Source organism: Schistocerca serialis, chromosome 6, assembly GCF_023864345.2.
Source record: "Schistocerca serialis cubense isolate TAMUIC-IGC-003099 chromosome 6, iqSchSeri2.2, whole genome shotgun sequence".
Lineage (NCBI taxonomy): Eukaryota > Metazoa > Arthropoda > Insecta > Orthoptera > Acrididae > Schistocerca > Schistocerca serialis.
In genome coordinates, this window is record NC_064643.1 from 148,545,858 (window position 1) to 148,834,215 (window position 288,358).

Consider the following 288,358-nt stretch of genomic DNA (forward strand, 5'->3'; position numbering starts at 1 on the left):
AGTTCAGTAAAACTGTTCATTGATCTGCTAATTTTAACATCTCATTATCCACCTGTTACGAATACTTGAAGATGGTTACATCGTTTCAAATGACACATCTCATGTATTTACTGCATTATAATTACAGTTTGTAGTTAGCTAGGACACTGCTCTCACAGATAGCGCGGAAAACAACCAGTACGCGCGGACGATACGGGCAGCTGAATAACCCTCCGTGTCTCTTAAACATCTATGCCATACGACATTTTGCGACATGTCGTGGCGGCAATGACCCGCCTCCTCCCCCAAAGAAATATTTTAGTAGAATCGCTTATATTATTACATACACTCCTGGAAATTGAAATAAGAACACCGTGAATTCATTGTCCCAGGAAGGGGAAACTTTATTGACACATTCCTGGGGTCAGATACATCACATGATCACACTGACGGAACCACAGGCACATAGACACAGGCAACAGAGCATGAACAATGTCGGCACTAGTACAGTGTATATCCACCTTTCGCAGCAATGCAGGCTGCTATTCTCCCATGGAGACGATCGTAGAGATGCTGGATGTAGTCCTGTGGAACGGCTTGCCATGCCATTTCCACCTGGCGCCTCAGTTGGACCAGCGTTCGTGCTGGACGTGCAGACCGCGTGAGACGACGCTTCATCCAGTCCCAAACATGCTCAATGGGGGACAGATCCGGAGATCTTGCTGACCAGGGTAGTTGACTTACACCTTCTAGAGCACGTTGGGTGGCACGGGATACATGCGGACGTGCATTGTCCTGTTGGAACAGCAAGTTCCCTTGCCGGTCTAGGAATGGTAAAACGATGGGTTCGATGACGGTTTGGATGTACCGTGCACTATTCAGTGTCCCCTCGACGATCACCAGTGGTGTACGGCCAGTGTAGGAGATCGCTCCCCACACCATGATGGCGGGTGTTGGCCCTGTGTGCCTCGGTCGTATGCAGTCCTGATTGTGGGGCTCACCCGCACGGCGCCAAACACGCATACGACCATCATTGGCACCAAGGCAGAAGCGACTCTCATCGCTGAAGACGACACGTCTCCATTCGTCCCTCCATTCACGCCTGTCGCGACACCACTGGAGGCGGGCTGCACGATGTTGGGGCGTGAGCGGAAGACGGCCTAACGGTGTGCGGGACCGTAGCCCAGCTTCATGGAGACGGTTGCGAATGGTCCTCGCCGATACCCCAGGAGCAACAGTGTCCCTAATTTGCTGGGAAGTGGTGGTGCGGTCCCCTACGGCACTGCGTAGGATCCTACGGTCTTGGCGTGCATCCGTGCGTCGCTGCGGTCCGGTCCCAGGTCAACGGGCACGTGCACCTTCCGCCGACCACTGGCGACAACATCGATGTACTGTGGAGACCTCACGCCCCACGTGTTGAGCAATTCGGCGGTACGTCCACCCGGCCTCCCGCATGCCCACTATACGCCCTCGCTCAAAGTCCGTCAACTGCACATACGGTTCACGTCCACGCTATCGCGGCATGCTACCAGTGTTAAAGACTGCGATGGAGCTCCGTATGCCACGGCAAACTGGCTGACACTGACGGCGGCGGTGCACAAATGCTGCGCAGCTAGCGCCATTCGACGGCCAACACCGCGGTTCCTGGTGTGTCCGCTGTGCCGTGCGTGTGATCATTGCTTGTACAGCCCTCTCGCAGTGTCCGGAGCAAGTATGGTGGGTCTGACACACCGGTGTCAATGTGTTCTTTTTTCCATTTCCAGGAGTGTATATCAATTTACAGATTTCACAGATAACTTTCGGAGCAAAAAGCAACATGTACACTGAGAGAGCAGATGTTTTTCAGGTGATTGGAGATATTAGAAATTATATTAAAAGCACGATACGTGTTTGTGCATTGAGTCAGTGTTTGCCACGCATATTGGCTTGGGGCCAGACATGTATATATATACATAAAAAGCACTATAACATAACATTTCAGCCAAGTAAAGGAGCACAACCACAGGCCGTCAACAGCAAATTACGACACGGTTCGTGAGTGAACAGGCAGAACTGACAAAAAACATGAAGCTGCATAAAGGGAGACGGAAAGGAAAACCCCACCCCCTTCCTCCACTAAGGAAGAACACAAAAATAATGGGAGAGACTGTCTTCCCGAAGGCTCGCGAAAACGACTGAATGAAACGGCATTGCCCACATTTACAGACTCGTATAGACATAGTTCGCAGATATCTGTGTTCATAATCGTTGTGCTTAGCGGAATACCTTTATAGGTGAGTGCTCGGTTAGATTTTATACTGTGTAAATTATGAAGTTGTCAAAGCTGCACAGATTACTTAGATTTACCTAGGTTTCAGTCGGGATAACCCAACTTTCTTCAGAGTAAAAGTAACTACCGTTTGCCCATAGTGGATATCGGCAAGCTAAGACTACAAATCCATAAATTATCGTCAGACTGTAAAAACTTATTTGGAACTGCCTCGGCCCCACTTCGCGACCGCGATGCGACAGCCACGAGTGCTGTACTGTTCCAGTACACCACTCGTGGCTGCCGCATCACGCTCAAATTCGTGTGGATGCTTTGTAGCCCAGATTCATGCCTGTTCACTTTCCGATTAGTGTGAAAAGTGGCTTCGTCGCTAAAAATTAAGCGATCAACAACTCCACCCCCATCCTCACTCAAATGTTGCAATTGCGAACAAAACTCAGAACGCTTGTCTTTGTTGTCGTCATTGAGCTTCTCCACTGCTCAAATTTGAACGGTTTCGTAGACAGCTTCTACCGCAGGTCTTCGCACACTGTCGTTGAAGGTATTTTGAGTTCACAGGATGCATGACGCAACGATTTCTTTTGACTCCTTATGAATGACTCTTGTACGCGCTCCACATTCACTTCACTCACACTGGGACGTCCACTTCTCTTTTCCGGGCACAAGCAACCCGTTGTAACGAATTTGTTGTGCCAGTGGTAAACGGCCTTCATTGTTAGTGGCTTCTTACCGTACTTGGTTCTAAACATCAGCTGAACAGCTGTAGCACACTTGTTTTTCTCGAACTCCAACACACAGAAAGCTCGCACCGCACCTGAACTCGCCATGTTTGCGACTAGCGCTGACTTTCGCAAATTACTAAACTACGCTGTGGCAGTATAAATGAAAAAAAAAAAACAACTTTCAGGGTTCCTCCTCAAAATGACATATGTATGATATCGGTACAATGTTTGGTTCTTGTGCAATAAATAATTAAAGTGTCCCTGGACTTTATGTACACCCTGTATTTTCGCCATCAAGTCACCATGAGTCAGATACATGTTTAAGATTAAACTCAAGTTTTTTTTCAGCAATTGTATCATCTGATTTAGGAGGTCGGTACAAGGATGCAATTATTATTTTATTCCGGATGCCAAGAATGACCTCTCCCCATACTATCTCACAGGAACTATCTACTTCAATTTCGGGAAAAGAGAAACTATTTCTAACAGCAACAAACACGCCACCGCCAGCTGTGTTTAGCTTGCCCTTTCGGAACACCGTTACGTTTCTCGAAAACATTTCGGCTGAACTTATCTCCGGCTTTAGCCAGCTTTCAGTGCCTACAACGATTTGAGCATCAGTACTTACATTACCACTTGGAGCACTGGTACATTCCCAACACTGCTATGCCCATTTACAACCATTATACCGATGGTTTCTGTATTTACGTTCTTCCTGTGTTCGGTCTGTATCCTTTGGACTGAAGCCCTTGTTGTGTTTTCCTCAGACCCAATAACCTAAAAAACAGCCCAGTCCACGCCACACAGCCCCTTATAGCCATGTAGCCGCCTCTTGCATGTAGTGGACTCCTGACCTATTCAGCGGAACCAGAAACCCAACCACACTATGGCTCAAGTAAAGGAATCTGCAGCCTACATTGTCGCAGAATCGTCTGACCTCTGATTCAGACCCTCTACTCGGCTTTGTACCAGAGGTCTATAAACAGTCTTGTCGACTATGCCACAAACGGTGAACTCTGTTTTCATCTCGCAAGCAAGATTGGCAGCCAATACCACTTCCGTTAGCCGCTCGAAACCAGGGAGGATCTCTTCAGATGCAAAGCGACACACATAATTGGTAACGATGTGAGCCACCACCTGCAGTTGGCTGCACACTGTGCTCTTCATGGAATACAGAAGGACTTGTTCTACATCTGGAATGACTCCACCCAGTATGCACATGAAGTGAACATTGACTTTCTTCCCTTTCTTGGCAGCAATGTCCCTAATGGGCCCCATAACGTGCGTAACATTGGAGTTCCCAACTACCAATAATCACACTCTGTGTGATTTCCCGGATCTTGCAGGCTGAGAGCTTTTCGCTGAAACAGGACAGGCAACTGAGTCTATCTGAGTGACAGTGTCAGCCACATACAGCACCTGGAACCAGTTTGTCAGGCTAACCAGAGAGGCTTTATGTGCAGCCCCCTGGGAAGTCTTTCACCACCTGCCATGCCCAACGCGACCACCCACTCGACTACAGGTGAGGGGTCAACCTCAATGTGAGTAGTAACTGGGCTGGCCACCGCTGAGGACTGATAAGAGGACTGGGATGTGCTGGACGTCCATTGGGTCAAGGCCAGCCCATAATAATGCAGCTCCAAGCAGTGTAACCGAAGCCATCACAACCTGGAGGTGAGAGCGAAGTGTCACCAAGTCGGCTCGTATCTGCACACAACAGTCACAGCCCCTATCAATTCTAAAGACCGTGGAAAACCACACTTCTAAGACAGACGGACTATCGACACGTGCTGTGGTACTCTACTGTAGACCCTGACGAAAATGCAAGAAAAGTGTATAATAAATTACATTAATACGCAGAGATTCGAAAACCGAACTACCGAAGTACTCAGGTGAGACTAAGTAACTCGCTGCTGATCAGGAACTTGTAATATGTCACAAAATCGGTTTACTTTCAGACGCTAACGAAAACGCGACAACTGTGTCTATTAGATATTAAATTAGCACGCAGAAGCTCAAGAAAATAATCTGTCAAAGTACACATATGATATTAAACAATTCGCCCCTGTTTATAAACTCGTAATAGTCACAAAATCGGTTACTTCCCTGTTGCGATTTCTGTCTCGGCCGGCTGCTGCTGACTGATTGGCTGTTGTAATAACAGGACTCTGGTTTTTGTTTCCTTATTTGTAATGAGTCTAATGAGTCCTCGTACATTTGGAGACACACAAGCTAAGTAAACTTTCTGTTTGATGTGTTATCTTGTTCGCTAATCATTTCTACTCCTTTCCAGCTTTCCTACGACGACAGTTGCCGCACCACTCTTTAGGCTACCTCTTCTTACCGTTATCTACAACGCCGTACCCAACAAAATTGGTAATGGGGATCTTTGCCGGAGTTAAAACACAGCTGGGGCGATGGGCTCGGCACCCTCCCCTCCTAGTGCCGTGGCAAAGACACCTGCAGTCAGGCTATTAGGCCAGATGCGGCATGTGCTCTACGGACTGTACTCTTTTTATGTAATTTGTTATTGTTTTAATTACAATAGTAGCTACCTGTGACGTGTTAGAAGTGAGGACAACAGCTTCTGGGAAGAGTGACGAGAGATAGCAACACACTGCGGTCACCCTTCCCGCCCTCCTAACTTGAGCCGCACCTGCTTGTAATTTTCTTGCTCTCTGGGAAAGTTCCTCACTCTAGTACGTTTTAACATTAAGGAGGAAAGAAAACGACGTGACTCACTGTATCCTTTTCAAAAACAACCACTCCGTTGCTTGCAAATTAGGGTAACTACGGAAATTGTAAGTCTGGGTAGTTGGACGAGAATCAGAGCCGTAATCGTCCCAGGTTTTACTGTTGAGCCACTTACCTCGATGCAGGTGTTAGGGATCGCGCAACAGTTTCTCGGTGACAGCAGCTGTTGACAACAGACACTAACAATGTTCGCTAAGTGCAGCCAGCGCTATCTGTACCACTGCGGTCCCGATAATTTTCTGCCGAAACAATGAAATTCTGGGAGTCGTCTTTTTCTGTTCGGCGTGTCGATTCGCCCCTCCCCCCTTTTCCCCTCTATTCTCAACGTGATTCCGAGCGGAGACTGCAAGCTGAGCGCCGATTACGAGGAATATTTAATTAAGCGGAAAGCGCTTTGCTCCGATAGTTCATTTGGCTGCTGTCGCCAAGACAAAGCCTTAATAAAGCTTTGGCCGAATATTCCGGCCTTTCATCCGGCAGTAATTACTCGCAGAAGGTCCCTGATTATGCGGCATGATGAAAGTAAGCGGCATGACTTGTGTCTTACAGCAAAAGGTAATTTGAAAAATCCTCGTCCGTGAAGGGGAGGAAAAAAAACTGGCTGGGAGTATTACTGATCCAAGCAACGCCGTGAAACTGCATTTTTCTCCTCCTATTCTTCTCATTCGGTTCTCGCGCAATATCCATTAAATTGCCTTTACACAGAAGAGAATATTTTGGCAATGCTGATATGCTGGACAATATCTGAGCCCTCCAATAATTATTCACGTTCGTAGCTCTTCAACTACAGGTCCTGACTAGACTTTTGCGTATAGATATACTGTTGCCGATTTCTGGAGGCGAAACGCTACAAATGCATGGCCGCTAATGCTCATTTTTTGGTAAAACCTACCAGAAATATGTATCAGTTAAATTACAAACATGGGAGCTTACATCCGTAAGAAGATAAAAGAAGTAGTTGAGTGGTCATCTTTGACCTCTGTTAAAGTACAGTTAGTACAGTCAACAGACAAAATGGAATGTCTTTCAAAAAATTTTACATGACTGTGAATCCCAGTTATGAAAAGATAAAATGGAATGTCATTACCTCTCTGTATGAGCCCGTACTTTAGCTTCATGTTAATCAAGCGACAAAGCAATATGTTTAAAGATTTATTTGGAGCGTGGACCCCAGAATTTTTTTTTCAGTCAGACCATCGGCGGTGCATCGAAGCTTTTCGTATCGCCTCCCACAGAAGCACACTGAACACTTGTGTGACACACTCTACGTTAAGCGTTTCATAGCTGACGGTATGTATAATGTCCCAATAAAGTAATATGCAGTTTCGAGCGCCGGAACGTTCATGTCGCTCATCTGTCTGATGCTGTCATATAACGAGAATCTTTCTGAACCTGGAGGAAAATATTACAGACCTTGGGCTGATAGTACAGCACGCAGTGAGCAATCAAGTGGGGCGGCGCTCTGTTACAGCTAGGAGTAATACGTCTGTTTCATGAAAATCAGATCACCATGTTCTCCGTTCCAAGAATACCTTGAGCGAGTAATTGTTTTTTCCTATACTTCATAGGCATTGTTTTGAAACATTTCCACATTCCTCAGTAATTCTTCTCGTTACTACATCAAGTGTAGAACGTGTCCCAGTAAACTTCATAGAATGTGAGACATACTGGTATGTGATACGTAAAAGCCATCTTCAACTTTTTTGTTGCACTGTCCCAAGAACAAATGTTTTTTTAGTACTGATTTGTTCTACTTTCGCCGTACTTAGCGTTCTCATAAAGTTCCTGTACAAACAAAAATTCAACTTTGAAAATCGTAGGTTCAAGTGAAAATATTGACTTAGTCTGGCCTGTAGGATGGTATGTAAACCAACACACTGATTTTCAAAATAGATCAACTTAAAATTTTTTTGATAGTGTAAATGTAATGTTGGTTACGATGGGATACTGTTTATGACCCTTTATTTTTGCAGTATCTGTCAAATGAGTGCGACAAAGTGAGCACCTCCTCTTTAAATCCCCTCTACCTTTACCGTCCAACTTGGTAGAAGTCCCAGGTTGCCGAACAGTACTCTCCATTGTACGTGCATTACATTACGATTCTTCAGACGAATTTCTGTCCGACATGTGCTTTGCCACGACCTGGATTTATGCAGTCGTTCATTCTTAAGTATCCACAGGCAGGCAGGCACTTCTAGTTACTTGGCTGTTGTGGCTGACTGATCGTGTTCCTCCACATTAATATAGACAGCAACAGTCAACAGAACTTTGTTCATGCGGTATGGATTCTGGACAAGACGCTTCCCATTACAACATAAAGCTTATGACAACTCCAGTTTGCATGATGTATCCTCTAATGAGAATAGTACCTTGCTCATCAATCAAGGTACCGCTGCCAAAGATGAAAAGAAGAAACGGAAAAATAACTATAAAAGTCCCTTATTGAGTGGGACGGAAAGTGCAGTGAGTGAAGAATACTGATTAAAAGTAATTGATGTGTAAGTAACGAGAAGTAGGAGAAATGTGATGGGCGATAAACTTAACATCGGAAATGGAAACTACGTAGTAGGCTACCTATAAAGTCATTCAAGGGCGAAGTAGTGAGGACACAAGAAGGGGATTAGTACAGCAAAGAGAACTTTTCTAGTCAAAAGCAATCGATTAGCATTAAGCATTGGCCTTAATTTAGGAAGACATTTTCGAGAATGTTCATGTGGAACGCAGTAATTTTTGAAAGTGAATCATGGAATGTGCAGTAGAAGAAAGCAGAAACGTTTGAGATATTTAGTTATAGAAGGATGCTGAAATTAAGTGTAATGATGAGATATGAAATAAGGAGGCTCACCGTATAATAGGTAAGGAAAGCCAAATGTAGAAAACTTCGGCTAGAGGAAGAGATAGGAAGATACGGCATGTGTTAAGACATTAAGGACTAACTTGTATGGTACGGTAGAGGGTGAAAACGGGAGGACAGAGATTGGAATACGTTAAAACAATAATCGTAGGGTGCAAGTGACACTTTGAGATGAAAGGGTTGGCACAGAAGAGGATGTCGTCGCAAGAGGCATAACACCATTCAGGGGCTATTGACTTATTTTATCTCTATAGGTCTAGGGGTAGCGTCTTTGATTCATAGTCAAAACGTCTTCGGTCTCGGGTTCGATCCCCGCCACTGCCTAAATTTTGATAAATAATCAGCATTGGCGGCCGAAGACTTCCGGCATAAGAAGTCAGTCTCATTCTGCCAACGGCCTTGTCAAAGAGGGCGGAGGAGCGGATAGAGGTTCAGGGCATTCTCTTGTCCTATGGGTGGGAAATTGCCCCTAAAGGCGGAAGAATCAGCAATGATCAACGACATGAGGATGCAGAAAGCAATGGAAACCACTGCATTAAAGACACGTAACGTGTATCCACAGGACATGTGGCCTGTAATTGAAGAAGTGTCATGATGATCTCTCCATTGGGAAAATATTCCAGAATAGTCCCCCATTCGGATCTCCGGGAGGAGACTGCCAAGGGGGAGGTTACCATGAGAAAAAGATTGAATAATCAACGAAACTATAACGTTCTACGAGTCGGGGCGTGGAATGTCAGAAGCTTGAACGTGGTAGGGAAACTAGAAAATCTGAAAAGGGAAATGCAAAGGCTCAATCTAGATATAGTAGGGGTCAGTGAAGTGAAGTGGAAGGAAGACAAGGATTTCTGGTCAGATGAGTATCGGGTAATATCAACAGCAGCAGAAAATGGTATAACAGGTGTAGGATTCGTTATGAATAGGAAGGTAGGGCAGAGGGTGTGTTACTGTGAACAGTTCAGTGACCGGGTTGTTCTAATCAGAATCGACAGCAGACCAACACCGACAACGATAGTTCAGGTATACATGCCGACGTCGCAAGCTGAAGCTGAACAGATAGAGAAAGTGTATGAGGATATTGAAAGGGTAATGCAGTATGTAAAGGGGGACGAAAATCTAACAGTCATGGGTGACTGGAATGCTGCTGTAGGGGAAAGAGTAGAAGAAAAGGTTACAGGAGAACATGGGCTTGGGACGAGGAATGAAAGAAGAGAAAGACTAATTGAGTTCTGTAACAAGTTTCAGCTAGTAATAGCGAATACCCTGTTCAAGAATCACAAGAGGAGGAGGTATACTTGGAAAAGGCTGGGAGATACGGGAAGATTTCAATTAGATTACATCATGGTCATACAGAGATTCCGAAATCAGATACTGGATTGTAAGGCGTACCCAGGAGCAGATATAGACTCAGATCACAATATAGTAGTGATGAAGTGTAGGCTGAAGTTCAAGACATTAGTCAGGAAGAATCAATACGCAAAGAAGTGGGATACGGAAGAACTAAGGAATGACGAGATACGTTTGAAGTTCTCTAACGCTATAGATATAGCAATAACGAATAGCGCAGTAGGCAGTACAGTTGAAGAGGAATGGACATCTCTAAAAAGGCCCATCAAAGAAGTTGGGAAGGAAAACATAGGTACAACGAAGGTAGCTGCGAAGAAACCATGGGTAACAGAAGAAATACTTCAGTTGGTTGATGAACGGAGGAAGCACAAACATGTTCCGGGAAAATCAGGAATACAGAAATACAAGTCGCTGAGGAATGAAATAAATAGGAAGTGCAGGGAAGCTAAGACGAAATGGCTGCAGGAAAAATGTGAAGACATCGAAAAAGATATGATTGTCGGAAGGACAGACTCTGCATACAGGTAATTCAAAACAACCTTTGGTGACATTAAAAGCAACGGTGGTAACATTAAGAGTGCAACGGGAATTCCACTGTTAAATGCAGAGGAGAGTGCAGATAGATGGAAAGAATACATTGAAAGCCTCTATGAGGGTGAAGATTTGTCTGATGTGATAGAAGAAGAAACAGGAGTCGATTTAGAAGAGATAGGGGATCCAGTATTAGAATCGGAATTTAAAAGAGCTTTGGAGGACTTACGGTCACATAAGGCAGAAGGGATAGATAACATTCCATCAGAATTTCTAAAACCATTGGGGGAAGTGGCAACAAAACGACTATTCACGCTTGTGTGTAGAATATATGAGTCTGGCGACATACCATCTGACTTTCGGAAAAGCATCATCCACACAATTCCGAAAACGGCAAGAGCTGACAAGTGCGAGAATTATCGCACAATCAGCTTAACAGCTCATGCATCGAAGCTGCTTACAAGAATAATATACAGAAGGATGGAAAAGAAAATTGAGAATGCGCTAGGTGACGGTCAGTTTGGCTTTAGGAAAAGTAAAGGGACGAGAGAGGCAATTCTGATGTTACGGCTAACAATGGAAGCAAGGCTAAAGAAAAATCAAGACACTTTCATAGGATTTGTCGACCTGGAAAAAGCGTTCGACAATATAAAATGGTGGAAGCTGTTCGAGATTCTGAAAAAAGTAGGGGTGAGCTATAGGGAGAGACGGGTCATATACAATATGTACAACAACCAAGAGGGAATAATAAGAGTGGACGATCAAGAACGAAGTGCTCGTATTAAGAAGGGTGTAAGACAAGGCTGTAGCCTTTCGCCCCTACTCTTCAATCTGTACATCGAGGAAGCAATGATGGAAATAAAAGAAAGGTTCAGGAGTGGAATTAAAATACAAGGTAAAAGGATATCAATGATACGATTCGCTGATGACATTGCTATCCTGAGTGAAAGTGAAGAAGAATTAAATGATCTGCTGAACGGAATGAACAGTCTAATGAGTACACAGTATGGTTTGAGAGTAAATCGGAGAAAGACGAAGGTAATGAGAAGTAGTAGAAACGAGAACAGCGAGAAACTTAACAGCAGGATTGATGGTCACGAAGTCAATGAAGTTAAGGAATTCTGCTACCTAGGCAGTAAAATAACCAATGACGGACGGAGCAAGGAGGACATCAAAAGCAGACTCGCTACGGAAAAAAAGGCATTTATGGCCAAGAGAAGTCTACTAATATCAAATACGGGCCTTAATTTGAGGAAGAAATTTCTGACGATGTACGTCTGGAGTACAGCATTGTATGGTAGTGAAACATGGACTATGGGAAAACCGAAACAGAAGAGAATCGAAGCATTTGAGATGTGGTGCTATAGACGAATGTTGAAAATTAGGTGGACTGATAAGGTAAGGAATGAGGAGGTTCTACGCAGAATCGGAGAGGAAAGGAATATGTGGAAAACACTGATAAGGAGAAGGGCAGGATGATAGGACATCTGCTAAGACATGAGGGAATGACTTCCATGGTACTAGAGGGAGCTGTAGAGGGCAAAAACTGTAGAGGAAGACAGAGATTGGAATACGTCAAGCAAATAATTGAGGACGTAGGTTGCAAGTGCTACTCTGAGATGAAGAGGTTAGCGTTAGCACAGGAAATGAATTCGTGGCGGGCCGCTTCAAACCAGTCAGTAGACTCATGACAAAAAAAAAAAAAAAAAAAAAAAAGGTTTAGACTGCGAGAGGTCTTAGGGCTGAAATCGAAGCCTGATGCACCTTCTGGTACGCCCCTGGGAATTCACCTCCGGATATTTCCGTGTACAACATGGAAGACAGTGGACAAGATAACGCCTATAGTGAAGCGACATAAGGAGAACTTGAAATGCTGCGGATGTATCAACATCGAGGCACGCGGTGTGAAAGGGAATTGCGCAACGTCTTCTAGTATGCGAACGGTGTATTGCGGATGGCGTACACAAAAAGTGATGAATGCGCTATTCAAAGTGTAGATGTTTTGGTTCTACGGGTTGTTTCATCTGCCTTGGCTGTACAGATGAACGTTTTTCCTCGTACAAAGCTGTTACGTACAGTTTTATAATGTGGTGTTCTGAGTAGGAAAATATAATAATAATAATAATAATAATAGTAATAATAATAATGCTCATTATAATGCGTTATTCGAAAAGATGGACCCAATTCATTTAATTATTATTACATGAAACAAAAATTTCATATCAATAATCTGCACCCGTTGGAAAGAAAAGGGTCTGAAATTTCGATCAACACCGCTAGAGGGCTCTCAGGAGCATAAACGACCACATTTTTTAATCAATACTTTCCTCACTCATGCATAGGAAGACCTGTCTCTTTCGCTGTGGCCACTGAGATATGATCTCGCGCCATGTGAAATTTTTTTTTGGGTGGGGGGGGGGGGGGGGGGGCTGTTCCCCTCCACCTGTAGCAACAACTCCGGGGACCCGTCTGACAGCTGCCATAGATTCAGTAACCACAAGAGGTGGTTCTTCATGTGTGGGACGAGTTCTGTTGTCGTTTCCGTGCAGTGGGAACATTATTTATTTATTTATTTTTTTTAAATCTTGGTTTCGTTTTCATGCGTTACAACTGGGAGTCTTTGCAAGACTCGACGATGTGTTCCATTCATTAAGTTAGATTTCACTATCTTGTATAACTTCATAGGCCTCTCTATGTGCTGAAGGTCAGTTTCGTCTTCATGTAATATACCGCATCCCAAGTATTTGAAATTTGTTATTCCCTCTGCTATTTTCCCGTTTATTCCAATTTTGAACGTACCTTCGGTTACCCCCTAAAATATATCAGATATATGCAAATTGTATGAAGCATGGATTCATTAAATTGAGTTCATCTCATTGAATAACCGTTTAGAGTACTGTTTAACAGTGTGTGTGTGTGTGTGTGTGTGTGTGTGTGTGTGTGTGTGTGTGTGTGTGAGTGGGAGTGGGATAGGAGGGGGAAGAGGTAGGAAGTTAACAGAAATGTTTCGACTGATTCTACACCTTCAACAGAGCATTTTCTGTCTCTACTTATAGCAGTTCATTGCTTAGTGGGAGAATGTTCGTATCCTTTTCCGGACGACTATCAAATGGCATATCTGTTCTGGGCAATTTGAAATAAACATACCACTGAACCACATTGTAGATGTCAAGAGTTTTGGAATTTAGAAATACCTTATACTGGTTGGAGGGATCTGATGATCGAAATACACACAGAAAAAAAAAAGTTTTGTATCACCCCGGTTCCCACAAATCCTGAAGATAGGCGTTGACTGTGAATATTGTATCAGACACAATCCCTTTGACTGTTCAGAGATGTCACTAAACCCACCCAGACATGTAAACAACCATGCATGAGCAGCGCCTATTGGACGCAGGGGGTCCGACAACCGATCAGTTCCAGTCATTCCACCGGGAAGGAGGTACACGGCTCCTCGTGTTGTCTGTAGTTCAACCATGGCTACACGGTCAATACCGCGGTTCGATCGAATTCACATTATTTTTTATACCAGGAAGGGCTCTCAACAAGGGAAGTGTACAGGTGTCTTGGAGTGAACCAAAGAGATGTTTTTCGGACATGGAGAAGTTACAGAGAGACAGGAGCTGTCGGTGAATACCTCGCTCAGGCAGCCCAAGGGTTACTATTGCAGTGGATGACCGCTACCTAAGGTTTATGGCTGGGAGGAACGCTGACAGCAACGCCATCACGCTGAATAATGAATTTCGTGCAGACAAAGAACGTCGTGTTACGACTCAAACTGTGGGCAATAGGCTGCACGACTTGTAACTTACTCCCGAAGTCCATTGCAAAGTCTATCTTTCTAACCACGACACCATGCAGTGCGGTACAGATGGGCCCAACAACATGTCGAATGGACCGCTCAGATTGGCATCACGTTCTCTTCACCGATGAATGTCGCATATGCCTTCAACCAGACAATCGTCAGAGACGTGTTCGGAGGTAACCCGGTCAGGCTGAACGCCTTGGACACACTGTCCAGCGAGTGCAGCAAGGTGGAGGTTCCCTGCTGTTTTAAGGTGGCATTATGTGGGGCCAATGTACGACGCTGGTGGTCAAGGAAGGCGCCGCAACGGCTGTACGATACGTGAATGCCATCCTCCGACCGATAGTGCAACCATATCGGCAGCATATTGGCGAGGCATTCGTCTTCATGATCGACAATTCGCGCCGCCACCGTGCGCAGCTTGTGAATGACTTCCTTCCAGGATAAGGACGTCGCTTGACTAGAGTGGCCAGTACGTTCTTCAGACATGAACCTCATCGAAGATGCCTGGGATAGATTGAAAAGGGTTGTTTATGGACGACGTGACCCACCACCCACTCTGAGGGATCGACACCGAATCGCCGTTGAGGAGTCGGATAATCTGGACCAAAAGTGCCTTGATGAACTTGTGGATAGTATGCCACGACGAATACAGGCATGCATCAATACAAGAGGACGTGCTACTGGGTATTAGAGGTACCGGTGTGTACAGCAATCTGGACCAACACCTCTGAAGGTCGCGCTGTGTGTGTGGTTGTCATGAGCAATAAAAACGGCGGAAATGATGTTTAAGTTGATCTCCATTCCATTGTTCTATACAGGTTCCGGAACTCTCGGAACCGAGGTGACGCAAAACATTTTTTTGATGTGTATACGTTACGGGCCAATTTCACTTCAGTTCAGAAAGCGCGATGCTGATTGTCACACCGAAGGTCACTGCAACCTGGAGCTGCTATAACCAACTACAGAAAGGCGCCCACGGCGACTTTTACAGCAGTGGATGAGCTTCTTGACGTCATCTTGGAAGAATGGAGTGTCCATAACACTCTCATCACGAAGGTGTAGAAGACAGGGCAACACTTAATCACCCAGAATGATGCAATAAACATCCCAGTCCATTAGCTGATGGTAACCTTATAATGGACCTGAGGACTGCAAGCTGGTCATCGAAGCTTCAGTACTCTGCGGCATGCAGGCAAGTAGCCGACGAACCGAAGACAGATCTCCTCCTCCGGGACATCCACGCTATCGTACGCCGGAATGTTTTACTGTGCTGTTGAGTGGGAGGGACACGTTATCAGATCAAGGCTGGATGATGCCACAGGACGTGAGCCGTTAATGTGAAATGGACGATATCCCGTTTTCTAAGGCAAATAACGCCTGTTATAAAAGCCCTTTAGCGTTTGCGTGTGTTCTCTTGCCGAGAGGAAGTGCGGGGAAGATAGCTCTGAAGCTGAATAAGATTTTAGAGGAGGAGATGGAGATCACAAATGGACAGGACACAGGATATCTGCTCTTAACTAGTGACATGAAGTTTGCACAGTGAAGTAGCCCAGGAATTGAATCTCACATTATGAATATACATTTAATTCGTAGGATTAACGTTTTTTCTATTAATAATTTCTGAATCAGTCACAATAAGAGGCACTGGACTCTTATTGAATGAAAAAAACTTTCAAGCAACGTAGAAATCACTTTGCAACCGCTTTACTTATAGTTTTCTTTCAGCATCAGCGGCAATATACATACTGCATACGTGTATTGTCTATAACCGTTAATACAGATTTGATTTATTGACGTAATGAATTAGAATCTGATGGCATTCATCGATTACACGAACAACATCCGACATTAATGAAAAACACTTCATTTAGTAACGACGCTTCACAATTCTCAAAAGAACCTCTCGTGACTGTAGCATACTTACTTGCGAAGAATTGCAAATGGCGCGGATTTGCGCAGAAGGAACCTACATGAGTTGTAATACGTACAAAAAAACAAATAAAAGTAGGAGGAAAGCAGTGCGTTCTGCGCCTATACAGGGTGTTTTTTTTCCACCATGTACAAACGCTAGGGATTGATCGATCAGAGGCTACGGAACAAAAAACGAACTTATGTCCGGAAATCTATGGTTTCCATGCTAGAGACCATTTATTAAGTCATACTTTGTTACAAAGAGTGCCATCTAATACGCACTGTACCATGCAGCCACAGTTACAGTATGCATTGAAAATGGTTTCCACGTGCCCCGCCGGCCGGAGTGGTCGTGCGGTTCTAGGCGCTACCCTCTGGAACCGCGAGACAGCTACGGTCGCAGGTTCGAATCCTGCCTCGGGCATGGATGTGTGTGATGTCCTTAGGTTAGTTAGGTTTAAGTAGTTCTAAGTGCTAGGGGACTGATGACCTCAGAAGTTGAGTCCCATAGTGCTCAGAGCCATTTGAACCATTTGAACCATGTTCCTCAGTGCATCTATGTACGCGCAGTAGCATGTCCTGTCTCACGCGTTCACATCGGCCATGCTGAATTCGAACAAAGACATCATGAATAAGCTGCTCCATTGTCTCCACATCTGGAATGTGCTCTGAATAAACAATACTTTTGAGATGGCCCCACAACCAAACATCATACGGGTTGAGAGCTGATGAACGAGCAGGCCATGCAACTGGACCCCGTCGTCCGATCCATCGTCCAGGGAAGAGACGATTGAGGTGCCTCCGGACGTTAACGGCGAAGCGGGATGGAGCACCATCATGTAGCAGCCACATACCCCTTCGAATCATCAATGGCACTTCTTTCAGAAAAGAGGCAAAGTCACCCGCAACAAACGCCGATAGTTCCGGCGTGTTAGGCGACGTGGAAGGAAGACTGGTCCGAAAATACGGCCGCCAGCTATCCCGGCCCACATTCTAGCTGCAGCTATGATGATGATTCGCTGTCACCATACCATGGGAGTTCTGCACACTATTCCACACAGGACTGTTATAAATGTTGAAGGCACGACTCTGCGTAAAGTTGGCCTCATCTGTGGATGGACGAGACGACACAAATCCGCGAATTGTGGTTGCCTGGTGAAGAAACCAATGACAAAACTGCTCGCGATGTGAAATATCTGTCGCTAGTAAGCCTTGCACACGCTGTAAGTGATAAGGGCAGTAACAATTGTCATGGAGAATGTTCCACATGGTCGTCTGGCTTACCCTATACTGGAGGGCCAACTGCCTGGTACCGACACTGCGGTCACCGCCCACAGTGTTAATCACACTTTCCTCCAAGTCTGGCGTCCGAACATTTCGGGTACGTCCTTCATGACTTCCTGCTCCCTGAAACGACCCTGCCTCAGAAAAACGGCGAAACACTGTTGCAAACATTGAATGCTGTGGTTGTTGTCGGCGGGGACAGGTCTCCTGATTCAACCTTGCTGCCTGCCGCCCACTGCAGTTTCCCTTTCCGTAAGTAAACACCACGTCGGCAAGTTCTCGAATCGAATACGGAACTATTGTGTACAACACTGTATGAAATCCACTGCAAGGTGAATCAGCAAGAGAAGTGAATCGGACACAACGTTACCAATTAATATGGCAGGAGAGGGCGCTAGGGCATGAGGAACAGTACCAGCCTCGAGTGGGAAACCATGCATACTGTAATCGTGGCTTCATGGCGCAGCGCGTATTAGACCACAGTCTCTGTAAAAATGTATAACTGAATAAACTGTCTCTAGCATGGAAACCATGCACTTCCGGACTTTAGTTCATTAGACCTTTTTTGTTCCGTGTCCTCTCATCGATCAATCCCTAGCGACTGTACACAGTGGAAAAATGACCCTCTATAATAAAAAGCATAGATACAAAGATCATGGATGTAAAAATGTCACTGACGAATGTCTGAGAAATAGCGGTAAAATGAAATTTTTTTTCCTACAGATGTTACATGGTTTTTTTGTTTTTATATATGAGATGACCATGAGAATTAGGGACTTATGGGCGGTACAAAAGTGTTTAACAGTGATGGTAAACTATAACATGATTATAAAATTTTTGAAAACATTGTCAGTGATCTTTAAAATTAAAATTTAAAGATTAAAAAATAGTCTTGATCGCAACTTTTTATTTTTATTGGAGTCACAGGTTTCGATTCTTTTTAAGAACTATCTTCAGACCCCAGAACGGTGGGTGCACTCCGTGGTGCAAGTTGCGCCAACCCTCGACGCTGGAATAACTGCTCACAGCTGAGCAGTTATTCCAGGTGAGCGATCAAAACTGTTTTTAATCTGTAAATAACATAATTGGCGAGATGCAGAATCGCGTGGCATATATACTGTGTCAAACTGAAACAGGTGGAAGTGGGTCTTCAACGAATTATATTGAAATATGGGACCAAGGATCGGAAATGCACATTTTTGTTGTGTTATGAACGTCCACAGCGTACACCGCCTAACAGCAATACAGTACACGGTAAACGTTCAACGCAGTGACCGGCAGTCTCGATGTATGTATTACAGCGGTGCATGCAGGTCTGCATGACTCTGACAAAGATCCCGGGTGGCTGTTGTATACTGGAACTGGCAGCGGACAATAAAGAGCGTACACAGCTGACCACCAAACAAACATACTGTACACAACTTAGCTCATTTCACATGTGTCATACGACGACCGCATGAATCGTGCCGTGGCATTAACGTGTGCCGCACGCACACCGCTATCCCTGGCGCCAGCTGTCCGTTGCATCAGACAACTTGTGATGTATCCACGATGAGGAGGAAGTCAAAGGTGGAACGTTACTAGTCAAGAGAATTGGCAGACATGCATTTAATCTATGGCGACGCAGGATTTAGTACCCGTAAAGCAGCACTAATGTACACAGAACACTTTGCATCATGAATCTTCCTAGCTGGAAGCTTATCTCGGACACTAACTTATGAGAGACAGCGTCTTTCACGCAACAGAGAACCGTCCAAGGTTTCTACCACAGACATGTCTCAAGACCAGACTTCGAAGAGACAGTGTCAGATGATGTAGCCAACCACCCAGCAATAAGCACCCGTAAACTTACCCTCGAAACGAACGCTTCGTAGTATACAGTGTGGAGAATACTGTTGGAACAAGTATGAGACTCCTATCATAAAGAACGTGTGTATGCGCTGGGAAGAACCGATTTTGATTCCCGCATTCACTTCTGTCAATGGATTATACAGCGCAGTGCTGTAGTACCGAACTTCACACGGTTTGTATTGTTCGTGGATGGTGTTTTCAACAACCGCAGCAGCCATGTTTGGAGTGAGGACACTCCCCACGCCACCCACATCAGTGGCCACCAACAAAGATTCTCTAGCAACGTTGTTGTTGTTGTGATCTTCAGTCCCAACGTATGGGCGTACATTGACCGAGTTTGACTGGTCCACGTTACCTGGTGTTCCTGTAAAGTGTGCTGCCATAGTTCTTGGAGACTGTGTCCCTTGTTGACCATGCAAAGATGTAGTTTCAACACGATAGTGCACCACCCCACTTCGATGTTAATGTCCGCGAGCACTTCAACAACGCGTACCATAATCTGGAAATGGAAGTCTTGTCCCATGGCCAGCGCGATCGCCGAATCTCACATCTTTGAACTTTTTCCTCTGGGGTTATGTCAAGACGTTGTTGTACGAAACCCCCGGAGAAACGGATGAAGAACTGCTTGCTGGGGTTCAAGTTATCTGTCTCCTGGTGCAGGAGGCATCATGGATCTTTGAGAGAGAGTGCGGCAGAACTTCATGCTCCGTTGCCAAGCATGCATTGAGACAGCTCGTCGTCACTTTAAACAATTACAGTGAGCTACGCTGTTTTTATGCGGCGTATGCCCATAACACAATAAATATGTATTTCCGACCATTGGTTCCCTATCTTAATATAGCCTGTTATGGACCCACTATCACCTGTTGGGCCTTAAAATTTCGACCACTACAACCTTAATAACTGAGCCCAAATTATTGTATGAAAAATACCCCAAAAATTACAGACTCACTTCTCACCTGAACTATACTTTCCACACATTACGAGTTAAACGCCTCTTTGGGTAGTCTTCGCTGCACTCGACACTTTTTTTAATCTCATTTTCTTCGTTATCGGTCGTTCTATTTGCTCGTGGCGGACGTACCACGAAGTTTGTTCAGGGTCATCGTTGATCCATTCACTCAGTTTTTTATTACAGCTAACAGGGCAGCTAACCCTCTGATCAAACACGCTGAGCTACCGTGCCGGCAACACTTTGCGCCATTTGAAGAAAAGGTGATATCGCGACTCGTTGGAGCACAGTAAACGTCTCCAGCTAGCCAATGCCAAGTTTAGCCTTACGTGCTGCTGTGAGAAATGATGCTGATGAAGATTACGATTTTAGTGATGATTTTAGTTTAGATCTCCCGATAGTTTTGTCACTGTTGTCGTGCTGTTTCATTATGAAATTAGTAAGGCAAAAAGAATTAAGAAAACATTTTGTTTAAAATGTAAAACACATTTCTAGCCTTTATTAAGAAGACTAGTTTGATGCAGCTCTCCACGTTAGTCAACCCTGTACAAGTCTCCTCACCTCTAAATAACTGCTGCATCCTACATACAGTGCACCTTCAGCATCTCTTCAGTCGTTATCCAACCTTTCCACCTAATCTTCAATATTCTTCTGTAACATCACATTTCAAACGATTCAGTTATTTTCTTCTCCTATACGTAAACCTGGAAAGATTTTGCTCATAGTAATTAACGTCATCACAGTTCCGACAGGCCGGTGTAGTCAAGGAGTTTGATAGTTTCTCGTTTCGGATGATCTAATAGCTCCGTTTATAAAGCAAAAACGAAAGGTATTATGAACATGTAAAACTGAAGCACACATGGCAAAAATTCAATCGAATCAATAAGGCGTTAGTTTTCGTTCGTTATTTATGTTCATCTACGTTGTCGCTTCGTGGCCGCAGAAATAAGTGTTAGATTATAACGTCAGGTAATTCCTCAGAGATTGGATTGATGACAGTTTTCTGTTTTATTCGTGCATGTGTGAGGAACAAAAAATTCTTATCCTATTAGTTCAGGTGTCTGTCTAGCAACGCCAGACCGTATGACGTCTTACTTCTAATGATTCGCTGATTTTTATTGTTTTTTTTTTTAAGTTCAATAACAAGTGTTCATTTATCGAATGGCTCTGAGCACTATGGGACTCAACTGCTGAGGTCATTAGTCCCCTAGAACTTAGAACTAGTTAAACCTAACTAACCTAAGGACATCACAAACATCCATGCCCGGGGCAGGATTCGAACCTGCGACCGTAGCGGTCTTGCGGTTCCAGACTGCAGCGCCTTTAACGGCACGGCCACTTCGGCCGGCGTTCATTTATCCATTATACTGGAAACTTAAGAACGTGTTAGAAATCACCAAGGCAAAAAAAGGCATTTTTTATTTTTCTGTTTCTTCATGAACCCATTTTCGGCTTCTTAAACCATTCTAAGGTGCCATCAAAGTCTAACAATCGCAGATAAAATAATCTTAAGACTGACGAAGGTGTCAGGTAACGGAATAGTTACGAGATTTACACATATAAAGCTTATCATAAATATAGATTTCATACACAGGTAAATTGAAAGTGCATGGCTGATTAAAACTGCGTGATTCAAACCCAGAACTTTGTCTGTCCTAGCATGTTGTTTTCTTTTAGCGTCAGTCCTCTGTACTGCTGTTATTTTATATGCTATAATGACGATCAGTATTCAAGTGGGTACAATTAAAGAAGCCGAAGGGACGTTCGTGAATAAATAAAAGTTGTTGCCAGACATCAAGATAAGGGCTGCTGCAATTGACACGTTATTAACTCGTTATATTTACATCACGACTTGCTCGTTTTGGCAAGTTTTGCATTTGCAATTGATACCACAATGATGATACAATGTTTCTGTCGTTCTCCGACTAAATACGCGCTGCGGGCGCACCAAAAAAATTCTCTTTTAAATATTTTTAAAGTGTAAAACTGTATGTAAGTCTCCAAGATGTCAGTTGACTACACCTGAATATGGTGAAGTATCATGCGCAGCGTTTCTGCTTGTGGAACGCTCTTCCTTCTTCTTCTGCATCTTCTTTTTGCATATTTTTGCGGTTTAGCATCTGGCATGAAATTGCGGTAGTGCCATAGAAAATATTTCCTTGAGTCATGAGGTCTTTGTCACTTTCTACGGCAAATATTTCATTTTCCACAGAAATATAATTGCCGATCGTGAAACCTTAGTTACATACGGTAACTTTCACGTTCACGTTTTTCAGGCTGCGGGTGTATTGTTTTTACGTGACAAGTTTCTGCAGCTTAGAGTAAGAGTTCGTGTTGCACCCAGTCGTTGAAGTCTCCAGTGGCGAGATAATCTTTTATTCCTGTCTAGATAGTCACTGATTTGTTTTTATTTTAGTGAATTCGACTATCGACAAACAGCTTTGTCTGATGTCGGAACTGCTCCTTATCTTGAAGCTGGGAAGATTCAAGTAGTTCCAACGTTTTTGCAGAAGTATTGATAGTACTTGTCCTAAAAGTCTATTATGAAATGCCTAACGATAACCTGACACATGAAAGTGACTGTCATCCAACTCGTATGTAGTCAACAGCCGTTACTGTCTACCACATACTGTCATCCCACTGGCTACCTCCAATTTGACGCGCAAACGCATTGAGAACGTCTGCTGTGTACATTTTCTTTCCTGGGAAATCTGATCGAAACTTTTTGAACCGCTTTTTATACCACTCGTTCAGTTGGTCACTGTAGGTAAGGCATTTTTGAAAATAGTAAACGTGGAGTGGGGCCTGATGGGTGGACGTGGTCTGCGACGTTAAGTGAGGCACTGTAGGAAATGTAATTAGTAGGTTTTGGGGGTACTGAGAGTATCTGGACAAGGCGAATCATGTCGCAGATGGCTTTTCGGATCTGCGATTAAGGAATCATGTTTTCATCCTCATCAACAGTGATCTTAGGGTCGACCCTCTTGAATACATTGCTGACAGCGTATGGATTGATTTTGTTTTGAATGTGAAGGACCATCTGGAAGTAAGGATACAAATGGAATGAAGCTTATGGATGAGCGTTTCCGTAAGAGAACAGAGTGGAAATTAGAAACCATAGACCTCATGACTACAAAGCCTTTGCGTAGAGGAATTTTGTGATGCTCAAATTAGTGAGATACTCTTTTATTTGATAGGATATAGCTTTGTCTGAATATTCCATATTGTATCCTGGTTTTACACACCAGGTACAGTTCGCCATACAAGTACGATCAATCATTGGAGCTTAAATTTTACTTTGCGCGTTGTATCTTTTGGTGGTACACAGCAGACGCTCTCAATGCGTTTCCGCGTCAAGATAACAGTATGTGGTATCCAGTAACAGCTGTTGACTACATACCAATGGGATGACAGTATGTGATAGCCAAAAACAGCTGTTGACTACATAAGTCTCCCTTCCGCCAACATACGAATTAATTGTATTTTTTACACGGCTTTTCCTTCACGTATTGCTTTTGCCACATACTGACGTTTCTGTATGTCGCCAATTTTGTCGAAATTTTATTATTAATGATTTCGTTTGAAATACGAATCTTGGTTGTGTTGAGGAAATGACACGACTTACTCTCGTTGCGTGTACGGCTTTTTGTTTATTTTCTACTTCTGCCACTGAGGGACATTTCTGTTATTGATATACGCAACACTTTTGTACTATCTTTGTTACAACATTATTAATGTTTTCATCTCAAAGGCGGAATCTACGCTGCGGTCACAGACTGAACGTTAGTATAGCCTAAAATATACGTTAGGGTGGAAGATGTCAATCTAGTTTTGAGTTGGCGGAATGAAAGAATGTAAAAGTGAAATCAGGTTGCGGTGACAGATTAACCTGCCTAAGCCAGAGGCTAGGAAGCTGGTATTTTTATTTACCACTATTTTTTATTTACTTTTGACCAATCGCTGTATATAAAGGGTGAAAAAAATACGTATGCAAAATTTCAGAATGTTCAGATGAGGTAAAAAGAAACATAAAAAAATATATGAGAAAAATGTCACAGGGGTACCGTTTCCATGTCTTAGGGGTCCATTAGGATTTTGACGCTAATGACGTCCAGAGACGGTGGTTAAACTATCGTCTGATGAACACGGTTTTAGAGACGTCGTTGAAAATATCGTCCACCTACATTAATGATGAACTGCCATCTGCATGATAATAATTGCCTAACATGCACAAAACAGCCAGGTGTTTAAAGAAAAATCTCTGGAGCTTCAGACAAATGGGCAACCAGGTCTTCCGTCGTATCGGTAATACTGGAGAAGATCGAAGGTACTAGAAGAAGAGGATGTCAAAGGATGAGACGGATCGACGGCATCACATCAGCGATGTGTTCCAAGCTGGAAAGCCTACGGAAGAAAGTGCAGGACAGTAGGAATTTGACGTGCTTTGGTTCATAGGGTCAGGGATAGTCGGAACTTACTAAACAACTAAAGAGAGAGAGAGAGAGAGAGAGAGAGAGAGAGAGAGAGAGAGAGAGAGACCATAATGAACCTCAAATTTCAGCTCTTGCACCACACTCAGACAACAGACGCACTAATTTCACATCTTTTTGTGCACGATGGCACCATGACACAGCGTACGAGACACACAAACCTGCTGCGATAGCTTCCATACCGAATTGCGGGGGACTTCTCTTCATGGCCATGAGAAGTCTATCCATAGTTTCAGCGCTCCTCACTGTTGGCCACCTATTGCTCTGCATATTCTGAACATATCCTGCAGCCCTCCATTTCTTATACAGTTCTTGAATAGTGCTGGTCGTGGGGACTTTCCTACCAGGATACTTCACTTGAAACGTTTCTTTACATTGCTTGATGGAGCGTGTCTTTATGTAACACTCTACAATATCAATTCGTTGTTCTACTGCAAACTGCCGCATTTCTGTAACAGCCCTACAATACGAGCTTCTCACAACAAATGACACATGAACGCAGATCTGTGCCCAGCTTTCTGATAAAATGCAGTGTAGCCAACTTTCGTAACAGTGTTGCCATTTCACAAGTAATTGGATTAGAGATGACTAACAAGTACGTGAGGCATGCCGGTTTAATGTGGGACACCCTGCAAAAAAAATGGCTCTGAGCACTGTGGGACTTAACATCAATGGTCATCAGTTCCCTAGAACTTAGAACAACTTAAACCTAACTAACCTAAGGACATCACACAACATCCAGTCATCACGAGGCAGAGAAAATCCCTGACCCCGCCGGGAATCGAACCCGTGAACCCGGGCGCGGGAAGCGAGAACGCTACCGCACGACCACGAGCTGTGGACGACACCCTGCACTTTGTGAGATTAATAGGAGGTGTATTCAGAAAGTAAGGTCCGATTAGCTACGAAATGGAAACCACTGTTAAAATCCGATGGAACTTTGCACAGATGTGTTGGAGAGTGTCTTTAGTGTGCCCGTCGAATGCTGCACGACGCTCTTTTCAGTTCAGAGTGCAAAGTGGTCACGTAGAAATGCCTCAAGCAACAGTGTCTCTTGCCAAGTAAGTGGATCTCGTGAGCAATTTCGCCTGAAGCTATGCGGCCGACATAACATAAACGTCATGCGTTTCATTCTTCAAGACAATTTTCAGCCGCATTCTGCAGGGGCAATGAAGACACTCCTGCAGCGTCATCCACAATATAGCCATTAATTGGCTACCTCCGTTGTTCATCTCTGCTCACACGAACCGCTGGCGACGAAGACAACATTTTGGCACAAACAACAAAAGGCAGACCAGCGTAGAGAATTGGCGGCAACTATATAGAGAGGTAGCTGGAAGGTGTGGTTAACTGTAGCGAATAGCCGACCGCTGTGGCCAAGTTGTTCTAGGCGCTTCAGTGCGGAACCGCGCTGCTGCTACGGTCGCAGCTTCGAATCCTGCCTCGGTCATGGATGTCGTTAGGTTGGTTAGGTTTAAGTAGTTCTAAGTCTAGGGGACTGATGACCTCTGATGTTAAGTCCCACAGTGCTCAGAGTCATTTGAACCATTTTCTTTTCTTTCTTTTTTTTTGCGAATAAAAAGTTTTTGATTTTCACTGTGGTTTTCATTTCGCATCCCATCGGACCTTACTTCCCGAACAGCCCTCGTATATATAATAGTGATCATCGACGAATTACGATAGATGCCGTCGGCCAATAAGGTAGCCGGATTAAAAGAAAATTGCTATAATGCGGATGATCCCCGGATATGCGGTTGATGACTCTAGTCGCCGGCCACAGCGTTCTACAGAACTGCTAATGCGAGGACTACACAGGTACGTGCGTGTGCGTTAGCGACTGCGTGCGTGAAGTGGCTCGCGCTATTCCCACGGGACCTGTGGGCAGCGGCGCGAGATTTAAAAGCCAGCGGGCGCAGAGGCGCTGATGCTGGATGACATAATGTGCGGCCGCGGGGCCAGGCTGGCAACACTGCACCAGCGCCAGCCCACAAAAGCGAGGCGCGGGTTGCGCGCCGGGCAGTTCATGGTCAGACACTCAGACTGGCGACGACAGCGACAGCGGCTTGTGCTGTGCTCCGGGCTCCGTGCTGCGCTCCTTGACTCCGAGCACTGAGGTAGGTCAAGTCAGGCCGCCAGCTGTGGCGTCGTATACGGCGCCAGCAGAGCTTCCACAAGTTGCCTGAAATCCGTTCGCCGTTGCGTATGCGCTCCACATTTCGGACAGCGCAAATACTCACGTCTGATTTGTTCGAAATAGAGGGCGGGCGTCATACCGCTTTGCTTCCCGGATTTGGTCGGAGTCTGTTTAGCGGACGACATTTACGGGTTTTTCGTTGTGCAGTGAAGTGTGATTATGCTTTAAGGCGATTTATGTGCAGTGATGTCTGTATTTCCAAACAAAGCACAGGAAAATTTATAGATGACTACATACAAACAGAGGTCATGTACAATACTGCTTCGAAAGAATATCTGAAGAGGCTGGCAACAAAACACGACCTCCGTTGTGGTTGATCCTGGGCTGAGTGAAGTCGTGTGGACATCTTTTTTTTTACATAAAATAAAATACTAATGACTTAATGGGTGCTAACTAACCTGAGCATACCGGTAACCACCAAGAACATACCTTAAGCTTTTCCCAGTTTCGGAAATTATCACTGAAATGCTTTCTTTCGAGAAGTGAAATAAATATAATGGCATATGAGTCGCCAGTTCTCAGATAACAGATAATATAATGTTACTGCCAACCTTACGGCTGCATAAATAGCATTACGCAAACGGTATATTGCTAGAGATAAGGTTCTGTTTCGGTAGAAGAAAATTAAAATCTTACTGTGACATCCTCCAGAAATTTTCAGAAAAGACGTCGTTGCCGCTCCGTATTTCACGCAGATTAGTACCTGTACTATTTAGATACAATTTTACCTTTAGCCACCTTATTGTTTTCTGTCGCCATTCACCTACTAAACGCAGCACAAAGGTCGAGGGATTAAGTAGACTCTAGCGGAGTGCTTGCATATTGAGGCAAGGTATGGATGGACTCGATACTGCACATGCGTAGTATACGTCTTTTTGCTTAGTCTACTTTTTGCGCACGTGATTTTGTCTCCATGCGTCTGTGCTTGGGCACGAGGGAAGAAGCATCGCGGGATATTATTTTTAAATGCGTGTGTGTGTGCGTTTTGCCATCCATCGGAGTCATTATCCGTGACGCTCTGCATTAAGGTACAGTCGATGTTGGAAGGTTAACGAATCTGGACTACATAAGAAAGAGGCAACAAGGAAATAATATAGTGTAACATACAATAATTGTTACCAGCAGATTCACAAGAGTCCTGAATGAGATATAATACAGTAAAAAGATAAACATTAGCTTGAAATTATATAGAGGAATTAGCAAGTGCAAGTGCACCTATTTCTATTGTTGACAGAGGACGGTATACTGAACACCATTACATCAATATTTTCGTCATTTGCAGACACGTAATTATAGCTATTACAAGTTGTATGGTTTTAGGTTGGCCAGTAATTCCAAGTAAATATGGCAAGAGCAAGCCATTAATGCGTATTATCCCCTGAGAATCATGTCAGGTGTTGAAGTGTGGACACAAAATGGTTAGTCTATATTGATAGGCGTAGTCCAGTAAGTGGCACAGTTGCAACTGCAATGTTTGTAACCTTTTTGTCAAAAAAACAACCAACACACTGACATATGCAGATATTATGGTATCACATATAAAAATATCTGCACTTGTATACGTTAAACCCTGTATGTTAACACATGCAGTTCCGTCATATTTCTCAAAATACAAATTGCTGTGTTGTAAATCATTAAAGTATCTTGATTGTTGACAAACAACAAATGTTAAGTTTCAGTGAAGTGATTAGAACACAACGGAATGGAACACTTTTCACGCTTAACAAGTGAAGCATGTGCACATAAAATATCATTTTGTGTGTCGGCACAGCAGTAGCTGAATATCAAAAGCCTCAATGGTCACATCATCTACATCGACATCCTAACAAGTACTTTGCCACGCATGTGTAAACATATCTCTTGTATCTCAGTGCAAAAATCTGGTTGTAGATAACAGAGAGAAGACGTATCACGAATTATCTGTCATCTAGCGTGAAATGCAGTTTGCCAATTTGCAAGAGTGGAAAATGAGCAAGACTTGTGGTATTGTTTGTACTGTTAAAAATTCTGAAATTCACAGGCAGCCTCAGTGGGTGGTAGAAGAGACATATCTTTGTATTTGAAAATCTTTTTTATTGCATTTTACGCGTTCGAGTTGGAGTACCACTCTTGTGAATGACATGTGTCAATGAATTCACATTTACCACTGCTGTCAGTAAGTCTGAAATTCCACGTCTAATTCCCCTTTCCTACCCCATTCCGCCTTTGTATTCTATCGCAAATCCAATAACGAGATATCCCGAGTGGGGAGACGAGAACATCGCCACAACGCAAGGACGTGGTGAAGATATTTGAACATGCACTCCAGCAAGGAGGTTAGTGTCTGTAAACAGTTCCCCTCATTGTTTCCTGAAATGACACTTTAGATTTGCAGTAAGATCACTGTCTCCCAGAGAAGCAACAGGCTCGACGCCTTTTGCGTACACAGCTTGACTTAGTGCACTGCTTGGAGTCGATTTTAAGAATGTACATAAACTACGCTAGTGATCTACACAAGTAGTTGGACATTATTTACCCAAAAGAAGACGCCAGTTCTTGGTATAATGTCATGCAAAGCAGCAGAAAGTGCTTGGAAAAAGTGAGTGTTAAGAACGGTAAAATTTTAAGGTCGTTAGTTGGAGCAAACAGGATGTAAAGAAACAGGAACGTACGTGGCCGGAGTGGGTTGGTGTTCTTAGGAAACACTGTGACGTCAAAAGGTTCTCGCAACGCAAGGAAAGCGCGTGGCGTGGCGTGCCGGCGTATTTTTTTTCAAAACTATCGATTTTCCGAGAGCCTATACAGTCAGTACGCAACAAGTGTTCCCGCTTCTCTATTTGCTTTCGAGCATTTACGCTCCTACAGAATTTGCGCAGTATATTCAAACTGAACGCAAGTTAACGTAAATAGTTATAATACATACGTACTATATGGTATAGTCAAGAAACTTGCAGCAAGCTTCTGCAGTAATGTGGGGTGTGGAGTGATCTTTTCAGACCAATAACAGTATTTTTTTCTGGAATTCAAGGAACAGTATGCCGTCGTTCGGAAAGTCTATACATACTTTATTACGATTGTTTCCTTGTGAAGCCGTGAAATTTAAGACACAAGCGGAACTGTATTTTTCAGTCACACATTATTCAGGGTTATGACAATATGTGAAAGAAGGCAAAGAGGTAGTGGGACGTTATGGGACCAACCACCAAGTTCGCTATATAGTAGGCAGAAGGCATTGAGAGGAGAAAGTTGTAATAAACAGAAGTTCTTTAAAAGGCTGAATTCAGATGTTGTAAGTATCAATTTTAATGGTTAAGACGTTATCCTTCATCCTCTAAACTGCTTCCCAACTATTAACCTACTTTTCGATCATATTGTTCCAGTCTTAAATATACAGGGTGTTTCGGAAGTGATGGTCAATATTCAAGGATATGGCACGAATAATCATTCGAAACAAAAAAAAAAGTCAAGTAAACATGGGGTCTAAAGCGCATACCTTAAGAGCTAGGAGCAATTCTTGATCTTCGATACTGTGAAACAAATCTCTTTCACTGCAAGCTCTTTGCTTTCCATATTTTAGGAAGTGATAGTATGGACTAAAACAAAAAAAAAGTCCAGTAAACATGCGCCCTAAAACGCATAACTTAAGAGCTATGAGCACTTGTTCATCTTCGCTATTTTGAAACACAACTCTTCTAATGAACAAGTGCTCATAACTTTTAAGGTATGCATTTTCGAGCACATGTTTAATGGACATTTTTTTCTTGATTTGGTCCATACTACCACTTCCCAAAATATGGAAAGCAAAGAGCTTGCAGTAGAAGAGACGTATTTCACAGTATCGAAGATCAAGAATTGCTCATAGCTCTTAAGGTATGCGTTTTAGATCCCATGTTAACTTGACTTTTTGTTTCGAATGATCATTCCTGCTATATCCCTGAATATTGACCACCATTTCTGAAACACCCTGTATAAACTGTGATAGATACTGGGATCTGTTGAAGCAAACAGAGGGGCTCTTCTTGAAACTGGAAGTCCTGTCAGCTATAAGAAAAGCTTATACTTCATTTGTTGGAGTAATGTTTATGTTTAAGTTTCCTTGGGAATCAGTACCTAAAGAAAAAAAGGATGAGGGTTACACCTGTAAGAACGTCGTGGCTAAGATAATTTAGCGACCCATATTCATAATGATTGTGTTAAGATATGTGACAGAAAAACAACACATATTTAAGAAATAAAGTTTTGTATGCATAGGCTTCCGAGTTGACTGTTAATACTTACTTCATCTGAAGAATACCCCTAAAGTACTGAGGAGTTCCCTAGTGGGTGCTACTTGAATCTACATAACAAAATATTTGCTATCTTGTGGAATTTTTATTTGGTAGATTGATCATCTGAATTTTTTATCTTCGTATTCTCTATTCTGCACTACCCCCTTTTTACGCTCAAATCGATCTCTCATGTAGCCACTAATGCAGCTTCAGAGAAGAATCAGTCTGTGAGAAAGTGCGGCCGTTGGGTGACCCAAGGAATATAATAGGACCAATAATGTTATCAACATATGCGACAGAATAATAACATAGACTAAAGCATACTCATGTTGTTCGTTGCTAGTGCTAACTTCCTTTGGGTAAATACTAAGAAGTGAAATGTTACGGTACAAACACGGAACATTTTTAAATTTTTACGATAGAAGCGAGTATAAGATTTCTTCAGAATATTGTGGGAGACTGGGATGCATTTAATTAGGAAAACCTATACAAGAATCTCTAAGATCTATTCCCCTAATTGTGCTCCAGTATCTGGTGTTATTATCAAATAGACAGAAGACTTCTAGTAAATTTATAAGCACGCTAGGTAATCGTGATTGTGCGGTTTAACGCACGCAAACGTGTAACCCATTTTCAGCAAACCAGAATGGAAATCGGAGGAAAGAGGAGTTCGTTGTTCTCTAAGTAATGTTTAATAAACTCAGAAAATCGGTTATCGCCGTGGGCTGTGCAGGACTTCTACCATTTCCGTTGTACAACTCGAGTACATTTAATGAGAATAAGATAAGAGATTACAGTGCGCTCCGTATACCCGTGGAACATGACAGCAAGTGGCTAATGATGCTATGAAGTATTTTCAATCATGCACTGTACAGTGACTTGATGAACGAGTAGGTAGAGTAGGTACCTCTTAGGTTTCCTGTCTCTGCGTTTCCCCGTTAGACAGTGGAAACGTAAGCTTTGATAGCTCCGACGTCCTTCATTTTTTCTCCTTGTTCGTTACTACCCGTCCTATCATTATTTCTTTTTTGGTGACCTTCAATGATTATGCAGTTTTGACTCGTGCCGTCCTTCGTTCCAATTGATTTAATGAGAACACATTCACGGCTACATGTTTTGGTATTCCGTTTCAGAATTTTAGCGTTGTGCCTCTGTTAATAATTGGCATTACGAGGGCAGACAACAAATTGATTTTGCTATTAGTACGCGATATCTTACTGCTCGGGCCATCAAGTACCCTCTCTCCCTCTCTCTGCCAGTACGTTTCATACAAACAAAAAATTACTAAAACGGTAATCATTATAAAGAAAACGCTAGTTCATGAAACATTTGTCTGTCGACTTCCTACAGATTCTTAGCCTTTAGCTGAACCATACTTATTGTTCGTTGTCTTTATTTCCCATATTAAATTACTTTTTCAATTTTTTTCTATTTAATTTTTTTTTCTGCTATGACCTGTCTGAAGCTACATGTTTTAGGTCTGGCAAATATTCTTTCGCAGTCCGCTTAATGTCGCCTCTTGTGGTTGAAAAATTTAGGCTTATCCTTATTATAGCTTCGCCGATGATTATATACGTTTAATGTTTTGTTAATACTCCGATAAACTATTCCAGTTGTCTGTAACGCGACTTATCTGTCTTGTTTGCTTACTCTCCACTGCATACGACTGAAGCTGGTGCGCAGAACTGCTTATCTTTCGGCGGCGATAGCGTAGCATCAGAGCTACTGATACAGATCTGAACGCATTATCAGTTAACTGCCCGGCACATCAGCAAAGCTGTTTGTCTTGGGCTCTGTAATAATGTTGTCGGATAGACTGACTCAGTAAGAGGAAGTGAAAATGGCACGATTCGTGTTTTAGAGTGCAGTCAATAGCGAGGCAATTACAGATGGATCTCAAGCTCCAAAGTGGAATGGGTGTCTCAATAAATTGGAAATGTCATTTCAAAGAAATTGCGTGAATAGATTGAGGGCCCGACGAGAGTTTGAACCTCATTCGTGTCGAATGCGAGAAAAGTCTTAATCATTTGCCCATTAATTTCTACCAATATCAGCCTTATTCCATGTGCCAACGGATCGAGCGCCGTTTACATGGCTCTGTGCGCGCCCTTTACTACTGTTCTGTTCTCATATTTCCTACTCGCAAGTTCGCATTCACGTGCAGGCTATCTAGCCTTAGCTTAGGAATCTCAATACAAAAGTGACCGGACCACAAAACTTCAAAATGAAAAAAGGTTTTTTTTTAAAAAGGGTGATGCCGGCATTCTTAAAATCTTAAAAAGGGTACTCGTAATTATTTTGTATAGGGTATTCGGCTTAATTTTTTAGTGGATTCTCTTATTTCTGGCCCCGTTTGCCTTTTTTTTTTTTTTTTTTTTTTTTTTTTTTTTTTTTTTTTTTTTTTTTTTACGCTACGGGTTTCAATAGTGAGCAACAAAACAGGGCACTACTGCAACACAAAGGCAAGCAGCCAGCGAGTATGGTCGCGCCGTATCTCGCTTTAGGTGATCTGCTTCTGTGAGGAGCCGACTGATGCTAGAGAGCGTATCCAGTACAGCAATTGCAGACGCCGACAACCCGACATTCAGCGTGAAGCAGCTACTTTTTGTGTCGCAAATATTGTTTACCAGAATCCACTTTTAACGCAAAGAAAACTAGAGGCCGGCCGCGGTGGCCGAGCGGTTCTAGGCGCTTCAGTCTGGAACCACGCGACCGCTACGGTCGCAGGTTCGAATGGGCATGGATGTGTGTGATGTCCTTAGGTTTGTTAGGTTTAGGTAGCTCTAAGTTCAAGGGGACTGATGACCTCAGATGTTAAGTTCCATAGTGCTCAGAGCCATTTGAACCATTTTTGAATACTACAGGCAGTCTAACAGTAAACTCCTTTACCATTACCACACTAAGCAGTAACCCAATAGGAATAAGAATAAAATGGTGGTGTAGACGCTACCGACCAAATGTGAATCCTTCCAGTGCACGAAATTTGCTAGTGGTTCTTGATGGGTACGAATTTAAGGCAATCGGTGTTAAGATGTACTCTTGGTATTGGCTGAGGAAGGAACATTCTTACGTGTGAAGATGTTGACGGAACTTGACAGGTATGTATAAGGGTCAAAGTAATGCAATAAATATTTTTTCGTTTTTGCCCGATTTCACTTTTAACGGGTAAAACAAGCTATGAAAGGTAATTTGACTTAATAGATTTTGAGGGGTATTTTAAAAACAATGGTGTATAAAAAATGTTTCATATAGAAGTTCAAATGTAACAGACGTTCAATAAAACTGTATAAATCTATTTGCTAATAATCTGAAATTTTGCAAAATACTACACGACCATTAATTCTGCAAAATGAAAATATTTCTTATCACGTAAGTTAAAGAAGCTTTCACGCCACATACATCCATGTGTAATATAGCTGGTTTCCTAAATACCATTTCTGGAAAATAAGCTGTACGCAATGTGCTGTTGGAGTGTTCTCAACATGTCTCGTTATAATACCTAGAAGTTTATTATTATTCTAATGATTTGTGTTATGTTTTTTATTGGTATTTTACGTTTTAAATTAAATTTTTAGTTCGCAATTTCACACAGACCACTCTCCGTCTCTCTCTCTCTCTCTCTCTCTCTCTCTCTATCACACACACACACACACACACATACACACACACACACACACACACACACACACACACACACACTTTTAATTGAAAATAACTCATTATTACGACACAAAATGAGAGTTTCGAAGGAAGTGCTTAAAGCAACGTTTCTTTTACAACATGCGCATAAAATGAAATTTCTTCCCGTAATACACACAGTGGTCAGTAGGGCTCGCAAATTGTGACGGCAGATTCAAATGGTTCAAATGGCTCTGAGCACTATGGGACTCAACTACTGAGGTCATAAGTCCCCTAGAACTTAGAACTACTTAAACCTAACTAACCTAAGAACAACACACACATCCATGCCCGAGGCAGGATTCGAACCTGCGACCGTTGCGGTCGCGCGGTTCCAGACTGTAGCGCCAGAACCGCTCGGCCACCAGCGGCCGGCGTGACGGCAGATGCTCTAAATATATAGATTTGTATCAAACATATTTCAGTATATTGGGAAGCCTTCACAAAGAGAACTGATTATGTACTAGTGACAGCAGCTTGATGATATTATTTCTGAAGTGGAGAGTGATGTCATCAGAACTGGATCTGAAAATCATTTCACATTTTCACATATTTTTTCCGACGTCGAATGACATATACCAACATATACGTCCAAAGATTTCTGCCGATCTTTTCGGGGTCACCACGTGAAAAAGTTCCTTTTCCTCGGGTACGACTGTCAAAACGTTTCTTTCATACTGATCACCCCAAGAATCTAACAGCAATGAAAGTTTTCCTCCCGCACTGGGAAAGAAAACTTCTGTTAAATATCTTTTAACACAGTCATACGTTCGGTTAACGTATTTCGATGCTGCCATAACAACATTTGGGCTCCAAATAGAGCTTCTCTAATTCTCGGTCAAACTCTCCATCAATTTCTTTTAAAACCATGGAAAGAGGGTGGCCAACGTGAAAACCGTTTTGAGCGTCATACCTGAGGGCAGGTACAGCTATTGGACGTATACAGCTTTCGATTCTGGAAGAACATTTTGAGAATATTTTCAGATTTAACTCTGCTAAATGTTTATGATGTCAGTCTCCATATTGGAAACAATATAATCAGTCTTGCAGTCACTTGTACGTAATCGATTCTCTTTGCCAAAGTTGTCCTATGTACTGAAATATGCCTGGTGCAAATCAGGATTTGAGATGATCACCAATCACAATTTGATGTCCTGCTGAATTTTGTTTTATATTTTGATGTCCATCGTGTGTATTATGTGAAAAAAATTATTTCATTTTATGCGTATGGTGAAAAAAAGTTGTTTTAGTCATTTATTTAGAGAGTATCGTTACTGTAATGATTTTGTCAATTTTCAACTAACAAAATACATGAATGTGAAACTGTAAAGTAAAAGAACATAAATTTAAAACGTAAAGTAACAATTTTAAAAAATAGCAAAATACGTAAAACAAATAATTAGAATAATAATGGACATTTAGACATTATACTCTGGTAGTACAGTTTATTTACCAAACATGGTACTCCAGAAACAAGCTTTATTACGCGTGGATAGAGATGGCGTGAAAACTTCTTTATTTATGTTCTAATAAAAGTTTTTATTTTCAAAAATTAATTAAATGTGCTGAAGTATTTTGCAAAGTTTCAAATTAGTACCAAAGTTGATTATACAGTTGTCAAGAACGTAAACTACATTCTAATTTCTGTATGAAACACTTTTTTTATGTATCTTGTCTTCGAAGGTATTCCCTCTAAGCCTTATATGCCAAAAGACCTTCTGGGGTCTGATTTACCCCTTAAAAGTGAAATTTGGCAGAAACGAAAAAATATTTATTGCATTATTTTGTTCTCTCTATATACCGGCAAAGTTCAATCAATATCGTTTATTTATACCTGGAAATGTTCCCTTATCACTGTCAATCATGCTCTAGGTGTTCAGCAGTATGTAGATCGTGTTTTAGACAGAGCAATTTTGAATTTTACGACGGAGTTTGTCATTATCGCGTCGTAATGGCTGCCCATAAGAATTATTTAACTAAGTTTGCTACCCATGCATTCCACAAGTAGGGCATTTCCAGACCAGAAGTTTCCCAGAGGAGCAACTTCACCTGCTGCTTGGGACGACGTTGAGAGCACTACACAGAAAAAGGTAGGAGGATGTTTACGCGTCGATTCTCAAAGTTATCTAAGTTGTTCTGCACATCCTCCAGCGACTATGTTTTTCTTATAACGATAGCATCGTCGGGGAACAATCTGATAAGGCTTATCAATCCGTCTTCTTATTCGTACGCGTATTGAGAACGCTTCTCTGGGACACACACACGGTTATTTTAATTTCCTTTGAACGTTTGCAGTGCAGCAAAACGTACTGATTTCTACTTGTCGAAAATTCGGGCCAGTCTCGTATGTGGAGACATTGTTTTTGATTTTATCTTGGTTAGTAATTGACAGTGTGATAGAACGCACTCGGTCTCAAAGACTTTTGTCACCTTCTGCGTCAACATACATATTATATTCTACATCTACATGCACAATAGGCCTGAATCCCGCTTCCCAAGGACAGGAAAGAAGGAGACGGTGGTATAGAGAAGTAACAAATGAAGGACAAGGGAATGAGGCTGGTGTATGTAGAGCGAGGTCTGACAGAACGGGGAAACAGAAAATTGAGGACACAGTGCATTTCTTTTCGTGTTGTATCAGATATTCATGAAAATTCAGGAGGACGAGGAATCTAGTAACGTAAAAATAGTTGAGAGTCACTGGTTTCAGGACATTCTTATTGCGAAATATTTGGTGAATTTATAGTGACAATGCAGGTTACGCTGTAAGTGTCTACAGCAACAAAACGTTTCAGCATCTAGAGGATGCTGATCTAGGTCATAAGTTAGCTCCCAGATTTGAAGAATTCAAGTTCTTAATTGTCAAAGACCATTTCATATTCGTATAATCTTGTCCAAATATTGCGTGCTGCCCCTGTGGCAGGTTTGTCTGTGCTACGCCTTGTATCAGAGAGTGCGGTTTTCCTTATAAGAGGCACTGCCACCCAAATTTTAAATGCCTTGGCGTTGCGGCGTTTGAGGCTTTATTTTGTGATTTTGTTCAAAGCTGTAATTTTCAGCAACTGTAATACATATTTCAGAATAAAATTCGGTCGTTAGTTGCAAATACATTCTTATTTCGCTTTACTGGTTTCGACAAATATTAAACTTCTGAAGATGACAAATTAATTTGTCGATACTGGTAAGGCGAAATGAAAATATATTTTGCCCTACGACTGAATTTTATTCTGAAATTTTATGTTTTGAAGCATGCTGTGCCACTATCAACTTTTATGCTCAAACTGTCATCACACACACACACACACACACACACACACACACACACACACACTAGCTTGAACAGTTATTTATAAAGAAATGTTAATGCCGAAACTCACTATCCATGTTTATGGACCATAACAAAGTTATCTGTAGGAGTTATTGAGGCACAAGGCACTTGCGGCCCAGATAAACCCGTGACATTCAAACCCGTCCAGCCGCTTCAGCTTGAAGGAGTAACAAAGATACACACAAACTTTCGCATTTATGGTATATATATTGGATATATATTCCTAAAAAACATCATACTCTTAGGTCGTACGCCGGCCAGAGTGGCCGAGCGGTTCTAGGCGCTTCAGTCTGGAACAGCGCGACCACTACGGTCGCAGGTTCGAATCCTGCCTCGGGCATGGATGTGTGTGTTGTCCTTAGGTTAGTTAGGTTTAAGTAGTTCTAAGTTCTAGGGGACTGATGACCTCAGATGTTAAGTCCCATCGTGTTCAGAACCATTTGAACCATTTGTTTCTTAGGTCGTACAATTAATCTTGCGTAAACAAAGTTCCTAGGTATATTAGACTTTTTCACCAAATATTTTAACAGATTCATATCCATCGTCTATCTCCCTATAGTAATCTCTAAACTACGTGATAATGTGCACCTCATAGCTTTACAAATGTTAGTATGTTTACTGGTCCTCAACTCCTCTATAATCAAATACGTGCAAAGATAACAATGTAAAATTAGTATTAAATGCAGTATTTAGTTTTCCGAGAAGCCCGTGCTCTTCAGAATGTCTTACTAAGACCTTTATTAGCAGTTATTAAATCAATTACTACTGCATGTCCAGTGTAATGCCGTGCAGTAAATGGCCAATGGTTTCTCCTAAATCGTGCTAAATCCATTAGCGGTCGCGTGGTTCCAGACTGAAGCGCCTAGAACCGCTCGGCCACTCTAGCCGGCAAAGAGAAGGAATATTAGTGATTAGAGACGGAGTACATGTTCATATTGGGAAGGAAATACACAGTGTCCTTTCCAAAGCAACAGTTCCGACATTGGTTTAAGGGAACCACTGAAAATCTTAATCTGGATAATGGAACGGGTGGTTTGTTCTGCCTCAAAAGAGAGGGCGCTGCACGGTGCTTCTTTGAAGATATAATCACATATTGCTTGTCCACTGCTGTAGACGTCCTCCAAATTTCGTTTCACACGGTGCATTATTTGTGGGCGCCGTATTTCTGGAAAGCAGCGTGTTTGCAGCAGTGCTGTGAACAGAACAGAACGCGCACGTGGCGCGCTCTTCGGCTGTGTTTACGCAGACGCGCCGTGAGGTCGGAGCCGTCGGCTGGAACGGTGCCTGGAGGAACGAGCGGTGCCGGTGTCACGGTCCGGGGCTGCAGCGCTCCAGGAAGCCCGCACCAGAGCTGGTCGCCGACCCGCAGGCGTCTTCTCCAGTGGCAGCCTAGCGAACGGCACTTCTAACAGTCCGCTCAACAATGAGCGGAAACGTATTGTGCTCTGACAAGGCGGAAGTAGCTTGATCGTGAGCTGATGCAGCACTTGACTTGGGCACGACCGGATCAGTGTCGAACCTCAATGCTTTTTGCAGCATCTGGAGGCTGAAAATGGGCTTCAATTTGTACCCAGTAAGTCAAGCTGTCATCAATTCGAAAATTTTTTTGGGCAACGCAAAGCTTTCCTATGCATGGTCCTATAGCGGTAGAGTGCCGTTGCCTTCCTCCGACCTTAGAATAGACTCACCCAGTTGAAGGGGGACGAAGGAGGACCTAGAGCTTAAGGTGAATTCAGAAACATGGTGCAACTAGGCTTTTTTCACATGGACATATGGAGGCGTGCTGAAAAGTAATGCCTCCGAATTTTTTATTTTGTTCTCAATATCGGTTCAGGTATTATAAGTCATCCATATTACTCGGTCGACATTCTTGTTTCGCTGGCGATAGTTGTAGCTCACTGCCGCTAGAGATCTCCAAATTGCAGCGTGTAACATGGCGCTGCGTAACGTAACCATGTTGGTGATTGAGAAACAGCGTGCTATATTGGAGTTCCTAACCGCAGAAGAGTTCGTCCACACATGGAGCGTCCTCCAACGTGACAATGCCAGATACACAAGAGCGCTGCGGCACCTGCAACAACCCGACGCCTTGGCTTCACTGTCACCGATCGTCCTCCATATAATTCCACTTGGCCCCATCCGACATTCATCTGTTTCCAAAACTTAAACACATCTTCGAGGACTTCACTTTGATAGTGATGGAGCGTGCAAGCAGAGGTGAGGTTGTGGTTCCGTCGGGAAACATGTATTCATCGCCAGTGTGACTGTTGAGAAATAAATATGTAGAAATGAAGGTTAAAAATGTAGTATGTTAATAACCTTTGTTTTATTTAAAAAGCTTTTAATAGTTTTCTCATTAATTCGGAGGCATTACTTTCCAGGATGGAGTCGTACATTGAGAGAGGTGAAAAAAGTGATAAATGTTAGTTAGAAATCTAGAATTGACCGGGGATCGAACGCGGGACCTTTGGATTTGAAGTCTGGCATTTTCCGATGAACGACCGAGCCACCTATCTATTCAATGCCTTCTTGTCGGAACTGAGATTATAGATACTCTGCTCTTGCTGTGGTTTCCAGTCCGAAGACTGGTTTCTTGCAGCTCTGAGCTCTAGTCTATTCTGAATAAGCTTCTTCATCTCTGAATAACTGCGGCAACCTACTCATACATAAACGTGGACCAACTTACAGTAGTAGATTTTTGGTCCCTATAATTTTTGCTGTCCCCACTTCCTTGGATTACTAAATTGATTAGTATGTATTTAAATCAAGTTGCTCCGTAATTTTATTTCTTTCCGATTTGGTTTCCATTTAATCATTAGCATTCTTGTGTAGCACCACATTTAAAAAGTTTGTATTTCGTCCCTGTCTTTAATGGTCACTGTCAATGTTTTACTTCCGTACAAGGCTACACGTTCAGAAAAGTACTTTCAGTAGAGAGTTCTTAACACTTAAATTTATAATAAATTGTTGATGGTGTTCATCGAAGGCGCCGTAACGGCTGTACGATACGTGAATTCCATCCTCCGACCGATAGTGCAACCATATAGGCAGCGTATTGGCGATGCATTCATCTTCATGGACGACAATTCGCTCCCCCATCGCGCACATCTTGTGAATGACTTCCTTCAGGATAACGACATCGCTCGGCTAGAGTGGCCAGCATGAACCCTCTGAGGGACCCACGGCGAATCGCCATTGATGAGTGGGACAATATGGACCAACAGTGCCTTGATGAACATGCGGCTAGTATGCCACGACGAATACGGGCAAGCATCGATGCAAGAGGACGTGCTACTGGATATTAGAGGTACCAGTCTGTACAGCAGTCTGGAGCACCACCGCTGAAGGTCTCGCTGTATAGTGGTGGAAATGATGTTTACGTTGACCTCTATTCTATTTTTCTGTACAGGTTCCGGAACTCTCGGAACCAACGTTCAAAAATGGTTCAAATGGCTCTGAGCACTATGGGACTCAACTGCTGAGGTCATTAGTACCCTAGAACTTAGAACTAGTTAAACATAACTAACCTAAGGACATCACAAACATCCATGCCCGAGGCAGAATTCGAACCTGCGACCGTAGCGGTCTTGCGGTTCCAGACTGCAGCGCCTTTAACCGCACGGCCACTTCGGCCGGCTGGAACCAACGTGATGCAAGACTTTTTTTGATGTGTGTATATTACTAAACGGCTTATGCCGTCAACCGGTCGCAGTGGAAGTTTTTCCTACATAACGGTTCCTAGAGGGAACAGAAATCTGATTTTCAGTATTTTGTACAAATATTGACGCAATTTAACGTTGGAAGCTGTTCTATCTATGCAGTTGAATTCCTTAAGGAATATCTTTTTTGGTGGGAAGGGGTTAGCGGGGGATGTTACTGGTGCCGTTAGCGGCTAGGCCGTGCACCCAGATACGCAGAGCTCTGCTAAAAGTGGGGCGCGTCAAGACCCGACACGCCGACTTCACGCCCGGCTGCGCGCGGCGTGTCGCCTGCTTCCAGAGCCGGGGTCAGGAAGCGGGTAAACGTTACACCGCGGTCACGGCTCGTAACGGAACCCGAGATGCGTTTTCTTTCTCGCTTATTCGTGTGGTTTTGCACTGTTGCGGCACCACCTCGTCTGTTCACTCACTGAAGAGATGTAAACGACAAGCTTATGGGCGAAAAGAGGCGTCCAGAACGAACGCGAGCCAGGTGACGTTTCCATGACGCCAGTCATTGCCCTACACCTGTCTGAAAGTCTTGACAGGAAGTCGCTTTCTCCAGAGAAATGCTGTTACTGAGTGCGGAAGAGTTGCGGCGTTGTGTTCGTGGGGTGATGGGCTGAAATGCAAGAATGTGAAAATAATCACTGCATGGAGCTGCTTCGAGCTTGCAAAATAGTCCACCAGCAGCCCTACTGAGTGTAGGAGTTACGGCGCGTACCCTGTAGGGGCTGAGGTGGCATTCCAGTAGTAATGTGTTTGGGACAACGCTTTCCGGCCTTGTTATCCTGTTACGATTTGATGAAGTTCCACAACGTAACGTTGTTAAAGTCCCCACAAACACACTCGCTCTCTCTCCCTCCCTCTCTTTCTCTCTGCTCATTGGGCAACTACAATGACGAGCCAAAAAAATTGGTACACCTGACCAATATCGTGTAAAGCTCCCCGTTAGCACGCAGAAGTGCCGCAACAGGACGTGGCATGAACTCGATTAATGTCTGAAGTAGTGCTGGAGGGAACTGACACCATAAATCCTGTCGGGCTGTCCATAAATCCGCAAGACTACGAGGGGTTGGAGACTCTTCTGAGCAGCTCTTTCCGAGGCATACCAGATACGCTCAATAATGTTCATGCCTTGGGAGTTTCGTGACCAGCGGAAGTGTTTAAACTCAGAAGAGTGTTGCTGGAACCACTCTCTAGCAATTTTGAACGTGTGGGATGTCGCATTGTTCTGCTGGAATTGCCCAAGTCCGTCGGAATGCACAATCGACATTGGATGCAGGTGATCAGAAAGGATGCTTACCTACGTGTCGCCTGTCAGTGTCGTATCTAGACGTAAAAGGGTTTCCATACCACTCCAGCTGCACACGCCCCACATCATTACACAGCCTCCACCAGCTAGAGCAGTCCCCTGCTGGCATGCAGGTTGGACTCATGAGGTTGTATTCATATCCGTACACGTCCATCCGCTCGAAACAATGTGAAACGAGACTCGTCCGACAAGGTAACATCTTTCCAGTTATGAACAGTCCAATGTCGATGTTGACGGGCCGGGACGAGGTGCAAAGCTTTGTGTCGTGCAGTCACCAAGAATACACGAGTGGCCCTTCGGCTCCGAAAGCCCAATCGATGATGTTTCGTTGAATGGTTCGCACGCTGACACTTGTTGATGTCCTAGCATTGAAATCTGCAGCAATTTGCAGAAGGGTTGTACTTCTGTCACGTTGAACGACTCTCTTCAGTCGTCACTTGATCCTGTTCTTGCAGGATCTTCTTCCGCCCGCAGAGATTTTCACTGTACACTCGTGAAAACGTCGTACGGGAAAATCCCCACTTCATCGCTACCTCGAAGATGCTAGGTCCCATAGCTTGTGCGCCGATTATAACACCACGTTCAAACTCACTTAAATCTTGATAACCTGTCATTGAGCAGCAGTAACCAATGTAACAACTGCGCCAGACACTTGTTGTCTTCTTTAGGCGTTGCCGACCGCAGCGCCGTATTCTGCCCATTTACATATCTCTGTATTTGAATACTCATGCCTATACCAGTTTCCTTGGCGCTTCAGAGTAAAAACTTTAAAAAGTGCTTTCATACGTCACGTATTCGTCATAGTATACGCTATAAGTTACCGAAGAGAACGCCTCGATGTGTATCCTGGTCCTGGATATACCCTACCTGATATCCTGGTCCTGGATATACACTACCTGATTAAAACTATCTAGACAGCCGTAGGTGGCGTGGATTTGACCACTAGATGCTAGAGAAGCTGACACACCAGCATCAAAGGAGGTGGCGAACACTGAACTATAGGGAGACAAGCAGTAACAGCAGACTGGGTTGGTAACAAGAGCTGAGAGACTTGGAACGTGGAATGTTAACTGAATAACAAACCCACCACGGACATTTCAACTCTGATGTGATTGTGAAGTGTTAAAGTGAAGGAACAACTACAGCCGAACCACAACCAGACAGGCCTCATGTACTGACGGATAAGTACTGTCGAGCATTACGGAGGATGACTGGGAGAAATGGCTTGAAATCAGCGGAAGAAACTAGTAGTGACTTCCAAGATGCAAGCAGCAGTGATGGTAGCACAGTGAATGCGCCTAGAGAGTTCACGTATTTCTGTAGTCAGTGCCCGTAGCTGCCTAGATGAGTACATTTGCCATTTCCGGTACTTTTTCAGTGACTCGGCTTCCTTTTAATCCACAGTTTCAAGATTTTTCTTTTTAATGCGACTGATGTTCGCTTCAAGTGCTGAGTGCATCATGTAGTTGTCGTCAGTCGTTTTGTGACAGATCGTAAGGGAGAACAGCGAAATGGAATAAGCCAAGGGTGGTTGTGAAAAACCTTGGAAATATAGCGAAGTGAGACTGACTCTTCGTTTGTGTTTTTGGTAAATTTCGTGATATATTGGGGAATTTTGTAATTCCAATCCCAAAGAAAGCAGGTGTTGACAGGTGTCAAAATTATCAGTTTAATAAGTCACGGCTGCAAAATACTAACACGTATTCCTTACAGAAGAATGGAAAACGTGGTAGAAGCCGACCTTGGGTAAGATCAGTTCGGATTCCGTAGAAATGTTGGAACACGTGAGGCAATACTGACCCTACGACTTACCTTAGAAGATAGATTAAGGAAAGGCAAACCTACGCTTCTAGCATTTGTAGACTTAGAGAAAGCTTTCGACAATTTGGCTGGAATACTCTCTTTCAAATTATGAAAGTGGCAGGGATCAAATACAGGGAGCGAAAGGGTATTTACAATTTGTACAAGACTCAGATGGCAGTTATAAGAATCGGGGGGCATGAAAGGGAAGCAGCGGTTCGGAAGGGAGTGAGACAGGGTTGTAGCCTATCCCCGATGTTACTCAATCTGTATATTGAGCAAGCAGTAAAAGAAACAAAAGAAAAATTTTGAGTAGGAATCAAAATCCATGGAGAAGAAATTAAAACTTTGAGGTTTGCCGCCGGCCGCGGTGGTCTCGCGGTTCTAGGCGCGCAGTCCGGAACCGTGCGGCTGCTACGGTCGCAGGTTCGAATCCTGCCTCGGGCATGGATGTGTGTGATGTCCTTAGGTTAGTTAGGTTTAAGTAGTTCTAAGTTCTAGGGGACTAATGACCACAGCAGTTGAGTCCCATAGTACTCAGAGCCATTTGAACCATTTTTGAGGTTTGCCGATGACATTGTAATTCTGTCAGAGACATCGAAGGACCTGGAAGAGCAGTTGAATGGAATGGACAGTGACTTGAAAGGCGGATATAAGATGAACATCAACAAAAGCAAAACGAGGACAGTCTATTAAATCAGGTGATGCTGCGGGAATTAGATTAGGAAATGAGACACATAAAGTAGTAGATGAGTTCTGCTATTTGGGGAGCAAAATAACTGATGATTATCGAAGTAGAGAAGATGTAAAATGTAGACTAGCAATGGCAAGAAAAATGTTTCTGAAGAAGAGAAATTTGTTAACATCGAATATAGATGTATGTGAAACATAGACGATAAATAGTTTAGACAAGAAGAGAATAGAAGGTTTCGAAATGTGGTGCTACAGACGAATGCTGAAAATAAGATGGGTAGATCACGTAACTAATGAGTAGGTACTGAATAGAATCGGGGAGAAGTAGAATTTGTGTCACAACTCGACTAGAAGAAGGGATCGGTTAGTAGGACATGTTCTGCGGCATCAAGGCTTCACCAATATAGGGGTGGAGTGAAGCGTGGAGGGTAAAAATCGTAGAGGCAGACCAAGAGATGAATACACTAAGCAGATTCAGAAGGATGTAGGTTGTAGTAGTAACTCGGAGATGAAAAAGCTTGCATAGGATAGAGTAGCATGGAGAGCTGCATCAAACCAGTCTCTGGACTGAAGACCACAACAACAACAGCAGCATTGGGGCATTGTCAACACAACATCATAATGTAGTGCAAACTCAGCGCCGATCACCGCTGAATGCATTCTGTGACACTTCAGGTGCTGCATACGTGTGTGTGTCACCCTAGACAACATCAAGCTTGGTTCACACACACACCTAATGTGGCGCCACAGCATTAGGCTTATTGTAGTAGTGTCGTGAGCTGCCACTCACACAGGACGGCACGAATCTACGTAGTTGCACAGCTTTCAATATGGTGTCACTTGAAATCATATGGGCAGGTATGAATGTTATAGTGCAGGTTACGACTTTAGAGCTGTGACAAGAGTTAAATATTAGGGAGAGGAAACCCAAATGCTGAACCCGAAAACAGATTTCGAACAGGGATAAATCAAGGGAGACACATTTATAAAAGAAATAACACTCAGAGACGAAAATGCTGCGTGCAACGGCAAACTAGTCAACAGCTGGCATGTAAATATCATCTTGAGACACGCCATTCTTCCAAGACTTCAGAATATTATTGTATTCGGTGATATACGCATTTCGAATAACTAATTTTTAGTTTAATGGCTGCCACATAACTCTCTGGAGCTATTTCCTGCATTTAATCCACAATTTATACAATGCTTGATTGCTCTCACAAATTACGAAGTTTATATGACTCGCTTTTTTGGTTACATATATTACGTTTATTTATTTATTTCTTCGTGGGTCACGTCATTGGTTTGCAAATATTGTGAATGCACGCACGCACACATACATACACACACACACACACACACACACACACACACACACACAGACCACTCACACTGCTGCAGAAAATCAAACATAGGCTGCTGTTCTTGTAGTTCCGGAAGCTGCGGAAGTTTACCTGCCGACCACTGTTTTCGTTTTTTTTTCAGAAATAAAATAAAAACACACCGAAATCGAATGGAGTACAGCAGCAATTACTGCAGGACAACTGCGACAGAATGCTCATGTTTCGCAGTATTACCGCCAGGGAGCAGTGGTGGTAGTGTACCGGGACATCCTCGTCTAGCATTACTTTTCCTCAACAGTAGTTGTCGATACCAGTATTATTTTCCTTATTCTGGACAGGATAATATTACCCCAATTGCTTTTCTGAAAACGTTCATATAATTTTATACAAAGTATGGTATATTTCAAGCTAAGATTTATGAAATGGAATCAGTTTAGAAAATATTTTAGTTTCGACGTTATAATCGATAACTATTAGGTCTGAATGTACAGTTAAGATTATTTTTGTGGTGTCACCGCCAGACACCACACTTGCTAGGTGGTAGCCTTTAAATCGGCCGCGGTCCGTTAGTATACGTCGGACCCGCGTGTCGCCACTATCAGTGATTGCAGACCGAGCGCCGCCACACGGCAGGTCTAGAGAGACTTCCTAGCACTCGCCCCAGTTGTACAGGCGACTTTGCTAGCGATGGTTCACTGACAAAATACGCTCTCATTTGCCCAGACGATAGCCTTCAGCTACGTCATTTGCTACGACCTAGCAAGGCACCATTATTGGTTGCTATTGATCTTGTGATGCATGTACCGTCAGACCGACGTTCACCATTAATGGATTAAAGTTAAGTATTCCACCAGCTACGTCCGTTTTTCTAAATTCTAATTTCGTTGTCCTGTTCCAGACCTCACGCCAACCTGCGTGAGCTAAAACGCGTGCCTTTCGGCTTCCTCTTGTATCCCGGTGTTGGCTCTCCTGCCAACCCACAACAATTTTCTCTAAAAACATTTGAAATTACGAATTGTGTGCACACTTACAATTTCTATTATTAATTACCCAATCCTGTTCTGTTTAATATGTTTATTTATGGGTTCATTTAGGAAATAATATTCGAAATTAATAATGTAACGAAAACTATTAGAAATTCATTTGTTAAGAAAAATTGTAAACTCTGTGGAATATTATTATTTTCGCAGAGTATAGGAGTCGTAAGCTTGCCTCTGATGTGATCGGACGCATTTTTGTACAATGGGTGCGAACAATGTAATTTCGGCTTTGTTAATGTGGAAAATCAAAATACTGCATGATACACTAAAATGTGAGAATATCAGTGGAAAATATATTTGCGAAAAATAAATTCTGCAACAAAAAAAAAAATGGTTCAAATGGCTCTGAGCACTATGGGACTTAACAGCTGTGGTCATCAGTCCCCTAGAACTTAGAACTACTTAAACCTAACTAACCTAAGGACATCACACACATCCATGCCCGAGGCAGGATTCGAACCTGCGACCGTAGCAGTCGCGCGGATCCGGACTGCGCGCCTAGAACCGCGAGACAACCGCGGCCGGCAATTCTGCACCAAAAGTCTTCCAATTTATTTAGTCCAAACCAACCGTGAGGATCTGATGTTAGCTTTTCAGCTTCAAGAATCAGACCCGTGGACAAGAAGAACTGGAGCCATCTCAACATGACAAACTAAGTAAACTTGAAAGTTTATTGTAATCTTTGCTCCTGTCAAATTTTCGTAAAAGACTTCGCTTATTAATTACGAGGGTCACTCCAAAAGAAATGCACACTATTTTTTTAAAAATCCATCTTTTATTCTACACATTTGAAAGTTTTACAGTGTGTAGATACATCTTTTAGGAACAATATTTTCATTTCTCCACATAATTTCCATCCCTCTCAACTGCCTTACGCCATCTTGGAACCAGTCCCTGTATACTCGCACGGTAAAATTCTGGACCAACGTGTTGGAGCCACTGTTTGGCAGCGTGCACAAGGGAGTCATCATCTTCAAACCTTGTTCCACGAAGAGAGTCTTTCAGTTTTGCAAAAAGATGATAGTCACGTGGAGCCAGGTCAGGACTGTAAGGCGGGTGTTTCAGTGTTGTCCATCCGAGTTTTGTGATCGCTTCCATGGTTTCTTGATATGTGGCCGTGCATTGTCGTGCAACAGCAAAACATCCTGTTTTTGCCGATGTGGTCGAACACGACTCAATCGAGCTTGAAGTTTCTTCAGTGTCGTCACATATGCATCAGAATTTATGGTGGTTCCACTTGGCATGATGTCCAGAAGCAAAAGTCCTTCGGAATCGAAAAACACCGTAGCCATAACTTTTTCCAGCATAACGTGTGGTTTTGAATTTTTTTTCTTGGGAGAATTTGCATGATGCCACTCCTTCGATTGTCTCTTCGTCTCTGGTGAAAAATGATGGCGCAATGTTTCATCACCTGTCCCAATTCTTCCAAGAAATTCATCTCGCCATTCTCCTACTGTTCCAAAAGTTCGCTACATACGGTTTTTCTTGTTTCTTTGTTAGCCACTGTCAACATCCTGGGAACCCACCTGGCACAAACATTTTTTGACGCCAACACTTTCATTATTCTGCAAACACATCCTTCCCGAATCCCAAGGTAGCGTGACAATTCGTTCACTGTGATGCGTCCGTCAGCAGTCACCAGTTCGTTAACTCTCTGCACATTGTCTGGAGTGTGCGTAGTACGAGGCCTGCCGCTGAGAGGACAATCCTCAATATTGCCGTGCCCGCATTCATCACGTAACTTGCTTGCCCACCGGCTAACTGTACTGCAATTACAATGAAATGAACACCCTTAGCTGCTTATAGGCGTCGACATACGTCAACGGGGCAGATGAAAATGTGTGCCCCGACCGGGACTCGAACCCGGAATCTCCTGCTTACATGCCCGAAAGAACAGATACCATCTTAGTATATAACTGTACTGCTATCGACAGGAGCATCTGCATACATTTTTTTGAACCTCTTCCGGATGTTTCCCAATGTCTCGTTTTCACAGTACAGGAATTCTTGCTTCTGACGAACGTCAAGTGTAGCAGCATCTTGAAGACATGCTGTGACGGCGCCACTCACAGGTCGAACAAGCGGGTAAAACTTCCACACATGCAGAATGAAAACTGTATTTTCACAAAAATAGTGTGCATTTCTTTTGGAGTGACCCCCGTATTTGGACTGAGCATTGTTTAATGTGGACGATAGATGGAAGCAGGAAGCAGGTGGGAAATTACCGTAGGAAAGTGGCGCAACAAAGTACAACCAAGCTGAACATTTTGTGGCGTCGTGACAAAAGCTGCGTCCCATAAGTTGCTCCACTAAAACGTGGGAGGTCACACATGCAACTGCAATATGCCACTAGCTGTGGCGACACTTTTGTTGCGTGTGTGAACCCGACTTTGAGCGCTTGCTTGGCACAGTGGGTGAGTATGTAAATGGAACCGAAAGGAGTTCACACAATTAGTACAGTCTGAAGTACCGTGTGTCACACACTTCAGTGACCTGAAAGATGTGGATGTAGTAGGCGTCGATTTAGAACATGCTTCCTATTCATAACGGCAATTCCACATTAGACCGGCGAAGCGGTCGACGATACAAATCAGGCTGAATCTAGCCGCTAGTATTTCCAGATGCGAATAGTGGGGCGCGTGGCCGGCTCTGCCGTGACAAACAGCAATCGTAGAAAGCGAGCGGGCGGGCGAGTGGTAGGTAGAAACCGGCGCCTAGGCAGGCGGGCGGGCTGTTCCACTGGGCGGCTGGGTTTCTGCGTGGTGTGGTCCGGCTTCACTTTCCCTGCGGCTCCGCGTGGGCGCCTACCTCCCCGGCCCCTACCTGCCGCCCCCAGCTGTACACAGCGGTGCTCCTCGCCTCGCCCTGACGCCTCGCTTTCGCTCACCTCCCGCGTGAAACCCACGCACCCGGCGCCTCCCCGCTGACGATGGCAGACGCCGGCACACGCAGCCAGTTTCTAATGGCGTGGCGTGATACCACTCGAGTTGAAACAGTACAAGGCAGTACCTAATTTTGTAAACTGTCGACAAACTTCATAAACTCCCCCTAATACACTCCTGGAAATGGAAAAAAGAACACATTGACACCGGTGTGTCAGACCCACCATACTTGCTCCGGACACTGCGAGAGGGCTGTACAAGCAATGATCACACGCACGGCACAGCGGACACACCAGGAACCGCGGTGTTGGCCGTCGAATGGCGCTAGCTGCGCAGCATTTGTGCACCGCCGCCGTCAGTGTCAGCCAGTTTGCCGTGGCATACGGAGCTCCATCGCAGTCTTTAACACTGGTAGCATGCCGCGACAGCGTGGACGTGAACCGTATGTGCAGTTGACGGACTTTGAGCGAGGGCGTATAGTGGGCATGAGGGAGGCCGGGTGGACGAACCGCCGAATTGCTCAACACGTGGGGCGTGAGGTCTCCACAGTACATCGATGTTGTCGCCAGTGGTCGGCGGAAGGTGCACGTGCCCGTCGACCTGGGACCGGACCGCAGCGACGCACGGATGCACGCCAAGACCGTAGGATCCTACGCAGTGCCGTAGGGGACCGCACCGCCACTTCCCAGCAAATTAGGGACACTGTTGTTCCTGGGGTATCGGCGAGGACCATTCGCAACCGTCTCCATGAAGCTGGGCTACGGTCCCGCACACCGTTAGGCCGTCTTCCGCTCACGCCCCAACATCGTGCAGCCCGCCTCCAGTGGTGTCGCGACAGGCGTGAATGGAGGGACGAATGGAGACGTGTCGTCTTCAGCGATGAGAGTCGCTTCTGCCTTGGTGCCAATGATGGTCGTATGCGTGTTTGGCGCCGTGCAGGTGAGCGCCACAATCAGGACTGCATACGACCGAGGCACACAGGGCCAACACCCGGCATCATGGTGTGGGGAGCGATCTCCTACACTGGCCGTACACCACTGGTGATCGTCGAGGGGACACTGAATAGTGCACGGTACATCCAAACCGTCATCGAACCCATCGTTCTACCATTCCTAGACCGGCAAGGGAACTTGCTGTTCCAACAGGACAATGCACGTCCGCATGTATCCCGTGCCACCCAACGTGCTCTAGAAGGTGTAAGTCAACTACCCTGGCCAGCAAGATCTCCGGATCTGTCCCCCATTGAGCATGTTTGGGACTGGATGAAGCGTCGTCTCACGCGGTCTGCACGTCCAGCACGAACGCTGGTCCAACTGAGGCGCCAGGTGGAAATGGCATGGCAAGCCGTTCCACAGGACTACATCCAGCATCTCTACGATCGTCTCCATGGGAGAATAGCAGCCTGCATTGCTGCGAAAGGTGGATATACACTGTACTAGTGCCGACATTGTGCATGCTCTGTTGCCTGTGTCTATGTGCCTGTAGTTCTGTCAGTGTGATCATGTGATGTATCTGACCCCAGGAATGTGTCAATAAAGTTTCCCCTTCCTGGGACAATGAATTCACGGTGTTCTTATTTCAATTTCCAGGAGTGTACATACCCAGTTACATTAAGCGATGATCTAACGATTTGAATGACCGAGCTAACGAGATGCGTAGGGGTATCCCTAGACGAACATTGTAGTTTCGCATTCTTACCCACGCACTATTCCGGAGTGGAACAGGGTTGGAGGGATCAGATAGTGGTACAGTAAATACCCTCCTCCACACACCATTAGGTGACTTGCAGAGCATGATGTAGAAGTACACGAGAAGGTATAAACGTGGTGAACAAATGTATAACAATCACAAATAGACAATTTCGACTTCCCTTGAAAACAAATAGAGTACACTAACTGCATTAGCATCGGTTGTAAGATAAGGTGCGAGTGTTTTGGGTCACAGATTAAAGCTTTTGAAGCCAGCACATGGAGTACATGCACCATACATCAGAAAGAAACACCTCGCCCGTTATTTAGAAATCTACAGCTATTAACCCTCTCAAACTTATGCATTCATGAAAGTATTAGCATTTTGTGCACCAGAAGGGAATTATTTAAGGAAACAAGGGCACAAGAAACAAAAACCACTTTGTGCTTGCCACTCAGTTGTTTGGCAGGCTCCTTAATGCATAGGAATAACATTTATAGGAACTTAGAAGGGAACAAGTTAATGTAGATGAAGTTACAGCCACTAATGTAGATGAATTTAGATCCACTGAAAAGAAAGCTATACGAGGCACTTACACAGAAATGCTCTCACTCAGTAGATGAATTAATGAAGGACGTACTGGTCATCTGAGTTGGATATAACTTGTTACTTATCGCACTACGATTATACAGCTTTTTATTAATAAAAACATCATTTTAGTATTGGCATCATTTTTTATGGTACTGTAAAAATATCGTAAATATGACGTGGATTTCTGACGTAAAACGCTGTCAGGTGAAACTTATTTTCACCTAACGTCTTATGGAACTTGCTCTTTGAAGTCTTAACGATGTTTAGAAAAATTTAATGTTTGCTAATACGCAGTGCGACGTTAATGAAACGAAAAGACTTCATAAAACGCCAGCTTCATAAAAGTTTACAACTTCAATTGCATAGAATTTTAATTGCCAATAATTTCTGCTGGCAAAATGCTGTCTATCAGTACTAAAAAGATTTGTGCTGTGCCATCAGCATTCGTTAAAGGCACTCTATTCTCATACGAAATTGTTGTCAAGAGACCGTTAACTGGCAGTGATGAGGTGCTGTTAATCGTATTTTTCCGACCGGATGGATTCATCTCTTATACTGCTTTCCAATTAAGAATTTAGTATCCATTTCATTTCATTGTTCTTTATCACTGTGGTCGCTGGCTGTCACTACGGTATATTCGAACGAATGTGAAAGCATTAGCAGAATTCGTACTTCATCTCCAACCTACGTCGTTGTAAACGAACTTTAGTGCTATGCGCATTCGTGACCAAAATGGTGTACTGAATACTTCTAGCCGGCCGGTGTGGCCGAGCGGTTCTAGGCGCTTCAGCTGGAACCGCGCGACCGCTACGGTCGCAGGTTCGAATCCTGCCTCGGGCATGGATGTGTGTGATGTCCTTAGGTTTAAATAGTTCTAAGTTCTAGGGGACTGATGACCTCCGATGTTCAGTCCCATAGTGCTCAGAGCCATTTGAACCATTTTTTGAATACTTATAGCAGTTTTGCAGTGAAAACTGGTGTTGCCAAGTCAGCAATCTGTTCTTTATTATTACCAGCTTCCTCAAATCAACAATATCAGTGAATCGCAGTACACTGTTTATTTCCTTATTTTTCAGTTCCCTGACAGGGGGAAGGACTAGCAGCAGCAATATGGCTGGTCTCCAGCCGCATAGACCCGGCTACACAAAAGCTACGAAAACTAATTCAGATACCTTTAAAAAAAGTGGTCATAATTTTCGAAGAGTGTGGTCTAAGGTCGAAACATATTGCGCTGATAAAATGTCGCTGGTGCTCTTGTAAATCGACTGGAGATTATATTCGTCATACGCTCGGGTAAACCGCTGGATGGATTAGGTTCATAAAAAGAAGACAATAAACACGGAAAACCAGATCTATGAGAAAAGTGGAAAGCCAGAGGCAGAAAGGCGAGGAATTAATATTGGAAGAGGGAGAGGCAAATCTTGCGATACTTATTGGTACAGTTTGTTCTGTTTTAGGGCGCAGACGCGCCCAGGTCTGAACCGTAGAACACGAAGGCGAAAAAGGAGTTAATAGCGACTACACTTAAGCCCAATCGACGGAAGGAAAGACAGCTAAAAGCAGAGACTTGGAGAAAGGTCCTTAAAATACTCCATAGAGACAATGGAGGTCCTGAACTAAAGATTAAATGTCCTTCGTCATATTGCTACGACGGGAAAAAAATAAAACATGGTCGTTACTCCGTGCGTCGTTCGCTAAAACGGCCTATAACTCAGAGGGCAAACATAAATGAGAACGTAAGTGGTTAAAAAAGGGCATTCCGTCGGAAAACGGCGAACCGTTAACGGTTGAGAGCAATGACCACAAAGTGGTGGGGCATCACCACTTTAAAAAGAGAGTACCCAATACGCAACCTAGCTAAAATAATCTCCTCGTGGCGAGAGAGCGGAGAGGAGGTCGGCCAAGCCTCTGGGAGAGGTTAAATTCCCCGGAGCTTCTTTTCCATGCCAAAGTGACACCACCTGCTGACAAACGGCAACACGGAGATTACCGGAGGGAACGGAAAAAGTAGGGGACCGAGGTAGGAAGACCGGAGTCTTGGCAGCAGCGTCAGCGGCCTCGTTTCCCGTCAGACCGACGTGGCCAGGGACCCACATAAACCAACAGTGAGCGAGTGAAAGATTTCCTGGACCCATTGCTCCAAGGGATGGACGGTATACAGCACAAAGAGGCTGTGAAGGGTACTGAGAAAGAGCAAATTACGCAACTGAAAAGCCCGTGTAGCCGGATGTACTGCGTGGCCTGATACATGGCGAAGAGCTCCGCTGAAAAATACCGAACAGTTTTCCGAATGCCGATACCGAAAATAATCGATGCCAGGATTGGTACAGTAATTTTAGACATGCTACGAATGGTATGGTGCGAGTGAAATGAAACAGTGGTGTTCGAGCGGAAGCACTTTGGAGCCATTGCCGGCCGGGAGGCCGAGCGGTTCTAGGCGCTACAGTCTGGAACCGCGCGACCGCTACGGTCGCAGGTTCGAATCCCGCGTCGGGCATGGATGTGTGGGATGTCCTTAGGTTAGTTAGGTTTAAGTAGTTCTAAGTCCTAGGGGAGTGATGACCACAGAAGTTAAGTCCCATAGTGCTCAGAGACATTTGAACTATTCTGGAGCCATTGTTGAGGTAATTAGTTAAAATACTGAGCTGGTCGCCAGTGTAATATTTAGGAGCCATTGTTGAGGCAATTAGCTAAATTACTGAGCTGGTTGCCAGTGTAATATTTAGGAGGATATAGGGGCGCTGTAACGAGTGGATATTTTGGAAGTTTCTGATAACACGACCGATAATCTCTTCAGGGATGGAAGCTGGTCACAGGCAGCTGTTAGTGGTATACCAAGGTTGAGGGAAAGGTGTGGGAGTCAAATCAGATTGTGTGTGGTAGAGAGGATTCGAGTGTGGACTGAAGATTTTAAAAATTATTTCAGACTTAAAACGGAAAGGGTCTTTCCACTGATGAGTTGACTTGGGGAGTCACTCTTTGTAAGGCACTTAGTGTAGCAATGTCGTTGAATATGTACATAAATGTGATTAATTTATTCTAAATTATCAGGCTGTGTGTGTACTTAAGATGTACAACATGCACATTTTTGGACCTATGGTGGCACTACGTTTCTGTGAAGAAGATATTGACATTTGGCGAAACGATTATTACAGTTCTGAAGATGACAGACTGTTGGAAGCAGTAAGGCAAAATAAATTTCCTAATTCTGCAACCCTAATATGTACCACAGTTGCTGAGAAAAGAATAGATATGAATGCGAGGTCTGTTCGGAAAGTAAGGTCCGATGGGGTGCGAAATGGAAACCACTGTGAAAATCCGATGAAGCTTTGCACAGATGCGTTGGGCAGTGCCTGTTCTGCACATCGATCGCGTTACATCACTCTTTTCAGCTCTGAGCGCACAGTGAGCACGTAAAAATGCTTAGAACTATAGTATCTCCGGCCAAGTTTGAGGGCGTGGTGTGAGATTTCGCCTGATGTCGTGCAGCCCACATAACACAACTGTCTTTCGCTTCCTTCTGCATGACAATTCTCGGCCGCATTCTGCAGGGCCAATGAAGATGCTCGTGCAGCGTTTTCGATGGCATGTGTTTGATCACGCACAGTAGAGCCCGTAATTAACTCTCCCTGAGTTTCATCTCTGCTCACATGAACCTCTGGCTATGAAGACAATGTTCTAGCACAGACAACAAGCTGTAGACCATCGTAGAGAACTGGCAGGAAGCACAGCGGGCTGCCTTCTATGACGATGGTATTGGAAAGTTGGTACAACGTTACGGAAGTGCATAAATCGGAATGGTGACACTCTAGAAAAGTAGTTGGAAGGTGTAGCTAACTGTTTAAAATATTACATTTTTTATTTTCACAGTGATTTCCATTTTGAGAACGATCAGACCTTAGTTTCCGAATAAGCCTCGTAAAATCATAAAGCATTTTATTGACTGGCTTCAAAATGGCGCAATATGGGCGATATTATGCTATAACGGAACGCCTGAAAGTCTAGACAAGTGGCAGCCGAACTAAGGCATCGCGTGAAAGCCTTATCCACGAAGGTGGTAGCCTCCAAATGGTTCAAATGGTTCAAATGGCTCAGAGCACTATGGGACTTAACATCTGTGGTCATGTCCCCTAGAACTTAGAACTACTTAAACCTAACTAACCTAAGGACATCACACACATCCATGCCCGAGGCAGGATTCGAACCTGCGACCGTAGCAGTCACGCGGTTCCGGACGTGGCAGCCTCCAAAAACTGCATTACCCAGAGAGATGCTGTGAAGGGACGGTAGCTTTTAGGGTTTTTATCTGATCTCTCGCTCTGAGGCGATTGTTGTCCGACCTGAATTTGCCCGTGAAGAGAAGTGGAGCCGAGCGAAAGTAGCGCTGACGAAGGTTCGGTGGCGCCTGGTCTCCTAGAGAGTCAGTGTCAAGGCTGGGTAGGCGCTACCGCAACAAAGGCGCGCCTCTCTCCGGTACAAACTGTTATGCTCCGGTCACGACCGCAGCTGATTCACCGGCCGCTTCTCACGGATTCGTGGAAGGCGGAGGACTATATCTCTTCGGATGACGCTCAGGTTGTTAAGAGGCGACAAGAGCTGGTGACGTGATGGGAAGGAGAGGCAGACGGATGTGAAAGCCGGTACTGCCATGTTCTCAGTCACTTGCTCACCCTTTTCCTACTGTACGGTCAGTGTTTACATCTACACTCCTGGAAATTGAAATAAGAACACCGTGAATTGATTGTCCCAGGAAGGGGAAACTTTATTGACACATTCCTGGGGTCAGATACATCACATGATCACACTGACAGAACCACAGGCACATAGACACAGGCAACAGAGCATGCACAATGTCGGCACTAGTACAGTGTATATCCACCTTTCGCAGCAATGCAGGCTGCTATTCTCCCATGGAGACGATCGTAGAGATGCTGGATGTAGTCCTGTGGAACGGCTTGCCATGCCATTTCCACCTGGCGCCTCAGTTGGACCAGCGTTCGTGCTGGACGTGCAGACCGCGTGAGACGACGCTTCATCCAGTCCCAAACATGCTCAATGGGGGACAGATCCGGAGATCTTGCTGGCCAGGGTAGTTGACTTACACCTTCTAGAGCACGTTGGGTGGCACGGGATACATGCGGACGTGCATTGTCCTGTTGGAACAGCAAGTTCCCTTGCCGGTCTAGGAAAGGTAGAACGATGGGTTCGATGACGGTTTGGATGTACCGTGCACTATTCAGTGTCCCCTCGACGATCACCGGTGGTGTACGGCCAGTGTAGGAGATCGTTCCCCACACCATGATGCCGGGTGTTGGCCCTGTGTGCCTCGGTCGTATGCAGTCCTGATTGTGGCGCTCACCTGCACGGCGCCAAACACGCATACGACCATCATTGGCACCAAGGCAGAAGCGACTCTCATCGCTGAAGACGACACGTCTCCATTCGTCCCTCCATTCACGCCTGTCGCGACACCACTGGAGGCGGGCTGCACGATGTTGGGGCGTGAGCGGAAGACGGCCTAACGGTGTGCGGGACCGTAGCCCAGCTTCATGGAGACGGTTGCGAATGGTCCTCGCCGATACCCCAGGAGCAACAGTGTCCCTAATTTGCTGGGAAGTGGCGGTGCGGTCCCCTACGGCACTGCGTAGGATCCTACGGTCTTGGCGTGCATTCGTGCGTCGCTGCGGTCCGGTCCCAGGTCGACGGGCACGTGCACCTTCCGCCGACCACTGGCGACAACATCGATGTACTGTGGAGACCTCACGCCCCACGTGTTGAGCAATTCGGCGGTACGTCCACCCGGCCTCCCGCATGCCCACTATACGCCCTCGCTCAAAGTCCGTCAACTGCACATACGGTTCACGTCCACGCTGTCGCGGCATGCTACCAGTGTTAAAGACTGCGATGGAGCTCCGTATGCCACGGCAAACTGGCTTACACTGACGGCGGCGGTGCACAAATGCTGCGCAGCTAGCGCCATTCGACGGCCAACACCGCGGTTCCTGGTGTGTCCGCTGTGCCGTGCGTGTGATCATTGCTTGTACAGCCCTCTCGCAGTGTCCGGAGCAAGTATGGTGGGTCTGACACACCGGTGTCAATGTGTTCTTTTTTCCATTTCCAGGAGTGTATATCCATACTCCGCTAACCATCTTAACTGTGTGTGGCAGGGAATACCATTATCATTTCTCCCTCCCTTGTTTCATTCGCTTATTGTACATGGGAAGAACGACTTCTGGCTATCCTCCGGATGAGCTTTAATTTCACTGACCTTTTTTTCCGTCGTGGTCTTTCCGTCGTGGTCATACTGCAAAAAGAGGATACAGGTTACGCCTCTTATGCAGAACACTGTTCTTTTTTTACCCAAATACGTTTCGGAACGAAACTTCCTGGCAGATTAAAACTCTGTGCCGGACCGAGATTCGAACTGGGGACCTTTGCCTTCCGCGGGCAATGCTCTACCATCTGAGCTACCCAAGCACGAAGTTGCATATCAGCACACACTCCACTATAGAATGAAAATTTCATTCTGGAGACATACCCCAGGCTGTGGCTCAGCCATGTTCCCGCAATATACTTTCTTTCAAGAGTGCTAGTTCTGCAAGGTCTGTAGGAGAGCTTCAGTGACGTCTGGAACGTAGGAGACGAGGTACTGGCGGAATTAAAGCTGTGAGGAGGAATCGTGTGTCGTGCTTGGGTAGCTCAGATGGTAGAGCACTTGCCCGCGAAGGCAAAGGTCCCGAGTTAGAGTCTCGGTCCGGCACAGTTTTAAACTGCCAGGAACTTTCATATCAGTGCACACGCCCCTACAGAGTGCATACCGGAAACGTTTCGGCACATCTGTGCTATTATCAGTAGGTTTTGTTTATTGAACCACTTGATTTTACATTATATGGTTTTTCAGGACCATCTGTATGGTATCCCGCACAGATAGTTTGTCATGTTTTTATTGTGACTGATCCTTCTTCTTTCGTATTCTGAGGGCACTGCGCACACATAAATAAGTCTACTTTATGTAATTTCGGTTTAACAATGCCTTTTCCTTTCAGAAAGCGCGGTGTACACTGTATGTTGCTGGGCTGTTCTAGAAATGTACGTTCCTTGAGTTTGAAAAGTAAACCTCTGTGATGCACGAACTCCTCTCTTGCGGAGTTTCTTGAGTGTCTCTTTCTTGAGTGTCTCCTTAATGCTTTGGCGATTACTAAACAATCCCTTGACGAAGCATGGCCGGCCGGGGTGGTCGAGCGGTTCTAGGCGCTACAGTCTGGAACCGCGCGACCGCTACGGTCGCAGGTTCGAATCCTGCCTCGGGAATGGATGTGTGAGATGTCCTTAGGTTAGTTACATTCAAGTAGTTCTAAGTTCTAGGGGACTGATGACCTCCACAAAAGAACAATATATCGTGTTGCAGTTTTTCTGTTGAAATGTAATAAAATAAAAATAAAAGCCTTCAAATTAATGTGTGAGAATTTTTGCGCGATGACATCGTTGAGGTACTCGACCGAAGAGTATTCTCACGGCCCGAGAGTAGTGCGAATACTGTATGGAAACAAAAGGTATTTGAAACAGTGGAAGTTATTGTTCTTGGCGCTTCCTGTGGCTCTATTCAGTTCCATAAATGTAGAAGTGAACGGAAGAGATACTGTGTGTAGAGCGGAATGTCGCTTTAGAAACGCCTGTGATGAAATCCTGTCCGTTTCTGACAATGACCCCACAATATTCAAGTTGGTAGAACACCTTTATTTCAGCGTTTGATAATATGGTGGGTCATTTATGACTATACGTCACGGAAATAACCTGCAGCAGTGCCATGCAGATAGGGTATGAACGCTGAGGGGAGTCTACGAGACGATGTAATAGTTAGAAGAAATTATGTCAACGTACGTCGCACAAGCAATTTCTTTGTATTCTTTTTCGCTTTTAGAAAAATATACGTTAAATGAGGTTACGGAACATTTATATACTTAATCTTCGTACATACATATTTAAATTGGATGAAGGTGGGACACAGCGGGTATAATTTTTGTTAAAAATGAAACTCCTCCAGCTGTACTTAAGATTTTATATTTACTTGGCTACTAATTTTGACGTTGCGTCAACGCCATCTTCAGGCCGTATATAACAACACAATACATAAAACAAACAATGTGAGACATGAGTAGTCTGTGAGCTAGTGTACAAAATAAATATATTATAAACATATTATATATAGGATGAACTCATTGAAAGTAGTTACATTTCGTTCATTTTCACTAAGATGCATATTTTACTTCCCGTTAATTAAAATGTCCACACAAAGAAGAGTTTTAGGGTATTGTTATCCGTTTTTAACACAGTTTTACTATTTTATACCTATACTATTATCTCCAAGAGTAATGGCATGTCACCTAGACTTATATAGACTCCCATGTGTATTCTAATGTCTGGTATTGATCTATAACGGAAATAACCGTGTATATTTAACATCATTTGTACTCGTTCGTACCATAAAAATTGTTAATGTCAAGGTAAATTGCATATTAGTGAAAATGAACGAAATGTAACTACTTTTAATGAATTCATCCTATATATAATATGTTTATAATATATTTATTTTTACTCTAGCTCACAGGCTACTGACGTCTCACATTGTTTTATGTATGGTGTCATGTAGGGCGTGAAGATGGCGTTGACGCAACGTCGAAACTAGTAGCCAAATAAATATAAATTCTTAAGTACAGCTGCAGGAGTTTCATTTTAACAAAACTTTATATACTTAGGAATAGCTAGATATTATATGGTGAATGCTTTTGGATGACGAAGAAAATGATGGTAGAAAGTTGTAGGGAAATGCAGGGGCACACAAAGTCTCGATTCACGGGCTTGCAGTTGATACTAAACGTAAGTGTATGTCACCTTAGAGTACTTTGCACAAATACGTGGAAAGATGTGTTCTTGTACGGCCACTAAAGCAGTCACAGCTTTTGGATGTATGGGTGTATGCGTGCAGAGTGATTTAAAGGAGAAACAGTCAAGCATCGCTAACCATAGGAAATGTAGATTCCAGTCTGAGATTGGAAGAATACTTAAGAAGCGTTGCCAACTAACGAAGGAGGTGGCTCACATAACTCTTTTTCGAAAAGTACCTATGTACTGGTACTCGGTCTGGAATTCATAGAGGAAACAGAGAAAATTAAAAGAGGAACGGCGCGTTTCTTTACAGGTTTACTGAGCACGAAATCGTCAGAGAAATGTTCATCCAGTTGCAGTGGCGGACTCTAGAAGGGAAGTGTGTTTTACTCTTAAAATTCCGAGAGCTTGCGATACTGGAGAAGTCCACTAATTGTAACCTCCCCACCATCTTTGTTTCTGTATGAAATTTAGCCTAACTTTACCTCCCACTCTACAAAAATCTACATATTACCAAAACTACATACCCACAAAGTGTTATCCAACTTGAACCCGTATGCTAACCTTTGACGAAACATAATCTAATTTGACCTGAACTGTAACTGATCTGAATGCAACTTATCTTTATATTAAATGCGCAACTGAAGTAAAACAATTATCTGTCCCTGATCAAAATTTCCGCTTTACTCGCGACTTGACAGCATTGTTGTAGATTTCTCGAAAACACAATAGCAGACAGCAGCAAGCAGGTAGCGGCTTAGCTAGATTTCTGTTTCTAAGTAAAATTTCCAAACTTGCATGTGGTAATGCGTAATGACGAAACAGTGGGACGGGGAAAGTAACTATTCCTAAGAAATGATATTCTAAGGCAACGATTTTAGAATGAAGTGTGCATTCAAAAAGACAACTTCGCGTGATCTTCACAGATAACATATGTCTGAACAATACTATGCTTAACAAAATGAATAGTGATTTAAGGAGGGTACAATATTAACAGAGAAGTTCTATAAGGACCAAACAGCTTAATCAGTTAATATGAAATGCATGTCTCAGGGAAGTGACGCGGTCTTTCTCTCAGCTCTGAGCAAGTGAACAAAGTTAATTAGCTGACAATCACTTCGACAGAGTAGCTGCGCAGTGCAGCAGTCTTACCTCAAACTTCTTCTCTTAAAAAAACCAAGAACACTATTCAAAACTTATATTCTGTTATTATAGGTTATCTGTCTTGAGCTGACTGCAATGTAATTAAAAGGAATTACACCAGACGTAATTCGCTTTTATTTACAAAACATCTTCTGTGGCATTCTGTAAATTGGAAACATACGTTTGTACATTTATTTTTTGATTCTTTTAAGTTAAAAACAGCGTTTTCTTTATGAAGTTAGTCTGTAAGCTACTTACGGGTTTCTTTACATAGTCTGCACCTTCCCCACTTCCTAGCAGTGGTTGATGTCGACAGGTTTCATTTCACATCTGCAGTTTTGGTTATTTTGCGTTATTTCCTGAGCGCACTATTTATAATTGACTTTCATTCATCACTGCTACAGTGTTTATGCCTATTCGTTTGTTTTCGCTCACATTGTGAGTGGCAGAGAGAGAGTTAGTGAAACTGTTTTGTATGTAGATAGAGACGTGAGAGGCGTGCTCTTTTTATTTCTTTTTTCTTAAGGGGTGGGGGGAAGAACGACAGGGATTGCCTGGACAGTGATTATGGGATAGATCTGGGAAAAAATGGTAGTGGTAAATGGAGTCTGTGGTTGTATTTGTACTTTTAATGTTATATTTAGTGGTCAATCAGTTTAAAGAGTGTGGTTTGCCAAGTTGATCTGATCATTTATGAGTTGTTTCTTTTCTGTAATGGATTTTTGAATGTGGTAGTTTTCTTGTAACGAGAGATGTTTCTTTGTTGTTGTTTATCCTTATGATATCCACGTCTGTGTCTCTGATTGTAATTTTATGTTGGTGTTGGTGTAAGTGTTCTGCAAAAGTTGAATGATTTGTCGTATACTTCCATGGTCTTACATGATCTTTGTATCTGGTGTCAAATGTGCTCTTGGTTTAACCTATGTATCTTCCATCACATGTATTGCATTTCTGTTGGTATATTGCTGATTTCTGATACAGATCAGTTTTTCCTATTCTTTTTGGGAAGTAGTTCTGAATTGAGTTGTTGGTTTGGTGTGCTATTTTTATGCCTTGTTTTTTGAAAATATTGGATATTCTGTGTGTGCATTTGTGGTTGTATGTCATTGTGTAACATCTTTTACTTTCTGTTTCTTTCACAGTTTGTGCTGTTTCTATTCTTGTATTTTGTGTATTTCTTAGTGTGTGATTTTGTCCTTCTATTGGTGACAGCCGGGTGTTCGTTCTTTTCTGTTTCTTGATTTTATTGTTCAGCTTTGTTACTAAGTTATCTTTGTATCCATTGTTTGTGGCTATTTGTATTATAGTATTCATTTCTTTTTTGTAATTGTCTGTATCCAATGGTCCTGTGTTTAGTCTGTGGAGCACGTATCTGTGCTGCCTGCTTTTAAGAATTGGGGTGTTGTTATGACTCATGTATGATTGTGTCTGTTGTTGTCGGTTTTCGGTATGTGGCAAATGTGTGTTGGTTGTTTTAAATCTTTATGGTGATGTCCGAGAAATTTAACTGTCTATTTTGCTCTTGTAAATAAAAGCGAAACGCGTCTGGTGTAATTCTTTTTAATTACATTGCAGTCAGCTCAAGATAGATAACCTCTAATAACAGATGTTAACAGCTGCTCCAGAAGATGGCCATACAAACAAACGTAAAATTTATATTCTTTTTGTCTTTCATTACATCGTATTAATCCTTCCTGTCTTTATAATAAACCTTTCTTCGTCTAACCGATACCATCACAAGTCAATATAGCGCTGTTGAATACGTCCATCACCCACCACACTTAAACTAAGAATGTATCAGACTGCCTAGAGGCAAAGACTGTGCCACGACAAGACCAAAAGATTGATTAATAGTAACGTAACTTGCTCTCTCTCTGACATGCACGTCGACGACATACAAAAATCAAAATGCCATGACCACCTTACGTAATATGTTGCTTTATCTTGCAGAGTATTACAAAAACCATTAAGGTTAAATTAGAAAGATTCAAGCTCACACGGTAGGTTGCCAACAGCCGTCGCGCGTCATTCGCTTCTGTGGAAGAGATAAGGGGTTAGGTGACAGTGATGCACGCAGTACCCTCCGCTACAATCCATAAGGTAGGTTGTGGAGTGCAGATGAAAATTTAGATTTTAGATCAACTGGGTGATTGTTAACAGCATGGTGAGCATGTCGACGGGGGCTAGATCGAGGTTTCCCGTGCCTAGGTTTCTGCAGGACTGGTTAAGGAAGCTGATGAGGAATGATGTGCGGACATTTGCCACGATTTTACCTGCTCCGAAGGGTTGCGTCCCTTGTCTCCCCCTCCTCCTCCTGATCGCTGTCGCGCAGTGAAGGTACTTACTGAGCCTTTCCGCTGGTTTACTTAACATAGGACCAGAATGTCTTTGGATTTTCCGCCACATTTCTAGAGAGACTTCCGTTGTGGAAACTATTAAATGCATCTCGCATTGAAATCCGCACCAAATTTCGAGCCTCAGTAAAACTTTGTTCGTCTAAATTATACGTGCCTTTTTCGGTGCTCCTGCATCAGCTTTCTATCGTGTTTTGTGTACCATGGGGTATCAGTTCCGTTATTAATTTATTTTGTATGAATCTCTCGAGTACTGTTGATACTATTCCTTTGAACTGTAGCCACATGTGGTCTTCACTTACATAGTTTGGAAGGATTGGAGACTGTCTCTTTGAAACACGTATGGCGAATTTTTAGCTGCTTTTATAAATAGATGTATTTCGCGTATAGTTTTGGTGAATTTCTGTGTTACGGAATTGAGCCTCGCTCGACTGTGTGTTCAATTAATCCCTGTGTCCGTCGTGATACTCATGATTATTTGTGGCTAAGAGGTCAAGTGTGTTTTCGTAACCATTTACAATTTGAATAGCCTAGTGAACTAACTGTTCAAAATAATTTTAAAAAAGCACTTATAACAATTACGGAAGTTGTTTTCTATCTACAATAGGGTCTGAAAATGTATTTTTGTCAACATACGAACGGTAGATTGAAGTGACTGACAACTATAATTGTATAAGTAGCGTACCTATTTGTGTTGAGAATCAAGTTTTCTTTGAACTGTTCAGCAACTGTTTCATCTGAGACCGGGGTCGGTAAAAGGAGCCAGTTATTAATTTATTCCGGTTGCCGAATATAACCTCTGCCCATACTAAGTCACAGGAACTATCTGCTTCAATGTCGCTTGTGAGATGAAACACACATTACATTATTTTTGCGAAAGTTGTACTTCTTGTTTCCGTTGTAGTGCAGATCATTACAATTACGGTTCAAATGGCTCTGAGCGCTGTGGGACTTAACTTCTGAGGTCATCAGTCCCCTAGAACTTAGAACTACTTAAACCTAACTAACCTAAGGACATTACACACATCCATGCCCGAGGCACGATTCGAACCTGCGACCGTAGCGGTAGCGCGGTTCCAGACTGAAGCACCTTGAACTGCTCGGCCACACTGGCCGGCTACGATTACGGCTTTTCCCTCCAAAACCTAGGATGATTTCTCTGAGACCCTGTAAATACCAGAGCTAAACAATGTAGAACAACAACGTACGTTACAAGCATAGCAATCGGTATTACTTCATTACCTTATTTCTAACATTTTAAAATTGTACGTCGACTTTAGATGACATGTCAATCATATATGTTCTTATCTCTATTTAGTGAACGTATTTTCTGTCATATTTTGAACATTGTTCCGCTACACTTTATTAACTAATGTTTCGCCGAAATGGATATCGGATTTTAGAGACTAAATTAGTATGGAGTATGTCGTTCTTCATTTCAAACATTCACATTCCCACTTCTTCCTTCCTTATTGTCTTTTGGGCATGCAGTTGTAGTAATTAAAGTAGGCGCAAGTGCAGTGATCAAAACGATGATTAGCGTACATTCGCATTCTCTTTATAACGTTCCTTTCTTGTTGCTCCCATGCAAACAATGCAACAAATAGGCGTTCGATACAGTTCCGCACTGTCGCCTGATAAACAAAGTAAGAGCCTACGGATATCAGATCAGCTGTGTGGCTGGATTGAAGAGTTTTTAGCAAACAGAACACAGAATGTTGTTCTCAGTGGAGAGACGTCTACAGACGTTAAAGTAACCTCTGGCGTGCCACAGGGGAGTGTTATGGGACCGTTGCTTTTCACAATATATATAAATGACCTAGTAGATAGTGTCGGAAGTTCCATGCGGCTTTTCGCGGATGATGCTGTAGTATACAGAGAAGCTGCAGCATTAGAAAACTGCAGCGAAATGCAGAAAGATCTGCAGCGGATAGGCACTTGGTGAAGGAAGTGACAACTGACACTTAACATAGACATATGTAATGTATTGCGATTACAGAGAAAGAAGGACCCTTTATTGTATGATTATATGATAGCGGAACAAACACTGGTAGCAGTTACTTCTGTAAAATATCTGGGAGTATGCGCGCGGAACGATTCGAAGTGGAATGATCACATAAAATTAATTGTTGGTAAGGCGGGTTGAGATTCATTGGGAGAGTCCTTAGAAAATGTAGTGCATCAACAAAGGAGGTGGCTTACAAAACACTCGTTCGACCTATACTTGAGTATTGCTCATAAGTGTGGGATCCGTACCAGGTCGAGTTGACAGAGGAGATAGAGAAGATCCAAAGAAGAGCGGCGCGTTTCGTCACAGGGTTATTTGGTAAGCGTGACAGCGTTACGGAGATGTTTAGCAAACTCAAGTGGCAGACTCTGCAAGAGAGGCGCTCTGAATCGCGGTGTAGCTTGCTGTCCAGGATTCGAGAGGGTGCGTTTCTGGATGAGGTATCGAATATATTGCTTCCCCCTACCTATACCTCCCGAGGAGATCACGAATGTAAAATTAGAGAGATTCGAGCGCGCACGGAGGCTTTCCGGCAGTCGTTCTTCCCGCGAGCCATACGCTACTGGAATAGGAAAGGGAGGTAATGACAGTGGCACGTAAAGTGCCCTCCGCCACACACCGTTGGGTGGCTTGCGGAGTATAAATGTAGATGCCGATGGACTGTTTCTCTCGCGTTCAGTAAGCGTGATAGGAAGCTACCGTACAGACAGAGGTATCTATACTTGGCAGAACTAATTACATACCGACATAATCGTCGATATTGCTGTCGTTTCCCAAAACTTATAAATATTTCGATTTCGGAATAGACGATGTGTATGTCGTCAAGATGTCGAAGAAGAAGGTCCCTTACTGGCTGTATCGAGTAAAATGTGGAGACGGCGGTTTGAAAGCGGAAAGAAGAAGTACGAGGAAGGGCGTCCCTTACCTGAGGGATCGCTACTCAAGCTACCTGGCGAAGGGGCAAGTGTGGCAAATGTCCGGCGTGGCAAATGTCCGGCATTCATGAGGAATGGCCAGGGGCATCATTGGCGACACGGGTTCGCTACGCTTCAGTCGGGCGTGGCGCGGCTGGCTGCGAGGCGGCTGGCTGGCAGGCAGTCAGGCAGTCAGGCTGAGAACAGAGTGCGTGTGTGGGGGCCGCAGCGGCGGCGCGCTTCCACTTCCACTTGCACTTTCACTTTACGGTCAGTGCGCCCGGCCGGCGCCCGCTCGCCGGCGGCTGTGGCCACCGCAGAACTGTGTAACACTGCTCGCCGCAGCCTCGAAGACTATGGCGCAACTGCCGAGCCGTCTGTCCGGCGGCAACTTGTGCGTACATTACACACCGCACAACGGTGCGCCCCAAAGTTGGGCTCGTCCGTCCCGGTGACGGAATGTCCCGCTGCACCGTTCCAGAGAGTTCGGTAGCATTAGAAATTCCACTCTCCTCCTAGAGCCAGGGGCATTCCGAGTTATATAAACGGTAACTGCTTGGCCTTGTTACCGCCCACAGTTTGCGAGATAACGAACGATGCGGGCAGTCCCAGATTGTATACCCGCGGCGGATGATCAACCTCAAAAAATACCACACATGAACAGTTAAAATACGCTAACAAAGAGAACAAAGTTTGTGAATCGTCGGGATTGGGAGTTTATCAGGCCAGAAAGCATAAAAAAATTAAGTAAAAACAATTCAGCCACGAAAACAGTGGACCTCATACCACGGGATGCATGAGACACACACACACACACACACACACACACACACACACACACGGGGAGAGAGAGAGAGAGAGGGGGGGGGGGAGTCCAAGCATACCATAATCGTCTTAACCACCTTTACTGAAATAAACGCCGATGATGACAAGTGCAATAACATGAAACATTCTTTTGCTTTATCTACATATGCTATGAAGTGATAGCGGTAAGCTATACAGGAAAGCTAAACAAACATTAAAAAATAAAAAAATTAAAAAAAAAAGTCAAATGGCTCTAAGCACTATGGAACTTAACATATGACGTCATCAGTCCCCTAGACTTTGCACTACTGATACTTAACTAACCTAAAGACATCACACATATCCATGCCCCAGGCAAGATTCGAACCTGCGACCGTAGCAGCAGCGCGGTTCCGGACTGAAGCGCCTAGAACCGCTGGGCCTCAGCGGCCAGCTACAACTATTTCAATTCATTATAATAGTGACTTAGTGAATAGTATTAATTAGACTTAAAGCGGGAAATGTGGCTAATTCTTGGGGAAATAGCCAGATGTGGACATGTGTCACATGTCAAGCTAACAGTTTAATCCAACTTTTTTTTTTTTGGCTCGTATCTGTCATAATAACAGAACTATGTGGATTGTTTTGTTGCGTTAGAACTCACTGAGATAGAGGTCTAAGTATAATTCAGATTCAAAGAGATTCTTACGTAGTCGTTATTGATTGGAACCGACAATCCATCATCATTTTTCAGATATCAGTCTAACGAAGACATCTGCATTCAGTTCTGAGAGACGAAGTAACTTGTTGCAGAGATACTCGAAATTTTCTTCAACTCTGGTTAAGGTATTCACAAAATGCCTCGTCAGGTCCAACGTAGCAGAGGTGGTAATAGAATTTTTCGGACACATGTTACTGCCTCGGAAATTTAAATTTGATAATATTAATAGAAGCAGTATATGAAATATATATTTTAAATCGCTAAAAAGCACTTTTAATATTACGTGTTCGTTGTAAAAACGGTTGGTCAAAGGGGTTTTTATCACTTATCATATTAGCATGAAAGACATAAACATTTCCAAGAATACGCTTGTCATTTTTTTCATTGCTGGCTTACATTAGGAAACTCGTACATAAACTAATGAACACATACACTATCTACTCAAAAGTGCACCCGGCTGAAAGTGACTTTCAAGTTCCTGGCGCCCTCTATCGGTAGTGCTGCAATTCAGTATGGTGTTGGCACACTCTTAGCCTGCATGACAGCTTCCACACTCGCAGGCGTACGTTCAGTCAGGTGCTGGAAGGCTTCTTGGGGAATGGCAACCCATTCTTCACGGAGTGCTGCACTGAGGAGAGGTATCGATATCGGTCGGTGGGGCATGGCACAAAGTCTGCGTTCCAAAACATCCCGAAGATATGCTACAGGATTGAGGTCAGGACTCTGTGCAGGCCAGTCCATGACAGGGATGTTATTATTGTGTAACCACTCCGCCACAGGCCGTGCACTATGAACAGGTGCTCAATCGTGTTGAAAGATGCAATCGCCATCCCCGAATTGCTCTTCAACAGTTGGAAGCAAGAAAATGCTTAAAACATAAATGTAGGCCTGTGCTGTTATAGTGCCACGCAAAGCAAAAAGGGATGCAAGCCCCTCCATGAAAACACGACCACACCATTAAACTACCACCTCCGGATTTTACTGTTCGCACTACACACGCTGGCAGATGACGTTCACCGGGCATTCGCCATACCCACACTCTGCCATCGGATCGCCACATTATGTACCGTGATTCATCACACCACACAAAGTTTTTCCACTGTTCAATCGTCCAATTTTTACGCTCCTTACATGGAGCGAGGCGTCGTTTGGCATTTACTGGCGTGACGTGTGGCTTATGAGCAGCCGCTCGACCATGAAATCCAAGTTTTCTCACCTCCCACCTAACTGTCATAGTACTTGCAGTGGATCCTGATGTAATTTGGAATTTCCGTGTGATGGTCTGTATAGATGTCTGCGTATTACACATTACGAACCTCTTGAACTGTCGCCGATCTCTGTCAGTCAACAGAGGAGGTCAGCCTGTACGCTTTTGTGTTGTACGTGTCCCTTCACGTTTGCACGTCACTATCACATCGGAAATAGTGGACCTCAGAATGTTGAGGAGTGTGAAAATCTCGCGTACAGATGTATGACACAAGTGACATACAATCACGTGACCACGCTCGAAGTCCGTGAGTTCCGCGGAGCACCCCATTCTGCTCTCTTACGATGTCTAATAACCACTGAGCTCACTGATATGGATTACTGGCAGTAGGTGTCAGCAAAATGCACCTAATATAAAAAACGTGTGTTTTTTGAGGGTGTCCGGATACTCTTGATCACATAGTGTATGTACAGTGGCGCAGTCAGCGAAACGTTAAGATGTTGTACCCTTTGACTACACGAGTAACGGAGTTACAATTTGAACCGCTGAAAGCCTGCAAGCACAGGGTGACAATTATTGAATTGTATACAAAAAAACCTAAATTAATTAAACTACGGCGTGAAACACACTTAATTCAACATGTAAACATCACTACAGATATTCGAATTTAGGTTATGACATGTTCGATATGCCTGCCATTATTGGCGATGATGTGGCGCAGACGAAAAGCGAAATTTTGCATGACTCCCTGAAATGTCGCAACATCGATGCAGTCGATGGCCTCCTGAACGGTTGTCTTCAGCACAGCGAAGGTTTTGGGGTTTTTAGTGTACACCTGATTATTTTTGTGTAGCCCCACAAAAAGGAATAGCGTGTGTTCAGATCCGGAGAACATGGTGGCCGATAGAGGTCCTTACCAATGGCGTCTGGGTACCCCAGAGCCAGAATGCGGTCCGCAGTGTGCTCCCTCTGGACATCAAACACTCTCCTGCTTCGATGGGGTCGAGCTCCGTCTCGCATGAACCACGTCGAAATCAGCATCACTTTGGATAATGGGGATGAAATCCCAAAATCTTCACGTACCGTTAGGGAGTCACTGTGCCATAGAGGAAAAATGCACCGATTATTCGGTGCCTGGACATCACACAGTCGCCCGCTGAGGGTGAAGAGACTTCTCGATCGCGAAATGCGCCAATTTTGCTTATTGACGATTCCATCCAAATGACAGTGGACTTCGTCGCTAAATCAAACCATACCATGCGCGTAATAATTCCTATCATATCCCGCAGCCAAACGTGCACTTTGAACTGCTTAAGGGGCTCCGGAAAGGCTCAAAATCATGAAAAGTTCAATTTTTACTTTTTTGCGTTTTCTGAATCTGCAGACTATTACCTTTTAATAGATATATAATTTATTCAATTCCGAAGACTACAACTATTTTTAAATTTTTTTTGAAATGTGTTCTACATGGGCGTGACCCACTGTGGCGCTGTTAAACTGCTGTCAAATGGTGTTATTATTAACGTCCGTGTTCATCAGGTACATTTTAGTGATGTGAGATAAAGTATGTGTTGTGGCTAACCTGTGATGGTTCAATATATATCGCTGGTGTGATTGTCGATTGTTTCATGTTTATTTACTCTGTCGTTATCCCGAAAATATTCGTAATTAATTCTGTTTCTTGAGTCTCTGTTTTGTTGAAGTATAATAATGAGTAAAAGTAAAGTTATTAAAAATCCTCCGAAGGCTTTTAAGAAAAGGAGAAATGTTGGAAAGCCAAAGGTATGTGTTATTACTGTAAACAATAAAGACGATAACCAAGTGAGTGAACCTGACCTCTCAAGTACACCTGCCCATTGCAGTCAAAGTGGGAAAGAAAATACTTCACAGAAGAAGCTTGGTTCAATGAGTGAAAACTATGAATGTTTTATGGGCGAATCGGATGTGAATAAAATATTTGATATGTCGGTTCTCAAAGGAATTTTTTCAAACTGTGTAAGATGTATTCATGTAGTGAAGTTGGTCTGGAACTCTCCATAATAAAGCACGTAGGACTTGATAGTGAAATACAACTGAAATGTGATAAGTGTTCATGCATGACCACCTTTTGGAACAGTGTTGCAGTAACTGCAATTGAAGAAAATGGTAGCAAAATCTACGAACACAACAACGAGCGATTCTTGCTTTAGACAAGGAACGCCTTCGGGCTGCAGACAGGGCTGTAAAGAGTCTAGAAATACAAGCAAGAGTAAACAGGAGGAGGAACAAGAGGAAGCTGGAGGAGGAGTTTGCAGAGGATGAAGATAATCCATCCTATGGACCTGGAATGCACTAAAAAGTTAATCCAATGTTTGTCGCTCGATTCCCAAAACTTTTATTTTCTCATACTAATTACATGTTTTCTAAGGATCTTCCAAACATATTTGTTTCAAACTTTCAGTAAATGTTACACAGTACCTTCTGTATAATTTAACATGGCCTTTTTCCAAAAAACTATATATTTTTGAATATATAAATAAAAAATTGCAAAAAAATGTTGTGAATTTTCATTACAATTGAAAAAAAAATCATCTTTAATAACTGAACTAAAATTTTGTAAAATCCCTGTGTTAAGTTGTAGCCCATATTCCAATAAATAATCTGTAAAATGTTCAACTTCCTACCTCAAATACTTTGTGAGGAAAGATGTAATTTATAACCGTTATTTTAACATTGCAAGTATAGGGCGTTCCGGAGCCCATTAACGCAAACCGTTCAGAAGTTATGACGATTTTATTTCATACAGTTCAATAATTATCACCCTGTACTTACGAGCAACACTGTCTGGGGTCTTGAAGCAGAGCAGCGATTGTGTACCCAGCACGTTCAACAAATGACAAACCTCGATTTAATAGTACCATGCTGGGAACCGCCAGTTTACTTACAAATTATCGGTTACAAAACACTTACGCTACCTGTGGGGCAGTGCTGCTAAAATGTGTGGAATGTAATTAAGGCAGGCCTAAGGGGAGACACTGAGGATGTACGAAGAACGTGCCGCGCCAATGGCCGCAGGCTCTCAGCCTAACGAGAGACTTGGCAAATTTAAAAAAATATCACATGGAAACGTAATCTAAATATCCAGAAACCAGTTATCTTCCTGAATTCAGCGGGTATTCGGTTCTAGGCGCTTCAGTCTGGAACCGCGTGACCGCTACGATCGCAGGTTCGAATCCTGCCTCGGGCATGGCTGTGTGTGATGTCCTTAGATTAGTTAGGTTTAAGTAGTTCTAAGTTCTAGGGGACTGATGACCACAGATGTTAAGTCCCATAGTGCTCAGAGCTATTTCAGCGGGTATTCTTGAATTTCCCACGTATTGTTCCTGATACGGTAACGGTAAGACTGGTTCAAATGATTCTGAGCACTATGGGACTTAACATTTGAGGTCATCAGTCCCCTAGAACTTAGAACTACTTAAACCTAACTAACCTAATGACATTACACACATCCATGCCCGAGGCAGGATTCGAACATCCGACCGTAGCGGTCGCACGGTTCCAGACTGAAGCGCCTAGAGCCGCTCTGTCACAGCGGACGGCTATACGATAAGATTAAGTGGGGCTGATACCATGTCGCAGTATAAGTAGTATTCTTCTCACAATTTATTCGCGAAGAAACGTGGTCACATGTGGTGCAATACAAATAAATTTGTGCCAGGCTAATTAAAGAGATTCACAGAGTACAAGCGCGAATCTGTCAACTCTTGTGGGCCCGTACACTGCGAACCGCTCCTCGATATCATAAGATCAGAAACACACTAAGGAGCTCAATACTAGTACATCTATACTGGAGTTTGATTGTACACTGAACAAAGTTAGACTTGTGATTATTGCATTTATAGATTTGGCTTTGGCGGCAGTGTCGTCTGAAATACATTTCTTGAAATGTTGAAGGTAGCGGGGACAAAATATAGGGAGCGTAAGGCGACCTCCAACTTGTATAGTGACCAGACTGCCGTTATGAAGAGTGGAACGGCATGGAAGGGGACCAATAGTTGAGAAGGCAGTTAGACAGGGTTTTAAACTCTGTCCTCGATGTTATACGACAATGTACATTGAACGAGCAGTAAAGGTGACCAAGAGAAATTGGGAAGCGATGTAAGTAGAAGGAGATGAAAATTTTGATGTTGCCGACAACACTGTAATTCTATCAGAGGGGGCAAAGGACTTGGAACGTCAGTCGAACAGAATGGTTGGTTATTAAATGATCAACAATAGCAAAACCAAGGGTAATAGAATGTAGTCAAATTAATTAGGCGATGGTGAGAGAGTTCGATTACGAGATGACACATTAAAATAGCAGACGACTTTTGCTATTTGGGCATCAAATGATTATAATAAAATAAGAGAAATCAGAGCTCGAACGGAAAGATTTAGGTGTTCCTTTTTCCCACGCGCCATTCGCGAGTTGAATGCTAGAGAAGTTGTACGAAAATGGCTCGATATACCGTATGCCAGGCACTTAAATGTGAATTGCAGAATAACCATGTAGATGTAGATGTAGACGGCTGAAGGAGAGGACTGGAGACTGGCAAGAGGAAGAAAACCATTTCCGAAAAAGGGAAATTCACTTTCATCAAATATAAATTTAGGCGTTTGTGAGTCTTTTCTCAATGTTTATGTATGGAGAATATACTTGTAACGAAGTGAAACTTGGTCGCTAAACAGTTCCGACAATAAAGGGAACAGATGTTGAAACGTGATGGTATAGAAGAAGCCGGTAGATTGAGTAGATCTAATAACGAATGAGAAGGTACTGAATCGACGTGGGGAGAAAGGAAATTTATGGCATAACTTGACTGTGAAAGACGGGATCGGTTGAAGAACACACCCTAAAGCTTTGCGGAATCGTCAAATTTAAATTTTTTTTGAGGGACGGGGGGGGGGGGGGGGAGTTCAAGATGATGATGATGTTTGGTTTGTGGGGCGCTCAACTGCGCGGTTATCAGCGCCCGTACAAATTCCTCAGCCCAATCTCGCCAGGAATGATGACGAAATGATGAGGACAACACAAACACCCTGTCATCTCGAGGTAGGTGAAAATCCCCGACCCCGCCGGGAATCGAACCCGGGACCCCGTGCTCGGGAGGGGAAGGTCGAGGGCAGACATTATAGAGGGAGACAAAGGGATGAGTACAGTAAGCAGGTTCAAATCAATGTAGGTTGTAATATTTGTAGTTATGGAGAACTATAAGAGCCTTGCTGAAGATAGCTTAGAGTGGAGTCCTGCATCAAACCAGTCTTTGGACGGAAGACCACAAAAGCAACGTTGTGCTCGTTTCAGTGTGCGGCTCCTGTTACCGATGGAGCAAGTGTTCCGTTTTGAACCCTTGTCGAGCTTGTTGTAATGGCGGGCGCATGGACCTAGTGTCTCCACCGCAGGCCTCGAGAACTGGTGTCGAAACGCAGTCTGCCGCGGCCTCAACTTGTCCCGTCCTGCCTGACCTCGCAGGCCGCTGACTCAGTGCATATACACAGCCCGTGACTCACTCGCACGAAGCTGCGTTTCGCTGTATCACCATCAATTCGAAAGGTTCCGGCAGGGGTCAACACGGTAGCTACAAGTACCGATCTTGTGAAATGCAGCTTGCTCCGTTCGTTCTTGAGAACCGGAAGGCATTTAGATAGCTTAGATGTGATTTGTCGCGTGTTTACTGGCTTCCAGAAAGCGTTGCACGCAAGGCTATGCGGTTGCCTTCAGGTTGGGTTCACTGTGGCACCGACAACGGTCGTCAGACACCGTCACCAGAGGTCGCCCGATAACATCGCCCGATAGCGTCGTCATAGTGCGTCCGATCTCCTCCGTCGGTTTTTGGCAGGATCAAGGAGGTTAGGTTGGAATCTATTCTATGTATGAAGTAGGTTAGGTTTTACCCTCTTAAGGTGGGTTGTATTCCACGACGCCTCTGCGCTTGGATGCGAGTGTTGCATAGCGGCTTCTGCTATAAAAGAGACGCCGAATGCATGTGTTCCTGTCTCGCAAAGAACGTGTCGAGTACTATATATCCTGTCCTCAGCTATCGGAATAACCAGGCCAGTTTTACGAATATATGACATGACAGGAGAAACGTTCTGTTACTTACTCGAGATAGTGGTGACGCCAGCCGCTGTGGGCGAGCGGTTCTAGGCGCCTCAGTCCGGAACCGTGCTGCTGCTACGGTCGCAGGTTCGAATCCTGCCTCGGGCTTGGATGTGTATGATGTCCTCACGTTAGTTAGGTTTAAGTAGTTCTAAGTCTAGGGGACTAATGACCTCAGATGTTAAGTGGCTGGCTCGGGGCACTATGAGACTTAACATCTATGGTCATCAGTCCCCTAGAACTTAGAACTACTGAAACCTAACTAACCTGAGGACGTCACACAACACCCAGTCAGATGTTAAGTCCCATAGTGCTTAGAACCATCTGAACAATTTTAATTTGAATTAATAGTGACCCTCAAAGGCAAGTTATAAATACTCTGTTTCTATGTACTTGTTTAAAGTTGTGCGGAAGTACGTCAATTAACCTTCAATGGCTGCTGTTTAACACACAACTGAAAAACGATCATAAACTGTAGCATAAGATACTCTGAAAACCTAAACCACTTAAAAGTGGAAATACATACCGTACACCACATTTGCTAACCACTTAGTATTAACAGAATCACTATACAACTGGCATAAAACGCCAGTAAGCAGAAGTAATAATAATTTGCAGACAACGAAGGACAACGTACCAGAAAAAGACATCCAGTACAGTAGCTGTAATCATATAACATACGCCACACTCTTCACTTGAACTAATTATGCCGGCCGGGGTGGCCGAGCGGTTCTAGGCGCTATGGTCGCAGGTTCGAATCCTGCCTCGGGCACGAGTGTGTGTTTGCTAACCTTAGGTTAGTTAGGTTTAAGTAGTTCTAAGTTCTAGGGGACTGATGACCTCAGAAGTCAAGTCCCATAGTGCTTAGAGCCATTTGAATTAATTATTTTTTAAGGTTATAATCAAAGACTAAAATTTCCAGTGAAGATTTTGTCTATTTACGGTTTCAGTCTATAGATTCCGAACTGTAATGCGATTATGTTATTTTCATCCTCAGGATGCCACAATCTCATTCTTTCTTAGACTAAATTTATCAGTTTCTCACGCTCTTTATTTCGTGTCCGAGTGCGTTGGTCGATTTTACCGAAGTAAACAAACTGATTTCAGTTTCACTGGTTGTCGTCCGAAGTCTGTACGTTCGGGAGATAAGATCGGCTATAGTGCGACAGCGCACCTAGTGGCACACTGATTTGGAAAGATCGGTCGGCCGCCTGCAGCCGATGCCGTTCGTCGGAGGGATCCAGCGATATCGGAGCCACAATAACCGCAGCCTGAAAGCAGCTTGTGGGGCGATGTGCAGCAAGAGGAAGTATACCACGTGACGCGAGACACTGTAGCGCTAGTTTCAGGATGCGCGTAAACCGTTTAGCGTTGATTATCACGTTAGTTTAGGTATGGTGAAAACAGAGTAATTTTCATTGAGAGTGGCATAAAACAATCAGAAGTGTTACGTTAAGAAGCGACAGCAATAATTTCGAAGCATACAAATTGTAGGGAGTCGGAAACAGTAACATAGTCGAGCTGAGCCTGAATGACACATTCAACTCGATTGACGCATTTCATTACTTTCAGTCATTGGCGACTGGTGGCGTCCCAGTCTCTCAGCAACCTATGAGGAGCTGTATCAAGTGGGTGAGAGATGCGAAGAAACGTGTTGGCCAACGCAACAGGCGAACAAACCGTGTATAGAGGCAGATCAGGACGGCACGAGAAACATGCAGTCTTGCGTTATCTTGTTGAAAGATAACGTCACGGTGATCTCGGAGGTAGGGCACATTCACCGGCCTTAAGGCGTCAGAAGTGTAATGCCTGCTGTTTGAATTAATGACTGTGCAGACCAGAGGTGATCGTGTCGTTTACCCAGTGGCACCCAACATCCATTATGACAGATGCACGGTTCGAATGAAACGACGAATGTTACCTGGCAACATTCGTTCTCCTCAGAGCCACCACATGCGGATTCTTCCATCGTGATGCTCTACGCAGAAACTGATGTAAAGAGGACGTGGTGCGTCTCCTGTGCGTGGTGTTGACCTTGTAAGCGTAACTCCTCATGTGTCTACTGCCACGTCAAGGGAAGCCGCAACTTTGTCGGACGTGACGACAGTCTGTAGGGCTCTAGACATTGCCACTAGGACTGTTGATATTTTTAAAAAATATCGGGAATCGGCTTATATCGATACTTAAAAAATACCGTTAGCGGCTCACAATCTATCGAGAAAAAGTATAGATATCTCGACGGAAAATGTTTCCGTGTAGCGGCTTATAAATGTATCGGCTGCACACGGTAATTACACTGCCAGTTTTAGAACTGTAAGTGTTGATTTATTATTAGACATTTTGTACATCAACGAGGTAGCGGCCTGGCTAAGATATGAACGAAAAACGATGGATGTTCGCGTTTGGCGATAACAACTTCCCTAGTACTGTTAACTGCCTGTAAGTGGCACAATATGTGTCCGATGGGTCCATCATTCGGTTTCTTCATATGTCGGAATTGTCCAGAACACTTCATGTCGACTTCCGTGCTTTTTCATTTCTGCAAACACCAGTGACCTAGCGGATGTAGTTCAAAATCACGTGGTGGAGCTCAAGTGTTGTAGTTTCTGTTGGTAGCGCCGAGCGCCGATTACGTCAGCGTTTCCCCTCACACGTCTCCGCCCACCGCAAAGATCAATCTTGTCATTCAGATTTACGGTCACCATCTCCAGCAATTGTTTTCGAAGAAGGCCGATGTAAAGACAATAGAGTACTCTAGTTGTATTAAAAATTGCCGGCCAGTGTGGCCGAGCGGTTCTAGGCGCTACAGTCTGGAACCGCGCGACCGCTACGGTCGCAGGTTCGAATCCTGCCTCGGGCATGGATGTGTGTGATGTCCTTAGGTTAGTTGAGGTTTAAGTAGTTCTAAGTTCTAGGGGACTGATGACCTCAGATGTTAAGTCCCATAGTGCTCAGACCCCTTTTGAACCATTTTTGCATTAAAAATTGTTTGTTAACGCAACTTGTGTGTTATTTCTTAACATCGGAAATCTTGTTGTTCTATCCGCACCGCCATCCCACAGTGCAATTGGACTTCTTTTGTGCCGCATCTACTTGCTTCAGACAGTCAAAGAGAAAGATTGGAGTGATGAAAGCTCAAAAAGTTGTAAGACTCCTTCCCACAGTGAAAGTAAAAATATGTTGTACTACAATTTCAAAAGAACAACGTCAAATATTTATCGAAAATTGTGAAAGAAATATAATGTAATATACATATATCGGCATTCGATTCGGCCCTTTTGATATCGATGTATCGGGGAGTGAGCATCGTTAATATACATTGATATATTATGGAAAAATATCGATATTTTATCAACAGTCTTAATTGTCACACTGTCGGTTTGGGTACCTTTCTGCTTCCTGATTTAAGGAAATTCACATGGCAGTACGATCGTGCACAGCTCAGCGAATGTGTGTCCTCTCGGGCGCTAGTCATGTAGGACCATTGACATCCTATAACCCTACATGGTGTTGAGTGTGGTCCTCTTGAGCCCAACAACAGTGTATTCGCATAACATTCCCGTGATGCGTCGAACTTAAGCAGCAATATCGCGGAACAATAAATTGCAGTCCCAATAGGTCACGACCCTGCCGCTGTTGAATTTCGACGTACACTGGTAAATGTTTGTCCTTCTTAGACGAGGCACAACATAATGTTCTCACTAATAACGAACCCACTGCATAATATTTCTTTATATGCAGAATGTAGATTGTGGTACTTTTGCCCATTCCGTGCAGTTTCGCAAAGGTGCTAATCATTTACCTGTCCAAGCATGTAATGACTAATGAGCTTGATGTCAATTTGACGTTTGCTGCATGCCATCCTTGTGATTTTTGGTAGCCTCGCCTACTGCCAACCTGACGGCACGTGGTCCGCTGTGGCCAGAACCGCGAGAGTGGCTGTTGCCAGCCAGCCAGCCAGCGGCCGCGGTCGGCTGTTGGGCGCGGCTGTGCGCTCGCTGACCAACTTGCCCGGTCCACTGACCTAGAACGGCCGCCTCTGCCGCCGCCACCGCAACCTGATCGCCACGGCTGGCGGAGCGCCCCGCCACAAAAAGACGCGGCCTGCCAGGAAGCGATTCTTCACGCCTGCAGCCTCGTTTCTGCTGCGCAGCTGCTTTTTGATCGACTGAAAGGGTGCCTGCGGCTCGCCGCTCCAAAAGCCGTAACAAGTTCTCCTCCTCTTGATTGTAGAACGCTATTTTCTTCCGTGTATCCGTTTCGGCAAACGTGAAACCGGCGACCTCAAAACAATAATGTACAGTGAAGAGCCAAGGAAACTGGTACATCTGCCTAATATCGTGTAGGGCCTCCGCAGAAGTGCCGCAATACGACGTGGCATGGACTCGACTAATGTATGGAGTAGTGCTGGAGGGAACGGACACCATGAATCCTGCAGGGCATAAACCGTAAGAGTACGAGGGGGTGGAGATCTCCTCTGAACAGCACGTTGCGAGGCATTCCAGATATAATCAATAACGTTCATATCTGGGCACTTTGGTGGCCAGCGGAAGTGTTCAAACTCAGAAGAGTGTTCCTGGAGCCACTCTGTAGCAATTCTGAAGGTGTAGGGTGTGGCATTGGCCTGCTGGAATTGACCAAGTCCGTCTGAATGCCCAAGGCACATGAATGGATGCAGGTGATCAGACACAATGCTTATGTAACTGTCACCTGTTAGAGCCGTATCTAGAGGTATCAGAGGTCCCATTTCACTCCAACTGCACCAGCTTGAACAGTCCCCTGCTGACATGCAGGGTCCATGGATTCATACCTGTACACGTCCATCCGCTCGATACAATTTGAAACGAGACTCATCCGACCAGGTAACATGTTTTCATTCATCAACAGTCAAATGTCAGTGTTGACAGGCTGTGCGTAAAGCTTCGTGTCGTTCAGTTATCAAGGGTGCACGAGTGGGCCTTCGGTTGCGAAAGCCCATATCGATGATGTTTCGTTGAATGGTTCGCACGCTGACACTTGTTGATGGCCCAGCACTGAAATATGCAGCAATTTGTGGAAGAGTCGCGCTTCTGTTACGATGAACGATTCTCTTCAGTTGTCGTTGGTCCCGTTCTTGCACAATCTTTTTCCACCCGCAGCGATGTCGAAGATCTGATATTTTACCGGATTTCTGATATTCACGGTCCCGTACACTCGTGAGATGGTCGTAAGCAAAAATCCCTACTTCAACTCTGCATCGGAGATGCTGTGTCCCGTCGCTCACGCACCGACTATAGCACCACATTCAAACTCACTTAAATCTTGATAACCTGCCGTTGTAGCAGCAACAATCGATCTAACAACTGCGCCAGTCACTTGTTATCTTATAGGAAGATAGTAACTGTTCTCGAAAGAACAGATACCATTGATGACGTGCAGCTTCTCTAGAATGAATGATAATTAATTGAAACCCTCAGCTGCCGACGGGTGACGTTGATTATACCTCGATGGGGACAGTTGAAAATGTGTGCCCCGACCGGGACTCGATCCCGGGATCTGCTTGTTATCTTGTATAGGCTGTGCCGACCGGAGCGCCGTATTCTGCCTGTTTCCATATCTGTGTATTTGAATACGCATGCCTATACCAGTTTCTTTTACATTTCAGTGTATATATGCCTTCTTTCTGCGTCGTTCGATATTCATTCTACAGTCGGTGATTGCGAAATGGTAATCAAGAGTTGTTATTCATCTTTGTCGAGTCATGAGCACATATACCAAGGCCAGTACGGACCATACATACAGCACATGCAACCGTAATTTTATACAAATAGGAAACCGATGAAGAGGATATTTCAAAAATATTTGGCTACAATACGAGCTCTCGCTGTAACTAGAGGTCTAAGCGGATAATAAAAATGCTGTCCGAACCCGCAAGTCTTTTATCGGCTTCCACGGACATTAAAATTTTGTAAACCATTTTAACCCGTTGGTACGTTTCGAGTTATGACGCTTGTTTCGGACCTGGACTGCTGAAATCGCTCCTCGTAGTTAACTTTGCATGAACCATGGACGTGTAACGAAGAAGCCGATAATGATCACATTTTAATTCACCAGTCTCTCATTTTCATGGTGTGTTCCTTGAGTGACATCTACCGTTATTATTTAAACAGATCTTGTGAAATTGCCAGGAAAACATTCCTGAACATTACGAAATGAAATGAATTCGTGTTATAATTGAAGAGTGGAAGTGGGGAAACGTTCTAACACCTAAACCTCCATATGTCAGACACTCAGCTCGGTACAAAAGGTTGTATGTCGACAGAGTATCAACCGAAACTCCTGTCGTCTAGTAGAACGGGTGTAAACGATAATTAAAATTAACACCACAACTACGAAGCACAGGAAAAGCTTATTGATAAGTATTTGTAGATTTCGCCTGGGTAAGGTGGTAGAGCGCGAGGTTGTCGTACCAAAGATTCCGCGTTCAAACTCCACTGATGAAAACTTTTTAAAACTGTTTACGCGTGAAACTGTTATATGTAATTTGCTACACACACTTCTTCGTATGCAACCATTACTGTGAAGCCTTTGTTCCTGAATCAATGACACTTTGTGTGTGTGTGTGTGTGTGTGTGTGTGTGTGTGTGTGTTTCTGCATGTTTGCATTAATTTTTGAACGTAATGTACTATGTAATTGATCTAATTATTTTTTATTATTACTACTATTAGTTTTGTTATGTTTATTATCAGCCTATTATTACTATTACTTCTACTACTACTACTACTACTACTACTACTACCAGCACAACCACCACCACCACCACCACCACCACCACCACCATTACTTCCTTACATGTGATACAACTGTTTCTTTATTTTTCTGTATGCTTTAATATTCTGTGAAACTACAAATGTACTCTCTATGTTTACTGCTTTCAAAGAAACTAAGCGAAAGCAGACTGCCTTGAGAACACTGGTGTAAACGCCAAACAGCCCTTTTACACATCATAAACATGTTGTCCCATATAACACTTTCACGCATAATGCAGTACAAAAAAGTCGTCATCGAGGTTTGTACCCATGACCCTTGCTACGACGATCTAGCGCTCTACCGAAGTCTCCACGGAAGCTACAACTAATTACTCACAGTTAGCTTTTTCTGTGGTCCCTAATGCTGGTGTTATTTTTAATTGACGTTTATGCCCGTTCTGCTGGACGGCAGCACATACTACGAAGTAAATAGGAGTTTTGGTTGATACTCTATCGACATACAACGTTGGTACCGATCTGAGTTTCACCTGGAGGTTTGGGTGTAAGTGCCAAATATGGCATTTTTCAGGAGAATGATGAAACAAGGTATCTCAGTTTGCAAAAATCTGATTTGTATCCAGGGAATCCAGATGATACTATGAAACCACGGAATTATGTTGCACGCTGCATCACCTCAAAAAATAGTGAGACAAATTAGAAAATAAAGACTTTATTAAGATCGTTCTATGCGCCATATCAGGAAACTGACTGATCCTAAGCGCCAAAAAGAAACGTTTTTAGAAGTTGATTCTTGCAGAAAAGGAAACAGCAACCAGCCACTCGTAATAATGCTAGTTGCTTACATGAACAGCTTCGTCTTCAGATGGCTGTTCAAATTTTGTTTATATTAGATGCTGGAGAAAAGCTAATAACTATTTTTTTTCCAAGAACTAATGTAAACAAGAACAAATGTAATATAAACAAGGACAGCTGTCTGAAGATGCTCTTGTCGGTTCAAAATCTAACGCCGCACGTTTGCAAAAATCAACTTGCGTTTTATCCACAGCCACGATCTCAAAAATGTCAGTTTTCGACAAAATAGGAGGAAGAAAGTTTTTATTTCAACTGCAGTTAACACTGAGGCACTACTTTTTTGCTCGTGATACTAGAAGTATAGAAATGAATCATTAGGTTTTTCAGTAGTAGTGTTCTGGTCAACAGGAGAATTTTTGATCTACAGAGGAAAGAACAGCTTGGCACAAAGACCAAGTGCCATCTGCTGACGCATATTTGAAAGGTGTCCTCCATGATTTGGCGCCTGGATCACGTCTGGGTACATGAAATAAAGAACCGAGACCAGAATGGCATTGAAAACGCGTTTTCTGAAGAAATGTCACTACGAACGTCTTCCATTTCCACTCTTCCATTGTCGTCATATCTTGCATATCGTTGAATATTAGTCATGTAGTTAGCTTATCAAATGCACTGTAATCCACATGGTGTTATATCATGTTCACGTATTACACTTTGTACTACTGTTGCATTATGTATTTGTAAATATTTTCAGAGAAACACTGACAGCATTACTGATTTTATACCGAGCATGTTTTATGTCGCATGTGATGAGCAAATAGCAGTTGCACTTTCATGGGAAAATTCCAGTAGATGAAATGTTGTAGAACAGTCTTCATGTCGCCATATGGCAGATTTAGGTAATTCCGCTAAGTTACCTCTGATTATTCCAGTTGAGCTTACATAAATCGACTGAAACAGCTGTTAGTACGGCGGAAGTAGAATGGGAATGTGCAATTGTACGGAAAATAAGGAAGACTGGCATGTCGCCGTCTTTAGCTCTTGCATCTACATCTACATGGACACACTGCAAATCACATTTATGTGCCTGGCAAAGGGTTAATAATAATGCCTTAAACAATAATTATTGTAATGCGCAAATAGATGGAAACCGTATTATTAACACTGATCTTTAACTTTTAATTACAGAGTAATTGTTACTGCGGCCGCCCACAGATGTCCAGATGCATGCAAAGTTTTAACCGCAAAGTAAATGTTACTGCGGATATCCTCGGACTCTAGCTGTAACTCTGTCCCGGTCCACGGCAGTGCGTTTAACTGGGAACATACTGCTTTCTGTCAGCTGTTCTGTGCTCTCTTGAGCACGCAGGCAATCATTCGAGATCGCCTCCAGCACGTTGCCCCATCTGTGCCGTTTCCGTCTGCACTTGGACACTGCAACACAGACACTCAACTTGCTTCCAGTTGGCCCAGGTCTCTGGATGGCTTGGTGTCAGCCTTTCATTGGACAATAGCCAATCTTCGCATTGAAACTTCCTAGCAGATTAAAACTGTGTGCCCGACCGAGACTCGAACTCGGGACCTTTGCCTTTCGCTGGCAAGTGCTCTACCAACTGAGCTACCGAAGCACGACTCACGCCCGGTACTCACAGCTTTACTTCTGCCAATACCTCGTCTCCCACCTTCCAAACTTTACAGAAGCTCTCCTGCGAACCTTGCAGAACTAGCACTCCTGAAAGAAAGGATATTGCGGAGACATGGCTTAGCCACAGCCTGGGGGATGTTCTCCAATCTTCGCATTGATGGCTCCTGCCATGCCACCATCACCTTGCTTGCTCACCTTCTTGACTGTGCGGATAGAGGATGATTTTGCAGATGTTACGGCTTCCTCCCCCCCCCCCCCCCTTTCTCTCTCTCCCTCTCTCTCGCCCCTCTCCTGCCCTCCCTCTTGGCTGCTTCTTGACCTCATACGACTGGACGAGCAATTCTGGAAACACAGTGAAGCTTCTCCAGAGGTGTGAGTAGGAGACAGTTTGTGATGAGACAACTTTTTTCAGTAGGTGCTACATTGTTAGTTTTAGAATACCAAGACTGGCATCACGGGGATGGGTTAATTGACCAGTTCTCTCTGTCTGCGGTCGTGCTCTCCTAGTTGGTACGTTAATTAAGCAAGGTACGTATGAGCTGTGAAATGTGTGGTGTCACCGCCAGACACCACACTTGCTAGGTGGTAGCCTTTAAATCGGCCGCGGTCCGGTAGTATACGTCGGACCCGCGTGTCGCCACTGTCAGTGATTGCAGACCGAGCGCCGCCACACGGCAGGTCTAGAGAGACGTCCTAGCACTCGCCCCAGTTGTACAGCCGACTTTGCTAGCGATGGTTCACTGACAAATTACGCTCTCATTTGCCGAGACGATAGTTAGCATAGCCTTCAGCTACGTCATTTGCTACGACCTAGCAAGGCGCCATTATCAATTGCTATTTATCTTGTGATGCATGTACCGTCAGACCGATGTTCACCAATTATGGATTAAAGTTAAGTATTCCAACAGCTACGTACTTTATTTGCTAGACTCAAATCCTTTAACTGTTCTAGACCTCACGCCAGCCTGCGTGAGCTTAAACGCGTGCCTTTCGGCTTCACCTCCTAGTGGTTTGGCTGTCTTGCCAAGTCACAACAAAATGTCCCAACAAGATTACTTCCCTTGTGATCTAAAAGCGCCATTGACCTCCGTGCTCTTCAAATGGAGTGTATAAGTCAGTGCCTTGACGAGTTTTATTGCAGCTGGTTCTTCTTATTGTCGGTGGACAATACTTCGCTGAGTTGCACTCCATAGTCTGCATAAATGGAATTTAGAGTATCTAGTAGCCACATGGGATCAAGTCCACGAGAACCTCAATGGCATAAATTTGGCCAGGAAGCAAAAGGAGCGGAGGCGCAAATTTCCTGATCACTGTGTTGTGTCATGGTGTTCTTCGTTAAAACACAACTAAGCGTGAGTGTTGTAAACAGAGATCCGAAGTTTCCGAAGTTTTGGCATTATAAATCGTTCAAATGCGCACGCAAAAAGGTTTGCAAGTAGCTAAAATAGGCAATAAAAGGCAACGTAGTGGAACCTTACGATATGCCTGTTTATTTAGTAGGTTGCACAATTCAGAATGTAACAAAATTTGCTATTTGCATTAACATCGTCTTGTATTGTATTTTAAAGTAAATTTAAAGTTTTAAACAAAATGCTGATTGTGCTTGACAGAAAAATGAATCTTTCTTGAATGCCTATTCATTACATTTCTTATCGGCATATTTATTGCACATGACAAACAAATGTTGTTTTATATTTGTTGTGGACTGGCAAGACAGCCAGTCCACAGTGACGGGTAACCGAAAGGCACGCGCTTAAACTCACGCAGGCTGGCGTGAGGTCTGAAACAGGATACGTAATGAATGCTATAAAGAAAAGTACGTAGCTGCTGGAATACTTAACTTTAATCCTCGATTGGTGAACATTGGTCTTGTTAATGTACATGCTTCATTAGATACATAGCAAAGGATAAATGGCGCCTTGCTAGGTCGTAGCAATTGACTTAGCTGAAGGCTATGCTAACTATCGTCTCGGCAAATGAGAGCGTAATTCTTAGTGAACCTTTCCTAGCAAAGTCGGCTGTACAACTGGGGCGAGTGCTAGTAAGTCTCTCTAGACCTGCCGTGTGGCGGCGCTCGGTCTGCTATCACTGATAGTGGCGACACGCGGGTCCGACGTATACTAGCGGACCGCGGCCGATTTAAAAGCTACCACCTAGCAAGTGTGGTGTCTGGCGGTGACACCACAATATTTTCTGGAGTCAGCTTGAATCAGATAATACATAATTCATATTAGAAAATTATTTCTCATCATTTATAAAAAATGGTACAAATGGCTCTGAGCTCTATGGGACTTAACATCTGAGGTCATCAGTCCCCTAGAACTTAGAACTACTTAAACCTAACTAACCTAAGGACATCACACACATCCATGCCCGAGGCAGGATTCGAACCTGCGACTGTAGCGGTCACGAGGTTCCAGACTGTAGCACCTAAAACCGCTCTGCCACACCGGCCGGCTCATCATTTACACGGTCAAGTGGAGGAAAGCTAAGAAATTGAAATATTGTAAGGTTCGTATCTACTGCAACACAATTGTCACCGTCTGTAGAATTTTTTATATCTTTCTAAGTTTGTCAAGATTAGGTTTTTTCCAATACACAAACCATAATTAATGAACACAATTTCCATTGCACACTCTCCAATTTTTGCACGGCACCATTCATATTTCGGCAAAGGCTGCCATGTTTCTTGAAGCTGACATGTCATTTGTAGCGGGAACCGGAACTCTGCCGCAATGAAAGGTAACTCATTTCTCAGTTTCGAAAATTCGAGGTGTTTCTGCGCTGCTCAGCTGAAGATGTTTCATCCTCCAACGCGATGACCACCTTATATTCGTGAAGTCTGGATCGTAGTAAACTGCTGCTGAAACTCATGTCCTACATCTCGTTATGATAGACTCAGGTAGCCGAGGTGTATCTGGTGCAACATCTTCTGCATCCTTGACGGATCTTCTACAAAGACCCTATTTATAAATGGAAATCTGTTTGTCGACATCCGCAAACGAGTTTCAGATCTCTTCTGAGCCACTACCAAAACAATGTGCTACAGACATTTTATTCATATTATTGAGTGGATAACCTTCAATTCTGTAAGATGTAAGTTTTCTGTCACCTATAAAATTGTTGTCATAAGCTAAAATAGCTCAAAACTGTCCAACTAATTAATATAAAAAAAATCTAATTTTATTCTTTGTATAACTATCGCAAAATCATCTCTGCGAGAATGTATACTTAGAACGTGTTATTCACTTTCTGTTAAGATAGAACGCAAAGCCTCAGAGGGACATATAGCATTTCAGTTTGGCAGGATACTCACAAGCGATCACCAGTCCAACAATAACTTAACGTTGTTTCATCTTTTTCTTTCACAGACTACCATTGGCACCGCGAGTAGTCGTGTTGCTTCACGTTCGACATCCAACAACAAAAGATTGTAAGTATATAACAATTTTTCTGTAATAATAAGCTGACTGTTAAATTTGTTCTTTTTCTTCAAAAACCCCGGTCAATTTTTACGGGCGTCTGGAAGTTGTAAGTACAGAAATGAAATGAGCGTAGGGCATCGTTGGCCGGGAAGCACCGTCCGCGGAAATACGGCCGCCAAGTGGAAGTCTTGAAACTTACTGGCAGATTAAAACTGTGTGCCCGACCGAGACTCGAACTCGGGACCTTTGTCTTTCGCGGGCAAGTGCTCTACCATTTGAGCTACCGAAGCACGACCTACGCCCGGTCCTCACAGCTTTACTTCTGCCAGTATCTCGTCTCCTACCTTCCACACTTCAAGTGGAAGTGTTATTTCAGTCGATGCCACACTGGGCGGCTTGATGAGGATGAAATGATGATGAAGACAACACAACACCCAGCCCCCGAGCGGAGAAAATCTCCAACCCGGCCAGGAATCGAACCCGGGCCCGCTTGCATGAGAAGCGATCACGTTACCACCCAGCTAAGCAGGCGGACGGAAGTACGGAAATCTAGCAGGGCGACCTGATGGGAACAAAAGAGCGGTGTCAGCTGTTAGAAGTTGCATTAGAAATTCTAGGAAGACATTCATTATACACGTGGCTTTTCTTTGGACAGGTGCTGTCTGCAGAAAATCAGTATGGGATATATAGGTCAGCCTTGATGCAAAAGTCTTGGGTATTTCCAAAGGTGTCACATAATAAACTGACGCCAGGATACTCTCTTAAAATTTACTGAGTCTCCGGATTGCAACAGTAATTTGTTTCGGAACATGAGACATCATGTAAATTCATAATTTACATTTTAATAATAACATGATCTCGTGTTGAAGATAACATGCTGTATGAAAAACACAACAAACCAGGGAAGTAGTGCCGCTCAGGAAGGATATCGTGCTGAATGATTCCAAAACTAATTTTTAATTCCAATATTTGACAATTCTTGAATGGAACATGAAAAAGTGTGTGCTTGTGTACGTCTGTATGTATGTGTGTGTGTGTGTGTGTGTGTGTGTGTGTGTGTGTGTGTTTGTAAGTACCTTCCATCACACATAGCGAAGTGGCTTGGTGAGTGTACATGTAGATGCAGATATCTTGGCACCGTCCCCAAATCCTTTAGAGGAATTTTTTTGTTACACGTCCGATACTTACATCTTGTTTGACCTTGTTAGAGATGTTCGAAACTTACATAATACAAAACGGCATATAAATGTTGCTTTGCATCATTACGTTCTAAATTTCAAAAATGGCTCTGAGCACTATGGGACTCAACTGCTGAGGTCATTAGTCCCCTAGAACTTAGAACTAGTTAAACCTAACTAACCTAACGACATCACAAACATCCATGCCCGAGGCGGGATTCGAACCTGCGATCGTAGCGGCCTTGCGGTTCCAGACTGCAGCGCCTTTAACCGCACGGCCACTTCGGCCGGCTTTCTAAATTTCGCCAAGTAACTTCCTGCGACGGTTCAGTCACTAGTTAGGGTCACGTCTACGATCTGTTGAGAGAGAGAGAGAGAGAGAGAGAGAGAGAGAGAGAGAGAGAGAGAGAGAGAGGATGGGGGGTGGGAGAGAGGGAGGGGGGGGGCTTGCTTCCTTCAAATATCATTAAGAGAGCCGCTGAGATCAACGTTTCTCTCCGCCAGAATGATCACCATCAACTGTGTGTCATATCCCCGAACTATGAGACGTTACGGAGAAATCTAGAACTTAACCGAGACATTTGCGCGAAGTCTGGTAATTGGGAACGGTACGCCACAACTTCTCCTTCCTTTTCTGCTCATATTCTGTCAGGGAATTTGCCTTCCGCCGCCACAGTTTGTATCGGCTGCCTCGAAGTCGAACGCCGTCGCAGAAGCGTGATGTCGTCAGTCTCAGCTGCGATTGCTGACTACTTCTCGCTCCTTCTTTTGTGGCGTTTATTCTTCCCGTCTGGACATTGTTTAAATCCGGTAGTTGCCTCTTTTTCTCGTCTTCTAGTGTATCCTTCGTCTGCTTTGGGCATCTCCGTGAGGCCTGCGCCTCATCTGGCGCTGACTATCGTTAGGCACCAGCTGGGCTCTCGAGCGCAGATGGAGCAACTGGTGGGGTCGTGAAACCGATGCCCTCATTTGCCAACGCGGTGTTCAGCTCAACCTGCAAGAGCCGTCGCAAGTCTAATGGCGCCACTAGGCAGTGTCTACGCTTGTTTTCAATAGTATTAGTTAATCTTTTCCTTGTTGGAAAAGACGATGGTGCTTTAGCATCTTGTTGTCCATGAGAGAATTACAGGAAAGGTTATCGGGATTTACGTCCCGCAGACGGCATTGGAAAATGGAATCAAATTCCGGTTGGGGGTGACGGGAAACTTACCAAAAAAAATCATCCATGTATTCGGTGATTCAGAGAAATCACAGAAAAGCTCAATTTCGATGACCGGACCGGGATTTGATCAGCGGCCTTCAATGAATGAATACTGTATCACTCAGTTCGGTACTGGAGAGCGTCTCTACATCTATTCTTTGTAAATGACAGTCAGTGGGTGGCAGAGGGAACTTCACAACGTACCACTGGATTTGTCCGTTCCACTGGTGAGTGGAGCACGGGAAGGATGATTGCTTAGATACCTCTCCGTGAGGTGTAATACATAATCTTGCCATCACTAGACCTACGGGAACGATTCGTGTAGTTCTAAAATATTTCTAGATTTGTCACTTAATGCAGGTTCTCAAAATATTGTTTCGTACCCTTTTGTGGTATAGCCACCGTCTGTCTTCAAGTGTGCCAATTCAGGTTTTTCAGTATATACAGGACGCTCTCCTGTGGGTGCAACAAACTTGCGAGCTTTCCTTCATCCTTTCTCTGCGTAAGCTTAATAACCCTCTCACAAGGAAACATAACAAACTCGACCTCATATTTTAAGGAGAAAAAAGATAACTTGCGGATATCAACCCCGAGCAGTGGATCCTGAGTGAAATTTGGGTCATAATTCTGATATTGTGCAGTTACGACCTTGCGGCAGTACAGCTTTTAAACTTTCGCGTGCGTCGGTTGTTTGTCACTCCCTCGGCCCCACAGGAGCCGCCTAATGCCCGAGCGCGAAGTACTGTACAGTGGAGTTAAGAAGAGGTTTGCGAAACACTGTTTTCACGTGGCTAACATGCCTTGTTCACTGTGAGAAAGGGCGCGGTTTCCAACCTGTAGCTGCTGCCAGACATTTATTTACTTTGAACGTTATGTTTTGATTCACAAATGTAGTGTGAATGAATGAACGAATTAGTATATAATTAAAGAAGTAGCGTCGCTGTTGTGCATTATTTTACTTCGATCTTCAAATGGTTCAAATGGCTCTAAGCACTGTGCAATGATATTTGCTCCTCTCTGGTTACTGTACTATCTACAGTACTTTGATCTTATTCAGGTGCTGCCTTTGCTGTACGTAGTCATGTCATTTGACAAATTCACGAAGTCCATATTTTTCACCATTTAGTTTAGCTTCCCTGTTCGTGTACTACAAAATTTCGCGATCGAATGCGTTTTCTGGTGCCTAGCGTTGCTGGATTCTGACGCTCAGGTTCCTGCCAGCGATTATTTCTGGCACTGGAAGGTCTGGAACGAAACTCTCACTCTTGTGACGCCAAAAAACGAACTGAGATACTGAGATAGTGACGTATAAGTCGTGGAGCTGGCTTGCAGCAGCCTGTGAGCCTTATAACATTTGCATGCTGACTTTGCCTTAGCTATTTTAGGCCCCGAGCATTAAATGTTAGGTACCATCCCTCACATGTTAACTTTCTTCTTGCTGTGAGAACTGCTGGCGCTTTAAACTATCATCACCTGATGGACTTTCTTTAGTTCAAGGCGTCACAATCTACCAATGACCTACCCAAGCTAGGAGCAAACTGTTACCAATATCGAGCACAAGTATCCTGCTTTCAGTAACGTCCGGATTGCCACAATGTGAAGGAAACAGCGTTTTGCAAGAATTTCAGAACTTGACAAGAAAACTATTAACTAGCTGATACGTAGCTGCAATTAATGCTTCCTTTAAGACGTCTTCTGCAACTGCAATGAGTCGCTGAACGTGTACACGCGTGTATTTTGAAGCACCATCCGGAGTCAGTTGTTGTCTTCTTACATTGATGAAATATTTTAGTCGTGCACTGCTATTGCTATAAAGATCGTGGCACAGAGTACTTTCTTTGGCACTATGTTTTACTTTCATGTTATTCGATTAACATATGAAGCATATTTTGTGCCATTGTGCTTGATGTTAGTGCTCTAAATGTATCTGCAAGATCTCTAAGCTAGCGATATGTAGAATACCGAAAACATATTTTTGTATTTCATCTTGAAAAATGAGTTCTTGGTGTTTTCTGTTTAGGTTTGTACTCTGAGACACTTGTCCCATCTTAGCGACACGGAACAATGAAGTCTACAGCACTCTGGCGTTAAATCAGTGCAATGTGTGATTAAGACCTTACGCCGGTGTCTGAAATGTAATGCAACACATCTGCGTGCTCGTAACGTGGCTGTTGTGTACTCTGGAACTGGTTTCCTGTGTCAGGGAGGTGTTCGTTTCCTCCAACCTGAAGACAATGTGCTGGTGTTCTACTAGCCTTCTAAACAGGCTGTGGGTGAGGCGATACGACGCCTGCCCCAGGGAGAGTGATCTTCGCAATATGACAGGCTCCGCCACCTGATGGAAACAAACCTTTTAAAAGCCCTGGTAGGAAATGATGTTTTCCGATGGAAAATTGTCGGTGAAATTGCCTCCATGCAGCTATTGAGTCTTATTGGTTGAAAGATGGGTTGTTGAAACAATTTTCGCGAAGCACTTTGGAACCCGTGAAATCGGGCGAGCTAATCGACAGCGTGCCTGTGGCTGATTTGGGGGTGGGGGGAGTACTGACCTTTGTGGACAGATAATGGGTCGAGAATATAATTGATTTCTGGTTGGGAGATTTAGTGATCTGCTGTAACCAGGGAAACACTGCGAAAAACTTGGGGAGAACTGGGAAGTGCCTACTACCCCCCCCCCCCCCCCCCCGTCCTCCCCCCCGTGCGCCGATATAGTGTTCTGCGAGGTAGTGTTAGATAAATGTGACTAGTGAAGTTTGATTGATGCCGATATATTTCTTTCGGTTTGGTGGAAACTTGAAGCGTATTTTTTTTATTTTTTGACATGTTGCGTTTTAATGGCATTGATGATACATTTTTGTGGACATTATCGTTGAAAATTGTTAGAAGTAAGTTGGACGCGGGTTACGAACTGTTAGCGGTGTACATTTTTGAGTCCGGCGAGCGGATCTCAAAATCTTTGGTAACCAGTAAACTGCAACTCCGATTCCACAAAGAACCCAACTCTTATGTATAAAATATCCGTTTCTTGCAGCTCCATATTTATAACGTCATATTCTCTGAAATATAAGTCGCAGAGTGATACAATTTTGCAGGTGCATACAATGCCATATAGGGTACTGTCCGCAGTATGTCTTGAAGAAGTAATAAATTGAAACGTCGTTTCTGATACTGAAGTCTGACTGCACGTACAGTGTAAACGTAGTAAGCCATAAGCTTTTCCTCGTTTCATTATTTTGTGGAAGGTGTCAACAAAAACGAGTTGCAGAATGTTTTGAAATGATGTATAAAATTTGTAGGGAGTCGCTAAATGTTCTCACTCTCAAATACTGGGTGAACATCGTCTACATCTACATACATACTCCGCAAGCCACCGTATGCTGCGGGGATAGTACCACTACTAGTAATTTCCTTCCCTGTTCCACTCGCAAATAGGGCGAAGGAAAAACGACTGTCTGTATGCCTCCGTATGCGCCCTAATCTCTCTAATCTCATCTTCGTGGTCCTTACGCGCAATGTGCGTTAGTGGCAGCACAATCGTTCTTCACTCAGACTCAAATGCCGATTCTCTTAAACTTTCTCAGTAGTGCTCCTCGAAAAGAACGTCGCCGTCTCTTTAGTGATTACCATTTGAGTTCCCGAAGCATATCCGCAATATTTGGGCGTTGTTTGGATCTACCTGGAACAAGTCCGACAGGGCGTCGCTCAATTACTTCTATGTTTTCCTTTAATCGGACCTGGTGCGTATCCTAAACACTATATCACTGCTCGACAACGGGTCGCACTAGTGGCCTATATGTGGTCTCCTTCACAGGTGCGCCACGTTTTCCTACAATTCCCCAATGAAGCGAAGTGGACCTTTCGCCTTCCTTACTAAAATCCTGTCATGCTCATTCCATTTCATGTTGCTTTGCGACGTTACGCCTAGATATTTAATCGTCCTGACTATGTCAAGCAGCACGCTGCCAATACAGTTCTCGAGCAATATGGGTTTGTTTTTCCAACTCACCTGCATTAACTTACATTTTTCTACGCTTACAGTTAGCTACCATTCATCACACCAACTAGAAATTTTGTCTACGTCATCTCGTATCCTCCTACAGGCACTCGGTGACGACACCTTCCTGTACACCAAAGCATTATCAGTAAACAGCCGCAGACTTTTGCTTACTCTGTTTGCCGAATCATTACGAGTAATGCATGTAGAAACCAATAGGGATCCTATCACGCTTCCTGGGGCACTTCTCGAGATACCCTTGTTTCTGATGAACACTCGCCGTCGAGGACAACATACTGAGATCTGTGACTTACGAAATCCTCGAGCTAATCACATATCTGAGAACCTTTCCGTGTGCTTATACACTAGTTAACACTCGGCAGTGCGGCATCATTTAAGATGTGTTATAGTCGCAGGATATCATGTGAGAAAAGGGCAAGCTCAGTTTCGCACGAGTGATGCTTTCTAAAACCATGCTGATTTGTGGATAGTAGATTTTTCCCTCCCAAGGAAATTTATTATATTAGAACTGAGATTATGGAAATTTGGAAATTTGTGGTAAGATCTTATGGGACCAAACTGCTACCGAGCGAGGTGGCGCAGTGGTTAGCACACTGGACTCGCATTCGGGAGGACGACCGTTCAATCCCGCGTCCGGCCATCCTGATTTAGGTTTTCCGTGATTTCCCTAAATCGCTCCAGGGAAATGCCGGGATGGTTCCTTTGAAAGGGTACGGCCGACTTCCTTCCCCGTCCTTCCCTAACCCGATGAGACCGATGACCTCTCAGTTTGGTCTCTTCCCCCAGACAACCCAACCCAACCCCCCCGCCCCCCCCCCCCAAACTGCTGAGGTCATCGGTCCCTAAGCTTACATACTGCTTAATGCAATTTAAACAAACTTATGCTAAGGTCAACAACACACCCATGCCCGAGGGAGGACTCGAACCTCTGACGGGGTAAGCCGCGCGGACCGTGACAACGTGCCCTGGACCGCGCGGCTACCCCGCGCAGCTGAGATTATGTTCAACGATTCTACAGCAAACCGATGTTAGGGATAGTAGTCTGTAATCTTGCGGGTCCGTTCTTTAACCCTTCTTCTTTACCCTACAATAGGAGTAACCTGCGACATTTTTAAAGTAGCTTGGGACTTTTCGCGAGAGTTTCGCGATAAATGCAAGCTAAATAAAGGACCTATGCTGCATGGTACATTTCGTAAAAACGAATTGGGATTCCATCAGGACTTGGCGACATATTTGCTTCCAACTCATTCAGTTGTTTCCCTACACCAGGGACCTTATTATTATGTCCTCCATACAGCAGTCTGTGCGATGGTCAAACGACGGTATGTTTGTACGATTCTCCTGCGTGAACGATTCCTTAAATGAGAAATTTAAAACTTCAGCTTTCATTTTGCAATCTTCTACTGCTACGCCAGATTGGTCAACGTGTGACTGGACAGAAGCCTTAGACCCACTTAACGATTCTACGTATGACCAGAATTTTCGCTGCTTCTCGACAAGATCTTTTGCTAAGGTATGACGGTGGCAGTTTTTACAAACACCAGAATTTCTATTAACTTTTGGCCGTCATAATTTGAGCTTTCTCTTTTGAATCGAGAGTGCAATAGCCTTTGCTTCTTGAGCGTTTTTCGAATTTAATTGTTAAACCAGGGTGGTTCTCTTACGTCCTTAATCCACTTGCTCGGCACATACTTCTCCAGAATATGTTTACATTCCATTTAAACTTAGCTCGTAATTCCTGTATGTCCATCGTACTTGAACTAAATGTCAGTTCATTTTCTAAGAGGGATCCTAATAACTGTCTATATGCTCTTTCTAGCAGAAAAACTATCCTAGCTTTCTTGATTGATTTATTAACTAAAGTAAACACTATGATGACATCATGATCACTAATCCCTGTCGCCGGCCGCGGTGGTCTCGCGGTTCTAGGCGCGCAGTCCGGAACCGTGCGACTGCTACGGTCGCAGGTTCGAATCCTGCCTCGGGCATGGATGTGTGTGATGTCCTTAGGTTAGTTAGGTTTAAGTAGTTCTAAGTTCTAGGGGACTGATGACCACAGCAGTTGAGTCCCATAGTGCTCAGAGCCATTTGAACCATTTTTGAATCCCTGTCTTCACTCTGACGCAGTCGATTAGATCAGGCATGTCTGAAGCTACAAGGTCTAAAATATTTCCATTGCGTGTGGGGTGCCCAACTAGTTGCTCAAGACATTTTGCGGAAAACTGTCGATCGCCCACTGCAACGAGTCCATAGACGTCCAAGTCTATACTCGATAGGTTAAAGTCGCCTCCAATTAATATTGCATGATCTGCGTATTTCCGCGCTACTTACTGACCTTAGAATTTCTTTCAAAGACTCTATAAACGTCGCAATTGAATCGGGTGTCCGGTTAAAACATCCAGCAGTTAACTGTATTTCACCTAGACCTGTTAAACACGATGAGACTGTGTAATTAGCGCCTGAGTTACTCTGGCTCAAGAGATATACAAAGTTTCTTAATGTAATACTTGTGTTACTGTATTAAAGCTTCAACATAAAATGATACTTCTTCCTGAGTAGATTACTACAGCTTTTAAAATGTTTAAATTCGGTCAATGCTGGACATCAAATTTTTGTTGTCTTTGGAAGACTATAGATAGGCAACCTTGAACTGGGATCGTGTTCTGAAGAGTCGCTTACTAATATAGATTACGTAATAGGCCTTAATTATTTACTGTAGAACAGCGAGAAGTTTAACCCTGTCTTGCGGGCAAAAGCGACGCTAGTAACGCTTGCTTAACCGGATTTTCTAGTGTTAGGGCGAAACGCGTTGCATGCAGTTGATAAGTGACGTAGGCACACTGCACATGAGCAAGTCATCGACTGCAGTTTCACATTTACTAGGCTTGCAGTCTTTTTGTTTGCGACGTGTTGTCTCCGAATTAAATTAAACATAGTGCCCATCCTCTGACTCTGAGAAAGGTTTCCCGGACATGTACCGCAGCTGGAAATACCCCTGAAATATTTCCAACTGGATCTCCCTCTACCCCACAACCAGATCGCCTAGTACATGGATGAAAAGTCACTGGCTGTACATCGATCACTACTCTATTAGCCTGCTCCACCTGAGAGCAGCAGTCCACACAATTAATCCAGATCCGTGAATAAACTCTTCTAGTAGTCTGTAAGGCAGGACGTCGCGCAGTTTGTCGTGCGCTCCACCCATCCCTAAGTCGTCGTCCCACGTGAGTGAACTATTGCGCGGACGCGGCGCGCAACGGGACAGCTGGAATATTCCAGAGATCCAGCGCGAAGCGGTGCAATGCAGTTGCTCCGTCCTGCGTGTGCAGCATAGCTGCGCTACGCGAATTGTCGGCGCAGCGCTTGAGCGGACGTGTCGGCCGCTATGAAATACGAGGTGTGTACCGTTTTGAAATTAAAAAAAGACGTGCTAATGTTGTATCTCAATAATTTTATTTTCACATGAAAGACTGTACCTTAATCTACTTTTCTACATAATTTCTGTCAATATTGAGGCACTTGTCATAACGTTGTACCAGTTTTTGAATATCCTCCTCATAGATGTCTGCCGCCTGACTCGTTAACCACTGCATCACCACTGTTTTGACTTCATTCATCGTCTTGAAGATGCTGACCGCCCAGGTGTTTCTTCAAGTGCACGAATAGATGGAAGTCACTGGGCGCAAGATCGGGGCTGTACGGAGGATGATCTAGAGTTTTCCATCGAAAAGGTGTGATGAGATCTTTGGTCTGATTCGCCGCATGCGGACGGGCATTGTCTTGCAGCAAAACGATGCCCTTGCACAACTGCCATGGACTGTTGCTTTGATTCTGGTGTGACGTAGGCCACCCATGTTTCATCGCCCGTAACAGTTTGGCTTAAGAAATCATCACCGTCGTTGTGGTACCGCTCAAGGAAAGTCAATGCACTGTCTAAACGATTGGTTTTGTGCACATCCGTCAACATTTTCGGTACCCAACGTGCGCACAATTTTCGGTGATTCAAGTGCTCGGTCACAATTCCATTGTGGTGTCACTGCCAGACACCACACTTGCTAGGTAGTAGCCTTTAAATCGGCCGCGGTCCATTAGTATACGCCGGACCCGCGTGTCGCCACTGTCAGAAATTGCAGACCGAGCGCCACCACACGGCAGGTCTAGAGAGACGTACTGGCACTCGCCCCAGTTGTACAGCCGATGTTCATAGCAATGGTTCACTGACAACTACGCTCTCATTTGCCGAGACGATAGTTAGCATAGCCTTCAGCTACATTTGCTACCACCTAGCAAGGCGCCGTATCAATTGATATTGAGATTCTATTAATGTATCATCAAGAGCGATGTTCTACAAATGTGGATTAAAGTTAAGTATTCCAGAAGCTACGTACTTTTCTTTATAGCATTCATTACGTATCCTGTTTCAGACCTCACGCCAGCCTGCGTGAGTTTAAGCGCGTGCCTTTCGGCTTCCTCTCATTGTGTCTAGGCTGTCTTGTCTAGACACAACAGCCATACAAAACACTACGAGAAACAGGAAAGTCATCCCGCAAGGAGGAAATCGTAAAGCGTCTGTTCTCTTTCACCTTATTGTCCCCTTCCTGCACCAAACTTTCATTAACGACCGAAGGACGCCCACTCCGTTGTTCATCATGCACATTTGTGCGGCCATCTTTAAATGCTCTTTCTTACCATTCCATCACTCATAATGTTTTCTCCGTAAACTGCGCAGATCTCACGATGAATATCGATCGCTTTTAGGCCTTTAGCACTAAGAACTCTTATAACAGCCCGTACAGTCGGCGGGACTGACGATTATCGGAGGCACCTTAAACACTCAGTACACAACGTAAACAAGGAAGAATCAGACAGTAATGGCGTCAGTGCGTAGATTAAGGTACAGGCTTTCATGTAAAAATAAAATTATTGATATATCTTAGCACGTCCTTTTTAAATTTCAAAGCGGTACTTACTTAAAAAACACGCCTCGTACTTTATCATCCGATTTAAAACTCTTCAGTGAAACAATTTGATTCTTTTGCAGATTCTTTGCTCGATAACGGCCTGAATTTCTCTTCGTTATTTTGTCATACGCTGTCCAGTCACACTAATATGACCACCTATCAAAAGCCTGAACACCCAACTTTTCAGCGGCGACGACTGCAAGAGATACAGGACGAGAGTCAGTGAGGTTCTGGTAGGTACCTAGAGAGATGTGGAACCATGCTGACTCCAGTGCCGTAGTGGTACACTAAGTTTCGATGTTGAAGATTTATGGCGCTAACAGCCCAGACGAGGTGGACTCCTGGATTCTCGATTGGGTTTAAATCTGCGGAGTTTGGTGGCCACGAGAGTATGATAAACTCGTGCTGGTGCTTTTCGAACTACGCACGTACAATGAAAGCTCTGTGTCACGTTGCATTGTCTTGCTGGTAAACGCCATTGCTCGCGACGAAAAACAAACTCCATGTAGGGGTAGATATGGTCCCCAGAATACATGCACTCTTGTGTTGATCCATTGCGCCTTCCAGAATGACGAGACCACCCAGTGAATGTCCTCCATCCTGGACGATTGTTGTAGGGTATTTGCTTTCAGAAGTTTCGCGATGTACACCTGCCTGGTGGAGCATAAAACGAGAAGCACCTGAAGAGGCCACCTGTCGTCACTCTGTGGACGTCCAGTTGTGGCACTGGCGTGAAATGTGAGCCTCGGTCGGCAGTAAACTGTAGTCGCTATGATCGCAAGAACCAGGAGTCTGCTGCAGAGGCCTATACGCAGCACCGTTCCCTGTACTGTCGTTGATGAGACAGTGACTTTAGCCCCTTGGAACAGCTAGATGAACAGTTGCGCGTCTGTTCGCCCGTACACATCTCCACAGCCGTTGTTCACCGTGTCATCTATGTCCTTTGGTACATCACAGATGCCTCGGCGCCAATTTTGGTTAGCGGCACTTTGCCATGCACGGTGTAGTTTAACCATGGTGACACGAAAACAGTTTACAAACTTTGCCGGTTTGGAAATTCTTCCACCCTTGGCCCGAAAGCTACCCGATCATGCAATTTTTTACGTCAACTAAATCACTAAGATGCTGCATTACGATAGGGACTGTACTGTTGTCCGCGCCCCCCCCCCCCTCCGGCACACGCTTTATATACCCTCCATTTCTAGTGATGCCCTCAGTGAGCTGTCATTGCACATTAACGCCAAACATAGTCGTTGGTCACGTTAATGTGACTGGATGTGTAGTTGCAGTGGTACATCAACTTAAGTAATTCACTACACGAAATTTTAAGAGTTTGCAGAGGTAAAAACGCCTTATGTAGACTTTGAGTAGGGTTCACTTCTGGTGGTACATTCCTGGGTAGGAAATGTAGCTAATATATCGGAATAATATTTCAACTATCTATCTCCGTTTATGAGATATTGGCGTGTATGTCTACCGGAGGGACGTGTGCAGTTCTGTCATTGTGCAACGTGAATCGGTGTTAGTAATAACCGTGGTATTTCATAAACGATTCAGTATATCGAAACGAGATTATTTGTAAATGGCAGCTCACAAAGAGATGTGATTAATACTCATCTTCATAGAACAATAGGGTTTTCGATGGAATGGTGTACTTCAACAGCATTTAATATCTTGTGAAAGAAGACTACTTTGGCACTGCTCACATTAATACTTCAAATAGTCTGTTTGGGCTATTTGGCCGTAATGGAAATCTCTTTGTTGTTACATCACAACATTTTATCGCTAATTACCTAAATATTTTAGTTATTTGCGGTTTCCATCGAGACCGTTTGTTAATTTACAAGCTTTAGAGTGCTTTGCAGCTGAGTGTAATGATATTGATTGCCAAATTACCGAATATCCTCTTGATTAACTGGGATGCATGAGAGAGATCATAATTAAAAATACTTTAATATGAAATTAGTGCCTCCTTTGATCGGTCTACGTATCGTTGTATGATACTTGGAATCAGCCAGAAAAGCTCCCCTGAGCAAAATACATCAGATGCGAACGGCAAAAACCCCTAATAACTGGTAAAATGGGAAGTGCCTTTTGCCATGCACTTCACTTGTTTGAACAGACCAAATGTAAATGTACGCAACGTTGTTGAACGGCACTATCCGAATTTCATACATTGTTACTTGAAACACAAACCGCAAACCACGTCCACTTCGCGCGAAAATATCAAACCGCTAATGGCGTCTGCTTCGCCGCATCGTGCGTCCAGCGTGCGCTTAGGCTCCGATATCGGTGGATTCCACCGACGATCAACGTCGGCCGATCTTTTCAAATCAGTATGCCACTACGTGCGATGTCACATATAGCCGATCTCATCTCCCGAACGTATAGGTTTCGTACGACAATAGGTGAAATGCAAATCAATTTGTTTCCTTCGGTCAAATAGACGTTCTCGTACACGATATATGGAGCGTGAGACACTGATAAGTTTAGTACAAGAAAGTGAATTTGTGGCATCCTGACGATGAAAATATCATAGCCGGGTTATAGGTCGCAATCTGGGGACTGAAATGGCAGGTTTATTCGAAACCGCAAACAGACAAAATCTTTATTGGAAATTTTAGGCACAGATTACAACCTGAAAAAATGATTAGTTTAAGCGAAAAGGATGGCGTATCTTACATGCTTATAGCTACTGTACTGGATGTTTTTTGTGTTAGGTTGTCATTAGTTGTCTACAAATTATTATTACTGCTTACTGGCGTTTTAAGCCAGTTGGTTTAGTGATTCTGTTAATATGAGTGGTTTGCAAATGTGGTGTTCGATTTGTTGATGATGATGATTGTTTTTTGGGGCGCTCAACTGCGCGGTCATCAGCGCCCGTACAAAGTCCCAAGTTTTTCACACTCCAATTTTTTTACGCAGTCCAATCTAGCCATTATCACGATTGATGATGATGATGAAATAAGGGCCGGCCGGAGTGGCCGAGTGGTTCTAGGCGGTACAGTCTGGAACCGCGCGACCGCTACGATCGCAGGTTCGAATCCTGCCTCGGGCGTGGATGTGTATGATGTCCTTAGGTTAGTTAGGTTTAGGTAGTTCTAAGTTCTAGGGGACTGATGACATCAGAAGTTAAGTCCCATAGTGCTCAGAGCCATTTGAAATGATAAAGACAACACAAACACGCAGTCCTCGGGCAGAGAAAATCCAAAACTAGCTGGGAATCGAACCCGGAACCCATGTTCGGTATGTATTTCCACATTTAAATTCCCCAGGTTTTCTAAGTATCTTATGCTACACTTTGTACTTGTCTTTCACTCGTGTGCTAAATGACAGTCACTGAAGGTTAACTGACGTACGTTTGCACAACTTTAAATAAATATAGCGAAACTAGTGTTTACAACTTGCTTTCCAAGGTCACCACTAATTATCTCGAGTATGTAACAGAACGTTTCTCCCGTCATCTCATATATTGGTAAAGCTTTTTTAGTTATCCCTATAACTGAGGACAGAGTGTGCAGTACTATCCATGTTCTTTACGAGACAGGAAAGCTCATTCACATGGATTCGGCGTCTATTTAAGAGTATAAGCCGCTGTGCAGCACTTGTATCCAATCACAGAGGCACAGTGGTATCCACCCCACCCTAAGAGAGTAAAACCTAACCTAATTGCCGGCCGAAGTGGCCGTGCGGTTAAAGGCGCTGCAGTCTGGAACCGCAAGACCGCTACGGTCGCAGGTTCGAATCCTGCCTCGGGCATGGATGTTTGTGATGTCCTTAGGTTAGTTAGGTTTAACTAGTTCTAAGTTCTAGGGGACTAATGACCTCAGCAGTTGAGTCCCATAGTGCTCAGAGCCATTTTTGAACCTAACCTAATTATTTTTGAATACATTGTGGGTGTGAACAGTGATCAATGTGTTACAAATATTTAGTATCAAAAACAGTCTTGATCACAATTTATTTATTACGGTGACCGGTTTCGACCACTACTGTGGTCATCTTCAGACCAATGAGTAAGAACCTCCTTCTGGTGGTAAACCTAACCTACTTCACACATACAATAGATTCTAACCTAATGTAACCTAATCTCCTTGATCCTGCCAAAGACCGACGGAGGATATCGGACGCACTATGACCACTATGTCGGCCGATTTTACCGAGAGATATCTGGCGACGGTGTCTGACGACCATTTTCGGTGTCCCTGTGAACGCAGCCAGAAGGCAACCGCATAGCCTTGCGTTGAATGATTTATGGAAATCAGTAATCACATCTAAGCTACCTACAAGCTTTCCGACTCTCAGGAACGAACGAAGCAAGCTGCGGGAGCCATCCCAATTGATGGTGATACAGCGAAACGCAGCTTCGTCCGAGTGAGTCATACCCGTAGAGGTTAAAATCTAACCTACTTCATACATAAAGTAGATTATAACCTAACCTAATCCCCTTGATCCTGCCAAAAACAGACGGAGGACACTGGACGAACTATGACCACGCTATCGGCGGATATTACCGGGCGAACTCTGGTGACGGTGTGTGACGACCGTTGTCGGTGCCACTGTGATGATGATGATGATCGGTTTGTGGGCCGCTCAAATGCGCTGTTATCAGCGCCCGTACAAATTCCCAACCTTTGCCCAGACCAATCTCGCCACTTTGATGAATGATGATGAGATGATGAGGACAACACAAACACCAAGTCATCTCGAGGCACGTGAAAATCGGTGACCCCGCCGGGAATCGAACGCGAGACTCCGTGCTCGGGAAGCGAGAACGCGACCGCGAGACCACGAGCTGCTGACGGCGCATCTCTACCCGCCACCGCTACTAGTGCTTTGCACGACGTCGCAGAATCTCCGACGAGCGCCGGAACCACGTTTCAGTAATGCTGAACATGCTTCGAAATAATGAGTCGTACAGTTGGTTGAAATATTTATTTATTTCGCTTGTAAAAGACGTCATAGCCGAAATGTTATTCCTGGAACTGCGAGTGCGCACGTAGGACCACAAAAACAAACGCGACGCTTAGTTGCGGGCAGCATGGCGGCCGCCGAGCGAGCACACGGGGTGTTGTGTAATTCGCGCCAGTCACGGCGGCAGGTGGGGTAATTACTACTCATCCGCGCCAGCGCCAGCGCCAGCGCCGGCCGAGGCGCTGCCTTTCATCAGCGCGGACGCGCGAGGACCGCTTTGCCAACAGTGAGTCATCAGTTTCTGCTTCTCCTTTACGGACGGCGGGTTCCGGGTCTGCTTGTCGCCGCTGACAAACTATCGGCCGGCCGATCGCCGGATCTCACGGGAAAGCGAGTCGGCCGGCCGTTGGCTCTGCCTCTGCCTCTGGCTTTGTCCAGTCGGACGCCGGGCCGGCGCCTCGCTAGCTGAGCGACCCAAGGCCGACCCGCCGGCCGCCGGCCACTGTCCATTTACGGGCGCGACGTCAACGCCGCAAACTGGTTCCCCCGCAGTCTCCGACGACGATGCGCCTTGTTTGGATCAATTTTTTCCGCCGCTTGCCGCACGAGAAGTTGCTGCAGCCCGTGCGGTCGTCCCTCGGGAATATTCCCACGATCTGGGTGCGAACCGACAACCAGCTGTTCGTGGCACATGGGCGTCGCGTCAAGCTGCAGGCGAATCATTTCTTGACAGCCAAAGAAACAACGGAGACGTAAGCAGTCTAACTAGATCTTCAAAGCGCTGACTCACAGGCACACTTTACAAGCCATATCCTGAAAAATGGAAATACGGTTGACAAGGTAGTACAGAATCCAGTAAACTACGGACCATCGAGTACACCAACCTCCAAAGTGTGGCAGACTTGCGGCTACGAAGCTCACGAAGGGAAGGTATTACCTTATAACTTATCAGGATAACTGACGAACTTCTACTAAAAGAACCTTCCCCGTAGTACGTCTGTGGAGGGACGTTAGCGTTTCGCCGCATCCTCGAAGATTCTACAGCCAGCCACGACCTGCGACGTCCAGTGGCTTAAGGACACGACCTGTCAGAGATTCATATGGTTCAAATGGCTCTAAGCACTGTGGGACTTAACATCTGAGGTCATCAGTCCGGTAGACTTAGAACTACTTAAACCTAACTAACCTAAGGTCATCACACACAGCCATGCCCGAGGCAGGATTCGAACCTGCGACCGTAGCAGCGACGCGGCTCCCGACTGAAGCGCCTAGAACCGCTCGGCCACAGCGGCCGGCTGTCAGAGATTCTGGCGGACGATGACACAGCCACAAGTTGTCCGTTATACTTCGTACGAACGAAGATTTTAAGACAACGCCGTTATGTGACCGCTTAGGGGACGGGGGTGAGAGGGTTGGCAACTCCCTCCGATCTACCCCCGAGGCGCCACGTAATCCGTTCTTCACACTGGACGACAAAATATCGGTGTTCCTATTACTGATGATACTACACTAGCTGCAAGTAATAGTCCGTCATTTTAAAGTTTACGCAGTGATCTTCGTTTCATTTTGAGCGTTTAATCATAGTAAACTAGTACTCAAGTCAGGATCCATGGCCTACTAATAATGCAATTGACTATCTACATATTTAAAATCCGTCGATATCATCATAATCAGTGATAGGAACGCTGTTCTTCTCTATATTAATACATAATTTGGCAGACACTGTGTTGAGCAATCTGCAGTTGTTTACTGGTGATGCCGTGGTGTACGATAAGGTGTCGAAGTCGAGTGCAGTAGGAAGATACAAGACGACTTAGACAACATTTCCGGTTGATGTGATGAATGGCAGCTAGCCCTAAGTGTGGAAAAATGTAAGTTAATTCGGTTAAGTAGGAAGATCAAACAGGTAATGTTCGGATACAGTACTACTAGTGTCCTGCTTGACATAGTCAAGTCGTTCAAATATCTTTCTCGAAAAAACGACATTTTGTCTATGGAGTGCGTGATTGATAGTTTTGTAAAAAAATTTTTTTGTTTATGTATTGACGCAATCACATGTTTACGACACAGTCGTAACCGGTTTCGGCCATACAATGACCATCTTCAGATTCTAAAGGCGGCATAGACTGAACACAGGTTCACGCGTTGTCAAACGCACGGTGTTCAATGTATGCCGCCTTTAGAATCTGAAGATGTTCATTGTATGGCCTAAACCGGGTATGACTGTGTCATAAACATGTGATTGCGTCTATAAATAAACAAAAAAAAAATGTTGAAATATCTGGCAGTAACGTAGCAAAGTGATATGAGATGAGAACTGTGGTAGGGCGAATGGTGACTTCGATTTATTGGGAGAATTTTAGGAAAGTGATTCACCTGTGAAGAAGAGCACATATAGAACGCTCGTGCGACCTATTCTTGAGTACTGCTCGAGTGTTTGGGATCCGTACCAGGTCGGTTTGAAGGAAGACATCGAAGCAATGCAGAGGCCGGCTGCTAGATTTGTTACCGGTAGGTTCGAACAACACGTAAGTGTTACGGAGATGGAGATGCTTCGGGAACTCACATGGGAATCCCTGGGGGAAGGCGACGGTTCAAATGGCTCTGAGCACTATGGGACTTAACAGCTATGGTCATCAGTCCCCCAGAACTTAGAACTAACCTAAGGACATCACACCACCCAGTCATCACGAGGCAGAGAAAATCCCTAACCCCGCCGGGAATGGAAGGCGACGTTCTTTGCGAGAATCACTATTGAGAAAAATGCATTTTAAGCTGAATACGGAAAGACTCTACTGCTCCCAACATACATCATGCGTAAGGACCACGAAGAAAAAGCACTCCGTCTTCAGGCCACAAGCTGAGGATGCGGACAGGAGGGGCGTGGGGTCAGCATATTGCTCTCCCGGTCGTTATGATGGTTTTCTTTGACCGGAGCCGCTACTATTCGGTCGAGTAGCTCCTCAGTTGGCATCACGAGGCTGAGTGCACCCCGAAAAATGGCAACAGCGTATGGCGGCTCCGATGGTCACCCATCCAAGTGCCGGCCACGCCCGACAGCGCTAAACTTCGGTGATCTGACAGGAACCGGTGTATCCACTGCGGCAAGGCTGTTGCCACCACGAAGATAAGATACGGGAAGTTACGGCTCATACGGAGGGGTATAGCCAGCCGTTTTTCCCTCGCTCTATTTGCGCGTGGAACAGGAGGGGAAATGACAAGTAGCGGTACAGGCACCCTTCGCCACGCACCGCACGGTGGCTTGCGAAGTATGTTCGTAGATGGAGATGCAGATGTAGACGAACATCAGCAGAATATGTAGATCCCCTCACACACACAGAAGGAAAAGGAGAAGGGAAGTGCAAGCTTAACGCTTACTGTCGAGCCAAAACATTATGATAACCCACTGTCACAGTCATTTTGAGATTTCCGGAGGTATGTGGTACCAGATGTCTACGCACAGATCACGCAGTGCCCGTCAGTTATTCACCGGTTGTTTCTCGGCGCATAGGTGGCATCCGGTAGCGTCCGAAATGTGTTACACCGGGTTCAGGTTAGGCAAATTTCGTGACAGAGATCAAGAGAGGTCGTCGTCATATTTCTAAAAACTCTGTAGCACGATATGGACTTGCGAAACGAACAGTTAGCCTGCTGGCGACTCCATCGCTGCCAGGCAAGATAACAAGTATGAAGGGTTGCAGGTGGTCCGCAGTAATGTGAACGTAGACCACCGCTGTTGAGGCGCCGTAGATTACTACCACAGGTCCCAAGGAATGTCACGCGAATGTTGCCTATAGCACAGTACTGCTCCCACAGCCTGCCACCGTGCCGGGGTTGGTTTCGGGCAGCAGTTTCTCTGAACGACACGACCAACGATCTGGTGGAATACGAAACATCATCGACCCGACCAGGCAACAAGTTTTCATTGAACCACCGTCCACTCTCAATGATCCCGTGATCATTGCAGTGATAACTGAATGTCGTTGGATTAGCATGGGAAAACGTTCGTCTGCTGCAAAACCCCTGTTCAACAATTTGTGCTACACGGTGCGCTCAATACACTTGTACCGGCACAAACACTGTACCGTGTCGTCATATCTGCCACAGATAGCAGCTTATCTTGCAGTGAGGAGTGGTCGTAATGTTTGAGCTTATCAGTATGGGGCCGTTAGACACAGGAGGAAAAAGTCGAAGGAACAGTATCCACCTGATACGATCCACTGGAGCAGCGTACGTTGATAAATATGGCTTTACAAGGCGACGGGTTTCATCACTCCTATTCTACTGCATCCTAGAAGATCGTGTCTATTCGGTACTAGCGACACGTTACCTTCGTCCGTGCTCGGAACTTGTAGCGTAAGTAACCTGATGATGTTTATCTCGTAGGCCTCTCCGTAGAGGCATTCAGTCCGTAGATGAAACTAAGCTGCAAAATTCTTAGTGACTGTCGGAAAGCTTCCACCCAATAACGTACTAAACTTAAAAATTTTACTTTCACTTTTATTCGTCTTTAGCAGGCTTAAATAAGCCCGACAGCTAAGCAAGTACAAACGGAAATAATCAGCGCACGCATCAGACTAATCTCTACAGTACCTTACATCCGAAGTTCAGTGCTGAAGTTAATTGTTCTATTCTGGCACCGAAAACACAATTCACGTTTGCATAAATTCGATGTGGTTTCTACTAAGCACTTTACTGTAGTTACCTATTAGAGTATCACACACTGTAGCAATTCAGTTGAGCCAGTCTGCTGTAATGAGTATAACCGTGTTCAACCATACGTCACTGCGATGACAATTAATTTCCACACTTTTGTTAATCATAACACAGCCCGATCCAAATTTTCATTAATTGAACGCACTGTAATCAGTCAGAAGTTTTTAAACATAAAAGTTCTTGAGTTTCGCGGATGTCGGTGTGCGTATTTTCGCGTACATAACATGCTCAGTGGCGGCGTGAGTCAACAATGATAATGCACGCGAACGTAGCTCCTAGTTGTGAACTTACAAACCGCGACTGACGATTTTATTTGGCGTCAGACTACTTACAGACGGACACAAGAACAAACTGTTATTTCGCAAACTACAGTATGCTTTAAAAATTGACTAGACTGGGGTATACTGTTTTATATGTACCCATATGACATCTGTTAAAACAGCGGAGAGTACTTTCCATGGTACTAGAGGGAGGTGTAGAGGGTAAAAACTGTAGAGGAAGACAGAGATAGGAATACATCTAGCAAATAATTGAGAACGTAGGTGGCAATTGCTATTCTGAGATGAAAAGGTTGCCACAGGAGAGGAATTCGTGTGGCGGGCCCCCTCAAACCAGTCAGAAGACTAATGACTAAAAAAAAAGGCACTACAAGAATTATTGTGATTTTGATTTATAGAAAATGTTATTGTTCAGAAATTTAAAAAATACAAGGACAGTATTCTAACTCAGTGTGTACCCCCTTGTTCCTATTTATGAGTGCCATGTTGAAAACTGTGTAAATTACATGCGGTAATTAGTGAGTTAATTAATCAGTTCTGTAAGTCATTTCGTACAGAATAATACGTGAAACAAAAGCATGTAGTCGGTGAACTGAATCTAATAGTGTTTATGACGAAATGTGCGATGGAAATCGGCAGTATCTCTGAACTTCAAGTTAGATAATTTCGAAAGATAATTAGTTTCAGATAATTTAAAGTACTTTCCCGTAAAGTCAGAATGGTTGGTTTTTTGTCTGTGTGGGTTACTATGTAGACTTATGCTTTCACGTATCGAACTATAGCGCTAACTTAAAGTAGTTGTAATTTTTAATTTACTAATAGTATGAATGCAATCAGTACAATCAAAATAAAAATCTGAATACTTAATTCAAGAGAAATTTAGTCTAAATAAGAACTTGAGATTTTAAAGTAAGTTCAAAAATGGCTCTGAGCACTATGCGACTTAACTGCTAAGGTCACCAGTCGCCTAGAACTTAGAACTAACTAACCTAAGGACATCACACACATCCATGCCCGAAGCAGGATTCGAACCTGCGACGGTAGCGGTCGCTCGGTTCCAGACTGCAGCGCCCAGAACCGCACGGCCACTCCGGCCGGCTTTAAAGTAAGTGTTACATACCATCAGATAAACGTATGGAAAGTAAAAAAAAAAAAAAAAAAAAAAAAAAAAAAAAAAAAAAAAATATCTGTTAATTCTTTGAGTGGAAAAACGTAGCTGTTGCGCAGAATCCACCGGCTATGTCACAAGCTACCGCCGAATGCGCGAGTCAGAATGGCTACGTGCGTCTCGCGAGACAGGAACTGCTTCATAAGTTTACTCGGAAACGTTTATAGGCAGATCTCAGTCAATACTAAGCACTAATCACCAGCTTCGCCTTCGTCGGCGACCTAGGTTGGAGGTACTAGCTACCCTGTGTTCTTCTAATCTTTCGTAAACTAGGCAGAAATAGAACAACTGCACTCAAAGCAAAAAGGAAGTTCCACTATTTGATGGCACATGCGTGGTTCCTTCTTTTGTTGATTGTACCCTTGTATTATGTCGGTTTTGGGGAAACCAACAGCACTGTCATGTGGCCAATTCGGATGACAAGTCAATATGTGTCATCGTATGAACTTCTGCGTTAGCGATAGGGTTAATCTGATAACTGCCTTTCTCTGGCACTGAAATTTATTTGAGAACGATAAACAAACTTAAGTCCCACCTGCGGCAAAGGAAAAGACATGGCAAAATCCGAACTGCGCGGATAAGGGTTCACTATCGCAAAGTGATCCATCTGAATCTCTGTATCGCACATGGTAGTTTGCTTGACACCATAGAAATATCCAGTAGTTTTTGCCTGAAACAACCATTTTACTAATTTTTTTAAGTACTTCGCCGGCCTCAGTGGCCGAGCGATTCTAGGCGCTTCAGTCTGGAACCGCGCGACCGCTACGGTCACAGGTTCGAATCCTGCCTCGGGCCTGGATGTGTGTGTGATGTCCTTAGGTTTAAGAAGTTTTAAGTTCTAGGGGACTGATGACCTCAGATGTTAAGTCCCATAGTGCTCAGAGCCATTTGAACCATTTACTAGTACCTTTCGCATGAAACCACAATTGTTATTGTAACACACATTTAGGGGTATACTGCAGTACTTTTACGAATGTAATGTATTGTCGTTGTCACTTATAAAGCGTTCAAAGAAACAGTCGGCACGGTGATTGTGCTGCGTAACTGTACGAGATTGTGGAATGTTTTTTTTAATTTTTTTTTTGTGGTGACCATATTGAGAAGGTCAGCGGCAGTGAGAGTAAGTGTATCTTACGTTATTGTAACGTGAATTTGTGTTCGTACTACTGCTTTTATGAGCGGTTTTGAAATGAAACCGTTTGAGCAGAATGTACTTGTGGTATAAATTTATCAAATTTTAGGTCCACTTTTGCTTATTATTTAGGAGTATGATTTGTTTTAACGCGAAATTGCTTTCAAATGTACTTCAAGAAATGGAGGTGGTTGAAAACCGTGTGTCCCTATGATTACAAAGTGAAAACACGATCTAAAAATGATTTATTGTTTTATTTTTGCCAATTTTTTCTTGTATTCTTTGCTGATTACGACGATTAAGGTTAATTTTGTGAAAAATTTTAAAATAATTTTTTTGTTATGTTATTGGGACCCGAGGGATTCAGCAGTTATTCGTTTCGCGCTTCATATGCGAATGGAACGGTAGGCAATACTAACACATGATGCAGTGTAAAATCCTCTTAGTGACGCATCTCACTTGTTTCAAGAGTGTGGATGAAGATGTAGAAACTGCGTGTTTCATTAACACGGATGTCACAATCCGCGGCCAAACGCAGCCACCTCAGCTACGTGCAGCCTGTAATTCCTGTGTGGTCTGCATCGTAGCCACTGTGCCGCTCCAGTAAAACATGCACTGGCCACTGTGGAAGGCGACAATTTCAAGGTTGGTGTGGCCGCCAATCGCTACTGGTCTTGTCGGCGGGACGTAAAACGCCTAGGCGTCCTGGTTTCTAGCCGAATCAAAATTTGGCGCACCAGCGCACAGTTCTAACTATGCCGTCAACTTTTCAAACAGCGCGCACTACGCTGCGGAGTAAAAGATTCATCCTGCGCCCTCTAATTTTTAAAAAAACTTCCCAGATGCATGCTCTTGTTTCACGTAACTTTCCCGCATTTCTCCCAGGTAAGTACTCTGCTAAACGATTTTCTAGCGACAAGTATATCCAGAATATCTGAAACGTGTAAAAAATCCAACCGGGAAACAATAGGATAGCCGATTACCAAGAATGAAGGCATGTAAGGATTATAGTCAAATACCTGTAGAAAATGAAATTCATGCGTCTGCAATCCAACAGCTTACCTGAAGGCTATGTATAACATAAAAACCTAAATATCAAAAGGAATTTGTGTAATATTCGTAGAAAAATAGCCAAAGATAAACTACTAAATACCGGGTGATCAAAAAGTCAGTATAAATTTTTAAAAGTGAATAAATCACGGAATAATGTAGACAGAGAGGTACAAATTGACACACATGCTTGGAATGACATGGGGTTTCATTAGAACCAAAAAAATACAAACGTTCAAAAAATGTCCGACAGATGGCGCTACATCTGATCAGAATAGCAATAATTAGCATAGCAAAGTAAGACAAAGCAAAGATGATGTTCTTTACAGGAAATGCTCAATATGTCCACCACCATTCCTCAACAATAGCTGTAGTCGAAGAATAATGTTGTGAACAGCACTGTAAAGTACGTCCGGAGTTATGGTGAGGCATTGGCGTCGGATGTTGTCTTTCAGCATCCCTAGAGATGTCGCTCGATCAAGATACACTTGCGATTTCAGGTAACCCCAAAGCCAGTAATCGCACGGACTGACGTCTGGGGACCTGGGAGGCCAAGCATGACGAAAGTAGCGGCTGAGCACACGATCATCACCAAACGACGCGCCCAAGAGATCTTTCACGCGTCTAGCAATACTTTTTTGGTTCTAATAAAACCTCATGTCATTCCAAGCATGTGTGTCAATTTTTACCTTTCTATCTACATTATTCCGTGGTTTATTAAGTTTTCAAATTTATACTGACTTTTTGATCACCCGGTATACGGGTCTAAAGTATAAAAACCACACACGGTGTGCGAGAGAATACGTGTTTGCAGTTAGTTTGTGCGCAGTAGCACTATGACCATTCCATATTTCCCTTGTCCCGCGATGATTGCACTGACTCTCTACCGTCCCTCAGTGGGTAAATGTCCTGACGAACTGCACGTTGCTGCGTCCTTAGTGGAGGTAACTGAGACTGGTGTCGGCTACTTCTGTTAAACGTCTCCTCTCACGACCTTGCTCTCCTTCCTGCTGTACTGCTCTTTTACTTTTCGGTGCCGAGGCCGCTGGAAAAATGAGCCGACCTTCTCGTTAACAAGGTCCTTCAGCTAAAACAGTCAGCAACCCGGAGATTGGGTTGTACGCTCCACAGCTTTGCACGCCGCAGGGCTGACGGAGGTGATATTCCCTCTCCGTCTATAGGACGGTTTTATTTTTCGTATTTGAGAACGTCTCTGCTATTACAAAAGTTACTCTTTGAAGATTTCGTCCCTTGAGCATATGGACGTCAGTGGCAAAATGGCAACACAGTAATTACATGCCCAAACGATTCTTTATTCCGTAAATACAGCCACGCTGCACAGTTTTGCAGTGGGTAGTTCTGAATCATAATAACAGCGAGTTAAAAATTTCGATTCCGCGTTTAGGTATATACTTTTTATTTTATAATTTTGATCTAGGCAATAGTACTGTAGCCGGCCGAAGTGGCCGAGCAATTCTAGGCTCTACAGTCTGGAGCCGCGCAACCGCTACGGTCGTAGGTTCGAATCCTGCCTCGGGCATGGATGTGTGTGATGTCCTAAGGTTAGTTAGGTCTAAGTAGTTCTAAGTTCTAGGGGACTGATGACCTCAGAAGTTAAGACCCATAGTGAAAAAAAAATTGTGCTGTAGCTTACACTCTTTATTAAACGATATATGTCCTACAGATATTATTTTAATGTTGAACACAACAATTATTCCTGAATAGTAATAACCATGTTAACTGATTCTCCCGTCACTTCTTGATCGAACAACACTAGCGACATCTTTGATGTAGAAGGTATCCGAGAAAACGGCGGTCAACAATTTTCGGCAGAACTATTAACCAGGCTCGCTTTTTTCACGCTGATTAAAGCTGACATCTGTGGGCAAACTCAAGACTGGAAATTTTCTTTCAGCACTAAAACCGAACTATAATTTATCACTTTCATTGATTACGTGAAACTACCCCCGCACTGGCTGGAGCAGCGGACAAGATACCAACTGATGAGCATTGTTGGTTACCTCTCCGTTACCTGTACAACACAGAGAGATTCCAAACGAAAAGGGAATAAGAGGAAGGAAAAATATAAGAGTAAATAAAGTCAGTAGAATTAAGGAAAATGACGCAAAAAAGAATAAAAAACAAAAAACTCAGATTTAAACGAATCAGCTGAATAAACAAATAGTGATATTGCTAAAGATTTAGAAATAAAAAAAAAGCCAGCTGTCGAGATTGGAAACCACTACCCTTCTGCCTGTTTGGATTGTATCTTACTAGCTACGTTGTAGCACCACTTAGAGTTACAACTTTATCCTGTTTCTATTTCTCTACGTATTCAGTCGTTGATGTGATTTGCTGCTTTCAAAAAGTTCGACATCATGCAGTGCCGTATGCGGCGTATCTACTGTAGGTCGATCACTACGATAGTCATAGAATGTGTGGTGCGGAATAAATTGTAGTGTAAGCGTGTTCGCCGGCCGGAGTGGCCGAGCGGTTCTAGGTGCAACGGTCTGGAACCGCGCGACCGCTACGGTCGCAGGTTCGAATCCTACCTTGGGCATGGATGTGTGTAATGTCCTTAGGTTAGTAAGGTTTAAGTAGTTCTAAGTTCTAGGGGACTGATGACCACAGCCGTTTGAACCATTTTTTGTAAGCGTGTTCTGTTTTTGGTATCATGTTTGATGAAATGCGAGAAAAAGGGCCAGACCCAAGGTTCACGATGGAAACATATCAGAAACACGGACAAGGAACTGGAGGTGAAATGCTCATTTGTTGCGGCAGTTGGGGAACGGGGGGGGGGGGGGGGGGGGAGATCGGGCGTGACGCTGAGCGCTGTGATTGCAGGAAACCATCGCCAACACATGGAGTGCCAACTGACAATAAGTTTTCACTGAAACACTAAAGAAACTGGTAAAGGCATGTGTATTCAAATACACGGATATGTAAACAGGCAGAACAAGGCGCTGCGGTCGGTAAGGCCTGTATGACACAAGAAGTGTCTGGCGTAGTTCTTAGATCGGTTACTACTGCTACAATGCAGGTTATCAAGATTTAAATGAGTTTGAACGAGGTGTTACAGTCGGCGCACGAGCGATGGGACACAGCATCTCCGAGGTTGCTATGAAGTGGGGACTTAACCGTGCGACCATTTCACGAGTGTCCGTGAATATCAGCAATCCAGTAAAATATCAGCCTCCGACATCGCTGTGGCCGCAAAAATATCTTGCAAAAACGGGACGACAGAAGAGAATTATTCAGTGCGACAGAAGTGCAACCCTTCCGTAAATTGCTGCAGATTTCAGTGCTGCGCCATCAACAAGTGTCAGCGTGCGAATCATTCAACGAAAGATCATCGCTATGGGCTTTCGGAGCCGAAGTCCCACTTGTGTACCCTTGACGACTGCAAGACACAAAGATTTCCGCCTCGCCTGGGCCCGTCTGCACCTTTCAAATTGTATCGAGTGAATGGACGTGTACGGTATGGAGACAACCTCATGAATCCATGGTCCCTGCACGTCAGCAGGGGACTGTTCGAGCTGGTGGAGGCTCTGTAATGGTGTGGGGCGTGTGCAGTTGGCGTGATATGGGACCCCTGATACGTCTAGGTACGCCTGTGACAGGTGACACATACATAAGCATCCCGTCTGATCATGTGCATCCATTCATGTCCATTGTGCATTCCGACGGATTTGGACAGTTTCAGCGACACCCCACACTTCCAGAACTGTTACAGAGTGGCTCCAGGAACACTCTTCTGAGTTTAAACAGTTCCGCTGGATACCAAACGTCCCAGAAATGAAGATTATTGAGCATATATGGGATTTCTTGCATTACGCTGTTCAGAGATCTCCACCCCTTCGTACTCTTGCGGATTTACGGACAGCCCTGCAGGATTCATGGTGTGAATTCCCTCCAGCACTACTTGAGACATTAGGCGAGTCCATGCCACGTCGTGTTGTGGCACTTCTGCGTGCTCGCAAGGGCCCTACACGATATTAAGGCGTACCAGTTTCTTGGGCTTTCTCTACATATCCAGTCGCAATGGTGATTTGCTGCCTTCAAAAAGTTCGATTTCATGGGATGTCGAATGAAGCTTATCTGCTTGTAGGTCGATATCTGTGACAGTAGTTGAATGTGTGGCACCGAATACATTGTTTTGTGGTTGTCATGTCTGACGAAATGCGAAAAATGGGCCCGACCCAGGATCCGCTATCGAAACTGTCAAAAAAGAAAACCGGACAAGGAACTGGAGGTGAACTAATAATTTGTTGTCGCAGTTCGGGGACGGCAAAAAGTTCGGGCGTGACGTAGATCGTCCTGATTGGAGGGAACCGGATCCAGTGCATGACCTGTCAACTGACAAGTAATTTTTAGGTAACTACTCTTCTCCTGCCGTGTACCTACAGGTGTCTCGGGTGTACACGGAACCGATTCACTCTTGCGCCGCTCTTTAAGTGTCGCTGCCGTCGTTGTAGGCCAGCGAGCCCGTTAGCTGGGCAGCGACTGGAAGTGAGCGGCTGTGGCCCTTGACTTTGCGCGTCGTGACTCCGAGGTTCCGTGCTGTCGTTAATACTGTAAGTGCTGCAGCTGCTGCTACTGGTGATTGTGTTCGTGATCGCGAGTCTGCTACAGGCGTGAGTGCGTGCGGCAACTGGCACACCGGGTCACGTGGCGCCGCGCTGGTGGTGGTCGGCGGGTGAACAGCCGCGGAGGAGAAGTAGTGCAAGGCACTAGGCGCCGCCGACCCGCTTCCCCAGGTCTGGCGCCAGTCGCAGTAGGGGCGTCACAGTACCAGACCATCCTAAGCTGCTACCAGTCTGAAGATTCTACGTCTAGTTCTGTTTGGAGAGCGAAGCGATACTAACAGAAATTGATAGTTTTTACAACCGCTGAGGTCCTATAGCCTACATCACTCAAGTTATACAAGGTGAAAATCCTAAGAAATTTTGATCTTATGTCAAAGCGGTAGGTGGATCAAAACAAAATGTCCAGACACTCTGTGACCAAAATGGTGCTGAAACAGAGGATGACAGACTAAATGTCGAAATACTAAATGTCTATTTCCAAAGCTGTTTCACAGAGGAAGACTGCACTGTAGTTCCTTCTCTATATTGTCGCACAGATGACAAAATGGTAGATATCGAAATAGACGACAGAGGGATAGAGAAACAATTAAAATCGCTCCAAAGAGAAAAGGCCGCTGGACCTGATGGGATACCAGTTCGATTTTACACAGAGTACGCTAAGGAACTTGCTCCTCTTCTTGCAGTGGTGTACAGTAGGTCTCTAGAAGAGCGTAGCGTTCCAAAGGATTGGAAAAGGGCACAGGTCATACCCGTTTTTAAGAAGGGACGTCGAACAGATGTGCAGAACTATAGACCTATATCTCTAACGTCGATCAGTTGCAGAATTTTGGAACACGTATTATGTTCGAGAATAATGACTTTTCCGGAGACTAGAAATCTACTCTGTAGGAATCAGCATAGGTTCCAAAAAAGACGATCGTGTGAAACCCAGCACGCGCTATTCATCCACGAGACTCAGAGGGCCATAGACACGGGTTCCCAGGTTGATGCCGTGTTTCTTGACTTCCGCAAGGCGTTCGATACAGTTCCCCACAGTCGTTTAAGGAACAAAGTAAGAACATATGGACTATCAGACCAATTGTGTGATTGGATTGAAAAGTTCCTAGATAACAGAACGCAGCATGTCATTCTCAATCGAGAGAAGTCTTACGAAGTAAGAGTGATTTCAGGTGTGCCGCAGGGGAGTGTCATAGGACCGTTGCTATTCACAATATACTTAAATGACCTTGTGGATGACATCGGAAGTTCACTGAGGCTTTTTGCAGATGATGCTGTGGTGTATCGAGAGGTTGTAACAATGGAAAATTGTACTGAAATGCAGGACGACCTGCAACGAATTGACGCATCGTGCAGGGAATGGCAATTGAACCTCAATGTAGACAAGTGTAATGTGCTGCGAATACATAGAAAGAAAGATCCTTTATCATTTAGCTACAGTGTAGCAGGTCAGCAACTGGAAGCAGTTAATTCCATAAATTATCTGGGAGTAGGCATTATGAGTGATTTAAAATGGAATGATCATATAAAGTTGATCGTTGGTAAAGCAGATGCCAGACTGAGATTCATTGGAAGAATCCTAAGGAAATGCTATCCGAAAAGAAAGGAAGTAGGTTATAGCACACTTGTTCGCCCACTGCTTGAATATTGCTCACCAGTGTGGGATCCGTACCACATAGAGTTTATAGAAGAGATAGAGAAGATCCAACGAAGAGCAGCGCGCTTCGTTACAGGATCATTTAGTAATGGCGAAAGCGTTACGGAGATAATAAATAAACTCCAGTGGAAGACTTTGCAGGAGAGACGCTCAGTAGCTCGGTACGGGCTTTTGTTGAAGTTTCGAGAACGTACCTTCACCGAGGAGTCAAGCAGTATATTGCTCCCTCCTACGTATATCTCGCGAAGAGTCCATGAGCATAAAATCAGAGAGATTAGAGCCCACACAGAGGCATACCGACAATCCTTTTTTCCACGAACAATACGAGACTGGAAGGGAGAACCGGTAGAGGTACTCAAAGTACCCTCCGCCACACAGCATCATGTGGCTTGCGGAGTATGGATGTAGATGTAGGTGTAGATGAACTCAGCGTCCAGAGATTTCTGAGTATTTCGGTATAATGACGGCTCATTTTACAATACTAATGTAATTATGATTTATTCGAGTTGTTTCTCCAATTGTCTTTTGTTTCTGTGAAGTAACACAGTCACCAACATGTGCCACATGTGAGGGCGTACTGAAAAGAATGCCTCTGAATTCATATGAAAACTCTTAGAGCTTTGTTTTGAGATATTAACATTTAGTATCTTTATTATGCATCTTCATGTCTGCGTCGTTACAGCCCTCTACGCTGGATGGCTCCGAATTACAGCGTGTAAACTGTGACATGTGCAACAAACTGACCCCTTCAGTTCACTGTCATCGATCACCCTCCATACAGCCCCAATTTGGCCTCATCCGATTTTCATCTGTTTCCAGAACTCAAAGAACGCCTTCGAGGGCTTTGGTAGTGATAAAGCGGTGCAGGCAGAGTGAGGTTCTAGCTCCGTCAACAAAGCCAAACTCTGTACAGTGATGGTGTCAACAATCTGGTCTCTCGGCGGGAGAAATGTGTTCGTCACCGGGGTGACGATGTTTAGGAACAAATATGTAGACATGAAGAACAAAGATTTAGTGTTGATAAAGTTTGTTTGGTTTAAAAAGCTGTAAGAGTTTTCTGCTTTTCAGCACGCCCTCGTAGAACACATAGAGATGTAAAAGAAATACAGTGTTGCTGCCGTCTGTGCGGGAACAGCTTAGGGCATGGTCGTTGTACCTCTCTCCCATTGCATTCAGTAAACCCATACGGGAGATGGATATCGGCGAACTCTTTATCACTAAACTCACCCATAGTAATGCTTCGTGTCACCGCTAACTCATAACTAACACTGCCGGAAAAAAATAAAGACAAAATGAACAGTACTGAATGCAAGCTCGAAGGGCGAAGATAAATAGGCACCACATCATTGTTGCCAACTGCAAGTCCCCTTAATGAATGGAGCAAATTTGTTTCCAAGAGACAAAGTGCATACATTAGACATCTGCACTGCTGTCCAGATTATTTTCAGTTCAATGGCGACACAGAGATTAAAAGCGTTAAGAAACCAAACGAAATGTAATAAATTTGCAACAGTCCACCAAAGGCCACAAATCATTTATACGAAAATAATTAAAAAAATACCCCAGTACAGCCTTCGTTTTTTTTTTACGGTGTTCGGTTCACCATTGTTCCCATCGGTCTTGCCGCAGTGGTGACACCAGTTCTCGTCAGATCACGGAAGTTATGCGCTATCGGACTGTTCCAGCACTTGGATGGATGACCGTCCGGTCTGCCGAGCACTGTTGGGCAAGCGGGGTGTAATCAGCCCATGTGAGGCAAACTGAGAGGCTACTTGACTGGGAAGCTACGGTCACGAAAACTGAGAACGGCCGGGAGCGCTGTGTGCGGACCACATATCCCTCCACATCCGCATCCAGTGACGCCTGTGGGTTGAGGATGACACGGTGGCCTGTCGTTACCGTTGGGCCTTCAAGGTCTGTTTGGACGGAGCTTAGATATAGTAGTTCTGTTCACCCTGCCATCTTAATGACAAATCAAAACCACTGGTTTACGCAATTAGACACTGTACAGCGAATTTTGGCTATAATCTTAATGAAATAATGAGATTAGAAATTGCGCCTTGTGATTGTTTGCTGCAATTGTAACTTGTTGTATAATAAACCGATTAATTATGGCTTCTGTTCGTTATTCAATAATTTTCAGCAGGACGTACAAGGGTCGTTTAAAAAGAGTGAAGAAATAGCACTGATCTCACTACAAAAAAGTCCCATAATCACATATCTGAAACGAAATATTTATTGAAAAATGGTCCATTTTACTTGTCTCCCTGTTTTCTGTTACCGGTTGTGTGTTGTTAACCGGGATCTAGAAACGACGGAGAGGCTCCATCCCCGCTGCAGCCGCAATGGTCCACAACCCCACGACGACTACCGCGGTCCACTTCACCCCTCCGCCGCCCCACACCGAACCCAGGATTATTTTGCGGTTCGGCCCCTATCGACCTCTCAGGGAACGTCTCACACCAGACGAGTGTAACCCCAATGTTTGCGTGGTAGAGTAATGGTGGTGTAAGCGTACGTGGAGAACTTGTTTGCGCAGCAATCGGCGACCTTAGCTCAGGCGGAATAAGGGGAACCAGCCCGCATTCGCCGAGGCAGATGGAAAACCACCTAAAAACCATCCACAGACTGGCCGGTTCACCGGACCTCGACACGAATCCGCCGGGCGGATTTGTATCGGGGACCAGGCGCTCCTTCCCGCCCGGCCCACCGGGCGGGCGAGCGAGCCAGTACTTAGTCCTGGCTGTGATGCTGTTGTCAGACATAGCCTTTACAACTGTCTATATCGGCCGCTCTGGGTGGCTGACTCGTAAGACCATTCGTGTTACCGATCAGATGAACAAGTGCCCCGTATCAGTAATTTCCGCGCGACACGCTACCCGGAGCTACCGGACAGCGTTCGTCTTGAGAAAGACAACCGTTTAGTCTCTGCGCCATGAAGTACCATGTCACCTTCTACGCAACGTACAACAGTACATAAAACAAAAGTTAAATGAATGATCGGTTGGTGGAGGAGAATTTTCTTCCCGTTCCCCTGGGCTTAATTCCTTAGCTTCCTGGATAGGGAACATTTTCAGGTATTGGTGTGTTTCTCACCCGTCGACAACCTGGAGGTGTTACCACAGCGTGTGCTATGCATGTTACCAATTCTTATGTATTCGCTAGAGTTCGTGCTTCTCTAAATGGAGGGCTAAGTACGTGTAAGAATGAATGGTGATCGCACTGAGCAAATGGTTCAAATGGCTTTGAGCACTATGCGACGTAACTTCTGAGACCTCAGTCGCCTAGAACTTAGAACTAATTAAACCTAACTAACCTAAGGACACATCCATGCCCGAGGCAGGATTCGAACCTGCGACCGTAGCGGTCGCTCGGTTCCAGACTGTAGCGCCTAGAACCGCACGGCCACTCCGGCCGGCCGCACTGAGCACTCCTGTACTATTACCGGACGGCATTAATAGGACAGTGTGGCTCAAATCTGAACAATTAATTGTTTGTGGACTATACAAGAGTGAGCAAGCATCAGCTGTGACTTTGTCGAAGGAAACTGTCTGTCACGAAAGGGTATTAGGCAAACCACGAAACTGGAAAAATGTGTAGTGAAACGGTTATCTGAACTCCACTCTTTCCAAATGAGAGTTCAATGGTTAACTACCACGGCGGATCTCATGGTGAATTTATTTCCAGCCTCCTTGATAGAAAATGGTGTTCAGTAGTAGCCACGCTACATTCAGTATGCGGCCGGTACTCTGGTCCATCCTACATCACGAAGATGCGCGATGGATAAGCACTACACTGCCTCACGCATGTACCAGGGTCACTCCAAAAGAAATGCAGACTATTTTTGTAGAAATACAGTTTTCATTCTGCATGTGTGAAAGTTTTACAGCGTGTAGATACATCCTCCCCGCTTGTTTTCAAACGTAGTTCAACTTGTTCCCGTAAGTGGTGTCGTCACAGCATGTCTTCAAGATGGCTGCTACACTTGACGTTCATCAGAAGCAACGTGCGATCTTAGAATTCCTTTGCTGTGAAAACGATATAGTGGGAAACATGCACAAGGGGTTGAAATATGTGTATGGAGATGCTGCTGTCGATCACAGTACAGTTAGTCGGTGGACAAGCAGGTTACGTGATGAAAGCGGGCACGGCAATATTGAGGATTGTCCTCGCAGCGGCAACCTCGTACTGCACACACTCCAGACAGTGTGCAGAGAGTTACCGAATTGGTGATTGCTGACAGACGTATCACAGTGAACGAATTGTCACGCTACGTTGGGATAGAGGAAGGGAGTGTTTGCAGAATGCTGAAAGTGTTGGCGTTAAAAAAAAGTTTGTGCCAGGTGGGTTCCCAGGATGTTGACAGTGGCTCACAAAGAAACAAGAAAAACGGTACGCAGCGAACTTTTGGAACAGTACGAGAATGGTGGAGATGAATTTCTTGGAAGAAATGTGACAGGTGATGAAACATGGCTCCATCATTTTTCACCAGAGACGAAGAGGCAATCAATGGAGTGGCATCATGCAAATTCACTCAAGGGAAAAAAAAAAAAAAAAAAAAAAATCAAAACCACACCTTCTGCTGGAAAAGTTATGGCTACGGTGTTTTTCCATTCCGGAGGACTCTTGCTTGTGGACATCATGCCAAGTGGAACCACCATAAATTCTAATGCATATGTGACGACACTGAAGAACCTTCAAGCTCGACTGAGTCGCGTTCGACCACATCGGCAAAAGCAGGATGTTTTGCTGTTGCACGACAATGCACACCACATGTCAGTCAAAAAACCATGGAACCGATCACAAAACTCGGATGGACAACACTGAAACACCCGCCTTACAGTCCTGACCTGGCTCCATGTGACTATCATCTCTTTGGGAAACTGAAAGACTCTCTTCGTGGAACAAGGTTTGAAGATGATGACTCCCTTGTGCACGCTGACAGTGGCCCCAAAAGATCGGTCCAGAATTTTACCGTGCGGGTATACATGCGCTGGTTCGAAGATAGCGTAAGACAGTTGAGAGGGATGGACATTATGTGGAGAAATGAAAATATTGTTCCTAAAGGATGTATCTACACACTTTAAAACTTTCAAACATGTAGAATGAAAGATGGATTTAAAAAAAAACAGTGTGCATTCCTTTTGGAGTGACCCTCGTAATAAGAAACTACCTTCTTGCGGGAAATCGGCGTTTCAGAATAGCCTCTGGAGCTCCGACTGTAGTGTGTGAAGAGAACATTGTGGCTTCTACGTGCACAGCAGGGAATGGGACAACGGCAGCGGTGGGGGCTCCGTTGTGAATGGCCGGCCACTGCGCGCTATGGAAAGTGAAGTTTGACTGCCTAAGCCAACGCACAAACACAGACCTTGCAAGCTGTCGGGTCTGCAAACGATCGTATTATCAGGTTAGCAGGTTAGTATGCTCAATAATTCGACAAATATATACCTACAAAAGGATCTACCACAGCAAAACAAGATAGACCATATGCTGGCAAAAAAAAAAAAAAAAAAGCTTACTATGTTACTGACATTGTAAGATAAAAAAAGGACAAGTGGAAATTGTCACTGCATTTACGACTTATTCAGCAATATTACTCGAAAATAACACATTCTTCTTTCTTCCTCTCCTTCCCGAAGTAGTGAAGCCTTCAGAATTACTTGTACCAATGTTTCCCCACATCTTTATTCTCTTTATTGAGCTACCGGAATAGCTAGCGGATCCCGCTATTCTTTGAAACACAATGCTTATGATTTTTTTTCCTCCTCGCTGGCCATTTTTGACAAAAATTTAATGGCACTGGATACAGTCACACGTCGCTGAACATGAAGAACTCGTCTATACATGTCGTGAGCGAAGACTGCTGTGCAGTACAGTCCTCTTCGGAATAACGGCATGGAATCACCCAGCACTCAGGATGAGAAAACAACGGGTTATTGCACAGGTGCGACGTAATTTTGCGTCAGCTCTGCTTAGACATCATTGAACTACATGAAAAAACATAAATTAACTAAAACCTGCGGCACGCACACACTTTATTCAACATGTAAACGTCACTACAGATTTTCGAATTTAGGTTATGACACGTTCGGAATGCCTGCCATCATTGGCGATGATGTGGCGCAGACGAATAGCGAAATTCTGCATGACCCGCTGAAGTGTCGGATCTCGATGCTGTCGATGACCTCCTGAACAGTTGTTTTCAGCTCAGCAGTGGTTTTGGGGTTACTGCTGTACATCTTGTCTTTAATGTAGCGCCTCAAAAACGAGTCGCATGTGTTCAGATCCGGAGACATGGTGCCCAATCGAGGCCCATGCCGATAGCCTCTGGGTATCCCAGAGACAGAATGCGGTCCCCAAAGTGCTGCTCCAGGACATTAGACACTCTCCTGCTTCGATGAAGTCGAGCTGCGTCTTGCATGAACCAGATCTTGTTGAAATCAGGAGCGCTTTGGATAATGGGGATTAAATCATCATCAGAAATCTTCACGTACCGTTCCATAGTCACCTTGCGATCAAGGAATATCGCACTGATCATTCCGTGACTGGCCATTGCGCATCACACAGTCACCCGTTGATGGTGAAGAGACTTCTCGATCACGAAATGCGGATTCTCATTCGCCCAAATGCGCCAATTTTGCTTATTGACGAATGCATCAAAATGTGCAGTTTGAACGTCGAAACGCAAACCGTTCAGAAGTTTTGATGATTTTATTTCATATATTTGAATAATTGTCACCCTACATATTAGGGCTGGCACGTGTCAAGATACAAGAATATTAATCCGAGGAATGATGTGTTGAATTTTATGAAAGACATCATATTTACGCCAGTAACTGTAACACTTTTATTATTTCAAGATTGCAATTTAGGCCTTAGGCGATTATCAAGTGCAGATTTCTGTGACATTAGCCGAATCAACTAAAATGAGCTGACACATTTATATGTGCTTTACACAGGTGGACTGAATTTCTTTGGTGCTGGAATGGAGTTCTTTAAAAACTGGGGTATCTGTTCTCTGTAACCCAAGGTCTGTTGTGGAACATAAACACTCGTGTGGTTCACAGCGGATCTTCAGGAAGGGAGTATGTCAAAGTTTGATAATATTCAGAGACTACATCCGTTTCTACTCTAAAACATTCAACAGTCAAAATAGAAACAAACGAGTAAATACACTCATCAAAAAAAGGTTTGCATCGCCCCGGTTCCCAGAACTCCTGAAGACAGACGTTGACTATGATACTGTATCACAGACACAGTCCCTTTGACTGCTCGGAGACGTCACTAAACCCGCCCAAAGATGCAAACAACCATGCATGAGCAGTGCCTATCAGACGGAAGGGGTCCAACAGCCGATCAGTTCCAGTCATTCCACCAGGAAGGAGGTACACGGCTCGTGTTGTCTGTAGTTCAACCATTTCTAGACGGTCAATACTGCGGTTCGATAGTGTTCGAATTGTTACGTTGTGCCAGGGAGGGCCCTCAACAAGGGAAGTGTCTAGGCGTCTCGGAGTGAACCAAAGCGATGTTGTTCGGACACGGAGCAGATACGAAGAGACAGGAACTGTGGATGACAAGCCTCGGTCATGCCGCCCAAGGGTTACTACTGCAGTGGATGACCGCTACCTACGGATTATTTCTCGGAGGAACCCTGACAGCAACGCCACCATGTTGAATAATGCTATACGTGCAGCCACAGAGCGTCGTGTTACGACTCTAGGTTGCATGATGCGCGACTTCATTTCCGGCGCCCATGGCGAGATCCATCTTTGCAGCCACGACACCATGCAGCGCAGTACAGATGGTCCCAACAACATGACAAATGGACCGCTCAGGATTGGCATCACGTTCTCTTCCCCGATGAGTGTCGCATATGCTCCAACCAGACAATCGTCGGAGTCGTGTTTGGAGGCAACCCGGTCAGGCTGAACGCCTTAGACACAGTGCCAGTGAGTGCAGCGAGGTTGAGGTTCCCTCCTTTTTTGGGGTGGCGTTATGTGAGGCCGACGTACACCGCTGGTGGTCATGGAAGGCTCCATAACGGCTGCACGATACGTGAATGCCATCCTCCAACCGATACTGCAACCATATCGGCAGCATATTGGCGGGGCGTTCGTCTTAATGGACGACAATTCGCGCCTCCATCGCGCACATCTTGTGAATGACTTACGTCAGGATAACAACATCACTCGACTAGAGTGGTCAGCATGTTCTCCAAACATGAACCGTATCTAATACGCCTGGGATAGATTGATAAGGGCTTCTTATGGACGACGTGACCCACCAACCACTCTGAGGGATCTACGCCGAATCGCCGTTGAGGAGTGAGACAATCTGGAACAACAGTGCCTTGATGTACTTGTGGATAGTATGCCACGACGAATACAGGCATGCATCAGTGCAAGAGGACGTGCTACTGGGTATTAGAGGTACCAGTGTGTACAGGTACCTGGATCACCACCTCTGAAGGTCTCGCTGTATGGTGGTACAACATGCAATGTGTAGTTTTCATGACCAATAAAAAGGGTGTAAATGATGTTTATGTTGATCTAAATTCCAATTTTCTGTACAGGATACGGAACTGTCGGACTTGAGAGATGCAAAACGTTTTTTTGATCTGTTTATCTGAGAAGCCTTTTTGCTCCAGAAAGTCCAGAGAGAGTGTATTACTCCGCTGGTGCTGGGAGGGGTGACTGCTAAGTTCTGATCGCGGACTATGGAAAACTGCCTGTTCGCATGGCATTAGCATCATAACTGGCTGATCTCTCTACAGCCGCTCGGCTGATACTCCATCACTGCTTCAGGCTTCCCGCAGCCTTCTATTGCAATTCAGATTACAAGCACATTTCGCTGTATTCATTTACAGTTTTAATTAATGATTGTATCTGTAACTTCGGATACAGCAGTTCTAAATTGATCTTGATACAATCGACGTTTAACTTCTTTTCAACTGCCTGTAGCAATGTTGCGTCATTCCTCCCCACCCGTCGGGTTTGACGCTGTCAATGTTTGCACAATTTTTAACCTATTTCTTGACGTGTTTTAGGCGTCGTGTTTTACTTCTACATCTATGCATGATATGCCAACCTATGGTGTGTGCCACTAGTACCATTATCGTTTTCCCCCTTCCCTGTTCCAGCCACCAGTGGTGCGTGGGAAGAACGAGAATGGATAAACTTCCGCATCTGCTGCTTCCTATAGTTTTCGTATCTTGTGAGATTTTCATATCCTGGTCATTTCTCGAGGCAAATGCGATTCGGATCAATATGTTGAACGACTCTTCTAGGAATGTATGGAGTCGTATTTTCAGTAATAACTCTCTCCAAGATACGCAGCACCTCTTACAAGACTGCCACTAAAGATTGTTAAGGATCTCTGCAAGGCTATCGTGTTTACTACGCGAGTAAACGAGTCCCTGACGAAACATGATGTTCATTGGAACTCTCTCTCTCTCTCTCTCTCTCTCTCTTAATCTAACATGGTAAGGGGCGCAGAACGTTAAGCAATACTCAGGAACCGGTCTTACAATTGCTTAGAAAACCACTTCTGTCGTGGTTGAATTACATTTCCTTGTTCTCCGAATGAATCTCAGAATAGTATATACTTTTCCTGTAACTAGCGATACGTGATCATACTATGTCTTGCGTAACTTATTGATGGGGGCGTACTTTGTTACTTTGTTACCTACATCATTTTGTGGCTTGGTGGGTCAGACTGTGGGTCGTAGGTCTCGGGTCCTATCCCCTTACAGTTCTTGGATTTTTATCTGGCGCTTCGCTTGTTTCGTCTGTGACAATGTTTGTCGATGTGAAAAATGCAGTGTTGCATTGTCGTTCGGAGTTCACATCTCCACTCGACATTACTGCCGATAACGTGACGTTGACGACTGCCTGTGACAAAAAATGGTTCAAATGGCTCTGAGCACTATGGGACTTAACATCTGAGATCATCAGTCCCCTAGAACTTAGACCTACTTAAACCTAACTAACCTAAGGACATCACAGACATCCATGCCCGAGCCTGAATTCGAGCCTGCGACCGTAGCGCTCACACGGTTCCAGACTGAAGCGCCTAGAACCGCTCGGTCACAGCAGCCGGCTGTCTGTCACAGGCATTGGATTTCAGGCACACGTCATGAATGTTCTGGCGACTCACCTTGTCTTCTATAGCTGCCTTCCTTACACAAAAAATATCACATGTAGATCCGTTGACGCTGATATCACTCAGCTGGACTGCTACCTCTACATCTACATTTATACTTCGCAGCCACCCAACGGTGTGTGGCGGAGGGCACTTTACGTGCCACTGTCATTACCTCCCTTTCCTGTTCCAGTCGCGTATGGTTTGCGGGAAGAACGACTGCCCGAAAGCCTCCGTGCGCGCTCGAATCTCTCTAATTTTACATTCGTGATCTCCTCGGGAGGTATAAGTAGGGGGAAACAATATATTCGATACCTCATCCAGAAACACACCTTCTCGAAACCTGGACAGCAAGCTACACTGCGATGCAGAGCGCCTCTCTTGGAGAGTCTGCCACTTGAGTTTGCCAAACATATCCGTAACGCTATCACTCTTACCAAATAAACCTGTGACGAAACGCGCCGCTCTTCTTTGGATCTTCTCTATCTTCTCTGTCAACCCGACCTGGTACGGATCCCACACTGACGAGCAATACTCAAGTATAGGTCGAACGAGTGTTTTGTAAGCCACCTCCTTTGTTGCTGGACTGCGTTTTCTAAGGAGTCTCCCAATGAATCTCAACCTGGCACCCGCCTTACCAACAATTAATTTTATATGATCATTCCACTTCAAATCGTTCCATACGCATACTCCCAGATATTTTACAGAAGTAACTGCTACCATTGTTTGTTCCGCTATCATATAATCATACAATAAAGGATCCTTCTTTTTATGTATTCGCAATACATTTCATTTGTCTATGTGAAGTGTCAGTTGCCACTCCCTGAACCAAGTGCCTATCCCCTGCTGATCTTCCTGCATTTCGCTGCAATTTTCTAATGCTGCAACTTCTCTGTATACTACAGCAGCATCTGCGAAAGCCTGCTATGGAGATCGATATAATTTTATGACGAGCTATTGGCCGTGAATAGTTAGCTATTTTCATTGATGCCAAAATGTTTATAACCTATCACCCAATGATCTAACATCATGCTTGAGATCTCTTAGATCTTAGCACATGTCCAATCAGCCACTGGTCTTGAATCATCAGTCTTCTGACTGGTTTGATGCTGCACATCACGAATTCCTCTAGTGTTCCAACCTTTGCATTTCAGAGCAGCAGTTGTATTCTACGTCCTCAATTATTTGCTTAATGGTTTCCAACCTCTGTCTTCGCCTAGAGTTCTTACGCTCTGCAGCTCCCTCTGGTACCACGGAAGTTACTCACTGCTGTCTTAATAGATGTCCTATCATCATGTCCCTTCTTACTGTCATTGTATTCCGTATGTGGTTTTATTAGTCGATTCTGTAGAGAACCTCCGCATTCCTCATCTTATCAGTCCACCAACTTTTCAGTATTATTCTATAGCATCACATCTAAAATGCTTCTATTCTTTTCTTCTCCGGTGTTTCCGAAGTGCACAGTCACTACCATACAATGCTGTGTGCCAAACGGGCATACTCGGAAATCTATTCCTACAATTAAGACTGATGTTTGACACTAGTAGACTTTTTTGACAGACATGTCTTCTTTGCCTGTGCTTTTTGTCTTCTTTCTTCGACTATCATACATTATTTTGCTTCCAAGGTAGCAAAATTTCTTAACTTCGTTCACTTTGTGGTTCCCCATTTTGATAAAATTATCTCTCATTTTATTTCTGCTGCCTCAGTAAGTACTGGGAGATGAAGAAGCTTGCACAGGATAGAGTAGCATGGAGAGCTGCATCAAACCAGCCTCAGGACTGAAGACCACAACAACAACAACCTGTCTATAGATTTGTCTCTTTGGTTTATCCTTATTTCATATTCTGTTCTTATCCGACAATCCATTCCATTCAACAGATCTTGTAATTGTTTCTCACTGAAGACAGCAATTTAGCAGCGAATCTTATAACTGATATCCTTTCAGTGTGAATTTTAATCTTACTCTCGAACTTTTTTTTCATTTGCGTCATTGCTTCTTCGATGTACAGATTAAACAGTAGGGGCCTAAGGCTGCATCCCTCTCTTACATCCTTTTGAATCAGAGTACCTCGTTCTTGGTCTTAGATTCTCGTTGTTACCTCTTGGTTGTTGTACATAATGAATGTTTGCAGTCTTTCCCTACAGAGCTTATCTACTTTTGTCAGAACTTCATAGTACTTACACCATCCTACATTCTCAAATGCTTTATCTGGGATCTCAAATCCCATGAACATGTATTTTTTTCCGTGTAAGTATTTTACCGCGTTGCTAACTGGCATATCCCGCGAGGTGGGTTGAACCACCTGTCGGAAACGATATTCTTCGTCTGTGAACAAGGGCATATTTCTTTTGCTGTTATAAGCACGTTCAGCTATAGGTCCCGCTTTAACTAGCTAGCCCAGTCAGTTAAAAGGTCGGTGGAAGGCAACACCATTTCGCCCCCAGAAGGACCGTGCTAGCCTGCGGTAGCCCACAGAAGCAAAATACTGTACCAGATCAAGTAAGAAATTTTCAGTTTCTAAATGGGCTCAGTGGTTGGCACGCTGGCCTCGCATTTGTGAGGACGAATGTTCAGACTCCTATCCGGCCCCATACACATTTATGTTTACATAATCGCCCTGAATTACTCTAGACAAATGCTGGGGTGGTTGCTTTCGAAAGGGCACGAATGATTTCGTTCCCATGCCTTTCGTAATTCGTGCTCCTGCTCCGCCCCTTATGACCTCGAAACGTGTAACTGTGTTCTTTCTGAAATTGTTAGGAAATTCGGGTTTCCACTGTTTCAAGAATTAAATTTCAGGCCTTATCTCTCACAACGAATAACGCAGTGGGGGACGGCCGAGTGCAGCGGCGTTTGCGTAGAACTTTGCTAACAGACAAGCAACACTGCGTGTAATAACCGCAGAAATCAATGTGGGACGCACGGCGAACGTATCCGTGGGGACAGTCAGGAGAAGTATGACGTTAATTGGCTATGGCAGCGGCCGACCGAAGCGAGAGCCTTTGCAAACGGTACGACATTCCCTGCAGAGTCTCCCCTGGACTCGTGACTATATCGATTGAAGCATGGACGAATTGAAAACCGTCGCCTCGTCAGATGCGTCCCAATTTTAGTTGGTAAGAGCTGATGATGGGGTTCGGACGTGACGCCGATCCCACGAAGCCATTGACTCAATTGGAAACGAGATACTAAGCAAGCTGGTGGTGGCTCCATAATACTGTGGGCTGTATTTGCATGGAATGGACTGGGTCATACCGTCCAGCTGACCCGATCAGGCTTATGTTAGCTACTTGTAGACCATCTGCAGCCATTCATGGACCTTGTGTTCCCAAACTACGCTGGAACTTTTATAGGTGACAGCGCGCCATGTCACCTGGCCACAACTGTTCCTTATTGGTTTGAAAAACGTTGTGGACAATCCGAGCGAATGATCTGGCCACCATATCGGGCGACATGAAACCCGTGGGAGTGGGACATAATTGAGACGTCAGTTCGAGCACAAAATACTGCACAGGCAACATTTTCGCAATTATTGACGGCTATAGAGGCAGTATGGGTCAATATTTCTGCAGGGGGTTCCAACGACTTGTTGAGTGCGTACCTAGTCGAGCTTCTGCACTATGCCCTACGATAGGAGGTCCGAAAAGATAGTAGGAGATATGCCATGAGATCTGTCGCAGGTGTTCAGTGCATCAATTAGAGGAGAAGCTTGTATTGGTAGTGTGTCCTTCGCATACTTTTTCCTTGTATTTCGGAGACGTTTTTGTCAATAAACGGAGCGTTTCTGATGAATAAAATGTCCTTATCACCGAGACACTGTCGCTTACAGCTTCGCTGCGCTATTTTTGCTGCTCTGCAGTTGCTCCTGAGGCAGCGGCGACAATTCACTCGCTATCGCAGTCCCGGCGAATATTCCCGCCGTCTATTGTGCGCCCACCTGCGCAAACAGGGCTCGGCCATTGTCCGGCTACGGCGCTCTGGCAGAGCTGGGCGGGGGGGGGGGGGGGGGGGCGGCGATGAAAGAAGCGACCCGGCCGCTATCAGATCCCTTCTGTTCCGTTTCCAGGGCCCTCCCAGGGAGGCAGGCGGTGGGCGCCACGGGCTGCGGCGTGCGACTCCACAGCCACAGCACGTGAACGCCTACCAGAGCTGCGTTATCTGATTCCGACTGCCGGCACGACACGGCACAGCACAGCGAGCGTACCCAGGGTCCACCGTACGCCGGGAACACAGCGTTACCTACATACTGCTTCGTCACAGATTTAACCTCTCTACCATTGGGACGCACGAGTCCCTTGATACTCTACATGATCAAAACTGCCCGGAGACCCCCAAAAACATACGTTTTTATATTAGGTGCATAGTGCTGCGACCTACTGCCAGGTACTCCATGTCAGCGACGAAAAAGGCATTAGACATCGTGAAAGAGCAGAATGGGACGCTCCGTGGAACTCACGGACTTCGAACGGGGTCAGGTGATTGGGTGTCACTTGTGTAATACGTCTGTACGCGAGATTTCCACACTCCTAAACATCCCTAGCTCCACTGTTTCCGATGTGCTAGTGAAGTGGAAAAGTGAAGGGACACGTACAGCACAACAGCGTACAGGCCGACCTCGTCTGTTGATTGACAGAGACAGCCTACAGTTGAAGAGGGTCGTAATGTGTAATAGGCAGACATCTATCCAGATCATCACACAGGAATTGCAAACTGCATCACGATCCACTTCAAGTACTATGTCAGTTAGGTGGAAGGTGACAAAACTTGGATTTCATGGTCTAGCGGCTGCTCATAAGCCACACATCACGGCAGTAAATGCCGAACGGCACCTCGCTTGGTGTAAGGAGCGAAAACATTGGACGATTGAGCAGTGACGATCACGGTACGGAATGTGGCGATCGGATGGCAGAGTGTGGGTATTGCGAATGCCCGGTGAACGTCATCCACCAGCGGTTGTAGTACCAACAGTAAAATTCGGAGGCGGTGGTGTTATGGTATGGTCGTGTTTCTCATGGAGTTCTTTTGCGTGGCACTATCACAGCGCAGGGCTACACTGAAGTTTTAAGTACCTCCTTGCTTCCCACAGTTGAAGAGCAATTCGGGGATGGCGATGGCATCTTTCAATACGGTCGAGCGAGCACCTGTTCATAATACACGGCCTGTGGCGGAGTGGTTACACGACAATAACATTAGTGTGTTTGCTCCATCTTAAATTGTACCGGAAATTTCTTGCTGGATACTTGCCTGCTATCATTGTTCATGGTTAGTAGTAGTGTGATCACACAATATCGGAGCTTTTCGTCCAATTGCAGGTATAGTATTACTTTTATTTACGATGAAGGTATAGTGCCAGTCTTCCCTGCTACAAAATCTTCCTGTCTTTCGTAGCTACTTGCTTAACAAAGATCGTGGAAAATAAGTCTCACCACACGCACTTCCTTGAGTGTCTCTTTTCGTCATATCACCGCATTAAGATCCGCATCAAATTGCACCATTGTTAGCTTATCATTGTTCTGTAAGCCATTTCATAAACAGACCGCTACGATCTTATCTCAAGCCTCGTCGAACCTCCTGGCCTGTTCCTTAGCGAAGAAGCGCGCTGTTCAGGCGGCTGATCATTCGTTTACCTACGCCCGTCACCCACCCCCACACGCGTTATCTGCGTCGCAGCTCACCTGATGGTCTCTCTGTAGCGTTTTCGATGTGTGGTACTAACCAGGGAATCATAGTGTGTGCCCAAAGGCAGCACAGCACGACCATTAGTTTTGACAAAACGCGTAGTTGATGTCTCAGCTACGACCGTACTTTGAATGGACTTTGCTGTCGTCTCCAGAAAATATTATTGCTAGATGTAAATGTCGTGTGACTAGGGCCTCCCGTCGGGTACACGGTTCGCCAGGTGCGAGTCTTTCGATTTGACGCCACTTCGGCGACTTAGTCGTCGATGCGGATGAAATTATGATGATTATGACAACACAACACCCAGTCCCTGAGCGGAGAAAAATTTCCGACCCACCCGGGAATCGAACCCGGGCCCTTAGGAGTGACATTCTGTCGCCCTGACCACTCAGCTACCGGGGGCGGACTATTGCTAGATGAACGTAAGAGAACGCAGAACTATTAAACAGCATTACTACTTAGTGCAGTGAATGGTAGCTCGCTCTAAATGTGGAGAAATACAGGGTAATACCCATAAAAAAAGGCGAGCTGGGTAATATCGGATAACAATTTTATCCCCTAAAACATCTAGAATGTGTCGCATCGTTTAATAAATTTTGAGTTAACAATGGAAAACAATTCTAAATAAGAGCACGTGATGTTAGGAGAAGCAAAGGCGGATGCCAGACTGAAGTTGGTTAGAATGCTTCTCAGAAATTGTGTTGCAGCTATAGATAGAACCGCTTAGCTGATTCTGCCCTGCCAATTCTACTGTATCGTTTCAATGTTTGAAATCCTTGTCAGATGGGCATGGCAACAGAATTTGTACCAGAGACGCTGCTGGGTTGGTATAAACCACAATGCCATGTTAACGATATGCTCAGCGAATTTAAACGCACGAGTAAAGCCTACGAAGCACGCCTCCGGACTAAATTCAAAGAGCTGGTTTATTGTGATGTCTCCATCGTGTATCTCACAGTAATGAGAATGAGAGATTGGGGCGCATAACGGAGCATATATAGAGAAATATTACTGTGGCTAAGAATGAGAATGGAATAAAATAGAAAGTCGCCAAATTTTGGTACGAAGTATCCTCCGGCGAGCACTGAACTGTAGCTTGCGGTGTGTGTGTGTGTGTGTGTGTGTGTGTGTGTGTGTGTGTGTGTGTGTGCATTCGTATGTGTGTCTACATGACAAACATGATAAGCTGGTCTGTTGAGGTAAAGTTCAAGATGCTTCTCAGAACGTCTGTGCAATGGTGTGCACTGCATAGTGGCAGTGAGTCGACTATAGATAGGTATGGTCGGCGACTAAGTCAGACATTGAACAGAATGTTTTCTGAAGGCTGCAACACAGTTCACGCTGCCTTATGTGTTTTCGTATACGTTGCTGCATAACATTCTCACCTTCCCAATCGTCCTAGTTACAGTACATGACGCTATGATCACAGTAACAATTTCTGACGTTGGTTGCACAATTCGAGACCGTCCAGTGTTGCACATTCTCCGCATCTGTGGGCTGTTAAATTTTACCTTGTGTGAAGAACATCCTTCTTTTATTCTGCTCCCTTGGAAAGCTGAAGAACCGCGAAGGTAACGGCTAGCGGAAAATCCCACGAGTCCGTGTTTGGTAGGCAGTTCGGAAGCGAAGGTTAATGCCGTGTACGCCACGCAACGGACAGTCTTGTTCCTTTTGGTGGGAATGTAGTTTCTTGCAACGACGTTATTGGATAAAATTTCCTTGCCTCGTCGGGTCTCAAAGATGTGCGGAGCTTTCGATGTCTTCTTCCTCCTTCGTCTGGGCTTGATTATTGTAACTGATGCTGTATTGGTATTTCAAATGAAGCGGTGCCGGAGTTTTGTACGTAATAAGCAGCCATGACCGCCATTATGACGCGATAAGAATACGAAAGAATTCAGATGTTCGTACAAGGACTGTGAGGATGTCTACGTGAAGAGTTACTAGTGAGTCACCATTGTCGTTGCAAAGTGAAAAAGAGCCGACATACAGTCATGGGGAAAAGTTCACACAGTGTTTTTCATTTACAAAAACTAAGATCGCAACTAGAGATCTTATTTGGTAAACTAACATTATTTCATTTCATTTTATTAACAGTACAGGGGAACCCACCGCCTTGAAATGTAAGTTGGCTTAGATGCTTCTGAATCTACACCAAAGACTTCTTATTGTACAGTCTTATTGGCCTACAGTTGTTAATGCTTTCTTTTATAAATAATATAAGGAAAATAAGACATAAAGATTTCTCTGTGTTTACAGCGAATTGAATGCTTAACTAACAGTATGGAGTTTCCTTCCTAATACGTACATATAAAAGAGTGAAGTACATTAGCCTTCTGCAGAAAGTAAATAAAAATTCAATGCCAGCTGACTTGACACAGTGGAGAAAAAAGTATACGTACACTATTAGAAATGTAAACGTAGAAACGACTAACGAGCCGCTTGCAGCAAAGAACGCCTTTAGTGGTAAACTACGAGTACACCTCGTGCGTGTTCGTTCTCCTACGCGATACATGACGAGCAACAGCAAAAGAGGCCGCAAAGCAAAGGAAACGATTGTAGAGGAAAGGCAAACAGTTATCTCCCAATATGAAAAGGGAAAATCGTTTTCAGAAACACACTATGTGATCAAAAGTATCAGGTCACCGGAATGAAAATGACTTGAAAGTTCGTGGCGCCCTCCATCGGTAATGCTGGAATTCAATATGGTGCTGGCCCGCCCTTAGCCTTGATTACAGCTTCCACTCTCGCAGTCACACGTTCAATCAGGTGCTGGAAGGCTTCTTGGGGAATGGCAGCCGATACTTCACGGAGTGCTGCACTGAGGAGACGTATCGATGTCGGTCGGTGAGGCCTGGTACGAAGTTTGCGTTCCAAAACATCCCAAAGGTGCTCTATAGGATTCAGACCAGGACTCTGTGCAGGCCATTACAGGGATGTTATTGTCGTTCAACCACGCCACAGGCCGTACGTTATGAACAGGTGCTCGATCGTGTTGAAAAATGCAATCGTTGTCTTCGAATTGCTCTTCAACAGTGGGAAGCAAGAAGGTACTTAAAACATCAATGTAGGTCTGTGCTGTGATAGTGCCGCACAAAACAACCAGGGGTGCAAGCCCCCTCCATGAAAAACACGACCACACCATAACACCACCGCTCCCGAATTTTACTGTTGGCGCTACACACGCTGGCAGATGACGTTCACCAGGCATTCGCCGTACCCACACCCTGCCATCGGATCGCCACGTTGTGTACCGTAATTCGTCACTCCACACAATGTTTTTCCACTGTTCAATCGTCCAATATTTACGCTCGTTACATCGAGCGAGGCGTCGTTTGGCATTTACCGGCGTGATGTGTGGCTTATGAGCAGCCCCTCGACCATGGAATCCAAGTTTTCTCACCTCCCGCCTAACTTTCATAGTACTTGCAGTGGATCCCGATGCAGTTTGGAATTCCTGTGTGATGGTCTGTATAGATGTCTGCCTATTACACATTACGACCCTCTTCAACTGTCGGCGGTCTCTGTCAGTAACAGTCGAGGTCCGCTTGTACACTTTTGTGCTGTACGTGGCCCTTCAAGTTTCCATTTCACTATCACATCGGAAACAGCGGACCTAGGGATGTTTAGGAGTGTGGAATTCTCGCGTACAGACGTATGACACAAGTGACACCCATTCATCTGACCACGTTTGAAGTCCGTGAGTTCCACGGATCGCCCTACTCTGCTCTCTCACGATTTCTAATGACTACTGACGTCGCTGACATGGAGTACCTGGCAGTAGGTGGCAGCTCAATGCACCTAATATGGGAAACGTATGTTTCTGAGGGTGTCCGGATACTTTTGATCTCATACTGTAGCTGATTTTATTGGAAGAAGCCAGGCAGCTTCTCAGTCCATAATAACGCGATTTATTCATAGAGAAACACATACTCTTCCTTAACAGAGAAAGTTGAGGGCCAAGTAAACGCAAAGAGAATGAAATATGTTAATAGGGATGGTCAAAAATTCATAATTTGACAGCGCCTACATTGTCTGCGCATGCTAATGATCAGTTCTGAAAGGAAATCATACTGAGGACTGTTCGCTAAAGTATTGCATGTTAAGGAACTAGTGCATCTAGAAGGAAACCATCCACCAGCGAGAAGAACAAGAAATTGAGAGTTTCAAGATCATATAAGCAAGAACACAAGTTTCGGAAAAAGGTTCTGTTCACAGAGGTGAAAGTAATTTTAACATATTTGTAAATTTTTCTGTGAAGACAACCACACAGTAAAGCTACATCTAGCGCTGGGCAAGTTGTTTTGCTGACGGTAACCTGCTTCGATTTTAGAATTTAAGTATTCTAAAGAAAAAAAATGCAATAACATGTTGATAGATTGGGCTTAGGCACAAATTACCACTTCCAACAACATACAGCGGAAATTGTTCGTCTGTAGTTGTTGCACCATCCTCAAGTTTCAAGAGCGAAGACCTTAATCCAACTGAACTCGTTTGGAGTACGCTTGAAACTATGGCCAGACAAAAAGAAATAAGCAGTAAGACTGCTTTAAAAGAATGTCTACAATAAGAATGGAAAATATTACGTCAGGGACTACTCAAATGCTGGTTCATTCCATGCCAAAGAGGTTAACAGAAGTGATACACAAAGAGGAATGCCTTCAAAGTGGTGGCATTGTCGTTATATGCATGTACATTGTATGAATACTTTTTTCCCCACTGTGTGAAACCAGGTCGTACAGAATGTTTGTTTACTTTTTGTAGAAAGCTAATTTCGTTAATGGTTCAAATGGCTCTGAGCACTACGGGACTTTACAGCTGAGGCCACATCAGTCCCTAGAACTTAGAACTACTTAAACCTAACTGACCTAAGGACATCACACACATCCATGCTGGAGGCAGGATTCGAACCTGCGACCGTAGCGGTCGTGCGGTTCCAGACTGTAGCGCCTAGAACCGCTCGGCCACTCCGGCCGGCAATTTCGTTAATCTTATTACATATGTAGATTAGGAAAGAAATACCATACCGTTAGTTTACCAAATAACGTCTCATTTGTTTCTTTACTTCTAATTAACAACGGTCTACTTATCCTTTTTACGTGTCTGTATTTCTTTGTAGCTGCTCAGTACGGAAGGCCCACCTCCTAACGTACCAGCTGTTGTCGCGGAGGAACTAATTGTTGCATAATCTCGTCTCGTAAATCGGACAAGAATTTCGTTTGGTCAAAAAAATTCTATGTTTGCTTGTGAGGCAGTGTTTGGCCTCTGCTGATTTGTCCATACCACAGTGTCGATACTCCGCAAAACATGCTGACACGGTATGTATGGAGCATATAACAGCTGTAGCACTCACAAGGAATTATAAAAGTTGCAAAACCCTGAGACAGGGGCTAGGATAATAATAGGTGGGTTATCATGAGGTGATCGGACATCTACATGTTCTCGTTTCTTAGCGTACTTAGTGGTTGCCCGAACATGCATTTTAGTGAACATACATGGTCTGCGACTTCGCATGCCTTTTAGCCGAGTTGTCGGTCGAAAAGTGCCATATTTGACACACTGGACTTCGTCGACTAGACGGCGATTCTAATGCGCACGCGGCCACGCTGATTCAACTTTCCAGTGAATTCCCTAAATCGCTAACGGCAAATACCAGCATGGTTTCTTCGAGATTTATACATCAGTTTTCTTACTATTTTTCCCGCAAGTCTCTAATGAACCCATCGTCGACGGGACGTTAAACCCTGATCTTGCATCATTCTGCAACGAGTTTCCATCCCGCCACTTGTTGGCGGTGCCCGTACTGGCTGTTGTAAGGACACCCAAACAGACCAGCACAGCTCTGGCGTAGTGTCTGGGAGGCGAGCCCCGTTGTGAATGGGAGTGGAGTGTTGTGTGGAGAGAGGCTGGCTGGCGTGACTCAGGCTGCGCGTCCCGTTACACGCGTCTGGCTCCGTGACCGCAGCTGCAGCCACAGCCGCCAGACAGAAGAGCAGCCGGGCCAGTGGCTCTTCTGCCACGCCAAAAGGAAAGCTTTCTTCGCCCTCGATTCCTCTAGAGTGCCTCTGGTACAGTGCCGCGACCGCCCCACGTGAGCAGCGACAACATTCTCAGATTACAGACCAGATGGAGTGGGCTGTCTCGCCGCAACTATATCTACAGGGTGTTACAAAAAGGTACGGCCAAACTTTCAGGAAACATTCCTCACACACAAAGAAAGAAAATATGTTATGTGGACATGTGCCCGGAAACGCTTACTTTCCATGTTAGAGCTCATTTTATTACTTCTCTTCAAATCACATTAATCATGGAATGGAAACACACAGCAACAGAACGTACCAGCGTGACTTCAAACACTTTGTTACAGGAAATGTTCAAAATGTCCTCCGTTAGCGAGGATACAAGCATCCACCCTCCGTCGCATGAAATCCCTGATGCGCTGATGCAGCCCTGGAGAATGGCGTATTGTATCACAGCCGTCCACAATAGGAGCACGAAGAGTCCCTACATTTGGTACCGGGGTTGCGTAGACAAGAGCTTTCAAATGCCCCCATAAATGAAAGTCAAGAGGGTTGAGGTCAGGAGAGCGTGGAGGCCATGGAATTGGTCCGCCTCTACCAATCCATCGGTTGAAATGTGCAGGAGCTCCAACGCGCATGAACCACATGTTGTGGCGTACTTGTAAAGGCACATGTTCTAGCAGCACAGGTAGAGTATCCCGTGTGAAATCACGATAACGTGCTCCATTGAGCGTAGGTGGACGAAACTAAAATGAGCTCTAACGTGGAAATTAAGCGTTTCCGGATATATGTCCACATAACATCTTTTGTTTATTTGTGTGTGAGGAATGTTTCCTGAAAGTTTGGCCGTACCTTTTTGTAACACCCTGTATAGATGTACTCTACAAGCCACTGTACAGTGCATGGTGGAGGGTTCATCGTGTCAGCATTATCTGTTTTCTTTCCTATTCCGTTAACGTATTGACAGAGGGGGAAAAATATCAACGCCTCCTAACCAGCCTCCGTAACCGAGGTCACAAATAGGGCAGTTGATAAAATATCGATATTTTTCATTGTATATTTTTTCGCAATTTTCGATAAACATTTAAAGGCTTTTTTTGTTTGTTTTTTTTTTAATTGCCCTAGAACATAATTTTACTTTCACTGTGTGAAGGAGTCTTCCTTCTGAAACTTCCTGGCAGATTAAAACTATGTGCCGGACCGAGACTCGCCCTTCGCGGGCAAGTGCTCTACCACACAGTTTTAATCTGCCAGGAAGTTTCATATCAGCGCACACTCGGATGCAGAGTGAAAATCTCATTCAGTCTTCCTTCTTTTTGAGCTTTCACCACGTCCACTCTCTTTGACTGTGTGAAACATGTATAGGTGGCACAAAGAAGAAGTACGATTGCACTGGAGAGTGGCGGTGTGAAGGGAATAACAAGACGTCAGATCTGAGGAAACAGCGATTTTTAAAGCAACTAGTGTGCTATTTCTTCACATAGACGTTCTTCACAAACAGTTGTTGAAACCGATGAACAAAAATCGAAATGACAAGGTTGGCCCTTGTCGTGGGTGGAGACTTGTGAGGAAAAATGCTCAAGTAATTGGGGTCCGCAGCTCGTGATATCGCGTTCGCGTTCTCGCTTCCCGAGCACGGGGTCCCCGGGTTCGATTCCCGGCGGGGTTGGGGATTTTTACCTGCCTCGAGATGACTGGGTGTTTCTGTTGTCCTAATCACTTCATCGTCATTCATGAATTGGGCAAGTTTGGGCTGAGCAAAGGTTGGGAATTTGTACGGGCGCTGGTAACCGCGCAGTTGAGCGCCCCACAAGCCAAGCATCAGCATTATCATAAAGTAATTGGCGCTAGGCGCTACCAACAGAAACTGCAACGTTTAACTCCACCACGCAATTTTGACATTACAACTGCTAGGTTGTTGGCGATTGCAGAAATGAAACAGCAGGGAACTCGACATGATGTGTTCCAGACAAAGACGATATGTGACGAAACCGAACGACGGACCTACCGGACATTTTTTACTTGCCACTTACATGCAGTTACCATTGTTAGCAAAATGTTTATCGCCAGGCGTGAACGTGCACCGTTTTCCTTTCAGATCTTCCTCTAAGGGGGATAAGCAGGCTGCCAGCTTGTTGATGTACTGATTATCTAATAATAAATCGATACTTAAACATACAGCTCTAAAACTGGCAGTATACACTCCTGGAAATTGAAATAAGAACACCGTGAATTCATTGTCCCAGGAAGGGGAAACTTTATTGACACATTCCTGGGGTCAGATACATCACATGATCACACTGATAGAACCACAGGCACATAGACACAGGCAACAGAGCATGCACAATGTCGGCACTAGTACAGTGTATATCCACCTTTCGCAGCAATGCAGGCTGCTATTCTCCCATGGAGACGATCGTAGAGATGCTGGATGTAGTCCTGTGGAACGGCTTGCCATGCCATTTCCACCTGGCGCCTCAGTTGGACCAGCGTTCGTGCTGGACGTGCAGACCGCGTGAGACGACGCTTCATCCAGTCCCAAACATGCTCAATGGGGGACAGATCCGGAGATCTTGCTGGCCAGGGTAGTTGACTTACACCTTCTAGAGCACGTTGGGTGGCACGGGATACATGCGGACGTGCATTGTCCTGTTGGAACAGCAAGTTCCCTTGCCGGTCTAGGAATGGTAGAACGATGGGTTCGATGACGGTTTGGATGTACCGTGCACTATTCAGTGTCCCCTCGACGATCACCAGTGGTGTACGGCCAGTGTAGGAGATCGCTCCCCACACCATGATGCCGGGTGTTGGCCCTGTGTGCCTCGGTCGTATGCAGTCCTGATTGTGGCGCTCACCTGCACGGCGCCAAACACGCATACGACCATCATTGGCACCAAGGCAGAAGCGACTCTCATCGCTGAAGACGACACGTCTCCATTCGTCCCTCCATTCACGCCTGTCGCGACACCACTGGAGGCGGGCTGCACGATGTTGGGGCGTGAGCGGAAGACGGCCTAACGGTGTGCGCGACCGTAGCCCAGCTTCATGGAGACGGTTGCGAATGGTCCTCGCCGATACCCCAGGAGCAACAGTGTCCCTAATTTGCTGGGAAGTGGCGGTGCGGTCCCCTACGGCACTGCGTAGGATCCTACGGTCTTGGCGTGCATCCGTGCGTCGCTGCGGTCCGGTCCCAGGTCGACGGGCACGTGCACCTTCCGCCGACCACTGGCGACAACATCGATGTACTGTGGAGACCTCACGCCCCACGTGTTGAGCAATTCGGCGGTACGTCCACCCGGCCTCCCGCATGCCCACTATACACCCTCGCTCAAAGTCCGTCAACTGCACATACGGTTCACGACCACGCTGTCGCGGCATGCTACCAGTGTTAAAGTCTGCGATGGAGCTCCGTATGCCACGGCAAACTGGCCGACACTGACGGCGGCGGTGCACAAATGCTGCGCAGCTAGCGCCATTCGACGGCCAACACCGCGGTTCCTGGTGTGTCCGCTGCGCCGTGCGTGTGATCATTGCTTGTACAGCCCTCTCGCAGTGTCCGGAGCAAGTATGGTGGGTCTGACACACCGGTGTCAATGTGTTCTTTTTTCCATTTCCAGGAGTGTATTTTCAATGTTCAGCCGACACTTTTTTGGCCGTTGCGTCGATACCATTTATGGCTGCATATCAATAATTGTTTTCGGTGTATCGAGAACCGATAATGATATCTTTTAAAATATTGATATATTGTATTACCGATATTTTTAAAACTATCAAGTCCTAGTTGCTAACGCGCACTTGTGCGGTGGCGTTCGACTTGGAGGTAAGCTGGTCGGAATTCTGGTGGTCAATAAAATTTTCATTGCTAGTATTTGGCCGGCAGTGGGAGAAGAGGCAGTGGCGAAAGTTTCTGATCAGCAGTCTTTGCGCCCATGTCCTAGATTGATAGTGATCCGTCTGTGGGATGAGGACGTTAAGGCCGGTGGCACCCTTGGTGCTTTTAGAGACGAACAGGCTATGTGCCAACACCGGGTTTCACTCTCTCACATCCCTTCATCCATCACAACACAAACCCAACATTACACACACTCATCGCAGTCATTCAGACGACGCAGATACACACTCGACACTTTGTAACAGGTTGGAGGAAGTCAACGGCTAACCACCTGCACTAGGACCTTGCCATGAGCTGCGGTACAGGAATCCCGCATCAACTCCATCTACGCTGATTCCTTGAGTCTGGGACTATCGATCTATATGCCTCTGTACTTGTCGCATTATCTCTTACCTTACCTTGATCTCATGACTCGTACCCGAGTTACATGGTGGTAGCAGCGTGATGGTTTATATAGAATACACGTTTGTAAATTTACCCGATAGCATTCCGGGAGAACTATGTCGACTTTCCTCAAAGGATTCCCATTCAAGTTCCCCGAGCATATCGTTTACACTTTCGTACGGCCTTTACCGATTATGATTAGCAGCGCGTCACTGAATCTGATCGATGTCTATTGTGATGCCAGTTTGATAAAGACGCAAACATTGGGCGATACTTCATAAATGGAAATGAGCGTTTGGCGTCATTGGCCGGTAGGCCCCTTATGGGGCAGGTCCGGCCGCCTTGGTACAGGTCTTGTTACATTCGACTCGACATTGGGCCACCTGCGCGCCGGATGGGGTTGGAAGGATTATGAAGACAACACAACACCCAGTCCCTGAGCGGAGAAAATCTCCGACTCAGCCGGGTATCGAACCCGGGTCCGTAGGACGGCAATCTGTCACCCTGACCACTCAGTTATCGGGGCGGACGATATTTCATAATTGGTTGCACTATCATTTTCTACGTGATTTCCTTCAAAGATACATCTTATTTTGGCAGAACGTTTCTATTCGCTTTCCCTAATATTGATTTTACGTGGCAGTCATATTCTACATTGCTTCTTAATACTACTCCTAAATACTGACATGCGGTATCTGGAAGACGACCAGTTCTTGCTGGGCGCCCAAAAGGGCATGCTGGTATCCTATACATCAAGTGAGTCCTACGTGCATGAAACAAACTTCTTTTTTGCAACACTAACCGGATCATGTAAAAATAAATCACATATGGCGATTTACAAAACAAAGATTTCACCGTCTACGCACCGTTTCATTACAAATTGTGTCTCCACAACAAATCAGGTCTGTGAGCAAAGATTATCACTCAAATCTCAGCCACTAATGTTCAGTGATTTCGCTTGATGGTGAGATTGTCTTTTAGGAAAAGAGGTGATTACATGAAATGTTCTCGGTGTTCAGAAAACAACAGATCAGAGTTAAAACTCGAGCTTTTCAAAATTACCACCAACTTCTTCGTCGGGATATGTCTGTCTGCTGGGAGCGAAGTTTTCTTCCTTCACACAGGCGTTCAAGCTTGTCAGTGATCGGGTGACATCGCTTGGAAGTAGACTTGTTTCCCGGAAGTCATCTGACGAAGCGGGTGGTAATTTTAAGAAAAGTCAGATTTTAAACTCCGATCAGAAGCGGTCTGGACACCGTGAATAATTTATACAAAAATTCCACAGCGAAAAAATTTGAAAACACGATTTTTTTTTTTTTTTTTTTTTTTTTTTCTTTTTGCTCGTGCACTGTTGATCTGTGTACTTGGTTCTCCATTAGGGCTTGACGTCCCGTCGACAAAAGAGTCATTACAGACGGAACAGGAGCTCGGATTGGAAGCAACCATTTCGGCACTGGCCTTAAGTGATAGAGGAATTGCTTAAAACCTAATTACGGACGGTGATTTGAACCTCTGTTCTCCCAGATACGAGTACAGTGTGTTAGTGTGTTAACATTGCCCCACGTAGGTCTGTGTCACTTCCGAGGCAGAGGACGCTGCGTGGCTGGGATGCTAGATGTTAAGCAACTTCTGTTTTCTTGCATGGTTTAGAATTGTGCGTCCTAGGCTCCAGCTGACTTATAACTCAAGTGCGCAGAGCAAGTGGGAGTAATTCCTTACGTGGGTGGAAAGTGGAAGGATTCACTAGAGTTTTGTTTTTAAAGTAGACGGAACATTTTCTGGTTACTTTCTGATGGTTGGTAGAGCTCATAGGTGCCTGCTGGAGAAGCATTCAGTGGAATCAATGGTGCTGATTAAACTCAATTATAGCGAAGAAAATTTTTTTTAAAGCCATCTTGATTACACAGTTTTGAGATATAGAAAAGTCTTGATCGCATGATACTTTATTAAGCGTTACAAGTTTTGAAATTTCATCTTCAGTCTGACGATGAAATTTCGAAACGCTTAACACTTAATAAAGAAATGTTCGATCAATACATTTCTATATTTCAAAGTTCTACCAAGTCTGAATGGTCGCCTGCCTCTAAGTATTTCTACACCGAGTAATGGAATCTTGTTTACATTTGGGTGTCAGTGAACGCCCCTGTTTTCAATTACTATCCAGACACCCAAAGATGGCTATCGATTTACTCGAACGGGTGGAAAGCTGGAGATATACCAGTACAGTGGTCAGACTTCAAGAATTTTTTAAATACAATCAGATAGTAAAGCTTTCATCAATCTGTACGCATGGTCATACTGGAGGTGGTATTGCAATACCCGTCTCTGATCTCTCAGCCGACTTAGCCAGTGTAACTTGGGCACCGAACCACAGTGCGACTGGACGATTTCTCGTTAGCAAATCATTTCCAGAGATGCTGACGAGGGAACAGACGAACGAAGAGCACCGACTGAGGTTCTTGCTGGAGACGCTTGAACTTGTAATTAGCTACTTTCCCACAGATACTAAGCCACACAACCAAGATCCAAATGAGAAGTGCAACAAAGAACCTACGTGACTAAATGTTGAAAACGGCCACCCGTTCCAGATGCAGGTAGTCTATAAATACCGTCCAGGGGCCATACAAATTTTATTTTCGGTATCTCACGCAATTGTTGACCGAATTTAAAAAAGCTTTCATAATCTACTCGTTAAACGGTATAATCTTATATTAACGGTTTAACACAATAAGTCTTTACGTTAGAAACGGTATACACATCTTTCAGGGAGTGTAGCTCACGGCGCGCAAATTACCCAGACTACATCCGTCCAGGATTTGAGAATGAAAGCGCTTTGCGTCTTCCAACGAACTCTGCTCATAATTTTAAACCATTTCGAAACTTTTCCTCGCTGACACACTCCACAGAATAACGATAGGAAACTTTTTTCACTTTCTACATTTTCGCTTTTAATGGAGTAAAACTTGAGCATCAGGCTTGAACTTTTATTGGATTTCTACGTTATTACTAACTCTAATCGCAACCCATTTGCCAGACAGTATCGACATAAACCATCGAATGTGCCCACAAAATTTTATCAGTGTACAACACATAGGTCAAGAGATATGAACACTGAGATCGATGAAAAGGTAAAGAATCGGGGGTGGGTGTTACTTGTAGTTACTAACCAATTCACCCGACGTCGTGGCTCTAAACAAAAGTGGTTAGCTTGCTACTCGTATATAAGGCTTACGGCAAGTTTGAAAACATAGAGAGTGGGTGAGAGAGAGAGGGTAATATACATACGTGTGCGTATGATAAACCCCTTCCCTCGACATTATTTCCCTCCTTTATACATCCTCTGCGTTACCACAGACGACGTGTCACTGATATCATTTGTACTAAGATTGCAGTACACACGAGGTGCCTGTTTCCTTCGACCCACCCTGAGTGGAATGCATAATTTCTAATAAACGTTCAACAATCTGCAGTCTTCTACAGTTGTTGTCCCTTGCGCAGTAAACAGCACCGTAGATCGTCAATCCGTTATATTGAGGCTGCAAGAAACTCTTAGCGAGGAACTGTTATTTTAGAAATAATTAAATTTCCTATCAGGAATATAACAATTAGCTTCCAGAATGAGATTTTCACTCAGCAGTGGAGTGTGCACTGATATTAAACTTCCTGGCAGATTAAAACTGTGTGTCGGACCGAGACTGGAACTTAGGACCTTTGTCTTTCGCTGGAAAGTGCTCTACCAACTGAGCTACCGAAGCACGACTCACGCCCCGTCCTCGCAGCTTTAAAGCTCTCCTGCGAAGCTCCTGTAAAGTTTGGAAGGTAGGAGATGAGGTACTGGCATAAGTAAAGCTATGAGGACGGGGCGTGAGTCGTGCTTCGGTAGCTCAGATGGTAGAGCACTTGCCCGCGAAAGGCAAAGGTCCTGAGTTCGAGTCTCGGTCCGGCACACAGTTTTAATCTGCCAAGAAGTTTAACAATCAGTTTGTTTATACGGGATGCCATTCGCATTTGTAGTGGCAGAACACGAGAAACTGCATAATTACATTATACTTTAGAGTCACAAATAATTCCTGTTCTTCAACAAATTAATGAGCTGCACATTTCTACAATTACAGCTCTCATATTTACGAACTAGACATTGCAAATTAAGTCTTAACTGATACCGCGGCAGACAACGTGTCTGTCCTCCGATACTTCCGAACCAGCTCCTATCTTACAGCCGAACCACTTCGCCGCCATCCAAGTCAGGCGAGATCCGAAGGTGACCGAAGTGTCCCGTCTGGCATTTCGTGTAGCAGTTGTTTATTATTCTGCTGGTTATTAATGCTTGCGAAATAATGGAATGATAGCATGCTTTTGAGAGATGCTTTAATTTGAAGTGCGGCTATTTAGTTTGTTTAATATTAATAACAGGAGATTATTATTTTGGCGCGCAACTTCCTAATGCAGCAACCAATCGCGGGGAAGGATCACAATTTAGGCGGGCTTTCTGACGATACCAGTACCTAACAAATCATTTGTCATCGGTACCTCACACCATATTACGTCATCTTGCCACTGCTGCCTCCTCAACTGCTCTAAGAAGAGCCACTTGTACCAGAATATGATGGCTGTAAAGCCAGAAACATTACAGGTGGACGGGATACGTTTCGTCCTCGGAGCGCGTAATAATTACGCCGCGTAGCGGACTCGCTCCGTGGCAACGCGTGGCGGCAGCGAGCGGTCGGGTTGGACCACCCGTAGAGGAGCGTCGTTTCAGGTGTGCGCCGGCTGAGACGTGTCTGGACCCGCCGTGGCCGTGGCTGGCCTGCCCTTCGCTTCCACACGGAGGCCCCTGCCGGGAGGGCCACGTCTCGCCTCCAGGTCGCTGACACCGCCCTGCCCTGCCCTGCCCTGGCCCTGCCTCACCGAGCGGCTCACGCCGCAGTATCCGTCAGCGAACCGCCGCTGAACAGCCAGCACTAGAAATGATAAATGGCTGTGCCGACGCGGATACCCGCCCGATATGAATACAGAAAGACAAAATTACATATAATACTAAACCGTCAATACCTAAGTTCCTAATTCATATACACTACTGGCCATTAAAATTGCCACTCTAAGAAGAAATGCAGATGATAAACGGGTATTCATTTGACAAATATATTATATTAGAACTGACATGTGATTACATTTTCACGCGATTTGGATGCATAGATCCTGAGAAGCCAGTACCCAGAACAGCCACCTCTGGCCGTAATAACGGTCTTGATAAGCCTGGGCATTGAATCAAACAGACCTTGGATGGCGTGTACAGGTACAGTTGCCCATGCAGCTTCAACACGATGCCACAGTTCATCAAGAGTAGTGACTGGCGTATTGTGACGAGCCAGTTGCTCGGCCACCATTGACCAGACGTTTTCAATTGGTGAGAGATCTGGAGAATGTGCTGGCCAGGGCAGCAGTCGAACATTTTCTGTATCCAAAAAGGCCCGACAGGACCTGCAACATGCGGTCGTGCATTATCCTGCTGAAATGTAGGATTTAGCAGGGATCGAATGAAGGGTAGATCCACGGGCTGTAACACATCTGATGTGTAACGTCCACTGTTCAGAGTGCTGTCAATGCGAACAAAAGGTGGCCAAGGCGTGTAACCAATGGGACTCCATACCATCATGCCGGGTGATACGCCAGTATGGCGATGACGAAGACACGCTTCCAATGTGCGTTCACCGCGATGTCGCCAAACAAGGATGCGAACATCATGATGCTGTAAACAGAACCTGGATTCATCCGAAAAAATGACGTTTTGCCATTCGTGTACCCAGGTTCGTCGTTGAGTACACCATTGCGGGCGCTCCTGTCTGTGATGCAGTGTCAAGGGTAACCGCAGCCATGGTCTCCGAGCTGATATTCCATGCTGCTGCAAACGTCGTCGAACTGTTCGTGCAGATGATTGTCGTCTTTCAAACTTCCCCATATGGTGACTCAGGGATCGAGAGGTGGCTGCACGATCCGTTACAGCCATGCGGATAAGATGCCTGTTATCTCGACTGCTAGTGATACGAGGCCGTTGGGATCCAGCACGGCGTTCCGTATTCCCCTCCTGAACCCACCGATTCCGTATTCTGCCAACAGTCATCGGATCTCGATCAACGCGAGCAGCAATGTCGCGATACGATAAACCGCAATCGCGATAGGCTACAATCCGACCTTTATCAAAGTCGGAAACGTGATGGTACGCATTTCTTCTTCTTACACGAGGCAACGCCGGTCAACTGCTGTTTGTGTACGAGAAATCGGTTGGAAATTTTCCTCATGTCAGCACGTTGTAGGTGTTGCCACCGGCGCCAACCTTGTGTGAATGCTCTGAAAAGCTAATCATTTGCATATCACAGCATCTTCTTCCTGTCGGTTAAATTACGCGTCTGTAGCACTTCATCTTCGTGGTGTAGCAATTTTAATGGCCAGTAGTGTAGGAGCTGTGTCGTCAACTTTCCTGACGTCGCTCCAACTTCCCTGGGCACTCGTCTCTAATGTGCTTGATTGTGTGGTTCGGAGACCCAAAGTCACTAACCAAAGACTCTGTAGTACCCCGTTTGTAAAGTGAGTCCGCCCATCGACAGTGCTCAGCGCGAGTTCTGTTTAATTTGACCCCTAGTTTCCTATGGATTTCTTATTGAGAGCTGAAGTCTTTCGCTCCTAATGTTCAATGTGAACATCCAAGAAGCAATTACTGAAATAAAAGATAGGTTCAAGAGCGGGATCAAAACTCAGAGTGAAAGTATTAGGTTCAAGAGTGGGATCAAAATTCAGAGAAAAATGATAACAATGCTAAGATATGCTGACGCCATTGCTATCATCAGTGAAAGTGAAGAATAATTCCATGACCTGTTGCATGGAATGAATAATGATCAATAGCCAGCTTGCTTATGTATTCACATTTATCCCTTGTCAGGCCGTCTACATTAATTTGCAGAACATGGACGATGGGTCCTATATATTTAGTCTGTTGGCTCTCAGAGGAGCCTTTCTCGGTGATAGCATTCTTATTTTTCTTGCTTTGTCGCTGTGTGTGGCCGTGAGAGATCAATGATCTAGTTAGGCCGGCATTTGTGTTGACTTTCTGCCGTCCTGCTATCGCGGTCCGTTGCCCGGGGTGCACCATCTTGGAGGTTGTCTACACGCTTTTAACGTGTAGTTATTTTGTCTTGAGTGTTTGCACTTTATCCTTTTGTGCTATTGCTTGTTTTTTACACATGTACTATTTACACATTGTTTTGTTTTATACATTTCGTTTACGTATTGTTGTACTTATATAAAATATTGTCGCTGTATTGCCATACGAAAAATAAATAAAATAAATAAATAGTCTAATGAGAACGGGCTATGGACTTGAGGAAACTGGGGGGAAGACGAGAGTAATGAGAAGCAGCAGAAATGAGTTAAGCGATAAATATATCAAAATTGGGGACTAAGATACGGGTAAGGCATTTTGCTAAGAGTTAAGCGTGGACTATCATCTGAAGAAGAAATTTCGGAAAATGTCCGTTTGGAACACAGCATTGTATGGTAGTGAACCACGGACTGTGGAGCACCAGAAACGAAGATAATCGAAACATTTGAAATGTGGTTCTCTGGAAAGATGTTGGAAATTAGGTTGACTAAGTAGGTGCTCAGCAGAATCCGCGAAGAAAGGAACATGAGGAAAACACTCACAAGACGACTTGCAGATTGATATGACATGTCTTCATACATCAGGGAATAGCTTCCGTGGGACAATAGGCTGCTTAATGGATAAAAACTGCATGGGAAGAAAGAGATTGGAGTACACTCAACAAATGATTGAGCACACAGAGTGCAAGTTTTCCTCTCAGATCAAGAAATTGGCAGAAGAGAGGGATTCATGACCGGCCGCATCAAACCAGTTAGAAGACTGAGGAACCAAAAAAGAAAAAAGAAAAAAAAAACATGCGACAGCGCTCCGCTTGCTAGAATACCGGAGTGTGAGCCGTTACTACCGCCCCCGTTTCTCCAGAGTGAACACGATACTGCTACGACCCTGACCAAGTTTTGAGTTTGCCAAGAGGACCGGGCCACATCCACCTGTACTAGGCTCACTATGTATTTGGTGAAACGCTACATACTCTTCTTTATTTATGACTACCGTTCTGTATTGGTGCGTGTCGTGGTAGTTGAACTTTTAGGCAAAGCACGATATTGGTAAGTAGGGCTATACGAAGTACTTACATGGTGACAATTATTGAACTATATGAAAAAATACGTAAATTAATTACAGACCGCGGCGTGCACACATTTTATTCAAATGTAAGCGTCACTACAGATACTCGGATTTACGTATTAACATGTTCAATAAGCCTGTCATCACTGGCGATGATGTGGTGCAGATCAATAGCGAAATTCTGCATAACCCGCCAAAGTGTCGGAACGGCGATGCTGTCGATGACCTCCTGAATGGCTGTTTACAGCTCGAATATGGTTTTGGGGTATTGCTGTACACCTTGTCTTTAATACAGCTCCACAAAAAGGCGTGGAATGTGTTCGGATCCGGAGAATATGGGGCCAATCGAGATCCATGCCAGTGGCCTCTGGGTACCCCAGAGCCAGAATGCGGTCCCCAAAGTGCTTCTTCAGAACATCAAACGCCGGCCGGAGTGGCCGTGCGGTTCTAGGCGATACAGTCTGGAGCCGAGCGACCGCAGGTTCGAATCCTGCCTCGGGCACGGATGTGTGTGATGTCCTTAGGTTAGTTAGGTTTAATTAGTTCTAAGTTCTAGGCGACTGATGACCTCAGAAGTTAAGTCACATAGTGCTCAGAGCCATTTGAACCATTTGAGAACATCACTTTCCTGCTTCGATAGGGTCGAGCTCCGTCTTGCATTAACTTCACCTTGTCGAAATCAGGATCACTTTGGGCAGTGGGAATGAAATCCTCTTCCATATCCTTCACGTACCTTTTGGTAGTCACCGTGCCATCAAAGAATATTGCACCGACTATTCCGTGACTGGAAATTGCACACCACACAGTCACCCGTTGAGAGTGGAGAGACTTCTCGATCGCGAAATGTGCATTCTCAGTCACACAAATGCTCCTATTTCGCTTGTTGTGCTTCGTCGCTAAATAGAACGGTACATGCACTCTATCTTAAGGCCACTAGTGGCCTACCGGGACCATCCGACCGCCGTGTCATCCTCGGGGGGGGGGGGGGGAGGGGACGCGGATAGGAGGGGCGTGGGGTCAGCACACCGCTCACCCGGTCGTTATGATTGTATTCTTGACCGGAGCCGCTATTATTCGGTCGAGTAGTTCCTCAGTTCGCATCACGAGGCTGAGTGCACCCCTAAAAATGGCAACAGCGCATGGCGGCCTGGATGGTCACCCATCCAAGTGCCGATCACGTCCGACAGCGCTTAACTTCGGTGACGTCACGGGAACCGGTGTAGCCACTGCGGCAAGGCCATTGCCAGAGCCGTACATGCGCATACTAATTCCCATCGTGCCCCGCGGCCAACTGTGCGGTTTGGACGAACTAACGCAAACCGTTCAGAAGTTATTTTATATCGTATAGTTCAATAATTGTCACCCCGTATTCTAATCGAATAGCACCGAGACTTGCTGTCAATCCACAAGGAATAAGGAAGGAACACTATCTATTGTTGTTATTGTACAGTGTTCAGTGAACTTACTACACACAATTCTTGTTTTAATTAGACTGCACAGCTGGTACAGTTCTAGCATGTTGTCGTAGTCGAGTACAACGAGAGAACGTGACACGGCATGACGAGGTTTTGTTGGGTTGTGATATCTGCAAGCTGTGTCGTATCGCGCACCTGTCAGGAGCCTCAGATAAGCCGAGCTGTTGTTGCAGGTGGAGACGAGGAGCGCCTGCTAGTCGCAGACCGCGCCGCCACCGGCGTCCAGCTCCAGGTGCGAACAGCGACGTGCTGCGCACAGCAATCCCCAACAGCCGACTTCTGCAGGTATCTATACTTCTGTCAACATATACTCCGCTAGCCAACTTGATAAGTGTGTGGCAAACGGCACTTCAAGTGCACTGTCTCTGGCCCCTTTCGCGAACTGCGCGCGGGATAACTGTTGTTGGTAAGCCTACCTGTGATTCTGCATATCTTTTCACGAGAGATACGTGGAACTAAGCAATATACTGGTTGAGCCTTCTAGTATAGCACGTTCTCTTAATTTTTACGGTAAGCCCTTCCGTCGTGCACAACTCTTATGTTTTAGCGTCTGGCTCTGGAGTTCGATAAGAATTGCCGTCACGCCTTCGCGCTTACTTGCGATGAAAATCGCTGCCCTTCCCAGTACCCCTATCTATCTACATGCTAAGTGTGCCAGAGGGAGGAGCAATATTAAATCGAGGGTTTTATGTGATGAAACGTCCCCTTCCCCTTAGAAAAATTATTGAATTAACCCCTTACGTTATTTGATTTTCAAACAGCTGAGCAGAACTGAACGTACTCAGACATTTCTCACTTTACTTATTCCGATCATCACTAAACTGACACACAATATTTTTAGAGCAACGCAATCTGACTTTCAAAAATCCCTACAAAAGAATGGCCCTGACTAACAATAACCTATACCTTTCATGAATCACTTACCTCACAGTATTGCAGTAATTCGTTGATCGAACTACTGCAATACAGCGAGCGCCACTACTGCAATACAGCGAGCGCCACTACTGCCAACTAAATAAAAGATTCCAACTACTGAAGGGACTAACTACTGATAGGCATAGTTAGCAAATGAAAGATTTTGATAAAGAACAAACAACGTATTTACCTTAGTAGTGTTCAAAAGCCATTATATATATATATATAAAATGGCTCTGAGCACTATGGGACTCAACTGCTGAGGTCATTAGTCCCCTAGAACTTAGAACTAGTTAAACCTAACTAACCTAAGGACATCACAAACATCCATGCCCGAGGCAGGATTCGAACCTGCGACCGTAGCGGTCTTGCGGTTCGAGACTGCAGCGCCTTTAACCGCACGGCCACTTCGGCCGGCTTATATATATATATTTTCTGATTGATACACGTCCAGATCATCCGCTCTCAAAACTCCGCCATCTCTCTCGCCACATCCACCACTGCTGGCGGCTCACCTCCAACTGCGCAACGCTACGCGCTGTTCACATCCAACTGCCCAACACTACTATAGCGAATATTACAACAATGCTAACCAGCCACAGACTGCACACAGCACAGCCAGTGATTTTCATATAGAGCGCTACGTGGCGTTACCACCGTAATAACCTAAACAGCCTACTTACTGTGTTACCTCTGTCATGATAGGACTGTATTCCCTTAGGAACCTTCCAATGAAAGAACCTGGCATCTTTCCTACCACTGATTTTATGTGGTCGTACCATTTTAAATAACCCCGTGCACATAAATTAATGGATATAACTGCTTCCAGTGTTTCTTCGGCAATCGTGTTACAGTAACGGGTCATTCCACGTATATATGCTAAGTAACTTGTTTATGTTGAGGGTCAACTGCCGTTCGCCAGTCCCACCACCAACCGTTTATCCTGCATTTTTCTCGGGTTGTGACTGTCGCGCGGAGTGGCCGCGCGGTTCGAGGTGCAATGTCACTGACGGCAGAGTTGTGAGGGGAGTGCGGGGAGAGGAGGAAGCAAGCATTGGCTGGCGAGGGGAGAGGAGCCGTTGGGGGGGACAGGGCACGCCTACCAGTTGCACTGCTGCCACTACAAATTGCGCGTCATGCTCACACGAAAGCAGACGAAAGGCTTGGAAGTAAAACTCGCTTTAAATGTTGTTCATAAACGAAACTGAAATCGTCATGTACATTAAAATCTATATACACTCCTGGAAATTGAAATAAGAACACCGTGAATTCATTGTCCCAGGAAGGGGAAACTTTATTGACACATTCCTGGGGTCAGATACATCACATGATCACACTGACAGAACCACAGGCACATAGACACAGGCAACAGAGCATGCACAATGTCGGCACTAGTACAGTGTATATCCACCTTTCGCAGCAATGCAGCCTGCTATTCTCCCATGGAGACGATCGTAGAGATGCTGGATGTAGTCCTGTGGAACGGCTTGCCATGCCATTTCCACCTGGCGCCTCAGTTGGACCAGCGTTCGTGCTGGACGTGCAGACCGCGTGAGACGACGCTTCATCCAGTCCCAAACATGCTCAATGGGGGACAGATCCGGAGATCTTGCTGGCTAGGGTAGTTGACTTACACCTTCTAGAGCACGTTGGGTGGCACGGGATACATGCGGACGTGCATTGTCCTGTTGGAACAGCAAGTTCCCTTGCCGGTCTAGGAATGGTAGAACGATGGGTTCGATGACGGTTTGGATGTACCGTGCACTATTCAGTGTCCCCTCGACGATCACCAGTGGTGTACGGCCAGTGTAGGAGATCGCTCCCCACACCATGATGCCGGGTGTTGGCCCTGTGTGCCTCGGTCGTATGCAGTCCTGATTGTGGCGCTCACCTGCACGGCGCCAAACACGCATACGACCATCATTGGCACCAAGGCAGAAGCGACTCTCATCGCTGAAGACGACACGTCTCCATTCGTCCCTCCATTCACGCCTGTCGCGACACCACTGGAGGCGGGCTGCACGATGTTGGGGCGTGAGCGGAAGACGGCCTAACGGTGTGCGAGACCGTAGCCCAGCTTCATGGAGACGGTTGCGAATAGTCCTCGCCGATACCCCAGGAGCAACAGTGTCCCTAATTTGCTGGGAAGTGGCGGTGCGGTCCCCTACGGCACTGCGTAGGATCCTACGGTCTTGGCATGCATCCGTGCGTCGCTGCGGTCCGGTCCCAGGTCGACGGGCACGTGCACCTTCCGCCGACCACTGGCGACAACATCGATGTACTGTGAAGACCAAACACCCCACGTGTTGAGCAATTCGGCGGTACGTCCACCGGGGCTCCCGCATGCCCACTATACGCCCTCGCTCAAAGTCCGTCAACTGCACATACGGTTCACGTCCACGCTGTCGCGGCATGCTACCAGTGTTAAAGACTGCGATGGAGCTCCGTATGCCACGGCAAACTGGCTGACACTGACGGCGGCGGTGCACAAATGCTGCGCCGCTAGCGCCAGTCGACGGCCAACACCGCGGTTCCTGGTGTGTCCGCTGTGCCGTGCGTGTGATCATTGCTTGTACAGCCCTCTCGCAGTGTCCGGAGCAAGTATGGTGGGTCTGACACACCGGTGTCAATGTGTTCTTTTTTCCATTTCCAGGAGTGTATATAAAAATGAATGTATGTATGTTTGTCTACTATGCGCTCACAAACCATTCATCCGATTGCAATGAAACTTTGGTGTGTTGTTCTCCGAACGCCCGAAAAGAGTAATGGACAATGTTTCAAGGGTTAGGTCACTGTAGTATGCGTAGCGCAATTGGTTAAGTAAAGGATTGTCATGCAGCGGACTCGGGATTGATTCCCATTGCTCGCATTTTTTTTCCATTTTATTTCATTCCCCGCAATGTTAAACTATTAATTATAAAATTTAAATAAACTTAAACAGGTGATATAGTATAACGTAGCTGTCAATCTCTATATACAAACATGAATGTATGTATGTCTGCCCTCTGTGCATTCCCAAACCATTCATCCGATTGCGATGAAATTTTGGTGATTTGTTCTCCGTACGCCCACGAAGGTTCCTAGCCGAAAAAAAAGAAATAAGACACATTCTTGAGGAGATATGACGTCATAAACAATGAGATGCCACCGCAGGAAAATACCCAGATTTATGCATCCACTGTTTGAGAATGAGAGCATTTAGCGACTAGCAACAAACGTTACATACAATTTCAAACCTTTACGAAAATTTTTCTCGCTGACAACCCTCACAAAATAATGAAAGGCGAAAAAGGTTGTCGCTTACTACATTTTCTCAGTACATACCGTAAATCTACCGCAGTAGGCATGACGTTTTAATGTATTATTTCGTTACTATTAACTCTAATCGCAATATATTTCGCATACAGTATCCACATATATCAGTAAATGCGCCGGCAAATTTATGTCTCTTTACGACATATAATTCAGGAGATATGACGTGGTAAACATCGAGATGCGTGAAAAAGTGCCGCGTCAGGCATGACGTTTTGTTCTATTATTTCTTCACTACCAACACTATTCGCAACACGTTTCGCAAACGTGTTAAAAAAACGCAACTGCCTCTTCACTCATTTTGATAATCTTTAGCACAACTGCACAATAAAAACACGTAGAACAGTACAGCGCAAAACATTAACGAAGCAGACGACAATGACTACCTTGTACAACACAGTCAGCTACGTAATGTTGGCAGCAGTAGAAACTGCGTGCCTACCGAAGCCTCCCGACGTTTACCGACTTCTAGCGATTCAGGACTAGGGAGAGGTCTGCCATCTAAAAGTTTACACACTGTATGTGTTTTGTTCTTAGCATAAGTTAGTTTAGGTGGTGTGTAAGTCTAGGGTCCCTTAAAAATTCACACTCATTTGAACATTTTGCGTTGTGACTTCTCTGTATACAAAGGTGAAGCTTGGCTGACGCGCCAGTTACCCTAGTGATGGCACTGAGTCGTTCGGCACACTACTTAAACTATTATCCCTTATAGAGAGCCGGCCGTTGTGGCCCAGCGGTTCTAGGCGCTACAGTCTGGAACCGCGCGACCGCTACGGTCGCAGGTTCGAATCCTGCCTCGGGCATGGGTGTGTGTGATGTTCTTAGGTTAGTTACGTTTAAGTAGTTCTAAGTTCTAGGGGACTGATGACCTCAGAAGTTAAGTCCCATAGTGCTCAGAGCCATTTTGAGCCTTATCGAGAATGCCTGTTAGACAATGCCCTTCCTCCACCAAAAAAATCTTCAGTTGTTAATTAAAACTTAGGCTAAATATAGGGAAGCGAATTTTTTCAAACAGGCGAAACATAACTACAGATAAAAAATTATTATTATTATTATTACTTTTGATTATTCCCATTTAAAGAGAGCGTTTGAACTTGAATTCCATTATGACGATTTTCTTCATGTGTTCACTGTGTTGTTACTTTCGCTCCGCTGTCCATTTGCATTCTGGTCTCTTCTGGGTTGGGGCGTCAAATTTATGTTTTTTGATGATGTTCCTGAAGTCAGTTCTATTTTCTGCATCGTTTACTGTTACGTGTGCTTGTCTGAGGTCCTCTTCAACTTTTTTATCCATTTTGTCTTTCCCCTGCCTGAGTTGATGACTTCAGAATTAGCTTCGAAATTCTGTTTCCATTCACCCTGTGGATATGTCTGTAGAACTACATTCTTCTTTTCCTTGTTGTATCCGTAATATTGTCTGTGTATTTATATAATTCCGATGTTGGTCTCTTCTTCCAGATTCCTTGCTCTTGTATCAGATAAAAAATTATTATTCTTTTTTAAAGTCGTGAAACAGATTATTGGAAATATTGGTAATTCTAATTGTATTCTTTTGGTATTCGATTTCATCTCGGTCAGTCCATTACGTAGATCTTTACGCAGTTCCCTTTTGTTTGTCAGTGTTATTCTGAGAAGTTGTTGTCTGCGGTTAAGTAAAAATTATTATCGTAGACGTCAGTCCGTAAGCGACTACACAGCATCCATGGACGTGCATGAAACGTAGGAGGCATAAAAGTAAATACTGCAACGAAACAACACGTATCTTGGAACAAAACAATTATAGTTAAGCTAGCAATAAGTTATTTCTTTCATTTTGTGTAGATAACTGAATGTGAATAAAACAATTATGTGAAGTTTTTGTGGTTAGAAAGTAATAAAAATTCACCTAAAGGCGCACTGAAATTCTGTAACCAATGAGACTAACAAGACAAGATGTGCAATTATATGAAAGTCTCATTAAAGCTAATTTTGAACCAACAAAGTAGATTGGTTCAGTAAAAAAGGAAGTGAAGGATGCATAGCTCAGAAATAAAAGCTTGGCAGATAATTCGCTAGTGGACAATTGGCCTGGCAGAAAAACCGGAAGATTAGAACAACTTGGGATGACGATAGGAGAAAAGACCATTCTGAGAGAATGACAATAACGTGGACGCAAACAAAAGCAAAAATAAAACTGGAAAATGCCCTTTGTTTTAATTAGCGTGGTTCATTAGGGCCCAAACGCGAAGAAACAATAATTGTAATAATAATTATAATAATTGTTATTGTTTTATTATTATTATTATTATTAGCGGCCCACCCTGGCTTTGCATGTGTGTTAGTATCTGTCGCCGGACGATTTATTTACAACATGTAGTGAGGAACGGAGTAACCCATGACTCCCTTGAGTCACTTCGCATCTCGTTTTCGAGATTTTCCGAAGAGCGCGTTAAAGCCTGATGTTGTCGATCTGCAGAGAGTCTCGCCTCACAGTCCTCAAATGGTTCAAATGGCTCTGAGCACTATGGGACTCAACATCTTAGGCCATAAGTCCCCTAGAACTTAGAACTACTTAAACCTAACTAACCTAAGGACATCACACACACCCATGCCCGAGGCAGGATTCGAACCTGCGACCGTAGCAGTCCCGCGGTTCCGGACTGCAGCGCCAGAACCGCACGGCCACCGCGGCCGGCTCACAGTCCTCATTGGATTCTTGATACCGCACAGTCCTCTGTCTTTTAGCCCTTCTAGTATTTGGAGAAGAGCTTGACCGTTTTCTAGGTATTTTTATTCGTAAAGAAAAGGAAATTCAAATGTAACAGTACGCTCTAAAATCGCAAAGCAAACTTAATAAAACTCGTTTTTCCTAGCCAAGAAATATAAATAAGAGCTGTCAAAAGAAGAAAAAAAGATTTCGTTAAATTATTAATACACAAAGCGATATGGGTAAATCCATATTAGTCGATCACAATACTATTGCAGCTAGTAGTGAGGACGCTTCGTTCGGCACAAATTACTTGAAAACATTGACAGTGCGACGCCTTTTCCTTTGTCGCCACTGTACTTATTTACTGTGACGTCAACACATCTTTTCGATAACGGCCAAGAGCTATATTATCGTGGTTGAGTAGTATTTTTTAGCCAAGTAAATTCTACGGTAGTTTGTACTCGTAAAGATCTGATTGCGGTGCTTAATTTTGCCACTGACGTACTTTCGAAAATACTCCTTCACTGACGTAAAAGAACTAACAGACCCATGTATTGATTTTTTGGTGTACTACGCCATAATGATTTTGACATCCGAACTGCTAAGCTGAGGTGACGAAACATTAAATCGAGGTATCTTTCTTTTCCGTGATCCGATTTTGATGAAATAAAACCTGCGTGTTGCCTCGAACCACGCTCAAGTTACCTGTGAACATCCCATGAAAATTCGTCTGGTGGTTTTGGAGATCGCCGTATACAAGCAGTTGTTGTGAGCAATCTTACCACGGTTCGCGTGGCTCCCCCCGTCGGGGTTCGAGTCCTTCCACGGGCGTGGGTGTTTGTGTTGTCCTTAGCGTAAGTTAGTTTAAGTTAGATTAAGTAGTGTGTAAGCCTAGGGACCGATGACCTCAGTAGTTTGGTCCCATAGGACTTTACCACAAATTTCCAAAAATTTCACCTACAATCAATTTTTGCCAATATTTTGATGGTACAAATACGATACTTTATAGTTTTATTATTAGAATAATAATGATGAAAATAATAATGATAATCTTGTCACCTGAATAAAGCAGAAATTCAAACAGAACCCAAATTAGCAAGAAAACTGAATTCGTATGTTAAAAGACAGAAATCGCGATTCTGAAAACAAAATCAACAGGGTCCAGTAAATACGCCGGCCGGCGTGGCCGAGCGGTTCTAGGCGCTTCAGCCTGCTCTTCTAAACGTTTTGAAACAGTTCTTTTAGTGGTACCCACATAAACATCTCCACAGCTGCATGGAATTTTTGGATATTACGAAAGGCTCTACAGGGAGGCAATCGAAATCGCTAAACACCCTAATAATTTCAATCGGAAGGCGTGAAATTAAACGGTGTATAGATGCCGGTGTTGAAGAAGATGGGTACCACCCGCCCACTACTGGGTGATGGCAACGGCGATCGACGGCAACGGACAGCGGCCAATTGCACTGACGTTTTCAAAGCACGTGACGTCACGCCGCGGCGCGGGAGCGCTGACACGGGATTTAGCGGCAGTGAGTGGCGAGCCAGTGGGTGTGTGGGACCTTTCATCGAGCTACGGACCCGCTTAAAGATGTCTCCCGCAGACGGGGACGAAACGTTTTGAATTGACATAAAACCGATCACGACAGAACAGCCTGGATAATTATAATGGACATGACTTGTTGCAACGCCTGCGAGAAAATGTGAGAAGGAAACGGCTTGAAATGTGGGGAGATAATTGATGGCACTTGCACCACGATAACGCACCCGCACATTCATCCCTGTTGGTGCGTGACAGTTGCACAGAAATCGAAATGACTGTGCTGTCTCATCCTCGGTACTCTCAAATATCTGTCTCCTGCGGGCTTCTTTTTTTATTTCCAAAATTGAAAACCTCGTTGAAAGGACGAAAGGTGCTTCGCGCGATCCGGCAAGAGGCGTACAGAGACTGCTTCCGGAAGTGGAAACGGCGTTGGGAGCGGTGAATCAATTGTGATGAGAGTATTTTGTAGGAGGCTATGCACAATACGTAAAAGGTTAGCATAGAAAAATTTTGTGGACAGTGTTCCGGAGTTTTTTGAGCAGACCTCATAAACTCGCGAAAGTGTAGCAAATGTTTCTTATCTGGAAGATAGACGCCTACATCAGTGAAATATGAGAGCATCTGAGGAAGAATGGCCGCAGTCATTAGCAATACGGTGTTAAAGTAACCTCGTGCCTTCCTGGCTGACAGAGAACGGTGCTACCCCGCCAGTAGACGCCGGGCAGTGACAGCAGAGGGAGGTGTGACGCGAGGCAGCGGTGCGGGCTCCGGTCTCGCCGCTCCCACACAGCCAAGCCGGCTAGCGGGACCGGCCGGAGCTGTTTAACGTCCTTTTACGTCTACGGAGCGGAGCGCCGGAAACCCGTTACGGCGCGGTAATAATGGGAGGCGCTCGTGCCTCCGGCGTGTCGCGGCAGGCTATATAGCTAGGCGCTAGGCGCTGCAACAACGGCCCAATAGGGAGAGGGGCTCTTGTTTATCCCGCCGCTCAGCGAGACAGCACGCGCCGCCGACCGCCGCCGACACTCCCCCGCCGGCAGCCTGAGAACAGGCGGAGAGCGGCTTCAGACGGCCGGTGAGCTGGGTCACCGCGCCATCGCGATAGCGGCCGCTGGGGACGCTTCACTACTGGCGGGGCCACGAAAGGAACGGTCTGTTTACAGCAGCGCGGAACCTGACGTCAGTGCGCTGCCTGCTCTGTGTAGTACGCTAACCACGTATCGCTTCTCCAATGTAGATCGACACAAGAGGCAACAGGTGTAAGCATTAGTTTCTTTTTCCCCGATCGGTTACTCTATAGGCATTTGTACTGTGGTTCTCTAAATCCTTCCTGGAACCACATCGCGCTTATGTACGCAAAACTAAAATTTAACAAATAGAACCTCCAGCGAATAACAGACTGAAGCGCCAAAGAAAGTGGTACTGGCATGCGTATTATACAGGGACATATCATCATCATCATCAGCAGCAGCAGCCAATTCAATCATTAAATGATGTGGCCTCTTCGAATCGTGGATTCAGGTAGGCTTTCAGCAGTCTTCTCCAAGTGGGACGGTCTTGGGCAGTTCTCTGCCAGGTGGGTGTTACCAGTGATCTTTTTGATGTCTTTGTCCCATCTGTCTGGTGGTCTTCCTCTAGGCCTCCGGTGCTCTCTCCGACTCCACTCCAGTACTTGCTTCGTCCATCTGTTGTCTTTTCTTCTTGCGACGTGGCCAGCCCACTGCCATGCCAAGGAACCTACTGTCTCTAAGATGTCATTAACCTTCGTCACAGACCGGATGTCATCTGCCCTTTTCCTATCCATGGCTCTCCGTGCTGTCCTAAGTTTCTGTGGTGTCACCGCCAGACACCACACTTGCTAGGTGGTAGCCTTTAAATCGGCCGCGGTCCGTTAGTATACGTCGGACCTGCGTGTCGCCACTATCAGTGATTGCAGACCAAGCGCCGCCACACGGCAGGTGTAGAGAGACTTCCTAGCACTCGCCCCAGTTGTACAGCCGACTTTGCTAGCGATGGTTCACTGACAAATTACGCTCTCATTTGCCGAGACGATAGTTAACATAGCCTTCAGCTACGCCATTTGCTACGACCTAGCAAGGCGCCGTTATCAATTACTATTTATCTTGTGATGCATGTACCGTCAGACCGATGTTCACCAATTATGGATTAAAGTTAAGTATTCCAGAAGCTACGTACTATTTTTGCTACTATAAAGACCTTGTCATTTTCCAGACCTCACACCATCTTGCGTGAGCTTAAACGCGTGCCCTTCGGCCTCCCGTCCTCGTGGATTGGCTGTCTTGCCAGTCCACAAAAGTTTCCCTTTTGTAAATGAGTTCAGTGTCCATGTCTCGCAGCCATACGTCATCACAGGAAGAATGCATTGATCAAATACTGCTTTCTTCAGATTTACTGGCATTTTTGATCTGAATACTGTTGAATCCTTTCCAAATGCTTGCCAGCCAAGCTTGATGCGTCGATATATTTCTGGCCTTATGTCTCCCTTCATATGTATAATCTGGCCAAGGTTGACATATTCACTGACCTCTTCTAGTAGACTGTCCTTGACTTTCACATCTCCAGCTGGGACCCATTTGTTGGACATTAATTTTATTTTGGAAAGGTTCATGTTCAAGCCAACCAGCTGACATTCCGATGCAAGATCTGTAACTAAGTTTTGGAGCTCTGCGAAGTCTTTGGCCAGAAGGGCAATATCATCAGCAAATCTCAAGTTGGTTAGCCTTCTTCCATTAATTCTAATTCCCTTACCTTCCCAGCTCAGCTTTGACATAGCCATTTCCAATACAGCAGAGAACAGTTTGGGGAGATGGCATCGCCTTGCTTGACACCCCTCATGATGCGGAATTCTTGAGTTGATTCGCCGATGTTAACATAAGCTGAAGAATTCTCGTAGATTTTCCTGAGCACTTCAATGTATGCTGCTCCCACTCCTTGCTCACTCAAAGCTTGGAGGACAGCTACGTGGCTAACGGAGTCAAATCCCTTTTCAAAGTCAACAAAGGCAATGCAGAGAGGCAGTTGGTATTCATTCGCTCTGCTTATCACTTCACTACGGTCAGAATGTCGTCAATAGTGCTAAAAATGCTTCGGAATCCTGCTTGTTCTATAGGTTGTGTGGGCTGAGTCTAGGGTGGAACTAATTCGGTTTAATATGATCTTTGTGGAAATTTTGTACAAAATTGAGAGCAAGCTGATAGGACGGTAGTTTTTAATATTGTCAATACATCCTTTCTTGTGTATCAAAATAATCTTAGCCTTGTTCCACGATAGTGGGATTGAAGCATAGTGCAGGCAGGAAGTAAATACTTTTGCCAGGGACATATAAACAGGCAGAATACGGCGCTGTGGTCGGCAACGCCTATATAAGACAGCAAGTGTCTGGCGCAGTTGTTAGATCGGTTACTGCCTGAACGTGGTGTTATAGTCGGCGCACGAGCGGTGGGACGCAGTATCTCCGAGCACTGATGAAGTGGGGATTTTCCTGTACGACCAATTCACGAGTGTATCGTGAATATGAGAAACTCGGTAAGACATCAAATATGCGCCATCGCTGTGGCCGGGAAAAAATCGTGTAACGACGGGACCAACGACGACTGATGACAATCGTTCAACGTGACAGAGGTACAACCCTTCGGCAAATTGCTGGGTCATCAACAAGTGTCAGCGTGCGAACCATTCAATGAAACATCATCGATATGCGCTTTCGGAGTCGAAGGCATCCTCGCGTACCCGTGATGACTGCACGACACAAAGCTTCACTCCTCGCTTGGGCCCGTCAACATCGACGTTGGACTGTTGGTGACTGGAAATATGTTGCAAGGTCGGAGGAGTTTCTTTTCAAATTGTATCGAGCGAATGGACGTGCCGGTTCTAGACGCCTCAGTTCGGAACCGCGCTTCTGCTACGGTCGCAGGTTCGAATCCTGCCCCGGTCATGGATGTGTGTGATGTCCTTAGGTTAGTTAGGTTGAAGTAGTTCTAAGTCTAGGGGACTGATGACCTCAGATGTTAAGTCCCATAGTGCTCGGAACCATTTGAACCATCCAGAAACTAACATGAAAACGTAATGAAAAACGTACTCCCTCTTGCCATTTGAACCATTTGATTTGAATGCACGCCACGGGTGTGGGGACAGAAATGGTTAAAATGGCTCTGAGCACTATGGGACTTATCATCTGAGGTCTCAGTCCCCTAGAACTTAGAACTCCTTAAACCTAACTAACCTAAGGACATCACACACATCCATGCCCGAGGCAGGATTCGAACCTGCGACCGTAGCGATCGCGCCGTTCCAGACTGAAGCGCCTAGAACCTCTCGGCCACCAGCGGCCAGCGGTGTGGGGACAACCTCGTAAAGCCATGGGCCCTGCATGTCAGCAGGGGACTGTTCAAACTTGTGAAGGCTCTGTAATGGTGTGGGGCGTGTGCAGTTGGAGTAATATGGCACCCCTTCATACGTCTAAATACGACTCTGGATGGTGGCACTTACGTAAGAATCCTGTCTTATCACCTGCATCTATTCATGTCCACTGTACATTCCGACGGACTTGGGCGATTCCAGCAGGAGAAGACACTCCACACGTCCAGAATTACTACAGTGTGCCTCCAGGAACACTTTCCTGAGTTTTAACACGTCAGATGGCAACCAAACTCCCCAGACATGAACATTATTGAGGATATCTGGGATGCCTCGTCACATCCAGTTGAGGAGATCTCCAACCCCTAGTACTCTTACGGATTTATGGGCAGCCTTGCAGGATTCATGATGTCCATTCCCTCCAGCAGTTTTTCAAACATTAGTTCAATCCATGCCACGTCGTGTTGCGGCACTTGTGCGTGCCCGTGGGGGCGCTACACGATGTCGGGCAGTCGTACTAGTTTCTTTGGCTCTTCTGTGTATACTAACCACCTATCGTTTCCCGATTGCTGAAGAAGGCAAGTGCTAACAGGCGTACCACCAAAGCATCAGTTTCTTTTTCGCGATCAGTTACTCTCGTGTTTCCTAAATCCTTCCTGAAACTATACCGCGCTTATGTACTCAAAACTAAAATTTAACAAATACGACCTCCAGCGATAAATTTTTATGCTTTACTGTTGTAGTTTCCTTCAATACCAAGACTGGTTTGAGGCAGTTCTCCATGCTAATCAAGCCTCTTCATCACTGATTATTACCATAACCTACATCCATTTAAACATGCTTGCTATAAGAAACTCTTGGTCTCCCTCTACAATTCTTATTCTCCCCCACCTCGTTCCACACTGCGCACTGTTACCAAATCAACTATTCCTTGATGCCACAGAATTTGTCTTACTTCTTTTAGTCATATTCTGGTGTGCATTTCTTTCCTGCTCAAATAGCTTCATTATGTCTTCTATAGCGCCACATTTCAGAAGCTTTTACAGTGAGGTGGTAAAGGTCATGAGATCTATTATTGTGTCCGATCTCCTTTTAACGGTGTAGGGCAGCAACTCGACGTGGCATGGACTTAACAAGTCGCTGGAGGTCCTCTGCAGAAACATGAGCCATGCTGCCTCTACAGTCGTCCATAATTGCAAAAGTATGGCCGGCACAGAATGTTGTGCACGAACTGAGCTCTCAGTAATGTCCCATAACAGTTCGATATGATTCATGTCAAGCTACCTGCTTGGCCACATCATTCCCTCGAACGGTCCAAAATGTTCTTCAAAGCAGTCGCAATTCCATCGTTGATTGGGGACACTAGTCTTCATGAATGGCTGAAAATTATCTCCGAGTAGCCGAAAATATTTCCAGTTAATGATCGGTTCAGCTGGATCAGAGACCCAGTCCATTCCGTGTAAACACAGCCCACACCATTATGGAGCCACCACCAGCTTTCACAGTTCCTTGTGGACAACTTCCGTCCTTGGCTTCGTGGAGTCTGTGCAACACTCGAACCCTACCATGTGCTCTTGCCAACCGAAATCGGGGTTTATCTGACCAGACCACTGATTTCCAGTCGTCTATGGTCCAGCCGTTATTGTTATGAACCGAGGAGATGTGCTGTTAGCAAAGGCACTCTCAGCGATAATCTGCTGCCATAGCTCATTAACGCCAGATTTCGCCGTATTGTCCCAACGGAAACGTTCGCAGTACGTCTCACATTGATTTCTGCGATTATTTCATGTTGTTGCTTGTCTGATAGCATTGACAACTGATCGAAAACGCCACTACCCTCGGTCGTTAGAGATGCCAACGGGAGCTGCGTTGTTCGTGGCGAGAGGTAACGCAGGAAATTTGGTATTCTCGGCACACACTTGACACTGTGGATCTCGGAATACTGAATTCCCTAACGATTTCCGAAACTGAATGCCCCATGTGTCTAGTTCCAACTGCCATTCGGCGTTCAAAGTCTGCTAATTCTCGTCCTGCGACCATAATCACGTCGGAAACTGTTTCACTTGAATTACTTGAGTACAAACGACAGCTCCTCCAATGCACTGTTCTTTTACACCTTGTGTACGCGATACAACCACCATCTGAATATGTGCACATCGCTATCCCATGGTTTTTTGTCACCTCAGTGTGTTATGTTTTCAATGAACTGTTTATCGTCTGTTTTCACTTCCGAACAAGGCTACAGTCCAAACATATCCTGAACAAATTTACTAAGAGACAAAATTACACTACTGGCCATTAAAATCGCTACACCACGAAGATGACGTGCTATAGACGCGAAATTTAACCTACAGGATGAAGATGCTGTGATATGCAAATGATTAGCTTTTCAGAGCATTCACAAAAGGTTGGCGCCGGTGGCGACACCTACAACTTGCTGACATGAGGAAAGTTTCCAACCGATTTCTCATAAACAGGAGTTGGCCGGCGTTGCCTGGTGAAACGTTGTTGTGATGCCTCGTGTAAGGAAGAGAAATGCGTACCATCACTTTTCCGACATTGATAAAGGTCGGATTGTAGGCTATCGCGATTGTGGTTTATCGTACCGCGACATTGCTGCTCGCGTTGGTCGAGATCCAATGACTGTTAGCACAATATGGAATCGGTGGGTTCAGGAGGGTAATACGGAACTCCCTGCTGGATACCAACGGCCTCGTATCACTAGCACTAGAGATCAGGAATCTTATCAGCATGGCTGTAACGGATCGTGCAGCCACGTCTCGATCCCTGAGTCAACAAATGGGGACGTTTGCAAGACAACAACCATCTGCACGAACAGTTCGACGACGTTTGCAGCAGCATGGACTATCAGCTCGGAGACCATGGCTGCGGTTACCCTTGACACTGCATCACAGACAGGAGCGCCTGCGATGGTGTACTCAACGAAGATCCTGGGTGGACGAATGGCAAAACGTCGTTTTTCGGATGAATCCAGATTCTGTTTACAGCATCGTGATGGTCGCATCCGTGTTTGGCGACATCGCGGTGAACGCACATTGGAAGCGTGTATTCGTCATCGCCATACTGGCATATCACCTGGCGTGATTGTGTGGGGTGCCATTGGTTACACGTCTCGGTCACCTCTTGTTCGCACTGACGGCACTTTGAACAATGGACGTTACATTTCAGATTTGTTACGACCAGTGGCTCTTCCCTTCATTCGATCCCTGCGAAATCCTACATTTCAGCACGATAATGCACGACCGCATGTTGCAGGTCCTGTACGGGCCTTTCTGGATACAGAAAATGTTCGACTGCTGCCCTGGCCAGCACATTCTTCGGATCTCTCACCAACTGAAAACGTCTGGTCAATGGTGGCCGAGTAACGGGCTCGTCACAATACGCCAGTCACTACTCTTCGTGAACTGTAGTATCGTGTTGAAGCTGCATGTGCAGCTGTACCTGTACACGTCATCAAAGCTCTGTTTGACTCAATGCCCAGGCGTATCAAGGCCGTTATTACGGCCAGAAGTGGTTGTCTTGAGTACTGATTTCTCAGGATCTATGCACCCAAATTGCATGAAAATGTAATCACATGTCAGTTCTAGTATAATACATTTGTCCAATGAATACCTGTTTATCATCTGCATTTCTTCTTGGTGTAGCAATTTTAATGGCCAGTAGTGTACATTCGACGTAATAGGTTTCTTTTTTTTTTATGAAAAGCTATTAGCACCTAATATCCTCTCTACTTCAGCCATCTCCCGTTATTTTGCAGCTTGCTGTCTTCTCTTTTCTTGTCGTGCTCTGCGGTGTAATATCAGGTGTAATTTCGTTCTTACATTTTGCTTTTCTTGTTCTTGAGTGAGAGGAAGATAAATTCGGAGAAGAATGAGTTTTTGCTGTCTGAAGGTTTGCGGCCTATTACACGAACACACTTATCCGTAATTTCGTCTTACTCAAAAACAAGAAAAATATTGCTTTTTCAATGAGCGAAAAATATAAAATTAATCTGTGGGCTAAGCGGCGATCTTAAAGTGTTTTCTACTCGAATGATAAATCCTTATTTTACTCACACACAAAGAAACTAAAAGGTATTCAAAATTATTTTTCTGTATTTTTAAAGTGACTTGAAAATGAGACTTGCTCATCGGTAGTTAATTCTTTTAGATGTATTCATTGCCTCACACTGATCACTAGGAGAAGTACAGTTCCGTACTTACCATTAGTTGGTCAGTTTCCTCTTTTTCTACAGTTCTCCAAGCTCTGGAGCTGTACTTAGCGCTACCACATAGACACCTGCACGAATTAATTCAGTTGGTACCACATTAGACACTTATCTTGCTGCAAAGCCGACCTTATTGTATGGAAAGAGTTGGCGTGTGAAGCAAGTGATGGGAATAAGCGTGTGTGCACTCCAAGTACATGATGATGATGATGATGATGATGATGATGATGATGTTTGGTTTGTGTGGCACTCAACTGCGCGGTGATCAGCGCTCGTACCAATTCCCAACCTTTGCCCAGCCCACTCTCGCCACTTTCATGAATGATGATGAAATGATGAGGTAAACACAAACACCAAGTCATCACGAGGCAGGCGAAAATCCCTGACCATGCCGGGAATCTAACCCGGGACCCCATGCTAGGGAAGCGAGAACGCGGCCGCGAGACCACAACATGCGGACTCGAAGTACCTGTGGAGATCTTTGAGGTACTGCCTGCTAAAAGTAAGACCGGAGTTTGAGGCAGGGCCCAGCACACAATCGTAACATGTCACATGGAACTAATTTTCAGATCGGTTTTCAATAACGTATTCTAAGTTTGTTACTGTTACTTAAATTACATTCACTAGACGTCAAAATCGGTATTTTGCAAAATGTGTTATATCTGCTGAAATCTCGCCTGCAATGGATTACGTATATCTTTTACCGCTTCGTTCTTCAAATTGTGAAACTGCTGTGTTGTATGTCCTGTGGAGGGTACATTTAACATTTGTGAAAGGAAAATTAAAACTTTGATCTTAAAGGTAGTTGTAAAACGTGTCCCAGTCGGAATGTTGAGGCAAGTAAAAGATACACCCTGGTATTTCTGTTGAAATTAAAAACTTAGTAGTACTATGTATAAGTTATATTTTGACCGAAGTCTCTATCTTCATTCATGTGAAAGAAACAGCCTCTAAAATAGGATATCTATGGAGCACCCCGTAACTGTGGTCCTAGACCATTTGGAGTGGCCAGACCCTAATCGGGTCTATAAATATTCTGGTGTTAAATCAAATCTGTATAGTACACAGGGTGTGCCGCGCGGGATTAGCCGTGCTGTCGAAGGCGCTGCGATCATGGACTGTGCGACTGATCCCGGCGGAGGTTCGAGTCCTCGCTGGGGCATGGGTGTGTGTGTTTGTCCTTAGGATAATTTAGGTTAAATAGTGTGTAAGCTTAGGGACTGATGACCTTAGCAGTTAAGTCCAATAAGATTTCAAACACATTTGAATTTGAACACAGGGTGATTCAACTGTCCCCTACCTCTGGTTTTTATGAAACCCACACCACCTTCAAATATCACGAGCAAGATGTTCATGTTCTCTCCGTCGCTACATGCAAACTACATAGTCCTAGAGAAAAAAATAGACAGGGCCTTGTCCTGGGATACGTTTTCGCTGGAGGCCACAGTTTTCGAGTTATTGAAGAAAACCGCGATTGAAGATAATTTTTGTACGTTTTTCTTGAATAATTCGAAAACTGCAGCCTGCAGCGAAAACGTATCCCAGTAAAAAAATTTAAGAGCATTAAATTTCGTTCGAAAAGGTCTAGCTCATATTTCCTGTGGAACTAATAGTTTATACGTAATGAGCGAGAGAGTATGAAAATATAGCACGTGGTTTTTGAAGGCGTTGCGGGTTGCATAAAACACATAGGTAGGGTAGCCATATTACAGTCTATAGTCCGCAGCTCGTGGTCGTGCGGTAGCGTTCTCGCTTCCCGCGCCCGGGTTCCCGGGTTCGATTCCCGGCGGGGTCAGGGATTTTCTCTGCCTCATGATGACTGGGTGTTGTGTGATGTCCTTAGGTTAGTTAGGTTTAAGTAGTTCTAAGTTCTAGGGGACTGATGACCATAGATGTTAAGTCCCATAGTGCACAGAGCCATTTGAACCATTTGAACAGTATATATCTGCATGTCGTACATCGTTGATGGTGGATTCGCTTGCTACCATTAAGAGTCTATAACTCCTACACTGTTTTCGTGTTAGCGATAGAGGGCTAAGATCTTTTATTGAGAACTGAGACAGCATAGGTGCCTTCTTAGAATTATATTAATACCTTCAGATGCTGATGGGCGTTGATATATATCAACGGGGACAGGTGAAAATGTGTGCCCTGACCAGGACTCGAACCCGGGATCTTCTGCTTACATGGCAGACGCTCTATCCATCTGAGCCACCGAGGGCATGTCCGAAAGAACAGACACCATATCCATATAAGTATACAGTTCTGGCATCACCGGCCATGACCTTTTCACACATATTCTCTGAACACTACGGGTCTTGGTAAGAATGTCTTCCACGAATAATGAGTGTGTTGGGGTGGAACACTGCGAATGTAGTGTGTGGGTATACAAGGTGAAAATGCGAGTGTGAGTCTCGCGGGAGGCGCGCGCGAGATATTCCCTGCAGTCACAATATCCTCTATGCCCTCGTTGCCTCAGATGGATAGAGCGTCTGCCATGTAAGGAGGAGAACCCGGGCTCGAATCCCGGTCAGGGCACACATTTTCACCTGTCTTCGTTGATATATATCAACACCCGTCAGCAGCTGAAGGTATTAATATAATTCTAATTTCGTTCTAGACGGCTGCAGGTCATCAATGGTGTCTGTTCTTTCGGACATGTTCGAAAGAACGGACACCATATCCATATAAGTATATAGGTGCCTTGTTGAGCGCGCGGAAGTAGCTCTTGCTGTAGAGACACTGGTGGCCAGTAGACCGTTTTGAGGGACAGTTGTCAAAAGTGCTGGCCGTGCGTACAGAGCTGTATAGCCGCGAGGCGCGAAGCCCAGGAGCGGCGGATTATGCTTTCGCCGGAAAATTACGGAGGGGCGCATCCAGCGCGCTCATCCACTACACCATTTACGGCGGGCAGCACCGGCGTTCCATCTTTCGATACTGGCAATTTTCCGTGAAATTAGATTCTCGCTCGTCTGCGTCGCGTAATTGAGGAAATACGAGGCTCCAAGAAATGGAGTTATCCAGCAGGGTAACGCCGCTAACGCTGCAGCAGAGGCGGAGAAACGAGCTTTTCCGTGTCGAGGCCGGCGGGAGAGGTCGTTTGCTCAGGGCCAGGGGGCCGACACCACGTGACGACTGGGGGTTATGCGGCTATGAGTGTGAGTGTGCTCATTCGGCTATCTGCCCCCACAGTGTATAAGCATAGTCTCCGTACCGATGCGAAAAAGTATTGACTTCATAAACTTCGTACAGACTTACCATTCCTTCGGCAGATTTATCGTCGAGGCTCGTGAGATAGTATGACGAGGAACGAAGATAAAATCAACCATGAGTCCACAAAGTTAAGCAAAACCAAGAAAAACACCACAAATACAAAATTTGGACGGGAGCTGGGAATGGGTGTCAAGATTTCCCCACGGTTCAAAATGGCTCTAAGCACTATGGAACAAACTTCTGAGGTCATCAGTCCCCTAGAACTTAGAACTATTTAAACCTAACTAAACTAAGGACATCACACACATCCATGCCCGAGGCAGGATTCGAACCTGCGACCGTAGCAGAAGCGAGGTTCCGGACTGAAGCGCCTAGAAGCGCTCGGCCACAGCGGCCGGTCCCCACGGTTAGTGACTATGCAATCTACTTAGGAAAAGAGTGTCTCCTACTTCGAATATGTGCGCAATTCATTGATAGCGATAAGTAATGTGTTACAACATTGTCTCACTCTTACAAGCATTTCCGTTGCGTGTAAGGTACAGTCTCTTACAAGGAACCCATTGAGTGCGAGGTCGTAAGTTCAGTCTTTAGTAAGGGTCATTTGAAAGTGTTGTGTTATGATTTTGACAGGAAAATTTTACCTGCTAATGACTCACCGTGTGCGTCAGGGGGGCGACAGAAAATGAATATCCGTGAGGTGCAGTTATTAAACTTCTATGGGGTACATGTAGTACATTTCACAAAATGGACGTCGTCTACATTCAAGAAATGTTCAAAACTGACCATTAAGTTGCACCATGAACACCAAATGAAAAATTGTGCGCCACAGAGATCACAAAGGTTTGCACTGTCAAGATCGAAGGTGAACTCCTTGGGAATTATAAATTGTGCAGGCGATTCGGATAGATGTCCACTCTTAAACAATGGATATGGAATCATACTGGTATAACGAGGTGATGTGAACAGATGGAATATGATGGGATGCAACCGAATGATAACAGTTTGTCGTGAAGCTTTATAGTGGAACTGGCTGTCCTTTAAGGCATAGCTACGGATAGTGCGATAATGTTTTATAGAGACGAAAAAAATAATGTCCTGAGCCTGAATTTATGTAGTGCTTCCAGGTGGTATGAACTGCAGTGTTAGCCGGCCGACGTGGCCGAGCGGTTCTGGGCGCTTCAGTCTGGAACCGCGCGACCATTACGGTCGCAGGTTCGAATCCTGTCTCGGGCATGGATGTGAGTGATGTCCTTAGGTTAGTTAGGTTTATGTAGTTCTAAGTTCTAGGGTACTGATGACTTCAGATGTTGTCCCGTACTGCTCAGAGCCATTTGAACCATTTGAACTGCAGTATTACACACTTTATAGGAGGGATGTTTTGCTCTGAGGTGTATGATCTTTATACACATACCAGAAATCAAGAAAAAGCAAGTTTTTTGACGAGCTATTGATGAGAAGCGGTAGTCAAAATGGTTCAAATGGCTCTGAGCACTATGGGACTCAACTGCTGAGGTCATTAGTCCCCTAGAACTTAGAACTAGTTAAACCTAACTAACCTAAGGACATCACAAACATCCATGCCCGAGGCAGGATTCGAACCTGCGACCGTAGCGGTCTTGCGGTTCCAGACTGCAGCGCCTTTAACCGCACGGCCACTTCGGCCGGCGAAGCGATAGTCATACCATAGTTGTAGTTCTCATAGGCTCATTTTCCCACACTTGCTTGCTGCGACATGAATATTTTCTACTGCTCTTGCAAAAGCACGCACACAAGAAATAATCGTAGGGGGCAGAGCACCAACTTCTCGCAGCATAAATAACCTTCCAGCCAATTTACCATCCACAACAGTCAGCATACTTGTATTCGAATGTTTGTTAATCACGATACAACTTTCTTCGTACCTCTAATTTCCAGGGTTCCTTTTATATGCGTTTCCTCTTCAAATCACGATTGATAGCAGTTGAAAACAAAGTCCTTACTGAACGATGGGATAAGTTTGTTTATAAAAATGGTTCAAATGGCCTTGAGTACTACGGGACTTAACATCTGAGGTCATCAGTCCCCTAGAACTTCGAACTTAAACCTAACTAACCTAAGGACTTCACACACATTCATGCCCGAGGCAGGATTCGAACCTGCGACCGTAGCACTCGCGCGGTTCCGGACTAAAGCGCCTAGAACCACTTGGACACAGCGGCAGGCTTAAGTTTGTTTATCTCGTGTGTAAATTTTATAGTCGATTCTGCAGTTTGCTGTACTTCGTCAGGTTGATAATTTGTTTGATATTTCGTTATCTTACTTCTTGCAATTGAGTAACACTGTTTAAAGTTATGGAAATATCCATTGCTAGTCTTAAAATCACGTCAGCTACGTCGCGTGCAATTTAATATGCATAACGTAGTAGGTCACCACAATGCACATCCTGTAAATTGTATCGAGCATCCTTGAAACGCGCAAACACCAGTTTTTGTAGCAAGTGCGCCTTTTCTTTCCTCGAATATCGTTAGTTTTTCTTATGCACTACACGGTCATATTGTTGTGGACTATTTCGAAATCTGTTCATAGTTATTTTTTTACAATGCTGCGGATGATCTTCCGTATACGTAATTACGTTTAATACCCACTCCTTGGACAACGATTGCCCGTCACTACGTTTCACTGCAGACGATATTTGTGGCTCCCTGTCCGAGAAGGATGATGAAATACAAGTCGCGAGACCTGTTTCAGTATCACTTTCACAGTTAAGCACGTACCGTAATAATTGTGCTCCTCATATACATCGTCCGCACTGTCGAGCGTATACGACACATCCCACTGACTCATCTTGCAGAAGTGCTAATATTTCACCTGCCACTTCTTTCTCACTCCCCGAAATTTCATCTGTCACTTCTTTCTCACTCCCGAAATTCCTTGGGTTCCTTTCTGACAAAATTTCAGCTTCGGCAACTGTTGTAGACATAATGAAATGTGCGCTTTATTTATCGTTTGCAACTGCTCTGCTTCGCATCAAAACTACTAGCACGCTTGTGAGTTTCTCGTCGACTAAGCAGTTTAGCTGCGCTAAGTAGCCTCGCGCTACGCTCACTGCTGAGTAGCGCAAGCCCTGCCTCGTGTTGCCATTACCAGCTAATACTGTGCTTTCGTGGTAGACAATATGTGGAGCGTCGAATGCCGCAAACATCACTGGCCTTTTGCGACCTCGTACTCAACGGGTTCCTTGTCAGTGAAGTTCACAAAATGACACACACACTATTCTGACCTTGTTACGGAATAGGTTGCACGGACGCCTTATTTTAATACACCAGCATTAGTATACAGGATGAGTCACCTAACATTACCGCTGGATATATTTCGTAAACCACATCAAATACTGACGAATCGATTCCACAGACCGAACGTGAGGAGAGGGGCTAGTGTAATTGGTTAATACAAACCATTAAAAAATGCACGGAAGTATGTTTTTTAACACAAACCTACTTTTTTTAAATGGAACCCCGTTAGTTTTGTTAGCACATCTGAACATATAAACAAATACGTAATCAGTGCCGTTTGTTGCATTGTAAAATGTTAATTACATCCGGAGATATTGTAACCTAAAGTTGACGCTTGAGCACCGATCGTGTGTATCGGAGAGCACCGAACTACGTAGGGATCCAAAGGGAACGGTGATGGACCTTAGATACAGAAGAGACTGGAACAGCACATTACGTCCACATGCTAACACCTTTTTATTCGTCTTTTTCACTGACGCACATGTACATTATCATGAGGGGTGAGGTACACGTACACACGTGGTTTCCGTTTTCAATTACGGGGTGGAATAGAGTGTGTCCCGAGATGTCAGGCCAATAGATGTTCAATGTGGTGGCCATCATCTGCTGCACACAATTGCAATCTCTGGCGTAATGAATGTCGTACACGCCGCAGTACATCTGGTGTAATGTCGCCGCAGGCTGCCACAATATGTTGTTTCATATCGTCTGGGGTTGTAGGCACATCACGGTACACATTCTCCTTTAACGTATCCCACAGAAAGAAGTCCAGAGGTGTAAGATCAGGAGAACGGGCTGGCCAATTTATGCGTCCTCCACGTCCTATGAAACGCCCGTCGAACATCCTGTGAAGGGTCAGCCTAGTGTTAATTGCGGAATGTGCAGGTGCACCATCATGCTGATACCACATACGTCGACGCGTTTCCAGTGGGACATTTTCGAGCAACGTTGGCAGATCATTCTGTAGAAACGCGATGTATGTTGCAGCTGTTTGGGCCCCTGCAATGAAGTGAGGACCAATGAGGTGGTCGCCATTGATTCCGCATCATACATTTACAGTCCACGGACGCTGTCGCTCTACCTGTCTGAGCCAGCGAGGATTGTCCACGGACCAGTAATACATGTTTCGTAGATTAACTGCCCCGTGGTTTGTGAAACCCGCTTCATCGGTAAACAGGTAGAACTGCAACGCATTCTCTGTTAGTGCCCATTGACAGAATTGCACTCGATGATTAAAGTCATCACCATGTAATTGCTGATGTAGCGACACATGAAACGGGTGAAAGCGGTGACGATGCAGTATGCGCATGACACTACTTTGACTCAGTCCACCGGCTCTCGCAATGTCCCGTGTACTCATGTGTGGGTTCATGGCAACAGCAGCCAACACACCAACTGCACCGGCTTCTCCTGTGACGGGCCTGTTACGGACCCGTTTGCGTGCTACGACCATACCTATTGCATACAGTTGGCGGTAGATGTTTTGCAATGTGCGGCACGTTGGAGGCTCTCTGTCCGGGTACCGTTCTGCATACACCCTGCAGGCTTCAGCTGCATTTCGTCGACACTCGCCATAGATGAGTATCATCTCCGGCTTTTCAGAGTTCGAATACACCATGGTCACAGTTCCTACAACACTACACTGTCACAGACGTCTGGTAACACGGTGTACTACAGTTGGTCTGCGTGCGGAGACGAATGCAGAATAACAATAGCAGCAAGCGCTACGTGCGGACACTGCGACAGCTAGACCAAACCACAATAGTGCACTAAAGCCACACTCGTATACACGGTCGTCATCGTAAACACGTCCCTGCAGATGCTGCTCGCCGACCGTGGCCCGTGTTTGTTACAATACGCAACTGAACGTCGGAGGTTTCAAGCGTCAACTTTAGGTTACAATATCTCCGGATGTAATTAACATTTTACAATGCAACAAACGGCACTGATTACGTATTTGTTTATATGTTCAGATGTGCTAGCAAACCTAAGGTGGTTCCATTTTTTTAAAAAAAACGTAGGTTTGTGTTAAAAAACATACTTCCGTGCATTTTGTATGGTTTGTATTAAACAATTACACTAGCCCTTCTCGTCACGTTTGGTCTGTGGAATCGGTTCGTCAGTATTTGATGTGGTTTACGAAATATATCCAACGGTAACGTTAGGTGACTCACCCTGTGTAATTCGCAGAAAGGTGGAAAGAAAATTTAAGATACAACGAGAGAGCTCTGTAAGTTTGAACAGTAAACAATGAATTCTTAGAGCAGTGTACAGACTACATAAAATGTCACAATGCAAGACTCTAAACTACTGCGAATAACTCTTGTGCTGAATTGAAGAAGTATGGTGGTAGGAAACCTTCCAATACAAATTTTAAAATCAGAGGTTTGTCATCACATTTTTTAGTTCTTCTTGGAGCGTGTACGGAAGAGTGCACACTATTCTGAAGATTGTTTAAACAAGTGTTATCCAAGAGCAATTTTTTTCCATTTACTGTTCGCTAAATGAATGTAATAGTTCATTATGAATGAGTGCAGATTATTAACCACAAACACCACGAGGAAGTATGTACAGGCTGTTTCACAATTCTTATTACAGTCTTGAATGAGTTGCAAAGAGGACTTGGTAGGTAACATTTTGTTTGGATATAAAATGTCTCAGGATGGTATCCCTTTAGGGCCTCCCCCTTTATGGTGCGCATACACAAACTGAGAAGTGGGCGCCGTCATCAATTCCTGTTGTCACTATGACGTCACATACAACTTTCGTCGGACTGCAACAGCGGCTGCAAGAAACTGGCACGTTAACAACTGGGAGGGTTAACTGCGATGCTATATGGACGCGTCGCACTTCCAAGAAGCCGTCCATCGTCGCGTAGAAGAGACCCCACGATGAATTCTCCAAACATTACCCATGCCATGTGCTCCTACAGCACACAAGTCAGAACTCATTGTCTCAGCTGTGTACATACCGTGAAGTGGGAGATACGAAAGCGATCCCATATTCGAACTTATGTTGCATCCAACCAGTGCATTTCAGGAGATGGATTCCCTATCAAAGCTTAATTTACTAAGTCTCTTTTACAGCTCCTAGAAGCCTGTAATAGGAACTGTGAAACGCCCTGTATACGGGAATATCAGTGTTTGATTCCCAAGGCACTTCAACAACAGTCCGCAACGCCATTTCCCCACCTCATATTCGTTCTGAATACTTTTCTCGGGCTGAGCATATTTTTTTGTGAATGCACAGAGCTGTACCGAAGTATGATGCCACGCCGTATAAGTCAATAAGCTTCGAAAAAGAGCCCACTTCACAACTCTCTAATGACATTAAAATAAATTCCCTGTTAGATAACACTGGATGACAACATTTTGCCTCCTGTTTTATATGAAATAAACCACTGCTTTCCATCTTATTCCGTAATATTTCAATTTAACCAAAAATAAGACACGGTTCCGGAACAGCTCATACTCCGGTGGCAGTCTCACCAGATATGGAGACAATAGGATGTACTCGAAGGAAGGTTGTGGGACGCTTCAAAAAACCTTATTTTAAAGGCATATTAGTTTCTCTTAAAGAAACAAATAAATTCATATATAGATACATGCATGCAGCCAGATTCAGTGCACAAGGATCCGAGATAAAGAGGTGAAGTTACGTATCTAAGATGAAGTCAGTTATATTTTTAGCATATAGACCATGAAATGCTTGCGAAACGGGACAAACTGAGTGGAAGTAGATAACTTCACTGATATGTATAAATGCAGATAAAATGTAGATAAGAAACGAACAAGTTTCTTATTCCTTGTGAAGCATCATCTGTATGTTGGCCCAACCAAAAATGAGAACTATCAGAATTTATTTGTGTGTGAAAATGGAAGGAATGCGAATGGAATTATAAACTCAACCTCCCAAAATTACATGTGAAACTGGTGACCAGTACACACAAAGACATAGGTGGCCGTGCGGTTCTAGGCGCTACAGTCTGGAGCCGAGCGACCGTAGCGCAGGTTCGAATCCTGCCTCGGGCATGGATGTGTGTGATGTCCTTAGTTTAGTTAGGTTTAATTAGTTCTAAGTTCTAGGCGACTGATGACCTCAGAAGTTAAGTCGCATAGTGCTCAGAGCCATTTGAACCATTTGAACATAGGTACATTTTTGTGTTGTTGGGAGAGGAGGGTTTGTGGTTTGACCGAGTTGATAATGTGACCGCGTTGCTCTGTGTCCTTCATGTACGTGACATTTATTTACATCAGATGAGTTTCTCTACCCGCTTATTACGTCGTATTGCGGCCGCAGTAAGTCGTAAGCTTAAAGTAACATTAAAACGGAAAGTCGACCGTAATGTGCGAGCACTCACCTGGCGCTGACGGGGAAAGTGAGTGCAGCTTGACGCGGCTTCGTCTCAAGTCGAAATTATTGTTGCAAACTCATTTTCTTTCTCATAGCTAAAGAAAAAATTAACGCAAGATCTTTGCTGGATTTCCGCATTGTAGAGTGTACTAACGATTCCACTTCTTTTGTAAACGATTCTGCAGCATGAGCTATGACCTCCATTTTTCTTTTTCTAAAACGGAAACACAGCGACGTAAAACCTTTCTTCACAGTAGTTTATTCCAAGTGGGCCCCCACGTGTACGTCGAACTTCATCGAAACCTGTGTTTCCTAGGGTCTGGGCTCTGCTTGTAAGACTTGAGCACGCATGTTCCACGTGGACAGACATTGAGTTGAAACTTCATGGCAGATTAAAACTGTGTGCCGGATCGAAACTCGAACTCGGGACCTTTGCCTTTCGCTGGCAAGTGCTGTACCAACTGAGCTGCCCAAGCACGACTCACGCCCCGTCCTCACAGCTTTACTTCCGCCAGTACCTCGTCTCCTACGTTCCAAACTTTACAGAAGCTCTCCTGCGAATTTTTACGATTCCACATCATTTTCTTGAATTACGGACATGAAACAGACTTTGAAGAAACAAAGAATTGACGTGAAAGTTCAGTGTTATTACGGCGTTAGTGCGTCGTGATGCATCCATATTCAATGCTCTGGCGCTGCAATCTCATTCGCACGAACGTGTCAACAGCGTGTTCGATACCGTGACAGCAGCTGACAGCGACAGCAGACAGGTACTGGCGTAGAAAAGCTGATACGACCGCGCTAGCGCGTATTCCACCGAGAAGGTATGTAATGTAGACCTAGTGATAAAGAGACAGCTACGCACTTAAATGTGCGTCCTGTTACTCACAGGGTGAGGCAACATTTTCTAACAAGCGGCTCTGCCAAGGACTAGGACATGCGCAGATGGCAGACTTTTGCAGTTATGCTGCAGGGAATACATTCTCGACTTTATCTCAACCGTTACAGGCAATTTGTAAATTTTTCTCGGCTGTTTTACTCAAACAGTATCTATGTGCCATTATCAAAGGTGTCGTCACTTTGCATGATACTCGACGTTTTGTAAGCGTGTTTAAATCACAGACGTAATTATGAAAATTGAAGGCCACACATTACTGTTACTCTTGAGAATTTGTTTATTACCTTTGTTGTATAGCTAGAGAAGGCCGAAATGCACGCTATAAGCTCACGCAGGATGGCGTGAGGTCTGAAACAGGATACGTAATGAATGCTATAAAGAAAAGTACGTAGCTTCTGGAATACTTAACTTTAATCCATCATTTGTATACATCGTTCTTGATGACACATGCTTCATACGATAACTATCAATTGCTATGGCGCCTTGCTAGGTCGTAGCCATTGACTTAGCTGAAGGCAATTCTAACTATCTTCTCTGCAAATAAACGAGGCTTCGTCAGTGTTGCATCGCTAGCTAAGTCGTCCGTACAACTGGGGCGAGTGCTAGTGAGTCTCTCTAGACCTGCCGTGTGGCGGCGCTCGGTCTGCTATCACTGATAGTGGCGACATGCGGGTCCGTCGTATACTAGCGGACCGCGGCCGATTTAAAAGCTACCACCTAGCAAGTGTGGTGTCTGGCGGTGACACCACAACCTTAGTCACTGCTTTGTACATTTATTCTCTTCATTTTGATAAACCGTCGTTTGCAACAACGTATGTGTTTAAGACAACTGGCCTGAAAGTTGTGGGTATTGTGCGGTAATTTTGTCAGCTTGTGCTGATGTCTGACCTCAGATCTCACCTCCCACCCCTCCCTCCTCCTCCCCCACTCACCTCTCCCTTCAAAAATGCACGTTTTCCTGAAGAAAATGGAATGGTACAATTATTGTTCACACCTTTCTGTTACTGGCCCTCAGCTTTATGAAGCTACTCGCTATACGACAAGCTGAAATGTTTGTTTCATCTGGAAACATTTGGAAATTTGTGGTAAAGCCTTATGGGACCAAACTGTTGAGGTCATCGGTCCTTAAGCTTACACACTACGTAATCTAACTTAAAGTAACTTACGCTAAGGACGACACACACACCCATGCCCGAGGGAGGACTCGAACCTCCGACGGGAGGAGATGCGCAGACCGTGATAAGACGCCTCAACGGCGCGGCTAGCCCGCGCGGCCTATGTTTCATCTACATGAACTTAAATATTCTACAAATCACTGTGAAGTACATGCCGCAGAGGGTACCTAACGTTTTACCACACACTGTGATTCCAGCCTGTATCTCACACACATATGGAGCACGGATAGAATGACTGTTTAAATGACACTGCTTGCATTGTCTTCAGTCCTAAGACTGGTTCGGTGCGGCTGTGTACGTTAATCTGTCGTGTGTAATCCTCTTCTCTGCAAAACTAGTGCTACCTACGTCTACTACGCTCAAGCCTTGGTCTCCATCTACAATTTTTACTCTCCACACTTAATTCCATTAATGAACTGGTAATTCCTTGATGCCTCGGGATGTGGCCAATCGACTAGTCTCTTCTTCTGGTCAACTTGTGCTGTAAATTTCTTCAGTAGCATTACATTTCAACACCTCCTATTCAATTCTCCTCTGAACTGCTTATCGTCCAAGTTTCACTTGCGTGCAATAGTACACTCAAGAAAAATAAAGACTTCGTAACGCTGAAATTAATATTAAATATTAACAAAATCTGCTTTTTCAGAAATGCTTTTCTTGCTAGAAATCATTTTATACTGTATCTGGTTCACTTTGGCCATAGTCACTTACTTTGGTGGCCAAATAGCAAAACTCACCGAATCCATTTATTGCCGTATTTCAAAATTTAATTCCCTCAGGATTTCTTGATTTAATGGAACCTTGGTTTTTGTGGTGTGCGTACTGTAAGACCTTCGGTACACACACCATCAGATTATTTGACTTGTCGCTCTAACGAAGTAGGCGAGTGTCAGCAATATGTCTCGTGGTCTTATCGTGGCGCGTTTATCTTCTGCCGTTAGGTCAGACGATAGAAATGCCACTTGCATGCTTAGAGTAGCAGATTGACGGTGACCAACTTTAAACAGAACTTGATTAATTTTCACACACACTTATTAAAATAATAAAAAGCATAGAAATTACTTAACTTGATTCTGGATGCTGTTTACAATTGACAATATGAAGTTCCTTTGGTCTTGGTACGTTAATCTTATTCTCACATATCTCTGATACTTGACAAAGTGTCTATTCAGTTATCTTCATGGCTATGTACAGGAATATGATAATCTTATTAGGCGCATACTGAAACTTGACTTTAGACTAATGCAGACTAATGCAGACTGGTGCAGACTGATGCAGACTGCCTAATCGGAGGTCTGTACACTGATTATAATACCTCGAGCGTTCAGGTATCACTGCGCGAGTGTGATCCGCGAGGAGGAAAGGTTCTACGTTAGCAGCAATCTCATTGGTTGCGTGACATATTAATACGCGGATCGCCGGAAGCAGAATTTGGTCTGTCTCTAAGACAGCGCCATCTCGTAGTGCGGAGACGGACGAGCGCTGCGCCAGCGCTGTTGTGCTTAGCGGGGCGCGCTCTAGTGGGAAAGTTGCGTACGCGCTGACCACGCGCAACTATGTACACAACAGTTTTACTTTTATTTCTTGCATGTATCCTAGTTTGTCATTCTACACAGATTTTTCTCTCTCCAGCTTCCTCTAGTGCCATGGACGTTATTACCTGTCCTGCTTCTTCTTTTTGTATGTGTTTTTGACATGTCTATCACCTTCGATCCTGCAGGGGACCTCCTTATCCTTTATCTTATCAGTCCACCTGCAAAGTGATAACCGAGCCGGACTCATTCTTTCTGGAAAACTGTCTAAATGTGGACAACTAATGCAGATCCAACAGAGTATTCCCAATGAACTTGGCTGCTAATTAATAACTGTCGCGTAACGGATTTAATAATATGAAAGTGGTGGCCCTGGTAACTGATATACTAGTGTTGGCCTTCACAAAATCAATAAGGGTATACTGCACAGAAAAGGCATTCGTCAACTACTAAATTAAAATCTTGTCCCAAGTGCACCCAAAATTTATTCCAGTCATATTCAGTGTGCATAGATCAGTCAATGACATTAACGGAAGTTTAACTCGGCACACGACAAAAGAAACATCTAATAAGAAAAGATTATTAATAAAATGCAATATCATTAGTTTATTTGAGAAAATGGTGATGCGGTGGTTAACAATTCAGGCGGCAGACTTCTATGAGGAAGGTATTGAAAAACTGGTACAACGTTATGTCAAGTGCCTCAGTATTGACGGATATTATGTAGAAAAGTAGATTAAGGTACAGGCTTTCATGTAAAAATAAAATTATTGAGATATCTTAGCACGTCTTTTTTTAATTTCAAAACGGTACTTACTTAAAAAAACACGCCTCGTATTTCGACCACTGTATTATATTAGTGGAACTCTACTTCCATGCTTGCATTATTTCTGTAAATACGATTACTTCAAAAACACAAAAATCAATCGATGATCATGTAAAGGATTAATTGATAACCCTTCATAGGTACGCTGTAAAAGTGAAGTTTATTATAGTCCCTGTTGTGTTGGCTGAAGAGCCAACACCGTGTTAGTAGAGGAGGCCGAAATGCACGCGTTTTAGCTCACGCGGGCTGGCGTGAAGAGGGAAGAATTATACTGACGTGAGGTCTGGAACATGACAAGGAATAAGAATTCAGAAAGCGGACGTAATTAGTTTGATACTTAACTTTAATCCATTAATGATGAACGTCGCTCTTGACGGTACATGATTCACAATATTTTCTGTTCAGGATACATAGTAACTGAATATGGCGCCTTGCTAGGTCGTAGCAAATGACGTAGATGAAGGCTATGCGAAACTGCCGTCTCGGCAAATGAGAGGGTTTGTAGACAGTGAACCATCGCTAGCAAAGTCGGCTGTACAACTGGGGCGAGTGCTAGGGAGTCTCTCTAGACCAGACCTGCCGTGTGGCGGCGCTCGGTCTGCAATCACTGTTGTGGCGACACGCGGGTCCGACGTATACCAACGGACCGCGGCCGATTTAAAGGCAACCACCTAGCAAGTGTGGTGTCTGGCGGTGACACCACAGTCCCAAGAAGCGGCTATAAAGGTGTACACTAGAGCAGGAGCGTGTGTCCAGCTTTTTGCAGGATCTTCTCTCGCCTCTCCTCGCCTTGAACTTGATGCCGAGGCCGACGCTGCGAGGAGAGGCACCATGGGAACGGCGCTCTGCCCACGACGCACAAAAAACGCGGCGGAGGGCGTTCGTAAACAGAGACATTACTCGGCAAAGCGCCATTACCATAGCAACCGGTTCCGAGGCCTTCCTTTTTCCACGGCGTCTGCGGCTGCCGCGGGGACCACCTGTGCGCTCTCCTCCTCCTCTCCGAAAGACGGGGAAACACTATCTGGTGGCGGCCGCGCTGCCGGCGTAAATCTCCGCAGGAGCGTGGGAAACTCGCCGGGAGCGGTCGTGCAGCCGCGTCTGCCGCAGAACGCGGGTTTAAAGCCCGTGTTGCACTAGCGGCTTTCATGTCCAAATAGACGTCTGGGAATGGGCCCGCGACACATGTCAGCGTGTAAGGAATGGGGTGCACACTGTGTACTACTAGCAAACAGGAATTTTTGCCGATAATTGCTGCATGCTAGTGACTTGCGAGAACTTCCTCTACGTGTCTGAGAATTTTGCGACACAAGATGTCGAAAGCGTTTACACAGAGCTTTAAATACACTACTGGCCATTGAAATTGCTACACCACGAAGATGACGTTCTACAGACGCTTAAATTTAGCCGACAGGAAGAACATGCTGTGATATGCAAATGATTACCTTTTCAGAGCATTCACACAAGGTTGGCGAAGGTGGCGACACCTACAACGTGCTGACATCAGGGAAGTTTCCAACGTATCTTGTCTGAAAGCTCGGGCGAACATATGTCGAGAGATGGACGTTGCCGTCTAAACGAGAGGTCTAAACTCGCAGAGTGCGACTATCTTGCCCCACTCTCGGAAACTTCCAGCGACCAGACTCCTTCCGCTTAGTCTGGCATCGAGCATGCTGAACAGTGTGTGCTGATTGTGAGTGGTGGTAAATCTGCCTGCTATCATTGGAAATTAACCAGTTCTCGCCCCACTTACACTACACTGATGGATTCCCTATGTTTGTTTTTCCTTCATCATTATTTTGTTTGCTTTGTTTTCGTGATACATTACGAAGGGTGCAGGAGGACGTGACATTTTGACTGCTCGTTTTCTCGGACTAGACAGAACAAATTTAGGAAAGCGATAAATATTTCTCTCACAGTACCTGCAAAAGGGAAACCCCACAGTACGCAGACGCACTGCGCAGAAATGAGTACAATACGTAAAACTATTAAAATGCGGCAGAGTATGAAAGAAAAATATTAGCAACTTATAAAATTTCAAGAAACTATTCTCCGAACTGGGTATAGAATATTTTTAGCCCCTACATATCCATTCCACACGCAGAAAGCACAAATAACATATGTCTATTAACTGCTTGTACAGGGGTGTTTAGTCACAGTATTTCCCACGGGAACGAAAATAAACCTTGATATATGTCAAAACATGTAATGGCCAGTAACCTGCACCTCTAAGTCCTAAAAGAGTCGGACTCTAATGTGTAAAACATCTTTGTTTCAAGAAAAGCTAGTTTGCCACGCATCTCACTCTTCCTAGCGTCATATCTCCTGAACTGTGTGTCGTACAATGGTATGATTTTGTAAGTACATTCAGTGAGAATATGGACACTGTCCGCAAAATGTGTTGACGGTATATCCAACATGGGAGAATTATTAAATTAAAACGCTATGCCTGACGCTGAAATTTTACTGAGTGAACAGTATTTTGGGCGAGGTGTCAGTTAGAAAGTTTTTCTAAAGTGAGTTAAATAATGTTTAAAGTATATTGGAAGCCAGTAAGTACTCGGTCTCTTGATTATTGGTGGAGTGAACTCTGGGTAATTTGCGCTGCGTGAGTTAGAGTTACGCTGCCTCTGTACACCCCCCCCCCCCCCCACACACACACACACACACACGCGCGCGCACACACACACACACACACACACACACACACGCACACACACACACACACACACAAGTGTGATATCTGTCTAACTTTGTTAAAGTTTTAACGTAAGAGTATTCGTCTTTATGCGTGGATTATGACATCATCTTAAATTTTTAAATCCGTCAATAACTAGGCCTACATGAAATACTAAAAAAATGTAAATGTGTGACTAGGGCCTCCCGTCGGGTAGACCGTTCGCCTGGTGCAAGTCTTTCGATTTGACGCCACTTCGGCGACTTGCGCGTCGTTGGGGATGAAATGATGACGATTAGCACAACACAACACCCAGTCCCTGAGCGGAGAAAATCTTCGAGCGAGCCGGGTATCGAACCCGGGCCCTTAGGATTGACATTCTGTCGCGCTGACCACTCAGCTACCGGGGACGGACAATTGAAATATTGAAAATCAAATTATTAATGTAATTTCAACGTTGTGCTGGTATCAGGAACCGAAACTCAATACATTTCTGATTTATTGATTTAGATTTCCGTCGAGTTACGTATAGCAGTTTTATGATTGGGTAGTTTTGATCATTTTTCATTCACTCTCAAATGTTTGATGATTATTTATGTAACTAAACATCTTGTATTTCATGTTTTGTTAATAACATTGTATCTTCTGATGTAAGTAATGGCTTGCGAATGAACGAATATGTTCGAAACTTGTCACTCATGAAAGTATTGTATGGAACTCTGGTGCAAGCTTTAATTAATAAATAACAAACCAAATTACTGTTTCCCCTGGAAGCCTTTAGACAGAGAGCGACTGACCGTTTAATCCATTTATTAATACAGATAGTAAATGCTAACGAACTACATGAGACTCCAAGAAGTTTCTAATCATCACCAACGCTTCGGTTTGCATCTCTCGCTGTCTGGTTTCTTTGTCATCGTCCTTCGGCGTGCGTCTGTATGCACTTCCAGTGAATAACAAGCGGTTCGTGCATTAATATACCATTCTGTCAAAGTGAAGCAGTCTCGAACGTCTTCCTCACCGTAATGAAGAGAATAAAGTTTTTGCTAAATCCCTGTGAAGACTACATTTTCGTCAGAACGCCCCTTCTCTGCTACGAGTGGCACCTGAGATGTTCTCTTGCATGCATTGACTGCTCCTGTGTTGCATCGCTCTTGCCCTGCTCCTCTTTCTGGTGAGTACCCACTTACTTTGCTGTTCGTAGCACGGCATTCTCTGCTGAGCCCTCCGAGCTGCCGCCATTTCATCCTGAAGTCCTTTGAAGACAGCCATGTTAATTTCATCTTTGCTGTGTATACATAATTCCTTTGCGTTTTGATGCAAAGAAGATGTTCCCGAGACAACATTTATAGTTCTAAATTTCTCACAAAGATAAATTTTAGTATTTTCTATTTTTACTTTGGTAAAAAGACAGGCAAGGTAATGTGCCCAAATTTCGTCCCTTAGTATGTTAGGACCGGTAGAAAGCCCTCGAAGGTTACGGAAAAGGTTTGAATTGATGTATAAATTCCTGAATGTAGTCTCCACTTGCAGGCAAGCTACAATTAAATTTTCACTATTTGACATAAACATTAACACTGCAAAAACAGAAATACAAGGGAAGTGTTCTTAATTTCGTCCTTCAAGAAACATTGTCAATGTGCAATCAGTTTAAATGTTTTTTCCCTTCTAACACTGCGAAACCTTTTCACTATTACAGATCACTTAAGACCGCAAATGGCTATGTTTTCAAGTTAATGTCAGCCTTCAAAAGTGTGTCACATATGAATTGGTATGTATGTGTGGAGGACGATGTTTCGTCATAGCATTCCAAGTATTTCGTACAATTAATCCTTTTCTCTCCACTGGCGTCATATGAAAAGAGTACAACAATCTTTACAAATAGGAAATAAAATTAAATTTTAATAACAGCTCCACATTTCGTCCCCTTACTATGCTAATAACACACCAGAAACTACAACATACAGCCCAATATTTGAGCACAATTCAGTGTTCACATAGGAATAGCAGGCTATTATTCAGATTGCTGTACTAAATCACATCAAGGTAAAAATAGAAAAAAAGAAACTTTGCTTGTATTCTGAAGCTAAAAGTGCTGCACTCAATGGACTCCCTCAGTAAGACTGCGGAATGAGGTCAGCAAGGACACGCAGTTAATTAATATTAACACTCGCTGGAAATTGGAAATTTGCAAGTGGAACATATTAGCATCAGTGACGGAATTAGAGCCCCTAACGTTACTGTCTCAATGTAAAAGTCCTGTTATAATTTTTGAAGTAACCCCCTCCCCCCCGCCCCTCCCCCGAGTAACGTATCATCGCTGTATTGCTATAATGCAATAATAACTTAGCAATAGAGAGACAGAAAGTGACCCATCGAACGCGATGCCTGAGTCCGAACAAATATGTGTAAAAACTGTTTAAAATGACCACAAAATACAAAGTACTGCGCAATTCGCTAACGACTGCAATGTAGCGTAATCTAAATTTCGAAAGGTCTTTCCGAAGTTCTGGGATACTTCAGAAGAGATGTAAGATTTCTCAGTGCACATTGCTTAGGAATAAACTCTAAGTATCTTTTGGTGTAGCTCGCGGTTGCACTGCTATTTTCAGAGCACTAATGAATGTAAGTAGTCGCGAAATGTGTTTTCTGGGTATGGAGTTATTTCTTAGTCAGCGCGGACAAAAGGCTCCTTTTCGCCACTTATTAACGTCCAGGATTAGCCTGAATGACTTCAGTTCATTGATGCTTAGATGTTACGGAACATCGCATTCCAGTTTAATGTTATATTTATTTTTGGAACGCAGGTGGAAAGGTTTGTAATGTGCCCGTAATCCTTTGATCGTGCAATGAGTATATGAGAATTTTAAACGCTACACTGTAGAATTCTGTTTTCGAGTTAAACAAATTTAAAGTTTGGCACTGATTTAAGATTCTTAAACCTTAGGTTAAACTTAATAAAAAATGTAAACGGGCGAAAAGAGGAGAAAGTAAATACAATTTTCATGTGTTTCAATTTTTGTTGTTACTAGCGATGATCAGATTTTTTATTACCAGTGCGTGATAATTCACTTTCATGTGCTGCAGTGATCTGGTGACTGAGTAGCGCTCACATATGTACTTTTGTCTGCCATCACTTTATAACAGTTTCTTTGCTAGTCAGCGTTATGCAACCAGTGTAGGGGTCAACCGCCGTATGTAGTTATGTACGATTATTATGGATAAACTGCCGAAACTCTGAAGAACAGAATGAGAATGTTTGCATTAAAATTATATCGAACGTCGTGGCGTCTCATATGACGGTGGACACTTATCGGAAGGATAACGGTTCCGTTATTTCCTTTAATCCCTGAAGGAAATTGCCGGGATGGTTGCTAAGAAAAGAGCACGGGCGATTTCCTTCTCCCATTCAGAGCTTGTGCTGCGTCACTAAGGAAGTCGACGGGATGTTAAACCCTAATCTCCCTTTTTCTCCTTTCTGCAAAAAAATTATAGTTGTAGTATTAGCCTTGTTGTCTGTCAGTGGAAGCATTGTGTAGATGGATCCCCAAGCGACATTGAGGCCCATCGTTCCGAGTAAACCACTACGCTGCCCCTTGGCAGTGGCAGTTTTCGAAAATAGTCCTACATTTTGTGGCACTTATGACGCAGAAATTAATGCTTTCATGGCCAAATATCGGATAGGTTGTTCGTGCTGCACGAGCGTGGTCATTACGGTAACGCTCTACACGTGGCTGCTTAGACGATTGTGTTGAAGGCCCCCTTCCTGCCACCGGGACTGCGGAAATACGGTTATTAACTATTGTAATGGCCATCGAAGAACACGTTTAGATTTAGAGTGAGCGCAACTGCGAGAATTCTACAGTGATGAAAATTTTTTTTAATTCGCGATCGCTCGCGCTTTAGAAAAACCTAACAGTTATGATTTTAGTGGAGTATTTTAAGAAATTGACGTGTTGATTTAGAAATGCTTTCTTTGATACCTCTACCTGCAATCGACGCGCCTTTCGTCTGTCACATGTCAATAAAGCTTGCTACACGGTTGGCCAAAAGTACTGAGTACCCTAGGTAACTTTGAGTGTTGTGAAAAATAAGAAAATGAAATAAATAGAAATAATATTTTCGAGTTTATAATATTTATTAGTAACACAAAATCAAAATTTCGCGGGCCCACCTTTTGCCCTTATTATAGAAGAAATTCTTTTAGGCAGAGAGTACGCTAGCTTTTTACAATCTTATGAAGTTATGTTGTTCCATTCAAGGCGCAGGCGAATTCTTCTTTTGACTTAATTGCGTGCTGCCTGACTTGCGCTTCAATAAACCCCATAAATGCTCTATGGGGTTCACGTCTGGTGATTGGACGAGCTAGTCCAGAAGCTCGATGATATTTTCCTGAAGCCAAGTCACTGTGCGGTCAGGTTTATGGCAGGTTGCGTTATCGTGCTGGAAGTTAGCGCCGTCAATGTTTGCATCGCGAAAAAGGGTCGTAAAACGAGGGCAGTAAAACAGATTCTACGACCTCTACGTACTTCGTGCAATCCATGCGGTCTTCACAAACGACCATTTGTCCCACTGCTGCAGCGCTGATGCAGCCCCAAATCATGATGCTCCCTCCACCGTGATTTACGATAGGCACCACACACTCTGAGCTGTATCCCTCGCTCATACGGTCACACACGGTGTACCAAAACTCTGAAATGTGAATAAATATTGTAGAGAATTCTTTCACCAGTTTTTAAATTAATGCATTTTGTTTTCTACCCGGACTGCTATGTACTGTCAGAGCATCAACTTGACAAACCTGCCTGAACGTTTGCTTCATCAGATCACACGATGTTTGACCAATTTTGTTCGGTGAACGTTTGGTGTTTAGAGTCCACTCATATCTTGCTACTCTATTCTTGTCAGAGAGCCATGGCTTCTTCCTTGCTTTACAGCTTTCTAGACCAGCTTCTTGAGGTCGTCTACGAGTGGAGCTAGCAGATATTGTTTTGTTAAAACTTGCAAACAATTCAGCAGCAGGTTTTCTTCCTTTCTTCTTAACGACTCTCTTAATATCATTCGGTCCAATGGTGTGTTGTGGTTTGCTTGCTCCCGATTTTGGGCCTGTTAACACGCGACCCGGTCATGGCTCATCGCTCAGTCTCATATTGAACAGATCGGCGTGAACATTTTACAGTTTTCGAAATCTCCACCGGCGATTTCCCTTGCTCATACAAAAGCTTTGTCTGCAATCGTTTTGTTCTAAACTAAGTTCGTTTCTTTTAGGCATAATGCAGCAGTGCCAGAGATGTCACAGATGTAAACAGGAAAGTAGCACCAGATTTCTGACATGTGTCTACAAAGAGCCAATGTAGTGAACTGATTGGTAGACAGAAAAACGCTCAACTGACAAATTTTAGTACACTAGATGTCTTATTAATGGATTTGAGTTGGATCATTGTTTTTGACCTTTTCCGATGTTGACAAACTACTTTTTACACCAGAGGGTTTATTTACTATTACATGCGTCTGACATATGCGACATTTCTAGGGCGCTCAATATTTTTGGCCAAGGGTACAGTAGCGGCTCTTTTTAAAGCAGGGCGCGTGTTAGAATATTTTCTCACACGGGATTCATTACGTAACAATGTCTTCTGTATTCCTGAAACCCCGCCTTGCTTCTCTCTGTTTCTTTGTGTGACTGGGTACAGGGTTGTACTTTGAATGAAGCAGTTGGGTACAACATCGAGTACATGACATGCTTTGTCAGATGCGAAAATTTACAGTAAAGGAGTCATGTCAGACGAATGTCGCGGCGATTAAATCAGGCTGGTTTTTATGTTATCAAGCCGATCAATTGCATCCCACTTCAACCATGCCATCGAGAAGGAGTCCGTTGGTGTAGGCAGCATGTTAGTTTGGGTCAGAAACAATGGTCCAGAGTGATATTTTGCGACGAATCCCGCTTCACTGTGGCAGGTGATTGTGGCCACCAATGAGAGGGGGACACATTACACGCCGCAGGTGCAGCGGTATTGCAAGTAGATAATTCTGGATCATGTGCGTCGGTTCAGGGCTACGATAGGTCCCGACTTGCTGTTTATGGACGACAGTGTCCTCCCACACAGGACACATTGGAAAGTGAAGGACTGAATGTATGAAGTAGCCTGCTCACTCCCCAGATCTAAACCTTATAAATCAGGCGTGGGATGCTCTTGGCAGACGTGTTTTTCAACGAACACCCCTCTCTCCGAACCGTGCAAGAACTGAAAACCGCGTTGAGGGGGGACTGGTACAATATCTCCCAAGAACTCATCAACAGTCTGGTAGCCAGAATGAGTAACAGGTGCAAAAAGTACATCACTGGAAGTCCGATATCGACCTTTATGATGGGTCTTAATAAAGGCTATCAGTCTGGTTCCTCTCAGAGGATGCTGATAAAATAGCTCCATATTTAGCAATTATATACAACCATTCGGTCACAGAAAGATCCGTACCTAAAGACTGGAAAATTGCTCAAGTCCCACCAATACCCCAAAAAGGGAAGTAGGAGTAATCCGCCGAATTACAGGCCTATATCACTAACGTCGATTTGCAGTAGGGCTTTAGAACATATACTTATTCGAACATTATGAAGCACCTCGAAGAAAACGATTCATTGACATATAGTCAGCACGGATTCAGAAAATATCGTTCTTGTGAAACACAACTAGCTCTTTATACTCATGAAGTAATAAGTGCTAACGACAGGGGATGTCAAATTGATTCCATATTTTTAGATATCCAGAAGGCTTTCGACACCGTTCCTCACAAGCGTCTTCTAACCGACCTGCGTGTCTAAGGAGTATCGCCTCAGTTGTGCGACTGGATTCGTGATTTCCTGTCAGAAAGGTCACTGTTCGTAGTAATAGACGGAAAGACATCGAGTATAAAAGAAGTAATATCCGGTGTTCACCTAGGTAGTGTTATAGGCCCTCTATTGTTCCTGAACTATATTAACGACATAGGAGACAATCTGAGTAGCCGTCTTAGATTGTTTGCAGATGATGCTGTCATTTACCGTTTTGTACAGTCATCAGATGATCAGAACGACTTGCAAAATGGTTTAGATAAGATACCTGTATCGTGCGAAAAGTGGCAATTGACCCTGAATAAAGAAAACTGTGAAATTATTCACATGAGCACTAAAAGAAATCAGCTAAATTTCGATTACGCGAAAAGTCACACAAATCTGAGGGCTGTAAATTCAACTAAATACTTAGAGATTGCAATTACAAATAACCTAAATACTGCGGGTAGAGCAAACCAAAGACTGCGATTCGTTGGCAGAACACTTAGAAGGTGCAACAGGTCTACTAAAGAGACTGCTTACACCACGCTTGTCCGCCCTATTCTGGTGTACTGCTGTGCGGTGTGGGATCGGCATCAGGTGGGACTGACGGATGACATGGAAAAAGTACAAAGAACGGCAGCTCGTTTTGTATTATCGCGAAATAGGGGAGATAGGGTCACAGACATGATACATGAATTGGAGTGGCAATCATGAAAACAAAGGCGATTTTCGTTGCGACGGGATCTTCTCACGAAATTTCAATCAGCAGTTTTCTCCTCCGATTGCGAAAAGATTCTGTTGGCACGCACCTACGTAGGGAGAAATGATCATCACGATAAAATAAGAGAAATCAGGGCTGGCACAGAAAAATTTAAGTGCTCGTTTTTCCCGCGTGCCGTTCGAGAGTGGAACGGTAGAGAGACAGCATGAAAGTGGTTCATTGAACCCTCTGCCAGGCACTTTATTGTGAATAGCAGAGTAACCACGTAGATGTAGATAACTGTATCAGACATGAACGTTGTTTGTGTCAGTTATCTCTTTTTCCAGTGTGGTGAAATCTCTACCATTTTTGTTTATAGATAAATCACTCCACCTCTATTACGCATTTACTGTTTCGTGTCGTCCTGTGATTATTCCTATCCAGCAGTGTGTCTGTTCATTGGGAGTTGTCAAACAGTGTATAATCAGAACATTTTTTTGATGGGAGGACTGTTGTCGCAGGTATCGCCATGGAGTCGTGGCTGACGGACGTGAAGCGGGTTCGCATCCCGAGGCCCAAGTTCGCGAGCGCGCGCTACCCTCGGGAGCCGCCCAAGGACTACTGCGGGGGCGGCGCCGCTTCGGCCGGCGACGCCGGGCGTCCCGACGCCGACCAGCAGCGCAGGGACGCCGCCAGGGACCTGGCGCGCGCCACCGAGGAGCTGCGCATCGCCGTCCGGGACAAGCTCTAAACGGCGCTCCAGCGGGCCAGCCCAAACTTCTGGCCCTGGAAGTCTCGCAGGACCCAGGTTTCCGTGTCGAGGACACTTTTTTTTCTCGCAGTGACTGACTGATGCAATGCCTTGAGACCAGCGGCGCCTGCTTTCAATCTAGGCCACACATTACCTCAGGGAAGCTGCGTCCGCGACTCCTGTGCTGTTGCTAACATTTTTGTTTCTTAACTAACAAATCAGTGACAAAAAAATAGTTAACAAAGAAGAGAAAAGCGTGCCTCTCACTGGCCTGCAGAGTCCCCTTCCATTTTGTGCAATGTGGACCAGCTTTGTGTTAGAAGCAGTCATTACATTCATCAAACGACCGTTAATGCGTCACCAGTTGCATGTGAAGCTTAGTGCTACGATGAAGACTGGCGGCACTCTTAACATACCTCTTCCCCAGAGACCACAGTGATCTGAAGTACGTACCTGTACACGCTGCAGATTTTAATTTACGGACTTTACGACATTCCATCTGTGCTTCCAGAGTCACTTTTTTCTGTTTGTTTTCTTTAGTCATCTCCTTTCGTAATTGTCCTGTAGATGGCTACAGCGCACTTCCTAAAACGAGGATTTAAACAAGCAAATTCAAGAAAAGAGACAAAGCATCGCTCTCGGCAACAGTTGTTATGGGAGATTTCAACGTCTCATAGAAGTTTGAATTACAGCTTCCACTGTTTCACAGCCGTTGGTGACGTAATTTCTCGAGTTCTACACACTACGCAAACACTGAAAGCCCGTTTCTTTGCGAAACATTACCTGACAACGAATATATATCATGTCTATCACTATCGCTAGACCTCAGCCCATTTGTTTCTTTTCTGCCATTGTACGTTAAAATTTCTTATCTGCAGTACCTGTAATCTACTTCGCCAAATTGAAGTAGTCTTTATAGACCTATTTCAGGGTAAAATGTTTTGAGTTTTTAGAGGTTATGAAGATATGGCATAATTATAATAAACTTAATCCTACTTCTACATTTATTTTGTTTTGTAAATATTTCTCAATTACTCTGGTATGTAGCAGTGTAATAAGTCGCATGAATGTTTTACGTTGTCACTTTATTTCCTACTGAATGTATGTTAACACAGTACCGAACCAAAAGTGCAAACGTATTTGTTGAGAACAATTTTCATAGTTTTATACTGTCGTTACAAGTTCACATACATTTTTAAAGGAATAAAAACATATAATCAGTTGTTAACAATTTTGTACACACTAATGTAAATAAAACAAAAATAGACAATTCCTCCTCCATTTTATTTCCTCTACTTTCCCACTGCCAGCTTCGAATGGTAACGGTAAGTATAGAACTTTAAAGGCACTGTTACAGTAAAGAGTGAATTCTGTAACCAATCATCTTTAATGTTTCATTTTTAATGTTTCATACTCGGGTCTTCTGCAACCGTGTGCTAAGTTTAGCAAGGCCAAAGTAATATCACAATAGGGCTTTTCAGGCAATCAACTTTTGTTGACTGTTCCAGAGAGAGAGAGAGAGATCGAATAACTTCGGTTAACTGAAAGTTTGTATCTGAACGACTACGTAAGGATTTCAAGCCCCATCTGATTTCTGGCAGAATGGTGTCTGTAAATGCATGTCAACATAGAGCCCAGTTGAAAATTTGAGAAAGATTTTAATTTAGCAAGTTAAGAACTAGACAGTAAGAGGCGTTTAATGAAAATCGCGGTATTTATAAATGCTTCTGGACTTCACGCGACAAAACGTTAGCGTATTTGAAGAAAAGTGCTTTCTACAGAACTGATACCCTGACGCTGTACTAACTTCAGAACGCTAATTCTAGTTTCACAAGGATCATCCTGAATGATAAATTTGTGAACAATTTTCGAGAATAAGAGTTACCTCGTCAAATCGTCACTGCAGGTTCACAGGAAGCATTTCCAACAATTGTAACGGTAAGTACATTTTGCGTCGTAGATTTTGCATGGCAGTTGCATTATTCCTTTTCTAGAGCACTGTATTTTTGTATGCGTTGCATTTAGTTGCTCGAGAATTCAAATCTGCTATAATGGTTTCGCTGATCGTGACATGATTTACATTAAAAAGTTGTCTTGAAGACTGTTATTTACACACATCAAAAAAGTTTTGCAACACCCCGGTTCCCAGAACTCTTGGAGACAGACGTTGACTGTGAATATTGCATCACAGACACAGTCCTTTTGACTGTCCAGAGATGTCACTAAACCCGCCCAAAGACGTAAACAACCAAGCATGAACAGGGCCTGTTAGACGGAGGGGGTCCGACAGCCGATAAGTTCCAATCATTCCACCAGGAAGGAGGTACACGGCTCGTGTTGTCTGTAGTTCAACCATGTCTAGACGGCTGCGGATGGATCGCGTCCACGTTGCTACTTTGCGCCTGGGAGAGTTCTAAACAAGGGAATTGTGCAGGCGTCTCGGAGTGAAACAAAGCGATGTTGTTCGGGCATGGAGATACAGAGAGACAGGAACTGTCGATGACGTGCCTCGCGCAGGCCGGCCAAGTGCTGCTACTGCAGTGGGTGACCAGGATCTACGGATTATGGCTCGACGGAACACTGACAGCAACGCGACATGTTGGTTGGTTGGTTGGTTGTTTGGGGAAGGAGACCAGACAGCGAGGTCATCGGTCTCATCGGTTTAGGGAAGGATGTGGAAGGAAGTCAGCCGTGCCCTATCAGAGGAACCATCCCGGCATTTGCCTGGAGTGATTTAGGGAAATCACGGAAAACCTAAATCAGGATGGCCGGACGTGGGATTGAACCGTCGTCCTCCCGAATGCGAGTCCAGCGTCTAACCACTGCGCCACCTCGCTCGGTCGACATGTTGAATAATGATTTTCGTGCAGCCACAGGATTTTGTGTTACGACTCAAACTGTGTGGAGTAGGTTGCATGATGCGCAACTTCACTCACGACGTCCATGGCGAGGTCCATCTTTGCAACCACGACACCATGCAGCGTGGTACAGATGGGCCCAACAACATGCCGAATGGACCGCTCTGGACTGGCATCTCGTTCTCTTCACTGATGATTGTCGCATATGCCTTCAAACAGACAGTCGTGGGAGAGGTGTTTGGAGGCAACCCGATCAGGCTGAACGCCTTAGACACACTATCCAGCGAGTGCATCAAGGTGGAGGTTCCCTGCTGCTTTGGGGTGGCATTATGTGGGGCCGACGTACGCTGCTGGTGGTCATAGAAGGCGCCATCCTCCGATCGATAGTGCAACCATATCGGCTGCATATTAGCGAGGCGTTCGTCTTCATGGACGACAGTTCGCGCTCCCATCATGCACATCTTGTGAATGACTTCCTTCAGGATAACGACATCGCTCGACTAGAGTGGTTAGCATGTTCTCCAGAGATGAACGCTATCGAAGATGCCTGGGATAGATAGAAAAGGGCTGTGTATGGATGACGTGCCCCACCAATCACTCTGAGGGATCTACGCCGAATCGCCATTGAGGAGTGGGACAATCTGGACCAACAGTGCCTTGATGAACTTGTGGATAGTATGCCACGTTGGATACAGGCATGCATCGATGCAAGAGGATGTGCTACTGGGTATTGTACAGCAATCTGGACCACCACTTCTGAAGGTCTCGCTGTTCGGTGGTACAACATGCAATGTGTGGTTTTCATGAGCAATAAAAAGGGCGGATATGATGTTTATGTTAATCTCTATTCCAATTTTTTGTACAGATTCCGGAACTCTCGGAACTGAGGTGATGCAAAGCTTTTTTGATATTCGTATTATACGTAACTCTCCCGGTTCGGAAAAGATAATCAGTGGAGAACCTTCCAACATTTATTCGTAGCATATGGCAGAGATAGCCACCACCAAGGCATTTTCTGCACTTTAAAACATGTAAACAGACCTTCAACATCCGTTGCACGGAGAATCACTAAATCTGTAGGATGTAGTGGTGGGTTAAATAAAAAATAAACGTACCAATGTAAGTTTACATGTGTACTTTCGGAATGATTGTTAAGTATGTAGGGGAGGGTACATCTTGAAATAAACGTACCAATGTAAGTTTACATGTGTACTTTCGGAATGATTGTTAAGTATGTAGGGGAGGGTACATCTTGTCATGTAATATGTTTACTTCACCATAAAGAAAAAGGCTCAGAGCACTATGGGACTTAACATCTGAGGTCATCAGTCCCCTAGAACTTACAACTACTTAAACCTAATTAACCTAAGGACATCACACACATCCATGCGCGAGGTAGGATTCGAACCTGCGACGGCAGCGGTCGCGCGGTTCCAGACTGAAGCGCCTAGAACCGCTCGGCCACACTGGCCGGCACTTCACCATCCATTCGCGAAGAATGGTTGGTTATGTACCACTGCACTTATAAAGGTGCATTCACGCTACGGGAAACTTTCCTTACGAAAGAGTTGTGTGAATCTCTCTTAGCCTTTCATGTACACGGAGCGAAACGCCTCGAAACGGCTGAGTCGTCAGTATGTTAGCGCGCTCAGTGGCTCCTCTGACTGCTGTAACCGCTTCCATCTTCATTAGCATCCTGTATTTGAAGACGACAACATTGACACTGCAACTATGGGGATGAGACTGAGGGGAATGGCAGTAGAATCAATTGAAGAAACCATAAGGGAATATACCGCAACAGAAGATTAGTAATATGTTGTCATTTTCGATCTGAAAGTCGAAGGGAATGTGTATCAAGCTGAGTAACACTATAAATGTATGTTTCTCTGCGGCAGTGCGATTTCTTGCGACAGTTTGATCGTATACAAGTTTACGGTATCTGTCGACAGTGTCAAGCAGTAAGATACCAGAAATTATCCGAGCAGTCGACGTGTCGCTTCGGCCCGACTCAAACAGAGTTATTTTTTATTTCTCAGTTGGGACTGGGTGCTGGAGAATCTAATTAATTTCCATGGAGCCTCCGTTTTTTTGCCAGATTGTGACGGGCCTGTTCTTCGGGATCCCAAAATTCTGTTTTTATAGTTTATTGGGGTGCATGTAGTGTGTCGCACGTACTGATAAACAGCCGAAAACAGACGCGAAACAGCCGCTAGCAGCAACTGCGCGAGGCTGATTTGAATGGTATGAATCCACTTTAGTAAGTCTAGTATTATTTTCAAACTGCCTGCAGGAACGGCGTTCGGGAGAATAGTGAATATTCGTGGATTTTGTCCTGAAATTCGGAACTTTCTTAACATATTTGTGGTCATTTCTCAAAGATCTGGCAACAGACATTTCCTTATTACGTTGTCCTACGAAGCAAACAAGGCCGTGGTCTCGTGCACAAACTGTAGCTGAGGCCATGTGATGGTTCCATTTTACTTAGCTGCACACTGCTACTCCTAGGGGGTCCTTTGAGTTGAATGACTCCAGTTGCGACATGTCAGTCTTGCAGTCAGAGGCTTCTTCAGTGGTACATTTTTGAGGAGTAGAAATTTACATTTCTCTACATTGAAACCTAACTGTCAATCTTAGCATCAGACTGATATTTTGTCTAGACATGAAACCCTTTCTTAGAGTCAACCGCGAAAGGCCTAACTTTATAAATGTTGTCTGATAACTCGTCAGTTGCAACGTAGTGTGGCTGTGGTGAATTCTCCTCAAGGGATCCCAGATGGAACTGTCTTCAGTGGATAACTCCCAATCATCCATGACGTGCAGAGCTTCCTCTGCTTTAAAGATTACTCTTTCGGAAAAGCGCGCGTTGCTAACGGAAGGGCACGATAAAGACTTGTACGACGTCATAATAAACGTCTAACACGAAAATTATATTGAGGTTTTGGTTAGATAACTCATGCTCGAGGGAAAAGTAAGAGTGTTGTATCTACAGAGAAGATACACGTGGGACTTCCAGATTCAGTGCATGTATGTATAGCAATCAACAACTGCAAGACTGTTACACCGTTCTTGACCACTAGTATTCAACTAGAAAGATAATCCTGATTAATAATGACTATTAGAAATCACTACCCAGCACCAGAAATGGGAGTTGAGGAAACAACAAGCTCAGACACAAGAAAATAATGAAAGGTAATCAAAGTGGACCCCTCTCATAAGTTTGAAACTGCACAACGGGTCTGAAAACACAGAGGCAGAGCACACACACTACAGACACAAAAGACCGCATCAATAATATGGTATTACATGGAGTTCGAAACACAATGAAGCAAGGCAAGGAGAATAAATAGCACAACACAAAGAAGACTAAGAATAAACAAGAGAACAGCGACTGATCGTAACTGATCCATTTAATATAGAAGCAACGTGTTCAATAGCAATGGTGGAATATACAATTTCTGTCAAACCCAATAAATAGGGCAAACACGCAGGAATTTTCAAACATGGTACACATAACACACAAAATCTAGAAAGACTGAGAGTTCACGTTCGCAAGACAATTAATAAATGCAACCGTCACTCCACAAATATCGAAACTGATGTAGACATTTTGAAATACTGCAATAGCTTACACTGTAAACTGAAGTTAAAAGGCTATTGCACAAAAAAGACTAGTGGAAGACAAAAAAGTAGTAAACGAACACACATAACACACTTCACTTCTTTAAGAGTACACACACGCACGCACATACATACACACACACACACACACACACACACACACACACACACACACACACTGGTCAATGTCTAACGAAAGTAACTCGTCAGAATTCCAGTTCTAGCTTTCAAAATCTTGCAACAGGTAATAAACGGGGAAATACCATAATATTTTAACTACCACCAGCCAAAGTGAAAGTCATGCATTTTCTGTGGCTTCGGAGTAAATGAAGTCGAGCAACATCACGAGTACACGCCAGAACATGTTATCACCTAGTGCCCACCAAAATTTTTCCACAATACAGTCGAAAATTACATTTTCATACCACATATGTACAAAGCTGACAAAAAAGTAGCGTAAATATCTTTGGTCCTCGATAAAATTGCTCACTTGATCAAAGCTGACTCTACGCCCGCTTACGAAATACGTTGGCACCTAAACAGAAGATATGACAACGTAAGTACTAAGCGAAATGAAATATGATTATCGTTAGCTGCGAAAACTATTTCAGACAAAAAATTATACTTCATGAGCGACTGATCGTAACTGATACGTTTAATGAAGAAGCAATGTGTTCAATAACGTCCATAACGCATAAGATTAATTTGCCGTAACTAAATTACGAATATAGCTTGCTAAATTTCCTCACCGGGTAAGTCGTATGATAGATCCTATTTTCGACAATCCCTGCAACTGTCGAACGTAGAAATAAGTAAGAGCGAATTTGAAGGAATACTGAAGTCGCGCTGTGGAGTAGCGGCGACTGGAACTAAATGGATACACTTTGTATTTTATGTCAAATGTGGGTTGCTAAAGCAGCAGTGCATGCGACGAGATTGGGAAAACGCGCATGTCAGTTCAGTCTTTAAGATGGGCCGCAGAATACAAATCTATCTCAGTGATGTCAATTTGCGGGAAATTACGGAATACGTGTTGTGCTCGTGCATTATAACTTTCTCAGAGGCCTGAAAAGTCATCCAGTGTAACTCGAGGAAACTTGGTGCTCTTACTTTCCTTGACACACATTTTTAGCATAGTAAGGCAGTTCGCAGACGACGCAATCGTGGACACTATGTTAGGAAAGAGTTAAGGGATGAGGGAAGAAGGTAGTTAGTCGTCTGGTTATCGTCCGCTGGACTGGTACACGCAATCGTCAATTCTGTCCGGAGAGATTTAAGATGGAACGACCACATCGCGTGAGGGATGTGAGAGTCAGTAAGACATAGTTTGACCAGAAAAATACAGAGCGTAGTTCAACTAAAAGAACTTAGCTTACAGAAGTCATGTTTCGATCGCATAGAGAGATGAGAATATTTATAAAAAACTACGCTCTTCCTAAAAGGTTGGTTCAGTCAACATGTCATCGCTACGCAAACAAAACGGCAGTGCTAAGCATTTGTGCATTGCTGAGAGTCCACATTTAAAAACGAGTCGAGTAACTTACTCCAATTTATATCTAATGTTATAACAACGACGGTAAAATTCGAACATACACACCAATACCGACAATCATTCATTCAATGCACAATCTGCAGACTTGCTATTCGCCGCAGGGCAGTCGTGATATTCAACGGAAAACCTTTTTCAGTGACAACAAACACCGAATCCACGATGCTCAGCTCCTATCATATTTGTGAAGAGCGTGGGCTCTGTTCCCTAAGAGTAGTAAATTCATTTAATTTTCAAGGAGAAGATCGTTGTAATAGGCACTACCCAAAGAAAAGAATTCTGTTTGAAATGCAATGGGTATAGTGGAAATCAATCATTTTAGTTCTGAGGGAAAATGGATGTTCATAAATCATAAAATATGGGTGCTATTTACAAGATACGAAAATTACGTGCAACACGACTTTCTAGAACGCTGCCGATCTTTAGTGGATGAAAGAAATTTTGTAGCTTATCGCCTGCTACTTTTCATTGGGTGTTTGATCACTTGTATTTTGTTCTATCGTATATAATTATGGTTTTGTAAGGTTAACACAGTAAAAGCAAAACTTAGTATTCTAGATTAAAAAATAAATAAATAAGAGAAACATTTTGCAGCAGACAGTAAAGATTGTTGTCCATTGAATTAGCGTACGTATGACGTGTGTCGGAGAATAATTCTAATTCCCGTGTGTATTTTGATTGTTATAAAAAAAAAGGCCTTGTGGAAGCTGTAATAGCGTTTTGGTAAGTTCCCTAAAATCAAGCACGTATAAATTCATCGCCAATGTTGTTCATTTTGAGGCAAGTACTGCTGAAAGAGTGAACAATTTGAATAAACTGATACGGTAAAAAAAGGAAGAAAAAAGAAAACACTTTTGATCATTTCTTACTGGTACCTGCACGCAAGAAACAGTAACGAAACAGACTGAAACATCTAAAGTTACAAATTCTCAATGAGGCACCGGTAGTCCATTTAGTTGCTTCCATTATGAATTAGAAACATTTTGGGGCAAAATACATAGTGTTTTATGTTGTGGATTGGCAGGAGAGCCAACCCACGAATGTTAGAGGAAGCCGAAAGGCACGCGTTTTAGCTCACGCAGGCTGGCGTGAGGTCTGGAACAGGACAAGGAAATTAGAACTTAGAAAAACGGACGCAGATGGTGGAATACTTAACTTTAATCCATTAATGTTGAACGTAGCTCTTGTCTGTACATTATTTACAATATCAATAGTAACTGAACATGGCGCCTTGCTAGGTCGTAGCAAATGACGTAGCTGAAGGCTATGCTAACTATCGTCTCGGCAAATGAGAGCGTATTTTGTCAGTGAACCATCGCTAGCAAAGTCGGTTGTACAACTGGGGCGAGTGCTAGGAAGTCTCTCTAGACCTGCCGTGTGGCGGCGCTCGGTCTGCAATCACTGATAGTGGCGACACGCGGGTCCGACGTATACTAACGGACCGCGGCCGATTTAAAGGCTACCACCTAGCAAGTGTGATGTCTGGCGGTGACACCACATTTTACTTGCATAATGAGTACATTGTTGTCTGCATACATCACTGTTTCTCATTCTTCTCGACCTGAGGACAAAATATTTTAAGAAGCTTTTTCAAGCACTGTTTCCTGAAATTAAGGATGATGTAGTTTCTGTGGGAGACGGGAATAGTAAGTAAAGATTTATTTCTAAACTAAGAGGAATATTCAGGAAAAGACTGTCAAATATTTACGCTACCAGGAGACAAGAAGGCAGTAACAGGAGCATCCATAGGGAACGGGGTTAGGGGGTTGGGGGGGGGGGGGCGCTAGAGGCTGGAGAGTGCCTTACTTCCCGTCCAACTTCCTTCCAACTTTTTAATGAAGTTTTAAAAGCAAAACAAACATTGCGTGTATATTCACATCTCACCAAACAGCCAACTTGTTGAAGACTTCGACATCTGAGAGAAGCATAAACTTCCAGGTAGTGTCATGCAAGACAAGAACAACAAAAAATCTCAATTTTAAATCAGTTTCTAGAAATTGATATCCAAATGCCTACGACTTCAGCTAGGTAATCTCACCATTTGAACAGATTTGTACACACACGAGTTACTAAAGAGCTCATGTACAGCATGTACAGGAAGTTAGGGGTATAGGTACAGATATTTTTGTTATTGGTACCTTAGTATGTACCAACTTCATTGTAAGTTGCTTTTCATCCGTGTCTAACAGCCTTCTCACAAACACATCACTTAATTTACTGCGAAGTGGTCTACGCCTGTCAGCATAGATTATCCTCTAGCCTCCACGCATCTACACTTCATTACCTTACCTACTGCGCCGGGGAGGAAGACCTTCAACGGCTTGTTTGTGCCACACGTACTAACCAAACTAAAAAGATACTAGTCGTAATGCCATGATTATTAGTCTGCAAATGAAGCAAAAACTGATGTGATGTTGTTCAATACACTGTCCTCAGACATCACTTAAAATGTCAGTACTTACATCCCTGCCTCGCTGTATTTATACCTCGCTAGGCACCTTACGATGTGTGGCGAGGTTCTTCTGGTGTCAGCATAAATCCCTCCACCTCCCTGTTCCAGTGGGGAATGAAGTGTGGGAAGAACCACTCTGGATAAATCTCCATAGCAAGTCTAATTTTTCCGATTTCCTCACTGTGCACATTTCGCATGACATATGTTGGAGGAAGTCATATGCTCTGCAATTGTTCATGGATTGTAAGCTCCCGGTATTCCAATAGTAAACTTCTCCGTGAAACACAACGCCTATTCTGGAGCATCTGCCACTGGAGTTTGTTGCGCGTATTCTTAACACTTTCGTGCTTACTAAACGATCCAGTGACGAAATGCGTCGCTCTTTGTTGGCTCTTCTATACCTCTTGTATTGATCCAACCCGGTAAGGGTCAGAGACAGATGAGCAATACTCAAGAATTGCTCTTACAAGTATTTTGTAAGACCTTCTGCGTGAATTAACACGTCCATATTCTGTCAATGAATCTGAGGCAGCCATTTGCTTTCTCACAATTAGTTTTATGTGGTCATTATACTTTAGATTTCTCCGGACGGTTACTCTGAGGTACAATACCGCTGTTAATCTTTTCTCTCTTTCATAGCGTCATAGCGTAATCGAACAGTAATAGGTCTCTTCACCTGTTTGTGCGCAGTACGTTAGATTCCTTTACGTTCAGTGTCGACTGCCAGAACACTCCCCAATCATCGGTCCTCCGAGACTCTTCCTGCGTATCGCCACCGTCATTCGGCGTTGGTATCTTCCCACGCACAAATGCGTCGGTTGTGGTTCTGTATGAAGCTGTCAGATTTTCTGGAGCAGAGGAAAGATCATTCGTGAGACTCACTAGCGCAGTAAGTACACTAAATATAAATGTCGTGTGACTAAGGCCTCGCTGGCCGGAGTGGCCGTGCGGTTCTAGGCGCTGCAGTCTGGAGCCGAGCGACCGCTACGGTCGCAGGTTCGAGTCCTGCCTCGGGTATGGATGTGTGTGATGTCCTTAGGTTAGTTAGGTTTAGTTAGTTCTAAGTTCTAGGCGACTGATGACCTCAGAAGTTAAGTCGCATAGTGCTCAGAGCCATTTGAACCATTTGAACTAGGGCCTCCCGTCGGGTAGACCGTTCGCCGGGTGCAAGTCTTTCGATTTGACCCCACTTCAGCGACTTGCCCGTCGATGGGGATGAAATGATGATGATTAGGACAACACAGCACCCAGTCCCTGAGCGGAGAAAATCTCCGACCCAACCGGGAATCGAACCCGGGCCCTTAGGATGGACATTCTGTCGCGTTGACCACTCAGCTACCGGGAGCGGACAGTAATACCCTGAACTGTGGATAGTAATCAAATAACTAGCTGCCGGCCGCGGTGGTCTCGCGGTTCTAGGCGCGCAGTCCGGAACCGTGCGACTGCTACGGTCGCAGGTTCGAATCCTGCCTCGGGCATGGATGTGTGTGATGTCCTTAGGTTAGTTAGGTTTAAGTAGTTCTAAGTTCTAGGGGACTGATGACCACAGCAGTTGAGTCCCATAGTGCTCAGAGCCATTATGAACCAAATAACTAGCTGAGAGGGTTCATAAGTTCGTCTCTAAGACTGGAATATGTTACATATACGAGCTGTCTTGCATTTATCATAATTAATTGACCACCACTCTGCGAACATACTGTATTAATTTAAGAATACAATAGTTAATGTGTAAGTTAAAGATTATGTGGTACGTATAATGTCGCCTTGAAAACACAGCATCTACGCTCTTCCCGCCGCAGTTTCTGACCCGCGCAGACTGCCTCTGAACGCAAGCAACGCCCCCGCAGAGCGTGCGCTTCGGCCTCCTACGCGGCCCTCTTTATTAGTCCGTATTCAGTCTCGGCGCTATTCAAACTTCAGCCTGAACCAGTGCAAGACTGGAATGCCTGTCGAGCACCCTCGCACGGAGTATTTGGCGAACTTGTTGAAGAATTTCGCACGGCGCTGCGCTCTGAAGACGCTGCCTAATGAGGCGATGCGGAGAGGGGAAAGTGCCTGCGGGAAAGTGAGGGAAAGCGACTCTGGCAGCTGCTTTCCACCGTCGTCTCGGGGGACACGTAAAGCGGAAGGCGGGCCACCTGTTCCAAGCAGCGTCATTTCCAGCGAATGTGCGAACAACCAGGACGCCCTGACTCAGTTACTGTGGAAGGCGGTGACCCCCGGAATCACACTCAACCGCTCTTAGTTTTTTTTCTGAGGTAATGTGACCTGAAGTAAGTAGAGGCGTAAAATTTTCGTGGATATGTCACTTATTTATAGTTGTCTCTGTAGCAGAAACAGAAAACTGGAGACAAACAAAACAAAAAGAAAAATCTCGTTAGTGACTAGGTGACATTCCGCGGTTGTATTACGTGATATATAAAACCAACTACCTATAACTGACTTGATGATATTTTTGTTTCAGACATTTGATTTTGTCTTGTCATTGCCGATTTCGAACATTTTGTTTGTGGTGTCACCGCCAGATACCACACTTGCTAGGTGGTAGCCTTTAGATCGGCCGCGGTCCATTAGTATACGTCGGACCCGCGTGTCGCCACTGTCAGTGATTGCAGACCGAGCGCCACCACACGGCAGGTCTAGAGAGACTTCCTTGCACTCTCCCCAGTTGTACAGCCGACTTTGCTAGGAAAGGTTCACTGACAAATACGCTCTCATTTGCCGAGACGATAGTTAGCATAGCCTTCAGCTACGTCATTTGCTACGACCTAGCAAGGCGCCATTACCAGTTTATATTGAGATTGTTTTATGTATCATCAAGAGCGATGTACACCAATTATGGATTAAAGTTAAGTATTCCAAGATCTTCGTACTTTATTTGCAATTCTCAAGACATTGTCCTGTTCCAGACCTCACGCCAGTCTGCGTGAGCTAAACGCGTGCCTTTCGGCTACCTCCGAGTGGCTTGGCTGTCTTGCCAAGTCACTACATTGTTCACCAGATGGCTGCATTATATCCACAGGACGTACTTTTAATCATAAGGACAGATAGGAACACAGCAAACAGCCGCAGTCCGACTGCTTTATTATTATTCTTGAGTGTTACGGCTTAAAGTCAAGCTCCGGCACGGCAGTCGGGAACGGTAGAGCAGAGTGGGCTGTCAGATGACGTCAGCCAATCGCACGCCGACCGACCTCTCTCCAGGACAACAATGCGACAGCAGCGGCTCCTATGCAAAGAGGACGTAAGCGCGGCGCCCGACTGGCCTCAGCCCCAGTTGAACAATATCTTCAAAATTAACGAGTTCTACAGCAGCTTCAAGACTAGCAACTTGAATACAAGCGTCAACGTCAATCACTTGCTTACACTGTCTATGTAACACGGACTTGGGAATTGGTTTAGTGAAGAGATTTCTTATTTTGTCTGTCGCCCTTTGCTTGCACCACGTCTGTGCAACACAAAGTTAAATATTGTATTTTTTTCATTTAGTAATAAAACTCATTAGTACGATTTGTTTGAACTGATGTCTAGCGATCCGAGAAAGCAGGTTTCCTAGACACAACCCATATTTTACGACGACTAGGCTGGATTTCACATTGCGTATCCAGATTTCAGCTATAAATAGCCACCTTCACAGGTGACCTACCATTCATCTACATTTACATGAATACTCTGCAAATCACATACACGTGCCTGACAGAGGGTTCATGGAACCACCTTCACAATGCTCTATTACTCCACTCTCGTATAGCGCGCGGAAAGAATGAACACCTATATCTTTCCGTACAAGCTCTGATTTCTTTTATTTTACTGTAGTGATCGTTCCTCCCTATGTAGGTCGGTGTCAAAAAAATATTTTCGCATTCGGAGGAGAAAGTTGGTGATTGGAATTTCGTGAGAAGGTTCTGCCGCAATGAAAAACGCCTTTCTTTCAATGATTTCCAGCCCAAATCCTGTATCATTTCTGTGACACTCTTTCCCATATTTCGCGATAATACAAAACATGCTGCCTTTCTTTGAACTTTTTCTATATACTCCGTCAGTCTTATCTGTTAAGGATCCCACACCGCGCAGCAATATTCTAAAAGAGGACGGACAAGCGTGGTGTAGGCAGTCTCCCTAGTTGGTCTGTTACATTTTCTAAGTGTCCTGCCAATAAAACGCATTCATTGGTTAGCCTTCCCCACAACATTCTCTATGTATCCTTTCAATGTAAGTTGTTCGTAATTGTAATACCTAGGTATTTAATTGAATTTACGGCTTTTAGATTAGATTGATTTATCATGTAACCGAAGTTTAACGAGTTCCTTTTAGCACTCATGTGGATGACCTCACACTTTTCGTTATTTAGTGTCAACTGCCACATTTCGCACCATTCAGATATCTTTTCTAAATCGTTTTGCAGTTTGTTTTGATCATCTGATGACTTTATTAGTCATCTGCAAACAACCGAAGACGGCTACTCACATTGTCTCCAAAATCGTTTATATAGATAAGGAACAGCAAAGGGCCCGTAACACTACCTTGGGGAACGCCAGAAATCACTTCTGTTTTACTCGATGACTTTCCGTCAGTTACTAGGAACTGTGACCTCTCTGACAGGAAATCACAGATCCAGTCACGTAACTGAGACGATATTCCATAAGCACGCAATTTCACTACGAGCCGCTTGTGTGGTACAGTGCCAAAAGCCTTCCGGAAATCCAGCCGGCCGCGGTGGCCGAGCGGTTCTAGGCGCTTCAGTCCGGAACCGCGCGACTGCTATGGTCGCAGGTTCGAATCCTGCCTCGGGCATGGATGTGTGTGATGTCCTTAGGTTAGTTAGGTTTAAGTAGTTCTAAGTTCTAGGGGACTGATGACCCCAGATGTTAAGTCCCATAGTGCTCAGAGCCATTTGAACCATTTTGAACCTTCCGGAAATCCAGAAATACGGAATCAATCTGAAATCCCTTGTCAACAGCACTCAGCACTTCATGTGAATAAAGAGCTAGTTGTCTTTCGTAAGAACAATACTTTCTAAACCCATGTGCACTGTGTGTCTACAGACCGTTTTCTTCGAGGTAATTCATAATGTTCGAACACAGTACACGTTCAAAAATCCTGCTCCATATCGACGTTAACGATATGGGCCTGTAATTTACTGGATTACTCCTACTACCTTTCTTGAATATTGGTGTGACCTGTGAATTAACTTTGCAGTCTTTGGGTACGGATCTTTCGTCGAGCGAACGGTTGTATATGATTGGTAAGTGTGGAGCTAATCCATCAGCATACTTCGAAAGGAACCTAACTGGTATAAAGTCTGGACCAGAAGACTTGCTTTTATTAAGTGATTTAAGTTGCTTCACTACTCCGAGGATACTTACTTCTACGTTACTCATGTTGGCAGCTGTTTTCGGTTCGAATTCTGGAATGTTTACTTCGTCTTCTTTTGTGAAGGCATTTCGGAAGGCTGTATTTAGTAACTCTGCTTTGGCAGCACTGTCTTCGATAGTATCTCCATTGCTATTACGCAGAGAAGGCATTGATTGTTTCTTGCCGCTAACATACGACCAGAATCTCTTTGGATTTTCTGCCAGGTTTCGAGACAAAGTTTCGTTGTGGTAACTGTTATAGGAATCTCGCATTGAAGTCCGCGCTAAATTTCCAACTTCTGTAAAAGACCGCCAATATTGGGGATTTTGCGTCTGTTTGAATTTGGCATGTTTGTTTCGTTGTTTCTGCAACCTGCTTTGTGTGCCAAACTCCTAGAAGTACATGTCATTACTTGACTTGACTGGTGTGTTTTAAGTGCCTGTGAATGTGTCTTAGTTGTTTAAAGGTATTCTTTATTTTTCGTATTGCAGAAAACGTTGAGTGATTAAATGTATCACCGTGTTGCGTGTTTTTCTAATCACATTTGTACACTGAAAAATACGACTTCACACTAACGTCGCATGATCTGCATGCCCTGATAGAAGGCGCAAACGCTACAGTGTCAGATAAGTACAATATTTCGTGCTACTCGGAAAAAGGGACGCCTCCAATGCAACTGGGGCACATTCACTGGCGCCACGGCATCCAGACCCAACGTGTTATTAAAAGTTCGTCCAGCACATACAGTGCCACCATCCCATGCTGAACAGTATGTGCGAAACCAGTAACGGCAAGAAACAATGTATACATATTATAAAAGTGTAGGTATGTATGTTCCACATCTCCTAAACCGCTGAATCTATTTCAACTAAACTTGGTACAGATATCACTTACTGTGTGGAAAGAACCACTGTAGGAATAAGAATCACCTCCCTCTGATAGGAGTTTGGGTGGGGGTGAAATAGTATTGTAGCTCACGACGTGCAAATAGCTCCACTATATACATCCAGTATTTGAGAATGAGAGCAGTTAATGAATTTCAACAAACTTCAAACGGTTCAAATGGCTCTGAGCACTATGGGACGTAACTTCTGAGGTCATCAGTCCCCTAGAACTTAGAACTACTTAAACCTAACCAACCTAAGGACATCACACACATCCATGCCCGAGGCAGGATTCGAACCTGCCACCGTAGCGGTCGCGCGGTTCCAGGCTGTAGCGCCTAGAACCTCTCGGCCACTCCGGCCGGCAACAAACTTCACACATAATTTCAAACCTTTACGACACTTCTTCTCGCCGACACAAACTGATGAAAGGAGAAAAGTTTATCGTTTACTACATTTTCGCTGCTCATAAAGTAAAACTATCGCATCAAGAATGAAGTTTTAATTTATTATTTCTTTCCTGCTAACTCAATTCTCAACACGTTTACCAAGCAGTATTCACTTATACAACAGAACGTACCTGCAAAAATATATGAGTGTACGAATATTTCAGGAGATATGACGTCGTAAACATTGAGATGAGTGAAAACATAACTGCAGGGCGAAATTCGCTGGAGATACTGGTAATATATGTGTAGAAATATGAGTGGAAGATGTTAAATATGTGTGAAATATATGTGACAAGTGTGTACGCGGGCAAAGCCGCGAATAAAAAGCTCCTCCTAAACCCTTGGATCGATTTCAACCACACTTAGTACACATATTACTTACCATCCGGAAAGAAACACTGATGGGGTTAGAACCAGCAAACTCCTATTGGGGTGGAGGCAATAATGTAGAGAAAGAAGAAGGAGGAGGAGACAGACAGACAGACAGAAAGAGAGAGGGATGGGGAAAGGAGGAGGTGGACAGAGAGAGGAGGAGGAGGAGATAGAGGGGATGGACAGAAGGAGCAGATGGAAAGAGGGGGTGAGGAGCCAATGGAATGAGAGGAGCGGGGGGAGCAGATGGACAGAGAGAGAGAGAGGGGCATGAGGAAACGGACAGAGAGTGGGTGTGACGGACACAGAGAGGGGGAGGATGAGATGTACAGTAATAGGGGATGGGGAGGGGGACTAATAGAGATTGGAAAAAATACATATCTGGGCGACGCATAAGGGGCCATTTCGGTATTTGCTTGGAGCGATTTAACAGAACTGGCTGCATTATCTTGGAAATTCACACACACTGCTCATTACTGAACCTTGTCTACACTGACAAGCATGATCTTTATACAGCAAATAAACAGTAACTTCGAAATTTTGTCGTGTCTTATAGATAACAACTGGTAAGTGGTCTATTAGAATCACCCAGAAAACACCGTTCTCCAGTACACAACGCATATTGAAGCCCGTCAGAGGTCTCACCTCTTTTAGCCTTTCCCGTTTCATCTTAGCAGTTTGGTTGTTGCTATGTGCCCTGGAGATGGCGTGGTCTGTAACATCGCTTTCTAAACTTTTGGTAGATGTACTGATTTTTCGTGTGATACTGTTGTATCGATAAACAATAAGAATACAGTGGAAGACGCAAATGGAGAACTAAGATGGCACTGATCTCTACCTTCGAATCCTACCCACTGTTTCCACTGACTTTCTACGAAGTGCACTGTTACGGACGTACCGGAGCTGCAAAGGCTATTGCTTGCATGCGCACTTCTGTTTCGCCACGTTAACTAATTCCTCGCTGGGATGTTCCAGCAACAGTTGACATTTAACTCGAAGTTTAAAAACGGATGCTTTGTTGAAACGTTGCAAAGTCTTAGCAGTGCCATGAGTCACATCATATGAGGTACTTTTATTTTATTTATATTTACATGTCAAGTTCCGTAGGACCAAACTGAGGAGCAAATCTCCAAGGTCATGGGACGTGTCAGTGCATGAAATTACAACATAAAAGTAGTAACAAATAAAAATAAAATGTTTATGGAGCCGAAAAAAGTCAATCCGTAAGTTTAAGTAAACGCAATCAATAAGACAACAAAAATCAGCTTAATTTTTCAAGGAATTCCTCGACAGAATAGAAGGAGTGATCCATGAGGAAACTCTTCAGTTTCGATTTGAAAGCGCGTGGATTACTGCTAAGATTTTTGAATTCGAGTGGTAGCTTACCGAAAAAGGATGCAGCAGTATACTGCACACCTTTCTTGACAAGAGTTAAGGAAGTCTGATCCAAATGCAGGTTTGACTTTTGCCGAATATTAAATGAGTGAAAGCTGCTTATTCTTGGGAATAAGCTAATATTGTTAACAAGAAATGACAGTAAGGATTGTATATATTGAGAGGCCAATGTTAAAACACCCAGACTCGTGAACAGGGGTCGACAAGAGGTTCGTGTACTTACACCACTTATTGGCCGAACCGCTCGTTTCTGAGCCAAAAATATGCTTTTAGAATGGGAAGAGTTATCCCAAAATATAATATCATACGATATAAGCGAATGAAAATAAGCGAAGTAGACTAATTTTCGTGTCGAACTATCGCTCACTTCAGATACCTTTCTAATAGTAAAAATGGCAGCATTAAGTCTTTGAACAAGATCCTGAACGTGGGATTTCCGCGACAGTATATACCTGAACACCTAGAAATTTGTACCGTTTAGTTTCACTAATCATATGCCCATTCTGTGAAATTAAAACGTCGGGTTTTGTTGAATTGTGTGTTAGAAACTGTAAAAACTGTGTCTTACTGTGATTTAGCATTAGTTTATTTTCTACAAGGCACGAACTTACGTACTCAACAACGAGAAATAAAATGCCGATTACTTCTACAGCAGGACGAAATCAGCAAGGTGATAGAAATTAAAAAGAACAAAGAAAAGAAAAAGACTGCAGGAACTAATGAATACAAGACTTCCGATATCTCTAACATTTACAAGAAACTTGCAGAACATAAGCTCCTGCAAAATGCTGATGACGGCATCTTGTCTAAAAACAACGATGGAAAATTAAAAACAAAATACGTTACCATGACATAGAACGATTGAGTACCACGGAAAATTGAGCAATGCTAGGCTTCCAAACTACGAACACTTTAAAATCACGTCTTCAGCAAAAATTGTTCTCCAACGCGACATATTTCGTAGTTCAGGAGTATACGAAGTTACCTGCAACGACTCTGACCACTACAGTAGATTTTAGGGTACACACATTTTTCCGGAGTACGACAGTTGTCGGTGTGCGTATTAGTACAGCAAAGCATTCTATGCAAGTAATTAATCATGATACGAAAGTGCTCCACGCTGCACCCAAGCAAAGATTGCTCGATGTACTGGAAGAAATCAAAAATCTCAAACTAAATGAGCAACGCCAGTTCAGTCATAACTTATTTTTATGTTTTCGACAACTTACTTTAAGTAGGGCACATTTAAAGTTTTAATATAATTAACGTGCCAATAGACAGCAAAATCCAAATCTTAAATGTGATCCACACGGACGACTGCCGACACAGTATCTCCGTCTTCCGCTTACCCCACTGCGCTCGTGTTTCCACATTGGTTCTGTCTACAGGAAGGTGGGTACGCAGCCATCGTTTACGGCTGTTGGCGCCCAACAATACTTGTAATACTAGATTAAAGGTCTGCCCTTATCAGTTTTCATTTATTAAAGTCACATAAATTACATTTCTTGGTTTATCCATTGTTTTGATGATTACTGTTTGACAATTAGTTTCTGTTGTTACTTAATCTGGGCTCAGTTCTTGTGAATTTTATACTGATATTGGGATTATCAATTTCATGCACGTTTTAGTACTTGTCATCGCAACGTTAGTCCTTCTACTATTTGTTTCCCAAAATTTTAGCTGTTTCTCCCCGTGCGCCATCCGTCAGTGGTCGCGACCAACCATATGCTGCGATTAGTCCGCTCCTGGTGTTCTATGGTAACAGTTATGCTTTGACCATACTGTTAATACCGACAGGTTACGCTCAGTAAAGATGTTATTGTAGTTAACACTGTACATAAATACCAATTATAGTGTAAGTATGGTGTTTTTTTTAGTATTTTTAATGTTTTAATAGTTTTGTAAAAATGTGTAGGTTGTTTCCACGTTAACTGAAAGACTTTTTTTTAATTGCTTGCATTTATCTGGGTACTTACTAGTCATCTAGTTGCTATCAAGTCCATTAAAATTTATGGTTAAATGGTAGAAATTCTGCTCATTCTAATGGTTTGTCATTAGCGATGACGTTGGATAAATGTCATCGATCTCACTCTGACGCAGTAATAGCTAATAATATTTTAACGTTCGTGGTTTTTCTCAGTTATTCCAATATTCCTCTATGCCACGTTCATAAATACTATTTCCAGCTGACGGGATCTGGAAGAAAACTGATATGGGTCGGAAGCGATTTGGGCTGTCATATGATAAGAACTCGCTGTGGTAACGGCCGTTGTATGACACTTGCAAAACTGGAATCATAACTTTTTGAAGGATCTGCGACCGTAGTTTTGCGTCCAGTAACTGAGTATTTCGTTACGACTAAGAAAATGGTGATGTCACTAGATCCTCACAACAATGAGGGCAACCACTTTTTTCGTTGTATACAGATATGTAGAAGCTGACGCACAAAATCCGGCATATGCGAATTAACGATTGGATTTGTGTAGTATATGACAATTGAAATCGCTTCCGACCCCATAGCAGTTTTCACCAAATCCCATCAGCTGGAAAAAATTTATTGTAGCGATTTGTGGTTAAAATTTCAGACAGAGGGAAGCGTCATCCGTTGTTTGACCAGAAATATTACACTAATCCCGTTTCGTGAAGATGTGTCAAACTAAGTGAACTATTTGACCAAACGCAGTGACGAGTGGGCACTGGTTTATGCAATATGGCCACAACACGGGATGACCGACCTCTAGCCCATGTGACTGTATCACACCCCACAGTTTCGCTCTCAGTGTTGGGTCAAACCTGCAGCTGTAACAGGAGGACGGATCTGCCGTGTCGACGGTAGTGAACTTCGTCGCTACAGGCTAGGGTGATGGCTTGTATGTCACTATGCGGGATTTAATTGCCGAGACCAGAAACTTCCAGACGGGAATGTGCATCTGAATGCCATCACTGGCATGCTGAACGGTTAAATGTAGTGTTTTCGATAAACGTTTCCGTATGGTGTGCAGCAATTGCTGCGCATGTGACGGATGCTACCACGTTCACGGCAAAGTGGCAGCCAGAATCGTTGAGCGGCGTAGCGAAGAAAGCGCCAGTTGTTATGCTTTGGATTGTTACTGGATACCGTATACGATCTCGACTGAGACATACTGTGGGCAGTGCCAACAGCTGCTGCTACACCAGGTAGGTTTTAGAATCAGAGATATTTAGCCTCTTCAGGAAATTGTACATGCCATATTTCAGCAGGTTAGAGGCCATCCACGTGATGGATCTTCAAGTCTTCTTCGAAGAACGACAGCTTGTACGTTTGCCTTACCTGTCACGCTTCGAATCTTTTGGGAATAAGACTGATCAATTACTTTTTCGAGAATGCCATCCAACAATCACTGATTGTGTGTTCACGTCTAATATAAAAACTGCTTGAATATAAAAACTGCTTGGGCAAGATTCGACAGGAGCCTATACAGGACGTTTTCGATTTCGTGTGACGATGTTCTGATGCTCCGATTTCAACACGAGAAGGATTAATTTCTCTACGCCGGAGAGTGTCGCTGTTGGTCATGTACTTTTTACAAACTCCGGTTTATTCAGGCAATTTACGGGGATGCAGTTTTCGTCAACAGCCTATATTTCAACAGGTGAATTCTCCGTCATTTTTGAGGCACAAAATCAACGAAACGCAAGTAAATTTAAACCGTCGGTAGGTGGGTCTACGCCAACCAACAATCATAATACGGTATATGCAAAAAAAAAAAAGAAAAAAAAGAACACCGCACACAGTTAGCGCCACCATGCAGCCAGAAGTGACCAGTGACCAATGTCGGAAGTCATCGAAAGTGAATATTCATTACCAACGGGTGAGCAGTGAGAAAGGAACATTAACCCTGCGTCACTCTGTTGTTTGACCATGGAGAGAAAGAGAACAGTATTACAAGCAAAAACCTCCGTCTCTGTTTCTAAGGTCATTTGCTAATTCAACTGCTTCATTAATAACACTATCCCAATACCTGAAACTGCATGCTAGATCCACTGTATTCCAGAGGGTGACCGGTAAAGTGTGCGTGACGCTTATGCTCAGTACACCAGTTCTCTAAGGTCCTTATGGGCTGACAAATGGACGAGTTTCATTCAAGTTACAACACCTCTGATTTTTTTTCCTCAGGACAGGAAACATAAAAATTTGCAGTTTGTTTTAAAATACGCGTGCACTTTTTGTACGTATGACAGGGCTGGGAGCATTGTGTGGCACATACAACACTAGCGGTAGCGGCGAGAGCGAGGACTGTTTTTGATGCTTAAAATGGCGACGTTTTCATTACAAGAACAGCGTCTAATCATTCGTTTTCTCGATTTGTGCGGTGTGACACTATTGAAATTTATTGTCAGTTGAGTGAGACACGTGATCATGGTCTCATGGATACGTCCAGTGTGTGTTCGTGGGTGACACAGTTCAAAGAAGGCAGAACGTCGTTTGACAACAAAGCAAGACAACATTGGCTCTGTACCTGTACCTGACGAAATTATCTAGGGAGTAGAACTAGTTGTTTTGTAGGATCGCTGAATGAATGTGGAACATATTATCTCCAAAGTCGGCATTTCCATGGGACCTGTTCGTACAGTCGTGCATGAAGACATGAAAATCCGAAAAGCGACCGCCAGGTGGGTGTCACGAATCCTGACGGAGGATCGTAAGGGTACGCACGTGGCATTTTGCCAGCAGTGATGACGCGTGATGATGGCATGAGTGGATAAAAAAACAAAAAAAAAAAAAAAAAAACGGATAAGCGCCAGTGCTGAAAACGTGATGGTGGCTACGCTCTGGGGCAGCGATGGTGTAATCCTTACCCATTGCGTTCCAAAGGGCACTACGGTGACAGATGCATCCAGGATATTTCTAAGGACGAGCTCCTTCCAGCACTGCGTGAAAAACGGCTGGAAAGGTTGCATGTGTGCTCTTTAACGAAGACCAGCACTTTGGGTGAATGCAATGCCGCAGTTTGTTCAGGACAACATCTTAGCTGGCTTCTAGCGACTTTTGGCTGTTTCCACCGACGAACGACACTCCCTGTCGTCGCACGTTCATTAGCAGTGCCGCTACTCCATCAGCGATTTTCCAGCGTTCAAATCAGATTCCTGAAGTTGCGTTCGCAGTGGCCTTAGAATCTTGGGGTGGACGTTGTGAAAAATGTGTACGACTGCAGGGAGAGTAAGTCGAGGAGTGACACAACTTCCACAACTTTCGTGTGATTTTTTTGTGATGGGGGAAAAATCGGAGTTGTAACTTGAATGCGCCTCGTATGACATGCGACAACTACAGGGGATACGATAGAGGCCCGACTCACACAAAGCAATATCATCCTTTTGCAGGACCTAAAACAGCTCTAACCTTAAATGGTGTTCGGAAAACACATTTCACACGTATTTCCGCATAATACTACCAATCCTCTCTGGAATGCTTCCTGCATAAGGCAGAAAGGCCGCAGACTTAGCTGCCACCCGATTCACGAGTGGCGCAATGCGAGTCAGATTTGTCTTTCACTATAACTAGCGAAAGGAGATTTCCAGGTGGGCTAATTTGTGGTATGAAATGGCGTGGAGCCTATGAAACAGGGTAAGAAGTACCCCTCCACGTTGAGCCACGTGGTGACAAATGTTCAAATGTGTGTGAATTCCTAAGGAACCAAACTGCTGAGGTAATTGGTCACTAGACTTACACAGTACTTAAACTAACTTGCGCTAAGGACAACACACACACCGACATGGCGCCTGACACCGCGTGGCCACACCGGACGTGGTGACAACTTTCAGCCTGAAGATTCGCATCCGTTTCCCAACAAAGTACTACCGACCTCCATCCTGATCAACAAATCAAGGAAGGGAAGGTTGCTTCCTTTCGGGTGGCGCTGTTTAGTTACGGTGTATGTGTTGTCTTTCTGCATTCGCCGTATTAAGGTTCTTGGTCGGCGTAGACACACCTACGGAGGGTTTAAATTTCCTTGTGCTGCCCTCTCTTGTTGTATTCGTGCAGCGAAAATGGTGAGGTATCCACCTGTCGAAGTACCAACGGTTATCGAAGACAGGTGCATGCTAGCAAGTTATAATATTTTGTACGCCGAGAGACATTCACGTCTGACAAACTCGAGAGTACTCGAAAAATACCTTTTGTCTTCGAAGCAAGTTGCACACTGGAAGAAACAAGTAACTTTTACAAAGAAACGGCTTTGTCTGACAAAGGTGGTGGATAAGAAGCTATGAGACATCGGAATACTGCAGGCGAACATTACTCCTCCTGGTACACCTGTGAAGAGAAGTTGACACGTGAGAGATGAGAGGGGTCGTGTCCACTCACCATGTTGGCGTCCTCGGAGAAGGCGGCGTCGGCGTCGTCGTCTTCGGCGCTGCCGCGGCGGCTGGCCCCCGGGCTGGAGTGCCTCCGGCCGCCGGCGCCCGCCCCCGGGCCGCCGACGTCCACCCCCGAGCCGCCCCCGCTGCCGCCACCGTACTCCTGCGGGCAGCAGCCACACACACCGTCTCCTCGGGTCGCACAGGTCGCCGCGCTGGCCGTGTCATGAGCAGCCGGTGGGGGAGTGGGAGGAGACAGGGAGAGAGGAGACGGCCGGCCCAGCTCTGTGTGCGTTCTACACTAGTGAGTATGTAGTGCGTACCATCGCCCTTAGGAATACGGGATGCTGCATCTGCAGCTACAGGGTGTTTCAAAAATGACCAGTATATTTGAAACGGCAATAAAAACTAAACGAGCAGCGATAGAAATACACCGTTTGTTGCAATATGCTTGGGACAACAGTACATTTTCAGGCAGACAAACTTTCGAAATTACAGTAGTTACAATTTTCAACAACAGATGGCGCTGCGGTCTGGGAAACTCTATAGTACGATATTTTCCACATATCCACCATGCGTAGCAATAATATGGCGTAGTCTCTGAATGAAATTACCCGAAACCTTTGACAACGTGTCTGGCGGAATGGCTTCACATGCAGATGAGATGTACTGCTTCAGCTGTTCAATTGTTTCTGGATTCTGGCGGTACACCTGGTCTTTCAAGTGTCCCCACAGAAAGAAGTCACAGGGGTTCATGTCTGGCGAATAGGGAGGCCAATCCACGCCGCCTGCTGTATGTTTCGGATAGCCCAAAGCAATCACACGATCATCGAAATATTCATTCAGGAAATTAAAGGCGTCGGCCGTGCGATGTGGCCGGGCACCATCTTGCATAAACCACGAGGTGTTCGCAGTGTCGTCTAAGGCAGTTTGTACTGCCACAAATTCACGAAGAATGTCCAGATAGCGTGATGCAGTAATCGTTTCGGATCTGAAAAATGGGCCAATGATTCCTTTGGAAGAAATGGCGGCCCAGATCAGTACTTTTTGAGGATGCAGGGACGATGAGACTGCAACATGGGGCTTTTCGGTTCCCCATATGCGCCAGTTCTGTTTATTGACGAAGCCGTCCAGGTAAAAATAAGCTCCGTCAGTAAACCAAATGCTGCCCACGTGCATATCGCCGTCATCAATCCTGTGCACTATATCGTTAGCGAATGTCTCTCGTGCAGCAATGGTAGCGGCGCTGAGGGGTTGCCGCATTTGAATTTTGTATGGATAGAGGTGTAAACTCTGGCGCATGAGACGATACGTGGACGTTGGCGTCAATTGGACCGCAGCTGCAACACGGCGGACGGAAACCCGAGGCCGCTGTTGGATCACCTGCTGCACTAGCTGCGCGTTGCCCTCTGTGGTTGCCGTACGCGGTCGCCCTATCTTTCCAGCACGTTCATCCGTCACATTCCCAGTCCGCTGAAATTTTTCAAACAGATCTTTTATTGTATCGCTTTTCGGTCCTTTGGTTACATTAAACCTCCGTTGAAAACTTCGTCTTGTTGCAACAACACTGTGTTCTAGGCGGTGGAATTCGAACACCAGAAAAATCCTCTGTTCTAAGGAATAAACCATGTTATCTACAGCACACTTGCACGTTGTGAACAGCACACGCTTACAGCAGAAAGACGAGGTACAGAATGGCGCACCCACAGACTGCGTTGTCTTCTATATCTTTCACATCACTTGCAGCGCCATCTGTTGTTGAAAATTGTAACTACTGTAATTTCGAAAGTTTGTCCGCCTGAAAATGTACTGTTGTCCCAAGCATATTGCAACAAACGGTGTATTCCTATCGCTGCTCGTTTAGTTTCTATTGCCGTTTCAAATATACCGGTCATTTTTGAAACACCCTGTATAAACATTACGCTACCGTGCGGTGTGTGGTGGAGGGTCGTTTGTGTACCACTGTCACTTCCCCTCTACTCCCGTCTCAAATGGTTCGCAGGAAGAACGATTTCCAGAAAGTTTCCGTATGGGCTCGAGTCCTTCTAATTTTATGTTCATCCGTATGGGGGAGCGATATGTATGTTGAATCTTGTAGCAATGTTGCCTCTCGGATGTTTAACAGTAAACTACATCGTGATGGATAACGCTTCTCTTGCATCATTAGCCACTGAAGTTGGTTCATCATCTCCGTGACCCTACCGCACTTACTAAATGAACCTGTAACGAAACGCGCTGGTCTGCTTCTCCTCTATCATATTTATCTAGTATGGGTTCAATATTGACGAGGAATATTCAAGCATTGGTCGAACGAGTGTTTTGTACCTCCTTTTTTGACGTACTACGCTTCCCGAGAATTCTTCCAATGATTCTCACTGTGGCTTCTGTCTTTCCCGCGATTAGCTTTCTGTGGTCGTTCCAATTTAAGTCGCTCCGTACACACACTCATAGAGATTTAATGAAAGTAACTGCTTCAACTGACTGTTCTGTAGTCTTGTAATCACAGAGTAAGAGGTGTAACAGGTCTTTCTCTCTATGTAGTGTACGTACTCTTTGATGTCTTGATAAAATACTATTTGTAGAGGATTGTTAACTGGGACACTCTAAGGGATAGGTTAAATCTCGGTAATGCGCGAAGTGTGAGACTTTTACCTCAACTCAAATCACTCTGTTTAGTGGATAATAAGCGGATGTTGAGTAGTCTGTCGTCTTTGTGTGGCAGATGGAGATGACAGAGAAGCGGACCAGGAAATGCAATGTCTGCACATGGTCAACTACTATCGAACAACACCGTGGGACGACGGACTGTACCTTGTCATATTAAGACACTGAAGCGGCTGGCTTCCGCAGCGGTAAAATGGACTAAAGTTCGTGGACTGGTAGGTATACTGGACAAAAAATTACTCGCCTCCAGAACACATATCGGTAATACAGTGTCACACATCCTCCAGCCTTGACAATGGACTCCAGCTGAATAGGAAGAGAGTAAGTTTCTTCTGGTATGGTACGTACAGTCTGTTACGGTCCAGTTATATGTTGTTTTATTCACCAGAAAATTTTTTTATGTGAAGTATAATTTCGGAAAATATTAATTTCAAATAGTTGCTGATTGATGGGAGATATTGAGTGAGTAGTAAAAAAAATTTGTTACGTGCCGCCGACAAAGAACTTCCAAGTCAACAAAAGCGTTGTAACCATTTTGGACTCACTTGTTTATACACTGTAAAAAAGGAAAGGAGTGGAAATCGGTAGATGTGACGTACATATGTAAACTAACAATTGATTACAATTTCAGAAAAACTGGATGATTTACTCAAAAGAAATAGCTTCAGAAATTGGACAAGTCAATGACACGTTGGCTCACCTCTGGCACTTATGCAAGCAGTAATTCGGCTTGGCATCGATTGATAGAGATACTAGATGTCCTCCTGAAGATGTGGTGCCAAATTCTGCCCAATTAGCGCGTTAAATCGTGAAAATCTCGAGCTGGTTGGAATTCTGCCCATAATGCTCCAAGAGTTCTCGATTTTGGAGAGATCCGGTGACCTTCCAGCCAAGGTAGGGTTTGGCAAGCACGCAGACGTTTCGGATCGTGTGGCAGTGGTGGTGGTGGTTAGTGATTAACGTCCCGTCGACAACGAGGTCATTAGAGACGGAGCGCAAGCTCGGGTTAGGGAAGGATTGGGAAGGGAATCGGCCGTGCCCTTTCAAAGGAACCATCCCGGCATTTGCCTGAAACGATTTAGGGAAATCACGGAAAACCCAAATCAGGATGGCCGGAGACGGGATTGAACCGTCGTCCTCCCGAGTGCGAGTCCAGTTTGCTAACCACTGCGCCACCTCGCTCGGTGGCAGTGTTCTGAGCGGATATATCAGTGTGTGAGTGGACAGCGATGCTCACTTTGGCTGCCATACTCTGGGCTGTGGAGCGATTTTTCTCAGGAAACACCGCAGGCTTGTCTCCAAAACGTATGTCAGTGATCACAGAGTGCTCACTACCGTACATTTTTTGGGCTGGTCTATGTGACAGTCGGTTTTCCATAAGGCCAGAGGTTGCTCTTCCTTCCATGGAAATTCAAGAAAGTAATAAGCGGTTCATGGTGGAGACATCACCAAGTAGACAAATTTAAATATTCGGGTGAGGGGGCAGAACAAATGGTAATGCCCATTACTTAATGTAAAGTAAATATATCTCTAACGAGTGGACTGTTTAACAGAAAAGTATAAAGGGACATCAAAAAGTTTCCGTTTTAGGACGTTGAAGCAACGTCTAAGCAAAATAGCACGACTCCGAAGCGGGTATATAAGCACCGACATTCAGCCAAAGGGTCAATGTGGCATTCGTGTCTTTCCGATATGCTTGCGGTAAATGCGGAACCGTGAACTGTGGAGATTTTACTACCAAATGCATCCAAAGAGGGCAAACGAGCTGCTATTCTTTTCTTGGTTGGTGCAGGACAAACACCGGTACACAGCCAACGGAGAATAAAGAATGTATGTGGGACAGTATGTCTGTCGAAAACCACCACTGTAGAATAGTGCGCCAAGTTCCGTGCTGGTCGCTATCCAACACAAGATCCTGGTCGATTTGGGTCACCAGCTTCATCTACTACGGACAACGGTTGTTGCCGCGAGTGGGGAGGACCAGTGTGTAACCATTCGTGCGCTATCAAAGGATCTCGAAATCTACTTTGGTAGAGGACAACACATTATCCGGCAGGAGTTAGTCTACCGTATGTAACTAGCGGATACACCGGCCTTCAATGCTGAATGGAAAGCAAATTAGATGACTGGTTTGCCTGAACCATTTGACGCGTTTCGATGCTGAAGACAACACGTTCCTTGACCACATTGTTGCAGGCGACGAAAGCTGGTGCCATCACTGGAAACCAGAGTCGAGAGCATCGACGATGCAGTGATGTTATTCACGGTGCTCTCATCTCAAGAAATTCAAGAGCCGGATATCTAAGGAAAGGTGATGCTCACCCTATTCTTTGATTACTGGGGCCCACTGCTTATTGATTTCAAGGGACCTGATGTCTCAATCACTGGGAAACAGCATTGCGCAACTCTGGAGAAATTACGATTTGCAGTTAAGGCGAAACGTCCGCTAACTCAAGTGGGAGGAACTGAGCATCCCCCCCCCCCTCCCCCTCGCATTCCTCTATAGTACTGATCCCTCCCCATGTGATCATCGCTCCTTCAGTTCCTTAAAAAAGGTCTTGGAGGATCGACGACTCCTGTAGGACGAGGATGTGCAGGGGGCAGTCCAGGACTTCTTCACGTAGCAGAACACCGTATTTTATCAAACTGGTAACCACGGCGGTTTTGAGTGATTGATATATCGACTCTGGACTGCACCCTGTTTGAAAAGAAACTTTTCGATGGCCCCTATTAATATGTTCTACATCATTCCAGCGTAGTTTTGCGTCCAAAAATTTGGAACGGTAGTAGAATGCAAAGAATGAAGTTAGCCTCTCGCAGGAAAGCTTTTTCGGATGTTGTTATTTTCGAAGTTGAGCGCTCAGATTTCCCACAAAGTTGTTTTTGATTTAGTAATTACTAATTTAAATTTTAGTCCCAATTTTAGGCCCATCATCATCTTCACATCATTTATCGAGAGACTTATGGCTTCTCCGATCGGTGAACATTGCAAGGAACCATCTCCTGGGCCTAGGTAGAATGTTAATCGTGTACGTTTTTCGTTCTTCCCAATGAAATTACTTCGAAACATGGCTTGAATCACACAAATTTTTCCGTGTATTAAAATGTGGTTATTGACCTCAGTCAGCATTGTTCCACGAAAACATCCGTGTAGGATGTAGATTTCAGTACCCAAATAAAATTTTTCCTCTTTCACTTCGGTACAGTGATGTGACACAGCAAAACTACGTGGATCTCACGTCATCTGGGCGACGAGTTCGCTTACAAATGTCGCGCTTGCGGCTTTGAAGATAGAAAGTGGGGAATGTTACACGACCGTCATCAACAGTCTATGAGATACTGAGAAGAATTATGCGTTCTAATCTAGGTCACTGAGGCACAGCCTACAGACTGGGCACCTTTCACCTTCAGCTCTCCTCTCATTGTAGATTAAACTTTAACGATAAAAACTTGCTTTACCATCAGAACACTAATGGGCTATTGGGGTCTGTCGTTCGAGCGCTACTGCACTGGCTTTCGTCTGTGGTGTCATACACGTTTCTTCTAAACTGGCTCAATTACGTACTACCAGTACGAAATAAAAATTCACATTTTATGTAAAAGATCCAACAGTTAGAAGACCAGTAAAATCAGCCAGATGGACATAGGCACGGCACATGGGACGAATGAGTGATACGGAATTAGCTGAAAGGATATTGAATGGAAGTTCAGAGGATGATAGAGGCTGCTGTTGATCGGTATGCAGATAGATAGGTAGAGGCATGGAGGAACCGGAGAAAATGGGCTGTGGGGAATGGTAACCCTGAGTGTTGGCGCACGGTAACGGACGTAGAATCGGTGAAAGGGCCAGAGTTCGGAATGTACTTCAAAGATACAGAACAAAAACAGGTCGTGAGTCTAATTACTGCCTCAGCAGACGAGGTGTGCAGTGTACCAGTACGATGCAGGCCTGAAGGCAGGAAGAACACCATCTTACCAGACCACAAGCGTTACTGCATTCGTGGGTGGGACCAGACGCGAATTCATCGCGTGTTTGCTATGTAGGTCAGTGGTGATAATGCACTGTGGACAAGCCGGATAACCTTAGAAGATTTACCACGCAACAGGAGAGTGAGGTAGCAGTTTCTGGGAGATACTGGTAAACTAAATGTAATGGCGAGATGTCGTTGGAATGGATATTTCTTTGAGAATGATGTGAGTTTCTTTTAGTGAGAGAGAAGATGGAATTATGTAAGAGGAACGAAAGTTGCTAATAAATATTTCGACTAATCAGATGAAGAATATAAGCTTGCCAGTCAAATTTAAGGTATTCCCAGCGCGAAATATGCCACACGTCAGCGAAGAGAGACCATGGCGTTACACACGTATTGTAGGAATTAATCCTGATGTAATGAACATTGGCTGGAGGCTCATTCAAGACTTCGGTTCGGAGAGTGTGTAACAGCTATCTTTCGGAACCATTGTTGGTAGATACTTGACCCAATTGAACCCGGCCACTGCCACACAAACGAGAGGCATTGGCCAGTAAGCTAGTATCTTGTGAGTGCAGCATGAAGTGTTCGACACCTGCACATTGTTAACGTTTGAGCGGGTAACGTAGTCCACTAATGTACCAGAGTAAAGGCTGTGTGCCAAAGCTCAGTTAATCTCAAGTAACTAACACCCAGCAAAATGATACTAAGAGTTTTTTAAAAATAATGCATCACGTTGTCAATGCAGATTGCTCAATGGCTGAAGTAAAGCACATGATGTGTCTTGTTATTTGAATATGGCCACTGGCTGCCGAAGCCGGTCATTTCGCATTGAAATTGACTGTGACTGTGACGGAAAATAAGTTATTTTCAAAACAAGAATATGAACAGCCACTTGCGTCTCCAGTACGACCGAAATGACGCTCTTACGAGAAAAAGTTTTTAAAGTGTGATTGCAATCTATTTAGCAATTGCCCAAGAGAGTACAGTTTTGTGGACGCAAAGAATCATGATTTGGTTAAATTATATTCCTAATGCTGGTGTATCTTATCCGTCTATTTCTACTGATTGAAAATGGCAGTAAAATAATGCCACTACAACATAAATAAACTCCCCAAAGTATGTTAAACAAAGGTAGTTTCTTTCCTACGTGGCCCTACAAAACTGCCACTGCAAGTGCTTAACAGGAGTGTAGACGAGGACAAGACCCGAAAAAACGTAGCTAATAGCGAGTTTTCGTGATTTTACCCGTACATATCATCACATGTGCATGGCGATGGTTGGATTCCTTTATGTATTTTAATCTTTGGACTCTGATGTGTCGTATGTATCCATTTCCTAACGACTCGACGATGAACGATAGGTTAAATATACAGAATAGTACCTGTAATGATGGGTTGGCAGAAAAGTGGAGATAACTGAACCGTTTGTATGTGGATACTTTTAATCACAGGGGAGTCCGCTGACAGACACAGCATGCCTCATGAGACCGATTCACTGAATGAAGACCTAGAGCGTTCGTGGCTCTTATACTGTCAATACCTCTTGATAGCGAGACTTGTACGTCGCTTTTCCAAGAATCTGTAAAGGAACTGACTGTGAGAATAAGCGTCATTTTAAATATTAAAGAGAGTCTGACGTAGATGACTATGATTTTATATGTTACCACAGTATCGCTTGCGGTGTTACCATCTTCCTAGCCCGTAATGTTCTTATGAGCAGTATATTTATAATATCTTTGAGACAGAACGCACAAAATACAGCATCCTATAAGGTGCTGTTTTAGCGTTCAGTATGACGTAACAGTAAGGATCCGAAAATTATGGAAGGTGCCTATTCTGTATTTGAGGAGAAGTGGATGCTCCGTAATATATGTGGCAAAAAGTGGTCCTAAACATCGAATGAGAAGCATGACGTCAGTTTATGCCGTATCGCATAAGTAAGCCTGCTGACAGAACGCACCTTACGCAACTTAGATAGATTTCACATTCTACTTAGTCCTTCATTCTCTAATACTTATTCACAGTTGTTTTCCGGTTTTCTGTTTTTACTACAATATCTACAAATATTGTACTGTATCCCTCTCGCTGTATAACGAATAACAAAAAGTTTTCATTATTCATTACTGATCAGAGGAAGCCATTTTTGCAGAACTAAAACAAACTTGTGCGGGTACTTTCTAAGCATGGATTTCATAAAAGACACTTCCGAATGAACAAATCTAGAAAAGGAGATGTCTTCATTATATTCTCATGGTTGTAAATGAACTGACATTGTTTATTGTCTTACGGTGTCATAGTATACGCTATATTGATAATTTGTTACATGGACTCAAACCTGGGTTTAGAATATTTTCCGTTTGAATCATCCTTGATTAACTGCAAAGTGCAGTAACAGACTGTCGTTGCAACTAATGTCTTCGTTGAAACACGGCATGAAAAGCGGCAAGGTTGTACTCCACTGGGTCACACCCAGACTTACATTGCGCAACGTAATTAAAGAGACATTTGTTTGAAAGGCAGTAACTCTCTCTCAATGCGCCGCAGAAATTTGAAATTTGGATCAAAGGCGCCAACAACCTTTCTCTGTAAGGGTGGGAAAGACTGGTGCCCTGCCACGTCACCTTCGGGCTCGGGGACGTTTCGAACAGGAAGGAGGAAGAGTTTAGTGTTTAACGTCCCGTCAACATCGAGGTCATTAGAGACGGAGCACAAGCCCGGATTAGAGAAGGATGAGGAAGGAAAGCGGCTATGCCGTTTCGGAGGAACCAACCCCGCATTTGCCTTAAGCGATTTAGGGAAATCACGGAAGACCTTCATCAGAATGGTCAGACGCAGGCTTGAACCGCCGTCCTCCCGAATGCGAGTCCAGTGAACCAAGCAATACGCTACCCTCCTCGGTGCCTCCGGGTTCGAGTCCAGATATTGCACAAACCTTCATATGTCACTTTAGGCTGTACATGTACGTCTTTTACAGTTAAGTTAAATTTCAGGAATAAGTTTCAATATTTGAAACTGTAGTCCGTCATCAAATATAAGTATAATTGGAAAGGAACCATTGTCTCTGATTTCTTCTGTAAGAAACATCGCCGGCCGCGGTGGTCTAGCGGTTCAGGCGCTCAGTCCGGAACCGCGGGACTGCTACGGTCGCAGGTTCGAATCCTGCCTCGGGCATGGATGTGTGTGATGTCCTTAGGTTAGTTAGGTTTAAGTAGTTCTAAGTTCTAGGGGACTGATGACCACAGATGTTAAGTGCCATAGTGCTCAGAGCCATTTTTTTAAGAAACATCGAAACGCCTTCCACCCTCTAGAGACTTCTGGGCCACTCTTAGTGCACCCCAAGCTATCTGAGCAACTAACAATAACTGTTGTTTCCGATCCTTGGTCCATCATTTATTTTATTTCATAACTGTGCTAATACTATACTGATCCATTGACTAGTAAAGACATATGTTCAGACACTAAGGAAAAAACACCAGCTCATTGTGACCAGTAAAAGAATTTCTAAACAAAACGATTAACTGTATTATTCATTAACTGCTAAAAGAAATATTGATTCCGCTTGAAGTAGAAAGAGGAAATAAATGTTTATTCGTGTATCTATGACAGCAGGAAAACATTTTTGAGCACACCCACTATCGCAAAAAATGGTTAAGCACTATACAGCCTGTCGGGCATGATACCATTGAATCGGAACAATAGAGAAAAATACGTTTTGGTGACAAAAATGTTTCACGACTTTATTCATGAATACTAATTTTTGACTATCTTTCCATTTCAGATGATGAAACCGAATTTGTTGTCCAGTACCCAAAAGATTTAATATGAAATGAGATACGCTATTCAGTTGGTCGTGAATTGTATTGTAAAAGACATTTAGTACTAAACAGTTTGTACCCACTGCTTAAAGAAGTGGTAATGTGGTAAGTCTCGGTCATCCTGCATTATAGAGGCATGAGAACATTCAGAATTTAAAAATTGCCAGTCTGGTAGCTCTGGGTCGTGTGGTATATTGGGTGGGCCACACCATCCACGATTTACCACAAAAAAAACATGCTAACATGGAAGGTGTTGTCATATAGTGTACTGGAGGGATCACACCATTCACCATTTACCAAAAAAACTCTACAGGTTGGCAAAAATGAAAGTAGTCGAGAAAATATGTCATGCACCTTAACACAGGCAACACAACTTACATCAGCTGCCACAGGTGTGGATGATGGAAGTAGGGCTGCCTATTTTAAAGTGCATGGCATATTTTCTAGGCCACTTTTAATTTTCCAAAGCCTCTAAAATTAGTTTTGGTAAATGAAAATGCTGTGACCCATCCAGTACACCATATGACCTATAATACGGCAGGTACTAAGTCACTGACTTACTGGAGAGGGCAAGCCAAAATTGGTATTTACTACACCCTTATTATTTACCGGACAATTTTTAAAGTGTGTCCAGTGTTCAGCGATAATGATTATGGTGTATAACACATTTGAGCTAATAATTGAACTACACATGAAGTTTCGGGCAGAGTCAAAATTACTTATATTTGCAGCCCCCCCCCCCCCACCCCCAAATTCTTCAGCGCGTTGTCCATTACTACGAGAGCTATTCGCAAAGTGACGTCTGATAGTTTACGAAATGTAACGACAATGAAAATCTGATGAACATCTGCTCGTATGGTTGGGCAGTATGTTTAGTATGCATGTCGATCGCGCCACGTCGCTTTTTTTTCAGTTCTAACCACACAATAAGCACAGAAAGATACGTGGGAAAGTACAGTCTCCCGCCAAGATCGGTGCCCGCTGCAAAGTTTCGCCTGGTTGCATGCGACCCCGCATAACATACCTGTCATGCATTTCCTTCTTCATGAGATATATCGGCCGCACACTGCAAGGGCAATGATGACGTCCCTGCAGCGTTTTCGATGGGAAGTTTTTGATCATCCATCATGCAGCCTGTACTTGCTTCCCTCTGACTCATCTCTGCTCACTGAACTACTGGCTATGAAGTGAACATTATGCACACACTAAGCAGAGAAAGATACCTGGTACTATACAGCCTCCCGCCAGGTTTGGTGCCTGCTGCAAGGTTTCGCCTGATTGCATGCTACCCAGCATGACATACCTGTCATGCATTTCCTTCTTCATGAGATATATCGGCCGCACAGTGCATGGGCAATGAGGGCGTTCCTTCAGCGTTTTCGATGGGATGTGTTTGACCACCCATCATGCAGCCTGCGCTTGGCTCCCTCTGACTTAAATCTCCACTCACTGAACTGCTCGCTATGAAGAAAACATTTTGGCACAGACAGTGGTTGCCTCTTATGATAAAAGTATTGGAAATCTGATACAACCCTATGAAAAATGTCTAAGTCAGAGCGACGACTATGTGGAGAACTAGCTGGAATGTGTAGTAATCTTGTACATAAAACATTTTTAGGTTTTCACTGTGGTTTCCATTTCGCGACCTGTTGTGTACATAGTTCCGCGTAGTCAGCGCGTGCACAACTTTCCCACTAGAGTGCGCCCCGCTAAGCACAACAGCGCAGGCGCAGCGCTCGTCCATCTCCGCACTACGAGATGTGTTAGAAACGGACCAAATTCTGCTTCCGCCGATCCGCGTATTAATATGTCACGCAGCCAATGAGATTGCTGCTAACGTAGAACCTTTTCTCCTCACGGATCACACTCGCGCAGTGATACCTGAACGCGCGAGGTATTATAACGAGTGTACAGACCTCCGATTAGTCAGTCTGCATTAGTCTGCATTTGTCTGCACCAGTCTATAGTCAAGTTTCAGTCTGCGCCTAATAAGATTATCATATTCCTGTACATAGCCATGAAGATAAATGAATGGACGCTTTGTCAATTATCAGAGATATGTGAGAATAAGATTAACGTACCAAGACCAAAGGAACTTCAGATGGTCAATTGTAAATAGCATCCAGAACCAAGTTAAGTTATTTTTATGCTTGTTATTATTTTAATAAATGTGTGTGAAAATTAATCAAGTTCTGTTTAAAGTTGGTCACCGTCAATCTGATACTCTAAGCGTGCAAGTAGCATTTCTATCGTCTGACCTAACGTCAGAAGATAAACACGCCACGATAAGCCCACGAGACATATTGCTGACACTCGCTTACTTCGTTAGAGCGACAAGTCAAATAATCTGATGGTGTGTGTACCGATGGTCTTACAGTACGACACCACTGGACCGATCGGGCCTTACTTTCCGAACAGCCCTCGTATGTCAACAATCAGCCATCAATGGTGCGGACTTCCCAGATGCTGGCCAGATATTCAGCTAGAGTGTATATGTGTGTGTGTGTGTGTGTGTGTGTGTGTTTTATGTGCTGGGCCAGCAGGAGGAGTACGGAGCATTGGAGCGCGGGGTGGGGGCGGTGTCGGTCGCGGGTACCTGGTCGGTGTCGTCGGTGGCGGAGAGCGCCAGGTCTGAGGAGGCGGCGCGCCGGCTGGACGCCCAGGCGCCGCCCCCGCAGCCACCCCCGCCGCCCGCGGCCGCCGCCCCCCTGCAAGCAGCGAGACAGGCGGCTGTAGGCGCGCCCCCTGGGCCACTGCGGCTGGCGCGCTCCGGGGCGGATGCTCACCTACTGCAGCCGGGCCCGTCCGCGCCCAGACACACGCCCGAGTCCTCGCTGGGCGTCCTGAACTCGTCGGGTTCGCTAAGCGGCGCCGCCACGGCCACCGGGAACTGGCACGGCCGCTGCTGCGAAAACACGCCCACGCAGCCGCCGACGCCGACGCCCGCCTCCCAGCCGCCCGCGCAGACCGGCGCCTCCTCGCCCTACACACAGCCCTCTCTGCTTCACAACACACACCACACTCTCGCCCTTCCTCACTACATCTCTCTACTTATCAGCCGTCTGCACGCTGTTCTCAACAGTATCCGACCTGTCACTACACGAGGCTCTTTATAACACATAACTTCGAAGCACAAATATCCCTAATAAATATCTGAGAATCATGAATCCAGAATGAGATTTTCACTCTGCAGCAGAGTGTGCGCTGATATGAAACTTCCTGGCAGATTAAAACTGTGTGCCAGACCGGGACTCGAACTTGGGACCTTTGCCTTTCGCGGGCAAGTGCTCTACCAACTCAGCTACCCAAGCACGACTCACGCCCCCTCCTAACAGCTTTACTTCTGCCAGTACCTCGTCTCCTACCTTCCCAACTTTACAGAAGCTCTCCTGCGAACCTTGCAGAACTAGCACTCCTGAAAGAAAGGATATTGCAGAGAAATGGCTTAGCCACAGGCTGGGGAATGTTTCCAGAATGAGATTTTCACTGAAGCGGAGTGTGCGCTGATGTGAAACTTCCTGGCAGTTTAATCTTAGAATCATGTTCATTTGAGTGTATCTTTACGTTCCGCACAAATCGGATGAATACATGATGCAGTCCGCCCACTGAAGCGGGTTAGCGTAGCTTATTCGCCCGTGTATAATAACTGAGCTATTCTCACACTGGCGATTTGTCGACCTTCCACTCCGGGAGATTTTGTGAAGCCACACTCTCCAATACTGGCTAAATGTAGCATGCGTGAAACGAGACCAGGGTGGAAAATGTTTCATGCAACTGAAGATAGGCAACCCATTGTACAGCATCCACCACAGATGATGTAAAAATGGTTCAAATGGCTCTGAGCACTATGGGACTTAACATCTGAGGTCATCAGTCCCCTAGAACTTAGATCTACTTAAACCTAACTAACCTAAGGACATCACACACATCCATGCCCGAGGCAGGATTCGAACCTGCGTCCGTAGCGGTCGCGAGGTTCCAGACTGAAGCGCCTAGAACCGCTCGGCCAAATCAGCCGGCACAGATGATGTAACTTGGGTTGCCTAACATAAGGTGCATGAAATATTTTCCAGGCGAGTTTCATTTTACGCTGCAAGTATTATTTCGACGTCAAAATTCGGTTAATTAGAGATTAACAAGTCTTTGAGACTAGTAATTATATTTCACTATAGGTTGTGGTTGTTGTTGTTGTGGTCTTCAGTCCTGAGACTGGTTTGATGCAGCTCTCCATGCTACTCTATCCTGTACAAGCTTCTTCATCTCCTAGTACCTACTGCAGCCTACATCCTTCTGAATCTCCTTGGTCTCCCTCTACGATTTTTACCCTCCACGCTGCCCTCCAGTACTAAATTGGTGATCCCTCGATGTCTCAGAACATGTCCTACCAACCGATCCCTTCTTCTAGTCAAGTTGTGCCACAAGCTCCTCTTCTCCCCAATTCTATTCAATACCTCGTCATTGGCTATGTGACCTACCCATCTAATCTTCAGCAATCTTCTGTAGCACCACATTTCGAAAGCTTCTATCCTCTTCTTGTCTAAACTATTTATCGTCCACGTTTCACTTCCATACAGGGCTACACTCCATACAAACTATTTCAGAAAAGACTTCCTGACATTTAAATCTGTACTCGATGTTAACAAATTTTTCTTCTTCAGAAACGCTTTTCTTGCCATTGCCAATCTACATTTTATATCCTCTCTACTTTGACCATCATCAGTTATTTTGCTACCCTAATAGCAAAGCTCCTTTACTACTTTAAGTGTCTCCACTATAGGTTAACTCGTTATTTTACGTGTGTTCCGAGGGCGGACGAGAGATACCAAATAGACATTAATGATGCCTTAGTAGAGTTTATGATTTTTGGTGCTTGTAATTGCAGTTAAATCAGAAGTTACTAACTGTCGCCAAGATGGCGTTTTTCGTTAGCGCAAAGGGCTATGTTACATGTCGGGGCGGACCTTCACACAAAAATGTAGCAGAGAGGTGCCAGTGAATCTGTTTTGCCTATTAAGAGATGCCTGTGTCAGGCAACCTAACGTAACCGCGAAGTCTATCCAAAACTGTTCAAATGAGCACAGTTAGATTAGATATGGAGAGTAGAGCCCTTAGAGTGATAAGGTTTTAAGCAACCCCCAAAGCAAGAGTTCTGCCTCACTGGCACCCGAGTTGTTCTGCCGTCAAGACAACCTTCCGTGGCTGGTATAGTCAGTCGCCAGACCACATGGTCCGACCGTTCAGGTGCCATGTTGAGACGCTTTAATTGAGTGCTACGGGGATCAGAACGTCCAGCGTTGCCGTTTAGTCAGAGATCCTGCCGTTCGCTGGTTGCGACAATCAGATTATCCGGAATTACAATCGCAACTCGTAATCACGATCGCGTCTGGACCACCCAAGCTACATGCCGCCGATAAGGTAATCTGCTACATTCTACTGCCATGTACGATCAGTAGACAGTACCTCTCTCACACTCTCTCAACTACACGTTTTTTTATTGGTGTTGAGAGTTGCCTGTCATTACTTTCTTGCGTAGTTTTATTGATCGGTCGAGAGTGTTTCCTGGTTCAGTAATAACTATCTTATATCGAGGCACTTCTGCCAACTATTTCAGTGCCTTTTTATCGCGTGAGCCTTATTATTAATGTATTTGTGGGTCTTTTGCCGAAATATACATATTTGTATCTGCAGTAAACTCTTTTTTTGGCACAGATATGCTATCCCGTAAATCTATCTACATCTGCACATCTACAAATATATACTGCAAGCTATCGTATGGTGCATGGCGGAGGATATATTGTACCACCACTAGTAATTTCTTTTCCTGTTCCATTCACAAATAGAATGAGAGAAAAATGACTTTCCCTCTGCCTCTGTAAGAGCTCTAATTTCTCTTATCTTATCTTTGCGGTCCTACACAATGGCGGTAGTAGAATCGTTCCGCAGTCAGGTTCAAATGCCGGTTCTGTAAATATTCTCAGTAGTGTTTGGCGGAAAGACCGTCGTCCTCCCTCCACAGGGTCGCACTTGAGTTCCCGAAGCACCTCTGTAATATCTACTTGTTGATCAGATCAACTGGTAACATACCAAGCAGCCCACCTCTTCACTGCTTCGGTGTCTTCGTTTAATCAGGCCTGATCGGGATACCAAACACTCAAGCAGTGAATGACTCGCATTAGTGTTTTAGACATGGTCTCCTTTACACATGTACCACACTTTCCTAAAATTCTCCCAATAAACCGAAACCAACCATTCACCTTCTCTACAACCGACCTTACCTGCTCGTTCCATTTCTCGTCGGTTTGGAACGAAGATATTTAATCGACGTGACTGTGTCAAACAGCACACCGCTACATCTACATCTACATAGGTACTCCGCAAGCCAACGCACTGTGTGTGGCGGAGGGTACAATGTACCACTACAAGTCGTTCCCTCCCCTGTTCCACTCGCAAATAGAGGGAGGAGGAACAACTGTCTACATGCCCCCGTATGAGCCCTAACTTCTCGTGGCTTATCTTCTCGGTTCTTAAGCGCAGTTTATATTGTTCGCCAGTCAGCTTCAAATACCGATTCTCTAAATTTCCGCAACAGCGTTCTTTGAAAAGAAGGTAGCCTTCTCTCCAGGGCTTCCCATTTGAGTTCCCGAAGCACCTCTGTAACACTTACGTGTTGTGTTGTTCGAACCTACCAGTCACAAATCTAGCAACCCGTCTCTGAATTGGTTCGATGTCTTCTTTCAACTCGACCTGGTACGGATCCCAAACATTCGAGCAGTACTCAAGAATAGGTCGCACCAGCGTCCTATATGCGGTCGCCTTTACATGTGAACTACACTTTCCTAAAATTCTCCCAATAAACCGAAGTCGACCATAATTCTCAAATGCTCGTTCCACTTCATATCGCTTTGTAACGTTACGGCGAAATATTTAAACGACGTGGCCGTATCGAGCAGAGCACTACTAACTCTGTATCGGAACATTACAGATTTGTTCTACCTACCCACCCGCATTAACTTACATTTTAACACTTTTAGAGCTAGCTGCCATTCATGACAAAAAACGCACTCCGTCTTCAGGCCACGAGTGGCCTACCGGGACCATCCGACCGCCGTGTCATCCTCAGAGGAGGAAAAATGGCTCTGAGCACTATGGGACTCAACTGCTGAGGTCATTAGTCCCCTAGAACTTAGAACTAGTTAAACCTAACTAACCTAAGGACATCACAAACATCCATGCCCGAGGCAGGATTCGAACCTGCGACCGTAGCGGTCTTGCGGTTCCAGACTGCAGCGCCTTTAACCGCACGGCCACTTCGGCCGGCTCAGAGGAGGATGCGTATAGGAGGGGCGTGGGGTCAGCACACCGCTCTCCCAGTCGTTACGATGGTATTCTTGATCGAAGCCGCTACTATTCGGTCGATTAGCTCCTCAATTGGCTTCACGAGCCTGAGTGCACCTCGAAAAATGGCAACAGCGCTTGTCAGCTAGATGGTCACCCATCCAAGTTCCGGCCACGCCCAACAGCACCTAACTTGGGTGACGTCTCGTGAACCGGTGTAACCACTGCGGCAAGGCCGTTGCCTGCCATTCGTGACACCAATTAGAAATTTTGTTTAAGCTGTCTTCTATCTTCCTACAGTCAGTCAACTTCGACACCCTACTGTACACCACAGCATCAGCAGCAAATAACTGCGGATTGCTGCCCACCCTGTCCACCAAATCATTTACTGTGTGTGTATAGAGAACAACATCGGCCCTATCACACTTCCCTGGGGCACTCCTTTTCTCCGATGTACGCTCGCCGTCGAGGACAACATACTGGGATCTATAACTTAAAAAGTCTACGAATCACTCACATATCTGTGAACATACTTCATATGCCTTCGCTAACAGGCTGCAATGGGGCACCGTATCAAATACTTTCCGGAAATATGGAATCAGCCTGTTGCCCTTCATTCATAGTACGCAGTATACCATTTGAGAATAGGGCAAGCTGAGTTTCGCACAAGCGTTGCATTGTAAACCACACTGATTCGTTGTCATAAGGTTCTCAGTCTCAAGAAAGTTTATTATACTCGAATTGAGAATATGTTCAAGAATTCTATAGCAATCCGAAGTTAGGGATATTGTTCTGTAATTCTGAGGGTCCGTTGTTTATATTTCTTATATACAGCAGTCAGCTGCTCTTTTTTCCAGTCGCTTGGAATTTTTTGCTGCGCGAGAGACTCACGATAAATGTAAGTTAGATAATGCCGTAGAGCTTTGTAAAACCGAATTGGGATTCCACCCGGACCTGGCGGCTTATTTGTTTTCAACTCTTTCAGTTGTTTCTCTACTCCAGGAATGCTTATTACTATGTCATCCACAAGGGACTCTGTGCGGCGGTCAAACGGCGGTTAGTTTGTACGATTCTCCTGCGTGAACTATCTACTGAACATGAAGTTTAAGATTTCTGCTTTCGTTTTGCTATCTTCAGCTGCCACATCAGACAAGGGACAGAATGGAAGCCTTAGATCAGCTTAGCGATATTACACATGACCAGATTTTTCTCAAACGAAATTAGAATTATATTAATACTTTCAGCTGCTAATGGGCGTATATATATATATCAACGAGGACGGGTGAAAATGTGTGCCCCGATCGGGACTCGAACCCGGGATCTCTTGCTTACATCGCAGACGCTTTATCCATCTGAGCCACCGGGGGCACAGAGGATAGTGCGACTGCAGGGACTATCTCGCGCACGCCTCCCGCGAGACCCACATTCTCACCTTATATGTCCACACACTACATTCGTAGTGTCCCACCGCAACACACTCATTACTCGTGGAAGACATTCTTAGCAAGTCCCGTAAGAGTTCGGGGAATATGTGTGCATCCGCAGAGAAGAAGAAGGTCATGGCCGGTGTTGCCAGCACTATATACTTATATGGATGTGGTGTCTGACACCATATCCATATAAGTATAGAATTTTCTCAGGTTCTCTGTCATATCTTTTGCTAAGGTATTCGGTGATTGTTACTGGATGCTTCGCGGATAGACATTTTCACACATGCTTATGCGTTTTCTTTTGGAACGTGAGTGTAACAGCCTCTGCTTCCTCAGCATCTTCCGAATTTCGTTATTAATCCACGGTGGGTCTTTTCCATCTTCAGTCCACTGACTGGGCACATAAGTCTCCAGAACACGATTTGCAATCTGCTTAAACTTTGCCCATAATTCCTCAACGTCCATCTCACTGGAACTAAGCGATGTCAGATCACTGAGTGAGTATGGTACTAACAACTTCTTATCTGCTCCATCTGGCAGAAACGCTCTCCTAGTCTTCTTGATTGATTTATTAAGTTTCATAACCATAGTTGCTATGACGTCATCATGATCACAAATCCCCGTTTCTATACCGAGACTGTCCATATAGTACGGCCTGTCTGTAGCTACAATGTCTAAGATATCTCCATTGCGTGAGGGCTACCGAGCTAAGTGTTCAAGGCAGTTTTCAGAAAGCTTGTTCAGCAGTGTTTCGCACGACTGTCTGTCTGCACCCTCCGCAATGAATCTATGTACAACACAGTTCCATACTCGTTAGGCTAAAGTCGCCTCTAACTAATTCTGCGTGATCTGGATATTTACACGCTATTGTCCGTAGACTCTCTTCAAATGACTCTAGACCAGTCACAGTGGAGTCGGGTGGCCCGTACAAACATCTGACAGTTACGTTGGTTTCACCTACACCAGTTATACGCGACCAGATAGCTTCACTGTCACATGCCACTTCGACCTCAATACAGACAATATTTTGTCAACTGCAATGAACATTCCCTCTCCTATGGCCTCTAATCTGTATTTCCGATACACATTTCACTCCTCGCTAAATACAGGGTATCTCAGAGCTTTCCACTTCGGGTTTCAGCCAGCTCTCGATCCCAAGAATAATTTGACGTCTGCTCTGAGCACGGTCCGACTTCCCTTGCTGCGTATCGGCTGGTGAGTGTTCATCAGAGCACCTGAGACTATCGTCTAGCCTGAAAAGGACCCCACTTGCACTCCACAGGTACTCTACTATCCCAGTAACTGCTTCCTTTGTGTAGTGCACCCCTGACCTATCAACGGGGGTCCTACAAATCCCCACACGATAACCCAGGTCTAGTCATCAGTAGCCACGACCGTCACAGAATCGACGAAGCGATTGGTTGAGACCCTTCACTCGGCTGCAAACCAAAGAAGCCCGATCGACTCTGTCAACTTCGCAGAATAATGCGAGCGCTGTTTCCGTCACGTGTGTATTTGAACATTACGGAGTTATTTTTCTTATTATCTGCATTAACTTAGATTTTTCTACATTTAACGCACTGTGCCATTCATCAGGCCAACTAGAATTTTTTTCCAATGAATCTTGTATCCTCCTACAGTCACTTAACTACGACACCTTCTCAAATATCCACACGCTATCAGGAAACAGCCACAGACTGCTGTTCACCCTGTCCGTCAGATCATTTATGTATAAACACCATAAGGGATGTTCTATTACAGATTCCTGCGGCACCCGTGACGATAACCTTGTCTATGATGAACATTCGTCTTCGAGGAAAACATACTGGGTTCTATTACTTAAGAAGCCTTTGAGGCGCTAACGTATCTGAGAACCTATCCCGTACACTTGTACCTTCGTTAACATTCTGCAATGGGCCACGATGTCAAACGCTTTTTTAAATCTAGCAGTGTGGAATCTGCCTGTTCCCCTTCATCCATGGTTCACAGGATATCATGAGAGAAAAGGGCATTCTGGGTTTCGTAGGCCTAGTCCATTCCATTGTTGTTGTGAGGACAAGGTGGAAACATGCCTGTAGTAGGAATTGAATTCGAAGTTTTAGGCACTGTCAGGGCAGAGACTACGGTGGTGGGTGTTCGTTTCCAAGCCACACAGCCGCGGCACATGGTTTTACCCTTTCACGGATTCAGCCACGTGGCTATGTCAAGGTGGAGCAAGTGGCTGCCCCCTAGACAGGCAGCTCTGCATTTGTCGTAATTGTATCTTTGATGGTTGATCACGTGCGTTTACAACGTCATTTTAGTTTTTATCATTAGTATTATAGAATGTTTTTGGACGTAGAATGTTTAATTATTCAAAGAGAATATTGTCCTACAATCCAGGATTCAGGAACTAAGGATTACTGCATGTTGTTGTTGTCGCATCAAAAGTTTGCACAGGCATTCTAAAATAGATGAGAAATGTTCATTAGTTTTACCCTTAATGACTCAAAATTTGCAACAAAGTGTATTGTTTACACGGTTTGTCAGCATTGCAAGAACCACCTACTTGTGTTGACATCAGTGACGTCTGCTTATACTTTTCAGTAACACAGATTATCGTTTCCTTGTCAGAACCCATTTCGCACCTGACACGAGCAAGCGTACATTCCTTGCCGTAGAGATTTAGCCACCCTGTTCAACAGTCTATCTTAGCCTGCTGCTTTTCCGCGCGATAATCTCTCGTTAAATGTGCGCTGCAGCGCAAAGGCATAGCACATTTTTTCCGCGTCTATTGCAGATGTTATCACCCATCTGCTGACAATGTCGACACACTCTCCGATACAAACATTACGGCAGTATTGCAGCAGCCGTCAGGCACAGACTATCCAGGTCGCCAATATCAGCATTGCAGCAATCACAACGATGGGATGGTCCTGTCAGTAGCAACTAAGCAAACCGCCACCAAGTGGCTATTACTATATGTCCAGCCAACCTCATGAACGGCCGCCGTCCTACCTTGAGCGAACATCGGACAGCAGAGTCCCAAGTTTGGGGAGCAGCGCTGCTTTTGATGCACCCGCCACTGCTACACCAGAGGTCTGCAGTCACCGGCTCATTATTGATGTGTCGTGTTGAGAATAAGGAGTTTCATACAACAGTCGAATATTAAGGGATCTCTACGCAGCACAGTTCAATGCCTTTACCAGATGGCGAAAGATCTGCGGTGGGTACCGTACGATTATTTGGAAGTAGCACCGGAGGATCCACCCCTAGACCATGTTTGTAGCTGCATTCGATCATTATCAACACTTCAAAATGCCACTGAGTTTGAAGAAGGCACCAGTGACGTTCCGTCGCCTGCTAGACAGGTGCTTCAAGCCTTGAAACTGCATGGTGCACTCGCGATACTATAGTTTTAATGATACTGTAGTAGCAATATCTCCCTTTAGAGAAGAAGTCACACAACAGGTTGTAATGACGTTTTTCAAAGAATTAGTATGGAATGTAGTCGAATTAAATCAGCTGATGCTGAGTAAATGAGAAATGAGGAAATGAGACTTAAAGCAGTAGAAGAGTTATGCTATTTGCGAAGGAAAATAACTGATGATGGTCGAAGCACTGATTCAAGTGCCAAGAAGTTTCTTCTGAAACTATTTGTATGGAATGTAGCCATGTATGGTAATGAAACATGGACGATAGACAGTTTAGACAAGAAGAAAATAGAAGCTTTTGAAATGTGGTGCTACAGAAGAGAGCTGAAGATTAGATGGGTAGATAACCCAACTAATGAGGAGGTACCGAATACAATTGGGGAGAAGAGGAATTTGTGGCACAACTTGACTAGAAGAAGGAATCGGTTCGTAGGACACTTTTCTGAGGGATCAAGGGATCCCCAATTTAGTATTGGAGGGAAGTGTGGAGGTTAAAAATTGTTGACCGAGACCAAGACATGAATACATTAATCAGATTCAGAAGGATGTAGGTTGTAGTAGTTACTCTGAGATGAAGAGGCTTACACAGGATAGAGTATCATGGAGAGCTGAATCAAACCAGTCTCTGGAATGAAGACCACTACAAGAACAACAACAACTCTGCAAGTCAACATCCCTAAATTTTGAGGGAAAAAACTGTGTTTATCTCAGTATAACAAACTGTGTAATACCAACAACTGATGTAGCAAATAAAGATAAGTCAGCAAACGTGGTAGAGTGCTCTAAATTTTTAGCATGTTGATGAAAACTTGAACTTGAACTTGAAATTATCACTCAGTTGCTAAAACAACATGCTCCTTGTATAGCTGCTACTCTTTGGAACAAGCAAATCAATGTCCTGACGTAATTCATATATTTCCACTGAGTAATGTTTATGGAATAATTTTTTGGAGTAAGCCATCACTTAGAAATAAGTTACCGATTACACAAAAGTGACCATCAAGAATAATATGTGGCGTTGACGTGTATTCGTCATGTAAGTACCTGTTCAAGAAGTTAACCATTTTAACTGTACCGTCAGAATACATGTATGTATTCGTCAATGAAATTCGTCATACATAATCCAGTGCAATTTGAGAAGAATAGCGATATTCACACCTAAAACACTAGAAGGAAAAATGACTATTATTACCCATTACTCAAGCTCTCAATGGTTCAGAAATGCGTTTAATGTGCACCAACAAAAATTTTTTATCATTAGACGAATAACATAATGCACCTGACAGGTACCAAAGCCAGTTTCACATCTAACCTAAAGATCATTTCGAGTATAGAATCATCATTCAAACGATCTACGGAACATGTAACTAACCATCCAAATTTGGGGACAGTCAGGAACATGTAGTATGTTTATGAGACGGTTTAGTCGGCTACAAGCAGGATAGCTTACTCCAAGTTTGAGAAAAATGCCGTATCGTGGCAAAGGAACATCTCTATGACCATCATATTGGCCAGTATGATGTGCGAGCAGATCTCCAGCTCGCACTAACAGTGCAGGAACTTCATATTCCTAAAACATAAAAAGGGCTGCAGTCCCATTTAGGTTTTTTAGATGTTACCACATATGTGTGCCTAACTTTGGAGAATCAGTGACACCCCTCACATATCTGAAGCAGGAAGCAAAGTTTCACTGGACATCTGATCATGAAGGGCACTTTGTGCAACTGAAGCAGTTACTGATCGCCGTTTTCTCAGGTTACTGATTTATACTGTCAAGTGATGCTGACAACTGCACCTTAGGATGTGTGGATAAGTCGTGAGATAGATCAAATAAGCATTTAGCCCTAGGCAATTAAATAAGGCTGAGAGAATCTAGAGAAAGAGATGCTCAGCCTGATTTACAGTATAACATATTTCTGTTTCTACTTGTATGGCAAGTGCTTGAAAGTAGTAACCGCGCTGTATTAAAATAACTTGTGGGTCAGGAGGAACCTGTCAGCTCTGTGAACAGATGGAGGTTACATCTTTGTATATTTTATTTTGAAGTTATACGCCTTCACGGGAAAACTTCTGGTAAGGCAGACAGCTCGAGCAGAAAAATACACTTGATAGAAGATATTGACAATGACGCAGATAAAAAGTGGTCAGTTAAGGGCGCTGAACCTTTCTATCAGGAATTCACAACACAAAAGCAGATCTGTGTTGAGAACGGAGTGAGGTATTGAGGCAGGTCCACGATTCTATCTTGACAGGCCACGTAGCACTGTGAACTACGAAACGACGGAGTAATATCTCACAGAAAACAATTGGTAGTGGGCCCGGTAGCGAGACGTTGAGGAAAACTTTATACATAACTTGTATGAACAATGCCAAACTTAGGCTTCAGCAGGCGTCGTTACAAATATTACCAGAGTACAGTCATTCTTAAAGATATTCTTAAATACAAGCTGCAGCTCCCGGCATACATCCATCTACAGAGCGGCGAGTTAAGTGTTTGTTTATCTTTTTCTGTCTTTTCGTCGTACTATATTTATTAAATTACTGTTGTTCAGTTTAAGAGATTTAATTTCACCTTTTTGTAAATGAAAATTCATTTAGTCTGTAGCGCAGTAGTTGCTCATTGAACAGCCAGTTGCATAGCATCAGCGTCCATTGGCGACGCATCAGGAGGGTAGCAACTTGCATATCTGGGATTTCGCCTGCTTTTATGGTTAACGTTTTCAGTTAGTCTTGCTAAGATGGTTGGTATGTGTCCACGCTTTTTGCGGACCCAGAAGATGCTGGCCGCAGTTCACGAACAGCCGAATGCGCTTTCGGCTACGCTCAGTCACTTTCAGGCTGCTGCCTCGAGGTGAAGCGGTGGCGGAGAATCAGGAGTGTCACATGGGACACCTCAGGTATCGCGTGTTTTGCCAACGGGCTGTGCTGCCGAGGCACCTCCTAATGAACCGCGGGGTGAGTGGCGGGTGGCAACAAGCTCGCGTCGCTCGAGGCAGAGGGCCAGTGAGGACATGCCCTTATGGCCTCGCCTACTCACCATGTGAGTGGACATGTTGTCGCAGCTCCAGCAGGGTCCGCGTAGGGATATGGAGGGGGAGGGGGGAGAGCTAGATATCGGGAGTTGCCACGTTAGGCGTGTTCAAATGGTTAAAATGGCTCTGAGCACTATGAGACTTAAAATCTGAGGTCATCAGTCCCCTAGCCCTAGATTCGGGAGGACGACGGTTCAGTCCCACGTCCGGCCATCCTGGTTTAGGTTTTCCTTGATTTCCCTAAATCGCTCCAGGCAAATGCCGGGATGGTTCCTTTGAAAGGGCACGGTCGACTTCCTTCCCCATCCTTCCCTAATCCGATGAGACCGACGACCTCGCTGTCTGGTCTCCTTCCCCAAACAAGCCAACCCCTCATCAGTCCCCCAGAACTTAGAGCAAACCTAACTAACCTAAGGACATCACACACGTCCATGCCAGAGGCAGGATGCGAACCTGCGACCGTAGTGGTCCCGCGGTTCCAGAATGAAGCCCCTAGAACCGCTCAGGTACACCGGCCGGCTGAGGCGTGCTATGGAGCCCCTTAGACAGATAGCGATCAGGGCTGGGAAGGAAGCCATTTTGCACCTGATATGCCTTATGTCTGCCGAGGGGAGGGGAGGGGGGGGGGGCTCATCAAATATGTGACGGTGACCCTGCATCCGGCTATCGAGCGTGCAGGTGCAGTCGTCTGCAAGTTGTGGCCCATATCGGCACCAAAGACGACTGTCGCATGGGTTCTAAGGCCATTGTCAGTTCATACCGACGGCTGACGGAGGTGGTGAGGACTACTGACCACGCGTGCGTAGTGCAAGCAGAGCTTGCAAACTGGAGCATTGTTCCCAGAGGTGATCGGTATCCTCTGGTTTGGAGCCGAGTGTCTCAACCGAAGGTCTGTGCCGGTCGTGGCTGCAGATTTCTAGACCTGCGTTATCGGGTGGGGATTTTTCGGACTCCCCTTGATAGGTTAGGCGTGCACTATAGGAAGGAATTAGCTACTCGGCTAGCAGTTCGCATGAGGTTTGTTTTTAGGATACACGGTAGTTTAAGGTACTCGGATGAATACTAGCTAATCGATACGCAGCAAGCAAAGCCAGAACGCGTACAGATTACAGACACTTCGACTACCAAAACTTTATCAGTAAAATGTAAAACCATTCGTAACAAACTTCCCGAAATTACTTTCCTTCAGGAAAGCTATCTAGCGTAAATTCTTTATGGTACCGAAAGTTGTATGAAACCCAAAGTAAAAAGCTCTGAGACATTTAGCGAGTCATGGAATGTCTTCGGAAAGAGAGATCAGAGGCCATAGAAGGAAGAGTGGTCATTGCAGTTAACAAAAATACTGTCTTACTGAGGTCGAAGTGGAGTCCGACAGTGACGTCATCTGGTCGAGTATAACAGGTGTACCTGAAACTAAGTTGACTGTTCTACCGGACACCCGATTCCGCTGAGTCATTTCTGGAGTCATTCAAAGGAAGTTTATGGTCAGTGGTGCGTAAATACCAGATCATGCAATAGTAGTTGGAGGCGACTTTAAGCTACCAAGTGTAAACTGGGATGTCAATGGATTCATTGCAGGGTGTACAGACAGACAGTCGTGAAAAGTACTACTAAACACGTTTTCTGAAGACTGTATTGAATAGCTAGCTCGCTAGCCCACACGTAATTGAAATATCTTAGACCTTGTAGCTACAGATAGGCTGGACGTTATCGACAATGTCAGTATAGATAAGGGGATTAGCTATCATGATGTCATTATAGTACCTACGTTACGAAATTTAATAAATCTGTCAAGAGGGCTACGAGAGTGTTTCTGCTAGACAGAGCAGATGAACGGTGATAAGCCCTTAGTGAGTGAACTGACGTTACTTAGTTTCAGTAAGAAGTGCGTAAAGGTATTATGGCAAATGTCAAGGAGAATCCTTTGTCTGGGGAGTTATGTGCCTAGTAAGTGGATAAAGGATGGAAAATATCCACCGTGGTTTAATAACAAAATTCGGAAGATGCTGAGCAAGCAGAGACTGTTGCACTCTCTATTCAAAAGAAAGATTCAAAAGAGAACTTACAAATGGCAGAAAATCGTACGTCCGTATAAAGATCTTTGCACGAAGCATACAACAAGTACGACCGTCATACCTTAGCAGAAGTTCTGGCATAGAATCCGAGAAAATTGTCGGCATATGTGCAATCGCTAAGCGGGTCCAAGGCTTCCACACAGGAACTTGTTGACTAGTCTGATGTGGCAGCTGAAAATAGCAAAACTAAAGCCTAAGTTTTAAATTTCACGTTTAATAAATCGTTCACGCAGGAGAATCGTACTAACATACCGTCATTTGACTATCGGACAGACTATACTGGACGATACAGTAATAAGAATCCCTGGCATAGGGAGGCAACTAAAAGTTTTGAAATCAAATAAGTCGCTAGGTCCAGATGCAATCCCACATCGGTTTTACAGAGAGTACTCTATAGCATTGGCCCCTTACAGAACTTGAATTTATTGCGAATCTCTCGCCCAGCACAAAGTCCCAAGCGACTGGAAGAAAGTGCAGATGACTCTTATTTATCAGAAAGGTAAGAGAACGAACCCCCAAAATTGCACACCAATATCCATAACATCGTTTTTCTGTAAAATTCTTGAACTTACTCTCAGATAGAATATAATAAAGTTTCTTTAGACCGCGAACCTTATACCCATGAATCAACATGGTTTTAGAAAGCATCGCTCGTGAGAAACTCAACTTGCTCTTTTCTCACATGGTGTACTGCGAACTGTGAATGAGAGGCAACGTGCTGATTTCATATTTCTAGATTTCCAGAAAGCATTGCAGGCTGTTAACGAAGGTACGAGAATTCGGAGAGAGTTCAAAGATAAGTGAGTGCCTCGAAGACTTCTTAAGTGATAGAACACAGTATGATGTCCTAGACGGCGAGCGTTCATCAGAGCCAAGGGTGCTGTCTGAAGTGCCCCGAGGAAGTGTGTTAGGACCGCTGTTGTTCTCTCTATATATAAGTAATTTGGTGGTCAGGGTGGGCAGCAGTCTGAAGTTGTTTGCTGATGGTGCTGTGGTGTAGGGTAAAGTGCCGAAGTTGAGTGTCTGTAGGAAGATACAAGACGACTTAAACAAAATTTCTAGTTGGCGTGATGAATGGCAGCTAGCTCTAAATGTGGAAAAATGTACGTTAACGCTGATGAGTAGGAAAAAGAAACCTGTAAAGTTCGCATAATTCGGTTTATTGGGAGAATTTTTGGAAAGTGTGGTTCACATGTAAAGGAGACCGCATATAAGACGCTGGTGCGACCTATTCTTGATTAGTGCTCGAGTGTTTGGGATCCGTACCAGGTCGGATTGAAGGAAGACGTCGAAGCAATACAGCGGCGGGCTGCTAGATTTGTTACCTCTAGGTTCGTACAACACGTAAGTGTTACGGAGATGCTTCGGGGACGCACATGGGAATTCCTGGCGGGGAAGGTGTCGTGCTTTTGGAACTGCACTATTGAGAAAATTTCGAGAACCGGATTTTGCACTTGACTGCAGAATGATTCTACTGCAGCCAACCAACTGCGGACAAAATATGTGAGAAATTAGGGTTCACATGGAGGCAAATAGATTGTCGGTTTTCCCTCGTTGTTGGGTTGGGTTGATTCGGAGGAAGAGACCAAACAGTGAGGTCATCGGTCTCATCGGATTAGGGATGGAAGTCGGCCGTACCCTGTCAAAGGAACCATCCCGGCATTAGCCTGAAGCGATTTAGGGAAATCCCGGAAAACCTAAATCAGGATGACCGGACGCCGGGCTGAACCGTCGTCCTCCCGAATGCGAGTCCAGTGTGCTAGCCACTGCGCCACCTCGCTCGGTGCCTCGCTGTTTTGTATTTGCGAATGGAATAGGAAAGGAAATGACTAGTAGTAGTACAGGGTATCCTCCGCCATGCACTGTACGGTGGCTTGCGAAGTATCTATGCGGATTTAACTGTAGAAACACTATTAGGAAGCACCAGTGAAAAATTGCTATGTCTTCGCTATCAATGAGCAGTTCTAGCAACATTTAACAATGGCTGTCATTCCAGACCAGCAAACCAAAACGGTCAGTTTTAACGTTTGAAATACCAAAGGCTCTTATAGAAGATCAAAGAACAAATTTTATGTCGGAACCGATTAAGCAGCTTTGCCATCTCCATCGAACGACCTCCTCGAGAGACTTATCAGCTCTCGATGTATTTGCAAGGAGATTAAAATCCATACAGCGGCGGGTCACAAAGGTGAACACTAAAGCTCCAGATCGTCAGGAAAGAGGACTATGTAGGAAAGCCACACTACTAAACTTGCATGTCAGTCAGTGATTAATGCTGAGTAGTCCATACCCACCTAGAGAGGAAACGAGGAAGTTTATCAAGCGTTATCAGGACAGTTGGAATGTATATAGTTAATGTAAAATTACAGCATTTGTCTCAAACCATCGTTGTACATGTGGAGCGAATAAGACCTTTAAGAGGTATGACGGAGGCTCTGCCGCCGCTACTGTTAATTACATCGAAAAGAGCCGGCCGAAGTGGCCGTGCGGTTCTAGGCGCTGCAGTCTGGAACCGCGAGACCGCTACGGTCGCAGGTTCGAATCCTGCCTCGGGCATGGATGTGTATGATGTCATTAGGTTACTTAGGTTTAACTAGTTCTAAGTTCTAGGGGACTAATGACCTCAGAAGTTGAGTCCCATAATGCTCAGAGCCATTTGAACCATTTTTTAACATGGAAAAGGATGAGTGAAATGACAAAGAGAAGAACGGCAAATCAAGGCAGCAGACTCCTCCTGCTGATACACACGCTCTTGATAATCTACTATTGTCACAGGCTATAGCACTGGAAGTGTGTGAAGGTACTGATCTTAAGTTGTTTCGTGGCGTCCACGCCTGTGTCATCACGGTTGTATGAAGTATTACAAGACAAATGTCTCTGGATCTGTTGCTCATCGGAGTTCATTTACAGGCGCAGCATGATAATAAGGACTTTGTGAAAGTGTCTCTGCCGCTTCAGAGGAAGTTATGTTATGTATGAACTTTCCTTCTATTCAAAGATTAGGCATCAAGCAACGCTACAAACTTTGAACATGTGAACGCGTTTGCACAATATAATGTTCCTTGGCCTTTTCAGAGCAAACTTTGGAACCAGTGTAGAGAAGAAAAGGATTCGCGCAGTGTATGTAAGTGAACATTTGGAAAAATCCGTATTACGAAATTATGCACATGTAAGCATCAAACCATCAACAAGAACACAAGTGAAAATATTTACTCATATTTATAAGCAAAGCGGGCAAATAGTTTGTCACCCCTAGGAACCATCACGCTAATACTGCGTAACACCACATCTAGCCTTGGTAATGGTTCAAATTAGGTCATCGAAAGAATCTACAAGTTGCTTCGGGTATGCCAAATTCGGCTCACTGTTGAGTAAGTCCCGTAAAGCTACTATAAAGTACGAATGTAGATTACTATTTTCAACTATTCTTTCAAACAAACTGCCGTGAAAAAAAAAAAAATAGTGCACCTGGCAAGACGGCGTCGATTTTGATCGGATGGTGGCATATGCCAGCTGGAGGACGGTAGATGTACTGATAATAGTTTCAGTGGTATAGCCACAAGGGCGCCATTTGTGTCTAACATTTAATAAGAAATGCTCACAGCCATAAGCAGGCAACCATATCACGGAGACGCATTCGTGCTTCCTAGTAAGGAGACTGCCTACACTACGTTTGTCCGTCCTCTTTTAGAATACTGCTGCGCGGTGTGGGATCCTTACCAGATAGGACTGACGGAGTACATCGAAAAAGTTCAAAGAAAGGCAGCGCGTTTTGTATTATCAAGAAATATGGGAGGGAGTGTCACAGAAATGATACAGGATTTGGGATGGACATCATTAAAAGAAAGGCGTTTTTCGTTGCAACGGAATTTTCTCAGGAAATTCCAATCACCAACTTTCTCCTCCGAATGCGAAAGTAATTTTTTGACACCGACCTACATAGGGAGGAACGATCACCACAATAAAATAAGGGAAATCAGAGCTCGTACGCAAACATATAGGTGTTCATTCATTCCGCGCGCTATACAAGACTGGAATAATAGGGAATTGTGAAGGTGGTTCGATGAAACCTCAGCCAGGCACTTAAATGTGATTTTCAGAGTATCCAAATAGACGTACATGTAGATGCAGAACTGAGTTACTTTGGAAGGGGTAAAATTCTGGCCTCCCGAGTGGCGGGATGGTCCTTATGGAGCATTGTCACACACACTGGGCGCGCTCCGTCGGATGTGCAACAATGCTAGCATCAGTGGTCGCGTGATCAACTTCACACCTGTAGACGAGGCTCTGGACGTCTACGTTTTACAGGCGCCAGGCAGGATCTTCGTATTGTGAGGGTGACAGTGGCAAATGGTGCAGTTACCACAGCGCAGATATGAGGGCCTTTCAGCCCACACATATCAACACGAACTGTTGCGATTCAGTTATTAGCAGTGATACTACGAGCATGCACACCTCTGCCCCGCCTTCCACTCACGCCACAGCACCGATGTGCACGGCTCGAATGGTGCCATCAGTGGATCACTTGGAAGATGGAATCGCGCGCTGTGGTCTTCTGCGATGAAAGCAGAGTCTACCTACACGCAAGTGATGGTCGCTTGCGCTTGCGACGTTGGCCTGTTTAGCGCTGTCACGTAGACTACACTCATGCTCATAAATTAAGGATAATGCTGATACCTGGTGAAACAACGCTCTGGTAGGCGGTATGCGGGTTTAAATCACCTCCGGGTATGACCATGCGGTGCATTTGACCTGCGGTCGACGCACGGTGGCGCTGGCAGCAGTCCACATATGCAGAAGTGTGTTGGTCCATGTCAGAGTACGGTGCATCAAGTAAGTGTGTAGACGTTTTCAGACGTGCTAATGGTGACTGTGTGTTGAAAATGGGTCAAGGAACACATACTGATGACGTTATGAGGGGTAGAATACTAGGGCGACTGGAGGCTGGTCAAACACAGCAGGTCGTAGCACGGGTCCTCCGTGTGCCGCAAAGTGATCTCAAGATTATGGCAACCATTCCAGCAGACAGGCGCTACAGTACGGTACTTCCACAGTGTACAACACCACAAGAAGACCGATATCCGATATCTCACCATCAGTGCCCGCAGACGGCCACGGAGTACCACCGCTAGCCTTGCTCGGGACCTTACCGCGGCCACTGGAACAGTTGTCTTCAGACACACAGTCTACAGACGACTGAACAGACATGGTGCATTCACCCGGAGACCTCCAAGGTGCATTCCACTGACCCCTGGTCACAGGAGAGGCCATAAAGCCTGGTTTCAAGAACACAGTACATCGACATTGGAACAGTGGTCCCAGGTTATGTTCACGGACGAGTCCAAGTATAGTCTGAACAGCGATTATCGCTGGGTTTTCATCTGGCGTGAACCGGAAACCAGATACCAACCCCTTAATGTCCTCAAAAAGGGACCTGTATGGAGGTCGTGGTTTGATGGTGTGGTGTGGGATTATGATTGGTGCACGCACATCCCTGCATATCTTTGACAGAGGAACTGTAACAGGTCAGGTGTATGGGGACGTCATTTTGCACCAGTATGTCCGCCTTTTCAGGGGTGCAGTGGGTCCCACCTTCCTCCTGATGGATCATAACGCACGGCCCCACCGAGCTGCCATCGTGGAGGAGTACCTTTAAAAAGAAGATATCAGGCGAATGGAGTGGCCTGCCTGTTCTCCAGACCTAAACCCCATCGAGCACGTCTGGGATGCTCTCGGTCGACGTATCGCTGCACGTCTTCAAGTCCCTAGGACACTTCAGAAGCTCCGCCAGGCACTTGTGCAAGAATGGGAGGCTATACCCCAGTAGCTGCTCGACCACCTGATCCAGAGTATGCCAACCCATTGTACGGTCTGTGTACGCGTGCATGGTGATCATATCCCATATTGATGTCAGGGTACATGCGTAGGTAACAGTGGCGTTTTGTAGCACATGTGTTTCGGGACGGTTTTCTCAACTTATCACCAATACCACGGACTTACAGATCTGTGTCGTATGTGTTCCCTATGTGCCTGTGCTACTAGCGTCTGTTTTGTGTAGTGCCACGTTGTGTGGCATCACATTCTGCAATTATCCTTAAATTATGAGCATGAGTGTACATTAGTTCAAGACGCACCGGCCCCATACCGGGCAGTACGTTCAGTCGTGCAGTGAACTACAACTCTCGTTCACTTTTAGTGTTTCTGTAGGAGACTTAACCAGCGCTCGGTACGTGCAGAATGTTGTTAGATCCGTTCTTCTGCCGTTCTTGCAACTGGATTATGCTCGCCCACACACTGTCCGCGAAACTCATCGTATTCTGCAAGATGTGCATCAACTCACATGTCCAGCACCATCCCCAGATATGTCTCCAGTCGAGTACGTTTGGGATATGATGGGACCAGAAGTGACACGTGCGACTCGTCAACCAACAACTCTTACAGAACTACGTGAACAAGTCGAACAGCTGTGGAATAACGTATCCCAGGAGAGTATTCGCCATCTGTATGATCGACTAGATGCCAGAGTCAGCGCCTGCATTTCCATCCATGGAGGCTAAACCGCATGCTAATATGGGTGTTTCTAGAATGAGATTTTCACTCTGCAGCGGAGTGTGCGCTGATATGAAACTTCCTCGCAGATTAAAACTGTGTGCAGGACCGAGGCTCGAACTCGGGACCTTTGCCTTTCACGGGCAAGTGCTCTACTATATGAGCTACCCAAGAACGACTCACGCCCCGTCCTGGTTCGCAGGAGAGCTTCTGTAAAGTTTGGAAGGTAGGAGACGAGGTAGTGTCAGAAGTAAAGCTGTGAGGACGGGGCGTGAGTCGTGCTCGGGTAGTTCAGAAGGTAGAGCACTTGCTCGCGAAAGGCAAAGGTCCCGAGTTCGAGTTTCGGTCCGGCACACAGTTTTAATCTGCCAGGAAGTTTCATGGGTGTTTCTGTATGGGTTGATGCCAGGTACCTCAGAACCACTTGTGCTATTGCTCTGTAAATGTAATCATTTCGTGTGCTCCATATGCACTGTTGCAATAATACATCTAATGAATTGGAAACCCCTAAAGGGTTGTACTGTTTTTTTCTTACAGTGTAGTTACAGAGATTTTCTATGTGATTAATAAGGGGTGTTTCTGTGGACCAGTCGAGGTGCGTCAGGGCGGCTGAGTGTTCATAAAACGTGGAACGGCTTGAACTGTAACCGTCACACATTGCCACTTGAACGCCTCATTCAGCCAACGGTGCAATCAGTGTCAAGCATTATTTAAAAAGAGGCAAAATCGCATTTCGCCGGCCCATACTACATGCTTCCACTTTCTGCGCTGCTTGGTATAGCGAAGAAGTACTGCTTCGAGCAATAACCTTTTTTTTATGTACTCGACTGCAAATATCCACCGAGCATAGCGGCCGCGTGGTTTGAGGCGCCATGCCACGGATTGGGCGACCGCTCCCGCCGGAGGTTCGAGTCCTCCCTCTGGCATGGTTGTACGTGTTGTTCTTACCATAAGTTAGTTCAAAGTAGTGTGTAAGTCTAGACCGATGACCTCAGCAGTTTGGTCCCTTAGGGATTCACAAACACATTTGCAAATATCCATTGCGTCAGAGGTGGAGCGCCACATAACTGCTTGGTATCAATGAGTTGTTTTCACCGAGCGAGGTGGCGCAGTGGCTAGCACACTGGACTCGCATTCGGGAGGACGACGGTTCAATCCCGCGTCCTTCCATCCTCATTTAGGTTTTCGGTGATTTCCCTAAATCACTCCAGGAAAATGCCGGGATGGTTCCTTTCAAAGGGCACGGCCGACTTCCTTCCCCGTTCTTCCCTAATCCGATGAGACCAATGACCTCGCTGTCTGGTCTCCTCCTCCAAAAACAACAACAACAACAACAATTGTTTTCTAGGAACAGCTGAGTAATATCTTTGTTGCTCCGGTACGAGCATACACTGACGAGCCAAAACATTGTGGCCGTGTTGGACCACCTTTGGAAAGCAATGCAACTGTGATTCTGTGTGGTACGGATTCGGCAAGTGCTTGTTTGGTTTATCTGAGGCATACACGCTGGTCGGAAAGAAGCTGGAAAGATGTTTCAGGGGAGGCTGTGCTGAGAAATAAATTATATACGTAGACTGAAGTGCCGACCGAAAATTTTTACTATGGATGGAATTCGAATCCAGGCTTCCTACTCTCCAGGCAGATGCGATAACCACTACGCCAACCTGGCACAGTGACTTGGCACAACAGCTGCACGGACTGCCTTAGAACGCCTCCCTCCTGAATCCAAATTCTCATTCGAGCGTCAGTCCACTTGGCATTCCCCCTAAACTCGAACAAGACTGCAGAGGCTCACCAGGAGTATTGGAATGACACTTCAGCATTAAATGAAACGGGAGATCCTACCTCGAACCTAGGCATAGACGTTTTAATGAAATGAAACTATATAGTTCCAGAGACCTTTTCAAGTCTCATATCCTCCCACCAGAGGCGGTATCGCCAAACGTGTTCTTTGTTTGGTTTCCCCAAACACAATAAACGTAGCTTTGGTCACTAATTTAAATTTATCACTTGGAAAGAGGCACATATTAACCGATAATGGGCATTTAAACAAGTGGTGACTCACGGATCCACAGATGTCTGAGCATTACCGCATTTTAGCGCCTGCATATGTATGAATTTTCGTGCTCAACGACCTGATTGGCTAACTTCAGTGCTAAATAACTGGGAAACGATGCAACGTATCGTATTTTTTTTTCTTAACGATGATTTCGCAGCAAAACCTCCCTTTAAACACCCTTACGGACTGTTTCTGACCACCCTCCAATACCAATATATTCCTGGCGGAAGGTTAATGGGCTCGGAGTTGGCGCGTGTCTGACGTGTTCCATCGAGTTCAGAATTGGAGAATTTGATGACAAAGACTTGAACCTGAGATCTCTGTTAGGCCTCTCAAAGCACTGTTAGTTGGTCCTTGTAGCATAGTTATCCTGCTGGACGACGGCGTCTCTCGGAGCAAAACATCGAGGGTGAAGGCATGGACGCGGGGCACAATAATGTTCATGTAGGTCACAGCTCTCATGGTGCATTCCATCACCGCAACAGGTCCCACGGAAGTTCAGGTGAATGTCCACCATAGCACAGGCCTGCCCCCATTGTCCTGTGCTCGTGACGCAGTGTATGTTCTGAATACACGTTCGTTTCGATGCCGGCATATTAGGACACGACCATCAACCTCGAAACATCATTAATCCAGCTGTACGAAACATTTACATGGATTCGCGGTCCAGTTGCGATAATTTCGTGCCCACTGAAATCGTAATTAAAGATGTCGTTGGGTCAGCATGGGAACAGGAAGCAGTGGCCTGCTACGGAGCCACGTGCTCAACAATGTGCGCTAGACGGTGTGCTCCTTAACAATTGTGTCTGCCCCTTTAATCCAGATCTGCCACATATGACCAACTATCACGCTTTACAGTGCTGACAAAGGCTCGACCCACACGTACGAGGATGCGTCGCGGACGCCCAACACCTTGTCGACTGCTAAGGATTTCACCCTCCTTTCCTAGTAATAGATGGAAAGTCATCGTCTAAAACAGAAGTAATATCTGGCGTTTCCCAAGGAAGTGTTATAGGCCCTCTATTGTTCCTGATCTATATTAACGACTTAGGAGACAATCTCAGTAGCCTTCTTAGATTGTTTGCACATGATGCTGTCATTTACCGTCCTATAAAGTCATCAGATGATCAAAACGACTTGCAAAATGATTTAGATAAGATATCTGTATGGTGCGAAGAGTGGCAATTGACCCCGAATAAGGAAAAGTGTGAAGTTGTTTACATGAGTACTAAAAGAAATCAGCTAAATTTCGATTACGCGATAAGTCACACAGATCTGAAGGCTGTAAATTCAACTAAATACTTAGGGATTACAATTACAAATAACCTAAATTGGAACACTCACATAGATAATATTGTGGGTAGAGCAAACGAAAGACTGCGATTCATTGACAGAACACTTAGAAGGTGCAACAGGTCTACTAAATAGACTGCTTACACCACACTTGTCCGCCCTATTCTGGAGTACTGCTGTGCGGTCAGGGATCCGCATCAGGTGGGACTGACGGATGACATCGAAAAAGTACAAAGAAGGGCAGCTCTTTTTGTACTATCGCGAAATAGGGGAACAGTGAAATTTCGATCACCAGTTTCCTCCTACGATTGCGAAAACATTCTGTTGGCACCCACCTACCTAGGGAGAAATGATCATCACGATAAAATAAGATAAATCAGGACTCGCACAGAAAAATTTAAGTTCTCGTTTTTCCCACATGCCGTTCGAGAGTGGAACGGTAGAGAGGCAGCTTGACGGTGGTTCACTGAACCCTCTGCCAGGCACTTTATTGTGAATAGCAGAGGAATCACGTAGATGTAGATATAAATGCTTTCCATATACGCACACTATTGTAGCACGCGAGGAGCCATTTTCGAGACGATCTCCCCCAGACGCAGGATCATAACAATATCACCTTTGTCGAAGTCCCTTACATTATTTGATTCCTTCATTTGTGGTCACGTTTCGTTGCTGGAATGATTCCCCACTAAACTATGCTCCGCTTACGTACTTTCCTTACAGCGTCACGCGTCCTAAACGCTAAAAGGCGGCGTTCGATATGGCGATGGACACTCGTCCTAATGTTTTGGCTCATCAGTCAATTAGGCGATTCATTTAGCACAAAGAATTCATAAGCCTCGTTTCGCCTATATGCCTGGTAGCAGTCCTACAGCAACTACAGCGCTTGAAACTAACAAGCTCTTTTAAGGGCTATTAACAACTCTACGAAGAAAAAGAAGGGAAAAAAAACGAAACGCCACGAAAAAATTAGACGAACCGGGCGGAAATCGGTACATGTGATGTACAAGTACAGACAAACAAATGATTACAATATCAGATGATTTATTCAAGAGAAAGAGCTTCACAAACTGAGCTAGTCAGTAACGCTGTAACGCGTTGGTCCTTATGCAAGCAGCTATTCTGCTTGGTGCCCAGTTTAGATTGCTGGACGTCCCACTGTAGGATATCGTGTCAATTTCGTCCAATTGGTGCGTTAAATCTTAGAGGCTCCGAGATGATTTAGGGGCGCTGCTGTTAATACCATCAACGTTCTCAGTTGGGGTGAGAACCAGCAACCTTTCAGGCCAATGTAGGGTTTGACAAGCACGAAGACAAGAAGTAGAAACTCTCGTCGTGCGCAGGCGGGCACTATCTTGCTGAAATGTAAGTGCAGGATGGCCTGCCGTGAAGGGCAACAGAACGGGGCGTAGGATATGATTTGCGGCAGGTTTACAGTACAGCATACGTCGACGATATTCTACGCCCCGATTTTTTGCCTTTGGTCGACTATTTTCTACGCCTCGCCTTCTTGCCCTTCTAGGCAAGCCATCCCGGGCTTACATTTCAGGAAGACAGTGCACCCCTGCACGCGGCGAGATTTCTACTGCTTGTCTTCGATCTTGTCAAATCCTACTCCGGCCAGCAAGGTCGACGGATCTCTCCCCAACTGAGAGCGTTTAGAGCGTTATGGGCAGGGTCCTACATCCAGGACGGGATTCTGACGATGTATCGCGCCAATTGGACAGAAGTTGCCACTATATCCCTCAGAAGAACATCCAAAAACACTATCAATGAATGTGAAGCCGAATAAGAAACAGAGATGAACCAACGCGTTAGTGAGGTGCTCAATTTGTGAAGCTCTTTCGTTTGAATAAATCATGAAATTTTTCTGTCCAATTCGGACAACTCTTTCGTGGTGCGTCTTTTTTTTTCTTTTTTTGTTTTAGTGTAGTGTGGTTACCTAGTTTCATCATAATATTTGAATATTTCTCCGTTTACATATAGCCTCCAAGGGGTACGCGTTTTTTGACATCTGGAAATCTCAGTCTAGGTCCCTCAAAAATAGCTGAAGTTCTAAAAATGACTTTGTACCCAGATATGTCCATCAAACAGGAACCGATATTGTAGGCAGTAGACGGAATTCGACTTATTCTTTTCCTTTTGCGCTTATTGACTCGAGCTGTCAAGATTCCCGCAAAGAAACTGCCACAAATTGTCTCAGTTCTTTTAAAAGTCGACTATCAGGAAATTATGTTCCACTCAGTACTGTCAAGACTGAACGCTGATTGTGAAGAGTGGTGCGAAATTTAATAAAAAATAGAAAATGAAAATGTGAGTGCTAACAAGAATTTACATCCTAAACCAATCCAAACAGTATGGAAAGCTAATGAATCAAAATAATGAAACATATTTCTCTCGCACACATGATGTCCCACTTACACGTCTCATCACACAATTATCAGGCACCTTAACAATTAGCATGATATATTTTCACGCACGCGAAGGGTCACAAAAAGGGCTGTGATTTCGTAAACTTGTGCCGTGACAAACGCTTCAACTTTCTTTACTTATTGGGAACTGCACACGTTTTTCCTCCTGTGTCCTCCGTGAGATAAGCCCAGTCGTGTGACTACCTCATAAACAAGGAATTGCCAAGTAAGAATACATTAACAACATGGATTACTCTGTTCGTCTAGCTAGTGAGTCGAAGAATGCGACTTGACTTTCCGCATTTACATCAATGTCAGTCTCAAGGATAAAATTCTTTGCGAAGTAGGATATACGTGAGACAGTAACATAGTGACCTCTGTAGAATTTGAGCGAATTACATTGAAAGCTATGTCTTTGTGGCTCACGTTTGCCGAAGTTCATTCTCAGTATTATGTTGACACATATATCTGAAGACAGCCGGCATTTGCGTCTGTTGCAGCCTTTAGAGGAACTGCTCATCTGCTGCTCCTTTGCAGGAGTTCCTACTTCTGTCAACACTGATAATGGCGGGCCGAAGTGCTTAGCGTGTAATTGAATGCGTTTCCCAGTCAGTTATGATGCTACTATGATGAACTTAAGAACGTGTCAATGATAGTACCATTTTCGTAACGTTGTACGTTATCACGCTGCGATGACTGAATAAAATCTTCTCGTACTTCCAGACGCGTCCAGTGTTCATGCATCCCTGAATTTTCGACCGAGTGCTCCGTGCCATCAAGTGGTAACTGTCTGCTGTGTGTTTCGACACTGAAGCGCCAAAGAAACTGGTATAGACATGCGTATTCAAATACATAGATACTTAAACAGACAGAATACTGCGCTGCTGCTGGAAACGCCTATATATAAGATAACAAGCGTCTGGCGCAGTTGTTACATCGGTTACTGCTGCTACAATGGTAGGTTATTCAGATATTAGTGAGTTTGAACGTGGTGTTATAGTCGGTGCAAGACCGATGGGTCACAGCATCTCCGAGGTAGCTATGAAGTGGGGATTTCCCCGTACGAAAATTTCACGAATGTACCGTGAATATTAAGAATCCGGTGAAACATCACAAATCCGACATCGCTGCGGCCGAAAAAAGATCCTGCAAAAACAGGACCAACGACAACTGAAGAGAATCGTTTAACGTGACGGACGTGCAACACTTCCCCAAATTGCTGCAGATTTCAATGCTGTGCCACAAACAATCGTCAGCGTGCGAACCATTCAACGAAACATCATCGATAAGGGCTTTCGGAGCCGAAGGTTCAGTCTTGTACTCTTGATGACTGCACGACACAAAGCTTTACGCCTCGCCTGGACCCGTCAACACCGACATTGGACTGTTGATGACTGGAAGCATGTTTCCTGGTACGACGAGTCTCGTTCCAAATTGTATCGAGTGGATGGACAACTTCATGAATCCTTGGGCCCCATATGTCAGCAGGGGACTGTTCATGCTGGTGGAGGCTCTGTATTGGTGTAGGGCGTTTGCAGTTGGAGTGATATGGGACCCCAGATACATCTTGATACGACTCTGGCAGGTGACACGTACGTAAGCATCCTGTCTGATCAACTGCATCCATTCATGTCCATTGTGCATTTCGACGGACTTGCGCAGTTCCAGCACGACGACACCCCACACGTCCAGAATTGCTACACAGTGGCTACAAGACCACATTTCGGGGTTTAAACACTTCAACTAGCCACCAAACTCCCCAGACATGAACATTATTGAGCATTAGTCAAGTCCATGGCACGTCGTGTTGCGGCACTTCTGCGTGCTCGTGGGGGTCCTACACGATATTAGGCAGGTGTAGCAGTTTCTTTGGCTCTTCAGTGTATTTATACTTTTATTTCTCCAGGTGAAGTAGGCTGTTCGTGTTCTGATCCACTGTAGTCAGCGTCTCGTCAACTAAATACCAGATGAACTGGTAGAGAGAGAGGAAGTTAGTATTGGCAATATTTAAACGGGATTTCCAGGATGTCCAGAAAAATGTTTGAGAGCCTGTTAAGTGTGTATATGCCTACAGAGTAAAGTGGACGACTTGTTGCACGTGTACAGTGTATCTGCGTCACTGCCGATAGCGGGCTTGCCGCCATCCCGCTGCTAGCCTCGTCCTCATATAGCCGTGGTACTGGCTGTGACGTCACTGAGGCTGAGTCCGGCGCCGTTTAAGGCAATCTTTCCGTCCCGCTTCTGCCGCGCCCGCTTTAACCACGCTTTGGCTGGGTTCTATGTCTACTGTGCTTAACTGCAAATATTATTTATTGTTGGGTGTTATTTAGTATTTTTATTCGATATTGTACGTTTATAATGACTTACGAATTAACAACGACTCGACAATACAAACCTTAGCGTAAATGAGTTGGACAGAACACAGCTAAAGGAGTGTGGTAACTGGATGAGCTTCGTGTACGTGAATCAGAGTTAGTTGCTCAGCAAATGACAAAAGAAGCAAGAACAAAAAGGAGGAGGCAAGTACTGAACTGTTGTGACACTGAAGAAGAGACACAGATTATGTGCCAGGGCAGTTCTAGTGCATAAAAGACGCAGAAATGTGATTCTGTACAAGAGTTTGTAATAAAAAAGTTTTAAACCTCAATATCTCTGAACTACATTTTTTGCAATAAATGACCAGTTTTATAAAAAAGTACTGATAGTAGAGACATGAAATTTTCACAGCATGCCAAGTGTGAGATTCAACATGTATGTAACTAAAATAATTAAAATGTCCTGAGTTGTTTTGTTTTTATGTTCATTTATTTACAAAATTCTGTCAAAAAATTGAGTGTTTGAAAAAAAAAAAAAAAAAAAAAAGAAAACATGCCTCTCAACACAATTTTAGTAAAAATTCTAGTTCACTGTATCTAGAAAGGGACATTCAATAATAATGGAAAATTGTAACTTGGTGACTTAAAAATTTTCCAAGATAATGGATCACAAAATTCGATAATTTAACATTGGCGGCATAGGACATACAATGTCCCCTTAATACTTTCAGTTTGTCATAATAGTGCAATAGATTGAAAGGTTTTCTAATAAAATACCACTAAGGAATCCATACATGACCGAAAAGATGAACACTAAAAGATTCATTCACCTTTACTATGACTGCCATTGTTGTTACCGGTAAATTTCTAACAGTTGTAATCAGACTGGGTGTAATTGGTTCGTGAGGAGACACTTGCGAATTATGCAGTACTATTCAGTTACTAAAGGCCAATTTTTATTAGATGGAGTTTGACAGCGTCCATGATTTTATACTTTCCGCTGTATCTCAGCCTACTGCCACCTACTTGTTTGAGGTGGTATTCATTTCATTGCATATGCTTGTTCTGTAAGGCCTGACAGTGTCATACTTTCACATTTGTATACTTTGTGACGTCATGGTTACTGTTTTCTTGTGTGTATGTAGTCTCCCAATCTATATATTAGCAGTAAATTCTCGCTTTGGGAAGACTGGAATGATTTCAGTGGGTACATAACCCTGAAAAAGATAAACGATCAGTGACGCATTCCCATGCTAATAAATTACCTGGAACTATATGAAAGTAAACTGTAGGAGTCTGAAGATGTTAACAGTAATAAACGATAGTATGATTCGAACAGAAAATCAATTGAGCAGCTGCTAGTATTTCACGATACTACAATGAATGACGAAAGTCATAGGATTGTGATATGCACACACACAGATGGCGGTAGTATCGTGAAAACGAGGTACAAAAGGACAGTACATTGGCGGAGCTGTCATTTGCACTCAGGTGATCCATGTGAAAATGTTTCCGATGTGATTATGGGCGCACGATGGGGACTGAGAGACGCTGAACGCGGAGTGGTAGTTGGAGCTAGACTTATGGGACACACAGTTTCAGAAATCATTAAGGAAATCAGTATTTCGAGATTCACAGCGTCGAAAGTGTGCCGAGAATACCAAATTTCAGGCATTACCTGAGCATCACGGACAACGGAGAGGCCGAGGCCCATCACTTAACGAGTGAGAGCAGCGGCGTTTGCTTAGAGTTGCCAGTCCTAACAGACAAGCAACACTGCTTGGAAGAAACGCAGAAGTCAATGTGCGACGTACGACGAACATATCCGTTAGGACAGTGAGCGAAATTTGGCGTTAACGGCCTGTGGCAGTAGATGATCGACGCGAGCGCCTTAACTACGAGCACGACATCGCCTGCAGCACCTCTACTGGACTCGTGACCACATCGATTGCACCCCAGAAGGCCTGAAAACCGTGTCCTGGTCATATGAGTCTAGATTTCAGCCTGTAAAAGCTGATAGTAGGGTTCGAGTGTGGCGCAGACCTCATGAAGAACTTGCTGGACAACTCGAGACAATGATTTGACCACCCAGATCGCCCGACATGAATCCCGTCGGACATTTATTCGACGAAATCGAAAGGTCAGTTCGTGCACAACATCATGGCAACACTTGAGAAGCTATGGACTGCTATAGAGTCAACATGGCTCAATATTTCTGCAGAGGACTTCCAACGACCTGCTACGTCCAGTTGCTGCACTGTGCCAGGGAAAAGCAGGTGCAAGACGATATTAGGTGGTATGACTTTTGTCTCCTCACTGGGCCGGCCGCTTCAGTCTGGAACTGTGCAACCGCTACGGTCGCAGGTTCGAATCCTGCCTCGGGCATGGATGTGTGTGATGTCCTTAGGTTAGTTAGGTTTAAGTAGTTCTAAGTTCTGGGGGACTGATGACCTTAGAAGTTAAGTCCCATAGTCCTCAGAGCCATTTGAACCATTTTTTTTGTCTCCTCACTGTATATTTAACGAGAAAAGTACTGCATTCGCGGTTCATGTGGGTATGATGAAAATCGCCGGAACGTTGAAAATAATTTTCACGGAGATGATGGACAGAAACTAGTGACATGGTTGTATAGGTCTTTTTGTCCTCTTTCTTCCATATAATATAACGACGAAAGCATGGGGAATTCGTTGGTATGATAAGCTGTCGATACCACTTTGTCACGACAGATTCGCTCGAATTTCCGGTTGCTTCGTTCAGCGCCAGAACTATTTTCCAAAAAACGTACGACAACTGGTGATCTGTACGTAGTCTGTACGTTCTCACCACGGAGAAGCCGTTCTGTCTGACAAGTGTATTGCTTGCGTCTGACGCTTGTGTTACACTAGCTGTTTCATGCATGACACAAGCGCTGCTCACGAACCAATGCCAGGGACGCGGGCCTCGATCGGCAAATCTGCTCCGCAGCATTACATGGAATTTCGCAAGTGGTGTATTGGCTTTACTAGAACTACAGTATAGGGTGTGTAAAACACAACTGGCACTCCAGGACATAAAAAAAGCCGGTGGACCACAAAGAAATTATCGAAAGGGACGGAGATAGATAGATTTGATGTACATGGACAGACAAAGAAATTATTACAACTGCAGAACAATTGGATGATTTATTCAAGAGGAAGGGCCTCACAAATTGTGCCACACAGCAACGCGTTGGTCCACCTCTAACCCTTATACAAGGAGTTATTCGGCTTGCCATTCATCCATTGGTCATCGGGGCTCAGTTCGAAGCGGGACTTCACTGAAGGCAATTTCACTCCAGTCAATGAGATTTCAGGCTGAAGATATGTCTGGAGACGCTCCACACAGCAGTGGGGTGTGAACCTGACTGTCACACGCAATACGGTTCGAAAACCAGACGTAATGGTCTGGGCTGCCATTTTATATCATACCAGCAGCCTTTCCGTTGCCATCCGTGACACGCTTACAGTATAACGGTACATCGAAGATATTCTACAACCCACTTTGCTGGTTCTTCATAGCAAGCTATCCTGGCCTTACACTTCAGCTGGATAATGACTGCCCGCGTATGGCAAGGGTTTTTGCTGCTTGTCTTCGGGCTTGCCAAACCCTACTTTGGCCAGAAAGGTCGCCTCAGTTGAGAACATTTGGAGCATTATGAGCAGGGCCCTCCAAGAAGCTGCGGATTTTGACAATCTAACGTGCCAGTTAGAGTTTGCCATGATGTCCCTCAGGAGGGCCTCGAAGAACTCTGTCAACCAATGCCAAGCCGAATAATTGCTTGCATTAGGGCGAGAGATGATCCAGGGTGTTACTGACTTACTCAGTTCGTGAAGCTCTTTCTCTTTAACAAATCATCGATTTTTTTTTCTGTAATTGTGATTTGTCTGTCTGTGCACGTAAATCACATCTACCGATTTACGTTCCATTCGTATAATGCTTTCGTGGTCCATTGTGTCTTAGTGTGTATTTCATCCAGCGTAAGGTAGGCAACCCAGCTTACACCATTCGGTACTGATGCGGTTGATGCAAGTTGGGTTGCCTATCTTAAGGTCCACGAAATATTTTTCGGGCCAGTTTTATTTTGGCCGTCTAATAAAATCGATGTACGATTTATCTCTTCAGACTGGTGTGTCAGAAGCATGTGCCCACAAAAATGTGTACAAACTCAAACGGTAAACAGTAACGACAGTGCATCAAATCACTAATTCAGCTACTGTTGCTTTATGTCAGTACTGATGTTTGTACATGGCTGAGAGTTTGATCAAGAAAGGCAATGTTTGGAATAAAAAAAAGGTTCACGAATAGGATTAAATTTCAGGGTGAAAGAATACCAATGATGAAATTCGCTAATGACACTGCTATTACCAGGTAACGTGAAGGAGAATTACAGGATCAGTTCAATGGAACGAACAGTGTATTGATTGCTTACGGAGTGAGAGTAAATCTGAAAAAAAGGAACCAAAAGTAATGAGAAGTAGAAGAAATGAGATTAGAAAGAAACTTAACATCAAAACTGGTAATCACGAAGTAGTAGAAGCTAAGGAATTCTGCTACATTGGAAGAAAAATAATTCAAGACGGACGAGAAAAGGAGGACATAAAACGTAGATTAGCATAGAGAAAGACGGCATTTTTGGTCAAAAGAAACTGGTATCAAACATAGGCTCTAATTTGAGGAAGAAATTTCGGAGAATGTGTCTTTGTGGCACAGTATTGTTTGGTAGTGAATCATGGACAGTGGGAAAAACGAAACAGAAAAGAATCGAAGTGTTTGGGATGTGGGGCTAACAAAAAATGTTGAAAATACGGATGGGCTGATAAGACACGGAATGAGAAGGTTCTCATCAGAACTGGCGAAGAAAAAAACATTCGGGAAATACTGTCAAGAACAAGGCACAGGATGTGAGCATATGTGTTAAGGTATCAGCGAATCATCTCCGTGGTACAAGAGAGAACGATAGACGGACCAAACTCTAGGGGAATACAGAAAACAGAGCAACTCCAGCAAATTATCGAGGGCGTAGATTGCAGGTGCTACTCTGAGATGAAGAGGTTGGCGCAGGAAACGAATTTTCGGCGGGCGCATCAACCAGTCAGAAGACTGATGATTCAAAAAACAAAAAGTAAATGAAGCAGACTGCATTTCCCGAGGTGCACTAACCTGAAAAGCAATCGACGTTGGTTTTCTGGAAACGCTGATGAGTTTCAGCACGATGTGAGAACTGATGTGTGGAGCGCAATCAGCACAGCACGAATTAATAGGCCAATTTTTTTTTTCCACCAAACCAAACCAGTTTTTCAAGAGGACTTACAACTAACGATAGAACTACAGTTACATTGCGCAGGAAAGTGGAAGAGCCGACACCTCCAATGCGTCCATCAGCAGGCGTTTCTATAATGATAGGAGCTATCAACAGAATCATGTCGCACGCGCTTAGCGATGTGTTCTCTGATAGTGCTGATGTCGAATCGGTCACCGGGTGCACTACCACTGCACAGTAAGGTTTCAGTTTGAGTGTGTGCACCGCTTTGGCAGCTGATTCTGCTGACACTCCAGTGAGAATTGCTGCATGACGAAAGGATTTTCTTTCCAAGGCCGCCCCCAATTTGAGTAGATCTACTAAAACGAAAACGCGACCCGCAGGAGTAAGAAGAATGGACCGGAGCGCATGCAGCGATCGGGGCCTATCTGCTTGGTACTCCGCAAAACTCCGGACACAGGAATTGCGTTGTACGTGGAATACTCTGTAAGACTGGTAAGAGAGACGCTGTGGAAATATTGAAGTAAAATGTCTTAGGAATCCAGCAATATGGCCGACGTTAGCGACTAACCAGTGCAAACTCAAGAAAGGCAATGTTTGGAATAAAAAAAAGGTCTTACTAGGCGAAGGATAGACACACTCCAAATTAATGTCCACCGATTGGTGTCCGGATACTTTGAACAAATATTGTGGATCTATTATACGGATGAACAAATGAAGTTCTAAGGTTCAAAAAGGAGAAAAAAGAAGGAAGCTCGTTAAAAATTCGTAAAACTTCCGAAGTTTTTGAATCACGTTGGAAGTCATAAAAAGAAGTGTAGCGCAAAAGTGCTCCCGTCAGCCACAAGCTGACAACGACTGAATGCTCTGTGGGCGGAAATAATGACAACAGTTAGAGCAGCAAAAATATATTGATTATATTTTTATGCCCTCCCTATTGAGCGGTGTAGCACGATTTTAGGGACAGATAAAAGCTGTTATCAAGATGAATGTTGATTTGAAAACCACAGAGTTGTACTAGGCATGGTCCTGCAGGAACTGGTATGCTGCTGCCTTTTCATTCACTCGTTTAACCAGGTAATTATAGGGTGACGTACAGTTTAATGTAGACACCGAGTCGTGGTTCAACTCGGCATCTTTCAGATTAAGAAGTATTGCCAGATGTGAAAGAACTGAAAGGAGAAGAGACTGATCCTAGGACTGACAATCTATTTAACATTTAACACGAGAGATTTTGCTTTGTAGTCTGGCGTTTTACTATTGAGTGACCGAAAAATTGAACAAACGTGTTACGTACTTGAAAGTGATTAATTCGACCTGTATTTGAATGGGGGAGGGGGCGTCCGTTTCTGGAAACGTCCAGTTTCTGTTTGAAATTGTTTGGCTCTATCGTTGATAATTTTAAGCAAAACAGGCCCTGAGTGGGACACTAAAATGTAGGGTAACTGAAAGACAAACGTTTTACAGAAGATAATGTGTAACGTGACTTGTAGCGTGAAGATTCTCCACTGCCACACTGAAAGGTCTTTTATACAGAGTGGGCAGAATAAAACTGGCCCAGAAAATGTTTCATGCACCTCAAGATACGCAGCACAACTTACATCTTATTCCCTGGGTAAGGATGATGTGAGTTGGGTTGGCTATCTTAAGGTCCATGAAATATTGTCTGGGCCAGTTTTATTCACCCACTCTGCAAGGGTCTACTTCTTGCATAGCGCTATTAACAACAGTTTTCGTGTTCTCGATGTCTGATATTCTGTTACTTTTGCATTGACCAACCTATATAACAAAAATTCTCTTCGTGACAAAAAATAAAAACACCTACAGCCATCCTTATGATTTTCTTTTATTTTGTCCCTACCAGTTTCGACGCTTCATTGCGTCATCTTCAGGCTGTTTTGATGTGGTACAGGTTGATAAGATCACCACATCAAAACAGCCTGAAGATGACGCAATGAAGCGTCGAAACTGATAGCGACAAAAAAAAAGAAAATCGTATGGACGGCTGTAGGTGTTTTTATTTTTTGCCACGATAGTAAACGGCCGTCGTCCCAGAGACGTCCTGCTAAAAGTATGGACATACAAAAGTTCTCTTCAATTTTCACTACTGAGCTCAAAGTTCGTCTGCATCGAAGTATCTAACAAATGCAGTGCATCGAACGTCGTGTGATGATTTTTATGGTGCGTCTGACCAAACTTTTGCTTTGTACTAATATATACTATAGTCGTTACAAAAAGGAAGCTATTTGAATTCCGGAATTGTATACGGAACTACGAGCGTGGGCTGAAAAGTAATGTCTCCGAATTTATTATTCTGTTTTAAATACCGTCTGAAGTGTTACATGTCAATCATATTATTCAGTGGACTTTTCCACTTCGCTGACGCAAGATGCAACCCTCTGTCGCCAGAGGGCTTCGAGTGCCAGAGTACGAGTGTAATGACGCGATGTGTAACGTAACTACATCGCCGCGAGACAGACCCTCAGAAAATCGAAAACATGAATTCGAAGAGTTCGTCGACAGAAAGAGCACCCTATCCTTCAGCACGACAATGCCAGACCACACACACTAGCACTGCGGCATCTACAACAATCCGACACCTTGGGTTCACTGTCATCGATCACCCTAGGCTCAGTCCTGACCTGGCACCATCCGATTTTCATCTGTTTCCCAAACTCAAAGAACACCTTTGAGGACTTGACTTTGAACGTGATGAAGCGGTGAAAGCAGAGATGACACTATGGCTCTGTCAACGAAGTCAAAAATTCTACAGTGACGGCATCAACAATCTGGTCTCTCCTTGAGCGAAACGTGTTCGTCGCCAGGGCGATAATGTTAAGAAATAAACGTATAGACACGAAGAATGAAGATAGAATTCTAATAAAGTTTGTTTTATACAAAAAGGTTAAAGAGATCTCAGATAAAAAATTCGGAGGCATTACTTTTCAGCATGCCCTCGTATGTTGTCAACAGTAAGTTAGTTTCCATTTCGTATCGTCTATGAAGGATTTTGCAGTCATTGTATTCTTTCTCACAGTATGTCACGAATAATCTCAAAGTACGAGGTGCGTTCAAAACGTAAAAGAATTTTTGAAATCTCATTTGCTTTACTAGTCCCATTCGCGGTATTTTTCAGTTGTTGTGTGACTCAACATGTGTAGTTAGTATCTGTACAGTATAGGTCTGTTGTCAGTCGCCAAAAACGTTACATGCGTATGGTAGTATCGGCCATTATTATTTTGTATAAAAATTCATCAATTTGTATTAAATTTTGTCGTAAGTACGGAAAGAAGGGCACTAAGTTTTAGAGATATTAATTATAGGATTTGATGAGTCTGATTCGTGTGAATCAAAGATTTACGAGTGGTAGAAGCTTTCCGATGAAGGCCGTGATGACGCTGAAGGTGCCGGCCGCGGTGGTCTAGCGGTTCTAGGCGCTCAGTCCGGAACCGCGGGACTGCTACGGTCGCAGGTTCGAATCCTGCCTCGGGCATGGATGTGTGTGATGTCCTTAGGTTAGTTAGGTTTAAGTAGTTCTAAGTTCTAGGGGACTCATGACCACAACAGTTGAGTCCCACAGTGCTCAGAGCCATTTGAACCATTTTTGAACGCTGAAGGTGTCGAGCGTCCTGAACACACCAGAACATCATCCAGAGACGAAACCGAGACAAAAACGAAACAAACAATTGTGAACGCTCATCGAACCACAATCAGACAAGTTGCCGATGATATTGGCATATCAACTGGCTCGTGATATGAAATTCTTTTCGAGTGTCTTGAGTATGTAACTTGTGACAGAAAAATTTATTGAATTTCAAACAAAAAGAGCAGCGAGTAAAAGTTGCTCAGAAGCCACTAGATGAAGTCAAAAACGATGGAGAACTATTGGAGTTTGTCATAATAGCAGCCGATGAAACATGGGTCTACGGGTATGCTCAGTGAAAGTATTCTGGATCACTAAGACCGAAAAAATTCAACAGGTGGTGTCAAATGTGAAGTTTAGGCTCAGCATGTTCTTTGATTTTAACGCGCAGTGCACCTCGAGATGTTGCAACCAGGTCAGATGATCAACAGGGAGTGCTGCTTACAAGTTCAAATCTACTTGCGTGAAGAAATCTGAAAAACTCCCGGATTTGTGACGAAAAATTCATGGCTTTTGTCTCACTATAATGAACCTGCTCACTCCTCGTCGATTGTTCGTGAATTTTTGGTCAAAAGAAATACCGTAATGATGCCCCAGCATCCATATTAGCCATATAAGGTCCCATGTGACTTTTTTTGTTCCCATGAGTGAAGAAAACCTTAAAGGATCGTTTTTTCACAAGCGTAGTTGAGGTTAGAAAATACAAGGGTTCGAAAATAGTTATCTGTGCGACGTGTACGTAAAGTAAGGACAATTGATAGCCCTGTGAGACGCAGAGAAACTTACACGTTTTTACAAAATAGTGGACTGAAATTGGAAAGGTGTAGGTCTGTCATCGGTGTATTTTGAGGAGTGCCCCGCATAATCACATTTTAAAACCCAAGGACAGAAATGTCGGTGGTGGAGTGAAAACTGCAGTCCACAGGTGGTTTCGATTTTTTCCTCTTTGAACGAAACCGTCGTTTTAGCGCACAGTTTACTTTCAGACTTAGTCTGACCTGCAATGTTATCGAAAGATCAACTAGAACTAGCGATCTTATTCTTTGAATAAGTATCGAAACATTTAAAACTCATATCTTTTTCTGACGTGTATCTCCATGTAAATTTTTCTATCTTTCTAGCTGTGGTTTTATGTGATTCTTTTGAAGCGCGCAGTCTAACTAGAAGAAACTATAAATTGGTTTACTCCTAGTTCTTTAGCAATATATAAAGATCAGTCGCACAAGATAGTATAGCTAACCCTAAATAAAGTTTCTATGACTTCAGGAATTAAAAAAAACTGATTTGCCTAAAATTAGGAAGTAAAATCTCGTAGATTATAGAAACAATTTATAAGCCTTTCAATGATTTAAAAAAGTTTTGTGACTAAAAAAGTGTTGGAACTTTATGTCTTCAAGCCCTGAATATCTCAAGGACATATCTGCATAGTCCATCAGACAACTATCCTATAGCACTCTTTAAAATTCTTAAGTTCTAGGTTAAACATTGGTCTTAAAATTCGGAGTTGGCACCCTATTTGCAGTTCATGATTTGGAGCGTAGCTTGAGGAGTGTGTCAATGTTCCTGTATTTTATCTCTTACTTGTAGACAAATCATTCCACACAACATTTGAACTTTTTTCGATTTCTTTTTATTTTCAATTTTTTTTCAAAAAGCATCATATTTTTGACATCTCATTTCCTTTCGTAGCACATTCCGTTCTCGAAATTCCTCCAATTCAGTATTTTATTTCCAGAAAGCCACTTTGATCGTTAAACATCACTCCAATGCAACTTTTTATGCGGGAGATAGCTAGGCGTTGAAGAGATGGTCTTTTTGAAACTTCATTTACATAGCCTGCAGCAGCAGTTCGTGAAATATGCCAATTTTCCCTTAAATTACTTATTACGTTTCTGTGAGTTACCCTGATTACTTTGAAGCAATGAAATATGTTTTGGAAAACTAGGCTTAACGCAAGTCAATCTGAAATCCCACTGCTCCTTTCCCATTCTTCGTTTGGCTACGAAAATCCTGACAAAACTCCATATTGAAGTCACTAATCAATGTTTTCTTAATCATTCTTATCACTTTCAAGCAATTTAATACACTACTGGAAATGGAAAAAAGAACACCGTGAATTCATTGTCCCAGGAAGGGGAAACTTTATTGACACATTCCTGGGGTCAGATACATCACATGATCACACTGACAGAACCACAGGCATATAGACACAGGCAACAGAGCATGCACAATGTCGGCACTAGTACAGTGTATATCCACCTTTCGCAGCAATGCAGGCTGCTATTCTCCCATGGAGACGATCGTAGAGATGCTGGATGTAGTCCTGTGGAACGGCTTGCCATGCCATTTCCACCTGGCGCCTCAGTTGGACCAGCGTTCGTGCTGGACGTGCAGACGACGCTTCATCCAGTCCCAAACATGCTCAATGGGGGACAGATCCGGAGATCTTGCTGGCCAGGGTAGTTGACTTACACCTTCTAGAGCACGTTGGGTGGCACGGGATACATGCGGACGTGCATTGTCCTGTTGGAACAGCAAGTTCCCTTGCCGGTCTAGGAATGGTAGAACGATGGGTTCGATGACGGTTTGGATGTACCGTGCACTATTCAGTGTCCCCTCGACGATCACCAGTGGTGTACGGCCAGTGTAGGAGATCGCTCCCCACACCATGATGCCGGGTGTTGGCCCTGTGTGCCTCGGTCGTATGCAGTCCTGATTGTGGCGCTCACCTGCACGGCGCCAAACACGCATACGACCATCATTGGCACCAAGGCAGAAGCGACTCTCATCGCTGAAGACGACACGTCTCCATTCGTCCCTCCATTCACGCCTGTCGCGACACCACTGGAAGCGGGCTGCACGATGTTGGGGCGTGAGCGGAAGACGGCCTAACGGTGTGCGGGACCGTAGCCCAGCTTCATGGAGACGGTTGCGAATGGTCCTCGCCGATACCACAGGAGCAACAGTGTCCCTAATTTGCTGGGAAGTGGCGGTGCGGTCCCCTACGGCACTGCGTAGGATCCTACGGTCTTGGCGTGCATCCGTGCGTCGCTGCGGTCCGGTCCCAGGTCGACGGGCACGTGCACCTTCCGCCGACCACTGGCGACAACATCGATGTACTGTGGAGACCTCACGCCCCACGTGTTGAGCAATTCGGCGGTACGTCCACCCGGCCTCCCGCATGCCCACTATACGCCCTCGCTCAAAGTCCGTCAACTGCACATACGGTTCACGTCCACGCTGTCGCGGCATGCTACCAGTGTTAAAGACTGCGATGGAGCTCCGTATGCCACGGCAAACTGGCTGACACTGACGGCGGCGGTGCACAAATGCTGCGCAGCTAGCGCCATTCGACGGCCAACACCGCGGTTCCTGGTGTGTCCGCTGTGCCGTGCGTGTGATCATTGCTTGTACAGCCCTCTCGCAGTGTCCGGAGCAAGTATGGTGGGCCTGACACACCGGTGTCAATGTGTTCTTTTTTCCATTTCCAGGAGTGTATGTTTTTTTTGTAAAACTGGAAATCATGCTGGTCAGTTTGATACCAATTTGTCCATTTCCAACTTTTAGTTTGGCTGTGAAAATCAAGTGTGCAAATTTCTCTCAGATCATTAATTAATTTTTTATTAACTTCCCTCATTACTTTAAAGCAAATAAGTGTATTTTCCAAAATTGGATCTTATGCTGATTAATTTAATACCACGTTTGCCCATTTCCGACTGATCGTTTGGTTAAGAAAATTCGGGTTAAAGCTCATTGTGTAATTTATAGCGGGAAACAACATAATAAAACGCAAATACTTCCGACAGGCGCTTACGCCTTATTGTAGCATTGCTTTTCCACCATCATATTTCACTTTCATAACGGAAAAAGCGAAATTTCTTTTCAACTGCGAGCTACTGATACGTAGGCTTTACACATCACTTTCGTTCAGCAAATACACGACCGCTCTTTCTGTGTCTGAAGATGCAATTTTAGTTCCTGACTTATCTATCGGTGGTAACTGTTAATGAAATATGTCACAATTACTCGCAGATTTTTTATGAGAATAAATAAATTCAGTTGCTTCGAGTTAATGTCTCATGTAGTCGTTGCAAACTGCTTGTCTGTAATATTCAAATGTTCGTAGAAATGTTTAACCAACATTTGGCGCATCACTTAGTTGACGTCTGTTGTACATTTTCGTAGCATGCTGAGAAACATTCACAGGGTCCCGAACGACCACCACCGTGAGATGAACTTACAGAATGGTTTGGGGTTGGAGCAGGACTTATAGTGAGATCCACATGTTCCTATACATTTCCCATAAATTAAAAGAAAAAGCTACGCAAAAGAAATATTAGCTTCCGCATTTAACAAACCCTTGACGTGAGATCCCTCTTCCCAATGAGCACCGCTCCAGTACTGAATGCAGTTGTACTCGCAGGATCATGCACAGCATGCTCGCTGAAACAACAGACAGCGAATGCAAGTGTCTGTCTCTTGGTTGCAAGCGATAGGTCAGGGAACACCTGTTTTCATTATTTTTTTAGGTAACTTCCAGCGTGTATGGCCAGCTGAAATTCGCCATGTCTACTGTATGTGGCCTTATTACGAAAGATAAAAAGACACATCAGTTTTCGACCCGGCAAGTTCGGCCTTCTGCATGTTAAGACTTTCTCTGTTGTTCAATGAATGTTGTAGGAACATCAGTGTGATGACAACGACAGCGGCAAAGAGGCACATTGCTCCACTGGATATGGGACGGGAAGTGGGATACTTGGGTTTCACTGCTGTTGTTGGTGGTCTACGGGTGCGTCACATGCTCGGCTTGCAGTTCCTAGTCGATAGCGGCGTACAGATTCAGGCCCCGACCAACATAGGAAGCGGCAACTCGTTGCTCGTCCCGTGGCGACCCAAGTACAAATTTCGGCCAATGCTGCGCCCAGAGTGAAAGATATTATCGTTACAATATCCTTAATGGAAGCTCTTCGTCTACCAGGGGTGCCATGTCCCAGTCTTATTCCCGCTTCTAATTGCTTCTAGTGGCGTAGCTAAAGATGAAACTGAGAGAATTAAAGCCCCAACGTTAAGTTTACAGAAGAAAGCAGGTTCTGTCTTCGCGTCAGTGAAAGTCAATTGCGAACGCGGCATCGACCGGAAGGATGACAGCTATCGGAATGTATCAAGCAATGACATACAGTGGGTTAATGAAGAATTTCTTCAAAATTCTGTGTATTCTACAGGGTACTACTTTAAAACATTTTTCAACAACGAACTACTGTCTGGAAATATAAAATACAGTTTACAGAGCAGTGTGAGAACTATGTTTCTTTTCCTGCTCTTGTGATAAACTCTCTATAAACTCGGTAGACTAAATAAAACATCATTAGAGTTTCGAGAACCTTATTCACAACCATAAAATTGAAATTAAATCTTTGTATAGAGAGCCAAAAAACTTCACATCAAATGTTCATAATGTAGACCACGAACTTCGTTACGGATCGTGCGCTGTCAAACCATCTTTTGCTATGCTTTAAAAACAGGCGGTAAATTAGGTCATTTCCACCAGAATTCTGAATAAAATGGATTTTATGTAACCATTTACGGAAAAGAACTGCAGGAGTGCTTGTAGCCCAAGGACAGGACAGCCCTTTCCAATTGTTATGTGTTTGCAGACGTTTGTGAGGCATGCTGGAGCACAGTCATGCCACTGAGGTATATTAACCACACTTTGCCCGAACTCTTACGGGGACCGTCATCTTAGTTGGCGCGAGTAATGAGTGAATGGACAAATATCCTTTAGGAACATTACGAATGTAGCTTGTGGACAGTTGGGAATGTGGGTCTTACGGGAAGCGTGCAAGGGATAAGTCTCTGCTGTCGCGCTATCCTCTGTGCCTCGGTGGCTGAGATGGATAGAGCGTCTGCCATATAAGCAGGAGATCCCGGGTTCGAGTCTCGGTCGGGGCACACATTTTCAGCTGTCCCCATTGAGGTATATCAACAACACCTGTTGGCAACTGAGGGTTTCGAGTAATTATCATTACAGTCATACTGGTACTGTGCACTAAGGCGCGTATGAAATGGAGCGTGCCCTAGAATGCTAAGCCAGGCGTTCTCCATTATGCTCAAATATTAGGCACTGGTAACAAGGGCGGTCCAGTAAGATGATTTCCAACAACTGTGACCGAATCGTTTATTGTCTCATTTAGTAACGTCTCTAATGGTCTTACGGGTGATGTGTGGATTTTCAGCAGCCTATACATGGCAACTGCGGAAGTAAAACCCATGAGTTCTGCAGAAACTGGAAACTGCAGTCGTCGATGAATGCAGAGTTATGAAAATTGTTGTCTCGGTTCAAAATCTGGCTGTTTCATAGCTTGATCTGGTTGATCATGGAGTGTATCTAGGTGCTCCCCGTGCAGCACTCCCCCAAATACGCGTTCTAGATGCATTGTGTGGACAATCGCTACTGTGGTTGTTATTGGATTGGCAGCTACGTATTCCAAAACGTGCTCTTCAGTTACGGGTAATCGTGTTATCCTCCAGCCTGCCTGATGTGTGTCACCATCTGCCACAGTTATTGTTCCTCTCAGTAAACATCGGTTTGCATGGAAGTCGTCTGGGTGTCGTTCCACATACTACCGACGAGCTGCGCCAGGATCCCTGTGAGGGTATCAGTAACGCAAAAGTATGTCAGCACATTCTGCAAATGTGTAGCTATCCTCCATTAACACCGATTGTTTTCAAATGAGCTGAAGACGATCTGCAAATTTGTGTACACAGAGCCTAACTTCACGATAAGCAGGCAATGCTGAGTGCAGCGGTACCGTATAGCATCAATGGTTAGAATCGGAGTTATCGAAGGGACAGCAAACCCAACTCATATTAGTGCTGTAGACACTTAATTTCTCATTTTAAAGGCCATGGTTTTTTTTGTGTTCACATTTCCACGCCTCTCTCAAAATACGAAAAACATTCGTTACGTCACCTACGTCTGTTGAGAGAAACGAGAAGAATTCAGGATACGTGTAGAGCACTGTCCTGCATGCTATCGCACTACCCTACAACGTCAGGGAGATGTACTCTTCCAGATCGATGATGGCAGCACAACACCTATCTCCACGACGTTAATCAATTTTACTGGCCAACTGTACTACTGGACTTGTCTTTCGTATGTGAGACGTGATGGTCTGCACCGCGACATGTGGAAGCAGTGTGGGTCACTTTCTTTCTAGGTAACAGATGAAAACTCTATGATCGTACGCGACAGGAGAACTGCATTTTAACTAGAAGGGATTATTCACAGCGAAGATCCTGAAGTTGCTGTTCCTGCTAACCACGGGACACGGTGGCTCCAGGCGGTACAGTAATGTTATTTGGGTTGCCTATTCAACAGGCGCTCAGCGGCGAGACGACGTACGGCCGAAGCCGTAGTTCACTCCGGCCTACAGAGGGCCTACACCTTTACCGTTCTTCTTGGCATCACCTGTCACTTGGGGGGAAGCAACACGTGTATGAAGGAGCCTTTCACTTTGTTGCTCGGTGTAAGAAGAGCAAAACGTGTATGAAGGAAGCTGGAAAATTGAGACGACAGAGGCTAAGAAAACTCTGTTGCCATGGTTTTGTAACTTCGGAGGGAGGCGCAGCAAACCATTGTGTTTCAGTCCTCAGCAGCGCGTAACAATGAGACTCCTATCAAACAATAGCATAAGAGGATTAAGAGCAGAGACCTTAGAGTAGAGGGCGGCACGAAGTCAGAGAGTGATCGCAAGTTTTCCACGTGGGAAATCTTTTCGGGACGCGGAAATGCCGAGAATGTTCTAGAGCTCTGGCGTACGTGGACATCCAATTTCCAGAAAATGTAACACTCAGTAAGGAGGAACTGCTGTAGATAATTGCCGATCTAGGTGTCTACTAATCATGCCTTATAAATTACCGGAGACGCTAATTTTCAGCCTCATCCAAGAGCTCACGGATAAAATTGTCTGTGTGGAGTACGGTGGATTTAGAAAAAATCGGAGTCGCTGCGATCAAATTAGTTGAATCTGGATTTCAGAGAAGTTTCACATCGATTGTAGCTGTCGTTGATTTGACAGTAGTTTATGATACTGTATGGAGAGAAGTCCTAATGCTCAAGTTCGTTGATATAATTCCATGTTAGAAGCTACCACGTTTACTCAACAACATGCTCTCTGATCAACTGTTTTCATTCATGGAAGGGGCAGCAGGTGTAGAAACCCGAACAGCAACCTGTCTGAAAAATCAGTCCTGTCCTATTCAGTTTAATTTGTATATATTTTATTGTAAATCCAGGCACGGACCACAATAATGTGGAGTGTCAAATGGTTCAAATGGATCTGAGCCCTATGGGACTTAACATCTGTGGTTATCAGTCCCCTAGAACTTAGAACTACTTAAACCTAACTAACCTAAGGACATCACACACATCCATGCCTGAGGCAGGATTCGAACCTGCGACCGTAGCAGAAGCGCTGTTCGGGACTGAGCGCCTAGAACCGCAAGACCACCGCGGCCGGCTGCGGAGTGTCATGGGTACCGTTATGCATCACTCGTTGAAAAGTATATATATCGTGTCTTTGAACTGTAATCATCTTTGGCGTAATGATGTCTATGGTAATCAAAATTTTTGATTTTGTGACGAAACTTGTGTAATTGACTGGAGTGAATGTACTATCTATACATGCAACGACACAAATTATGTGGTATATTGAATTTACTCTGGTCTGAAAATGGTCACTGTGGTGTCACCGCAAGGCACCACACTTGCTAGGTTGTAGGCTTCAAATCGGCCGGGGTCCGTCAGTACACATCGGACCCGCGAGTCACCACTGTCAGTGCAAGCAGACCGAGCGCCGCCGCTCGGCTGGTCTTATGAGACAAGCTAGCGCACTGCCCAGTTCTACAGGAATCGTTCACTCTTTATAGCTTGAGAGATCTCATTTGCAGAGATGCTAGTTAGCATAGCCTTCAGCTAAGTCAGTAGCTACGACCTAGCCAGGCGCCACATACAGTTTATGCACTGACGATTGATCTACAGGGTGTTACAAAAAGGTACGGCCAAACTTTCAGGAAACATTCCTCACACACAAAGAAAGAAAATATGTTATGTGGACATGTGTCCGGAAACGCTTACTTTCCATTTTAGAGCTCATTTTATTACTTCTCTTCAAATCACATTAATCATGGAAACACACAGCAACAGAACGTACCAGCGTGACTTCAAACACTTTGTTACAGGAAATGTTCAAAATGTCCTCCGTTAGCGAGGATACATGCATCCACCCTCCGTCGCATGGAATCCCTGATGCGCTGATGCAGCCCTGGAGAATGGCGTATTGTATCACAGCAGTCCAGAATACGAGCACGAAGAGTCTCTACATTTGGTACCGGGGTTGCGTAGACAAGAGCTTTCAAATGCCCCCATAAATGAAAGTCAAGAGGGTTGAGGTCAGGAGAGCGTGGAAGCCATGGAATTGGTCCGCCTCTACCAATCCATGGGTCACCGAATCTGTTGTTGAGAAGCGTACGAACACTTCGACTGAAATGTGCAGGAGCTCCATCGTGAATGAACCACATGTTGTGTCGTACTTGTAAAGGCACATGTTCTAGCAGCACAGGTAGAGTATCCCGTATGAAATCATGATAACGTGCTCCATTGAGCGTAGGTGGAAGAACATGGGCCCAATCAAGACATCACCAACAATGCCTGCCCAAACGTTCACAGAAAATCTGTGTTGATGACGTGATTGCAAATTTGCGTGCGGATTCTCGTCAGTCCACACATGTTGATTGTGAAACTTTAGAATTTGATCACGTTGGAATGAAGCCTCATCCGTAAAGAGAACATTTGCACTCAAATGAGTATTGACACATTGAAGGATGAACCATTCGCAGAAGTGTACCTGTGGAGGCCAATCAGCTGCTGATAGTGCCTGCACATGCTGCACATGGTACAGAAACAACTGGTTCTCCCGTAGCACTCTCCATACAGTGACGTGGTCAACGTTACCTTGTATAGCAGCAACTTCTCTGACGTTGACATTAGGGTTATCGTCAACTGCACGAAGAATTGCCTCGTCCATTGCGGGTGTCCTCGTCGTTCTAGGTCTTCCCCAGTCGCGAGTAATAGGCTGGAATGTTCCGTGCCCCCTAAGACGCCGATCAATTGCTTCGAACGTCTTCCTGTCGGGACACCTTCGTTCTGGAAATCTGTCTCGATACAAACGTACCGCGCCACGGTTATTGCCCCGTGCTAATCTGTACATCAAATGGGCATCTGCCAACTCCGCATTTGTAAACATTGCACTGACTGCAGACCCACGTTCGTGATGAACACTAACCTGTTGACGCTACGTACTGATGTGCTTGATTCTAGTACTGTAGAGCAATGAGTCGCATGTCAACACAAGCACCGAAGTCAACGTTACCTTCCTTCAATTGGGCCAACTGGTGGTGAATCGAGGAAGTACAGTGCGTACTGACGAAACTAAAATGAGCTCTAACATGGAAATCAAGCGTTTCCGGACACATGTCCACATAACATCTTTTCTTTATTTGTGTGTGAGGAATATTTCCTGAAAGTTTGGCCGTACCTTTTTGTAACACCCTGTATATGTGTGAAGCAATCAGAATTGTAAAGAAGTATTCGCATTTAAGTCTATAAATCCATTTGTAAATATTATTGTACAAAGTCAAGATCGACGTTCACCGCTGATGCTGAATTAAAGCTGTATTTAATTGTATTCCTGTCTACTAACTTTCTAATCACCTAAGATGTTCCAGATACATCCCGTCAAGTATAGATCATTGATCCTCACGTAAGCCACACCTCGTGATCAGACTAAGAGTCAAATTGGGTGACTAAGCCGGGTAACTCTTTTTCCATGAGGCCCATAGTTCTGCCTCATACATAACAGTCACCGTTGACCGAAATTAATTACCTGATTAACGAATTTTTGTGGTTCATGACTGGATTTATAAAAAAAAAAATATTTCTGGGAGCTAGCTCTGTGGAACTTAATTGCGAATATATCGCAACTCGTGAGTTAATTTGTATGTCCATGACATTCCAGCTACTTGCTCCAACAAAATCCAGTAAGTGACCCAGCATTAACCTGTCACAACAAAGATATCAAGCAACTCGTGACTATAATTTGTATGCCCACTACATTCCAGCTACCTACTCCAAGAAAATCCTGTAAGTGACCCAACATTACTCTGTCGCAACAAAGCTATCAAGCAACTCGTGAATTTAATTCGCATATCCACAACATTCCAGCCACATGCTACAAGAAAATCCAGTAAACGACTCAGCATTAGTCTGTCAGAATAAAGATATCAAGAGATGTCAAAAAACGCTCTCAAGAGACCTCACCATACTGAACGAGTACTTTTGCGAATGGAGACTCGAACCAAACAGGTGTTACTCGATGGGGCCGTAGTTTCCGATAACTCTGTCCTATAGGTCTCACCCTCGATAGGACACCAAGCACTGCACGGAACTGTCAAAGAAACTTTGCTCAAGAGTAAAACTACTCCACAAAATGTCTGGACACTGAGGAGCAAATGGAGATACGCTAGGTAATGCTGCAATTTCACTTGTGAACTTAGTGTTATTCTCCCGCGTGGAAAACAGTGCATATAAAATTAATTTTGATGTAGGTCTCAATGACGCCATGAGGACTATTAGTGGCACTGCAGGATCTACTCCCAATGCGTAGTTTCTTATTGTATCGAATATAGCCTCCGGATCTCACAAGACAAGGTAACAAAGTGTAGAAAAATGCATAAGAATTTATTTCTAAGTAGGGCTTTCCAGAATCCGCCAGCTATACGCCACAAGACACACAAGCCACATCGTGTTGAATTT

The 288,358-nt window shown here is 44.5% G+C and overlaps 1 long non-coding RNA gene and 1 other non-coding gene across 2 annotated transcripts; one reads left to right on the forward strand and one right to left on the reverse strand.

Annotated features, from left to right (window-relative positions):
* Nucleotides 1–26,744: 26,744 nt before the first annotated feature.
* Nucleotides 26,745–156,948, forward strand: LOC126484406 (uncharacterized). The gene is made up of 3 exons (XR_007587849.1): nt 26,745–26,866; nt 89,943–90,004; nt 156,832–156,948. It is a non-coding gene; the product is annotated as an uncharacterized LOC126484406 (long non-coding RNA).
* An 18,921-nt stretch (nt 156,949–175,869) lies between these two features.
* Nucleotides 175,870–175,944, reverse strand: Trnat-ugu (transfer RNA threonine (anticodon UGU)). The gene has a single exon. It is a non-coding gene; the product is annotated as a tRNA-Thr (tRNA).
* Nucleotides 175,945–288,358: the final 112,414 nt, after the last annotated feature.